The sequence below is a fragment of the Balaenoptera physalus genome, assembly GCF_965194825.1.
Source record: "Balaenoptera physalus genome assembly, chromosome: 18".
Lineage (NCBI taxonomy): Eukaryota > Metazoa > Chordata > Mammalia > Artiodactyla > Balaenopteridae > Balaenoptera > Balaenoptera physalus.
Genome location: NC_138899.1, coordinates 104703 through 321060, shown reverse-complemented (window position 1 = coordinate 321060; position 216358 = coordinate 104703). Strand labels below are relative to the sequence as shown.

The 216358-nt window shown below is 52.8% G+C and overlaps 4 protein-coding genes and 1 long non-coding RNA gene across 12 annotated transcripts; 2 read left to right on the top strand and 3 right to left on the bottom strand.

Annotated features, from left to right (window-relative positions):
• Nucleotides 1–21862: 21862 nt before the first annotated feature.
• Nucleotides 21863–33859, bottom strand: LOC309647690 (uncharacterized protein C13orf46). Its single transcript, XM_082435233.1, has 8 exons — nt 32746–33859; nt 30013–30064; nt 29343–29493; nt 29206–29253; nt 28253–28300; nt 26184–26251; nt 24079–24158; nt 21863–23925 (listed from the first exon to the last, which is right to left on the bottom strand). The coding sequence occupies exons 1-7, from the start codon at nt 32906–32908 to the stop codon at nt 24092–24094; spliced, it is 597 nt and encodes a 198-aa protein (XP_082291359.1). The 5' UTR covers nt 32909–33859; the 3' UTR covers nt 21863–23925; nt 24079–24091.
• A 3306-nt stretch (nt 33860–37165) lies between these two features.
• Nucleotides 37166–126206, bottom strand: RASA3 (RAS p21 protein activator 3). Of its 5 annotated transcripts, none has more exons than XM_082435223.1 (24): nt 126045–126205; nt 90464–90581; nt 79185–79288; nt 70463–70557; nt 64144–64220; nt 60318–60398; nt 59916–59988; nt 59214–59290; nt 58343–58447; nt 56585–56741; nt 56144–56292; nt 55507–55621; nt 54703–54777; nt 53964–54087; nt 53527–53633; nt 52654–52731; nt 51297–51374; nt 50763–50836; nt 49852–49958; nt 49383–49465; nt 44359–44567; nt 44119–44222; nt 40541–40712; nt 37166–38580 (listed from the first exon to the last, which is right to left on the bottom strand). In XM_082435223.1, the coding sequence occupies exons 1-24, from the start codon at nt 126097–126099 to the stop codon at nt 38505–38507; spliced, it is 2493 nt and encodes an 830-aa protein (XP_082291349.1). In that variant the 5' UTR covers nt 126100–126205; the 3' UTR covers nt 37166–38504. The 5 variants fall into 5 exon arrangements, 3 of the variants coding, with proteins under 3 accessions (XP_082291349.1, XP_082291348.1, XP_082291350.1); XM_082435222.1 differs by having other exon boundaries at nt 40529–40712; nt 126045–126204; XM_082435224.1 differs by lacking the exon at nt 126045–126205 and adding an exon at nt 123777–124065 and having other exon boundaries at nt 40529–40712.
• LOC309647672 lies at nt 91784–98136 on the top strand. Its single transcript, XR_014256244.1, has 2 exons — nt 91784–95841; nt 96163–98136. It is a non-coding gene; the product is annotated as an uncharacterized lncRNA (long non-coding RNA).
• Nucleotides 126207–135412: 9206 nt separating the features above from the next.
• LOC309647543 (uncharacterized protein) lies at nt 135413–140918 on the bottom strand. The gene is made up of 2 exons (XM_082434976.1): nt 139920–140918; nt 135413–139574 (listed from the first exon to the last, which is right to left on the bottom strand). Exons 1-2 carry the CDS (start codon nt 140825–140827, stop codon nt 139556–139558), a joined length of 927 nt encoding a protein of 308 aa, XP_082291102.1. The 5' UTR covers nt 140828–140918; the 3' UTR covers nt 135413–139555.
• A 37390-nt stretch (nt 140919–178308) lies between these two features.
• On the top strand, nt 178309–206633 carry CDC16 (cell division cycle 16). 4 transcript variants are annotated; one of them, XM_082435218.1, is made up of 19 exons: nt 178310–178505; nt 179754–179808; nt 179909–180006; nt 181118–181156; nt 181416–181556; nt 183662–183821; nt 184811–184902; nt 185406–185539; nt 186378–186457; nt 187537–187586; nt 188482–188555; nt 190131–190256; nt 195775–195927; nt 197214–197277; nt 199734–199795; nt 200705–200840; nt 202427–202517; nt 206155–206406; nt 206511–206633. In XM_082435218.1, the coding sequence occupies exons 1-19, from the start codon at nt 178458–178460 to the stop codon at nt 206546–206548; spliced, it is 1893 nt and encodes a 630-aa protein (XP_082291344.1). In that variant the 5' UTR covers nt 178310–178457; the 3' UTR covers nt 206549–206633. The 4 variants fall into 4 exon arrangements, with proteins under 4 accessions (XP_082291347.1, XP_082291344.1, XP_082291345.1 ...); XM_082435220.1 differs by lacking the exon at nt 178310–178505 and adding an exon at nt 180605–180821 and having other exon boundaries at nt 179790–179808; XM_082435219.1 differs by having other exon boundaries at nt 206155–206633.
• Nucleotides 206634–216358: the final 9725 nt, after the last annotated feature.

Sequence of the window (216358 nt, the reverse complement as noted above, 5' to 3'; positions counted from 1 at the left end):
CCAGGTGGGCATTGTGTTTTCATTAAAGTAATTGTATATACAGAACACAATCACAGTGTAAAGTAAAACAGGACCAAAACGCTTACCTGGAACTGACAGTTCTATCACTAAATCATATGCTTCCGTTTTTATTTCTTGATTTCTCACTTTTAGACAATATCTGCTTGTTTTCTGCTGTGATAATGTTTTAGCTCCACCTCTCCCACTCCCATACTCCCACTATAATTATATCGATATTTTTAGTTAAGTCCATAAATAACATTTCCATTTTCATGACAATGTAAATATTTTCTGCTGAGCGAAGAAGCACTAGCATTACTTTTCCTTCTGTAAACGCTGTCCGCCTGCTTTGTCCACCTGACGGTTTTAACGTTCTTTTCTTAAAATGTATTCTCATGGTTCTTCATATTCCTTTAATATAGCTTTTATTCTCCTTCACCACTGTCTCAAGTGACCCTTAGTTCTTTCCCTCTGGAGCCAGATGTCGTTCTGCTCCATCAGAGCTGGTTGTTCTCTTGACCTGAAGCACAGTTGTCATTTTCAAACTTCCCTTCACAGTTTTTCTGAGTTGGAGCCACTATTCTGTGGATCCCAGGCCTTTCTCTTTCTTTATTTTTTTCCTTCTCTTTTCTGGAGCACATCCCCAAGTAACTTTCTTTAAAAAAAGTGATGGGCAGAGGTAAATATTCTGAAAACTTGAATGCCAGAAAACACCTTTATTCTCTCTTCACAACTTGACTCATAATTTCTAAGTTTGAAGTTCAAAGAACTGATTTCAAAGTCAAAAGTAGTCTTTCAAGGAGCTAAGAATTGAGCCCAATCTGTCTGACAATAAACGTGACATACCTGCTGGCTGAGAAAGCACGTCCACCATCATCACCGTCATCAGCAAGTAGCTTGAGGGAAATCCTTTGAAAAGTAGTCTTAGATTCGTAACCAAAACAGTGTTTCTCTTTTTTTTTAAAGCAAATTGCTTACTCTTAGGAAGTCCTAATTTCTCCATTTGTGAAGTGGGAATCCTCTCTCAGTTATTTGGTTTATGTCTTAGTCTGGCGTTTTGGGAAAGCTATGAGTGAAATTTGGCTGGAAACTGTACGACGGATCATTTTACTGAGCGCCCTCCACCCCAAGGTCATGAGCACTGGGTCCTGACTCTGGTTCTCTCCGCGCATTGGGCTTAATCGGATCCCACTTGGGCTGGCACAGGGACTTGCACGACCCTCTGAGGTCAGTGACACCACACGTACCGCTCAGGGGTTAGCAAGGGTCTCGGGCAGCTTGGGCTGTGTAACAGGGCGCCCCCCAACCCCTGCTTGGGGGAGGCTGGATGTCCAAGATCAAGGGGCCGGCAGGCTTGGTTCCTCCGAGGGCCTCTTCCTGTGTCCTCATCTGGGAGAGAGCGTGAGCTCTGGTCTCCTCCTCTTCTCGTCAAGGACTAATCCCGTCATGGGGGCTCCACCCTCACGACCTCATCTAATCACCTCCAAATCCCATCACATTGTGGGCCAGGGCTTCCGTGTATGAACCTGGGGGACACAATTCAGTCCACAGCAGCAACTTGCAAAAGTGGTTGTGTGTTTTCTTTCACTCTTTCCTGGATAAGGTTTTGAGTCAGTCTCACAGCTGTTCCGAGTGGGAGACCCATCCCAGGGCCTGCATGGCTCCCGGCCCAGGGACAAGTCGGTGAGAGCAGGTGCAGATCCCTGCACCCCGGGCGCTGTGCCCCAGGCCCTACGGAGGTGCGTCCGTGCGTGTTGTCGAGTTCTCACCTGTCACCACCTGGCTTCCGTACACAGAGGTACGCCCAGCAGATTTCCTTCTAAAGGTCTTAAAATGGGCTTAGAGGCTTTTCTTAAGATTCGTCATGAAATAAGTATGTAATTTCAGCCTATCTTCTCCAGTCAAGTTCAGAACATCTTATCGAACTTGCTCTGACGATCAGGAACTGGGTTCTCCGGAGGCGAGTTACTAACCTGTGGGAAACGAATTCTTCTTTCACAGCCTCTGGTGGCCACTCCTGGGAGCAGTGAAAGGGCTAATTTCCTAAATGGATGCTGGCAGGATTAACACCCCTAATTCCTTCAGGGACACTGGGCTCTTTGTTTCTGGGGTTCTTCCTGCTGTCATTACTCACCCACCCCGACTCTAAGTGGCTCTGCAGTTACAACCCACCATTTGTCCAAGTGCACGTCTCCATCCACACGACGAAGATGCTCGCTGACCGTGAATCAGGTGCGGCCAGGACTTGGAGGTCCTTGGCTTGCTGCCCTCCCCCCTGCCGGTGGGGGTGGGGAACTAAAGATGGGCCCAGCTCTGAAGCCGGGAGATCGGGGAGCCAAGGAGACCGAGCAGCGGTGCGTCCAAGGAATGGCAGAGAGGGGCCCCGAGTCAGTGGAGAGCCCCTCGGAGGACACGCGTGCCAGCTGTGCTTCCACTTCTGCCGAGTGTGACAGCCCTGCTGCCCGCCCACATCCCCCGCCGCCTTGAGTCCAGAGCGGGCAGCTCTGATCAGGGACAAGCTGCTGTCCCCAGGAAGCCTGCAGTCATCCGGAACTGCTTCCGGGGTTTTCTTTGTCTCTCGCCCTGGGAAGATGCTGAGTGGCCAAGAGCAAGTGGGAGCAGCTGGGGCCTGGGCCAGGCTTTCTGCCCCCTCGGCTGCCTTTCCCTGTGCAGCTGGCACACCCCACGCACCGTCTCCTTCTTACCGGTGCGGAGGCCATCCTCGAGGCCCGTGCAGGCCTCCACGTCCTCAGCTGAATCTGCTCACGGCCAAATAAATGATACCCCACTTGGGTTTGAAAGTTCTTTAAGCCCACAGTGCTAGTTACCGGCAGCTCTCTTGACAGCACTCGGGATCTTATGCCTTGTTGTATGGCTACCGGTAGACAGGTCTCCTCTACCCAACTAGCCTGAGCAATAGGTCGTCCATTTTTATATTTCCTGCACAATATACTGTGGGCAACAACAGGTATTGCTACATAAATGAATCAGTACTTGGTCTCTGAATGTTGCATTGACCATACATGGAACTCACTGTGAGTTCATTTACTGGGTTGATAACTATTTGATGAACAAGCATTTATTAAATAGATGAAAAAGAGTATTATGTCCTCACTTTCAGTAATAGAACATCAAAAAAGGATCAAGAAGGAAATAGAGGACTTCAACCACACTGTAAACCAGTTAGACCAGACCATAAAGAACACTCAGAAAACCAGCAGAACACACATTCTGCAGGTGAAATAGTTAGTCCTCAGGAAAGACCGCATGTTAGGCCACAAAACGATTCTCAGTACATTTTTTAAAAAATTGAACTCATACACACTATCTTCTCTCATCACAACAGAATGAAACTAGAAATCAACATCAGAAGGAAAGCAGGAATATTTGCAAATACATAGAAATAACATACTCAAACAAACAATGGATCAAAGAAGAAATCACTACGGAAATTAGAAAATTTATCTAAGAAAATACTTAGAGAAGAATGAAAATGGAAACACAATATAGCAAAACTTATGGGATGCCGCAAAAACAGTGCTCAGAGGGAAATTTATAGCTGTAAATACCTACATTTAAAAAATAAAATTAATTTGAAAGAAACACCATGTTCATCGCAGCATATTTAAAATAGCCAATACGTGAAAACAACCTAAATGTCCATCAATAGATGAATGGATAAAGAAATGCAGTGTGTATGTGTGTGTGTGTGTGTGTATTTACAGCTCTTCCTCGACTTACAGTGGGGGTTATGTCCCAATAAACCCATCCTGAGTTGAAAATATTGTAAGTCGAAAATGCATTTAGTACACCTAACTACACCATAGCTTAGCCTGGCCTACCTTAAACATGGTCAGAACGCTTACATTAGCCTACAGTTGGGCAAAATCAACTAACACAAAGCCTATTTTATAATAAAGTGTTGAATATCTCATATAATTTATTGAATACTGTACTGAAAGTGAAAAACAGAATGGATAGAAAGAAGTGTCTATCGGTTGTTTACCTCGCGACCTTGGGGCTGACTGGGAGCTGCGGCTGCCACCCCTGCCCAGCATCACGAGAGCCTCATCGCCAGCCCAGGAGAAGATCAAAATCCAAAATTCGAAGCACCGTTTCTACTGAATGTGCATGGCTTTCACACCATCATAAGGTAGAAAAATCGTAAGTCGAAACATCATTAAATCAGGGACCCTCTGTACAATGGAATATTATTGAGCCATGAAAAGAATGAAAACTTATCATCTGCAACAACATAGACGGACCTTGAGGTGTTATGCCTAAGTGAAAGAAGTCAGACAAACACCGTCTGATCTCACTCGTACGCGGAATCTTTAGAAAAAGAAGCTGACGGATACAGAGGTGGGGTGGGCAAAATGTGTGAAGAGGGCCAAAAGTTACAGACTTCCAGTTATAAAACACATAAGTCATGGGGATGTATTACAGCATGGTGACTGTAGTTAATAATATTGTATTGCATATTTGAAAGTTGCTAAGAGAGTGAAACTTAAAAGTTCTCATCACAAGAAAAAAAAATTTGTAACTATGTTTGGTGATGAATGTTCACGAGGCTTATGGTGGCGACCATTTCTCAATATATACAAATATTGACTCATTATGTTATACACCTGAAACCAATATAATGTTATATGTCCATTATAACTCAATAAAATATTTTTTTCACCAAAAAGATAGATCTCAAATCAACAACCGAACTGTACACCTTAAGGAACTAGAAAAAGAAGAGCTAACTAAACCCAAAGCCAGCAGAAAGGAGGAAATAATGAAATAATTAGAGCAGAGATGAATGAAGTAAGAGTACAAAACAACAGAATCAACAAAACTAAAGTTGGTTCTTTGAAAAGATCAACAAAAGTGATAAACTCTGACCAAGAGTCCAGAAATTAGCTACACCGACTAAGAAACAAAGAGAGAATACATAAATTACTAAAAACAGAAACGAAAGTGGGTACTTTACTACCAACCTTACAGAAGGTAAAAGAATTATAAGAGAATAATACTAGGAGTAACAGGATACTGACAAATGTGATAATCCAGATGAAAAAGACAAATTCTAGAAACACAAATTACCAACATTGACTAAAGAAGAAATAGAAAATCTCAACAGACCTATACAAAGTAGAGATAGAATCAGTAATCAGAGACCTCCCGGCAAAGAAAAGCGCAGGACCAGATGCTCAGTGGCAAATTGTACACCTTGTATGAACCCGGAAAACATTATGCTCAGTGAAAGATGGTAGACACGAAGGTCACAAACTGTAGGCTTCCTCTTACATGAAATGTCCAGGGGAGGCAAATCCTTAGAGACAGGATGCAGACCGGTGGTTGCCTGGGGCTGGCAAGTGTCAGGGTGCAGGGATCACTTAATGGTTTGGGGGCATTTTTCTGGGGTGAGTGTTTTGAAAAATGTTTAGAACTGGGGAGAAGTGGTGGTTACAGCCATTGTGCACTAAATGGCACTGGATTGTACACTTTAAAATAGTTCCATTTATGAGTGACCCCGTCTTTCCATCATGATGGTAGGTTATTGAGATTATTTCAGTTTATAGATCAAACCGCTTTACACTTGCTTCCCCTTTCAGCCCCTGCTCCTGTTCTGCTGCCACATCAGGGCCCTCAGGGACCAGATCGGCCCCAGAGGTCGAGGTTGTTGCAGATACTGCCTTTTGAGTCTGTCCCCGGATCTGAAGAGCATCTGGCTGTCTCTACCCGATGGCCTTCGACCTTGGGGCAGGGTCAGAGCTTGGCTCTTGTGTCACACTCGACAAAACACTGCCCCCTTCACCTGTGGGGTAAAGTGCCCCCGGGGGCCTCACTCCACAAGGAGGCCGTTGAGCCCTTGACTGGGCCACGGAGGCAGCTGCTGGCTGCCTGCTGGCAAAGCTGAGAGACGGAAGCGGGGCTCCGGCCGACAACCCCGCGGCCAGGCCCACGGGACAGAGCGCCGCCCCCGGCCGTGCTTCCCCCAGACCTGCCTCCCCGCTCCACCCACCTGCACCCTCCTTACCTTCCTGGGTCCGGATTTCTTAAGTCTGGGACTTAGACTCCAGGACAAGCGCTGGGCCTTCTCCCCGTCCCTCCCCCCACCCCCGGGAGGCCTGCCTGGGAGGAAGCCCTCCACCCGTCCCTCACCCCCAGGTGGCCCTCCTGAAGCAGGATGGTCACCCAGCTTTCGGGAGAGCATGCGTACCCAGCAGCCATTCCTGCTCCAGGGAGACACGCAGTAATGACCGCAGTGACTCAGAAGATTTGGTCACATCTGCATTTGCCAGAGTTTCCAGCCCCTGTGGCCAAGCTCAGCACCACACGCCGACACCAGCCAACAGCCCCGTGGGCACCGGCCCTCGGCCCTTGCTTCGTGGCGAGTGGCGCTCCATGGCCCCGCTGCTCGGACCACTTCCACGTCCAGCTTTGTCAGCTTCCTGGGCTGAGTCCCCAGCGAGTGTCCCAGAGCCCGCGTCCTGGCCTGGGGGACTCCCCTGCCGTCGTGTTCACACAGACCTGTTTTCCTGGTAAAAGGATGCTCAACTCTGCGGTAAAACCCACAAAACTCTGGAGGTTCCTGGAACAGGAAGCACTGTGTTCCTCCAGATGTTGTGAAACCTTCACTCCAGACGTGGCCCGGAGCAGTGAAAAGGGAATTGGAATTTCTGTTTATCCTTTTAAGTGCTGACTGTGTATCACGTCTTCCCAGCCAGAAGGATGCTTGGAGCAGGGGTCAGCTGCGGGGGACGGGGGGTTGTTTCCAAGGGTTCTTTCAGGGGACTGAGCCAGGGAAGGAGGTTTGTGCAGGGGGAGCGGCCGGGGGGGTCCGTCCATCTGTGGAGCAGAGGGGGAGCGGGCCTGGGTGAGAACTGAGGCCGGAGCTGAGGGTGGCGCCTGGAACAGAGACCCATGGAGCTGGGGAGGGAGGAGGCCGGGAGACCGCAGCGGGCCCTGGGCCTCCTCACCTGTGAATGCGAACAAGAGGGCTGCCCCCACCCCGGCAGGGCCGCCACCCCAGGAAGCACTTGTGAGCTCCCATCAGCCGTGTGCCAGGAACACTCTTCCCTCAGGAGCCCTAACACCTCGCTGCCCACGAGGGGTCCTGGTCCACTTCGCTCCACGACCTCTGATGCTGGTGTTGGATGTCACACTCCCCAGGTCACCGTCCCCCCCACCCCGCCCCCGTTCGCTCCAGGACAGGAAAGGGCTTCATGCCAGGGAGAAGGCAGTGTTTGGTTAGGGAGAAGTCCAGGGCCCTACCTTGGGAGGCTGGGATTTAGGCCGAGGTCAGAGGAATCTAAGCCCTGGCCGTACTAGCAGGATGGAAGAACTCCAACCACCAGACGCAGCCTCCGGCTCAGCCAAGCGAAAGGGTTCAAGTCCCACCCCGGCCACCCGCAGAGATGCTGGGGCCTCCAGGCCCTCGGGCTCCGCTCCCCCGCCCTCCCCCCGCTACCTGCCTCTGCTGTCCCCGCAGCTGCCCCTCCCTCCCTGCTCCCTCGTCTGGGCCAGCACAACCCCCGGTAGCGGGCAGCTCACAGCTCCAGCTGCCCCTGTGCCCCAGGCTGTGACCCTGGGAGGGGGCAAGGCGAGGTGGGGTCTGCCTGAGGTCCCGCCAGAGGCCCGTCTGGGAGCAGCACAGCCCGGCGGGCGGAGGTGGGCTGCTCCTGGCAGGCTGGGGCGTCGCGTCAGCAAAATGGATTTACAGGACCGACTGTCAGGCCGAAAAGGAATCCTTGGCCGTCCTGAGCCTTCACAAGGATGGAATCAAAGTGCATTCTTTGAAGAACGTTCAAGGGAAAAGTAATGTTCAAGGGAAAAGTCTGGCTTTTCCCTTGAACATTACGTCTATGAGACTCACTTTGTAACGTTGATGAGAAACATTGATCAGTAGCCAATCTAAAAAAGAAATGGAAACATTTATCTGAGCCAACCTGAGGATTATAACCCAGGAGACAGTCTTTCAGAAGCTCTGAGGACCGTTCTGCCTGGCTGAGATCAAAGCACAGTCAGATAAGCTTTTGAGACAAAGGGTCTTACGTCAAAGTCACATATTGACAGTGAACATCATCTACCAAGGCTAGCAGTGGGTCACCGTGGCCCTTAGAGGATTGAGGAAGGAATGTTATCTCCTAAGGAGTCACCTTGCTGGCGCCAGGAGGAACTTGCTCTTTTTTTTTTGGAGAGCAGGCATTCCTGCGTCTTCTAAGGGGCTCTAGCGAACGTGCAATGCTCGTGTGCAATGCACACTGAAGGGCAGGGCCAGTGGCTCAAGGGCAGGGAAAGTTTTATGTTAAATTTACTTGTCCTGCCTTAACAACAATTTTATTCCATCAGTAGCTCCTGTGTTGGACAGAACTCCATCGTGCGGGTGGAGCGCAGTTTGTGGCCTGAAGCTGTCCAGGCGAGGCGGGGTGCAGGCCTCTGTTCTGGGAGGGGAGGTGGAGGGGAGGAGCAGGAGGGGGATGCCAGGAGCCCCTTAGGTGGGGTGAGGAATGTTCTTTGTAAACTGCAGAGCACTCCAAGACAGAGATCGCGGCTGTTCTGTTACTTCTATGTCGCTTCCCAGGAGTAACCCACGGGTCACCGGTGTGACCGGCATCCACTGCTCGTCCTCCAATGGCACCCGAGCAGGACTCGCGGAGTGCGGTCGTGTCATTGTCCCCGGAGACCCACGGCCTCTATTGAAGGATTCTTCCTTCTACTGACCTAAATCCCTCCCATCACAACAGGACGCCGTTCGTTGTGGGTTTCTGTTCACTTTTCAGCTTTTTTGAGCTATATCTGACATAAAGTGCACATATGTAAGATGCACACCTTGGTAAGTTTTGACATCCAGACACACCCGTAAAATCATCACCATAATCAAGACAATCACGAACGCATCTGTCACCCCAGAGTCCCCCGCCCTTCCTGCTCCTCTTGCCGGGGGGAATCACTAATCTTTCCGTCACTATAGGTTAATTCGCATGTTTTGGATTTTTCTATGAATGGAATTATACGTATGTATGTAGTTATGGCCTGACCTTGTTCACGCTGAGCGCCCAGTCAGTCATTCCTTGTTAGTGCTGGGTAGCTTTCCGCTGTGTGGATGGCTTAATTTATCCACTCACCCTTTAGTGGACAATTGGGTGGCTTCCAGATTTTGGCTATTAAAAGCTGTAATGGATATTCATGCACCAGTCTTTGTGTGGACAAACCTAGAAATGGAATGTCTGGGTTTAATTTTTTTAAGAAACTGCCAAACTATTTTCCAAGAGGGTTTTCCTGTCTTACACCCCTGCCTGCTGTCTACAGAGCCCAGGCGTCCCACGCCCTCACCTCCGCTTGGCTGTCAGTCTTTTTAATTTTCACCATCCTAGTGGGTTTGTAGTGGTGTTTAGTTATGGTTTTAATTTGCATTTCCCTAAAGATGTTCGGTGCCTGTTTTGTGCTTCTTTGCCTTCCATATATCTTCTTTGGTGAAGTGTTTGTTCAAATCTTTTGCCCATTTTTAAATTGGATTGTTTGTCCTCTTATTTTTGAGTTGTAAGACTTCTTTATATGTTCTAGATAAAAGCCTTTTGTTGGATGTATGTTTTGCAAATATTTTCTCCCACTCTATTGCTTGCCTTTTCATTTTCTTTGGTGTCTTTTGAAGGGAAAAATTCAAGATTGATGAAATTTAATTTATTGATAATTTCCACATAGTTTAAACTTTTGTGTCGTATTTAAGAAATCTTTCCCAAAGGAAAGGTCGCTATGATTTTGTCATATATTTCTTCTAGAAGTTTCATGGTTTTAGCTCATACATTTAGATCTAAGATCTCTTTTATGTAAATTTTTGAAATTTGTTAATTTCAGGTGAATTTTGTATAATTTTTTTGAAGTGAGCCAAGGGTTTTGAGGGGTTTTCTTTGCTTTGTTCTGTTGCACATGAATGTCCAGATGATCCAGTGTCATTTCTGGGAAGATTATTCTTTTCCTGCGAATTGCCTCAGCACCTTGTCAAAGTCAACTGACCGCATCTGAGTAGGTTTGTTTCTGGAATCTGTTTTGTCCTGATGATGTGTTGGTCTGTTATAACCATGACATGTCAGTCTTGATTACTGTTGCTTAAAATAATCTTGGGATGACGTAATATAAATTCTCCAACCTTATTCTTTTTCATGTTTGCTCTGGTTACTTTAAGTCTTGTGCATTTCTATACAAATTTTAGAATTAGCTTGAATTTGAATTTCTACCGAAAAACCTGTTAGGATTTTGATTGGGATTGTGTTGATTCTACAGATTAATTTGGGGAGGTTGTCATCTTGATGATTCTAAGAGTATTGAGTCTTCCACTCCATGAAGTCAGTGTTTCTTTGTTTACTTAGGTCTTCTTTAATTTCTCTCAGCAATGTTTTCACATTCTTGGTGTGTGGGTCATGTGTGTATCTTTTGTCAACTTTATTTCTAAGTCTTTGTATTTCTAACTTTGTCTTTTGAATGAATTACAGCTTCACAAGGAGTTGCAAAACAGTACCGAGAGGTCCCACGTACCCACCCCTTGGAGTCCCCAAGTGGTGGAAACTTACATAACGATCGTAAATCATCAAAACCAGGAGCTGGATGTTGGCACAGCACAGTTAACTAGACTATGGAGCTCCCGCGGTTGGGCTGATTTTTGCAGGTTCACATTTTCCTTCGGGTGTGTCCTCGTGCAGGGATTCTGTGACATGTAGATTCCACAACCACGTTCAGGACACAAAACTCCTTGGTCCCCACAGAGGACTCCTTTGTGCTGTTCTTCCCCAACCCCTGGTTTCTTCTCCATCGCGATAATTTGTCATTTCAGGAGCATTGTGTAATTGGAATATGCTTCCTTCCAGGATGGACCAAGGCTCTTTTAACCCGGAAGGACCCCTGGGTGTTTCCAGGCTTTAGCTAACACAGTTAAGCTGCTGTGAACATTTCTGTACAGGTTTTGTGTGAATGTAAATTTTTATTTCTCCAGGATAACCCAGGAGTGCAATTGCTGAGTCATGAGGCAGATCTATGTTTAACTTTTTAGGAAACTTCGAGGCAAACAATGGATGGAGGTGAGTCAGATGTGGGGAGTGGTAGGACATGGACCAAATTTAGAAGAAAGAGTCTCGAATTTTCCTTCCAAAAATCTGCTTTTAAAAAGAAATAGACCTACCATATATGGTAAATCAATTTTCAACAAGGTGCCAAGACGACTCAATGGGAAAAGAAAGTTTTTCTAACAAATAGTGTTGGATCCGCTGAACATCCTTATGGGGAGAAAAACATTGACCCTTATCTCATACAACACACATGCACACAAATAATTCAAAATTTAAAATTTTGATTCAAAATTTACTGGTAAATGTAAATTCTAAAACTATAAAACTTCTGCAAGGAAACACAGGAGAAAGATCTTTTGCTTGGGGTAGGCAAAGATTTCTTAGAACACAAAAAGCACAAAACAATTTTAAAAATGGATCAGTTGGACTTCACTGAAATTAAAAACTCGTGCTCTTAAAAAGACACCATTAAGAAAAAGAAAAGATAAATCACAGAAACATACACAACTCTACAACCATCCCACCCCGAGATGTTTACCCAAGAAAGAAAAACATATGTCCACACCAAGGTGTGAACATGAAGCTTCCTTTGGAATCACTAAAACATGAACAAACCACATGTCTGTCACCTGGTGAACACACACAGATCATGGTGCCATACAACTCAGGGCTATTCAGCAATAAAAAGAAGAAAATATGTGTGATGATGGATGTGTCTCAAAATCATGATGCTGAGTGAAAGAAGCCCACGTGTGTGGTTCCGATCATATAAAATTCATAACCTGAAAACTAGTCTGTTCTGCCCAGAGGTGGATGGCTGGCTTCTGGGGATGGGCTGGAGGGGCTGAGCTGCCACCCTTTGGGGTGATGGAAACGGTGATGGTTTCTGGGCCCAAACACATGCCCAGACCTATCAAATTACACACTTCAGGTACCTACAGTTTATTGCACTTTAATTTTAATTCAATAAAGTTATACCCAAGGAAGAAATACTTTAAAAAACATAATTAGGGGAATTCCGTGGCGGTCCAGTGGTTAGGACTCTGTGCTTCCACTACAGGGGACACAGGTTCGATCCCTTGTTGGGGAACTAAGATCCCATATGCTTTGTGGCACAGCCAAAACCAAACCAAACCAAACCTAAAAAACAAAAAAATGAAAAACAAAAAAATGTGACTAGATGGCCCAGGGTCAGACCCTCCTGCCCATCTGGTTCTGGGCTCTGCCCGGGAAGGCCAGCGTGGCCCTGGGACCGTAGGCTGGGCGCCTTGGACGTGCAGCGGGCTCTGCCTTCAGACGTTTTCATCCACCAGCCCGTCCAGCCCTCCCCACAGCTCGCGGGAGGCTCCCGCCCGCTTGCCTGCAAGCCGGGGCCAGCCTGGCATTCCAGCCAAATCTCTGTCCGCTCCCTGGGCAGCCCCGAGAACGTCCAGCACCACCTCCTGGGGCCTCGCTGACCTGGTCCGCCTCTGGCTGCACTGCCTGGGTCTGGATCCGACCTCCTGTCACAGCACCTGGGCCCGCTTGTCACAAGACCCTGGCCGTGGGCCTGCCCGCTCTGCATAGCGCCCCTGCCTCGGATGACGCAGTCAAACTCACGGCTCCTGATGGGTCACTCGTGAAGTACTGACCAGTTGGTGACGTGGTGGCACCTGCTAGGTGCCCTGGTTGAAGGTCTCCTGCAGCCACCAGGAGGGAATGTACGAGAAGGGGACCCACATCCTACAGTGGGACGCGGGTCAGGTCCCCCTGGCCCTGGGCAGAGTGAGGGGCAGTGCGGCCCAGGGCAGCAGCCCAGGCTGTGGGGAAGCGTCCTGGGGGCAGGCCTGGGGCCCAGCTCGCCCGTTCTCCTCTCCCCTGCTCAAAGGAGCCAGCGGTTCTTCCCTCTCCTTCTGACCTCAAACCCCCCTCAGTCTTGCCCGAGATCCTGGGCACGAGGGCGGGGGGCCTGTCCTCCTCGCCTCCCTGGGGTCTCGACTCCTGGGTCAGGACCTGGTCCCGCAGGCGTGATGCCCCGTGATGCCTTCGCCCCAGGATCTCCAGCTGCTTGGAGGAAAAGTGGAAAACAGCTCCCCAAAGCCTCCTTTGGCCCCAGGCCATTGTTTTTTCTCCTAGCAGACTTGGCCCCCATGTGCTATTTAACCAATAAAAGTTTGGCCGCTGTCCCCCTGCTGTGAAGTGGGGCCCTGGCTGAGGCCAGAACAAACAGAGCCTTGGGTGGCTGGCCTTCGGCCCAGCTGCCGCCTGATTCCCCAGCCCTCGCTTTTGTTGGGTTGTCCTCTTAAATCTCGCAGAAAATCCAGCTTTTTCCTCTTTAGTGGGGTAAAGGATTGGTAGCCTGGTCCCCCTGACAGCTGTCTCTCAGCAGCCAAACTGGGGGCTGCCGGCCACCGGGCATCCTGTGTTCTGTTGCTGTGGCAACCACTGTTTGGTGTAAACTGCGTCGTAGGCTCCGGGGCTCCTGGTTGGGCTGTGAGCTGCTGGAGGCCGGGGTGTGTGTTTTCCCAACCCCCCCCCTCCCCCCGAGCCCTGGAGAAATGCCGGGAACAGAGGGGGCTGCACCGATGCGTTGTAAGAGGGGAAGCAGCCATGAGCCTCCCCCATGTCAGGCCCAGCGCCAGATGTCGGCTAAAACCCAGCAACTTCGCAAACTGTGATCACAGTCGAAAAAGCCTGGTGCTGCAGGAAATATGCACAAATGAATAGCATCTTAAAATCCAGCAGGGCTGTGCAGGACTGAGCTGGTGAAAGGCAGGATTCCGGCCAGCGTGAAGTTCCTCAGCACTGGCAGAAAAGATGTCCACGCACAATAGGTTTTCATCAAGTTCAAAGGGTTTTTCAAGGGCCCAGCATTAGAAAAGACAGACATGACTTAAGTGCCAGGAAGTGCAGGCCCGTCAGGGACCGGCTGGGGGTGATTGCGGGTTCCGAGCAGCAAGGGTCAGGGGGTGATACGGACCCCCGGTCCTGGGCTCTGGCCCCGCTGCCTGCTGAGCCCGTGCATGTCCAGGCCGAGGCCAGATGTCTGCGTGTCACAGCCCTGAGCCGCCGGGCAGGCTGCAGGGTCCTGGCTCGGACTGCGGCCCCGGCCTCCGTGCAGACTCCTAGTAGAGAAGCGGGTCCCCAGGTGACTGCAGCAGCCGCGGGCGAGGGGCCTCTGGCTGCTCAGTAAATGACCACAGGCTTCGCAGTTCAAGATCCTGCCGACTCAGCGCCTTCCCACCTGGAGCTGGGGGTCAGCCGCGGCCTCGCTGGCCCTCGCGGGCCGCAAGGTTGTGTCCACCAGACGCTCCGTGAAGGCCGGCCTCCCCTGCCAGCATCGGAGGCCCGGCCTCCGAGTCCAAATCCAGCAGTGCAGCACCTCCCAGCCTCGCCTGTCTCTGGGCCCCGACCTCCCCCTGACCAGGACCCGCTGTGTAGACCGGGCCCACCTGGATACCCTGGGACAGTCTCCCGTCGCAGGAACCCCACCTTAATCCCATCTGCCAAGTTCTTTTCACCAGTGAGGCGACGTACCCACTGGTCCTGGGGTTCGGGGCAGGGGGTCACTGCCAGACGGGGTATCTACGTGGCCCACCCTGCACTTTATGTTCCAGGAAAGGTGCTCTCCTCTCCCGTCTCCACATCTTAGCTCAGCCGTCCCCACTGCTCAGCACCCCTTCCCAACGGCCCTCACCTGCTACCCCCTTCCCTTCCGGAAACTCAGCTTAGAGCGGGGCCTTCCTGAGCCCGGGGGGGGCCAGCCCCTGCCCTGTGCTCGTGGTCCCCGTGACAGGGTGCAACGCCCAGAACGGGGGTGGGGACACACCTGTGGGCGTGCCGGACCAGGGCCTCCATAGCCCCTCGGTGAGAAGCCTTGAGGCTGCCTCAGTTTCCCCAGCTGTGAATCGGGAACAAGCGCAAGTCCTAGCCCCTGTAGGAAGGCGGTGGTCAGGCCCTGACTGACCTCTCAGTCTGGAGTCCAGGTTGCCTTATATGTGCTGTGTGGCCCGGGCCAGGGTGCTGACCTCTCTGTGACCCAGCCTGTCACCTGCAAAGCAGAGCTAATGGCAGTCCCTGTTCCAGACGTTTTACATGAGGACCAAACGGGTCATCCGTCTGAGGTGCTCATAAGCATTCCTCCTTGTCGGGGGAAGGAGCCCGGGTCTCAGGGAGCTGGTGTCGGGCAGGGGAGGTCAGCCGGGCGTTTCTTCAGGAGGAACGTTTTCACACCCCCAGCGTCAGGGTCTCCTGTCAGGCCAGTGGCTGTGTGTTCTGGACTCACCCAGGGCACCCGAGAGCCGAGGGTGCCCCAGACTCTGGGAGCAGGCCCCGCTCTGCCCCCCCGGGACGTGGGGGTGGCCGTGGGCCCGCGGGGCCTGCCGGAGCCTGCGGGCTGCCTGCCCCTTCCTTCTGCAGGGCCACACCCTCCCCTCAGGCCGCCGTGGAGCCCCCGCGGAGGTGGCCGGGGGCGCACGCATGGTCCCCAAAGCGGACCAGCCTCTGCCCGGCCGGCTGGCCTGGGGGACCCCCGGCAGCAACCTGGGCGGAGAGGTGGCCCCTGGGCTCGACCAGCGTGTCAACTTTCCTATTAGAACGCCCTTTCAGCGCTTCCAATTACGCCTTTAACCTCCCCTTTGAGCGGGGCCCAGGTCCTCGGAAGGGCGGCTGATTCACCACTCCGCAGGGGCAGGGAGAACAGTGAGGCGAGCCCGGAACATCTAGTGGGGCCAGAAAGCCAGGAAACGCTCCCGAATTTAGTTAATTAGAGAAGTAAGAGCGTGTCACAGACACAGGGCACACCCTGGAGGCGCTGCCGGTGGCCACAGACGGGACCCTGTGAGCAGCGAATACGTGGTGATGGGTCCTAACCCACAGAGTAGCATGTGTGAGAGCCGCGCTGATGGAAATGGCCGCCTGGATAAACAAGTGAGCAGGGACAAGGACGGCCCTCCTTTCGGGAGACCTTCCATCGGTAAGTAATGGGGAAAGAGGGACACAGAAAATTAGCTGGGCGAACTCACACCAGCCGAAGAGAGACCTCAGGGGCGTGAGGACGGACACCCCTCTGGAAGCGCTTATGGGGTCGGCGTGGCTCCCATGGCTAGTCCTCGAGTCCACAGTGCAGCCGGGTCGTTCTCTAAGGTGGGCGTCCGAGCACGGGGGCTGCTGGACAGACAGCCCCCTGTGGCAAGCAGAACCCTCACCGGGGGAGCCGCTGGTTTAGAGGAGCTGGGCAGGTGGTCAGCTGGGCAGGTGGTCAGCTGGGCAGGTAGTCAGCTGGGCAGGTAGTCAGATGCGCAGGTAGTCAGCTGGGTAGGTAGTCAGATGGGCAGGTGGTCAGCTGGGCAGGTGGTCAGATGGGCAGGTGGTCAGCTGGGCAGGTGGTCAGGTGGGTAGGTAGTCAGGTGGGTAGGTAGTCAGATGGGCAGGTAGTCAGGTGGGCAGGTAGTCAGATGGGTAGGTAGTCAGATGGGCAGGTAGTCAGGTGGGTAGGTAGTCAGATGGGTAGGTAGTCAGGTGGGCAGGTAGTCAGATGGGTAGGTAGTCAGGTGGGCAGGTAGTCAGCTGGGCAGGTAGTCAACTGGGCAGGTAGTCAGCTGGGCAGGTAGTCAGCTGGGCAGGTAGTCAACTGGGCAGGTAGTCAGCTGGGCAGGTAGTCAGCTGGGCAGGTAGTCAACTGGGCAGGTAGTCAGATGGGTAGGTGGTCAGATGGGAGGTGGTCAGCTGGGCAGGTGGTCAGCTGGGCAGGTGGTCAGCTGGACAGGTGGTCAGCTGGGTAGGTGGTCAGCTGGGCAGGTGGTCAGCTGGGCAGGTGGTCAGGTGGGTAGGTAGTCAGGTGGGTAGGTAGTCAGGTGGGCAGGTAGTCAGATGGGTAGGTAGTCAGGTGGGCAGGTAGTCAGCTGGGCAGGTAGTCAGGTGGGCAGGTAGTCAGGTGGGTAGGTAGTCAGGTGGGCAGGTAGTCAGCTGGGCAGGTAGTCAGATGGGCAGGTAGTCAGGTGGGTAAGTAGTCAGGTGGGCAGGTAGTCAGGTGGGCAGGTAGTCAGATGGGCAGGTAGTCAGGTGGGCAGGTAGTCAGATGGGTAGGTAGTCAGGTGGGCAGGTAGTCAGATGGGCAGGTAGTCAGGTGGGCAGGTAGTCAGCTGGGCAGGTAGTCAGATGGGCAGGTAGTCAGATGGGTAGGTAGTCAGCTGGGCAGGTAGTCAGGTGGGCAGGTAGTCAGGTGGGCAGGTAGTCAGCTGGGCAGGTAGTCAGATGGGCAGGTAGTCAGGTGGGTAAGTAGTCAGGTGGGCAGGTAGTCAGGTGGGCAGGTAGTCAGATGGGCAGGTAGTCAGGTGGGCAGGTAGTCAGGTGGGTAGGTAGTCAGATGGGTAGGTAGTCAGGTGGGTAGGTAGTCAGCTGGGCAGGTAGTCAGATGGGCAGGTGGTCAGCTGGGCAGGTAGTCACGTGGGCAGGTAGTCAGGTGGGTAGGTAGTCAGGTGGGCAGGTAGTCACGTGGGCAGGTAGTCAGGTGGGCAGGTAGTCAGCTGGGCAGGTAGTCAGATGGGCAGGTAGTCAGATGGGCAGGTGGTCAGATGGGCAGGTGGTCAGCTGGGCAGGTGGTCAGGTGGGTAGGTGGGCAGGTGGGCAGGTGGTCAGGTGGGCAGGTGGTTAGATGGGCAGGTAGTCAGGTGGGTAGGTAGTCAGGTGGGTAGGTAGTCAGCTGGGCAGGTAGTCAGCTGGGCAGGTAGTCAGGTGGGCAGGTAGTCAGATGGGTAGGTAGTCAGGTGGGTAGGTAGTCAGATGGGTAGGTAGTCAGATGGTTAGGTAGTTAGCAGAGTAGGTAGTCAGGTGGACGGGTAGTCAGCTGGGTGGGTAGTCAGATGGTTAGGTAGTTAGCAGGGTAGGTACACAGATGGGTAGGTAGTCATCTGGGCTAAGTGGTCAACTGGGCAAGCGGTCAGATGGGTAGGTAGTTAGCTGGGCAGATAGTGAGCTGGTTCAGTAGTCAGCTGGGTTAAGTAGTTAGCTGGGTTAGGTAGTAGCTAACAAATATGGTCAGCTGGGTTACATAGTTAGTTGGGCTAAGTGGTAATGTGGGTTAAGCAGTGAAGGGGGTTAGGTAGTCAGCTGGTTGTGTAGTAAACTGGGTTAGTTTATTAGCTGAGTTAGTTAGCTCCGTGTTAACTGAGCACCGCTGCAGGGACAGCCGGTGCCTGAGCTGCTCTCTTTGTCCTGTCCTGTCAGGGCAGAGGTTTAAACCGGAGGCAGGAGTAGAGCTACTGCTCTAGCAGGAGGGCCACTGGGAAGGGTAGCGTGTGTCAGCAGCTGGGGCTGTGCAGGCCGTCCTGGGACTAGTCAGATGACACACCCAGTGCCCCCTCGCCGCCTGGCTGCTTGGTGACCTCAGTAACACCAGGGCTGCCTCTGTAACACCCTGAACTATCTTGGTGAAAACAGAGAAGCCAGGGTTGGCGCTCCAGGCCAGGGCAGCCCCTGGTTTGGGGGGAGGCGAAGGTGATGGGAGGAGGTGGGACAGGCTGGAGGTCCTGAGGCGGGTGGACACAGCTCAGGGCTATACACGAGTGCACTATATATATATATATTTATATATATAGTATATACACCCACAAGGAAGCCACAGGAAGTGAGGTCAGAGTTCCTTGCTTGGAGGAGGGTCTGTGTGAACCCTGAAACTGAGGGCGTCCTCCGCTCTGGACAAGCGAGAGGCAGGCTTGCTTGTAGGGTTGGGGCCGGTGACCCCGGGGCACCGACCGGGGCTTGCTTACGGGCTCCTGCGTCGTGGGGGGGGGCAGTCAGTCGTGCAGCCCCCAGGGCCCCCGACAAACCCAGAGCCAGCAGCCAGACGGGGTCAGGGAGGCAGGTACCACCGGCCGCCTGAAGAAGCAGGAGATCTTATTCCTGCCCAGGGCGGTCACCAGGCGCCAGGCAGATGGCTCCTCGGGGAGCAGGGAGCCCAGGTCTGATGGTCTGTTCCTTCACCGAAGCTGATGGAGTCCAGGAAGAGTGAGGGCTTGGACAGATGTGAGGGTAGCTGACGGTAGCCCGGGCAGGGCTCGAAGGAGCGTGCAGGGGTTGGGCTCCCGAAGGACCTGCTGGAGGCGCTCCCCGGCCCAAGCGCCTGCGCACACGTGGGCTCAAGGACGTCCCGTGTCTCCCGCTGGCTGCACCCTGGCGTCCACGTCTGAGTCTCCAGCTTCTACGTCACGGCCCCGCGGAGCGTGTCTGTGGCTGACAAGGGCAGGCCCCAGACACAGAGCCAAGCAGGTGAGCGGGGGTGTGGGGGGTGGGGGGGCGTCCTCCGCGGCTCTGCTACCCTGGGGGTCCCGGGTCCTTCCCCGCCGCCACAGTCCCTCGGGGGCAGCGCTGCGCCATGCCGTCTCCATGCCTGGGGAGGGACAGCACAGAGCCCCGGGCGGGGGATGATTTGTGCTTTCCTGGCTCGCCGCCTGCTCCGTAAGTCTGGGATGTCAGCACTGGCTGCTCTTCCTGCCCTTCCCAGGAACCAACGTCAGGTCTTGGGATGCTGGACGCCCCAGAGAGCAGCGCCAGCCCCGGCCGGGCTCAGGATGCTCCGCTGTGGGGTCTGGGGGAACCACTTACTCCCGAGAACTGGCGTGAAGTTCTCAAAAACCTGTCCAGATACATCATAGCTGGAATACCAGGCAGCCCCTCACACCGACCCCGAGAGCAGGCGAAACTTGTGGGTGGCAGGGCCGTCTGCGCCCCCTGGGCGGGATGCAAACTGACACCGGCCAGGGCTCCCGCCTGTGGGGCAGGACGACTGCCCGGCACCCCTGGAACCTCCGTCCCCGCCTCCGTGAGCCTCAGTGCTCCTGTCTGTAGAATGGGATCATTCCACTCTCTGGCTTGTCTCAGGCTCCATCAGAGTGGAATCCATCCAAGTGCTGCTGCTGTCGCCCCAGGGCGCGCTCCCCGGCTCCCCAACACCCTGCTCCGCACAGGACAGCCTGCTCCACAGTCGTGCTTATCAGGACCGGGAAGACCTTTGCCCACAGACCGTCACAGCGGGCCGGGTCCGTGGAGGAAACGTCCCGCGTCCTGCGTTGTGAGCGCCACACTCCTCTGAAGACCCATCCCGGGTCCAGGCAGATGGAGGGGGACCGAGGCGGAGTCCAGCCAGACCTCGCTGGGCTTCCTGCAGCCCGAGCACGTAACTGAAGAAGAAGTCAGCGCCTGGAGGAACTCCCCCCACCCCCAAACCGCGCCCAGGACAGGGCTCTCCTCCTCTCCTGCCCTCAGGGCTGCCCCCTGCCCGCCCCTCTCCCAGGCAGCTGGTAGAGTCCTCAGGCAGGTTGCACTCTGGGAAGGGACAACTCATGGGACAGGAGGGGATGCTTTCCCGCTGCACAGCCCGGGCTGGTCCTGACAACCTCTGCGTGTTGCTCTGGTGAGCCTCTCACCTCCAGAGGCCTTAGCAAGTGCCCCCCTCCCCCCCGCGGCCAGGCCGTCCTTACTCAGCTCCATCCTCCTACAAGTGGGCCCTCCATGCTGGATGTCACTAGGGACACCAGGGAGTCCAGAGAGACTCAGGGCACCTGGGGACATGGGCACCTGGGGACATGGGGATACTGGGGGACATGGGCACCTGGGGACATGGGGACACCTGGGGACACTGGAGGGATACTGGGCACAAGGGCCTCAGGATGCTGCCGTGTGAGTGACCTTTGCGTTTGTGTTTTGCTGTGTGAAGCACGTCAGGGCATCACGGGAAGCATCTATTTGGGGGGTGGGTTTCCACGTGAGCCAAGTGTCGTCCACCCTCGGAGGCGCCCGGGACTCTAGACAGAGGTGCAGGTCTGTCTGTCCTACGGAGCTCGTGGGGTCATGGGTCGCGAGGTCATGGTGCGGGGAGGGCCAGTGGCCAGGACACTTGACCACCGGGCTGCGTGTGAGCTACATGCCTTAGACTGGAGGGCGTGGCAGCCGTGCACACGGGGCCTGGGTCAGGCCTCACTCTGCCCGACAACAGACGGCCCCCACCGCGTTCCCATTCTGGCTGCTGCTTTAGTGAGCAGACGAGAGTTAAAATCTCTAACGGTGATGAAGAATCAGGCCACGGCCGCCTCCTGGTGAAAGGTCTCGGAGGATGACGTCCCCGCTGAAAAACAGAGAGAGGCTGTGAGGGCGCCAGCCCGCCGCCAGGGGGCGTGCGGGGCAAGCGCGGCTGCCGTTCGAGGCGGGATCAGGGAGGGCGGGGACGCGTCCCTGTCACGTCCCTGTCCTTGGAGCAGCAGGAAAAGACTAGGAATCAAGGGCAGCAGCAGCAACAGCATACGCTGGTTGGCGCGTGGGCACGGCGGCCTCTGAGGGCAGCAGCCGGTGGGAGGCGCCATGCTAGTGACCCTTCTCCACACGCCAACTCTCGGCCTTCCCGCTGCCAAATTGGGACGATAATAGGGCCCACCTTGTAGAATCAGTGAAGTGAGACCCGCCGAACATCTGGAGGTGTCACATGGTCACCGCTGCTCGCCGCGCGCTCCCCGAGCCCCTTCCTCGCCCAGCCCGCCATCCACGTTCCACGTGACTGCACGCTCTTTAGCAGGTGTGCACCGTGCCCTGGGAGGTGTGGCCCTGGAGCATCACTTTTCAGATGATGGAGCTCATTTTCGTGGGGCTGCGTGCAGATAAAGCAAGACGCACTGCACGCCCACTCTCGTTTCCCCCTTGGAATGGAAGCTCCGCGAGGCCAGGGTTCGTTCAACCGTCGCCATGTCCCCAGCACTTGGAATGGTGCCTGGCACGTGGTAGGCTTTCAGCAAACATTTACGATGATATTGGGGAAAGGGCGTATGACGTAAGGAAAACTTGTAAAAAAAAAAAAAAACTGGTGCAGTGTGATGCCAATTTTGTAAAAAAGCTTTATTTACCCATCTCCATATATAGCTCTCTCTACATACATCAAGAGAGAGAGGAAACACTCAAGAGAAATAGATGGAAATTCTAACAATGATAATCTGAAGGTAATCTGACGAGATGACAGGCTGAATGCTTTTTGCTGGTTCCCACATTTCCCACAGTGAAAACGCATATGTGATTTGGGGGAGAATACTAATATTGGGAGAAGCAAGCAGGAGGCACTGACGTGGTGCTCCAGGGCCCAGGCAGGACGGGCGCCAGCGTGCGGCTGGCGTCCGCCAGAGGCGTCGGGGCCGTTCCTGCCCCAGGTTGGGGGGGTGCCCTGCAGCCTCTCATTCACTGGTGTCTGAGTAGCTGGGGGGCCAGCGGGGATGGAGGAGGAAGCTGGGTCAGGCTACAGGGGGCCCAGCCTCTGGTGAGCTTGCATAGGCGCCCCTGCAGGCTGAGTCGGGGGACCCTGAGGACCGGGGCCTCCGAGCAGGGGGATGCTGGGGGGCAACCCTCCCTAAATGTAAACACCCATCTTCTGCTTGCAGGCCGCAAAGGCCAGGCTGGCCCCCCGCCGAGCTCCAAGCACGGCGATGGGCAGAAGCAGCTCCGACGGCCACCAGGGCGGCTCAGGCGGGAGACTCCGGCTTCCCTCCTGGTCTGATGTGAGCGCGTTGAGTGGCCAGCGGTGAGCTAATGGTTCTTACTGCCCTAGATTGTACAGCTTCCCTCCAGGTCGTCGGCTCTTTTTAAATCCGCAAGGCCTGCGTCACGCCCTCGTCACCCCTGGGACTGGCGTGCCCCCTGGTGGGATGCAGAGGTGGGCGACGCAAGGCTGTGGTCGGGCTCCACGGGGAGCGCCCGCTCTATGGGCCTCGGCGGGCCTGGGGGCGCCAGAGCGGAGGCCCCCAGGGCCGCGTCCACCTGCCGGGCTGGAGCTTGGCCCGTGGGCAGGAGACAGGAGCCGCCACCTCCACACCTGCGGCCGGCCCTGCAGGTTCCCACGGCGCCGCCCCGACCGGCTCCCTGCAGGCACCCCAGCCGACACGGGAGGTGAAAGGTCACCACCAAGCCAGCCGGGTTGTGCACATGTGTGAGGCCACCCTGCCCCCCCGGGGCCCCTCCATGGCCAGACAAGTGGCACGTGGCTCTGAACGAGGCCAGCTGTCCGCAGTGGCCAGAGATGGACACGGACAGACCAAGGGCGAGGGCTGGCCGGGGGCCGGTCACCCTCCTGGCCTGTTGTGGCTGAACCCCGGGACTCCAGCCCAGAGAGCCTCCTCCAGCGGATTCTCCAGAAGCTCCTCTCGCTGCCCTGCTCAGTGGCCAGGTGCCGGAGCCAGGAGCTGCCACCCAGTGGGCAGGGACAGGGGCCACTTGCTCGGGAGGGTGTGCATGGTGAGAACACGCAAGTGTGCCTGCTGCTGGGGACCCGTGGGCCACCGCGTCCTTAGTCTTGGGCTGAACCACAGGAATGGCCTGGGACAGGCTGCTGTGCCTCAGCTGGTTGAACAGAGGAGCCTCGAAGCCCGTCGGGTCTCCCTGGTGTGGCTCCCCAACTCCTGACACCCCTCCCCGCTCCCGCAAGCAGCACCTCCCTGCGCCTTCATCTCCTCCACGTGGCCCTCGGGGCTCCCAGTCCCAGCTGCAAGGACAACTGCCCCCGGTGCTTGGGGACCAACGCCTGGGGTCCCGCCATGCCCTGGTGGCAGCCCTCATTGGGGCTGATTGCGGGGCTGCGCGACCACTGACCTGGGAGGTGCGGCCACCCGTGCCGTCCGTCCCTGAGCTGCATCTCCCCCTTAACTTACATTTCACGGGACAGGGTGCGTGGAAAGAAGGGACGGGGCCCCTGGAGAGGGACAACGTCTTCCGTTCGCGCTTTACTGAGCCCTTTTTAAAGGTGGTGTCATCACTTCGCGGTGGTGGGGACGTTCCACATGGGGTGGTCATGGCACCAGGTCTGCGTGGCGTCTCTCAGGGCAGCTGTCTTCGTCCCTCGCCCCTCCCGGCCTGGCCGACCCTAGGAGACAAATGGAGACCTCGGTTAGACCCCTGGCCAGAGGGGGCGGGGCTAGGGCGGGACCCAGGAGGCGGCCTGGCCCCCGCCGCCTTTCTACTTCCTGCCCCTCCAGGCACCCCCTTCGGGCCCGGCCCATCTCTGAGCGTGAATTACCTTCTCCCGGCTGCTATGAGCTCTCCCCCACCTTCTTCCTGGTGGAGTATGGGATGCAGCACACCCAGCTGGTCCCGGTCCTGGAGACAGAGCGGGGCGGGGTGGGCGGGTGAGAGAGGTGCCCCCACCCCATCCTGCCAAGGCCAGGGGGGCCGAGGGCCTGCCAGCCAGAGGCGGCTCCCGGCCGGTGCAGAGCCCGGCTTGCCCTCCCACCACCACCCCGGTGTCTCCAGCCCAGGAGGGACCCCTTGAGCACAACAGACCTTGAAGGTCAGCGGAGCCGAGCCGCCCCCTCCCTCCACTGCCCAGCTGCGAAGAGGCGCTGCAGGGGGACGGTGCCCAGCCCAGCGTTGCCCGAGCATCGCAGCCCGTGCCTGTCCCTGTGCGTGGGCTCTGGGGGTTCCACTTCCAACCAGGCTCTGGGATGAGGTGGCCCCCTTCCCTTCGCAGGGACCTCCATGGCTCGGTGCCAAAGCCCCCCAGCGGGCAGCTAACGGGCTGCTAGTGCCCGGGTGCCCTAGGGGGCTGGCTGGATAGAGGCGGCTAAGCTCTGAGGGAAACTGAGGCTGCAGGTGAGCAGGGCAGACAGGAGGCCCCGCCCAGCAAACGTCCAGGCCAGGCCCCTGTGGAGCAGACCCTGTCCTGCTGTCCAAGCAGCCTCCAGCAGCTGAGGCTTGGCTCCTGGGCACGGCCCGTCTGCAGGTTCTCTGGGGCAACTGAGCACGGGGGGTGGGGAGCCTGACCAAGAGGCCGAGAGGGCGGGCCTGGGCCCGCCTGGCCTGGGGCAGAAAAGGAGCTGCCAGGCTGCGTCCGGTGTGGCCGAATCCATCACCACGTCCATCAAGAATTGATGAGAAAAACAGACGTCTGCTTAGGAAAGACCTTCCCATGTCAAGCATAGATTTGGTTTAATTTTTTTTTTTTAATTTTTAAATTTAAAAAAAAATTTTATTTTTGGCCATGTCACGCAGCTTGCAGGATCTTAGTTCCCCAACCAGGGATTGAACCTGAGCCCTTGGCAGTGAAAGCACGGATACCTAACCGCTGGACCACCAGGGAATTCCCCAAGCATAGATTTGGGAGCGTGCCGGGCAGTCCTGACATCTTGGTGAAAGCCACACGGCCGGCTGTGTGAGCAGAGATCAGGAGAGACGTGGGGTGACACTTCCTAACAGGAACGCTCTCCCCCAAAACACACAACCTGGGGAAAGGCAGTAACAGCAACTGCCAAATAAGCAAAGGGCTGTAACACTATAAACATTCACAGCTGGCAACCCAGGAAAACGGCCCGAAGAAGGCCCTGTTCTCCCGAGGTCCGGCCTCTGCTCCCGATCTTCCTTTGGGGCCACGTGCTCCCATGAAGTCCCCACTGTTTCCGAGAGGTGGCACTTGCATATTTAAAAGTTTTCCTCTGTGTTGTGCTATTTCACATTGTTTCATTTATTTTAAATGACCGCGTATCGGTTTTACAAAGTAAATAGAGAAATTTTTCTTTTAAAAACTGTGCAAGCAAATTAGCCAAGACATTAATGTGGTTGTTAATTCAGAGTGGTGGAAAGTGGATAAATTGCTATTTTCTCCTTTGTGTTTCTCTGTATTGTTTAAAATACTGTAGATCCACGGCCCTGGGCGAGCGTCTCACCTGCTCCCAGGCGGCTCGCAGCCTCACAATCTCTACCCATAGGGTGGAGGCGGTCAGGACAAACGTCTCCCGCCCCCGCCCCCAGGTCCCTCTGCCCTGCTGAGCCAGCAGTCACGTGTGACGGGTCCCCCCACTGCCTGCGGGACCAAGGGCTGTGACCTCGGCAGCCAAAGCCCCGAGTTGCGCGGTGAGGAGACCCTCCCACTCTCACCTCCTCTTCTTCTTCCCACCTTTCCCTCCCTCCTACTCTGGCCCTTCTGTTGGCTGACAGGGTGGGGAGACGGGTCTAGCTAGGGGTGAGGTGGGACTCACGGGGATCCTGCCTCACCCCTCCAGCTGCAGTAAATGCCTGGGTCTCTGCGTGTGCCCAGGAGGAATCAAAAGCCTGGGGCTCGCTCTGCCCACCAGAAACCCTGATGGAGGAAAAGCCTCCCACCTTCCCGAGTGTGAACCCCTCACTCACTCGTCCTCTGAAAAATCCCCCATGTCCATCTGGGATCGCGTCTCTTCTTTCATGGCACATGTGATCACCTGTGGGATGTGGTGGGAGTAGTTGAGGGGACAGGGGAGGGGGTCATGACAGGGACCAAGGCCGGACCTGCTGAACCTGCCCAAGGACGAGATGGGGCGTGGAGACTGCCCTGAGCGTCCTCCCACGAGACGGGGCACCGTCAAGTGGAATTTCTAACTAGGGGACCCTGACCAAGGAACTCTGCCCTTGATGTGAGCTACCATGACCTCTGGACTGTAGGTCAGAAGACCTGGGCCCTAAGTCCCAGCTCTGCCCCTGACTGATTCTTCTTGAGTGCTTGAAGCCTGTGGTGCCCCCGTGGTAGCCTTGTGTGTGGAGGCAGTCAATGACCAGCTCTCTTCATCATACAGCAAGTTCTGAGGGCAGATACAGAAGGTGCAATCTGGAAAAAAGCAACCCCCAGGTAGGGGCTTACATTTGCCAGGAGAGAATTTCAAAAAACTTCCAAAGAGATGGCTGCTCACTATAGCAAAGAAATGGAGAGTATCTGTGTTGGAAAGGCCCAATCAGGCCATGGGGTTAACCCCTTCCTTTCACAGAAAATGGTGATGATGATGGTAATGATGTGACAATGGTGCTGGTGATAATGGTGATGATGATGGTGATGGTGATGCAGGTGGTGACAGTGGTGATGATGATGGTGAAGATGTGATGATGGTGGTGATGATGGTGGTGATGTGACAATGGTGCTGGTGATAATGGTGATGATGGTGATGGTGATGGTGGTGATGGTGATGTGATGATGGTGATGATGATGGTGGTGATGTGATGATGATGGTGATGATGATGGTGATGATGGTGATGATGATGGTGGTGATGTGATGATGATGGTGATGATGATGGTGATGATGGTGGTGATGACGGTGAAGATGTGATGATGATGGTGATGATGACCGTGGTGGTGCACATGGTGGTGATGGTGATGATGTGATGATGGTGGTGATGATGGTGGTGTTGATGGTGAAGATATGATGATGGTGGTGATGTGATGATGGTGATGATGATGGTGGTGATGTGATGATGGTGGTGATGATGGTGAAGATGTGATGATGATGGTGATGATGACCGTGGTGGTGCACGTGGTGGTGATGGTGATGATGTGATGATGGTGATGATGGTGATGATGATGGTGGTGATGTGATGATGATGGTGATGATGGTGGTGATGATGGTGATGATGATGGTGGTGATGTGATGATGATGGTGATGATGGTGGTGATGATGGTGAAGATGTGATGATGATGGTGATGATGACCATGGTGGTACACGTAGTGGTGATGGTGATGATGTGATGATGGTGATGATGCTGGTGAAGATGTGATGAAGGTGGTGATGATAGTGATGATGACCGTGGTGGTGTAGGTGATGGCGATAGTGATGAAGATTATGGGGATAGTGATGCTGATGGCGATGAAGATGATGATTGGGGTGGTGGTTTTGATGAAGTTGATGGTGATGAAGATAGTGATGACGGTGGTGGTGGTGTAGGCAATGAAGATGATATCTAATGCTGGGACTTTCTGGGTACCAGGCAGTGTTCTGAGGGTGTCACAAAACAACGCTGGGCTGTGGGTGCAACTAAGATCCCCATTTTGCAGATGAGAAAACTGAGGCATGGAGAGGTATGGTAACTTGTTTGAGCATTCACTGGAGAGCTGTGGAGGCCGGGTCTCCCAGCTCCTCAGCTTGTGCCCTTTCACCACCACAGCACAATCTCACAAGAGGTTCTCAGGGCCCCTGGGTACCTCGAGGGTTGACCCAGGCCCTGGAATCTATGGAGGTGCAGGAATGTGTGTGGGTTGGCGTGAGGGAAAATGAGAAAGAAGCGAGGTGCTCTCTGGTCCCCTGGCCAGTCTTCAAACCCCGGGGCCGATCTCTGCCTCAGCCTCCAGCACACCCATGCCCGGGGCAAGCTCCTGGGGTGAGGTGGGAATGACGCATGGCCCCAAGTAAGGCGTTTCCTGGTGGGTGGTTTGGCTTTGTCAGCTTTGGGTTTTTTACCTCCTCTGCTCGGTCTCCCAGATCAATCTCCACAAACACAGGTGGTTTCTGTGGATGGAAACCAAAGAGGCGTGGATGGTGGGCTTGGGTGAGCCAGGGAGGCACACAGATTCCTGGGAGGGAGCGTGGGCTCTGGGCCCGTGGTGGCCAGGGTCTGGGCATTACACTGAGACCACCAGACACTGGCCGTGTGTGGTGGGACCTGCTGGCAGTGTGGTTGATGAGGTGTCCCCTGGCAGAGGGAGGGGACGGATGTGGCCTCCCCTCTCCCTGCTCACCTCCCATCAAGTCCCTGAGAACTCAGAGGGTCTCCCCCACCTTCGCCCCCTGAGAATCAGGGCCAGTGATGCCCAGAGCTGGGTGGACCGTCCAGGCCCACTGCAGGCCTGCTCACCTGGGCAGCGCCCAAGCTCTGCCTCTGCAGACCCCCTGCCCCGCTGCCCGAGCTGCAGAGACACACAGTGAGCCGCAAAGGCCTGGGGGGCTCAGGTGCAGTGGCCCCCAGGTCTCTGACCAGGCACCTTGGCTTGGCCCAGTGGTAGCAGTTTAGTCAACACTGGGAGAAGTGATTTGGGGAGTGGAGGGGACCCCAGGGGCCCTGGACGCAGGCCAAGCCCAGCTCCCTCCACCCCCGCACGCGGATCGGGAAGGGGAAGGAAAGCTTCTCTCGGACAGGGTCCTGTGAGCACCGCTGCCCCCGGGCTGCGGCGGGCCGGGGCTGGGGCTCCCTGACAAGGGCAAGCTGAGGGTCACCTCCTGTCGGGGCCCCCGCTCCCTCAGCAGCTGTGCTGTTTGGCAAGCCGGGGTTAAGGTGCCCCGGCACCAGCCAGGAGCACAGAGCTGGACGCTGAGGCAGCTCAGGCGGGGCCGGGTCCAGCCGGCGCGTCCACGGCAGGACTGTGCCTCACAGGCCTCCCCTTCTGACTTCTGTTACTAAAGTGAAAAGCTCTTGCCTCTTTTTGCAGAAGGTCACCCAGCTGTACGGACTCTGGCTCCCCTTCCTGTAAGAAGACACCAAACAGATAAACAGAGGCAGGACTCCAACGGGCAGGGCCGGCAGCGCGTGCACATCAAAGGACCACGGCCTGACCTTGGCCTCCAGGGCACACTTGTCTGTGCTCTCCCTGCCGTCCGGCTCCTCCTGGCCGCTGGCCTCAGGCTCTGCCTCCTTCCAACCCCCCGGCACCTGCCCAGCGGCGTCCTGGCGCTGCTCCAGCTCGTCTTCCTCCGGGTTTGCCTGGCTGCAGCGGGTGGAAGCGGGGTTTGGAGACGACGCCTTCCTCCCTCCTGGGCACCAGTGCCCCTGGGTCAGCAGGGCGGGGCTGGCAGACGGTGGGCGAGGCAGACCCAGGTAGAGAGGTGGGCAGAGCGGATAAGGACACGGCAGGGCTGCTGAGCTGGTCTCCCCGAGGAGCCGTCACCCCAACCTGCCCCAACATGAGGGATGCCGGCAGCCTCGGCAGGCTCTCGGGTGAGATGCCATCTGCCCGGAGATCCGAGGGGGAAGGTCTGCAGCGATAGGCGCCGGCCCCAAGATGCTGGGCTGGGGGGATGCCGGTGGGGGGCTGCTTGAGGCCCTGAGAGCCCCCTGGGTCACCGGCCCCCGACCCTCCCATCTGAGCCTCGAGGTCTTCTCCGGACGCCCTGGCCTCCCTCGGGCCCGCCCCCAGGTCTCGACCCTGGCGCCCACTCCCACCCCGGCCTGCCGTGTCCTCCTCACGTCTCCGCACAGCCGCCTCCGCTGGACCAAGGCCACTCACCAGCGGGCATCTTCCGCGTCGCTTCTGAGGTCCTTCCCCTGATCTTCAGACTCTGAGGAGGAAGCAGTGGGTCTGTCGTCAGCCTGCGAGGATGCTGACGGGCCACCTGCGGGGTGTGGGCGCTGCCGCCCCAGTTCTGACCGGCATTCTCGCGCATCCCCAGCCCAGGAGGCCGCCCGCCCCGACTCTTCACATCAGCGCTCTGCAGGCCGGTGCAGGGCATCGAAGGCCCCGAGCTGGGCCAACGCCCACCCCCCCACACACACAGGGTCCCTGCCCGCTCCGTGGCACGCGGCGGGAGGCCTTGGCGTTGCCTTTACTGTCACTGTGCCGGGCGCGGGACCCCTTGCGTCCTCCTGGTGGCAGCAGGTGGGGTTGGAAGCAGCAGGAGCTGAGGGCCGGGGGGGGGGCCTCAGCCTGTGGCCAGTGGAGAGGGCGGCCCAGCCCCGGAGCTGAGACCTGAGCCACACCATCCCCTCCAGGACGCTCCTCCTGGCTCCTCTGAGGCGCGATGCCGGCGGCGGGAGTCCTCTGGCTGGGAAAGGTCTTCGTCCGGTGAGGAGAAAGGGGCACAGGATCCAGCCCGGCCTCACGCATGGAGCGGTTGTCAGTAAACAATTACGGGGAAGCTGCATTTTGGTGACCTCGGCGGGACAGCGCGAGCCTCGTGAGCTGTGAGCTCTGAGCAAGACACCGGGGTTTCCTGGTGAAACGCAGGCTTCTGCTTCTCGGAGGTCGCAGACCTCAAGGGGGTTTCCTACCCCCTTTGGGACCTAAGAGAAAGCCCCCGAGGGAGAGGTCTCGAGGTCGCAGACGCTCCAGGTCCCATTTCTGTGCAGTCACCTCTGAGCCCAAGATGCCCGAGATGACGGTCCCCGTAGCTGCTCCAGACTCTCCCTAGAGCGGCCTGGTTTCCACCCCCCACCCTGACACACAGCCTGGACCCCTGGCCCCAATGAAAACACCGCCCCAGGGAGACTCCAAGCTTTAAATAATGTTTTTGACAGGAGACCCAGCAGGATGCCTCTGCAAGCCGCTATCCCGGAGGATTTCCTACAGAATTTTGTGGCCAGATCAGCTACGCGGGGTCCTTTCAGCTCACAGGCCTCGGGGGAGGGGGAGAGGGCCCGGCTCCTGCAGGTGCCCTGCTTTCTGTTCCTGCTTTGTCGCTGGTCCTCGCTTTCTTGCATGCTGTCCCTCCCCTGGACCGTGTCCCCCGACCCCTGCCATCCTCCAGCGCCATCCTTCATGGGGACCTGGGCCCCCTGCCCAGTGTTAAGCGACCTTCCTTGGAGGGAGCCTTCCGTCACGCCCATTCTCCCTGGCACTCGGCACCGGCCCTGGGCCGGGTCGCCCGCGCACTTTCCTTGTCTCTGGTCTGAGTTCCCTGTGGGTGAGAACTAGGTGCTGTGTGTCCTCCTCAATCCACAGTCCGCACCCGGGCTCCGGGACGTCTGCTGACCTGCGGCTGTGCCGCCATCCCCAGGCCGGCCCTGGCCACCTGGAAACAAAGCCCTCAAGGCCAAGGGTGGGGCGATCTTGGGTCTTCAGAGAATATTTCAGAACTTGGCAGCTCTCGCTGCATCGACCTCAGATGGAAGGGCGCGAATGGTTCGGCTCAGTGGTTTTCTGGCAGGGATCTACGGTGGACTTCTTCCGGAAAATCTTCAGCAGCCCCTAGCCCGTGTGTGCACACGTGTGTGCTTGTGCATGTCTGTGTATGTGTGCAAGTGTGTCCGTTCTTAGAAGACACAGGGCTGTCCCAGATAGGTCTTCAAACCTGCTCCTTCCGGTAACGTGTATTTGGCAGGAAGGAAAGACTCAGTAAAAAGAGAGCCTGGTTTTTCTTTGCTCCAAAGCAGCTGTGGAATGAGAAACACACACCTGCCCCCAGTGCACCGTTATCCTAATCAGTGTGTTCGTGGGTGCCCCCTTTGTCCGCTGTCGAAGAAGGCCCTGCGTTTGTCGGGGTTCCGGGCGCACCTGCAGGGCTCAGGCGGCAAGGCTCCAGGCAGGGCGCGAGGGCGCTGCTCCGGCTGGGCCTCGCGCGCGGCTCGGGGGAGGAACAGCAGGCCGGGCAGATCTGCCGCCGCACGCGAACAGACTACTTCCTTTGCTGCCTTTCTTCAGCTGGCCTCGAAGGGATCGCCAAGCCACTTACAGGTCACTGTCAGGACCGCGAGCCGCCCCGGAAGGCGGGCTTCGCGCCGCGGGGAGCGGAGGGCGGGACAGGCGCGGGCCGGGGCGGGGCCGACACCGGCGTGGCGTGAACCCTCTGCCCGACCGGCCTGACGCCACCTCGCGGCCAGGGCGCCCCTCGCCCCCTGCGCGACCGCGAGCGGCCTCCACCCTGCGGATGTCAGCAGGCCCTGTTCGCCGAGGCCTGGGCCCCTCCGGAGCCCCTACGGGGCACCCCTGCGGGGGGGCGTCGCTGGGGCGCCGGGCCCGGAGGCTCTGCGGCAGAGAGGCCGGCGGCTGCGGCCTGGCGTCCCAGGCAAAGGCTCAGGGCCCGGGCGCCAGCTCAGCCGTGGACCCGCGGGTTCGCGCAGCCCCTCCGTGCGCGGACTCCTCCCCGCCCGGCTGGGGGGCGTGTCCCACAGGCGCTCGGCCCCGCCTCCTGCGTTCACGTCGCGTTGACACCTGCGGCCCGGCGGCACCAGCGTCCTGGCTCTTGCTTCCAGGTGTGAGCGCCCAGGCCAGGCGGGTGCCCCGCCCTCACTCGGGAGGCCGCACCTCGTCTCATTTGACCATGTGGACGGCGAGCAGTGCTCTGCGTGGCTCCGGCTCCGGGCGGCTCGTCCCCTGCACGCTGTCCGGGAGCCCCAGCGGGCCCTGCGCCTGGGGAGGGTGTGTGCCCGGGGGCCGGACAGTGCAGCACTCGGTGCGTCCCTGCCATCCACCCTGTCTCGGCAAACCCAGCGGTGCTGGGTGGGAAGGTCCGTGGCCGGCACTGCTGGGGACACACCGTGGCTACTTGCAATATTTCCTGAGCAGGTTATAGGTTGGTTTCCTATCTGGGGAGCTCGGCCCTCCCGAGCCTGAGAAGGAGCGGCTGTGCTCGGACTTTTAACGGTCAGAGGTAGTGGAGATGCAGCGGCCCCTGTGCTGTGACCGGCGGGCTCCTCCTTCCCCTCTCCTCCAGAAATAACACAGCTTTGGATTTTTAAGCTGAGAGAAGAACAAATATTTTTATACAATGACCTCTTAAAATCGCTCCTAGGGCTTAAACAAGCAAACCGCATTTCCCGCTTACTGTGTTTTGTTTCCTAACAGTCATTTAGACTTCCTAAACGACAGTCTCAGCAAAGGGCACTTGCTGGTGTGAACCACAACTGCTGGGGTCCTGCCGACGACTGGCAGTCACTCCGTTTCTCCGCCAACTCGGGCCCGCTGCCCTGGGGTAGCTGACCTTGCAGGGGCAGGTCCACGTAAGGACCAGGGCGTTTCGGGCACCCATCCCCACTTCGGCCACACCATGGCCCGCTTGCAGGGTTAGAAACACGCCGGAGTGGGACACGTGGCTGACACAAGGTATAAATGTGCACACTTTACAATGTAAAGGCCACATTAGTGCCGAGCAAACGCGCGGCCCCCAGCCCCGTGGGTTCGCTGCTGCCCCTGGCCGTGAGGTCCCTGGCTCTGGCAGCGGGATTGGGGCTCACCCCAGGGCCTCATCATAAACCTGAGACACTTCGCATGCTGGCCCTCACGTGCCATCGGTCTTCCCAATGTCCCCAGTGCCTTCACAGGCCACGGGGCCCAGGTCTCTGTCTGTCCTCACCACCTCCTCCTGCCCTTGACAGAGCTTCCAGCTGCCCCCCTGCAGCCCCAGGCTGGCCCTCCGCTGGCCCCCGGGATGTCCCCACAGTCCCAGGCTGGCTCTGCCCCCTCAGACCTCAGTGCCTGACACGCCCCACCCTGGCCTTTAGGATCTTAGGCAGGGGCAGTGGGTCCGGGGCGGGGGTGGGTGTGTGGCCCTCGCTGGCCCGGGGAGAGCGGTCTGCCCCGCCCCGCCCTCGGCCCTACCTAGCTCCTTGCACAGCGTCTTGATGCAGCTCGGGGGGTCCCCCTTCTGGTGCAGGCCGCCCACACTCCGGCTCCTCTGGAGCTCAGCCATCTCGCTGGCCGCCTTGAGGTGTCCGGGGCTCACGGCCGAGGGAGGGGCCCCGGGGCCCAGCCGGTGCCTCCTGTGTGCGGCCGTGGTGTCCTTCTCCATCCTCCCTGCCTTCGGGCCACGGGAAAGAAGAAGGAGGCCGGCTCTCACGCAGCCCTCAGACGGAGCGCATGGCTTACACCCCCTCCACGGGGAGCTGCCCTTGTGTGCCCGGGCCCCGTTGCTAGGTGGCCCCTGTGACATCACTGCAGAGGCAGAGGCCAGCCTGCTGGCCCTTTCCGCGGCCCTAGGTCGGAGTGGCCTCCTCCCAGGGCCTCCGGCCTCTCAGCAGAGACGGCAAAGGGCCAGGCAGCCGGGGGCCTTCATGCGGCTCTGCAGGCGCTTCTGGTGTTGGGTCTGCTGAGCCTTCAGGCGAATGTCTTGATTCCTAGCAGGGACGAAGGACTCGGAGGTCACGGCGGTGACTCCACTTGGCGGCCTGGGCCCTGGGTGGCGTCCTGCGTCCTCCCCCCTCCAGACGAGGGGAGATTCACGCAAACGCAGCTTCGGAGGGCAGCCGTCTGCGGACAGGCACCTCTGAACTGTGCCGAGGAAACCCTTCTCTGCACTTTCAGTCGAGCTGTTTGCTGACACTGCCGTGACCAAAGGCTCGCTCGGGCGGCTTCCACAGTAGACATTCGCTTTCTGGGTCAGGAGCCCGGAGGTCTGAGGTCCAGGTGTGGGCAGGGCTGGCCTCCTGAGGCCTCTCTCCTCGGCCTGTAGATGCCCGTCTCCTCCCTGTGTCCTCATGGGGTCGTCCTCTGTGCGTGTCTGTGTCCTGACCTCCTCTTCTTAAAAGGACAGCAGTCAGACTGGGTCAGGGCCACCCTAGTGACCTCATGTAACCTTAATCGCCTCTTTAAAGGCCCATCTCCAAAGGCAGTCACTTTCTGAGGTCCTGGGGACCAGGACTTCACACATGAGTTTTGGGGTGACACAGTTCAGCCTATAACACAGCCTAACAGAAAGTTTCTGATCATCTGTTCAACACAGCCCCTTCTTCTCATCTGGGGCCACGGGGGACAAATCATAGCAGGTGCTCCCTGAGTACCCAGCCGACAGCACTAGGTGTGTCACGAGTGTGCAGAATGAAGAAAAAGTGACGAAGCCCCTTTTCCACGTGCACCTCCATTCCCTAAACGAGCTCCCAGCTTCTCAGCCCACAGGAGGCCTCGGGTCCGCCAGCCAGGCGCCGGTGCATGTGCCGCCGTGGGTGCTGCTCGGAGGCTCTGGGCCTCGGGGGGGGGGGACGGATGAAGCCAGGACGGCGGGCAGCTGAACCAGCTCCCTCTTCAGGTAACAGGTGGTCTGGACAAAGAGTCAGTGGGCACAGATCGGGGTCGCAAAAGATTGGGGTCCTAGGAGCGGGGCTTTGGGCCCTCATTCTCCCAGGTTTTCTCTTCTCAGTCCTCCCACGTACCCCAGCGTGGGCAGAGCTCGTTACCTGCCCCCACCAGCCCCAACCCTCTCCGCTGGGCCTGGTCCTGCGTGTGAATCTAAGCCGCCCAGGCCCCTGGGAGCCGCCCTGCGGCCCTGCCGTGGACGCTCGTGTTCGGGGCGTCCGAGCCTCTGGGCCCCCACCCGGAGCAGACAGGAGCCGCCGCAGAGCAGCAGGACGGCCCTTCCTCCCCAAGGCCACGTGCACCTGGGAAGCAGGCTCATCACCACTGCCCTCGGCTCAGGGCTGTGGCACCCCGAAGGCCTGACCCGGCTTCCCCGGAGCCAGATCCCACCCCTCCCCCCACGACTCTCTCATACCAGGCGACCGGGGCTGGAGTTAAAAAGACAACTGAGTGGAAACCAAATGGAGAAAAGACAGGAAAAAGGAGATGAGAAGAGGCATTTCTCCCGGGGGGCGGGGCGGGTCCCCCATATTGTGCATCCAGCTCTTCCCCCTCCCCCTTTCGAAGGCGAGCAGCCGTATCTGCTCAACGGCACTGAGCTCCCTCTGTCTCCCCTCAGGCCACCAGCCTCCTGTTCCCCCTCCCTCGGGACACTGACCTGTGTCTGGCCCTCGAGCGCACACCCCGCTGCTGAGTCCTCGGAGACATGAGGGACCCTGCCTTTCCCACCCTCCTTGAGCTTGACGCCATCTCTGTCCGCCCTGAGGTCCCCATGGCCCTCACAGGGCCCCACTCCACACCTTTCCATCCCAGAAGCATTGTGGCTTCCAGCACAACCCAAAGCCCCACAACTGGACCTCACCTGTCACCAGAGGGACCTCACCTGTCATCAGAGTCACCTCACGTGTCGTCAGGGGACCATACCTGTTGCCAGAGGGACCACAGCTGTCATCAGCAGCACCTCACCTGCCATCACGGGGACCCCACCTATCATAAAGGGGGACCTCACTTGTCATCAGAGGGGCCGCATCTGTCACCAGGGGATCCAACCTGTCGTCAAATGGACATCTCCTGTCATCAGGGGTACCACACCTGTTGTCAGAGGGAACTCACCTGTTGTTAGGGGGACCTCACCTGTCATAGAGGGACCTCACCTCTCATCAGGCGGATCCCACCTGTCATCAAAGGGACCTCACCTGTCGTCTGAGGGACCTCACCTGTCGTCAGGGGGACCCCACCTGTCGTCAGGGGAACCTAACCTGTTGTCAGGGGGACCACACCTGTCATCAGAGGGACCTCACTTGTCGTTAGGGGGACCTCACCTGTCAGGGGAATCTTACCTGTTGTCAGGTGACCCAACCTGTTGTCAGGTGGATCCCACATGTCGTCAAAGGGACCTCACCTGTCGTCATCAGGGGGATCACACTTGCTGTAAGGGGGACCTGTCCTATCATCAGGGGGACACCCGCTATCATCAGAAGGACCGCGCCTGTCATCGGGGGACCACATTTGTTGTCAAGGTACCTCACCTGTCATCAGGGGGACCTCACCTGTCATCACAGGTATGTCGTCCAGCTCCCTCCTGCCCCACTCCACCACACACCCACACCTCCACGTGTGCATTATCAGTGGGCGCTCATGTGAAACCAAGCCAGTCTCAAAAAGAATAAAAGGTCTGTTTTAATTGGCCAGTAAAATACATCACAAATCATTAGTATCTTATAAACAGAAACATTAAATTACAAATCCATATTAAAAACTGCAGTTTGGAGCAGCCTAACAGCTGCGTATACGGAGCTTTTTTTTTTTGCAACATTTTCCTCCACCATTTTTGTGACAACAGGCAATGTTACCATCTGCCATCTAGATCTCAAGTCTGAACAACAGACGGGCACGTGGCACCTGGTCCTAGGGGTCTGAAAGGGCCTTTCCAAAGCCAGGCTGCAGCCGAGGCTTTCAGGGGAGTCAGCAGAAGCTCGTCGGGACCCCCAACCCCAAAAGCACAGCAGCCCTGGCAGTCCCCAGGGCCTCAGAGACAGCGAGCACCGCCCCTGGCCCGGCGTCCGCTCCCAAGCCTCCCAATGCTGGCCCAGGTTTCTCCCTGCCTCCCTCCCTCTGTTTTCTCTCGGGGACCTTTGCTTGGCTGCCAGGAGACACCACCACTCCCTTTTCTGTCCTATGGAGGCACCTCCCTTGAATGGTAGAGGCCTGGATGTTCTGAGTTACTTTATATCAAAGAGCTAATTAAAAACGGTCCTTTAAAAACATTAAGAAAAACAGCTTGAAAATAATGCACATTTCTATTTTTACAACCTTCCCCAAACTCCCACCAGGCTGGCAAACGTGGATTCTACTTGTAGCCCCACTGACAGCAAACAACACAACTCTGCTCGACGTGGCAGCTGCATGGGCGCGTATCGGCAGCAGGCAGGGGGGCTCCCACCTCGGGAACGAAGGCTGGGACCCGTAGGAAACCTCTCTGCAGAAGGACCCCGCGTCCCCAGAGAGCGAGGGCATCCTCAAACTGGGAACTCCGTGCGGTTCCGACCCTCTGGCCAGGACCGATACAAACGTTGAAAGCTGGAACCAGGAGGCCTCGTGCTGGCAGCCGCCCGGACAGCTGGCTCATAGGAACAGAATAACGCTCACAACGTCCCCGCTGAGTCGAAGCAGAACGTTCGTGCCGGAAGGCTCCACGGTGCGGGCGCCACAGACCAGCAGAGACAGACGTGCACGCAGCACAGGGCCCACGCTCCACAGGCCGCGGTGTCGCTGGCACCCTGTTCCCGAAATGCCAGCTCAGGTTGCCTGCCACCGGCGTGATCAAGTGCACAGCCCCCCGGAAATGGCCCGGGAGCCTCAGAAGTTCACAGGCTCGACCCCTGTCGGCTCGCGAGCTGAGGAGCTGCCCCCTGGCCTGGTGTTCGCTCCTTCCTGAACACGGGCTCTCCCGGCGCAGCGCAGGGCGCCATCCTGGGACGGGCGTCCCGCGGGCTTCACATGGAATGGGCGGGGGTCTCAGACTGCTGCCTGATGTGGCTTTGGAAGCTCTTGTCTCCGATGGGGTGCTGCCTGCGGGGGTGTAGGGAGAGCGGCGTGAGCGTGGGCCGCCCTGTGGCCGGTGCGCCTCTGAACTGCCATCGCCTGTTGTGGTCTTTTTTAATTGTTATTGGGGTATAATTGCTTTACAGTGGTGTGTTAGTTGCTGCTTTATAACAAAGTGAATCAGCTATACGTATACATATATCCCCATATCCCCTCCCTCTTGCGTCTCCCTCCCACCCTCCCTATCCCACCCCTCTAGGTGGTCACAAAGCACCGAGCTGATCTCCCTTTGCTATGCGGCTGCTTCCCACTAGCCATCTATTTTACATTTGGTAGTGTATATATGTCCATGCCACTCTCTCACTTCGTCCCAGCTTACCCTTCCCCCTCCCCGTGTCCTCAAGTCCATTCTCTACGTCTGCGTCTTTATTCCTGCCCTGCCAACTAGGTTCATCAGTGTTGCTTTTTCAGATTCCATATATATGCATTAGCATAAGGTATTTTTCTCTTTCTGACTTACTTCACTCTGTAGGACAGACTCTAGGTCCATCCACCTCATTACAAATAACTCAATTTCATTTCTTTGTATGGCTGAGTAGTATTCCATTGTATATATGTGCCACATCTTCCTTATCCATTCATCTGTCGATGAACACTCAGGTTGCTTCCATGTCCTGGCTATTGTAAATAGAGCTGCAGTGAACATTGGGGTGCATGTGTCTTTTTGAATTATGGTTTTCTCAGGGTTTATGCCCAGTAGTGGGATTGCTGGGTCGTATGGTAGTTCTATTTTTAGTTTTCTAAGGAACCTCCATACTGTTCTCCATAGTGGCTGCACCAATTTACATTCCCACCCACAGTGCAAGCGGGTTCCCTCTTCTCCACACCCTCTGCAGCATTTATCGTTTGTAGATTTCTGATGGCGGCCATCCTGACCGCTGTGAGGTGGTGCCTCCCTGTGGCTGTGGTGTGCGTTCCTCTCACGATTCGTGATGCTGAGCATCCTTTCGTGTGTCTGCTGTTGTCATCACCTTTTCCTACCTTTGCTTGTGAGGCGTGTTCACCGTAATAAACACGAGAAGCGTGGACTAGCAAAGGAAGAAGTTAGCCCACAAGTGCCTGCGGAAGCACACACCGTGACCCCGGCCTCAACGTGTGGGGCGCGTGCGTTCATGTGTGGGGAGACCGTGACCTCCTGGAGCGAGCACCGTGCGCCGTGCCCCGTTAGCTGACAGACGCTGGCGCGGCCGTGAGTCACGGGCTCTGCCGTGTTTAAGAAAAGGCGTTTTTAGACGGTCGACGTGGGTTCTGACAGAGGGTGTTAAAGGGTCTAGAATGTGCTGTGAACGTCTGTGGAGCCGGCAGCAGACACGGTCGGCGTCCCCAGAGGTGCTGGGCACCCTCGCAGCCTGGCCGAGTCGGGGTCTCTCCCAGAGCCCCCCTTCCCTTCCCTTCCCAGACCCAAGCCACGTCTCCCCTGGAAGGAAGCAGCCAGCAAGGAGGGGGCTGGGCCCACGCAGGGCTCCTGCCTCAGGTGTCGGGTGGGCTCTGCCGCGGGTCCGTGGGCTCCGAGTGCTCATAGGCTCTCGTCACCCACACCCTTAGAGCAGGAGGAGGGCGCCGCCTGGGTGACTGCCCGGAGCCGGAGCTGCGGCCCCTGGCACAGAGCGCAGGTGGCCCGGCTGCGCCTGCCTCCCTGTGGCCGACCCCTCCTCCCAGGACGCGGGGGGCGCGGGGGTCCAGAGCCAGCCCGGAGAGGCAAAAGGCGCTTCCCAGGGGCAGGGACGCTGGCCCACAATGGAAGCCTAATTTCAGAAGCACATGGGTCGCGAGGCGGGGGCAGGAGGCGCCTCCGGCGACCTGGTCCAGAGGGCCCTGAGGGGGAAGCGAGACAGGGGGCCCGCCCCACCCCACAGGCAGGTGGCCCAAGGCGGCCCCTCCCTGGCTCCCCACGCCTCCAAGACCCCGGACTCACTGGCTCCCGTACTTGGTCTTCTTGAACTTGTCCCGTTTGTACTGGGCGTGCTCCTGCTCCAGGGCCGCGACGCCGGCGATGACCTGCTTCAGCGTCTTGTAGGTCTCCTGGGGGTCGTCGATGATGAACGTGGAGTACTCCTCCCGCTCTGGGCCGTCGTACACAGACCTGCTCCCACAGGCCTCTGCGGCGTCAGGGGCAGGGGGGCCGAGGTCAGCTTGCGGGGAGCCGCACAGGCTGCCCCCCAAGCGCACGGGGAAGGGCCGACCGCTCACGCAAACGCACACGAAACAGGAGCCGCTAAGAGTCGGGCCGACCCTGAACCCCGGAGAAGCCTGCGGCGCCGGAAGCTGGGCCGGGAACCGCAGCCCCGAGGGTCCAACGCTGAGCACCAGGGCCCAGCCCCTCTCCAGGGTGACCAGGCTCCCAGACGGCTGCTCCCGGAGCCTGGGCCAGGCTGGTTCAAGGGCCGGTGGGGTCACCCAGGGTCAGTCTGGGGAGATGCGCTCGAGAAGCCCCACCTTAGAAAGGGGTGGGGGGCTCCATCCCACGTTTACGAGGACGCGCCACGCAGGGACCTGCAGGGCGCAGGGTAGGCAAGAAGCCATCCTCTCGGCCATCACCTGTCGGCCGGTCTGTGCTAGCAGCTTCTTAGGGCCTCCATCGCCCCACCTGCTCAACAGGTACCTTTCTCATCCGACCACCTCACTCCTGCTGAAGACCACGCTGTGGCCTCCGGGCCCCCCACCTGCCTACAAACACCCGAGCTGTGTCCTGCACTCCAGGGCCACAGAGAGACCAGGTGCCTGGCCCAGGTGAGCTGGCATCAGGCCCCTTCACCATGGTCTGTGACGTGCTGCTGGTTCGCCATCACAGAAAGCTTTACTGCCTTTACTTCCAACTCAAGGGGAACCTCTTAATTCATACTGAAAAATCACAAGTCTGTGCAAAGGGAACCTGGGAAGATGCAAAATCTCAAAGGAAATGGGAACATGACGCGAGAAAGATAAGGGCTCCCCACGCGAGGGATAAAGGAGCGGAGACCTGGGCCGGGACCACCCAGGGCGAGGGTGAGCCACGCCGGTGACGGCCCTGGAGCCGGGCTGCCTGCAGGTCCTCCCCGGGTCCCCTCTGGCTGTAACTGCTTGGCCTTGAGCGAGTCCCTCAAGCTCCCGAGCCGCAGTGGACCCTTCTGGGAAACAGGGCAGCTCAGGAGTAGGATGGGAAGCACCGAAGGACCACGATCCCGTGCGGGGGGACGGGCGGTGGCGGGGTCGGGACGCAGGCAGGGACGCCCGGCCGCCTCAGCTCGGGGGCTGCGTGAACCGCCTCACACGGGCTGTCCCACGCAGCCCTTGGGCCAGCCTGGCGGGTGGGGCCCGTCGCTGCCGTTTCCCAGAGGAGGGGGTCGTGTGCCCAGTTGGTCTCGCAGCGGATGCCAAAGCAGCTCCGCACCGAGGCCTGTGCGTCGCGGGCAATCCCGTGCTAGGGCACCAAGGAGGGTGGCCAGGGCGGCGGGAGCTGGGACAGACCCGGGAGGAGGTCCCAGGACCAGGCTGGGGAGCAGGTTTTAATTCCGGGCCCAACGTCAGACGCAAGATGCGTGACGGGACCCAGAACAGACCCGGAGCGTCCACGGGGCCGGGTGGCAAGCGTGGCCCCTGCCGGTGACAGTGGGGGGCAGATATCAAAGTCGGGAGGACACCCAATGGCCGGGTGACACAGGACACAGAGGCCCTGACAGTGAGCCCAGTGTCCGTGCCCTGAGATGGGAAGGGCAAGACTGAAAGTGCGCCCTGGTCCCTGCTGAGGGCAGATGGGCCCTTAGCTGATGCGCTGCACCGAGGTGCTGGCTGGGCTGCAGGGGGGTGGGCGGGTGAAAAGGCTTCAGGCTGAATTCACGGTCACGTGTGCAGCGCGGCTCCGTGTCTGTGAAAGTCACCCCGAGACCTTCCCAGGCCCCCTGATCGTGCCTGCGGGAAGGTGTGGGTGCAGGCTGCCTCCAGGGCACAGACGGGGTGGCCGGCCGCCATCACCAAGACCTTGGCCGCGTGATCTCGGTCCAGCAGCCCAGGCCCCACGGCAGCCCTTCAGCACACGATCCCGCCCAGCCCTGCACTGGCCCTGCGCCACCTGAAGCGCCGGGCACCAAACTGCAGGGGGACACTGAGTGGGTGTCCCTGCCGTGAGGGAGGTGGGGGGACAGACTCACAGGCGACCGGAACACAGCCGCCTCCAAGCACGCAAAGGCTGCTGTGCCCGGAGGAGAGGCCTTGGTACGTCGTCAGCCCACGGGCCGAGCGCTCAGGGCAGTTTGGCCGACATAAACGAGGGTCTCAAGGAGATGAGAGCCCCTGACCGCAGAGTATCCGCCTCAAGAAAGCACTGAGGTTCCAGGCAGAGGCCTGAAGACTGTGGAGAGTGACTCAGTGCTTTGGTGCCTCCGTGAAGTGAGCGGTAAGGTCTCCAATCCTGCTGACCTTCTGTGAACCCTTGTTGTCAAGATCACTGCTATCCTGGGCGGGAGGCTGGGTGTTCAAGACCCCTTTCCATTTGATAGTCCGTCCATCTACCCATGCACCCACCCATCCATCCATCCATCCATCCACCCATCCATCCACGCATCCAGCAGACAGGTACCGAGTCCCTCCTGTGTGTTAGGCACTGGGATGAATGACACCTGCCTCTCCTCTCAAGGTCAGGTGTGTCGCGGGTCTGAACAGATCTGAGAGGGTATCGTCGTAATGACAGAGATCAGCACAGGCTGTCCGCGGGGGGGCAGGAGAAGCTCGGGAGGGGCCCCCACAGGACACACGGCGTTAGCCAGACGAGGGGCGCGTCAGGGGCAAAGGCACAGGGGTCTGCCGCGTGGTGCTGGGGCGGAGAGGGAGGTGGGGGGTCTGGAGAACATGGGCGGGCAGCTGCGTGCTCACCAAGGCGTGGCTAAAGTACCCTCCAGGCTGTGGCCCACAACTGACCAGGAGACGAAAAGGAAAAGAGTCCAACAGGCTTGTTTCCAGGCACCTTCGGAGGGGGCTGCAGGGCCCACCACAGAATCTCTAACAGCAGCTCTGAGAAGCGCCAGCCCCAGTGCAGGGTCAAACAGCTTACCGCCCCCAGCTCGTCTTGCGTCTGCCTCTCCTGCTACAGCCCAAGCGCCCCCCTGGTCTCCTGACTTGCCCCACCTACACTGCTTCATTCTGCAGGTCATGGAGAGCAACGAAAGGCAGGAAAACGAAGTTGCATAGATACGCCTGGAGCTGCTGGGCAGGCACAAACACACGCACACTCACACACGGGTCCACACACACACATGTGCACACGTCCCTCTGGAAAACACAGACGAATGAAATTCCTTGTTTGGAGGCATGGGAGGTTATTAAGACACAGGATCTTCTCAAGAATTTGGCAGTTCAGAGGTTGCAAGCTAAATTCCACCTTAAAATTATCCGTAGAACCTGTTATCAAAGTAACTGCCCCCCAAATAGCCACTTAACCTGCAGAAACATTTTCCCCATCAGCGCTATAAACGACGACACCGCGCAGCCCTTGGCGGCCCCCAGGGTTCACCCCCGTCCGCCCCGCCTCACCTTGCATCTTCTCGAGTTTGCTCATGTACGAGCTGAACAGAGAGTAGATGCGCTCAGTCTCTCGGTCCCCGTCGATGTCCAGCTGGATGTTTGCTGGGAGGCCGCTGCCCAGACACCGCGAGAGCGGGCGGAGAGGAGGAGGGGTCAATTGTGGCGTTGGTTATTTAAAGGTCACTAAAGACGGGGGGCCCAACCCCGCGCTTCTCCCCGACCGGGGCTGGGGCGCCAGTCACAGCCTACCTGGTGCAGGGGGAGCAGCCGGCGGCCGTGTCCGAGGAGGCCCTGCAGCACAGCCAGTGGCCGTTCAGGTAGGCGGACGGGTGGTAGACGGCCAGGCGCTTCTGGTTGCACTGGCTCACCTTGGTGAGGATGTCGATCCAGGCCTTGGCCTCCACGCAGTTGTTGGCCTGGATGTACAGAGCCCGCTCGGGCTGGATGACCTGGAACATCTGAGGGGAAGAGCGGGCTCAGGGCCTCCCGCCTGAACTGCAGGGGCCACTCTTGTCCACGCCAACCAGCCTGGGGCCACACAGGAGCCCGCGTGGCTCAGCTGCGTCAGCCCTGGTCAGCTGGGCCAGGGTGCTGCCTTTCGGGGGCCTTGGGGTCGCCCTGGAAAAGCAAAGGCGCTGCACCACTTGCCTGCCCCAGGACACCTGAAGCGGGACGTGGCCGTTACACAGATGCGTTGGCTTCTCTGGGCCTCCTTCTTCTTTGAGCGGGATGGGCTTTGTACAGACGCCATAGCACACCCTGCCCACTCTCCCGTCCGCATCCCCAGACTTGCCTCGGGGCCTCTGCATGTGCTGTTGTCCATCGGAAATGTACTCCCCCCACTCAAGGCTGACCACTCCAGGGACCCCTCCTCCTCCTTCCAGGCAGATGTTACTTCCCCCATGAGGCTTCTCGGAGCCTCCACTGCCTTTCCTGTTTACTATTCATTCAACAAACATTCCTGAGTACCAGGCACTGCCCTAGGTCCTGGGACACAGTGGCCCAGACATAGTTTCTGCTCTCGTGAGCTCCCAGCCAGCAAGAAAGACAAGAGTGAACACAAAGCACAGGGGCTGTGTGAGGGAGGAGGCCTAACGGAGGGTCAGCAGAGAGCCCTCGCGATAAACGATCCTCCAGCTGCGATCAGACAGCGACCCAGAGTTAATTAAGCTGAGTGGGGAAAGCAGGGAGGTAAAGCAGGCAGCAGGGGACAGTAGGTGCAAAGGCCCTGGGGGCAGCGAGGGTCAGGTGCTCCCAGCAGACGCAGGCCCGGCTGCACACAGAAGGGCAGGGAGGTCGGCAGCCCTGAGCCCTGGGAGGCTGTCAGGCTGGACTTGTCAGAGGGCGTGTGGGAGGCCAGGAGTCGGGACGTCAAAGTCCACGGTGGCCTTTTGCAAAGCGGGGTGGTGTGCCCGGGAGGAGGAACAGGATTCGCAGGATTCTGGGCGGGGTCTGGGTCCAAGTTCCTGAGTGAATAGCCAAGGCCCCCCCAGCCCCACCCTACCCACACATGCACCGTCGCACAGGCCTCAGACTGCGTGATCTGTACGTGGCTGCGCCCCCTGAAGGAGGGAAGGCCCTGGCGGAAGCACTCCGCTCTGAGCGCCCTCACGGGCTGGCCCCTCCGCCAGGGCCCGGCAAGCACAGGCCTTCGAAGACGTCTCACAAACGGAGGAGGACGTCGGCCTGGTAGTTAGTGCGTGGAGGCCGCCTCTGGGGAAGGCAGCGGGAAAACACAGGCCGATGAGCAAAGGATTCTGAAATTAGGGACTCACTGTAACCCTGACGGAATGAAGCAGCTCACGGCTGCTTCCAGGGTATTTTCCACGCTGTGCCCCTCTGTGGTCGTCGGGAACGCCACCGGCTGAGAGTGCAGCGTCCCCAGCCCCATCCTGGGGAGGGGTGGGAGATGCCGTGCAGACACACGCGGCAGGATGCGGCCCACCAAGGGGGCAGGACAAGGGTGCTAACCTCCCTCGGGTCCAGAAACCCGCCGCACCTGCCACGGGGCCACCTGCCGGCCCAAAACATGGCCTCGAATTGTCCTGGGGCGGGACCAGGAGCCAAGGTCGGGAGCCGGCGCAGGGCGAGCGCAGCTGCCGTCTCCGACCATCCGTCCAGCGAGCATCCTAACCCTTTGGGGCCGTGGGGCCGGCCTCAGACCAGACGGAGGCCGGACAGACAGACCCAGTGCGGCCGTGGGCACCTACCGAAACCAGACCGCCCCAGGGAGCCAGGAGCGCGAGGCAGACGGACGCGAGGACGGGGAAGGAGGCTGGCGGCCGGTCGGCTCCCGGGGGCACGCCCGACTCTTCCGGGTCTGTGAGCCGGGAGCGCGTGACCCGCAGAGGCACTGGGGCTCCCGGGGCCTGGAGGGGGCTCGAGGGCGGCAGGTTGCGGGCGGCGACGCGAAGCACAGGAGGGAGGCCGGGTGTGGGGCTGCGCGGAGCGCGCGTCCAGGCTCTGGGGTCGCACGGTCTGGGCCAGGTTCCGCCCCGCGCACGGGTGTGAGCTCCGGGTCGGCATCGTGACCCCTCCTCAGGACGGTCACGGGGAGGAGATGGCCCTCAGTGACCTCGGGAGAGCGCGGACGCCCCGGGCCGGGACCCCGCTAAGGCCCCCAGCCGCGGCTCTGAGGAGCGAGGGCGGTAATTTGTCTGAATGTTGAAGCGAAGAGCCTTAAACGGAGTCGATCTCCCGAGAATCCCTCCCTCCGCCTTAAAGCAAGGTGTCCCTTTGTGCAAAGGATTCCGGATTATTACCCTTGGTTAGGCTTCTGCAGGGTTCTGCTCGACTGGACCGTCCCCCGAACAATAAAACGTTCCAAGTCAACGCGTCACAAGGGGAATGAATCGTGTGGAGCTTCATCTACCGTGTGCCTCGCCCTGCAACCACCCTGGGGACGGCCGTCGTCTGCAGCGGAGGGCTTGAGGGGCTGACCGCCCAGCCACGAGGTTCCCACCTGCTCTGCCTATGTGTGGAAGGGGCGTCCCTGCCACCATGATCCTCAGGGAGACCCCGGCCAGCGGGGCCATCCCTCCAACCGCTCCAGCCTCAGGACAGGAGGGAGAGCCACGGAGAAGAGGTGCCCAGTCTGGGTCGCTGGGGAGCTGCCCGCGCTCCTGAGGGAGGCTTCACCCGCGGACCCTGGGTGTGGAGCCCGTGCCACCAGCCACCCTCGGCCCCGGTCACAGGCTGGGGTCTCTTTGAAGCTGGAAGACCAGGGAATACTTTGTAGGATTTGAAGTTTTAACTCTTAGTTATTATTTACAGCCCCACCTTCCTTCAAAAAAGACTGCATGTGACTTATACAAAATATATCTAATGAAACTGAAAAATATAAAAAATATTTAGAAAATTAGGAACAGGGAAAGAGAAATGGGAACAGACTTGGGAGAAACAGGACCTAAGTGTGCAGATTTTCTAATGAAAACAGACAGCCCAGAAAAGCCCTCAGATCGGGCTCCGGGCTGGCGGCCTGGGGAGGTGGGACGCAAGGCCATCGCCCCCCAGTGACCGCGCGAGGCTGCAGGGGACTTCCCCACGAGACCACCCCCTGGAGGGCAGAGGCGTCCTGGCACCCGGTGGGAACCTCGTGCTCCCCCTCGAAGGGGACAGGAGGGGACACGGTGGTGATGGCGGGGGGTGGGCAGGAGTGTTCTCTCCTCCCCAGCGTTCGGAGGTGCTCGGCGACGAGAACCCAGGCACCGTCCCCCCAGCCCCCTCCACCATGGTGCCCACAGTGTCGGGAAGTGAAGGCAAAGTGGGGGTTCCCCAAGCTGTCTGCAAGCACCCGGATGGTCAGCAGAGGCGGACCTGATGGGAGGGTCCCCCAGAGCCTCCACCCAAAGTCTGACTTTGAAATGACCAAGCTGATCGGTAGCTGCTCGCTCCTGCCGGTCAGGCCACGCGTGGGCTCCTGCAGACGCGGACACCTCCGTGGGGCCCAACTGCGTGGACTGCGTGTGCCCGGAGGGGGGAGCTACAGGGGCAGCAAAAACCGTGCCGTTCCCACGGCCAGATCTGGGCCGCGTGAGCACGCACGTGGTGTCACCAATGAGGGGTTCCGCCCTGAATGAAACGGGGCCTTGCGGGGCCTCACAGCCCAACAAACACCAGGGGGAGAGAAAGGCTCTCGGCAGGAGGAAGCAACAAGATGCAGCGAAGGGACAAGAGAGGCAAAAAACGTGTGGCCGAGAAAGATGGGGCAGAGCTAACGCATCCAGTGGGGTCACATGTCCCCGACCGACCCCCGGCCGACCCTGGGCCACATGTCCCTGACTCACCCTGGGCCACATGTCCCCGACAGACCCCAGGCCACAGGTCCCCGGCCGACCCCGGGCCACATGTCCCTGACTCACCCTGGGCCACATGTCCCCAACAGACCCCAGGCCACAGGTCCCCAGCCGACCCTGGGCCACATGTCCCTGACAGACCCCAGGCCACATGTCCCCGACAGACCCCAGGCCACATGTCCTTGACTCACCCTGGGCCACATGTCCCTGACAGACGCTGGGCCACAGGCCCCCGGCAGACCCCGGGCCATGAGTCCCCAACAGACCCCAGGCCAAGGGTCCCTGATACAAGTCACCAGCACTTGTGCCACATCCGAGGGAGTCCCTATAAAACGCATCACCTGAAGCTGCCACACTGACCCCCTGACACACCCAAACCAAGGGCTGTCTCCAAACACTGGCCTTTCTGCTTCAAACATGTCGAGGCCACAAAACACAGAGAAAGGCTGAGGAATGTCCCGGATTAAGGAGACAGCAGAGAACCAAGTACCAGGTGTTGGCCTGGGACAAACAACGGCTTAGAGAATGTCACTGGACAGCTGGATGGTGGGTCAGTAGTAACGCTGCGTGCGGGTTGGGTGTCCTGATTCTGGCAGCTGCACAGAGTTATATAAAGGATGTCCTTGTTTTCAAGAAATACAGTGAAGATACACACAGTTCAGAAAACATACGCACATTTACACGGAGAGAGACGGGAGGAGGCCGGGGACTCGACTCAGCAAACAGGACAAGTGCCAACGACCAACCGCTCGCGGTGAGGGGCTGCAGCCCTTGCTCTATTTTTGGAGCTTGTAGATGCAAGACTCAATCTCAATCAAAAGTCTTAGAGAAACCCCGCGGGTCCTGGCTGACCCGGCAGGCAGGGTCGGGCTCTCTGCCCCGTGGCAGCACCTTGTGGCTGCCAGCCCACAGGGGTCTGGGAGCAGGTGCAGGACGTGGGGCGGCAGCGGGGTCCAGGGGGGATGGGGTGGTACTCACGTTCTTCATCTTGAAGGACTCCTCTTCCAGCGGCTCCACGGCCAGGATGTTCTCGATGGGGATGCCGTAGAGAGGCGGGTCCCCTGTGGCAGAGTGTGCCTGTGAGCCGCCAGGAGGGGCCGGCCTCCCCTCGAAGGCAGGTGACGCCGGCCTCACGCGCTCGCCCCCAACAGGACCCGGGTCCCCGAGAAGCCAACCCCACGTTTCCATGGGGACCTCCTGTGATCTAGATCAGAGCCACCCACACGGGACAAGAGAGTCCACCCCGAGACCCTGATCCCCACACCCACCCCGGAGGTCCGACCCTGCTCCCCACGATGCCCAGGCCACCCTCTCGGTGCCCCCCTCCCGTGTAAGGACCCGCCCACCCCAGAAAGGCGACTGGTACCTCCACCGGGGCCGAGGCAAGGCTCTGGTCCCTCGTTATAAAATATGTGAAAACAAATAAAAAGCGAACTATTCTTGTTACCTTTGCTTTTCTGGTAGGTAAACTCATGGTTTGTCAGGCGAAACCATCTTTTCTTAAAATTCTTCATCCCAAAGCGTTTTCGCCCTTGTGCCCTCTTAATCATGAACCTGTCATGAACAGGACAGGCTGGTGGGTGAGCGGCCCAGGGCTGGCGGCATGTCCCCCCTGCCCGCCAGCTCCAGCAGCCCAAAGTCACAAAATCAAAGCCTGCAAAATCACAACAGGTCGCCACTTCCGTACCTGTGATACTCGATGCAGACTGGGGGATTTCAGTATCTTACAATTTTATTTCCAAGTGACAGGACTTAAAAATCAAAAGGCAAAGGTCTCTACTTTTGAAAAGTTTAGCTCCTGTGCTGGTGTCAACTTCAAGTTACGAGTTGGTGATGACCGTGGGGCTATCTGAGCTCCAACAAAGGGTACCCCCTCACCTCCCACCCTGAAAACATGGACAAGAGATGCTCCCAGAGAAAGTGCCGGCGGCAGGCTCCCAGCCCCGCAGGTGTGCTCTGGAGGCAAAGACAGGAGGTGAGAGGTAGCTGCTCTCTGCTGCGTCCTGTATTCTGAGCCCCTGACGGGGGACACTTCTGAGCGAGGGGCTGATGGGCGGCAGGGGGGCCTTGCACTCGGGTGAGGGAGCCACCCGGCCAGAAGCCTCTGACTATTCGGGGGCCGTTCAGTCTCCCCGCCCTTCAAACTCTGCTCCCAGACGGGCATTCCTCCACTCGCAGCCTCGGCAGAGAACAGGCACAGGAGTGAAAACACGCCATGGCGCAGCCCTGGGGCAGCTCAGGGCGACGGACCAAGGCCGCAGACGGGCCTGGACGCCCTCCGGCCCTACGGGCAGGGATGCCCGCTTGGCGCTGAGCCAGCCTGGGAGCCCCACCCTGCCTCTCTCCCGCCAGCCCTACCCTTCCTTAAGCAGGATGGGCTGCTGCACACTCTTGGGGTCTCTTCTCCCGGAGGATGAGATCAAATCTAAGAACTGAAGTGGGAAAGAAACCGGATGGTTAAAAGGGGAACCTTCGTAGGAACAGTGCCTGGGTGCCCTGCATCTCCTTCTGGAACCAGAGGAGAGAGGAGACTCTGAGAAGCAAGTTGTCGGGCGGGGGTCCCTCTGAGAGGACCATGGGGTCTTGTCTCTGCTGAGACTGAGACGCTTCCGGCCCTACCTGAACCCCCGGCCCCTCCCGGGAAGGGCTGGCCGCACCCACAGCTGTTACTGCTCCTGAGAGGCTGCCAGGCCTCAGGTAACACCTGGAGGTCCACCTGCTCCTCTCGTGGAGCTGGAAGCCATCCCGGCTCCCCTCCCTGGCCCCCGCCCCGGGTTTTGCCCGCACGGGGCCTCCCCGCTCAGTTCAACCACCCACGGCCGTCTGGATCCCTCCCACCGAGTCAGCCGCCTCTGCTGCCGTGAGTCTCCGTTCATCGATGCCGGTACTTACGTTTTTCACTGCATCCGCGTACTTCTGCTCGTTGAAAAACTCATAGAATGCAGCCATGTAGGATTCCTTAAAACTGGCCTAAAATGAAACAGGTCACTTAATGAAGGCCTAAGGTCTCCTGGCCTGAACCTGAAAGATCTAGAGTGCAGTCACGGGCGCTGAACAGCGAAACACGCAGGTGTGGGTGCTGTCCGGGGCACTGAGTACCCCGGCCCCAGCCGCAGGGGCTTGCCAAACGCCGCAGGGCGGATTCCACTCAAGCCGTGTTCAAAAAGCGAGCCACACGGGGTCCTTGGTTGGATCTTTGTCATGCACGACTCAACACCTTTCGCGGGTGCGTGGCTCCCAGACGCGGTTGCTGGGATGGGAGGCGTCCTCACCTCCAGGAGCTGGGGCAACGGCAAGAGGGACCCGGGGGGACCTGTGTCCGCATGAGGGCACTTTGCTACCCTGGGTGTGAAAACGAGCGGGTCTGTGCAGACCTCAGCCCAGCAGGTGCCTGTTTATCTGGGCTTCCAGCCGACAAACGCTGGGGCTGACGGATGGAGGAGAACGTTGGCCCACGGCTTTGTGTCCCTCGGATTCAGAGAAAGCCGAGCGTTTGCCCTGCAGGGGGCTGCTTGTCTGCAGTGCTGAGAGCCTGGGTCACTCCACCCCACAAAGAAGAGAATGGGGAGGGCTGGGGTGATGCTGTAGGTCATGGCTCAACCCTTTCCAGACAGAGCCTGACAGGCCCGTCCCTGAGGAACAGGCCACATCACCGCCTGTGTGCGGGGTACCTGGAGCCCACACCACTGCTGCTGTCACGGGTGGACCCTCGGGGCTCTGGCACATCGTCAGTCTCCAGGAAGCCCCCGTGAAGGGGAGATGCATATTTGTCACCAAAAGGGGTAAAATGAGCTCAGACCCAGGGAAGGAGGGGGCTATCGCTGGCTCCGTGTAGACGAGCCCTCGGTCACCAGGCAGCACCCCGACTTCCTTAAGGTGCTCAGGCCGAGGACGCCCAGCTGTGTGGCAGAGCTAGGCAGTCCCTACAGCCAAGGAGACACGGTTTGCGGATCCATACATGGCAGCGGGAGTGTTAGCTGCCCATGGGGAATGCACAGGGGACGGTCACTGACCACAGGGGATATCACCGCCCACAGGGGACATCTCCACCCACAGGGGATGGTCACTGCCCACAGGGGATGGTCACCGCCCACAGGGGACGGTCACCACCCACGGGGGACATCTCCACCAAGTGCTGTTGGCCTTTCCCCCCGAAGTGTGGTTTCACAGCCTCTCGCGGGGAGACTGGGCAGCGACTACTCCTTCCTCCTCCTTCGCGTTGAAAAGAGAATTCAAGTCAGTGACTCACAGACTTGGACTTGGACAGGCTGCCGAGGGTCTGAATGGTCTTCGAGACAAGCGTCAGCGTCCTCGACGTCTGCGGGTCCTGCCAGAGACGGGAAGGGGACGGTCTCACAGTTGAGTCGTGAATGAGCCCAGAACCGCCGCCGACAAAACGCACGACACCCCTAAAAGCTGCCCAGAGTGAGCGTCGTCCGTGAGTGAGCAGACGAACTCGCGAACGCGGGATTCCGAGGTCCCTGTGGACCCTCCAGCCCGTGCGGTCTGGGAGCTGCTGAAACGCAGGCTCTCAGGCCGCCCCTGACCTCAGACCCCACGTTTCCAGCAAAGGAGCGGATCCCCCTGGCGACCCTGGGGCTGAGTCTCCCGGGGCCCCAGCCTGGGGGCCTCTCACCCTCCACACGGTTCGCAGGCTTAATTTAAAACCAGCAAAACCAGGAATGGGCCCATCACCCTGGGCTTTCCGCCCAGCACTGTGGCCCCCTGGCACTCTCTCTGCAAGGGCTCGGGCCTCGGGCCTTGCTCACGGTGGGAGCTCACAAACCATCTGCTGACCGCGTGGCCTGAGTGATGACTGAATACCCGTGCTCCCTCTTCCTGTGTGTGGGCGTGGGTAACGTCACGGCAAAAGCCCATAGCGGAAGCCCTGGTCACACCATCCAGCGGTTTTAACAACACAACTTTGATTAAAAAGTCTTGAAACCTTCCTGAGACAAAGACTTAAGGGCATGTGGCACGTTCACAACCCAGTCACCACCTGGGGCTACCTCTGCACCTCCCCGGCTCGGCTCGCGGGAACGGCCCGGGCCACCTGCTGGTCCAGGGGGCCGGAGGGTCAGGAGGTCTGGCTGACTAGTTTACAGGACAGATGCTCACTTACCGTGTGGTGGGGCGTGAGCTGGAAGAGGTTGGGGGACAGGATGGCTGGAGCGAAGAACCTCAGGAAGATGAAGCTGCTCACGGCCGTGTACCTCACGTCCAGGTCATCTGTGGCCAGGACACAGAGACAGCCGACTCACCCGGGCTTCTGGAGCCGCAGGGAATAACCGGGGGCCAGGAAGGAACTGGGAACCACTGGGACAAAGCTCGGCTGTGGCCTCCGGGTGGGGCTGGGGCCCAACTCACACAGGGGCGAGTGCAGACAGGTGCTGGGGGCCCTGCCCGCCGTGCAGCCCCCATGCTGGTGCCTGACCCCGCCCACTGGCTACGGGGTCAGAACCCTTGTTACAGGGCCCTGAACGTCCGTCCTCCGCCTGGAGGCCTCCGTCCAGTGAGGGGTGTGGGCGTCCCCACGGCGTGAGCGCCACGAGCACTCACCTTGGAAGCGCTTGGCGGCCGCTTCTCGCAGGGAGAAGAAGATGTCACACATGACGGTGGGGCAGCTCACCCCCGACTTGGTGATGACGCTGAAGACGCGGTCCACGTACTGCCGCAGGTTCTCCTGCAAAGGAGGGGCTCAGTGCCGTCTGCTCCCGACTCCCCTGGGCGGCCGTACCCCACGGCCGCCAGGAGGGGCGAGGGCGGGGCTGGGGCCCCAGAGCAGCAAAGACAGACTTCCCGTCGCGGGTCAGGAGCAGCGCGTTGCAACCACAGTGACCCATGCAACCAACCAGGGACGCGGGCGGAGGGAGCACGCTGTGTCCCCCACATCGACCGACAGCCTAGAGGCAGCGCCCGCAGCGACGTGACCTCCCGAATGCCAGGACCGGTCTCTGCTCTTTAGAGGCAAAGACTTGGTGTGATTCGCGTGAAGAAACCACACGGAAAGAGGAAAACAGGGACTTGGCTGTGTTAAAAATTGGGGCAGAGCTCCGGGAGCAGCCAGAGGTGGCCCAGGTTGGGGACCTGTGTTTGCTGAGCTGAGGGCGACGCCCCCAACCCATGGGAGGGTCCCGGTTATGGGTGGCGGGAGGCGCAGGCCGGGCGCAGAGCAGGGGAGGTGGTGGCTGGCGCCGGGGGGCGCTCCCCCGACGCCGCTGCAGCTCAGGCGCCCGCCACCGCCCACCATCCCGGGGGTCGCGGCGTCCAAGGCGCCGGAGGGCGAGCCGGGCCTCACCGTGTTGCCCTCCAGGCTCTCACCGTCCTTCAGCCTCACGGGGTCGATCTCACAGGACTTGTGACTCTGGCAGATCTGCGGAGAGCGTTGAGGACACGCAGTGCGTGAGCCGAGCCGGAGCCCAGGTGGGCGGGGCCCCGGCGGGCGAGGCGGGCCTGGTCCAGGAGGGGCAGCGTGAGGCCCGGCCTAGGAGGGGCGGTCCTTCTCGAGACTGCAGCGCGGCGGCTGACACGGGGTGAGGCTTCACCAGTTTATTAACGTTTTACCTCAAAGTGCTCTCAGGGTTTGGCTCACAGATCAAACCAGAATCTATTCTCAATTCCCTCAAAGGTCCGCAAGGACCGCAAAGGACCTGTTTTTTGGTGAAACTGTTCTGGGGGAAACAGCCCCTCCCAGGAAGGGGTCAGTAAGAGATGGAGGGTCACTCCTCCCAGGGTGTCTGAGCCGGGGCAGGGGTTTGGGGTGGGGGGGGAACAGCAGCAGGGCTGTCTCTCTGCCCTGGCGGATTCGGGGAAGGAGGCGTCCTCGAAGAGCCAGCTTTTCTCTAGTGTGTCATTCTGTCTTAGCGGAATGATGGACTTGCTTAAGTATTTTTCTAATTTGAGAAAACAAGGAAGATTCTGGGATGCTCAGAAGGTCCCCTTGGGAAGCCGGGGAGAAGCTGACGTGGACAGCTTGAGGACACGCAGTGCGTGTCCCCTGTGACGCCCACAGCTCTGGGCTTAGGCGGGGCGCGGGGCTGCGGGCTCTGTGTCGCCTGCCCTTCCCTCGGGACTCTCTGGCCCGCCAGCAGCGCCCCCTCACCTCCTCTATGGTGGGCTTCAGGGTGACGTGCAGGTAGTGCATCCCCGCCAACTTCATCGTCTCGTCAATGCACTTGGACGTTAGCGAGTTTCCCCGGAAGATGGTATTGGGATCCCTGGAAAACAGTGTCGGATAGGGAGGCATCCAGGGGGCAGGGAGGCCACCTGACCGACGCCTCGCAGCGGGGGCCTGAGCCCTGGGCCTGCCTGCCGTGTAACAAACCCACCGCGGCCACCGCCGGGTCCCCAGGGCATGCCGGCCACGCGCCCCCTCACCTCCTCAGGGCCTGGGGTCAGCACGGGAGGCAAAGCCCAACCTCACGACACCTCCAGCAGGGCATGCTCTGGATCTTTCTGAGCCAACGGTCCCAGGGAGCCACTCCCAGCAGAGCCCACCTCCCCAGAAGGGCCGCAGCCCCAGCCTCAGGAATGGAGCCGCCCCCGAGGCACCCGGTGCCCGGCTCACCCCTCCGGGCCACGTGCCTCCCCGTTCCCAGGAGAAAAGGCGCATTTCTAAAAGAGCAAGTGTGTCTCTGAAGGAACCCTGACCCGTGTGGCTTCCTCTGGCCGTCTGGACCCCGTCCAGCCCCTCACCAGGCCGGACCCCCGGAGGGTCTCGGGGCGCGCTCGGCACTCACTGGGTCCTCCGGACCTCGGCGCTGGCGATGGCACTGATGAAGGGCACCACCCGGCCGTAGTGCAGGAAGAGCCGCACCAGCGGGACGGCCGCCTCCTGCTTCTCCCTGCAGACCTCGCCCAGGATGTGGGCCGCGGACGCCGAGACGGGCTGGGGAGACAGGGCGTGAAGGAGGCGAGCCCCAGGCCCAGCCCCCTGCTCTGCATGCGCCCGGCGGGTCTGCACCTCCCCCCCCTCCACACACAGCACCGGGGCCGGTGAACAGAGGGCCACGACCCTGGGGTCACAGTCAGACAGAGCGCCAGGCGTGGGCAGCGCCGGGTCCTGTGGCTCTCGCTGCGGGGGGCGTGAGGGCTCCCATCCCCAGCAGAGGGAGACCCAGACGGTCCCGAACACACGGCAGGCCCAAGGGGGGGCCACGGTGCATGGGCCACGCAGGTACCTCCACGTCCGCCGACCGCAGAAGCAGGTCCCGCAGGGGGCTGTAGTAGTCGGAGGAGAAGACGTGGTCTTCCGTGTAAACCACGTTCAAGCGCAGGGACCCCAGGTCTTCCGGCTTCAGGCTCTTACTGCCGTTGTCCCGGGGCTGAAGAAAGTACCTGGTGCAGGACACACGGACCAAACAAGGCAGTATGAGGCAGCAGCTCCCCCGGGGACCCCGCTTGGGTGGTCCTCCCGTCACAGGCTGTGTCGGGGTCTGAGGCAAGGGGACTCGGGAGATTCTACAGGACACCCCGCTTAGGTCCCTCTGCCTCAGTGGCCCCCACCTGACACCCCCGCAGGGTCCGGGCACCTGGGGGTCCCCCATCTGACACCCCCGCAGGGTCCCTGCACCTGGGGCGTCCCCCGTCTGACACCCCCGCAGGGTCCCTGCACCCGGGGCGTCCCCCATCTGACACCCCCGCAGGGTCCGGGCACCTGGGGGGTCCTCCATCTGATACCCCCGCAGGGTCCCTGCACCTGGGGCGTCCCCCATCTGACACTCCCTCAGGGTCTGGGCACCTGGGGGGTCCCCCATCTGACACCCCCGCAGGGTCCGGGCACCTGGGGGGTCCTCCATCTGATACCCCCGCAGGGTCCATGCACCTGGGGGGGTCCCCCATCTGATACCCCCGCAGGGTCCGGGCACCTGGGGGGTCCCCCATCTGACACCCCCGCAGGGTCCGGGCACCTGGGGGGTCCTCCATCTGATACCCCCGCAGGGTCCCTGCACCTGGGGCGTCCCCCATCTGACACCCCCTCAGGGTCTGGGCACCTGGGGGGTCCCCCATCTGACACCCCCGCAGGGTCCGGGCACCTGGGGGTCCCCCATCTGACACCCCCGCAGGGTCCCTGCACCTGGGGGTCCCCCATCTGACACCCCCGCAGCGCCTGCACGGGCATCCCCCACAGTTGTGTACTTCGCGCTGATCACACAGAGCCACAGACTCAGACGCTGGGGTGGGGAAGCGGGAGGGTGGGAGGAACAGGTAGGACAGGGGAAGGGGTCGCGAGCAGTTTAGGAAACTGCAGTAAAATAATTTACCCCTGAACACTGACACCCGACAGCGGCCAGCACTGAGCAGAGCCCGGGGGGAATCACCCTCATAAGTGCACGCCGGTGGGGGGGGCTTGTGCTGCAGGGCGGGCGGCCCCGGGCACACGGGCACCCAGCGGTGCTCCTGACGGACACTCTCCCTCTCCCGGCACAGCCGGCGGCCTTGCAGGCACCCGGCTGCTCTGAGCGCACGTGCTGGGCGGCGCGCCGTGGGCTGAGGCACTGGCCACCGGGGGCTGCCCGTCACAGCCCCATCACGAGGTCGGGCTGCTGGCTGAGCAGGGTCGCCTGAGGCACTGAATCAGGAATTCCAGTTTCCCCAGGGCACAACCCAAATTTTACCCCCCCGGGTCTGCAGGCATGCAGGGCTCTGGTGTGTGGCGTGGGGTGCGTGCACCTGCCCCCGCCCAAGCGTCTGTTGCGGGGACGTGGGGAGTGAAGCCAGTCTGGGGCCGGAGCAGCCGAGACTGGCATCTGCTCCCTGTCACGCGATGTGACCTGGAAGCCCTGGTGAAAGGGAACCGGGTGCCCTGGAGATGAGAGACAGAGATGGGGCGCAGGACGCTGGTCTCCGGGACACGCGAGGGTTTTGAGTGCGGCAGGGCACGGCTGGCACGGCCCCCTTCCGTGTGGAGGCCGCTGCGGGGCCCCGGGTGCCCTCACCAGGCCTCGTGGGGGCTGGACTGCCGCAGCACCTTGAGCGGGACCCTCAGCTCCCCCAGAAACTCGTCCCCAAACTTCAGGTTGCTGGCGTTCCAGAGGTCCACCCTGGAAAACAGCAGTTGTGCGGGCCTCTTACCGGGCGGCGAGGAGGGGCGGGGTCCCGGCGCCCCCGAGCTCTCCCCAGAGAACCCGGGGCAGGACGGGACGGGGCCTGAAGGCCACACTGAGCACGGCTGGAGCGTGAGGTGGAGCAGTTCAGGCCCTTGGAGGGACAAGCCCGCCTGCCCGGAGCCCCACCCCCACGGCCTGTCACTGCTCGAGGCCAGGCTCGCGGGAGGGACCCGATTCTGCCCCCTCTGAGCTTCCGAACCTCAGGCGCCTCGGGAAACCCTGGCCCACAGGAAAGCAGATTTCAAGTGATGTCAAATCTGGAGAATCCCTATGGTTCTCGTAAGCAGGGCCCATCAGACCTAACGCGGTCACCCCAGCCTCAGGCTTATGATCTGTCCCCTGACATGGGGGCGGTGCTGCGGCCGGCGTGGCAAGAGGGCTGGTGAGTCCCCCAGCGGACGCTGCGACCCGGCACAGCGAGGCCCCCGAAGCAGCGGGACCGCGAGCCAGGCCGGGCCTTGCACACGCAGAGGGGCTCGGAGCCGTCGCCCTTCAGCCCGGAAGACTCTGCAAGGCGAACACACGCCACCTTTGCCCTTTCGCCACCACCCAACATCCTCACGTTAAAATAACCCAGAAAACTGAAGTTCCTTTCTGTCCATTCCCCAATGTTTAAAGACACAGCAAAAAGCAAGCAGGAGAGAGGCAAGCAGGCCGCCCCGCCGAGCTGGAACCTCGACCCTGAGCGCCTCCCGCTCACCGGATTTCCAGCTTGTCCACGTCCTCGTCCTCGAAGTCGAAGTGGGACTTGCGGTTGTAGCTGCAGGGCCTGGTCACCTGGGGGACGGAGGGAGACCGTCAGGCCTCTGCTGCCCCTGGCTGCCCGCTCTCCCTGGGAGCAAGGCCCCCTTGTGCTCATCTGGGCCGGCCCTTGCGGGGGAAGAACGGCCACCTGCGCGTCACCGGGGCCGCGGCCGCGGAGCCGACGGCTGGCGGTTCTGCTCCGGCCTCGGCCCCCGCGCCGCCGTCCTGCTGGTGGTTCACATTCTGAGGGGCAGCCGGGGGCTCTCATCTGAATGCACTTCCTCTTCTGCCTCAAGACCCTCACTACTTCCAGTGAGACAAGCCTCCCTCCACTGCTCAGGGAAGACTGGGTGTAGCAGGCAAAAACCAAGAAACCCCAAACCAACCAAACCAAACCCAAAAACATCAATGTCTTGATAATTTGGAAAGCATTAATTTGTCAGCATCCAACTCAAAACCGGGCCATGCTGGAAGCAACAAACAACCTTTCTGCCCGGGGGAGGAAGGCCGGTTCCTCGGAATTCGAGCTGCAGGGCAGGAGGGGGTCTTCACGTGGGGGCAGCACCCCAGAACTCTCGGAAGTACGTGACTGAGGGTCTTTTTGCCAAAGACCCTGGGGTGCGCGTCTCAACTGCATTTGTGCCACTGAAACACCAACCTCAAAGTAAAACACTTCGTCAAACTGGGGGTTGTTGGTCTTCTTTTTCACTTTTGTCTTCTTTGCTTCCGACCTGTAATCGAGGGGGGAGGGTCAGGATGGAAAACAAGCGCTGTTGATGCCGAATCTCTTGGCTGAGGCTGGGCCACCCAGCACGCACGTCACCACGGCCTACGGGCCTGTCTGTTTGTCTCCAACCCCAGACGGTATGCAAATCAGGGCCCTTTACTGAGCCAAAGATACCCAACGTGAACATCAGAAAGGCTCTCTTTTTTACAAAGCAACTCTAGGGCAATAAAGGAAACAAAAGGAAGTTAAAATTGCACACCCTCGTCTGGCTCACCTGCTTTCCCAAGTGGGGAATCCGACCTCGCCCCCCCTGCCAGCCGAGGCTGTACTTGCCTGCACGGTCCCGCCAGGGTCACCGTGGCGTAGGGGTCACACTGCCCGTTCACGATGGGGAGGCCCTGGCACTCGAGGATGCTGAGGAAAGAAGTGGGAGGTCAGGAGGGGACCCGAGGCCAGCGGGCCATCTCTCAAGGCCGCCCTGGGGTCCGGGAGGGCAGCTGTCTCCACAGCTCAGGCCAAGAGCTCCGAGGCCCTGCAAAGTGCTTCCCGGGGGCTCCCGTCTAATAAACAGAGATGGACGTGCTGGTCAGCAGTCAGGAGACATCTGGAGGCAGGAGAAGGTGTGCGTGCATCCAGGGAAAAGGGAAAAGCAGCCCGGCTGCGGAGGACACGTTGCTAGTGAGATGAAAAAAAACGCACAACAAATAATGTTGAGAATTGTTTTATTTGGTGGACTTTCTGAGGACTCAAGCCCGGGACGCAGCCTCTCAGAAGGCTCGGAGGGGCTCCTCTGAAGAGGTCGGGGGGAGCCAGGATATAGAGGAGTTTCTGCAACAAAGACCAGGTAGGCGGAACATCAAAAGATTACTGTTAATGAAAGCAAACCAGACATCTCCAGTTAAGGAATGTAGCGCTTCTCTATGTGTGGGAAGGTACAGGAGTCTGGGCTCACTGAAATTGTTCCTTTGATGTGCACCTCAGCTCTCTGGGGCCGGCGTCCTGTGCTTTCCCATCCGGAGTCCCCGCAGGGGCACCGTGGAGGCAGCTGCAGTGGCTGCAGGCTTGGGGGCCGCAACACCCTTTGTTTACTGATACGGCAGCTGACATTCTTCGTCCACAGTGGAGATTTCCCTGAGCGAAGCCCCTGCCCTCCCTTCCTAGGAGCTCGAGAGAGATCCGCCCGGCCGGGCCTGCCAGGTAGGAACTGTGGCGAAGTCTGTGTTATCGGTGGGGACCTGAGGGCCCGGCACTCCAGGGGCTTAGAGCCCTAGGCTGGGCGTTGCCTGCAATGCACCTCTCGGGCTGGGAGACCCCATCTCAGGCTTCACTCTGCCAACGGCCCCGGCGCCTGGCTTCCTTTGGGTTCTGGACCGCAGTCACTCCCGCTCTTGGGCCGCCCTCGTCACTCCTTCGCCTGTCACCCTGGGCTGTCACCCTGGGCTGTCGCTGGACAGCTCCTGCTCCTGCTTCTGGCTGGATGCTGGACGCTGTGAACTTCACGTCGCTGGTGCCCAGATTCTGGGCTCATCCGCGCTGTCAGTGGTTGGGGTCTCTTGTTTGGAGAGCAATTCTCGTCTGCGGCTCTGTCCGGGAGGTGCCAGCAGCCTTGTTCGGGGACAGTGTGGCCCCACCGCCCGGTGTGGCCCCTGGAGTCCGTGCTGAGGGTTGGAGTGAGCGCAGGCTCTCCACTGGGCTGGTGGAAACTCGAATGACCCCCAGCTCTATGGCCCCGTCGCCCCTTTGCCCCCTCGCCTGCCCGGCCCTGAGGGACTCCACCTTGCCCGTTCTCGCAGGTCTGGGGAGTGCCACGAAGTCCCCTCCCCTGCAGACCGTGCCCACCGTGGCCTTGATGCCCCAGCTCCCATCTGTCGCCTCACCCGCCTTGGGCTCTGCTGGGGACGCCTTGCTGGCCATGTCGCCGACGCACCTCCAGGACGAAAGCTGGCCTGCGGCGACCTTGTCTGTTTCCCCACTTGGGGGCCGATCGCCCTCCGTCTGCACGCTGGCTCACACGGCGTCAGCTCCTTAGTCCTTTGTGGCGGGAGAGGGGTGAGTGCCCCTGTCCCATCCTGGCTGGAAGCAGAGCCCTAACCCCATACTCGGACGCCGCGGGTCTGAGTGCCCTGCTTCCTCGCTCACTCCTGCACGCCGGGTGGCCGGGGCGGCTTCTGCCCCTCTCGGGAGCCTGGTGGTCCTGACGCTTTACGGGCACTCTTCTCACGGGGCGAGGGCCCGCCTCCTCCGTTCCTGCTCCCTGGAGCGTGTGGCCCCTTCTCTCTCCATTTCTCCACCACTTTGCTCTGTCCCGCTAGACAGTCTGGCCCCCAGGGACTGGAGTGAATCTTTGCAACTCTTTCTCTTTGCACTCTTCTTTCTGGAATTTCTGCACTTCTCTCCCTGCTACTAACCTGCTCTTGGGTCACCTTCCTCCCTCTGTGAACTAACTCGTCACTAAACAAGTATCTTCAGGCACATTTCCAGGGACAGGCACAGAACCCTGAGCCAGCCAAGAGCTTGTGCAAGGGGCTGACACCCCGAGAAGCCCCCGGGGGCTCGGGGCCCTGGCAGCCACAGGGACAGCGGGTGGGTCACTCATGGGAGGAACACACAGGGCGACCCGTCGGGCGGGCGGGTGGGAGGAGGTCTCAGGACAAGGGCGACCCTCCCTCAGTCGGGGGGCTGCTGCCTCTGGGGCTGGAAGCATGCAAAGGGGCTCACTCGCCCCCTCCCTGTGCCAAAGCCCAGAGCTCAAGGAAAACGCATTTTTATCACATTCAGCTGTTGATCGGGAAGGTTGGGACGGCGGTGCATTTTGGCTCCGCAGAGATAACGGTTTTCCCGGCAGCAGCTCAGACGGGGGAGCAGTCCCTCCCGCAGCTGGCGTCTCGGAGAAGCGCTGCCAGACACAGGGCAGCAGCTGCCCGTCAATGTCACTCCCACTCCTTACAGAGCACCGTGAGGAAGGCGCTAACCAACACGCTGACTGGCCCCAGTTGCAGTTACACGTCCCAACACGCTGACTGGCCCCAGTTGCAGTTACACGTCCCGGAGAAAAAGAAAAACTGACACGCTGACACCTGGATGCAAAACGCACAACAGGAAAACAGGTGTCATGGGCACATCGCACCCTCCTCCCTCAGACGTCACTTCACCAGCTGCACAACCTGGGGGGTCACAGCTCAGCTGTACAACCTGGGGGGTCACGGCTCAGCTGTACAACCTGGGGGTCACGGCTCAGCTGTACAACCTGGGGGTCACTTCACCAGCTGCACAACCTGGGGGTCACGGTTCAGCTGTACAACCTGGGGGTCACGGCTCAGCTGTAAAACCTGGGGGTCACGGCTCAGCTGTACAACCTGGGGGGTCACGGCTCAGCTGTAAAACCTGGGGGTCACGGCTCAGCTGTACAACCTGGGGGTCACGGCTCTGCTGTACAACCTGGGGGTCACGGCTCAGCTGTACAACCTGGGGGTCACGGCTCTGCTGTACAACCTGGGGGTCACGGCTCAGCTGTACAACCTGGGGGTCACGGCTCTGCTGTACAACCTGGGGGTCACGGCTCAGCTGTACAACCTGGGGGTCACGGCTCAGCTGTATAACCTGGGGGTCACGGCTCAGCTGTATAACCTGGGGGTCACTTCACCAGCTGCATAACCTGGGGGTCACGGCTCAGCTGTACAACCTGGGGGTCACGGCTGCTTGCAGCACATCCGACCAGAGCCTATTTCACTGGAAAAGGTACATTCACACCCCAGGCATTTGTCTAAGCCGATCCCATACACACATGTGCACACTCACACCTACACACCTGCACTCTCACACTCACACCTGCACACACACGTGCACACTCATCAAGCATACAGGGTAGAAGGAGCTCCGATTTCGGGGTTGAGGTCTGAGGTCAGGCCCCAGCTCTGCCCCCATCTCACCGTTTCCACGACCCCAACCTCTTTACCTAAACGTCGCCCTGAGTAACTGGTTATTTGCAAAAGCCAAATGTGTCACCTCCAGGGTGAGCAAGGATGTTAAGAAAGTCATCTGGGGAATGCCCAAGCCTGGGAATCCTGAGTCATTTGTTTAAAAAACATGAGCCACCCTGCTCCCCAGGGGTTAGACTTAGTCCTGGGCAGACAGGCCGTGGCGCCGTCCCGTGTCTTACCGCGTGGCCAGCTTGTGGCAGACGACACCCGAGTCGGTGATGACCTCACTCAGCCTCAGCTCCAGGTGGACCTTGCCCTGAAAGTGACAATGACAGGGGGTCACAGGGGGGCCACAAGCAGCGGGAGCTCTTGGGCTCCGATCACAGACTGGTGACACATGACCCTGCGTGGCATCCACGCGCGTCCAGCCACCCGGCTCAGATCCCAGAGAGTTAAAGAAGCTTCCAGCCCATCGGGCACGACGCTGACAGCAGGCACTGTTTCAGAAGAAAGAAAAGGAAAAGGTGCTGGAGGGAGCAGTGTCCCAAATGGGCCTGACGGTCTGCTCTGGGCTGTGTTCACTCACGCGCCACAGGCCCCGCGCAGGCGTGGGCAGCTCTGCCCAGGCGTCTCGGTGCTTCTGCGTCTGCGGCAGGCAGGGTCGGAGGCCAGCGACCTCAGCCCTGCTCTTTAGGAAGGAAGCGGACGCTCACGCGTGCTCTGGGAGGAGCGGCAGAGCAGCTGGGGTAAAGGAGCAGCCGAGGCTGTGCTTCCACCCGTCTGTCTGTGCAAAGGGCGCCGGCTGAGGACGGCGAGTGGGCAGGGCGGACACGGCCAGGGCATCATCAGGGCCACGAAGAGAAGGGGGGAGACCAGCTCCCGAAAAGTCCAACAGGGGGATGCGTGATGCTCGTGTTTCCGTGAGCGAGCGTTAGTTTAAATTAAACTGACTTTCCTTAGACACGGAGGTGAACTGGATCCATTGTCTCCAAGGTCCTTTCCGACTGAAACCCCTGGACCCTGCGGCCTGGGGAGAGCCTGTGAGGGCCGCCACGTCTCAGGAGAACCCAGGACGCGGTGGGGATGGCTCGCCAGCTGGGGGGTCGATGTGGGGCGCTCAGCCCCGCATGCTCCCGTCACTGCCCCGACAGTCGCCACTGCAGCGCGGTACCCCGACCCCACGCGGGGGCATCCAGCTGGAGCCCCGCCCCCCAGACAAGAGAAGACAAACAAGGAGCCAGGCTGTGGCCGTGAGAAGGGTCAAGGGCGATGCCTCCGTCACCCCGGCCCCTTGTCTCCTACACACCCCTCGGGCCCCGCACTGGTAGGTGACACGAGCTCCCCACGATAGCCTCTCCCACTCAGAGCAATCCAGCTCCGGGATCGCGAGCTTGGAAGCGAGCAGCTGCCCCGGGCCGCAGCAGCATGGGGGGAGGCCGGCCTCACGCACCAGACACCTCACCTACGACACTGACACGGGCTCCCGACGACACGGATGCCTCCCCGTGGGGAGCCCAGGCCGCGGGCGGCGCTCACGGCCGCAGACGCGTCCAGGCCCCCCAGCCGCGGGCAGGGCTGGGTGCCGGCCTTCCCGGCCTTGCCCTCACCTGCGGGCAGGCAACCCGCGACAAGTCCCGCGAGGTAGGACCAGCCCGCAGGCATCACAGCCGCGCGGCCCGGGCGACACCAGCATCCCGACCCGGAGTCACATCTGTATCTGCGGAGGCTCTGACGGGGCCCGCCCCTCGCGGGGGCGCACTCGCCTAGAGCAGCGGCTCTTCCCACAGCGGCTTGGGGCGTCTGCCCGAGCGCCCTTCACCCGCCAGGCGCGGACACAGGGTCCACCGTGCACCGCGACCCTCGCGCGCGGCAGGCTGGTCCCAGAGCGAATCCTTGGGGCCGGTAACTGGGGCGGGAGTGGCGGGGGGGTGGGCGGCCTCCCTGTGCGGGTGGAAAAAACAAAGTCCCCAAAGGCCAGCGGTGCATCCTGAGCCACCCCACCCTCAGCACTGTCCCCGGAGCGGGCACTGCCGTCCTTACAATGAAACAAGAACGCATAGACTGACGGCCTGGAAACCAGCCCAGCAGGAAGCTCAGCTGTCACTGGCGGCCCGGTCAGCCTGGTGTCCTTCGTCGCACCCCAGGTGCACGGGCGCCCGCTCTGAGGCAGACGGTGGACCACGGCCCCTCAGACCGACGCATCCCCAGTGTTGCTCGACCGGCTTCCGAGAAGCTGCCCCAGCCTCGGGTGCCGGGCGCTGGGCTGAGGCGCCGCCGGCCGTCTGGGCTCGTGCTCCCCAGTGGAGGACGGACGCGGACTGTGGCCGCTCGCGCTCCTCTCCTGGGGCAGCGCGTCCTCCAGGAGGGGGCAGATGTTGCCAGCTGATTCGTGCTGTTACATTTCGGGGGGTTTGGGGGAGGCTGATATGAGGTAAATAAAACACACACACACACATCTCGGAGAGAAACCCCTGCAGAACAGCCCAGGATCTGCAGCTCAGAAGCTCACACCCATGCTCACTGCACAAACAATCCCACCGCAAACACCAACGCCCGGGGTGCCGCGGGCCACACCCTGCACAGGGCAGGCAGGAAGTGTGGTTTCCCAGGCTCGGCCTCTGCAGGGCACGCGACCTTCCGTGGATGCACAGCTACACACAAAACTGCCCCCTCTGCTTGTTTTGACCCCAGGAGGAGCCCTCTCCCCAGGGAGGCGGTCACAGGCCCACCTGCCAGGCTGAGGGCAGAGGTGGCCATGCCTCCCATAGGGGCCGGAACCCCGGAGGGGGGGTCCAGCTGAATCGTGCTCGTTAACAATTAGCCCAGGCAGGACGTACTGAGACTTGGCCGGAGTCCTCGCATTTACGTTGGTGTATGAGAAGAGAAACCTTAGGACAGAGCATTGAAAATGCTGATTTCATGGTCTTTCCCAGTCTCATTTAAGGAGAATAATGATAAGAAGTTGTTTAAAAAAACAGCTGGGACTGAACTGCATCACCCACCCTCACGGAATATCCACTGGGATAGACCAACCCGGTCTTAAACACGTCAGCAAGTCTAGGAAAATAAAAATCACATCACAGCTGCTCTCAGACCACAGTGGAAATTAAACTAGAACTCAGTGACAGAAAGATAGCTAGAAAATCCCAAAATATGTGGAGGTTAAAGAACACACTTCCAAATAACAAGCAGGCCAAAGAAGAAGTTTCAGGAGAAACTGAAAAATACTTTTAATTCATTTCTTTTCATAAGTGAAAATGAAATAAAATATCAAAATCTGTGAGATGCAGCAAAAGCAATGCTTAGAGGGAAATTTAAAGCAGTGAATGCATATATTGGAAAAGACGAAAGGCAAAAATCAATAATGTAAGTTTCTAACCTTAGGAAACTAGAAAAAGAAGAGCAAATTAAATCCAAAGTGAGCAGAAGAAAAGAAATAATAAAAATTAGAGCAGAAATCAATGAAAATGAAACCTGGAAATCAATACAGAAAATAAACAAACCAAAGCTGTTTTTTTGAAAAGATCAATAAAATTGGTAAAGTTCTAGCCCTGCTAAGAAAAAACAGAAATGAAAGCAGGGCCGTCACTCCTGGCTGCAGAAAACCAGCAGTGGTTCCGACAGGGGATCTGAGATGTCACCCACCTGTCAGCCATGGGGGCCCAGAGCCCAAGGTGAACCTCACTGTAAGCCGGGGGCTTCAGGGAATATAAGGCGTCAGCCATAGCAAATGTACCCAGGACGCTAGCAGTGGTCGGGGGAGGAGTACATGGGGTTCTTCATACACTCCCCTCAACTTTTCTGCAAAGATAAAACTGCTCGAAAAATAAAGTTTATGAATTAAGAGAGAAAAGCACTGGTGGCTCCTGTGCAATTTTCTCAGGAAGGCATCAGTCTCTGGTCTGCAGTGCCCGTGGCCGCAGGCAGGGGCCCAGCAGCACATGAGCCATCGCTGCCCCGTCCTCATTCTCCACGGGGCCTGTGAGGCCGGGCGGAGGTCAGCGCAGAGCAAACCTGGGCGCCAGCGACTCAGTGCTGGACCTGCAGCCCCACCGGAGCCGAGAGCATCGGGAAGGGGCAGGGACATGAGGGCGACCAAGAGAAGCAGCCGCGTCCTCGAGGGGAGGCGAGGGCCACCCCCTCCTCTCCTTCTGACACTCCCGAGCCTGAGAAAGACTCTCGGGTCCTTGCAGGTGTATGGCTGCAGGCGCTGATTGTTGGGGAAATCCTCAGACAGGACGGCAGACACACAGAGGACGTTCCCAGGGCGCCCACTATGAGGCCAGTTACTGCTCTGTCACTAAAGGTGCAAGAAGAGGCCACGGGCTGGGGGGCTGCGGCTCTGCTGGGGCAGCCCACCTGCCTCTGCCTTTTCGGAACATGCGCTCCAAGAACAAGTTTCACAGAAGCCACTCAATGCAGAGCTTGCGGCTGCCGGCGGCCTTGGAGGATCGGGAGGGGCCCTCGCGGACGTGAGCACGCATTCTGGCCACTGCTGCCCAGCGGGGACCACGGGTAGGGCCGTCCCTGCCGACTGCCTCATCCAGAAGGTGCCCAGCCAGGGACAGGGAAGGAGCAGAAGCGACGGGTTCTTTTTAATAAAGTGATTGACCAGAGACCTTTACAAACATCAGTTCCAGAGGGAAGCCAGACGTTCTTTCACTCCTCTTCTTCCCCCAGTTCCGTGACTTGCTGGTCTCTCGTGGGCCCTGGCTTTGTGACACTCCCTTTCTGCTGCCTTTGTGAATCGTGAGCAGATAGTTGGAGAAACCATATGTGTCCCCTGACCTTCGTGGCTGCAGGGAAGGTGCGTAACTGCCCCTTTAAAGGCTGCTGCCCGTGGCACCTGGCAGGTCCCCTCCGGAGAGCACTTGCTCGGTGCCTGGAACTCAGTGGCCGCCACCACCCACAGTCCCGCTTCCGTGGAATCACCAGTGGGTCGGGACCCATGTCACGGGGACCAGCAGGGAATGGCCCGGACGTCCTCAGGCTGCAGGTGGACACACGCGTCATGTTTCCAAGGCTGCGGTGACCCAGCGGCTCTGGATCTGGACAGTGGTGGTTACACAGCCACACGCGTGAGACGCACCCACGGGGACATGCAGGCACATGCGGGGCTGGTGAGACCTGAATGGGGTCGGGGACCCTGTACCAGTTATGCAGATGTCACTGTGAGGGACCCGGAAGGGACATGGCCCTGCTTCCTATTTTCAGTCTTTGAGTGTTAACAGGAGAACACACAGCTTGCTAACCATTACTCCCTGTGCAGTATTTCCTGTGGCCTCCCGTGACTCTGTAACCATTTCAAAATTAAAAGTTGGTTTTTTTTTTGAAAAGGCAAGAAAAAGGAAAAGCTACACTTGCCAAAAAAACAGAACTTAAATCTGGGGACTAAACAGCGGGGTCATTGCGGCCACAGGCGGAATCTCTCAAGAACGACGGTGACGGAGGCAGGCGGGGCCCAGGTGTAAAGCATACACTGCACAGGGGTCCGGAAACTTCTTCCTAAGGAGGCGATTTCTTGGTCACCTGAGCAGCAGCGGCTGCTGTCCTTCTGGCCTTGGGGCTCCGTGACTAGTTCTGAGCAGTCACAGGTCCCCTAATTTCCACAGCACGTGTGGGCCCCTCAGTCGGAATTAACTGAGCGTGAAGCACGCTTATGGTGCCCCTTGGGCTAGGCTTCTCAAGGCGTCCCTCTGGCTGCCGCTTTGTCGAAGTTTGAGCATCGGCCCCGGCGGCCACCAGGGGCCTCGGCGGTGGACACCCTGAGCCGCTGGTGTGCAGTTCCGAGCTCGGCCATGGCCCCAGGCCCACGGGGAGGCGCGCTGACGCTGGGCCGGGAGCCCGGGGAAGGCCTCGCGAGGTGCCCACTTGGGGATTCTGTCCGCGACACCTGCTGTTTGACCCTGCTGAGCTCAGGGCAGGCCCGGCTCGGCGCTGGCCCTGGCATTCCAGGCGTGGCCCGGGCTCGGGGACGGGCTTGACCGGAAACTCAGGCCGGGGTCACCAGAGAAGAGAAGATGCAGGCGGCCCCCCCGGCGGGTGTCTCCTGGACCCTGGGCATGGGGAGCGGCCCAACTGGGGGAGAAACCCCCTGTCCCGGGGTGGGGGCACCTTGCACTGGTCAAGGGGTCACTCCCAGTTAACACATTGCCAGGGCGCTGGGCGAGCCCCAGGGACGCTCAGGCCACGGAGACTTCATCACTCCGGGCACTCCCTTCAGCTCCAGCCCCGCCCTGCTGAGGGCAGGGAGCCCGGAACACACGCGGGCACCTCCAGTGGGCAAAGCCCACAGCCTTACGTTTTCTCACCTATTCTCTCTTTACCTTCAATTATGTGTCGCATTCTTTCGCATGTTACATTTTTTAAGCTGCATGAGTAAGACCGACAGTAACCAACGGAACAAACCAAATGCACGAGCCCAGGAGGACATATGCAGGGGACAGCTTGCTAAGCCTCGCTCCCTCTGCAGACCGGAGTCCAGCGTCTATGTCTCTAACCGCCATCGGGCCTCCTCCGCCAAGGCCCCCACGTCCCGCGGGCCCCGCGAGGCCTCACCTGCACCTCGGAGTCAGCGTCCACGTGCTGCAGCTGGAACCACGTGTCCCGGTTGTGGTACTTCTGCAAGTCTTCCTTCCGGATGGCCACCTTCCCTGGAAGATCAACGCAGAGGAGACCAGTCACGAGGGCGCCAACCCACCCACCCAGCGGGGCTGGGAGCAGTCTCCACTACCACTGCCAGTCACTCCAAACGGGAAATCCAGAGCAGATCATCGGGAAAGAGACGACACAGTAAGGGCAACAGATGCCACGCTGCATCTCGGAGGTGCCTCGAGGTCACTTCCACGGTGTCCACAGCCTGGGCGTGCTCTCCGTCACCCAGGCTGCGGGACATGGGGGCACCTGGCGCAGATCCTACAGGTCAGAGAGCGGCTCCGCCAGGTGCACGGCTCAGGGCTGGAGGGCGGCGTGGGGGATGGGGAGGGAGCAGGCACCCAAGGCAGCCACGTCACGGCCCCCCCAGCCCCGAAGCCCGAGCTGCAGAGGGAAGCAGGTGGCGTCTGCTGGGAGGGCTCTGCTGCAGAGTCCCTGGACATGCGTGTGTGCCCGTACGAGCTGTAGCTTAGAATTCACGTGTGTGCACGTCTAGCTCACAGGCAGCGTGCACAGTCGGCTCACACAGAGTGTGCACATGCGTGCACGTGTGTGTGCACATTTAGCTTATGCAGCACGTGTGCACACGTGTTCCTATCGGGCCCGTGGAGTGAGCTGGGTTCTCGCCCGCCTGGGTCTATGAATCAGTGTCTCTCACAGTGTAATCACAGGCCACCTGCATCAAAACAGCTGGAGAGTTTCCTAAATGCAAGTTCCCCGGCCCCACCCTGCGTGAGAAAACAATCTCTGGGGTGGGGCCCTGGAATCTTCGTTTTCACAAGGTCCCCAGGGAACTTCTGTGGGTCCCAAAGTTTAAGGACGTCTGCTCTCAATAGTTTTACATTCCTGACATAGGCTTGGTACTTAGGAGCTAGAATTTCAACGAAAATACACACGTAAATATACGTGTGTGATGTACATTACTTGACATAGATTTATAGTATTTAAATATCCATCTACCACCGTCATGCATTGTTCATTCACCTTATTTAGTCCAAAGACATACGTGGCAGCTAGCAAGCACACACCCCACAGCTTGGGGGGACAGAGGGCACCGGGCACTGGGCTGTCCTCCTGTCCCCACATCCCGTGGCCTCGAGCACAGGGACCACGCTGCCCACCAGGGTAGGGGAGTCGGATGCTGGCCCACGTGAGCATCCCTGCGTACACACGTATATGCATGCAATACACACGCACACACACACAGTCACACACACGTACACTGTAAATCACATACGGAAACAGGAACGATAAAGGACAACGTGAAAGTAAACACCATCTAAGTTCAGTTGTTCCTGGTGTACAGCCCAGGACACACCGCCTAACTCGGGAGCGCGGTCCAGTTACCAAAGGAGACGCTTTGGGCCCCTGGCGCCGTTTCCCCCCACGTCATCTGCTACTTGGGACGCTCTCCAGGCCGCTGTGGCCACCCTGCGGAGCCCCGAGCTGGCCGGCCCACCCTGCCCTCACCCAGGACGCAGAGTCCTCTCCGCGAAGGGACTGCTCTCCGTTTCCTGTTTCTTCACAGACTTGTGCTTCGGTGCAGAAGCACCCGGCGGCCTCACGGCGGGGCCTGACGCCCAGCTGGTACTGTGGTTGCCCACACACGCTGCCCGCCAGCCCCTCGCACTCTCCCCGCACGTCGCCCTGCAGCAACCCCAGGGCGAGGCGGGGCGCGCTGGTCACAGACGTGGCAGACGTCCGCCCACGGGCTTTGGGCCTCGTCGCTGCGGCTCTGCCCTCCGTGCTTCTCCTACCGCTTCTTCTCCCCAAACGCCCCCGTCCCACGCGGCCCTCCTGCGACGTCACCTCCCCTTCGGCCTACCCCGGGGCCCGCAGGGCCGTCTCCGTGCTGCGCCCAGAGGCTCACACGAGGCCTCGCTGGGGCCCAGCCACCTGCTGGCCGGTAGGTTTCAGGGAAAGGACGCTCTGCAGTTGGCTCCTGGGGGAGCTCAGGACATTGCCCAACGTACACGCAGCGCGTCTCAGAGCGAGAGGTGAGCGAGAGGCGAGCGAGAGGCGAGGAGAGGCGAGGGCGGCTCGGCCGTGAGGAGGGGGCGTCGGCCCAAGGCCTGTGCGCACACCCCGCCCGGCGGCCTCCACGGTCCCTTCCACCGCTCGGTGCCCCAGCAGCTGCACCTCTCTCCTCTGGCTCGTGCCTCCTCTGGACGTGCCGTCCCTTTGCTAAGATGCACCGCGGGCCCACGTGTCGCCAGCTCCCAGCTACTCGACGCCGAGGTTCCTCCAGAGACGTGCGCTTGAAAGGCGTTAGAAAATGCTTGCTTCTCTCTTGTTAGCCCATCTTCTGCCTAGTTTTGTAGGGGTCCAGCCAGGGAACCCAGGTGGGTGAGAGAAGGGTCTCGCCCTGCAGTCTTCACGCCTGGTCTCCAGACCCGACAGGCGCACCCACCGGGCACAGACGGGAAGCTGGAAACGAAGCAGGGACACGCCGGCCCGAGTGCCGTGGGCTGAGCGCGGCGGGGTCGGGTCTGTTTACCCCCCACCGTCACCTGCCGCAGCCCCGTCTCCCTGCCCACTGTGCCCGCAGCACCTCTGCACGCTCACCTCGGCCCTCCACTCACCTCCCACCGTCACACAGCCTTGGGAAAGGCCAGCCCTCTGTCCACTTGCGAGGTGGACGCAGCACAGCTGGCTCCGAGGGTCAACACCACTGCCCACATCGACCTCGCTGGCTCAGCTCTGGCCACGCAGAACCATCTGCAGCCAAGTCCTGCCCAGCCGCAGGCCTCACAGGGCAGGGAGGCCACGGCATGCAGAGTCCATAGGCGGAGGGCAGGGGCAGAGGGCAGAAAACACAGAGCACACAGGCTGCAGAAAGAGGGTGTCCCACAGGGATTCAGAGAACTGGAGCTACAGGCCGCACAGGCCTCTCTCCAGCCAGCGTCAAGTCCCAAGGACTAACCCCACCCTAACCCCGGCCCATCCCAGGCCCCTCCCCTCCCACCACTCCTGGTCTTGGGGGCATCCCGCCGAGGTCCTGACGTGGGTCCCACCACCTCTAACCACCTGTCACCAGGCAGAGCCCCTGGCTTTCTCTCTGCTTGGCTCCTGCAAAACTCCACCCCTTTCCCCGATGGGAATATAATTTTGAGTCTTGCAGGAATAAAGCCACAAGAAACAAACATTTCTTGGAACTAAATTGGGCAATAATATTCCACTAAAAAGGGATAAAGAAATTTGCAGACTCCACAATTAGTTCAGCTGGATAGGAGGGTCACATTTGAAGTCTGAAATTTTAAGTAACTGCAATGTTTTTATGAGCTTTGATTGGAACAGGGAGGAGACACATATTTAATGCTCATATGACCCCTACAACTTACACATCATTATTATTCTTTATTTTTGGAAGTACTTAATTTTAAATGGGTAATACCAGAACATAAAGTCTGAAACATTAGAAAGGATGTAAAATACAGCCAAGAATAACTTTCTCCCTCCCCTGCTACACGGGTCCCACCTCAGGGTCACCTCTGTCACCAGCTGCCGGTCTGTCCTTCTAGAGACTGACCACATCAAGAACACATGAACGTGCACTCTTTACACGTGAGCGGTAGGTACTGCTCCCACGGGCTGTCCTGGGGAGCACCTGACCTGCAGCCCACGACGCCCACTGAAACGTGCCTGATGTGTCATAATTCACAGCTGTCCCAATCGATCTGAGTGACATCAGGTCACTATGCCCCCTGGGCCTCACCCTCTGACGAGGACAGAGGTGGTGTGGCAGCCTTTCCACCACTAAAAGCCCCGTGTGTTACTTCCTCTGGTAATGGGTGGGTGCTGTACCTGCCAGGGTCTGTTCAGAAGAGAGAAGCACATCAAGTAGTTCAAGAGGCAGCATGTGACGTGGGGAACCAGGTACGGTAGGTCAGAGGGTGCGGGAAGGTGGGCAGCCAGGGGTGACACCTGCAGGGTGGTGACTAACGAGGGACAGCCGGATGCCCCCCGTCCCCCCGGGCCTGGCAGGGGGCAGAGATGTCATTCTCATCGCTCCTGTTCACCCTGGTGTCCAGCAAGTGCACAGAGGCAAGAGAGAGAAACAAGGGCCTGTAGACTTGAAGGGAAGAAATAAGTCTTTATTCACAGAATCTATAGGAAAAACTACAAGAAAAGCTGGCAGAGTAGGTGTGTTTAGAATAAAGGTCAATACATAAAATCAATTGTATTTGTACATGTAAGCAATGACAATGGAAACTGAAATTGAAAAGATACCAACAGCACATCCACAAAATGATGCTTTTATGGCTTGAGCTTTTGGTGTACTATCCCAGAAATCTTTGTCTACTCTATCAAAATCATAAAATATAGGGATAAATTATATGTATACACACACACACACACACACACACACACATATGTGTGTGTGTGCTGAAAACACATCACAAAACCCTGATGAGAGAAATTAAAGACCCAAGTACGTGGAGAGACATGCCATGCTGGAGGGTCTGAAGACTCAGTTTTGTTAAGATGCTAATTCTCCCCAAATTAATCTATAGATCAGTGTAATCTCAGTCATTTTGGAAATTGAGAAGATGACTGAAAATGTAAATGACAATGCAAAGGACCTAGAATAGCAAAACAAGTTTGGAAAAGAATAAAGTTGGTGAGCTCACATGACTGATTTAAGACTTGCTGTGAAGATACAGGAATTAAGACAGTTTGGTGTTGGTGTGAGGAAAGGAATACAGGTCGGTGGAACAGAACACAGAAGCCATAAATAGACCATAAATAGACCATAATAAATAGACCCATGCATATAAAGTCAGTGACTTTCAAAAGGTGCTACGGTAATTCAACTGGACACCTGTAAGGAGAAAAACGAAGCCTGTCATATGTAAAATTCACTTGAAATAGATCGCAACATGAGCGCTAAAACCAAAAGCTTTCTAGAAGAAAATCTTCACAACCCTGTGGTAGGCAAAGATTTCTTAGACATGACATCAAAAATACAAACCATAAAAGAAAAAAATGTTTCATGAATTGGACTTCATCAAAATTAAAAACTTCTGCTCTGCAAAAGACACTCATAAGAAAATGAAAAGACAAGCCACAAGCTAGAAGAAAATATTTGCAAAACATACATCTGATAAAGGACTTGTATCCAGAATATATTTTAAAAACTTTAAAAACTCAATAAGAAAATCCAATTAAAAGGGCAAAAGATTTGAATGATTTACCAAAGAAGAGATACAGATGGTAAATAAACACATGAAAAGATGCCCAACATCATTCTTCATCATGAAAAAGCAGTAAAAGCTACAGTAAGATACTACACACATATTAGAAGGGCAAAAATGAATCAAAAATAAAAGTTGATGATACAAGTGCCGGAGAGAATTCAAAATGGTGCACTCAGGAAAGCAGTTTGTCAGTTTCTAATAAAGGTAAACATACACTGCAGGGGAGGAAAAATCTTTTTCCTTCTACTCTTTTAGGTTCTCTGGGGCTCTGTAACAAAAAAAAGATTAAGAAGAGAAAAACAAACAGAAGTTTATTAACATATCTCAGATATACATGGGGGAAACTTGGTGATGAGTATCTCAAGGAGGTGGCTGGAACTCGTAGCATCTTAACCTAAAACAACCACCACCAATTTTCAGAGAAGTGACAAGACCAAGGAAAGGACTCTGAGTTTCTAGGAAGGTAAATGTATGTGGGAGCCAGTGGTCCGGAAGGCTCGTTGTGTGGGTTCCTTGGCGTAGCCTCTGGGCTGACAAGGGTCTAGGGTCGTCTCGGATTTGGACGAATTTATGTTCTGTTTTTAGGGTAGAGAGATTTCCTTGTGTCTGCTTCTTCCCAACTGCCTTCAGCTCAAACAAATCGCTATGCCACAGTGGCCTATTGGGGATGGCAAATTCTGCTGTCCTTTAAAACCTACAGTACGCCCCAGCAATCTCACTCTTAGGTATTTTCTAAGAGAAATAAAAATATCTGCCAACACAGAGACCTAGGCAAGAATGTGTATGGCCGCTTTGTTCACAACCACTAAAAGCAGGACACAACCCCACCTCCGTCGAATGACGAGCGGGTAAACGGTGGCACTTCCCTGCAGTGGGCACAGTGTGCAAATTATACCTGGATAACCCTGGCCTATAAACAAAAGGATCAAGGTCTCACTTCACACCCCCCCACCCTTTAATAGAGAAACTGCAGGAAGCCCCTGCCAGCGGGGCTGGAGGGACAAAGCGGAGAGATGGTGGGATGAGCAGGGCCACAGCTGGAGTGGGGCAGAGGGGGAGGGCTGGCTCCGGGCCCCCAGAGCCCCACCAGCCCACGCCCCGCCCCGGAAGTGGAGCCGGTGGCCCTGACCCAGCACTGCCTCGACCACACCGCACTGCATCTCCACACCCTCCCTGGGACACCCCACCCCTGGACTCGGCCCGCGGGGGGGCCCACGTGCTGCTGCACCAGGAGAACCTGATGCGGTGCCATCAGATCACATGGCAGACGTGAGAAGCCGGTGACACTATCTATGCTCGTTTCCGTGACACAAATTTATACCCTAGAACTTGGTTTCTCATCCTGGTAACAACATAATTGCTAGTCATAACTTCAAATTATCCCTGGAGATCCAGACAGCCTCTTATTTTTACGGCTGTGAGAACAATGTTGAAAACATCTAAATCTGGTTGCACCCTGACACGTCCCAATTTTAAAGCCACCAGGAATTGCTAAACCATGATTTTGCTGGTTCTCTTTAAAAATAGTGGGTGCCTTAAACAGAATGATTGATAAACATCTTATTTGATTTTTATAAGGGGAAATAACCCACAAACCAACTGTATTTTAAAATATCTTTGCACATTTTAATCACAGATCAGGTTCTGTGATTAAAATGTGCAAAGATATTTTAAAATTCCTTTTTCCTTAGGATTACCACTCTAAAAAGCTCCCATGTGCCTCCAAGGATCAGTCACATTCCTCTTCATTCTGGTATAACCTGAGGCAACGACCCTGCCAGCGCTGCATCTCCCTGTGGGTCTCACCTGTCCCCCAGGTGAGCTCCATCCAGGAACATGTAAACTTCCAACCCACCGCTCTGCTCCTCTCCTTTCCTCCTTGAACAAACCTTGGTGCACCCAGCAGGCGCTAGACAGAGACACCCCCGGGCCCTGCTCCGAGAGCCCCAGGCCACAGGAGGTACGGTCCAGTGGACACAAAAGAAATGCTGCCACAGGCGACGGTGAGAATAACACACACCGAGGCGCAGCCTCCAGCTGACCAGGGTCTCGGGCCGACAGCGGCAGCCACGTGGGCGTCGGAGAAGGGCCTGAGGTGGGCGTCAGGCTGCGAGGCACCGGGAGAGGGGCCGGGAGGGCCAGAGCCTATGTCTGGGCTGGAGGAGGAATCACCAGAGCTTGATGCCAAGCTAAGGGTACGGGCGCCATCCTGAGGGCAAAGGGAGCAGGCCTGCAGGACGAGCAGCACAGAAGTGGCCCCGCAAACGTGAAAATCCTTCTCGCTTCAGAGTTAAAGCTCTGCTGAGTGGTCCTATCACAGCTCCATCTTAAATGAAGTCAAGTGTGAATGATCTGAGTTGCTGTGTCATCTAGGCCGTGTACTTCCTGAACAAACTCTGGTGATGTCTACGTAAAACACAGCAGTTTGCAAGAATGCTATTTGCTGGAAATGCAGACTCTGGGCCCTGCCCCAGACCCAGTAACCAGCATCTGCATTTTGACGAGCGTGGGAAGCTCTGATCCACGTGCTGGCAACGCTGCCGGATGCTTCTTCAAAGGACCTCAGCTCCACAGCTGCCTTCAGACTTTTTTTTGAGGGCTGCAGGCCTGGGCGCAAGCACCCCTGACCAGTCATGTATGGGCAGTGAGTGGAGCTGGTCAGACGCCCCAGGAGCGGGCGGGAGACTGCAGTGTCAGGGGCCCGCCAGATTCAACTGCTCTGTCCAGTAGCGAAGCACCGAGACGCCTCCTGCCAGGAACAGCCAGGCCAGCGACAATCAGCTGGGGTCCCATGGCCACAACTGAGCCCACACTGGGCAGCTCGGGTCTAATTCTGGTGCCACGGGGAACGGATAGGGTTTTCCTGGGACAGAGGTGCACCCACCAAACGGGCAGCTCTGGGCTGCTCCACATCCAAGGTGGGCCTCACTCTCTCCAGGACGCTGGTGCCTCTGGGACTCTCAATACTTCTGAGACCCCCAGTACCTCTGACAGTATCCCAGTGCCTCTGAGAGCCCCTAATGCTTTTGAGTGCACCCCCAATACCTTGAGGGCACCCCAATACCTCTGAACACCCCGATACCATCCCAGTCCCCCATACACGGGTGCTGGGTTCAGGGATGGGGAAGGCCTGGGGTGGTGGGATGGTTGGAGAAGCCTTCGGGAGTCGTTTGGGGGGACGCCACTCTCGCCTTGAAGGATGGTTTGCCTTTGCCGCGTGTCCCCGTGTCCCCGCGTGAGCTCGTGGGGTGTCACCCCAGAACACAGTGACAGGGCAGCTCCGGGACGGCCAGCAAGGGCAGGCGAGATGCTGGCATGGCTCACCGGCTCAGACGGGGTGCCCGGGAGATGCCCCAATTCTGCCAGAATAAGCCCCGTTCAGAAGAGGCGGAGAAAATGAAGAAAACACCTGGTTGGTCGGTACCTACCTATGATGGAATCCCTCCGGAAAACGTCTCTATCGAAAATGTAAAAGGACAGGTGACGGAAACTCCGCGGAATCTCGCAGTAGAAGTCCTCTCCGTAGAAGGGGCTGGACACAGACAGAAGGGGCACCGTTAGATTCTACGAGGCCGCGTCCCCTGTCCTGGGAGCAATCAGTCCTGGGGGGTCAGTCCTGGGGCGAGGATCAGTCCTGTGGGGAATCAGTCCTGGGGGGTCAGTCCTGGGGGGTCAGTCCTGGGGGGATCCATCCTGGGGCGGGGATCAGTCCTGCGGGGGGGGGGGGGTCAGTCCTGTGGCGTCAGTCCTGGGGGAGGATCAGTCCTGTGGGGAATCCGTCCTGGGGGGAAGATCAGTCCTGGGGGGGGATCAGTCCTGGGGGGGATCAGTCCTGGGGGGTCAGTCCTGGGGGGATCCGTCCTGGGGGGAGGATCAGTCCTGGGGTGGGGGCCGGCTTCCAAGCGCCTGCCTCAGGCGTGCACCTGTGACCTCACGTGGGGGACACGAAATTGGGAGCTGGTGGTCCCGGCCGGGCCGAGGGAGGCGGGAGGGGGGGAGGGAGGCGAGGGCAGGTGACAGACATGGAAGGACCTGTACGCAGGAGCTGCATCAGAGCCTCCGCTCGGAGGGGGACGAGCCCACCTGTGCTTGTTTTACTGACCAGCTCAGGTCCAGAGCAGGAAGGGGTACCACGCTGGCCTGAGGTCCAGGCGTGCAGAGAAGGCAGCTGCTCTCTCCCCGCCATGTCCTGGGGGCCAGAGCCCCGAAGGCACGTCCCACAGGAGTCAGAGCTGCTGCCGAGGCCTTGCTAGAAGGCGCATGAGTATGACAGGTGTTTCCAGGGCTGCCCCCGAGACGGCCACACACGCGAGTCCTGACTCCAGTGCCCCTGCCCACGGCCTGGTCCCCATCCCGGCTTTATCTCGGGGGACTGTCCCCACTCTCAGCTGCAAATCAGGATCACCTGGAGAGGTTTCTAGAAAACACACTGCCCAGGCCCCACTCAGAGGGCCCTCTTTAGGGGTGGGTCACAGGGTAGCACCTCCAGTCCCACACCTGCCACCTCCTGACACAGAGCCGTGACGCCAGCCGGTTACACGTGGGGGACACAAATCTCACCCCCGGCCCCTGGAGGCACAGGAGCCCCGGGACAGGCGGTCCTGCACCCAGATGGCACTCCCCCCCCCCGGTGAGGATGTGGAGAAATTGAACTGCTTGTAGGAGTGTAAAATGGGGCCATCACTTTTCCAAAACGGTAAACCCGGAGTAACCATTATAGCCCAACAGCCCACCCCCAGGGGTATGTCCTGGAGCAATGAAAACACATCCACACAAAAACTGGTACGTGCAAGGTTACAGCAGAAACAACCCAAGCGCCCATCAACAGAGGACGGACACACCGAACGGGGCCCCTGACCCACTGGCGCCTTCAGCTCTCACGCTGATGCTCAACGAGAGAAGCCAACACAAGAGGCCACACAGGGTGCCGTTCCCTCTACGTGAAATGACCAGAACAGGCTCGTCTGTGGAGACAAAGTGGATCCCTGGTTGCCAGGGGCTGGGGAGCAGGTAAAGGGAACGGGTTTCTCTTTAGGGAGATGAAAAGGTTCTAAAATTGATTGTGGTGATGGCCACACAACTCTGAATATAATAAAAACCATAGAACTGTACATTTTAAATGGTAAATTATATGGTATGTGAATTATATCTCAGTGAAGCTATTTTTCAAAAACCAAAAATTTTAAAAATACATAAAGATGTCAGCAACTGAATAACAGAATTAACATTCTAGGGTATATCATGCTTAAGTTATTTTTTCTCTAAAGATATATGGATATAGAAGAAAAATAAAGACACATGTTTTTAAATAATAGTGGGGTTACATTATTCAACCTGATATACAGTCAGCTTCTTCCTTTAACATGGGGCCATGGACCACTTCCCAAGTAAGTACAGGCCAAACAGCACCTGAGGTGTGAGTGACCACAGCCGCAGGACTCACACCTTCCAACACGCGGACAGCAAGTCCTCCCCCACGTCCACCACCGGGAGCGTCCCTAGCCCTGGTGTCCTCAGGACAGTCCCCGAGGTGGCTTGCTTGGTGGGAGGGCATCCTCCATCCTGGGCTCTGGGACCACGGACCCTCCAGGAAGGTCTCCATCAATGTTTACAAACTCTGCTAAGCTGGTGACCAAAACTACTGCTTTCATAGGAAAAGTTTAAATTATTGGTGAGGCTGAATGTCTGTCAAGCGTGTGTGTGAGCACTTTTGTTTCGTTTTGTGTTGAAATGTCTTTGGCTCATTTTCTGTCAAATGACCATCTTTTCACATTCTTTTCAAGTTCAGGATACTAATCCACTGAGAACTTTTAAATTTATGTTGCAAAGTAAAAGACAAGTATCTGACGCCCAACGTACAAGGAATATGTTTGTCGTCCACAAACAGGGACAGGCAGGCGGCCCGGCTGTCCCCACCAGAAGCCCAGGGGGTCCCTGCACAAAGGCCTCCTCAGCCCAGTCGTGGCATCTCTCAGGTCGGGGCTGGCATCAGCAGGGCCCCCTGGTGCCCGCACGCGGCCAGGCCACCCCCTTCTTGGTCGACGGGAAAGCCTGCAGTGTCTCTTCACAGGGGCAGAGTTGGAAGCATATTTCCAAAAGAAAAGGAAGCTGTGGATGGTGGGAAGTGGGGTGAGATCCCCCCACGTGCCTGCAACACAGACTCTCCTTTCTGGGGGACTCAGAGGGGCTGCACAGCCCGAGCGCCCCCGGCTGGCGCCTTTGCCTGGGCATCTCTGCGCACAGGTCAGCAGCAGCAGAGGCAGGATTCATGCCCTGCACGGTTGCGGGCGTGTCCAGATAAAGGGAAAATGCTGCGCAAAGGACTGGACGGCCTTAACTACCACTATCTGACAAGGGGATTAAGACGTGGCCTCTGAGGCCGGCCAGAGCGCTTTCCTCGCTAATTACAGGGAGAAGTTTAAATTCAGTTTCACAGAATTGGGAAAAGAGAAAAAGCCTCCGACAGGGGAAGCTGTTGGCCTCCCGCTCCGCGAGCCCAGATGTGCAGCCGAGAGGTCCCGGCAGGACACCCCCCGCAGGACCGCAGAGTCCTTCCCCGGCCCCCCCAGAGCCCGGCTGGTGCTGCCCTGCCCCCGCCGGGGCCAGACGCGAGGTTCTCCCCGTTTCATGCTGTGTGCTGTGTCCTATGCTGCAAACGCCAGCATCCGTTTCCCGGCATCTGGGGGAGGGGAGCGCGGGAGCCACGGGGACAGAGGGAAGCCTCCCCGCAAGCCCCGGATGCGCCACAGGGCAGCCCTGGCGGAGCCCAGGCGCCCAGAAGCGGGGACCCGGGGCCCACGCCGAGGCCCAGAGAGAGCTGGAAGCCAGGCAGGCGGGGCCCATTCTCCGAAAAGGGTGCCGGCCGGCTCTGAACAGCTCTGCGCTCGGCTAATAAACGTGCAGGTGGTTAAACCACTCACTAAAACCTGGATTAAAATTCATGAAACCGAATGCTGTATTCAGGCGTCCACAGAAGAGTCGGGAAGGGAGGGGACTCGTGCAGCCTGGTGCTCGCGGGACCCCAGCACTGGGAGGGCCCGCACCCCAGGCGCGAACCGCCCAAGGCTCCCAGAAGCAGGAGAAACCCTGTCTGGTTTCTCCCTCACTTCCTCTGAATGGCGATTTTAAAGCAGCGCGGCCCTCGGCACCTGAGAGCTTGTCTCTGAGGCTTCCAAGAAGCTCTGCATCTCACTGGGAGGCCGGATGCTCAGCCTCTGGTGCTGAAGCCTCCCCCTAAGTCGTGGGGCACGGCCTGAACACAGGGAGGGGCGGCTCCCAGGAGAGAAAGCCGCTCCCTCCACGCGAAGGGCGGATGGAGGAACGAGGGCCTGCCCCCCAGCTTCATGCAGATGTGACCGGGGGCCGGAGGGAGGCAGCTGACCCTCCCGGGCAAGGAGGCCTGGAGGTCAGATCACAGTTTTCCTCCAAATGCTGGGGAAGAAGCATCCCGCCTGGGCCCCACCTGGGCCAGCCTTGGCCCGCAGGACAAGGCTGCATCACAGGGCACAAGGGCACCCAGGGCGCCCGCCTACAGGGCCAGCAACACGCTCTTCCAGAAGCACAGGACCCCAGCCAGATGTCTGTGCCAGAGCCCGGCCCTCATGGGTGACCTGCAGCCCGTTGCCCTGGCCTGAGCAGCCCAGGGTGGACGGCCACGTGGCCTTGGCGGGTTCCTCACTTCTTCCAGACTCAGCTTCCCCATCTGCTCACATGGGGTGCACCCCACACGGGACTCCCACGTGCGGCCCCTCCCCTCCCCCCCCCAGAGAAATCACGTGTCCTCACCAACAACTCACACCCGGACTGTCCTTTTAAGGCCCGGCCACGCTTCTTAAGGTAACTGAAACCCCCGGACTCCAGAAGCTTCAGAAAGGCCCCAAGGGAAGGAGGGTGTCAGGGAGAAGCCTGGGGGCGTGAGGGGGGCGGCAGCCTGGGGAGCTTCTGGGGACCCCAGAGGAACCCATTAACCACAGCATCCCGACACCCCAACTGCCCGGCCCACAGCTCCACGGGGACTGACTGTCTACTCAGGGAGGGTGGACAGGGCAGGCCCAGGGTCTCTCCCTGCAGGGTGGTCTCTCCCTGCAGGGTCCCAGCCTTACCTGGGCCTGGGCACGGCGGTCAGCTGGGCATCTGGGAAGCCCTGTGAGAAGCCCCACATCCTGAGATTCAGGGGCTCAGTGAGGACTGGAGCCCAATGTCTGGGGGATGCTCTGAACTGAAGGCCCACCCTGGACCAGACAGCTCCCCAGGACCGGGGGGAAGGGTCCCCGCCTGGAGCTCCCCAGGACCGGGGGGAAGGGTCCCCGCCTGGAGCTCCCCGGGACCGGGGGGAAGGGTCCCCGCCTGGAGCTCCCCGGGACCGGAGGAAAGGGTCCCCCCCTGGAGCTCCCCAGGACCGGGGGAAAAGGGTCCCCCCCTGGAGCTCCCCAGGACCAGGGGGAAGAGTCCCCGCCTGGAGTTCCCCAGGACTGGGGGGAAGGGTCCCCGCCTGGAGCTCCCCAGGACTGTTGGGGCAAAGGGTGGTGTGGAACGTCTGGGCCTGAGACCTGCATTTATGTCAAAAAGACTTATTTTTTAAGCTTTAACTTGAGAAATTAGAGAGAAAAGAAACATAAGGGGAGATGATGCTATTTGTACAGTCTCATAATCTCAAAGTTGGTGTTTTCTAGTCAACAACTTGGTTTTCATCAAGAACATCTGAGAAAATGACGTCTTTCTTCCCAAACCACAGAGCCCCTCTTATGCTGTCACGCCCTAACCCCAAACAACTTCTCCCTCCCGGAGACAAGACCCGAAGACCGCGGACGCCACCACACAAAGCTCTATTTTCTGAGCAATTTGCATCTCTCGGAAGGAACAGAGAGACCCTCTCAAGTCACGACCCACATGCTCCTTCTGATTCCAAACCGGAAGTTCGCGCCCACCCGCGGGGGAACAACCTTTCATTCGGGAAAAATCTTGGCGAGAGTGATGGGATTAGAGATTCTGTAATGTCACCCAAATCGATAAGCGTGGTAATGAGCTAGCTCCTTCCTCACTGTGCTCTAGAAAGCGGTTATTTTACTAACTTCTAATTTTATGTAAAAAAAAAAAAAACCTACCAACAAAAGAACAAAAATACTGCCCATAATCGCACTACCCAGAAAAAATAACCACAGTGGCGTTTAAGTCGTCACATACCAGACCATTTTTAGAGCTATGCCAGTTTTTTAAACAAAAAGTAATCTTACTGTGAACTCAACTTTGTAACTTGCCTTTATCGCTTGACAGACACAACCAAACTCTGCGAGAGGCAAGGAGGCTCGGTCGCGGGGTCAGGGCCGTCCGGTCCAGAGGCCCACAGAGGCGGGAGGGAGGGGCTTCTGGGCTGGATATGGGGGGGGGGGTCCAGGCAGGAGGCTCAGCACAGCCTCAACAGAGCTGCCCTGGGGGAAAGTGAGGGTCAGAGTAGGAGCCCCTTCCTACCTGTCGTGGGGAGAGGCGGGCAATGTCATCCTCAAAATAATCACTTACATGGACAAAAGGAAATGCAAAACGGGCACTGCACGGAATACGCCTGCAAACGACTGGACCAACCCAGCTCCTAAGAGCTCTTATGTTTAACTGTAGCACGAACGTGCTCCTTGTACTGGTTAGGACGGTGGTTGTCTCCACAGGCAGCCTCAGCTCTGCTTTGCCCTCCCGGGGACCCCAGGATGCCCTCCGCAGATGCACTGTGGCCCCAGGCGGGCGGCTGACCCACCTGGACCCTGACAACACAGTTTCATAGAGCCTTTCCGTGTAAATAAACGGTAAGAAATGATGACTTGCCATTTAAATGATTAAACATTATAGCTGTGAAAAGCTAAATGTGAACACCGTCCACTTGCACCATCAGGAAGATACTGTTCTCGGGAGGACAGAACTTTCCCCGAATCACCGTCCTGGAGGAGGGACGGGCCGGAAAAGGCTCCTTCTCCCCGAGGTGTCCGACCCAGGGGGTTCCCCCAGTAAATCTGCAACAGCAGTCCCCTCTCAGTGCCCCCTGTCCCACGCCAGACATGCAGGAAAGGAAGGCAGGGATGGTGACACCTGCTCATAGGTGAGCAGCGTTCTGCAGACCCAGGGCGTGGGGACACCCACAGAGCCAGGCCGCAGCCCGATGCCCGGACCCCTTTGCCCGGAGAAAGGAGGGAAGGGGGCGTGTGTCCGCCCTCTCGCCCTCATGCTCCATCTGCACTCCAGCCTGAGGGAGGACAGACCACGCTGGGTGGCACTGACCCTCTGCGGCCACCGAGGCCCCTCTGACTACGAGCCCCAGACGGGGCACCGGGTCCTGCCGGCTCTCTCAGGTCCAGAGATCAGACGTAGGCTCTCTGTTTCCTACAGCAACTTTGCCAAACAAATGATCAACCCTCACAGGCGATGGTGAGCCTGGAGGACGATCTGGGAGTTAGGGCCACAACACAGCAAGGCGTGCAGCTGCTCCGTGCGGGCAACACTGAACCCCGACGGCTGCCGGTGCCGGTGGCCTGTCCAGGGCGCAATGCCCTCCTTGTCACCCAGGCATGCCCCCTTCCCTCCACCCTCGCAGCTGCCATCTGGGTCTGGGTCTTGTGCCGCTGGGCTCTGCCCCCCAGATTCGGCCCCTCAAGAACTGAGCTGCATTCAGACACCACCTCCCGTGACCTCCACCCGTGGTCTCTGGCCTTAGGAATTCCCACAGGACGTGTTCAGACATCCCTCTACCTTCTGTGTCTCTAAACCTCTCTCACACTTTCCATTCCTTTGTGTCTCTGGGGTAGATTTCTTTTTTTTTTTTTTAAGATTTTTTTGATGTGGACCATTTTAAAAATCTTTATTGAATTTGTTACAGTATTGCTTCTGTTTTATGTTTTGGTTTTATGGCCATGAGGCATGTGGGATCTTAACTCCCTGACCAGGGATCGAACCTGCACCTCCTGCATTGGAAGGCAAAGTCTTAACCACTGGGCCACCAGGGAAGTCCCTCTGGGGTATATTTCAAATGTACCTTCCAGTTTACCAATTTTCCCTTCAGCTATGTCTAATCAACTATTTAATTCATTCACTGAGTTTTTCATCTAAATTCTTGTGCTCTGCATTTTTAGAAATTCTATTTGATTCTTTTTCAAATTGGTGCAGGCATTCTTCATCATTCCTTATCCTGCTCATGTTTTCAATCTTGTCTCATTACTTTTAAGTTCACTAAACTTTGTTAGCTGACATTCTGCAAACATTGCAGGTCTGATTCTGCTGTCTGTTGTTTCTCTTGGAAAGTGCACATGATGCTTTATTTCTGTGTTCTTTGTGCATTTTCTCCTCTGAGCTCAAGCTCCCTGAAACGTTATACTGGAGAATCCTGAGACCTAGATTGAAGGAGAGGAGTGGATTTGCTTTCGACTGCCCTGTCATTGCCTCAGCAGGCGTTACAAACTACTAACCCAAGACTGCATTAATGTATGTGTGTGGTTTTGTGGTGCAGATTCAAGCTACACACTCACAAAAGCCAGCTTGTGATTTCAAGTACTCAGCACCAAGTGGAGGCACAATTTTCCTTGCTAACTTCTTTTATGGAGCAGGTTATTTTCTTTTGCCCTTACACTGTAGAGTCAAGGTCTGGGGCTACCAGCTTGCCCCTCACCAGTATAAATAGGGGTTTTGCCTCAATACTAAATGGCCACATACACCCACATTTTTAAATCATTTTTAAAATTGAAGTATAGTTAATTTACAATGTGTATTAGTTTCAGGTGTACAGCAAAGTGATCCAGGAATATATATTCAGAATATATATATATATATATATATATATATATTCAGAATATATATATATATTACTTTTCAGATTCTTTTCCATTATAGGTTCTTGCAAGATATTGAATATAGTTTCCTGTGCTATACAGTAGGTCTTTGCTGTTTATCTATTTTATATATAGTATTGTGTATGGTTAATCCCAAACTCCTAATTTATCCCTCTCCCCTCCTCTGCTATGCCCTTTGGTAACCATGTTTGTTTTCTATGTCTGAGTCTGTTTCTGTTTTGTAAATAAGTTCATTTGTATCATTTTTTTAGATTCCACATATAAGCGATATCATATATTTGTCTTTCTCTCTCTGACTTACGTCATTTAGTATGATAATCTCTAGGTCCATCCGTGTTGCTGCAAATGGCATTATTTCATCTTTTTTGTGGCTGAGTAATATTCCATTATATATATATGTACCACATCTTCTTTATCCATTCATCTGGTGATGGACATCTAGGTTGCTTCCATGTCTTGGCTATTGTCAATAGTGCTGCTATGAGCATTGGGGTGCATGCATCTTTACGAATTATGGTTTTCTCTGGATATACACCCAGGAATGGGATTACTGGATCATATGGTAGCTCTGTTTTTAGTTTTTTAAGGAACCTCCATACCGTTCTCCATAGTGGCTGCGCCAATTTACATTCCCACCAACCACGTAGGAGGGTTCCATTTTCTCCACACCCTCTCCAGCATTTATTATTTGTAGACTTTTTAACGATGGCCATTCTGACCTGTGTAAGGTGGTACCTCATTACAGTGAGGTTTTGATTTGCATTTCTCTAATAATTAGCGATGTTGAACATCTTTTCATGTGTTTGTTGGCCATTTGTACGTCTTCTTTGGAGAAATGTCTATTTAGGTTTTCTGCCCATTTTTTTATTGGGTTGTTTGGTTTTTTGTTATTAAGCTGTATGAGCTGTTTGTATATTTTGGAAATTAATCCCTTGTCAGTAGTATCATTTATAAATACTTTCCCCCATTCTGTAGGTTGTCTTTTCACTTTGTTTACGGTTTCCTTTGCTGTGCAAACCTTTTAAGTTTAATTAGGTCCCATTTGTTTCTTGTCTCATATTTTTTTAACCTCTTCGAATTATTTTGTGTAGGTTTGTCTCTTTATTTGCTGTCAGCTTTAACTTTCTGTTTACAGCACTCCCTGACTTATCTGGTATATCAGATAAGCACTCAATAAATATTAATTGAGCTAATGAATAAATTAACCTTTCAAAAACTAAGCTTATTAAAACTGTCTGAGGAAAGCAGGAATGGTCTGTGAAGGGTTAGACGCTCTGATGAGTTGGGAGAATCACCTCGGCATACTCAGTAGAGTTAACTGGCTTCTGGTGACAGTGTTTGGGGGCTGCCCCTGATTCTGGCTGTATCACAGGTGGCTGACTTCCCAGAAGAGACAATATTACTACACCACTATTTTTATTTAGCTCTCAGCCTCCCTTCTCTGCTCCAAAAGCACATTTTCTTGTGCCACCAAAACCAGAAACTATGATTTCTATTTCTAAACTTGTAAGAAATATTTTCAGGAATGGTCCCTATTTCTCGGCCTCAACTAAAGCAGAGGTTCCCCAATTCCCTTCCCAGAGACCCTCAGCCGGCAGGTCTGCGGGGAGCCCAGCTTTGCAGGGACGGACGCTGATTCTCCAGGTTTACAACCCTCCAACATGGACCCTTCTCCTGGGGAGCTCACGGAAATAACCCTGAGGGCGACGGCAGCACCTTCAACATCAGCCCCAAAGCCACACGCGACCCCTGACAGACTCCTCAGTCTTCCCGTTCTCCTTCAACAGATTACTTCAGAGAATCCGGAGGGTGCATTCAAATAACACAGGGCCTCAGGAGCGGCCCTGCCAGTCTGGGCGACAACGGGGCAGACAGAGGAGGGAAGTGTCTCCATGTTTCGGGGGCAGGAGGTCTTAACAGTTCCTAAAAGTTAAATTCATTAAGTCATCAGAACGTGCTGTTTGTTCCCACTTAGAAGCAGCAATATGCAAGGATATAATTCATCTGCTAAAAATGTTCTCAAGCCCAAGATAGCTCTTTGGACGGACCCGTACAACCCGCAATTCTAAGCCCGAGGGCGGCCCACGGTCAGCACCGGCTCCAGAGCCGCTTACTCTGGTTGGGACTCCACCCGGCTTTGCTGTGCTTCACCCAGACTCACGCCACCGTCCCCACCCGCCTGCCTGCCAGGGCGGCAGAGGCCCCCCTCACCTACCCACTCCCTCTCCCGGAGACATGCTGTGACCACAGGTGCCACCACTTCCTACCCCAGGGCGGGGTCCGGGGCCAGCAGGCCTGGAGCTGGTGGGAAATGCAAATCACCGCCCCACCCTCCCCGCCTGGGGCGACACCTGGGCTTTAACAGGCTCTCCGAAGCGTTCCTACACAAGCTGGGGTTGAGGAGCACGGACTTGTTTCTTAGGCTGCAAACCTCTCAGTCTTAAGGCTTAAATGCTTCCCTCTCTCACCTGACCCCTCTCTTCCTCAAATCTAGCAACAATGCTTTCTAGGTCTCTGATCTCTGTGAACAGTTACTTCCACCCCCGTCTTGAGCCTCTTTAGAAAAAGGAAGATGGTAAAAAAAAGCTTCCCAAATATTTGTGCTCTGAAATCCTTGATTTGTCCTCTTTTGTTGCACTATATACTGCCCAGCTCATCTCGACTTAGACAGTCCTCACCCACCTCTCAGCCGACAAATAAGTCTATGTGCTCTGTCATTCCCGCTCTGCCCCGGTCATCACGGGCATTTAGGGACCATGAGCCCGTAACTGCCCCGGGAGCCCGTTCCCCTCTCAGGCCGAGAGAGAGGATAAGGATCGAGCGAGGGCTCCCTCCACACAGAAGCAACTGTCAGCACCAAATAAAGCGGCAGCGGACGTTACCAGAGCGACTTCTCCACGATTTTGGTCCTGAACACCTCCTCCTGGTCTAGGTTCACGGTGCAGTAACAGTCTCGCATCTTGTTTGGCCCCGGGTAAGTGGGAAGGTTTTTGGCTTCACCTAAAAAGCAAATGTAAATCTATCATCAGTTTAGCCTGGAATTATTTAGTCTCCTTGTTAACCAGACACCTTTCCCAATGACAGATTCATTTCACAGCAAGGCTCCTGCTCACTTCTGCACGTTCATTAGCTCTTCATCAGGTCTCGGTCTTCTTGCCACCAAAGCGCTGATGAGAAAACCATCTGTACTGTTACAATGCAAGGTAACATATACATTAACCTCTAAAGCAATGGATTCCTATAAAAGTAGTAATCCATTGGCCTAGGAATAAAGGATTGTTTTGTTTTACCCACGTTAGTCCCTTTAATATTTTTAATGTTTAAATTATGGTAAGATACACAGAAATGAAAATGTATCCTCTCACCCACCTTCACACATATAGCTCAGCAGCACCCACAGTTATCTCTATTCACACCGTGGCACAATCAGTCTCCAGAACTCCTTCACCTCGTAAAACTGAGACTGCACCCACTAAACAACAAGCCCCGTTCCCCCGCCACCACCCAGCCCCTGCCGCCCACCTTCTGCCCAGGGACCTCACAGAAGTGGAACCACACACTGCCTGTCCTTCTGCGTCTGGCTTATGCCACTGAGCACAACGCCCTCAAGGTGCATCCACGTCATGGCCCGAGACAGGATTCGCTTCTTTTCCAAGGCTAACGTTTTGCTTATCTATTCAGCCCCCGGGTCCCTTTTTATTTTGAATTTAATTTGATAGTATTAGGTCAAAGTTGGGGCAGTAATTAAGGAGAAGGACTCTTCTTTTACTGATGAGTAAGCTACGAACTCCAGCTGTTCAGAAGCCGGTGAGGAGAAGTCTGGGCGGGGGGGACCAGCCACGGGCCATGCCTCCCCAGCACGCGCTGGAGAAAAGGGAGGAGCTGCCAACGGCCCCGTGGAATCCTGGACGCCATGTCGCCTTTGATCTTGGGTCTGACGGAAGACCATTAGCGAAGCCGCAGCTGCTGGACCCTCTGCCGGAAGCGGGGAGTGAGCTTGGGCTGCAAGTCCAAGCAGCCCCTTTGCTTGTGGACCGATCGGGAGCAGAGGGGCTTGCGGCCGGGCAGGAGAAGCCCCCTCCCCGGAAGGAGCCCCCACTAACGAGCTCCCGCCTCCCAGGGGCCTCCTGTCCCCCGGCTGGGCGTTTGCAGGCACCCCCCAGCGCAGCCCAGGCACGGCCGACACCTGTTAGTACCACCCAGGGCCGCACTACCTCCTCTGGTTAAAACTGAAGGAAAAGCAACAACCACAGAAAGCAACCCAAAACCTCAGCGCTCAGCCCCCAGAGGAGCCACGCCCACACCCCACAAACACACTTGACGCCGCTCTCGGGGAAACACGCAGTGGGCAACTTCCTGCTGCCACCTCCCAAGGGTGGAGGTGAGCTTGACGGGCGCCAAGTCTTTCTCTCAAACTTCTCAGTAACCTTCTTGCTCGGGACGGAGGAGAGCAGCAGTTAACAGAAGTGGCTCAGTAACTGGGTGGATGTTTTCTGGGCCAATAAATTGAGTGTTTTGAGGCTTCCTAGCAGCCCCAGCTGTGCTCTGCACAGGCGGACCCGCTGCACACGCGGCCGGGACACCGGGCCTCTCCTCTGGGCCTCGGCTTCCCCAACCGTAAAAGCAAGACAGCACACGCCTCCCAGCCTCCTCTAACTCAAAAGGTTCTAGGAATTTCTCTTTTGGGAATCATCAGGGAGTCGTCAGTGACTCTCAGATGGTGAAGAAAAAGAAATAACAAATGAATGTTTTCCTAGGGGTGCGATTATCCTCACGGCACCTCACATCGCAAGGCCCCGGGAAGCGCCAGTCCAGGAAGAGTCAGGCACAGAACCACGGACCATCTGAGAAGGGGCGCGTGATCCCTGCCCGGCTTCGAGCCCGTTGTTAAGTGTCCAAAGACAGACTTTCCGATGGCTCCTGGCAGATGTGAGCAGTCACGTGTGCACACACAGGTGCGTGCAGGGGGCGTGACGACCCACGTCCGAAGGGGCCCAGCGGCTTCCCGCCCGCTTTCCAAACTGGTTTACACTCACAAATCTTCCCCCTCAAACAGCCCGGCTCTGCTGACTTTCCAGCTGACACCTCTAGGATGTGACCCTATTTCCTGCTGGAACTTTTTGTGCAAGAAATGAGATATTTAGCTGCAAGTTCCTGTGTTTCTTAAAAGTAGAAAAAACCCTTTTTTTTGAAAGTCTTATTGGAGATGGCCATTGGTGGAAAACACAGAACTGGGATTTTTTTTCTGTTTATTCTCAGAAGAACCTCAGAACACAAGCAGCGGCAGCTGACACTTCTCTTCAAGGACAGAAGAGATGGACGTGCCTCCCCTGAACAATCGGGTTAACAGCTGCGAGATGCTGAACTACCTTGTGTGGCCGTGAACGTGGCCTGGCTCCCCGCCTCCGACCCCTGGCCCTGCCCAACCCCGCTGGTTACAGAAACATCCCGGTTGCTATGACAACGGCGACACCAGAGCACCGGCAGGCAGAGCCGAGCCAACGTTAACAAGTGGCTCAGGCCAGGAGGGCCGGGAGTGGGCCGGAACCCCGTCCTGGCCGCGTCGTCTGCCCAGGGTCCTCCAGCTGGGGACCCCACCGTGGCCCAGGGGGCTGGGCGGGGCGTGTCCCAGCCACACTCAGAGCAGATGACGTCTCTTCCACGCGTGTTACTTGTGCCAAAGGCCGGAGGCCGCTCCCCTCCCTAGATGCAGATTAGGGGCCTTTCGTCTCCCTCAAAGGAGAGGAGAGCCATGACCCTTTCTCCAGTGTGTGGAGACATTTACCTAAGAAGGTAAAGCCATGCCTCGTATACATTTGTTGAATGACTGGATGAATAAATGCCTGCAAGGAAAAAGGAAAGTAAACTCTGGTTTCAGTCTACGAGCCAAGTCACATTTTCATACGCCTCCCTGCTGTTATCCACGTCTCCAAAACGTACACCGTTCACCCACCAGAACTGTCTGCTGGCGGATTTGATACAGACAGTAAATTGGCTCCCAGTACCACCTCTGAACACTGAATTTACTAACAGAAGTGAAAGGTAGCACTTAAAAATCGGTAATGAAACAGCACTGAAACAGCAAACCTGCTTCTGATTACAGGCGTCACACTCGGGGGGATCACAGCCAGAGAGCCCCAGACCCACAGGCAGCTGGGTCTCCAACCTGATCCGGTGGAGAGAAGAGCCACGTGTGGATGCCCACGCCTCCCGCAGGGCTGTGGGCGGTCTTCGTGGCACCGCTAGGTTCTGCCCTGACGAGGAAGCCCACTGCCCTTGAGGGGCAACAACGCTGTCTGCACCCCAAGAGGGGTGTTGGAGGTCTAACCAGCCTGGGCACCGCACGTCAGCCCGCTCACCTCCGAGGGGCTCTGTCTTGTCCGCTGCCCTCGAGAAGAGGGTCCTCAACCACCCCAAGAGAGACTCCCAGCCGTGAGCCTGGGGCCTCAAGTCTGCCACGTCCACGGAGTGTTGGAACTTTGCTCTTCCCTACTCAGTGTGTTGGTTTTCACCTCAACTACAGGCCAACCTCTGCAATTAACACCTGAACAGGTACTCGAGCCCAGTGCACTAGTCCTGTAAAAGCGACCCTCCCCGGCCCAGGGCCTCTGCGCACAGAGGCAGGACACGTGCAGGACTTACAGCCCCCGGTGCTCCCGTCTTCACGTGGGCTTTCGGGTCATTCTAAACACCTAACGGGTCTACAGATTCTGGCAGCCAACACAGCTCATTATACCTACATAAAAGCCTATTGGTCTCAAAAGATCAGTTTCATGATTAAAACATTCTATTTCCATGAATATATTTTTGACTGCCTTGCTATTTTACTTTAGCACTTGATATTAAATAGAACAAAAGTCCGTAAAACCTGATGAGATTGGATTTTATATCCAAGTTACCAACAGCCTCCTCTACTGCATGCTGATTTACAAGTCAGGAGAGCTCCAGGCTGAGCTGCCGGACCCCGCAGGGCTCGGCTGATGTCTGCCCCCGGGAAGGGGCATGACCATGACACAGGAAGATTTCCTAACACGCATCGCAGGTTCCCTCCAATTTCCAGAAAGAATAGGTGGCAACATGAAAGACAAGTTTAAAATAAGGCTGTTAAAATGGAAATTAAACGTTTAACATATGGTAAGAGGGAGGAAAATTACACCTATCCAACCCCACCGTGAGTGGTTCCGAGTTTCCCGGTAGCTAAGGAACAAATGGAAATATGGCGGAACACACATTTCTCACGATTTACCTAAAAATGAAACACACCAGCTCTCCAGGAGGAAACACCATGAAAAGAGGGACTGGCATGTCTTCCGAGAAAATTTTACAAAAGATGCAGAAACATGCTCAAGGGTCGCTTCTTTTCTGTCCTCAGCAGGTGGGGACTCGAGCGACGACCTGTGAGAATCGCTTGGCACAGGAGGGGACGCTGACGGGGGCCGAGGACGCTGGGCGGCCAGGAGTCCCAGGAAGAGCCCGGTGAGGCCCCATTCCGCACGCAGACACGACAGGGTCGCCCCTCAGGCCCGGGGACTGCGGGGCGGAGGGACCCCGTAGGAGCTTCTGGTCACCCCCTCCTCGCTGTGGACCCCACGGCCGTGCCTGGTCTCGTTTCCTCTCTGCGTCCAGCAGCCCAGCAGCGCCGGGCAGGTGATGAGCGTCCCTGCAATGTTTGTCCCAGGGACTAAAGGAGAGAGTCTGTGATGAAGTGACCACGCACGGCAGCTTCTGAAGACACTCGCCAGAGACGCGACGTGGGGACAGTCACAGCTCCTGTTCTGCTCCTCCGAGGGGGACTCCCGTGTCCCTCCCTTTGGTCTGGGCTGGCCTCAGGGCCCTGACTGACCAGCAGTGACTGCCCCGCTTCCTGGGAGATGTCAGAGCCACGTGCCTCCACCCTGGCCTCTGGACACCCTCTGCGCCCTGAGCCACAGGCCAGGCCCCCGAGGCCACCGCTGGGGGGACAATGCAGGTGCCTGGACAACCCGGGCCAGCCTAACTTCCCAGCGCCCCACACGGGTGACGGACGCGGCGTGTGCCTGCAGCCCGCCCACCAGCTGCCCAGCACGGCTCCATCCAGGCCTCACGTCCAGCCCAAATCCCTGGCCCCAACGTTGCGAGATGTGAGAGCACAGCTGTCAGACGCTCTCGGGGCTCTCAGCAAAGCAGCTCTCCACCGGGCCCCTCCCTGCACCCGGCGAGGACTTAAAGGCGTGACTAACCCGGCAGCGGAGAGCCCAGGAGACACCCAGAGTCCCTCCAGGTGAGGAGACCCTGCCCTGCACCCCTGCTGCCTTCTGACTCTGACTCAAAGTACCTGCGACTCTAATGGGAATAATAATGAAGTGCGGCAGCCGTGCCGCCGGGGGACACCCGGGCTCCGGCAGCACCGTCGACAGCTGGGCGAGTGCGGCTGGGGGCTGGACCGCCACCGATGACCGAGGGCCTTCCGGGCTGGGAGCTGACCCTCAGGTCACAGCTGGGGGCTGTCGGTGAAGGCAATGCTCTCCCTACACGGTGATTTTTCAATTCTGAATTAGTTGACGCCATTTAAAACTGGTGATTTCACATTTTTCTAATCCAGGACTCCCACTCCTTTAGAAAACTCAGAAGATCCAGCGGTGCTGGGCCACGTCCCCGTTTTAACGGTCCCTGGCCGGGTCGGGGCAGCCCCTCCCAGGGGCAACTGCCTGCCCTCCTCATGTGCCATGACTGTCAGATTCTATCTTGTCGCCGCCCAAAAGCCTTGTGGAAAGAAGTGCTGACAGGAGCCCCCGCTGCACGTGGTCTGCTCTTCCTGCCTGAGGCCTCCACCCGCCCTGGAAGCGTCCGTCTCTCCCCATGGCCCAAACACCGGTCACCTTGAGGGACGGGAATTTCTGGCTGGATGGACGGCCCTGCAGGGCTTGCGGGGGTCCTTTGGGGCACATATCTGTGGCACCCCTGCAATCACAAAATGCAGGGCTGGCACCACCTGCCGGGCTGCTCGGCCCGGTGCCCCGACACCCATGGGAACCCCCCAGCTTCCGAGCAGGCGGAAAATGCCGGGGGTTGCAGGGGTTGGGTGGGCGTCTCCTCCACCCTGGGCTGTCCGCTCGCCCTCAGTGCTCCTTAATGCAGAGCCCGGCAGACCCCCTAAGGCAAGGGGGGCGGAGCACCTTAAACACTTCTCTGCTTGAACTGAGAAGGCCTTAGAATCTAAAGAAAAGTGCAGTTTAGGCTTCTGGACAAGAAAGAACGCCTATGGCACGAAGAACAGCGGTGGAAAATCGCCCACTTCTCCATGTTCAGACTGATTTTGTGGACAACAGCACAGCCCCAGAATTATTTAGATCTTCCATCTGAATTGAATTCAACCTATTCAGCACCGAAAAACACACAGAATATTAGCTAATTTTGCTTTTACTTAGAGGCTGGTCTTTTCCCATCGGGAAAAAAAAGCAAGTGCTCTTCTCTTGTGCTTTTCCAATTAAGCTAGAAATGAAAATAGTGTTCTTGGACAGTAACGCAATCCTGAAATAAAAGCTGTAAAATTAAGCCCAGGGAAAAAGAAGCCACTCGTTTCCTTTAATTTTAGAATGCTGTGGTGAATGGGTATTTCTGATTCCTTGGAACCTGAAAATTTGTGCCTCTGTTTAGGACATACTTTTTCACCTAATGCTGCATTTCTAAGGGCTGCTAAGGCCAGAAAAGAGTAAGCGGCACTTACTCTGCCACCCTAACCCTGGGGACACACCTGAGGGGCCGCGGGGGACGGTGGAAACGGGGCCGCAGGCACCCCAGCAGGCACTTGGGGGCACACGGCCCCCCCTCCTGGGCTCCCCTGGGGGCAGGACGAGAGGGAGGTGCGCTACGTGACACACGCTCACTCAATCAACAGCACTGTCAAAGGTCCCATGATCGAGACACAGCATCTGACAGACGTGCCGGTCGCCACTGCCCCGTGTGCCGGGTACCCCGAGCAGCTGTGCCTCTGCTCTCGCCCCCGGCCTGCGACCAGCCTCGGGACCCTCCCCACCCGAGCTCCGGGCACCCGCGCCTCGTCCGGGTGGGAATTCCCTCCCGTCTCTCCTCTTGACTGTGAGCCCCTCGAAAACAGGAGCAGAGCCTGAAGAAGCTGGGGTCCTCCCGAGAACCACTGTTTGACAGGCTTGAATACGTTTGTAAACTGCAAATCTCCCGATTCATTTTCACACAAGAAGATGTTAGTTAGCTGGTTACTAAGATCAATGAAGAAGCTTCTGGAAAACAAAGTAGGAAAAACACCTAAGAAATAAACAGGGATCAAGAAGAACATCATTATGTGCGACATCACGATGACTAAAACAGCAGCTGAAGACTGTCGGAGCTTCGCCCCAAGTCAAGACCCCCTCCCCCGCCGGCCTGGCTGCACGGCCCCCCGTCCTCTGCTCCTCTGTGCTGTGCTTTTACTAACTGCACAGGAATTTCTAGGAGGTTATCAGTAAAGGCGTGCGGTCAGAATTTCAAGGTAGCTGAGAGGGTGAAGGAGAAAAAAGAAACAGAGATGGCAGGAATATTACTAGATTTTTTTTTTTTTTAATGAAACAAACTAAGGTGAGGATATTGTGGAAACTTCGGGAAGAGTGAGGACCCCTGCATACGAGCTCCACAAGGGCAGGGAGGCCACCCGCTAGGGTCCCTGCACACGTGGGCAGCGATCAGGAGGTGCCCGTGAGCACAGACGACACAGAACAGAACACAGCCCTAGGGACGTTTCTGCGCTACGAGACCTGGATGTGAGGGGTGAGGAAGGGACCCAGAGGAGAGCCAGGAAAGGTGGGGACACCCGGGCCGACGCCTGGCAGCCGGCCGTTGGCTGCGACAGCCACCCTGCACGTGCCTGGAAGGTACAGGTGTGTACGTGCGTGTTTTGATCTTTGTTTTTTAACAGATTATCGCAATAGGATAGGTGGACCATAAAATCCACCCATTTAAAGTGCACAATTCAATGCTTTCAGCACATTCACAGGGTTGTGCAACCATCACCCCTCACACCCCACACCCCACTCCCAGGCCCTGGCAACTTCGTTCCGCCCAAGGGTCCTCACGGTTTGACCAAGTGCCAATTCAGGGTTCAAGCTGCCTTCCCCTCACGCCTGCGGGGCCCCGTCCCAGCTGTGGGAGCAGCTCGAGTGCATTAAAGGGTCCACATTTCAGTCCCATCCTCAGCCTCCTTCACAGGCTGCAACGTGCCGGGCCCTGCTCCCGCTGGAGATTCGGGGTACACGGGAGCTGGCACGGCACCCAGGCAGCAGCGACCACCAGGCCGCGTGAGCGCCGCCCGTAAGGGGCCGGGCAGAACCCCCTCGGCCGGGGCTGCTCCGCCTCCCACTGAGCGACAGGTCCCTTCCTGGGACCGAGAAGGCAGCAACAACAAGTTCCCAGAGTTAGCCTTTCTGGCAGAAGGGTAGCTTGTAATTTTCATACACATGTATCGCATTGCCAAACAGCTCTCTGGAGCAGCGATTCACAAGCCTACCACCGCATTTGAAAACACTCTTTCCCAGATCCTTGCTAGAACTGAGTCATCGAAATCATGCATCTTTGCCAGTCTGAGAGGTAAAAATGCTGTGTGTGCTTTGCCCTCCGTTTGTTAAGAAGGGCTCTTTTTGAAGGACCTGATTCCATTCCATTTATTCGGGAGTTGAAGCCACTCCCAGCCTCTCCTGTCCCTCTCCTCTGTCCTCCGAAGGACAAGGTCCCCCAAACCAGCCCTGACAAGGCCAGCACACCCAGCTCTGACGGAGGCTGTGAAAGCAAGGTTTAGGGAGCTGAGATCTCCTTTGTTGTCAAATTCTGATTTTCCAACTGCGTCTAGATCCACCCTCCTGACTAGCCCTACAATATCCTGTGGTGCACGGACTGGAGGGGCTGAGACCCCTGCACGGCCAGACGCGGCAGGGGGTCCGCCCACCCTCCAGCAGGTCCCCTGGTGAAGGCCAAGGACCGTCACCTCGGGTTAAGGGCTGCCTGGCACCGCTGCAGTCCAGGTTTCTGGATTCTGACAGCAAAACATTCTTCATAGCTTGCATTAGTGTTATTTTGAATTCAAGGAGGAAAGACAATCTGGAAAATATGAATTTGGGGAAAGTCGCCAAGTGCAGTGCAGCCATGAGCCCCGCTGGTCTCAATGAGCAAAGGAAGACGCCTGGCCTCCAAAGACCCCCACTCCACTGGCAGAGGGAAGATCGAGGTCCATTTTTCAGAAACAATCCACACACGACCCCACCCTGTATATTTTGGTACTGTTTTGGCTTTTCTTTTTCCCACACCTTTCTCTGAAAGAGTCCTGTCTTGAACTTGAGGAAGAAAACACAAAGCGGTGCAGCCACGGTGGGAAGAAAAACTTAAACACAGAGTCACCAACCAGCCCAGCAATTCCACTGGAAAGAAGTGAAAATAGGTGCTCAAACAAATACTTGGGGACTTCCCTGGTGGTGCAGTGGTTAAGAATCCGCCTGCCAAGGCAGGGGACACGGGTTCGAGCCCTGGTCCGGGAAGATCCCACATGCCGCAGAGCAGCTAAGCCCATGCACCGCAACTACTGAGCCTGCGGTCTAGAGCCCGCGAGCCACAACTACTGAAGCCTGTGCGCCACAACTACTGAAGCCCACGTGCCTACAGCCCATGCTCCACAACAAGAGAAGCCACCGCAATGAGAAGCCCGTGCACTGCAACGAAGAGTAGCCCCCGCTCACCGCAACTAGAGAAAGCCCGCGTGCAGCAATGAAGACCCAACGCAGCCAAAACTAAATAAATAAATTTATTTTTTGAAAAACAAAAATACACACGTGTACGTGAATGTTCACAGCAACTCTATTCATGCTGATAACGCACTGTGTATCCTCCGTGTTGCCAGGGGGTTGGGATGAGACATGTCCCTATAGGTGACTCAAAAGCTCTAGAACTATAGCAAGTAGTGGCACAACATGTAAACACACTAAATGCCGCTGAATTGTACACTTAGGAATGGCTAGACTGCTGAATTCTATGTTATGTGCATTTTACCACATTTTAAGCAAAACGAAGAAAAGCTGGTTACGGGTGTGGACAGGGTGGTGGTTGTTGAGTGTGACCGTGTGTCACTCACGGCCACACACCTCCCCAGACCCTTCTCTGGAGAGAGAACGGGTGGGAATAAATAAATACCTCTTTTGGAGTGTACATTTGATTTCGTGGTTTTTCATTTGTACTTTTTTCTTGGGGTACAACGCACACTCAGCGAACACAGCTCCGTGAGTCTCCCTACGTGCACGGCCGGGTAGACGGGGACGTTTCCGGCGCTCAGCGCACGCTCAGGCCCCTCCCCACCCGGAGCCTGGCCCTCATCAGTTTGGCCAACTCTGTACCTCACAGAAATGGAGCCAAATCCACCAACCCGTTAGGGGTTGCAAAGTGGTAATAGTCTTTGATTTTGGTTTATAAGCTGAAGTAATTTTACAAGAGAGCCCCTCTTCTGCCGTTTACCGACCCGCTGGTGAGGTCCACACACCAGGGTAAACACTCGGTAACTGCCTTTTATTTACCAAGTTTTCAAATAATGAATTACCTCCCTGTTGTCCTCAGGTGGATAATTTGAGTTTTTTGTAATTTTTTTGCAACTATTGCTTTTTACTGAGATGTAATTTATACAGCATAAAATTCAACCTTTTGAAACGTACGGTTCAGTGCTTTTTGGTACAGGGTTGCACGGCCATCAGCACTAATGCCCAAGACCTTCACCACCTGAAACAGCAGCGCAGCCCCGTGAGCGCTCCCGCCCCAGCCCCACGTCCACGCGCCCACCTGGCCTGCCTTCCCCAGACGTCTCGTGTGACGGGAGCGTGGCCTTGGCCTCGTGTTCCAGGCTCCCCCGCGTGTGGCCGGTGTCAGGAGGCATCTCTAGGGTGTGGGCGCAGCCTCACCGGGACACGCGCCAGGTGACCGGCGTGCGGCTGGTTGCCAGGACGAGCGGCTCCCCACGGCCGTCCACCCGGCGGCTCTGGGCCGGGGGCCAGACCAGCAGCAGCGGCATCACCAGGCGCCTGGTTGGAAAAGCAGACTTCCAGGCCCACCGGCCCCGCAGCCTCAGGACGCGGCGCTTGGCTCACGAGCCGGCCCACGTTTGAGAACCGCTTACAGCCCCAAGGCCGGCGCCTCCCTGCCCATGCCTCGCTCTGTATTCCAGAACATTCCACGGCGTTCTAGCTGTCCCAGGAAGCACGCTTCTCCCAGTCACGGAGGCTCAGGGCCCTCCCCGGTGGCTCACGCGGGCGTGCGTGTCACCTCCATGACGACCCCTCCCGCCCCACCCCTCCAAAGCGGCCTACTCCCCCTGAACGAGGCACAGCCCTCAGCCGGGCCCTCGAGGCCCCCACGGTCCCCGCCGCCAGTGCGTCCCTGCGTCCAGACCCCTGCGTCGCCCACCTCCCCACCCTGAGGCCCACCCCCCCCGCCCCCAGCGCTCTGCCATTTCCGCGGAGGTCACGGTGTTTCCTTTCCGTCCCTCGCGGTCCCACAGGAGGGCCGCGCCTGCAGGGGCCAGGCCTCCCTGTTCGAGTCGCTGGGCGGTTCTCGGGAAACGCGGGAACAAGGAGCGCGCTTGGTGCTAACGGGGACCCGCCCGCGGGGAGGACGGCCCTGGCTCCTCACCCGCCTTCTCTCAGCTGAGCAGCAAGCACGCGGCTGACCGCACGCACCACCACGCAGAGGAAGTCAGGGGCAGGCGAGGGCGCCCGGAGGGGCGAAGGGGCGTCGCTGCCGAGCGCAAGCGCCCGAGGGTCCGAGGGGCAGGCCCCGTGGAGACAGAAAGGCGGGCAGGAGTCTGGAAGGTGGAGGCTGGGGTGACGCCCCTGGGGGTGACAAGGGGACGCAGGAAGGGCAGGCACAGGGGAGGCTGGCTTGAGTCAGAGAGGGCGTGACACCCCGGGAACGTCCGGGAACACAGGCTTCCTTGAGCCTGGGGCCCAGGAGAGAGGCAGCTGGAAGGCACGCGGGTGGGGTGGGGGGAGGCGGGACCCTGCCAGGGGTTCTGAGAATGAAGTAATAAAAGCTTCAAAACTATTTCTAAAGGGCTGTGGGCTGTGCTCTCAGCCGTGATTCATATGCACGAGTGTCTCCGGGCGGGAAGGATCTCAGGCCCACCCTGCACGCCAGGACCACGTGTCCCCGGGTGACTCAGGCCTGGGCCGGCAGCCGCTGTGCATGCACTCCCCACCCTCGGGGACTGAATAGGCCTCAGACCCAGCCCCACGGCAGCTCCCAGGGCTCCACATCTCAAGAGCTGTTTAAAACTCCAAAGTCCTTTTCAACACCACTGCCGGTCTAAGGAGGCACGAAACACCGCCAAGTTGACGGTCTCGGCCGCTAGACACACCTCCTACTGTGTGGAGGGGGAGGGAGGGGCCGTCAGGACCAGCGGCAGCGAAGGGCTCGACAGCTGGGCCCCGCCAGGCACAGCCCCCAGCACCCACTCCACGGGGAACTGAGGCCCGGAGTCCACGGGGAACTGAGGCCCGGAGTCCACGGGGAACTGAGGCCCGGAGGCACCGCGCAGGGTCGAACCAGGGGGCGTCTGGGCTGCTCTCCACACTGCGGGCGCGTCTGGTCAGAGGACACAGGCCGCGTCTGCCTTCAGCCGAGCCCGAGGGCTGTGTGCACAGCGTCCTCCCGGCAACAACCGCCGTGCCCCAGGCTTCCCGGCTCGACTCCACCACCTGCGGCAACGGCCTGCTCGCCGCTGGTGGAGGACCACCCCGAGGAAGGGCCCGGGACCCACCCGGGCCCGAGATGCTGCAGAAGTGCGATCCAGAACGGTCCTGATCCCGGCGGCCACGTGGGCGCGGCATCGCTGCGGCCCTTGTCCCCGCGGCCACCCCTGACCGGCCAGCGGGGGGCCTCCACGCCAGGACGTGGGCCTCCAGGGTCGGGCTCCTGCCCAGCCGTTCCCGCTGCAGACCCACTAGGTCGCAGGGAACAGACGGGCGCCGGCCTGAGTGGGGACCAAAGCAAGCCAGGGACGCTCTTGCTCGTCGCGGCCTCACCTCTCACCTGCAGGGCTCCACGCAGCGCACAGGCCTCGCCCTGGAGGCCTGAGACAGGGACCCACCCCTGGGGGAGCCCCGCTGTCATCCCTTCCAGGTCTGGGGGCAGAGTCCCTGTGAGCGACCAGAGGTCTCGTAGAACAAGCAAACAGCAGAGGGTCGGTCTGCGGACGGGCTTTCCCAGAAGGTATGCGTGGCTCCGGGTTCTCGAGGGATAGACGGCCCGGCCCAGAGCAGCGAGCGGCCAAGGCAGGGCCCCTCTGAGCTCGCCAGCTTGGCGGTGCCCACACTGTGCGGGGTCCGGCAGGAGGAGAGGCAGGCTGACCAGCTCAGACGCGGCAAGACCCCGGGCCTCAGATCTCGGCATGCGCACCGTCGCTTGGCGCCGACCGGACTGTGGTCTGCCACTTGAGACCCCCTCAGGGCAATCCCGGTCCCATCAAACCACGAGGGTCTGAGAGACTCGGAGACGCCAACAAACACAGAATCCCAGGATCCCAGGCACGCTGGGTCCGTTCCCAGCACCCCAGACTTCAGCGCCCCAAAGGGAGCCCTGGCTCACGGCGCACGGACCGGGCCTGGGGGGCTCCTGCCACGAGGTGGCCAACTGCCAGGTGCAGCCACGCTGGAAGGTGGGCCCAGGGCCCCCGCAGTCCAGCCACGGCGCGGCCCCCAGGTCCGCGAGCACAGGCCGTGAGCCCCACAGAAGCGCCTCCTCAGACCTGGTCGTCGGGCGTGGGTGACCGCGGCGACCATCATTCCGCTTCAGTGAACCCGCCGCAGAGACGGTCTCTAATCTGCTGTCCCTGCAGAGAACCGCAAACCTAAAGCCTGCGCTGGCCTCTGGATCTGAGTCTTCGTGGCAACTTCAGGACAGGAGGAAACGGCAAAATTAAGACTTTGGTTTTTCCTTCCTCTTTCATTACTGGGAAGAGCGGCCAAGACCGAGATCAGGTTCCACGTGGGAGACGGTGCCGTGTTCGTCCCTTCGCTCCTGAGCCACAGCCACGGCAAACCTGCGGCTCACACGGGGCGCACACAGGTGGCCCACCTTCTCCCACCCCGAGGCTTCCCGCCACCTCGGGGCAGGAGGCCCCGCCCACAGGTGCGCAGCGAGGAGGGAGTGGGTGGTCCTGGGGCGGGGCAGAGGGCCCCCCACCGTCTGACAGGCCTGCGCCCCAAGCTGTGTGGACCATGGCGGGCGGGTCCGTTCACAGGAGCAGCAGAAGCTCGGGGCGCAGGGAGCGGGTGCCAGTCCTCCGACGTCCGCGCTGAAGCTCCTTACCCCTGGGTCTGCCCAGCAGCGCGGGCTCTGGGAAGGGCGCCCAGGGTGAGGGCCTGTGGGGAAGGCGGCTCCGGGGCCGCCCGGCCGAGGGCAGAGCAGCCCCGCAACCGCGGCCCCTGCGTGGGAACTGCCCCCCACTGGCCACCCACCTCCCCCAAAGCCACTGTCACATCAAGGGGCCACGGCTGACAGAGCAGAAATCCACCTCTGCATCTTCACCGGCCTGAGGTGGGGACATGGCACCCATGCCTCACTGCAGAGACCCCGTGTCCAGGAAGCAGGGCAGACATGCCCGCAGATCCACGGCCTCCCCTGACGCCTGGCTACCATTCCCACAGCTGCCGTTTCTTCTCGAGCTTTCAAAACCATGTTTTAAAGGCCATGAATACATCAACATCTAGGTCTCCTGAGGCAGGGGTCCCCAACCCCCGGGCCACAGACCGGCACCGGTCGGTGGCCTGTTAGGAACTGACCGCACAGCAGGAGGTGAGCGGCGGGCGAGCATCTGCCGCCCCCATCGCTCGTGTTACCGCCTGAACCATCACCCCCACCCCCGTCCGTGGAAAAATTGTCTTCCGCGAAACCGGTCCCTGGTGCCAAAAAGGTCGGGGACCGCTGTCCTAATGAAATAATCCATAAAACAAAGATTTATGAAGGATCAACGTTTATTATAACGAGATTTAAGTTGGCCAAAAGAAAGGGAACAGTTAAGTGTCCCAAAACAGGAGATTCCAACAGCCTGGGCCCGGCCTCCAGAGCCGACGGCAGGACCCCCGGCGTACAGAGCACAGGACAGGCGAGGGCCGGGGGCTGCAGGAGGGAAGGGGGCTGCGACACGGCAACCAGAGTGGAGTTTACGAAGAACTTCCAGTAACACACAGAAATGTCTGAAGGGAAAATTTAAGGGGCATACGTAATACACATGTATATATGTGTGTATTTAATACCTAATAAGTATATGTGCACACACAATATATCTCCATATGAAAAACAAAAATGGAGAGGAAATAAATGAACAGAAGGACCAACATGTTAACAGTGGCAAAGCTTTCAGCGGGGAAATGAGTCACTTTTTTCTCAACCCTGAAAACTTAAGAACTAGGTTTTCTAAAATTTCTATAGAGCATGCACTGTGTTTGAATAGAAATGCTTATAAATTTAACAGCATCTGAGATTTATCTTAAATATAAATTTTAGGTCTAATCTCTCTTTTGCCAGCTATGCCTTCCTTTTACATTAAACACTGACAGAGTCAATTTATTATGTGTAATGATAACAGCCATTTCTGATAAGTAAGTTTAAACGTAAAATGACAGAGTATAAGCCAGGGCTTTGTGAACAAATGCCCCCATTTATTAACTCTAAACTAGAAATTCACTCACAAACCCCACTGAGGCCGAGAGCTTCCAGCTCCAGAGGCTGAGTCCCTGGAAGATGGTAAATTAACCACTTAATCTTATTAAGTGTTTTCTGCTTAAGTCCTGAACCAGCTGGGTCCAAACTGTGACACATGCCAGGAAGTCACCTGTCCCCGTCTCAGGGCACACGGGGGGCATGTGTCCACGGCCACCGAAGGACAGGCACAGGCTCTTTTAGAAGCTCTATGTCTGAAACTGAGTTTTATAGAGAAACTCTTTTTTCGTCCTCTTTTCGAACACTTTTTAGTACAAAAGAAATACATATTCATTGTAACCAGTAATGCTGCGTAAGCACCTACAGAAAAGGTTCGTCACCAGCCTCCCTCTGCCGGCCCCGCAGCCCTGAGCTACACCAGCCCTGCTGGTTCGCTTCCAGACCCTGCGCTGCACCCTCACAGCCCCACAGGGAGGAAATGTCAGGGGTGGGGGGAGAGCCTTAACTTGGCCACTGAAACAGGATCACTGATCACGGCTCGGCGAGAGCGGTTTTCTCTTTACCACGAGACACGTCTGCTTCCACCCATGGATCCAGGGACGACCCGGCCGTCCTCAGGACGTGGCACCAACACGGAGTGTCCACCCCGCTACCGCGTGCAGGCAGGGCTGAGGGCGAGGCCGAGCCACCAGGGGAAAGTGTCTGCGAGCACGTGGCCCGGGCCCCGCCCACCTGCCCCCCCCTTCCCGGCTGGCCTGTCCCAGGCATGAGCACTCGGCCGCTGTGAGGTTATCACTTAGACAGAAATCTTTATTCTTCTATAATCAGATCGGTCTATCTTTTTAGTTTACTGACTGCTTAGTTCTCCCACATTCCAGAGGTTATTCACAATATTCTCCAAAATGTTTCTGATATCTTGCTTTAGTTTTTCACTTTGTAACCTTTAATCCATTCGGCATTTGTTTTATATGGTGTGAGTTAGGATGTAACTTTTTTCAAGCCGGATGCCAAAGAAGGCAACTCCCACATTCTCCAGGGAACTAAAATACGTCTTCATTGTGGATTAGGTGCCCGTATACGTTTTGATCTGCTTCCGTACCCTCTGTGATATTTTCTGTCTATTAGGAATCTAAGAATATCTACCTAACGTTTTAAAGAGTCGACCATGTCTGTCTACTAACAGGTGACATATGTGCAAGCGGACAACCCCGTCACTTGTCATCCTCCAAGTGATAATCACATTTCCACACACTAACTTGTACACCAGCTTATAAACCAACACTGAACGCTCCACACATACTCTTTAATTTATTCTAATCTGAATTTAACCATCCACTTCCCGCTTAACAGTCTACGGTGCCTGAGCAAAACACAAAACTCTACAGAAACTTCTCCGGCCGCGTGCCGTCTGGGCCCCAGCACCTCACCTGGGGACACTCGCCCTCCCCAGAGCCGCTCCTGCTCCCAGCACTTCTATTTCAGCGCCCAGAATCTAAGCCCTTGGCCGGCCTGGCCTAGCCTGCCCGTTCGTTAATCAACCAAGGGCCAATTCGCCATTTTCCATGAATTAAAATAAACTGCACTCATAGAAGAGCCCTGTCCTAACGCCACCACCACCTCTAAGTAATGAAAAGTGCTTCCAGCTGCAGAGGTCGTCTGGCGGCCCCTCCCCAGGGCAGTGACGGAGGAGCAGCCCCGATGGTCGGGTCAGGGGACCGGGGCGAGAGGACGGGAGAGGGCGGAGGTCAGGCAGGGAGACGGGGACGAAGGCCAAAGGGCAGGGCGGGGCGTCAGGGAAGGTGGAGGCCCAAGGGCAAAGGGAATGCTCCCCGAATTAGCAACACAGGAAGCAGCTACCACTGTGTGTGTTGTTACAATAGTGGAACAACGGCCCAGGACATCTGAAACCCAGAAAAAAGGAGCCAAGAGAAGCAGAAGCCTACGGCCCTCGCACATCCCCAGTGCCCTGGATTTTTTCCCGCGTTTTCTGTTCCACTGGCTGGTGATCAGCAGATGTAACGTTTTGTCCCCACCTCCCTCAAGCGTGGCCCAGCGGTGCCACTTCCCACCCCCGTTACCCACCCTTTGAAGGTCTGCGGTCCTGCCCCTCACGCCCCGCTCCCAACGCGGGCGTCCCCCCACCCTCCCGGGAAGCTCCAAGCCTCCGGGGTCAGGGCTCCCAGCGCGGCTGTGCTTCCCAGGACAGAGCCAGCACAACACTCCAAACCAGTGGCCTCCCCGCTGTCACCTGAGATCAGCAGCAGCCTGTATACCCGTCGGTAAAGAGGGGACATAACCGCCTGCGAGGTGCCTGGTTCCTGGCACTCTCACAGGGCAGGCGCTCCACCGGGACCATCCGAGCCCTCCTCCTCCCGCTCCCGCCACAACACAGGGGCCGTCGCTGTCATCACCTTGCTCGGCTCTCTTGGTGCCAGACCAGCAGGGAGAGGCTCCTGCTGCGTGTCCGGACCCACCGGGTCCACAACCCCACACTGGAGGCGGGTCCACGGGGGGTGTCACGACCCCTGATCACACCGACGGCGCTTCGGCTTGCGTGTTTCTGAGCCGAGCCAAGCGTGCCGTGTAAGTCAGAGTCCTTCCACGGAACTCTGGTTCCACAGTTATCACCGTGAAGGTCCAGTTCATCACAGAGAGGCGTCCAGGATAACAGAAGCAGCAGCGAGCAGGCGGGTGACCCCTCACTTCAGAGCTGCAGGAAGGGGGCTCGGGGCTGCGTGGACGGTCAGGGCAGATCCAGATCCAGACGCAGGCGCGCGGTGCCCACAACCTTCAACGGGGTCAGAATCCCAGGCGTTTCGCAGGGAGACTCTTCCGCGGAGCCGTCGGGCCCTCGAGTCAGAACACAGGCCACGCGGGCCGGCCAGGCTCCTGGGCCCTGAGGGCCGCCCCACGGCCGCAGGACGTTCGGCCGCCTATTGCGGTCCAAACCTCTGGTGCCGCGATCTTGTCTAGAGAAAAGCTTTGGGTAGACAGCAGGCGCCCTGCAGCACTGGGCACCTTGCTCGTGGTCCCTTCACGGTTCTGCTTTGTCACAGGGCTCTCCCCGCCAACCCAGAAGCCCAGCCAGGCCCTCGGGGCCCGTTCCCGGCCGCCTCTCTCTCGACGTCCCTCCAGAGCTCGGCCCAGGTACACCCGGGTCTCGCCACCGACTCCCAACCACCGACAGCTCCAGGCGCAGGGCCGGCCACTGCGCGGCACAGGCTGAGAGGCCGAGTCACGTTCTCCCAAGCTGAGGCCGCCTCTAAACCTGCCCCACTCACTGGGAACCAGGGTCGCGCGCCCACGCGGGTGAAACAAAGGCCCTCAGCCTCTAACCGCCACCCGCAGACCCCTCTCCACTCCGGCTCCCAGAGCAGAGGCTGCAGCCGGCCCCGGGCGCAGGGGTGCCCTTTGATTCGGGGGTCTCCCAGCTTTGAAACGGGCCGACAGGTCGGAACCCACACAGATGTGCACACGCGGAGCGCAAACGTGCCCCGCTTCGCGGCTGCCGGCTGATGCGGTGGGGCGACCCAGGCCCAAGGCACCCGACGTGGAATTACAGCTGTTCACATTCTCACTTTGCTTTTCTATGTTCCCCACACCTTCTTCAAGGAAGATGTTTACTTTTGAACACACACACACACACACACACACACACGGCATCCAGAGGGCACTTGCTTCAGTCCTCAGGGGACGAGTGTGGGGAGTGGGTAGGCGAGACCCCGAGACGGAAATGCGAGGGGAGAGGGGAGGGCGACGCAGCAGGAGCCCCTCCGCCCCTCAGCCCTCGCTGCCCTCCTCCTCCTCCTTCTCCTTCTCCAGCCCACGGAAGCAGGTCCTCGGGGTGGGAGGGGGGACCCGGCACTGCTGTTGTCCTAAAGCTCTCTAGGGCAGCCTGGGGACAGCTGCCTGACTGCCCGTGGGCGTCAGGGGGACACAGAGGCAGGCCCCGGCCCCGTGGGCGTCTCCTGTGGGTCGGGGGACGCATCCCCCCGCTCGGTCATCAGCCCGCACGCACCTCACCGCACAGGGACGCACTGCTCTGGAGACTAAGAAGCTGAGCCCTGGCTCACGCCTGTCTGGGGCCCGTGGAGACTGGTCAGCACGCAGGACGGCGCTGAGGCCCTGACCTGGGCCTGCAAGCTGCCGGCGTGACAGCCCAGAGGACGTGGGACCAGCACCGCCACCACTCAGGGCTGCTCCAGGCGAACCAGGTAAAACTACAGAACGGAACACTGTTGATGCCACAAACGAGCTGAGAGGAAATTCCAGGGGGCTGGCGGCTCCAGGAAAGAAGCACCAGGTCCCACACCCCATGCTCGCACGCAGGGCCAGCCTCTCAACAGCACCATAAAAAGCCTCGGTGTTCCAAGTACATTCGTGACCATCTCCTTCCAGAATAGTCTCTAGCCACACGAGCTGTTCAAAGCACCTCAGGAGTAAGAGCAGAGCGTGTGGAGCCTCCGTCCACGGCCGGTAATCGCGGCCTCCCTGATGCAATCTGAGCAAGACCGGCGCTTCTGGGGGCTGTCAAACCCCGAGCTGTGGCCGGGGTCACCATGCACAGCAGCGGTGACTCAGCACAGAACGCAACCATCCTAAACCTGTCTCGCTGACAGAGTCCACCCTCCCTCTAATTCCAAAGAACGGCGGAGGGGGTGGATTTTAGTGGAAGCAGCAGAAGCCAAAAGCAGGTCAGATCGTGGGGTCCCACCCCCTCCTGCAGACGCGGGGCTGGGTGGGGAGGTGGGGGGCGTCCGTCCAGAGCTGCCAAAGCCACTGGCCTCCGTGGGAGCCGGAACCTGGCCGCAGGGCAGGGAGGATTTCCCCCCACCCCCCGCCCCGGGAAAGCCGGGCCCAGGGCCAAGCGCAGCCTTCCCGCCGATGACAAGGCAGGACGCACGCGGGTGCCCAGCTCAGCTGTAAGGGAGCAGACCTTGGACCTGGGCCCTCGGACCCCCTCCGCGTGGGACCCTTAAGCAAGACCACCAGGCCCCGCCCCAGAGGACCCCCCAGGGAGAGCCCTCCGTGGGTCCACAGCGGGTCGAGGGGGAGAAACTCAGGAGGGGGAGGGTCTCGTCCTCTCCCACGTCCCGGTGGGCCTGGCAGCCTCCTCATCGAGCTTATTCATCGGCAGGCCTCTGGTCCCAAGAGGGTCTCTCCCAGGACAGGCCCCGCCCCTGCACACCACACCCTAACCAGCAGCTGTGGCTTGGGGCGTTCCTGCAACCTCCGAACAAACAAAAGGAACATCAAAGAAACATATCTGAAAGGCTCTGCGGATCCCATCACCCCATTGGGAATAACCACCATTGCTTTCAGCAAACTTCTAAGAAAGAGAGAAATATGTCAGTGAGAAAACCAGACTGGTAGCCTTTGTTACCCGAATTTCAGGACTGAGACTTGTTAGCTTGCACGTAGTTCCTTAATTTACCCCAGTTTACACCGAGGGCCCCGGGGCCCCCGCCCTTTGCTGTGATGTGAGGAGGCCAAACCACAGTTTATCTGCAGAGCTTAAAAATGAATTTCCCCTTGTCACGTGCTGATGTGTATTCTGGATTTCCTGGGGTTTCCTTTATTAGACTTGAGTCCAAGTCTATCTCAGAAAGGACTCTGGGTCATCTCGGCCTCGCACTTGTAAGGGGGTGAGGAGGACGGTCAACCGGCGGAGGGGCGCGGAAGTGGGCACGTCCCTGCTCTGGGGCCCTCAGGGACCAGCCACAAAACTGCTCAACGCTGCAAAATGGGCCAGGACTTCATCCTACCTTTGAAAAAATGCCTTATTCTTGGCTGGTCTTTACACTGCATGGGCCAAAATGAGTGGAACATTATTATATATTTGATTTTACTTATAAAAGCAACTTGTGTTTCTTCCTTCTTCACTAACCTTTGTTTACTCTTTTTTTTTTTTTTTGGCTGCGTCAGGTCTTAGTTGCGGCACGCGGGATCTTCGTTGAGGCATGCGGGATCTTTCGTTGTGGCATATGGGCTCTTGACTGCAGCGTGTGGGCCTGTAGTTGTGGCGCGCGGGTTCCAGAGCATGTGGGCTCTGTAGTTTGCGGCACGAAGGCTCTCTAGTCGAGGCGCGGGAGCTCAGTAGTTGTGGCTCACGGGCCTAGTTGCCCTGCGACGTGTGGGATCTTAGTTCCCTGACCAGAGATCGAACCCGCGTCCCCTGCATTGGAAGGCAGATTCTTTACCACTGGACCACCGGGGAAGTCCCGAACCTTTGTTCACTCTTATCCGTTAATAAAATTGGGACAAGTTTTTTGGAAAAGCCTGAGAGTGGGTTAAACACATCCTCCAAACTTGTTTGGTGTTGATTTCTCAGCGGCTTCATGTCCACGTGTGGGGAGAAGCAGACTCTCTAAATCACTGGTGAAATGACCCATGTCACCCGAGCAGGGGACACGGGAGCTAGATTCTCCCCCCCCCACCCCCCCGGCTAACGTCCGCGTGCAGAGAGCACCTCCGGCCCACGGAGAGGTCACTGCTGCAGGGGGCACGCGACAGTGAAGCGTCCCCCGCCCACAGAGGCGGGTAAATGTTTACACCCTTGTCCCACTGTGAGAGGCTGAGCATCTCCTGGGCAAGGTCAGCACAGGGGCGTCAGAACAGCTGTCCCTACCCGACTGTGCAAGTCCTGCCCGTAGCGCCTGTGTTCGGGGGCTACACAGACATCACAAGACAGCACCCTAGATTTACAAAATAGTTAACTGATTCATTAATACCCACTTCCTGTCATAAAAGCATTGTGCCATAGAGATAAAACCACAGAATGATCCAGAAAAAACAGTTACAGAATTCAAAACACGGTAAATAACCAGCTGCCACCTGACGTCCACAGTGTGTCCAGGGGGACCGCTCTTCCCGTTTCTTCCCAGACCCACGCAGCCCTGTGTGAGCTTTTAGGCAGGCCAGGTGCTCTGTGCTGGCCCGGAAGCCAGAGGCACCTGCTACTCACCCCTCCCCGCCTCTCTTGGGAAACAGCCCCTAGTTACGCCGCTACAGGCCCCTGCCCCTGCAAAACCACACTCGAATGCGAGATTGCGCTTCTTGGTTAACACTTCACCTTTAAGTCATCGGCGGCTGCCCGGAGAAGCGCCGACACTCCGAAGAGAACGCACGGGCTCGGAGGCAGCCCGCGGCTGAGCTGGTGCCATCCCGGGGTCCCCTCGTGGGGTCGGGTAACGCAGCTCAGACCACACGGCCAGGGAGGGTGCCGCCAGACCCCGGGGGCGGCCACACAAGCCCACGCCCTCCCGGCGCAGCCCTTCCGCACACAGCCACGTGCTCCCCAGGAGTCCGCGGCCCGGTCCTGCCTCCCACCGCTCATGAAAACAGCTTTGGCTCACGGACCCGACCTGGCGACTCGAGCAGGGCCAGACCCTTCTGAGCCTCACTCTCCTCCAGCGTGAAGTGAGGGAGCTGGAAGGACGGTGACAGTTACGCTCAACCCTCTAACCCTGCGAAGTAGCTATTAGTATCCTCATTTTACAGACACTGAAACTAAGGCACAGAGAGGTTAAGTGACTTGCCACAAGCTGCAGAGCGGGAGTGTCGCCAGCAGACTGGCCACAGTGCCGCTGCCCCAGGGTCTTGCCGGCCTCGTCCACACCCTAAACCGTCAGGCAGTGTGGCAGGTCCACACCGCAGGCGTCTCTCCCCTAGGCGAGCCTGGGATCTAGCTGCTGCCTGCCCGCACGCTCCTGAGGAGAGGCAGAGAGCACAGAGGACACACGCGCGGTTTTCACCGATGCCGCTCTCACAGCCCCCTCTCCCGGGCACGCCCTGGGCACAGTCAGGCACTGAGCTGTGTGGGGGGGGGGTTCCGCCCACTAGGTCCACACTCCCCCACCCCCAGCGTGACAAACAACAAGTCCCCGAGCATGGCCACCTGTCCCCGGGGGGCGGTTCCCTGGCTAGAACCGGGGCACTGGAGGAAAGTGGCGACACTTTCCACGCGGCCGGGAGCTCAGGACGGGTCTCTCAGAGCCCGATGGGGAGACTGTCCACCCCCCCCCCCACCTCAGGACGTCTGCTCTCAAGGCAGGAACCACGCTCACTGGTCACCCAGGAACAAGCGCATCTTGGAGAGCCCGCGGGTCGTCCTGCTGGTTTCCGCTCTGCTCCTCGGGGGCAGAGCCCAGCAAGCTCCCTGGAGCCAGGAGACCCCGGGGCCAGGGGGACCTTGCAGAAGGGGGCCTGCTGCGCCCTCACTTCACCTGCAACTCGTGTTCTCAACGGTGCTTCTCTTCTGCGCCCCGCTCCACACCCTCTCTACAGGAACCCCACAGGTTACAAAAACCCTGAAAAAGAAGAGACAGAGGACCAGACTGCGAGCTGGGGCACAGCCCAAAAGCCTGGCCAAGGGGGCGGCCGGGTCCCCTGAGCAGGCCTGCCCTGCCCAGGGCCCAACTTTACCTAAGGTGGTTTGCGACCCAGAAATTCAGACACACTAAAACAGACGTACAGCGTCCTGTCCGCCACCCTCCCGGCCTCTGCTTTCCAAGGAAGACGGCACGTTTCAAGGACCCCAAGACGCCTTCACAACAAGACAGACTATTGTCGTCTGCTACTAAGAGCGGGAAGCAGTGACTATCAAGGGGCCACTGAAGAGGCATCCCCTCCCCAGAACTGTTAACCAGGGGGCAGGTACACCTTCAGACAGACTAAGCCTTAGAACAGAAAACGGTAAGTTAACGTTTCGTTTAGTTTTAATGATAAAAGTAAGCGCTGCCCTTGTTCAATGGGGGTCCCTTTATATATTTAGAAATTAATTCTGCACATACAGTTTCTATTACTTCTAAGAATTCTCCAGGTTTGGAAAATACACTGTATGCGGAGTGTGTGCGTGCGCACGTCTGCACGCGTGTGCATGTGTGTGTGTGCATGTATGTGTGTGCATGTATGTGTGTGCATGTGTGTGTGTGCATACGTGTGCACACATAGGTTCCCGTTCCTGGGAGAACAGGAAGAGCGGGGAGACCCCTTCCAGTCTTCCTTAGCGCCTCCCCAAGACCTGAAAATCCCAGGTATTATTATTCCCATAAATGCGCGACTATGTTGATGGGTTTGTCTTATTTATCCTTTGATCTGTAAAGTCTTGGAAGGCAAGGCCAACGTTTCCCTCGCATCCTGTGAAATGCCCAATTTATGGCCCCACGGGCCCACGTGCAGCATCTGCAGGTGGCGTCCACTGCCGTGGGACAACCAAGGGGGCAAAGGTCACCCCCCCACCCCAGCCCCGGGGCCGACTTCACCTAAAGGTCAGCCCGTGCCGTGCAGAATCGCCCCCTAGACGATCCCTGAGCACTTCTTGCAAGGAGGAGAGCTTTTGGAAACTAGCTTTTCCCAGCCAGTCTTTGTGATTCACACGTTAGGTCAGGCTCGAAGTTCCCGCTGCTGCCTCAGGGTGGCCCTTACACTGTCCTCCACGTGCCCTGATGCACAAAATCAGCACGTGTGTACACGCCCCCAACACGCCCCAGGTCAGATGCACAGAACCCTCCCGCACTGTTCTGAAATACTCTGTCCGAAAAGGGTGCCTCCACCTCTTTCAGGCCCCGGTGACAGTAAACCCGGACTGGCCTCCTGCACGTGAAGGGCTGAAGAGATCTGTGTGCTGGGGGCCAACACCCACTGCCCCCCAGCGAGCTCCTTCCGGCCACAAAAATTCCTGCTTAAGAAAACCCAACATTCTTACATTATTCACCAAATTGGTGGGTCCTTGCACAGATACTGATAGGGAAGCGGGCTGGGCTGGGGAGAGGCAGGAGGAGGTCTAGTAACAGTTAGACCTAAATTGCTACTAATTATAGTGAATCGTGTGTAGGTGAAAAAGAGGCAGAAGAGCCTCATTCAGGACCCAGGCTCTGCCTGGTCCCTCCTCTTCCCTCCTGACTGGACAGCCTGCCTGTCTGGGAAGGACACAGGCGGAGAGGGAAAGGCCCTCGAAGAGAAGGCCAGAACACCCTCCGCAAAACCAATAAACAGAAAGTCAAGAGACTGAGCGAAACCGTAGCGACCAGGGGTTTTCTGTCCCCGAGACCCTTCCTTCCGGTCAGGATGTGCACAAACACATCCTCGGGTCCAAACGCTGAGAAATCCTTTCTCCAAATACGGAGGCGGAGCTGAGTGGAGCAGGAAATGATGAAGAGAGAAAGGAACGCCACAGACTCCAGATGGACGGGGCCAGCTGGGGCTCAGGAAGCACAGGGTCCTCTGCCCTTCCCCTCCCGACGCCCCAGGAAGCATCGCCCAGGGGCTACAAGGTCTCCGGGAGCACGGCCAGGAGAGCCGGGGGCCATGGGGCATCTGCAGCCCACCGGGCTCGGGCGGCTCGAGTCCCACCAGGCAGGGTGCCCACTTCCAGAGAGCTGGGCTTTCTCACCCGTACAGCCGGGCAGGAAACAAGAGCCTCACACCTCGGGGAGCGAGGAGGTCCCCCGGCAGCCCCCCAGCCACTATGGCTCACGCACCCCCGTTTGAAGTACTTCCCTGTTCACCTTAACATCCTCTCACTTGATCCCAGCATACTCTCCCGGGCAGCCCAGCCCGGCCCGGGGTCCTCAGAGCCCCTCAAAGTCTGAGAGCTCCCACCTGAGCGCAGCCAGGAGAGAGAACGGGCCAGAAACGAACAGGAAAAGAAGCTACAGGAAAAACCCGGCTTGTGGGCCTAAAATGTGAAAGGTGTCTGATGCAAATACAAAATATTAAAGAATCAAAAAGTGCAGAAAAGACGCTCGAGTCACAGAAAGCAGAAAGGCAGGCGTCCCAGCAGCGAGGCCCCAGAGCAGGGGTGGGGACCTGGTCAAGCCGCCCTCGGGGCTCTCAGACTGCAGGTGCCGCCAAACATTCACCCCCAGACCCCCGGGGTCGGGCCCACGCGGGCCCCATGACTCTGCAGCGTGTCTGCAGCCCCCACCACGTCGGGCAGACGAAAGAACAGCACGAATGCTTGAGAAACAGGAAGCTCTTCTAAACTCCGCATGCCTTGCTGCGCAGACGAGGCCAGTTCCCTGGCACCACGGGTCCCGCCAACGGGAAAGAGCCAGCAGGAGCCGCTGTGGGCCTCCCGGGCCTCCCCCGCCATCACCGCGCGGTGACACGACACCACGCACCTCTGCCCCGAGACAGGCTGGGGGCGGGTGTGTGCGTGTGCGCGCACCCGTACTACGACGTGAGGGGCCCCCGTGAGAAGGTCAAGGCGAACCACCCCTCCCTCAACTGAGCTCTCTGCCTCATGGGGTGCAGGCCTTTCTCAGGGGAGCCCGGGGACACCTCGCTCCTCCAGAAGGTCCTGGACACACCACACACGGGTGGGGTGTGTCCTCCGTGGGAACATCACGTACACGGTGTCTTCTGCCCTTGAAACTCACCCCTACAAAGTAGATAAAACACCCAGTTGTCAGATCCTAAGTTAAAAACTGCTTATGGAAGTCAGCCCCAGGACAGGCCAGCAGGGCCCCCTGAGAAGGGTGAGCTCGCAAGCCGCAGCCCTGAACAATCTGGAATTCCCCAGCCCGCCCTCACCCCAAAGGCCATGGGAAAACCAGCCCCATCACAGCAGCCCACTGCAGACCTCTACAACAAGGCAGCTTGGCCAGGTCCCCTGGGGTCTGCACACTGATGGGATTTCTGGAACCAGCTCGGGTTCCAGGATCTCTGCAAACAGCTCTGTACCACCATCTGAGCCCAGCTCTGGGAAGTCCCCAGGTGGCTGGGTCCAAACAAGCAGAGGCCCAGAGGCTCCGGGCCTGGGGCTGAACCACCTCCGGCTGGAATTTAACTGCCCCACTTCACCCCTCCCCCCTGTTGCCTGCCTGGCCGGGGGTCTTTTCCTGCATCAGGCAACCTCCGGGCCTGGGTCCCAGCCCAGCAGGAGGAAGAGATGGTCAGAAGCCAAAGGGCAGGCGTCAGGAAGACACAGTGCTGCTGCCGCCCCCAGGGCAGCCTGCAGCCTGTCCACGCAGAGGCTGGCCCCCGGCTTAAAGCATGGTCTCAGGTGAAACTGCTCAGGTGTCCAGCAGCTCAAGACACTCAGCTGGGGGGTGGTCAGCAGGCCCTGAGCCCCGGGTGTCCTGGCCTCTCAGGACCACAGGTTCAGGCGCAGGTGTCACTCTCCTGAGAATATCCCATAAATGCTCGTTCAAAGATTCTCAGGGAAGGAGAGGCCTTGGTGGGAAGTGAGCTGTCTACTGAGGAAGTGACTTGATAACACACCCAAGAAGGCCGTTCCTCACTGACCACAGGAGTGCCTGGGCCTTGGTAATTTCGAGTTCATTACAGGACAACTGAGGCAGTCACAACCTCTCCTGCTGTGTGACTTTGGGAAAGTGCCCTGGCTTCTCTGAGCCTCGGAGTTGGGGGGCAGTTAAGACACGTGCCTGCACAAGGCACAGAGTCGATACCAGACTCTGACAGCACCACGTCCTGCAGGGGCACCTGCTGCTCCCCGGCGTGTCCAGGGCTCCGCGGGCAACGACGGATCCGGCATCGTGGAAACAGACAGAGTACACAAAATGAGACCAGTCCCACAGAGCGAAAAAGGAAAATGACATCTTTTTCCTCAGAGGAAAAACCACACAAGACAAAGCTACAGAGACGATCCAGGGGCACGCGAAGCTGCCCTCAACCACGGGGGGCTCGGCCGTGGGGGCTCCTGGGGGGCTCCAAGGGGCGTCACAGGAAAAAGAGACGGGCCCTGACTCCACACACGGATCACACCCGACGGGACCCACTGTTGAGTCCAAATCAAAGCTCCAGAGAAAGGCAGGCTAGTTATCAGTCCCCCACTCGGTTAAATGTCCCAAAAACCCAGAAGCCCAGGCCCACTCCTGGACTCCCGTCAGCCCTGGGGGGCGGCCGAACGGGGAGCCGGTCCCAGGAGAGGCCGGCGACCAGGCCCTGGTCCTGGCACTGCCGCAGGCACCAACGGCACTGGGGGCCGCCAAGCCGAGAGCGAGGTTGTGTCCGGAGCACAAACGGGGCGGCCTGGCTGGGGAAGCACGGCCGCCACCCGAGGCTCGAGGCTCCAGGCTCTGAGTCACCCTGAGTCCAAGAGAGACGCGGCGACTTTGCCTGCCTTTGGATTTTATCCCGTTGGCAATGGGGGCCGAGACAGAACACTTCTTTACACTTTGGACATTATTCAGACAACAGGAGGAGAAACTATGCGAAGAGGGAAACAGGCACTGGTCTGACTTAGGAGTGAAGGGCACAGCGTTCGGATCAAACCCTGAGCGGGGGCGGTCCAGCCTCCCCCAGGCCCCCACGGCAGGTCTCAGGCGTAGACACGTGGCCTCACCAACAGGGCCCTCGCCCTGAGGCTGACTGGCCCTGCCATGGGCTGCAGGCTGACTTGAAAACGCAAACGAGCGAGGCCAAACCTCAGGACAGACCGGGCTGGCCCGGGATCTGCCCTGCGTGCAGAAACACGCCCCGTGTTTGCAGACGCTCGGAGGACTAGGGTCACGACCTGTGGTCCCACTGTCCACTTGTTGACCCATCAATTCCGGCAAAGAAGCTTCCGATAACAAGCAGCTCTGAGTCCGACCCAAGAGCCATCGTGTGGAAACGACACGTGGGTCCCGGCCCACGGCGTGAGCCGGGACGCGCAGTCGGGAGACACTCGTCTGCTTATTTCTAAGGAGGGTCACGAAACGTGCATTTACACCGCAATCTGAATGTGTTCACTGTTAATTTTGGAAGTTGCCTCACACTTAAGAAAAGCACAGGGTCATTTGTGTGGATGGTGGGACTAAATTCCCTCTCATCCGGGTCAGGGTTTCCTGAACACAGGGCTGCAGCCCGAGCCGCCCGCGTGTCTGGGTCCGTTCGAGGTCCCCTCCCGGGCCAGCCCTCAGCCCGTTACTCACTCGCTCTTAGACCTGATGGCAGCCCCACACTTTTCCTGCACTGAGTGAGCCTCGTGTAATCTAGGAAATTATTTTATCTTTCTGGGCCTCGGTGTCTTCTACAGACCATTGTTCATTCCATTTTTTAAATGGTTGTGACTTTTAAACTCTTTATTTACCTATCTGTATACACAATAGTAATATTCTTGCTTTTTCAAACAGACCTTTTATTCCCTCTTCCTACAGAACCATTTCCACACTCCCCAGCCCCGGGGGTCCAAGTGACAGACGTGTGTGGGTCTCGTTTCCACATCTGCACACCCGTATCTGTTGCCTTGCTCTTCTCTGGGACCTTCGGAGACACGCTCTGCATGCTGCTTTCTTTCCAGTCACACCCCACGGGCTTCCTGCATGTCACATGGCCGGGCCGGGCTCCAACTTATTTCTCTGAAAGCTGCATAATATTCCAGGCTGCGGAAGCTCCATAATGTAATTGCCCCTCAACTGGCATTTATCAACACTCTGTCTCCCCATTTTGCTATCTGAACATCCCACCGACCGGGCACAGCTGGAACACAGACCCCCATGCTGACACTGGGTGCAGGGGACAGAGAACCAGCGAGCCATCCCCACTCCTGCCTCACCACCTTCTCCTGACTTGCTGAGCTGGATCTCTAACCCGTTACAAGATTAAGAGAACAAGCAGCTTCAAACTGTACCAGCAGTAACACCTTGCCATCAGGGCTGGAGCGATGCGAGTGCCTGTGGTCACACAAGCTCGCTGAGCTGCACAGAAAGGACTTCACTCTCCGCTATGACAAAGGAAGAAACTGAAGCAGAGTGGGCTCAGATGTGCCTGAAGTTGCAGACTTAGCGAGAAAGGTGGCCGGGACTCAGTCTCAGGTCCCAGCCTCCCCCCCCAAGCCGCCTGGGCCCAGCATGGACCCTCCTCGCTCGGAAGCAGCTGGGGCACCTGCAGCCTCCACTTTCCAGTGTGACTTGCAAACCTCACTTCTTGGGCTTAGCTGCTCCCACTGTGGTTGTTTCTAAAGCGTGACGCTCCGATGTCCTGATTTCCCAAATACTCTCCGGAAGGTGTGAGTGTTGACACACGCAAGTGCCTCGTTAGCTTCAGAGAAACAAATCCAGACGTTTTCTGCCAAATGGTGTTTTGCAGCCCCATGACCCGTCCACAGGGCCCCACCACCTGCAGACCCTTTTCCCTGCGTGCCCGGGGCTACGTGGGCTGCAGGTGGCCCCGCTCAAGGGGTCGGCTCTGGATCCCGTGCCCTGTTGCATCGCACCTTCACGAGTTCTGTCCCCTCCAGCTTCCACCCAGCACCTGCACTAGGGGCTGTGTGCGCACGCCCCGGTCCTCCCACAGGCGCCAGTGGCCCGTGCCCTCCCCTCAGGGGCACCGGCGGCCCCTCCTGTCCAGGCGCATTACCAGGCAGGAGGCCGCACGCGAGGTGAGCTCCCGCCCCCTGCAGGCCAAGACCCTGGGCAGGTGACTCCATGTGGGCTTGTGAGAGCTTAGGTGGAATGAGGGAAGGCGCGCGCCAGACCCTGAAGTCTGCACCCTCCCCACCTCACACGTCAGCACACGCCGCTGCCCGGAGAAGCCCAGACCCACGGGCAGCGCCAGTCTGCACACCGGTCCTCAGGGGCCAAAAATAGCCCGCGAGCTGAGCTCCCAGGTTAATAGAATATCCAGGCTAATTTTAGCATCAGAGAGTTCCAGAGAACATGAAGCCCCTGATGCCAAGACCCGTGCGTGGCCGGCGCGGCTCCCCTCCCACCGTCTCACGCACACCCTCACGCGGACACTGGCCCTCATGCTCACAGAACGTGTCCTCTAACGAGCCTGTGACGCCTGGCTGCTCACCACCACTGCAGCTTATGAGCTGCACCACCCCGCCCGAGCTTTACAGACCCCGGGACCGGCACACCACTGCTTCCCGCCTTGGAAACTGGGTTAAAAAATCACACTTTCGGCAGCGCGGACCCAGAACCCTGAGCTCCCAAGCCCTGTGGTCTGGGGCTTCTTCTCCAGGCCGCCCAGGGGCCCTCCCTGCTCCCCGCTTCCCCGACCTGAGGGGCCTCCTGCTTCTGGGGGGGTGATGTTTGCGGTGCGGCGGGCCTACAGCCAGCTGCCGCAGGGCCACGTCTGGCTGAATGGAGGCACGTCGCTTCCCCTGGGCTCGCGCTGGACCCGGACCACCTTGGCCCTTCTTGGTGACGGGTTCTAATCTGAATGAGAAGGAACAGGAGTGGGTGCTCTGAGCCCGGGGAGAACAGGGGGGCCGCTGCTCTGGGTCCAAGAAGGAAGGTCTGCCCTGTGGCCTCACATGGGACTCACCACGCAGACCCAAGCTGCCCTCAAACCTGACAACGACGAGACCCACTCACAGACCAAGAGGGCTTTTCTCACCCTCAAGTGCAAGGCCAGGATTTTCTCTTTTTTTAGCTTGAGAGAAATACCTTTGTATATTGCTCTTAATTGAACACATTTATCAAGATGACACTTTTAAAAGCAAGGAGTAACTATCATGGAAAAGGGAAATATCACTGGAAAGTAAAGCTACGTTGCAAGGCCTAAAGGAGTGCCGAGTCCAAAAGGACCCTGCCGGGCAGAGGTGCTCTCGCCGGGAGTCTTCACCCGTCGCCGCCTACAAATCTTCACGTTGCTTCCTTTCCAGGGCCAAAGCCCTGACTCATGGAAAGCCAGAGGAGCACACTTCCTCAAGCAGCCTCATAGGAAGCGTGTTCAGTCTTACATGACACGAGGTACTGCTGTTTCCAAAGATAGACCGCGGCTAAGATTTTCAAGTGTGCAGAAGAACCGTCCAAAATAACTGCGAGATTTAAGTGGGGAAAGACACAAGTTCTTCAGGACAAGGACTTGAAATAGTTACAATAAAAATACCCTACTTTTATTTGGCACTTTCTTATGTATTATCTCATTTGCAAAAGGTGGAAGGAAAAAGAAAGGGGAAGAGGGAAAAAAGGAAGAGATTCTTCTCATTTTCCCCAGCGTTAGCCTCTCAATGACCACGTACCACCACACGTTCCAGACTTTCTAAGGACTAAACGGCCAAGGCCTCCCCACTAAAAACTCTTCAGCCCCCCGAAATGTTCTGCCTTTCCCCTCAGCAACAGGAATGGTGACACTGCTGATGGTATAACTGCAGGGAGAATTTCTCTGTCCCTTTCTGGGATGAGGGGCTCCCACCGGATGCTGCAGACAATGACTGCCGGCATTTCGCAAATGGAAAAACGAGGCCATGAAAGGGGGGGCGGGGGGGCGCCTGCCCTGGGTCTTCCAGCCGGCAGGCCGGCAGGCCACCAGCAGACACGGGCACGCAGCCAGCCGGCCCGGAGACAGGGCTCAGCATGAATGGCCAGCCGGCCAGGGTCTCCCGGAACGAGGAGGCGAGCATGCCTGTGATTCCTGGGCAGCCGCCCCTCCTCCAGGTCATCTCTGGTGTCCTTCCTCGTCATTGTACCTTCACGGCTGGGGCACTCAGGCAAGTCAGAGTTAAGACTGGCCACAGAAGAGGACTAAGGAAAGAAATGGAGAGCTCGGGGCACCACCCACCAGGCCCTGTCTACTCACAGTGGAACAAGAATAAGCCCCAGGCCAGTCCCCACAGCTCACCTCTGGGGCCGGCCCCGGCTCTAAGTCAGCAGCACAGCCCAGGACACCTCTTTGCTCCAATGCCTGTGCTGTGCGCAGGCCCTTGCTCCCTGCAAGCCCCAGCAACGAGGTGGGACACAGATGTCTCCCTCCTGCAGCCCCTAGATGCAGGTGAAGACCCTTGGAGAGGGGAGAAGACAGGGGCTTCTGAGAGCTGCAGCCGCGTCCAGGGAGTTGGACCACTGCACAGACGTTTCTGCTCGTCCTCTCTGCTACAGCCCCCGCATATGGGGGCGGGGCTCCGAAGGTTCTAATAATACCCCGTGCCCACACGGAGTTAGACCAGCAGATGTTCAGTCGCTGCACTAATCCTCAGCTGAGCTGGGCGTTTCTCTCACTTGTTTAAACTGAAGCACAAAAGAGGGAAAGCCTAACCGAGCAGCATCTTCAAGCCCCTTCCTTCCACACATGGCCCCTGTGTATGAGGTCCAGAACCTCCCGTGAGGGCGCCCTGCCAGGCCAGCAGATCTCCTCGGGGCCATTCTCGAAAGAAGTCAATCCTCTCTGCTTAACAGACCACCGCTCCAGAGCCCTCCTGAGTCGAGTCCAGGCTGGCCGTGCAGGGCCTGAACCCCAAAGTCCCCAGACCCCTTCCTGCCTGCTGCACCCAGAAGCCTGGCACAGCCCTCACAGCCATGCCCCACCCCTTCCTGTACCCTGATTAAGGAAGCACCTCAAGGCCTCTGGGTTGGCATCCCCCTCGTGCTCACTGGACCCTGGCACTGAGAGGCACTTTCCCTGCCACACTTCAGGTGGAGTGCCATGTTGAACCTCTCAGCAGAAAGTGACAGCAGATTTCAACCAAGTAAACAAGAGAAACCCTCTCCAGGCAGGCTCCTCAAGGCTGAAGTGTGACCACATCCTATCTGCAGTGCTTCTGAGCCAAATATCAACAGCGTCTCAGCAATGATCCATAAACCAAAATAAAGCAGACAGGAAACAACACGCTGATTTGGGGTAGCTGGAATTCCTAAGCGGCATCGAATGTCACCAGCAACTGACGCTCCAGCAGTCACCGGGCGCCTGGCTTGGTTCCCGGAGCCCCTTTTTCACATGGGAATGTGGAGGACCCGGGCATTCAGTGGGCAAGAAGGGCCCCGAGGACGGGCAACACACCAGGGTCTCCGAAGCCCTCTCCAACGGGAGCTGTCCTCTCAGCTGGCACATTTATGGCATTAACGTGCAACAGTCACTCCAGGAACCGACCTTGTTTTGGGGGGAAGAAACTTGCACGTCACCCTCCCAAGTTAAGACAGAACTGGGAAAAAGCAAGTCTCTCCAGATAAACCCAGGAAGTCCAGATATAGCCTTCCAGCCCACTCCAGAATCTGCACTTCCCTCCCCCAGCTCTTGGGTCCAGTGAGAAAGGCAGACTGCTCTGGGGACACGACCTGAATGGCAGGCCCTGGTGGCCAAAAGCTCCCGCAGCCAGTTCTCAATGGAAGGGGGAGGGGTGGCTCTTGTGGCGACCTGCCCTGAGGGAGCCCTGGGCCAGAGCGCTCCACAGTCACAGGCAGACACACACACACACAAACACGCAGGAACACACACATGCCCACACATCCACCTACACAGTCGCGCGCACACCCAGGCTCCAGCCAGCCGCCCGCTCGGCCCCTCGCCCCTGGGGGAACGTGAAAGAGCTTCCACGTCCCCAGCGAAGGAAGGGTCTGGGTGCCGCACTCAGCGAGGCTCGGAACCCCGGGGTTGGTGTTTTTGGCACCTGAAATGCACTCATCCGGAGAGCCCCCGCGCGCGCGCTCATGCACACGCAGATACACACTCCCAGCGGGGACCCGACCCAAGTCCGGCACTGCACCTCCCTCTGCTGCAGGCGACCCCACCTCCGGAGACCTGGGGCCGCTAGTGGCGTGGAGGCAGCGCAGGGAGCTGCGTCCCCCTGAGCCGCCGGCCCGGCGCGGCCCAGCCCGTCCTTGGGGGAGGTGGGGAGAGGGCAGCGGCCGGGCATCTCCTGGAGATGGGGAGGGAGCCGCGGCCCGGCATCTCCCCGGTGATGGGGAGGGGGCCGAGGCCCGCGGCCTCCGGGGAGGTGGGGAGGGCCCGCCGCTGGGGATCTCCCGGGGGTGGGGAGGGGGCCGCAACCCGGGAGCGCACATGGCCAGGAGGCGTCAGGGCCTTGGCCCCCAGGGAAGGGGTCGGGGGCCTGGGGGCGCCCGCCGCAAGCCCCCTCAAAGACCCCACCGCCCCCGCCAGCTCCCGGGAGCTCACCGATCTTGATCTTCACGCTCTGGAAGACCCGGAGCCCCTCTTCTTCCACCGCCATGCTGGGTCTGCCCGGAATTCGCGCGCCGAGCCCCGCGGAGCAGCAGGAGCCCGAGCGGCGGCGCAGTCCCGGCGCTATGCGCCCTACCCGGTGCCCGCGCGTCCGCGGCACCTCCACCTCCGGCTCCGCCCACACGCCCGCCCATTGGCCGAGGACGCGGGTGGGGGGGCGGGGAGGCTCCGCCCACGGCCCTGCCCAGTTCCCGATTGCCCAAGGCCTGCAGAGGGGCGGGAGCGTTACGGTTCCGCCAACAGCGCGTCCCCAGCTGCCCATTGGCTGAGGGCTAGGAGGCGGGAGCAAGACGGCTCCGCCCACATCCCAAGGCCCGCAGAGGGGCGGGGTCGGCCTCCGAGGAGGCATCGAAGGGACGCGGAGGGGACGTCTCGCCCCGCAGGGAGGATCCGGCCGGGAGTGCGGGGGTACCTGGTTGGGCGACGGGGGCCACCGGGCGAGATTTGCTGGCGGGGGGGCGACCGGGCTAGGGTAGGTGGGGGCGGGGGGACCAGGCGGGGGCGGTGGAACCTGGCCGGGAGGCTTGGGAGGGGGGGCACATGCACAGGGTTTTAAGAAACTGAGACCTACAGGTATCAAAGGAAAAGAATTCCCTGGCCCAGCTCAGCCCCCTCAGAGTAGGGGCTGCCGGCCACCTGGGGCCTGGGGGAGTGCGCAGTCCGGGTGAGTTCCCGATCAGGCTCCAAAGCTGCCCAGCCCCTCCCGCTGCCCTCCTGCCCCTGTGCTGTCCCCGGGCCTCCCTCGGGCCACCCTGGCTCCGAGCTTCTCACACAGGCCAAGTGCACTCTTGTCTGCCCTTGCTGACCCGCAGGCTACCATCCTCAGCTCATTTACTGTGTCTCCTGATTTCCTGTCCACTTCCTGCTCCTCTGGCTTCATAGCGCCCAACACCACTCACTCTCACACACACACACACACACACACACACACACACACGCCCCATGTGTAGACCAGACTACAAGCTTAATAAAGAGAAAGGCCTGTTCTTTTCACTGCTTTACCTCACTTCCTAAAAAAAAATGCTTAGGTACATGTTAAAAAAGATTAATGACCCTTCTTTACCCAGACTACCTGCGCCTCCTTCCAGGTCCTCAGTCATCTGCTTGAGTTTATCTTCTCAAGACCTTCGTAGGAGGTGTTTACTCAGGTTCAACACGGAGGTTAGGAAGGCAGCCAGTTAGAGCTGCTGTCTCTAAGCCTGGACCTCGGGCGGCTTCGGTAGCGAGTGCTGTCATCCCGCCGCATGACCAAGGCTTTGCCTCCATCGACGTAACTGAAAAGCACCCCCAGCTCCCGAGCTTCCGAGAGGATCGGCCGGACCCCAGTAGCAGCAGCCTTGTGGTCAAGCTGCTTCTCTGTCCAGCCCGCCTTCCCTCACACCCTCACAGGACTTCCCTTCTGAGAGCATTGCCAATAAAGGCCCGCACACAGACTTCTGCTTCGGAGTCAGTTTCCAGAGGAACCCAGCATGAGATGGTTGGGGCCAGGAGTGTTCTAGGAGCAGCCTCTGTGATGGGGTTTGAGAGCGGGGCACCCACTGGTGGCCGCAGCAGTGCTGAGCGTGGGGGGCACACGGCGGGGGGCACACAGCGGGGTGCAGCGTCTCAGGCACGGGGAGGCTGCGAAGCAGGAAGCACCTCGACTTTGGAATCAGGTGGTTCTTGCTGAGGGCAAGGCAGTGAAAAGATCACGCATTTAAAGAAAAGTGTGACAAAAAGGTTTTCTTGGCACCATATAAAGACGCCGTCCTCTCCTACACCAGAGGACCAAGAACGGTGCAGATCAGAGCGAGGACTTAATCGTGAAGGTAGCGGTGCTCCAGGGCTGCCTGCAGGCTCAACCCAAGCAAGGTCGCTGTAACCCTGAGGCTTGGCGGAGCATCATCTGAATTAATACACTCAAAACCTTGAATCCCAGCTTTCCGTAACTCTTCTGGACCTGAAGAGGTGTCGCCCTTCCCCTGTGCTTGGAGATGGTTGCGGGACGGTACCAGTGCTGCGTCCAGCTCCACTCCCAGCCAGGGAAGCGCTGGGGCTGCAAACAGACCCGGGAAACATGCCAGTGGGGGCTGGGTGAGCAAAGGCAGAAGCAGAGCCAGAGAATGCTGGACCCAGGAGAGGCAGCACGTCAAGGGGGACCAGGTTAGAGTTCACTGGTGCGGCATCATTCAACCATGATACAGGATTTCGCACGCTGGCCAGGACCTCAGGCCCCTAGTATGGCCTTTGAAAGCTTGTAAAAAGCAGCATCCCACACTAAGTGCAGTGGAAATGCCCTGTGGTTATGGCAGACAGCCGAGGAAGACATCCCAGTGCTCAGAGAGATGGCACGGGAGAGTAAATAAGCTCCATGAGACCAGGAAACCTAGTCAGTGCCTAGGATGAGGAATGGGCCAGAGAGAGCTCAACCGCGGCTGGACGTGCAGGACTGTCCCAAGGGTGGAGACGCTGTCACAGGGAGCATTGGGCTCCCTAGGAGCAGTGAGGATGATGGGGTGGTGACATGATAGAGGCCAGAAGGTGACATTTAACATCAGAAGCCAGGCAGGGGCAGTTATTGTGCAGCAAGACTGCAGTGGCAGCCCCGGCGCCCTGACCTGAAGAGGCTGTAGTGATGGTCAGTCAAACGCAATGTCAGGGGCAGGACGGAGAGCTGGCCAGCAGCAGTATAACTCAGTTTATGCTGCCAAAGGAAGTCGTAGATAGGGCTCGGGGGTGCTGAAGAAAGTTGCTTCAATAAAACGTCACAACCCTTTACCCAGTTTCCAGGCGTGAGCCGGTTCTCAGCTCTGGAGCCTGCCGACTGGAGGAGAGGACCCGGCTGCACGTGTGGGCAGTGAGGATTCCCCTGGGATGTCCCCAGAGGGGCCTGTGGCCATTTACTCATGTAATTCTACATGGAAAGGGAAACACCTAGACGTTTGAAGGGCTGCTGGGCTGAGGTCCGAGTCGAGGGGTCGTCACGCCCCTGCTAAAGCGAAACTTGTGAGGCCCAAGAAACACATGGAACTCTGCTAGGAGCGGCTCACAGGGAGCCCCCAAGTGATCATTTCTCCTGCCACCACAGGTAAGGGACCGGTAGGGATGCATGTGACAGTTGTCAAAACACCTACCTTGGTTCCTTGGTATGTGGGTTAACAGCCATCCCAGCAGGGAAGGCTCAAAAGCAATGACACATCCTGGAGGAAACATGGAGATCAAGACCTCCCTTAAAGACCTAAAGGGTCATATAATTCACCAGTCCCATGTCTGATGCCGGATAAGTTCTGGAGGATGACACTGAACCACCAAAAACTCAACCACACAGTAGCCCCCATTGCAGCTGCCATGCCAGAGGTGGTGCCACTTCCAGGCCACATCAGCATGGCCTCTGATCCGTGGTGTATGGCCATGGAACTGGGAAATGCCCTCTTCTCCATCCCGAATAAGGAGGAGAATCAGAAGCCGTCTACGTCACGTGGCATAGACTCGAGCACACACTTGGAATCTCACCTCATCCTTAAGCTTTCCCGCCCTCTGTTATAATGCAGCCCAAAGAGACCTGGGCAGTCTGGACAGTCTGCAGAGCGTCAGTTTGGTTTGCCGTATCGATGACATCATTTTAATCAGACCAAATGAGCAAGAGGTTGGCAGCTCATCAGAAGGTTTGATAAGACACGTGTGCTCAGAGGGTAGGAAATAAGTTTATGAGGATGCGGGGCCGCACATCAGTGGGACCAGATGTCGGTGAGCACCTCGCTTTCCCTCCACGCAACACGGAGACCCACACAGCACCCTTCCTCTATTCCTTGCCTAAGAAGACTCACCTCCATAGACCTGTGCAGGCACCATGCCTTCTTAAATCTGTGTTCTGCCCAAAGGGATTGATCCTTCTTTTCTAAATTAGAATCTGTTCCCTTAGAGTTGTGATTATAAGAGACAGGAAGATACTGAGGGATTAAAGGAAAAGGTGATGAGTCATAGAAAGCATCTCTACTCTCTTTTGTTTATAACTCGCTGTTGTCTTTTTCTCTCTTTGATAGAATCCTCTTCTGCAACCCCCCAAAAAATATTTATTGAGAAGCATCAATCTATCAAACCCCCCAGTGGATATTTATGTATTGGCTAAAACAGCATAATTAGATAATTTATTATTCATTTCTGCTGAGTCTACTTTCAAAGGATTTGAAGTGACATAAAATAAATGACCAGTATACAATGAATTTAAAAAATTTTTGAAGGAAGAAATCATTGTATCAAACATCTGCAGTGAAAACAGCTACTGCAATGAATGTAGAGCTCAGCTCTGAGTTTCCTGATAGTCAAGGTGAAAAGGGAAATATGGAAACATGTTTCCATATTTCCATATATGTTATATATTACCTAATAAAAGGAAGTGTATCCATTTTTTCAGAAAAGACAATATTTTGGCCAACTAAGCAATAGGAGGAAATTTTTAGATGATTTTTTTCATACGGATAGTCAACAAGTCAGGGAAGGATTTTTCCATCTCAAATGACTGACCTTTGCTGCTCTGCTCACAACACTGCCTGGCACATAGTAAAAGTCCAACTAATATTCGTTGAATGAATGTAGTGGTTTCTCCTACTGTCACATGGAAAAGTTGGGAACGTAATGTTCAATCCTAATTCTCTGATAGTTTACTCAGGCCCTTAGGAGTCAAGGAATGTGGCTCTGGTGACCTGATAGTCTAGGAGAGAAAGCATTTGGAGACTCCAGAGAAATGAGTAATAGCACCCTCAAATAATCTTTCTCCAATATTTGTCGTTTGGGCCACACTGGGGAGAAAAGCCGTAGAGGGGAGACGCCTGCACTGAAGTTCCCGTTGGATGCTCGAAGCCCAGGTGTTCTGTGCTGCTGGTGGAAAGGAGGCCCGGCTCGGCCCGCCTACAAGGGGACAGCGCCAGAGCCACTGCCAGCACCAGTAGCTCCTCCTGGGACGGGCTGGGGGGCGGGGGGAGTAGGGGCCACGCCGCCTCCCTCCTGGCAGCTCGCCAAGGGACCGGGTGCCTAGGAAGTGAGCGCATCTGGTTGGAAGCTGGGAAAAGCCGCCGTGTAGCTTCGTCTCTCTCTTCTCCATCGATGGCGACTGGGAGGCCTCGCTTTAAAACTCAGAGCTAAGTGGACCCCTGAGTCCCTGTGGAGAGGGAGCTGCCCTGGAACCGTCTTGATGAACAAACGTGAGAAATGGCTCCTGTTGTGTAAAGCCAACGAGATGTAGGGATCACTGGCACAGCCCATGCCTGGTCCAGCCTCAGTAACAGAAACCCTAACAGTTGATGTGAGATGCCATTGGTCAATATCAGTATACCTGTCAGTTTGAGTTAATAGTAAAATATAACCCCAGGTACCTAATGGATTTACCTGTTGAATACACTTGTAAATGCCTTGATTGCTTATTATGAAGAACATTTGCTCAAAATATCTACGTTTTTATCATAGTAAACTTCAACTTGTTATTTTTGACCATAATTAGCCAAATATCAAGTAGTTCTTTGAAGACACCCCTGAAATCAGCAATTAACTAGGCTCCAAGTCTTGCCTTCTTAGCTATGGACAGATGGTGTGTGTTTTTTCTTCTAAAATCTCCATCGAAGGATCCCAGAAGCTAAAAGGAGCAGAGGAGGTAACTGATCCACACCACGGGAGATGGGGATTTGCTGTCAGTCAGTCCTCACAACAGAATCACAACACAAGCTGCAAAGGAGAAAACCCAGGAGCTCTGACCACAGACACTTCCTGCCCAGGGAGTCAGGCTCCAGAGACCCAGCGACAAAGGCAGCCACGGTCGCAAACTGCTAGGCAGGTTGTTACAACCGCGCAACAGAGATTTTATCAGTGGCCGGTAGGAGCTGCTGCTTTTGTGAAACATTAGGTTGGGAGATGCAACGTAATAGTAAAGAAACTGGAAAAGAGCAAAATGATACCTGTGTGCCCTCCATTATATTGTATTTCCTTCAAGGTTTTATTAATATTTATAGACAATCTTGCACAGCGGCCGTACAAGGTGTTTGAATGAGTATGTACTCTGTTTAGCGATTCATTTACTGAGCACGGGGCACGTGTCCAGAAGCTGCGCGATCCCGTGGGAAGAGCAGGAAATCGCTGTCCGCCCCACGGCCTGCCGTTAGCTCCACCTGGAATGGCGCGGGGAAATAAACAGAGGAGACAACCCCAGAAGCTGACGTGGTCTCGAAGCTATGAACACAGTGGCAGGACTGAGTAAGAATGGAAAGCCCATTTCTTTCTTTTTTTTTTTAACGTCTTTTTTGGAGCATAATTGCTTTGAAATGGTGGGAAAGCCCATTTCTGAGGTTGGGCTGACTCTGGGGATGGGGGAGCTGCCTCGGGACGGCCCGGCCGGGACTGCCCCTCACCCCTTCACGGGCGCTGTGTGGCCATCACTCCCAGCTTCAGGGCCGTGGGTGGCACAGGAGGGAGTGGACGGTGGCAGCTGGCCAGATTGTACAAGCACAGCACCTGGGGGTGTGAACACGTGGTAATCAACTTTGAGCGTGAAGGTGACGGGCTGACACTGCTTTTACTACAGACGTAGCCCATGACGCCCCACTTAAATTACCTCTCTTCCTTCCAGATGGTTTGAGGTGAACAGAACTCTTCCCCCCGATTGTCTCGAAGTTTCTTGTCTGTGAAATGGGCCAGCAGCAGCGCCCACACACCCGGCTACTGTGGGGCCCGTGCACTGCTGTGCGGCGCTCCGCACCCAGGCCGGCTTGGCGGTTTCATCAGCTCCGGGGTGAGGGTGGGGTGCTTTCCCCTCGCCCCCCCCAGCGCCCAGGAGACGCTGGCTGTCCTTCAGCACCGGTGCCGGGCCTGGGAGACGGGGGGGCGGGGGGGGGGGTTGGGCAGATGGCGGCTGTGCCCTGGGACCTTGGGATGCGGTCCCCGCGGGTCCCTCCAGGCCTCCACCTCCTCCCAGGAGTCAGTCCCGCCCGCCCCCGGTGAGCCTGTGGCCGGTGCAGAGGGAGGCCTTTCGCTCACCCCAGACCCTCCCCCTGGAGGAAGAAAGTCTCCTTCGAAAGACAGGACGCTCACAAAAGCACGCTGTTCACTGACGCCGCAGACCGGAGGCAACCTCCACCCACCCTTCCGCAGGTAGGAGCCAAGCCGACTCTGCTCTGCAGCAGAAAGGGACAGACGACTGACGCAGTAACCCCGGCGACCTCAAGGCCGAGGAGAGCCTGCCACGCTCATGCCTGATGCCATTTACACAACTTCTTTTCTTTCTCCTTCTTTTTGGCCGCGAGGCTTGCGGGATCTCAGTTCCCGGACCGGGGATTGAACCCGGGCCCTGGCAGTGAAAGTCTGGAATCCTAACCACTAGGCCACCAGGAACGCCCTACATAACTTTCTTAGAATGACAAACTGCAGAGACGGGGAAGGGACAGTGGGGGTCAGGGCCCAGGGAAGGGGGAGGCGACGGCTGCGGACGTAACAAGGCAGCAGGAGGGACCCTGTGGGGTGGACGCGTTCTGTGCCCTGACAGTGGTGGTGGCCACACGCGTGTGCACATGTGACAGAATCACGCAGATCTACACACACACGTGCACGCGTGCATGTGCCCTGGTGCACCCCGAGCGGGCAGCGGGCTGTATCTCTCCCAGCTCCTGCTGAGGTCTGTGCAGTCACCACGGTCACGCAAGACGTCACCACACGAGGCCTTGGGGACGGCGACGCGGGATCTCGGTCCTACTCCTTATAATCGCACGTGAACCTACAATGATCTCAAAATAACATAATTTTTTAAAAAAGGACAAGACGGTGGTAGATGAGCACTCACTGGCCCCTCCTGTGCTCCTGCTGCAGCCCCGCCGGACCCAGGGCCCCTCCTGCAGGGAGTCTGAGACCCGGAGCCCCGGGAGGGGTCCCCGCACGACCGCTCACCTTGCCCTGGTGTCATGAGACAGTGATGTGTGGGTCCCCACCCACACCTAGGACAGCCACTGGCGCCAGCGGTTCAGGGGCCCGAGGACAAACCCGGCTCTGCTGCCTTCTTTCCCCTCCAGGGTCTCCTCTTCCAGAGTCTCCTCAAGCTCTCGGGGCATCTCCCTCAGGCAGCAGGTCATGGGCGCGGCCCTCCTGACGGTCGCTCTGAAGCTGGACAGACAGGCAGCTGGAGTCCTGATTCCAGAATTGCTCACACTTCTTGTTAAAAGACCCACAAAAGTAAATACACTTTAGGACACGACCTGACACACTCACACAAGTACTTATCCTGACGAGATACAATCTGCTCTAAAATTTCATATTCTATTCCAGCTTCTCTTAACCTCATCTGGTTTACATAATTTTGAAATTGATTTCAGGACCCTCAATTAGCCAGTGAACCACGGGTGGCCTGGAGGGAGCGGCCCATGAGATCAACCACTCCATTTTCGGGAGTTCCGCCAGCTTGCTGTTAAACAGAACCATTATTTTAAATTAAATTACATAAGCTTGATAAGTTTATAAAACTGTACAAACCCCTGCTCTTGAAGTCGTCACTGGCTATTCCACGGTGGAAACACCGCATATGATGGGCCCTTTTCGTCTCTTCCCGGCCGGAGTGTCGATGCCATGGAAACGGACAAGCCCTGCACGCACCCCTCTCCCCGCTGCCCGGCAGCTGTCGAGCTCTTACCTGCCCATCGCTGGTCATGACCCACCGTCTGAAACGCCCTATTCCAGGCAGCTCCCCTCGCCTGCCCAGCTCTGTTTTATGTGAAGGGACTGACGGGGGTGTGGAGGGCCCGGCGCCCAGGGCTGGCTGGTGTTTGAGCTGGGGGTGCAGGGCTGTCAGGCCCACAGTCCTGCCTCTTGACTCCCGCCCTAGCTGGAGGTGGGCTTCTTGGTCTGGAGGCTGGTGCTTAGCACGGGGTGGCAGTGGTGCCGTGGAGACCGGGCACCAGCTTTGGGGAGGTGTGGGCCCTGGCTTCCTGCCGTCCTGCTGACTCGGGGGCTGTCTTCACTGTCCCTGTCAAGACACCTTGCGGAGGAGGCGTGGGGAGAGGCCAGTGACCGAGTGAGAACGCCCAGCCTTCCGGAGGGTCGTCCTCCAAGCCGCCCCTCAGGACAGCACACGGCGGGAGCTGCATGTGGCTGTGTGTTGCTTACGCGCTCCGCACTTCTCTGCGTGTCCACTGCCGGTTGCTGTACGAGCAGAGCTACGGGAAACCTGAGAGCCCACGCGTGCCCCCCTCCCGTCTCCAGCAGTCCTGTCCCTGAGCGCCTGTATTTTCACAAGGTCCTGGACAGCCGGACCCCTGCACCACGCCAGCGGAGCACGCACTGCGGCCCGAGGGTTTCCCTGGCATGGACGGCGAAACTGGGCTCTGCACGTTGGAAGGGGATGAGGTAAGTGAGGCCACAATTTCACTCTCCCACCACAACTCTCTCCCTGCCTTTTTCAGCTTTAATTAAGAACAGATGCAATTAGTGGGGCCTCTTTTCCTCCGGTCGAAGAAAGCGGCAAACGCCGTGTGCCCCTAACGAGATCATGACCCTGGACCCAACCACCCAAAGGTCCCGCCTTCACTGTCCCTGCCCACCCCCATCGTGTAGAGCAGCTTCCTGAAGCAGAAGGAGGGAGAGGCCCCTGGAAGAGCCCCGGGATAGACGGGGCCTCGGGGCTTAGGTGCCGGGTTTGGGGGCCGGGGCAGCAGGACAGCAGGAAGCCTCATGGCTCGCAGCTGGATTGGCTTTGTAATTCCGGCTCACACGGCGGGCGGGACTCAGGACGTACACGTACGAGTCTGCTGGACGGAAGAGCAGGAGGCCGGCGGCCAGAGCAGCGCCTGATCGCACGGGGCCTGGGACTCGACGGAGGCCGCCGGCCTGGGTCTGCACAGAGCGGCAGCGGCTGTCAGGTTCCTGAGGGTCGCTTTCTCGCTGCGAGGCGAGCAAAAGATGTTTATCCCTGTGCTGGCTGGGTCGCAGTGACCGTGCTCTAATTCATCCCAAATTTCTAAGCCAGTGAAATAGAAATTTACTTTTAAAAGTCTACCACAGTGACACTGAGGCCCCTCCTGAGACTCGCGTATTTATTTTAAAGGTGATGTCCCAGTGGTAGCAGGGCCAGGCCGCATCCCCAGGCGTCAGTTAATCCATCACCATATGTTTGTGTCAGGCATTCCGTCTCTAAGCCGTGGTGAGTGTACGTCTGAAGACGGGAGGGACTGAGACTCAGGGGTGCTCGAGGCCGTCCGGCCTCCAGAGCTAATCAGGGTCTGAACGTTTCGCACGCCCTCACCGGAGGGTTCTCAGCCAGAGTCGGTGACTCACGGCCCTCCAGTCACTTCCTTCCTGCTCCCTGGAGGGGGCTTCCTGCCAGGGAGACAAGAAGCATTGCCGCCCTGGCCTCCCGTGGCCCCAGAAGCCTGCGAGCAGGTCTCCCACTGTGTGCGTGGCCTGTGCCCTGGTCTGACCTCCCTCCACGCATGTGGTACTCGGCCCAAAGGGAATTTAAACGGTGGATCAAAATGAGAATTAAGATGTGTGGCATCATCATCTTTGTTGTTGTAATTGTTTTCTGATTTAGCAGCTGTCTGACCCCCAAGGAGCCAGGAGTTAAGGTTTGGTGGGTCCCATCAGGTGTCCAGATGGGAAACCCCCGGCACGATTTCTGGACCGCTGAGCAAACCAGAGCACCTCGCTGGTGGATTTCCCCAAATTCCTTTCTAGTCCTCAATGCTGAGTTTAAAAAGGCAACTGAGAAGTCCCAGGGCCGGAAACACATACAGATTTAATTTCTTTAACTCTTAAGTGGGGTTAAGCCAGAACTGAGAAAAGTAAGCAGAGACAACTGCTCCAGCTCAGGATGAGAATCTGGCATTGACGTGCCGTTCCTGGCTCTGTCCTCAGCTGCTGGTGTACGTTCGCTTCCTCTGTGTCTCAGTCTCCCCATAAAATAATCAGAAATACAAAAAAGATGGTTGCATGGTATTTTGAAATTCCTATTCAAAAGGGCTGTATTTGGTTCTTTTTGGAGAGGATCTTGTACTTCTGTTTCATCTTTGTTTTCATTTTTTTTTGTTCTCTAAACTGAATGCCAACATCTAAACTATATATAGATAGGCATCATTGTGTAATTACCAGTATGAGACTCTCCTAAGATGGACTTAGATATTCAAAGGCTTTTGTACTAACAGATTTTTAAACAACTCCCAACCATGTTCCTAATGCCCTTAACGGCTTGATTTCTGTATGAGACTTTCAGAGCTAGTTGGCAAAGCCCAGCTCAACCCAGAGCGTCAAGGATCGCCAGCCATATTTACCTACTCAACACTGTGCTGAAATGCTTAACCCCTGGTTAAGTTACAAGACTATTCAAAACTCAGAGAGGCCCATGTCACTGCTGATCTCAAAGCTAACTTTTCTCCCAGAATCTGGCCAGTGATGAGGGCAGCGAGGTTCTGTGCACACCTGTCACTGCGGTTCTCAGCTATGTCTCCACCGTGGCCCCGACGGGCTACTGGGACCTGCCAAGTTTCCTGCACCGGCCGTGGCCGGGCTCAGAGCTCAGGTATCGCGTTGCATCGGCTCTGCTGCTCGCAGCTCACGTCCTGCTCAGAGCAGCCCCATAATCACGTCCTCTGCTGCCATTGCAGGAGATTCCAACGCCAAGACAGCAGACAGTCACTCGTGGAAGTCAGTCACCAGAAGTCGCTGTGATGTGGGGCGATTTCTCAGGTAACAGAAATAACCTATACTACGTGTTTTTTATTTTAAGCCAACTGTGAAGTAATGGGAATACTACAAAAATTTATAGAGCTACTGTCTTTACTTTGTCTCAAATTTCCTCCTTAAGAAATAAAAAAGAGATTGCATTTTTGGCCACACCTATCACTAAACCACCTTACTTTCTTCTCTGTCCTGGTGAAGGCACCCCATAGATTTTTACCAGGACTGGGCAACATTGGCACATCACCTACAAAGCAAAATAAAAGCTAAAATGTGATTGAGTAAACGGGCTGAATTTCAGAATATCATCCTTTATTCTTTTTCCTCAAAAATCTGTGCTTACCAGTCTCAGTCTGACTGGAGCCAAAGAGAGTGTCCTTTGTAATTACACACGACCGCGCTGCAGTGCTAATTACGCCAATTATACGTTCCTCTTCATCACTGCTGATGGCGCGATTGACTGTGCGTGCTTTGCACATAGAGACACCTGATGTTTCAGCAACCAAGTCACCACTGGGTTTACTCAGATTTCTGACGGGGTGATTAGCACGTGCCACCTGCTGGAAACATTGACAATGTCCCCACGTGAAAAGGAAGCCTGGAAGGTGGCCTGGAGCCAGTCGGGCAAACCCAGCTTCCTGAGTCTTGGCAGGTTAGGGCTGAGAGCTGGTGGTCAGACCACAGGTCTGCCGGCTTGCCCAGCCACTGGGTTCCTGAGGTGCTTCTGTTAAACTCCAGCCCTCCCTGGGCTCCTGCCAGATGAGCCTGGACCCCAGCCCCTCCTGGAGCCAGCGCACAACCCTTAGTTGCATCAGCACGGCCTGAGGTTCTGACTCAGCAGGTCCAAGGCAGGCCCAGAATTGGCATTTCTGTCAGATCCCAAAGGATGCTTCACTGTCGTTTCTGGAAAGGAATGACCAGCAGTCCCAGTCTTCCAGGGACAAAGGGGGCTCTCAGGACATGGGACTTCAGTTTTAAAACTGGGGCATCCTGGGGCAAACCTGGGATGGCGCTTTGGGACCCTGACCTAAGCACCCACCCCAGTGATGGAGTTCTACCTCTAGTACCAATGAATGGTCCAGAACGTTGTTGTGTTCATGGCAGATATTCTCCTGAGATATAAATGCACCAGGAAGATAGCAGAACAAGGCCCAACACCTAATCTGGATTTGTTTACAAGAAATTTTCTCTTACAAAGAGGAACTTTGAAAGAGGTAACCATTCAAACAGGGGTAAAAAACCTTTCAGAGACCACTGTGCGTCTAAGCTAAAGATGTATTTTATATACTTCACTTCTTTAGGTCTTAGCTCAGCACTTTATAAAGTGTTTTGTTCTTTTCTAATGTCCATGCGTAGAATCATTTCCACCTCTTCATTTTATGCACTAAGCAGCTTTAGCTTCAACCACTAACTTTTTAACAAAATCTCTGCCGGTTATAAAACAACCGCCACACATCTTGTGGCTTAAAGTGGCGTCACTCTCTTGTTCTGGGGTTAGTGGGCAGTTCTCCTGGTGGCCAGGCTGGTGGCCTAGGAGGGCCTCACTCACCAGTGCAGGGCAGGCCCCACCATTCGGTCACTCATTCTCAGGCCAGCAAACTGGGCTTGCTAACTCGGTACCAAGGGGTTCCCCACAGCACAAGTGGCAAACCCCAAGATCCATGCATGTTTCAAGCATCTGCTTGTGACCCATCGGTGGAACCCGGTCACCTGGCTGAGCCCAGAAGCAGCATGGAAAGGGACCACCTGTGCTCAGACACAAACCCTTAAGCAGTTTGACACAATCTCTTAACAAAAACTTCAGAGTTGGGGCTTCCCTGGTGACGCAGTGGTTGAGAGTCTGCCTGCCAATGCAGGGGACATGGGTTCGAGCCCTGGTCTGGGAAGATCCCACATGCTGCGGAGCAACTGGGCCCGTGAGCCACAATTACTGAGCCTGCGCATCTGGAGCCTGTGCTCCGCAACAAGAGAGGCCGCGATAGTGAGAGGCCCGCGCACCGTGATGAAGGGTGGCCCCCGCTTGCCACAGCTAGAGAAAGCCCTCGCACAGAAATGAAGAAAGCCCTCACACAGAAACGAAGACCCAACACAGCCAAAAATAAATAAATAAATTTATAAACAAAACAAAACAAAACAAAAAAAACTTCAGAGTTTCTGAATTGTCTTTCAAAGCAACTTGTGAGAAAGGAGAGGCTCACCAGCAGAGCTCTAACCAGCAGGGCACTAACCTGCAGAGCTCTAACCAGCAGGGCACTAACCAGCAGAGCTCTAACCAGCAGAGCACTAACCAGCAGGGCTCCAACCAGCAGAGCTCTAACCAGCAGGGCACTAACCAGCAGAGCACTAACCTGCAGAGCTCTAACCAGCAGGGCACTAACCAGCAGAGCACTAACCAGCAGAGCTCTAACCAGCAGAGCTCTAACCAGCAGGGCTCTAACCAGCAGGGCTCCAACCAGCAGAGGTCTAACCAGCAGGGCTCTAACCAGCAGGGCACTAACCAGCAGAGGTCCAACCAGCAGGGCTCCAACCAGCAGAGGTCTAACCAGCAGGGCTCTAACCAGCAGAGCTCTAACCTGCAGGGCTCTAACCAGCAGGGCTCCAACCAGCAGAGGTCTAACCAGCAGGGCTCTAACCAGCAGGGCTCTAACCAGCAGAGCTCTAACCAGCAGGGCACTAACCAGCAGAGCTCTAACCTGCAGGGCTCTAACCAGCAGAGGTCTAACCAGCAGGGCACTAACCAGCAGAGCTCTAACCAGCAGGGCTCCAACCAGCAGAGCTCCAACCAGCAGAGCTCTAACCAGCCGAGCTCTAACCAGCAGGGCTCTAACCAGCAGAGCTCCAACCAGCAGGGCTCTAAACTGCAGGGCACTAACCAGCAGGGCTCTAACCAGCAGGGCTCTAACCATCAGGGCTCTAACCAGCAGAGTACTCACCAGTAGGGCACTCACCAGCAGAGTGCCCCCCAAATCCGTGCTGAGAGGCACGTCCATTTCTAGTTCCTTGGGGCTGATCAGACAGTCCCCCAGCAGAGCCACCATCTAGTGTCCCAGGACACCCCTCAGCCTGGGCAAACTGAGACAGAAGTCACCCTGTAATCACCCCGTGACTCCAAACCCCTGTTACCCCATCTTGCAGGGGAGGGAATCGGGGCCTGGGGGCATGAAAGGATTGCCCCAGATGCTCTTGTGAGTAAGCCGCAGGCTGAGGTTGGACCCGTCCAGCGGCAGAGCCCAGAGCCGTAGCTGCCACAGCATCTCCTGTAACAACTGGGAGGCACCTTCAACTCTGGGAAGTGCTACTGCCCTGTCCTCATCACTCGCTTCATTTAAAATCATGATTCCAAATTACTTTGGTCTGTGTTGAAAAATAAAATTCACATTTACCTTCAATGACAAAGATTTACCGTATATAAGGATACTCCAAAGAAGGCACAGCTGGCTCTGAAGAAGTGTAAAAATGCTTTGAGGAGCGGAGGCACAGATGCACTCAGCCACGTGCCCAAGCAGGACCACGGCAGACCCCACCCCACACTCCTTGTAACGTTTGTTTGTGTTTCTTGGGGTCGTGAATCTTTTCACAGTTTTAAGGCCAACGTATTTCTTTTGCTGTGAAATGTCTGTTCATAGTTATTGCTCACTTTTCTCTTGGGTCTGTGGTCTTTTGTATTGATTTGTTGGTATCCTCATTTGTTAGAGAAATTAACCTTTTGTTTATGCTTGTAGGTTGCAATTTTTGTCTTTGGCTTGTGTTTTGTTGAAGATATATTCTATTTTTATGTAATAAAATTTATTGACATTTTTATTTTATTTAAAAAATTATTTTTTATTAATCTTTATCTTCTGGAGTTTTGTATCATACTTTAGAAAGCAATTCCCCTCTCATACTATTTTAAAAGTCATTCATATTTTCATTTACTACTTTTTCATTTTCTCCAGTTAAATTTTGATTTATCTAGAATGTATTTTGGTGTGGATTGAAGTTAATTTTTCAGATGGCTATTTAGCTGTCTCAGGACCACATGAGGACTAATCCTTTCCCTGATTATTTGAAATGCCGTTTTTATCAGTAGATTCTTGTATAAACTTGAGTGTATCTCTGGGTTTTCTAATTTGTTAATTGGTCTATTTATGAACTAGCACTGCCCCACCACCATGATTCTTTTTCCTCAGATATTTTCTGTGGCTATCTTTGATTCTTTACCTTGTCTAGTTAAAAAAATATGCAACCCCGTTTTGATGTTTTTTTCAGGATCGTTTGCCTGGCATGTCTCTGCCTGTCCTCTCATTGCAAACTCTCTGAATCCCTCTGCTTTAGGCAGGTTCCTGCTCTGTGATTTAACCTGACGGTCTTCTTCTTTTAAAAGGCGAGTTGAGCTGAATTAAGGACATTTGTTGATATCAAGGACATGGTTAGTCTTAGTTTTGTCATATTTCTTGTTACAGTTTCTGGTTATAATTAATTCTCCTTAAGAAAATTCACTCTGTGCCTTTCATTTGCTGCGTGTTCTCGTTTGGAAGGGCAATCTTTTTGTTCCCGAAGGGGTGTCTGCTCAGTTTTCACCCCCTTCATGGCCATTTTTTCTGCTCCTTCTGCTGTGTTTTGCTTGCTCTTTTCCCTTTATTTTGCGTGTTTTATTCTCACCGTGTCTTTGCACAGGTCCTGTGCTGGTTCCTTTCTGATGATGACTCGCCTTTGCGTAGCTCGTCCTCCCTGGGTCAGCTATTTACAGGGGGCTCCATCGGGGGTGGGGCCTGTCCAGCTGGCACCACGCCACCCAGACCAGGGCTGGGCCCGGGTGATCCCCCAGCCCGCTGGCAGGCGTGAGGCGCAAGGCCTAGTCTGGTGGCTCTAACCGCTTCTTTTTCCCGCCGTGAGCCCCGACGCCCACTCTCTGTTCCTCCCTGGGGGCCTGACGCTCACCCCGAAGCTTTGTGGCCTGCAGTCTCCTGCTCCTCGCATCTCCCCGTCCGCGTAGTCCGGACTCTCGGCTCCTTGTTTCGCTGGAGGTGGAATGTGTCTCTTCTTCTCCTTTTCTTCATGTATTTTTGTTCCCAGAAGAGGGGGTGGACATCATTTCCCCCCTGCCGTTTCACCCTGTGTGGCTTGATTGCTCGTGTCCTGTGAACTGGCGTTGGCGGGTCCGGTGTCCCCAGATCCCCTCGGGCCGGGTCTGGGTAGCTCGTCCCACTCCTGACGTCCTCAGCCTCCGTGGGGTCAGTCTCCTCAGCCACGGCTTCTTCCTGCTTGGGAAGTTTTCTCTGTTATGTGCTAGTGAGTACTCACCCTTCTTTTTTCTCTCTGACATCCTAGTAGTCAGACATATCACTCCCAGGCTGATCATCGATGGCCCTTACTCTCCTTGTGTGTTTCCCTGTCTCTCCACATTTGAGCTCCATCCTGACCGCCAGCTCTTCCGTGGGATTTCAGTTCAGCAGTCATTTTAAAATTTCTTTCCTGTTCTCTGCCTGTTCGAAAACAGCATCCTGTTCTTACGTTATGGACATGCAATATTTTCTGGAACGTTTCTGAGGACAATAATTCGACTTTTAATTTTCTTTTGTTTTCTACTTAGCTGTCTGCTCCAAGGTCAGCATCTTTGTGGAGATTCATGTCTCTCCTCTGTGTGCTGACTTCCTTCTGGAAGGCTGTGGGTTAAGAATCAGGCTGTTCCGGACGAGCAGCTGTGGGTTTCCCTGGGTCCTCAGAGTGGAGAGGTTAGCTGGGGTTGTGTGTCCGCAGATGGGTTTTGCTGCTTTATTTAGGTAGATGGGGGAGGAGTAGGCGGGCAATCCCCCTTCCCCTACCCCCAACATGTCCCAACCCAAACCGAATAAGGAAGAGTTTACTCAGGGGCCACAGACATGGCTAGAAGCTGCAGCCCAACCCAGGTCTTTGAAGGAGGGCCCTCTGGTGTCTGCCCCACGGACGAGCAGAGGGGGTGGGGGGCAGGGGACAGGTGCGGGAGCTTGTGCACAAAACCACGCCCGGTGACGCCCACACCTCGGGCCCAGGGCCCCTCCCATGGGCGAGAGGGGCCTCCACAGTGCCTCCTGGCCTCCCGGCCCTTCCGCCCTCCAGCCCGCCGCCTCGTTGCTGCTCCAGGTTCGTCCTGCCTGCGTGTGTCTCCTTCCCCGCTGGTGAGGCCTGAGGGGGGAGGAGGCCCAGATGTCTGGGGGCGTCCCGCCACTTCACGACCCCCGATGTGGAGCGAAGCTGGCCCGTCACTCTTCTAGGAGCTGGAGAAGTGCTGAGACGGGGTGGTTCCTGTCGCTAGTCTTTCCCTGGAAACAGCACTCGGCAGCAGGTTATCGTCTGTTAAACATCACCTCTATTGCTGACTCGTCTTCAACACAATAGGACCCTCGCTCGTCTTTCCTTTGTCCTATTGTCTGGTCATTAAGGTTCAGCTTGTGCTGAAGTGCTTGGACACTTGTGGTCTTCAGGCGCCGCTCTGTCACTATTGAATGTCGACCTTTTGCGTGAATCGGTTTTCTAGTAAAGGCCAGGCTCAGAGAGGGGGGCCTAACGTACCTGTGGGGTACGTGGAAGGGCTCTGCCTGCTCCGTTTTGAATTGGTCTGTGTGGAGCTCCCAGAAGACCCGTCACGCTCTCCTGGGCGCCCTGCAGGATGTCGCAGGCCCCATCAACCCTCCCTGTGCCACTCATCTCTGTTAGGGTGCTTTGTGGCATGGGTAAAAATCTTCTGGCTTCACTAATAGGCCAAATCCCTATACTCGAGGACAAAGAGGGGAAAACAGTATCTACTGACCGTGTCCTCTACTTACCTGCATGTTTCACCTCAGCGGATCCACTGAATTGGGAAGAATTGTGCTGATTCATTGCCCAATTCACTGACATCTTTTAAAATGAGACATCACAGCAAATTACTATTCCTTGTTCATGGGCAAAATATCACATGTCACACATACTAGTTATTAGCTTTAACACTTAATATTCCAGCTATGGATTACTTAGTTTTTCACAGTTCCTATGAGTTTCAGGACGTTTTCTTCAAACAAAAGCACAGAACCAACATATTAAGCGTGTTCAGGAAGAGTTGCTCTGCTTGGGTTTGGAAGGCTCTCGGGGTCCTGCCCTCTCAGCCTCACACCCTCTGGTGGCTCAGGGACCACCCTTTGGTGGCTCAGGGGCCACCCTCAGGAGACGTCTACCCGGCAGAGAACACGGGAACAGGAAGCATTTTGCAGAGAAGGAAAAGGTAGGGGCAGATCCTGAAGCCGATATGATTTGACATTGGGAGAGGGGTGTTGTCTATCAAAAAGAAAAGAGGTTCAAGTTACAAAGAGAAAATGACTAGCCTCTTCTCAACGCCTTGGCGTTGGGGTCTTGGGGGTGCAGTGTAGGCTCTCGACTTCAGCTTCTTTAGCTTCAGGGTAAACTTGCATTTTTCCTGCAGAGGGACCAGTGGTACAGAAGCAGGTGGGAGAGAAGCAAGGCGAGGTCAGGGGTGGGACAGGAATCTTCGGGTTTGGCAGTGAGCAAGTCAGATTTTGGAAATTTTAATTGGTGTGGTCTCCATGGAGACTCAAGGTCAGGAACCTGATTGAAAGGGCCCTGGAAGCTCACACAGCAGAGGAAACAGCTTGTGGCAGCTGGTGAACCAGGGGAAGGAGTGGGGGAAACCACAGCCCAGCCCCTGCCCTCCCTTTCCAGGCTGCTGTCAGTGACACTGCAGAGTGAAAACACTTCGCCTGCGCCTCATGGCCTCAAAGAAAGCAGCAGCTCTTCTTCAACGAAAGACCTGGTCAGACCTTCTAACTTGCATGTCCTTGACACCAAGATAGCTACTGTGATGTCTGTAGAAGAAGGTAAGTTATTACCAGTGAAACATCTGGCTTATTTCACCAAGACACGACAGACACCGAGGTCTAGGCAGAGGGAAATATCATTGGACCAAGAGTCAGAGCCCCTGGGCCCAGCTCTGTCTCCACTGGAGCCGGGCCTCCTGTGTAAGGTTGGAACCCTTGTTGTTACTATGAACTGGATCTGGTGCCATTTTGACAACAGTCACTTCCATTTTTAAAAATTAAGTAGCTCAAGAGTGCCTCTGGCCCAAGGGCAAGATGACAACAAGACACTTTTCTGACATTTAAACTCAATTTTGTCCTAGAAGAAACAAGCTTTAAGAACTCATCCACTTACTGTTAATGAGACGATGACCATAGGGGAGAGTGTGCAAGGAGGGAGACCATGCACATAATGACTTGAACCGGCTTCGCCAGTGGACTGAGAGGCGGCCTCCCCGGTCACCTGGTAGTGTGCCAGGCCAGCCGCCCCCCAGCGGCGGTCACACAGACATGCGGGCGGGGCAGCAAGCGCCCCCAGAACGGCTTTCCCACATGGAGGCCGAGGCCCTTCGTTACAGCGTGGGTGACAACGCGCTTCTCACATCTCCTTTTTCTTCTCAGCTGGAGGGGGTGCAGTTTTCCTTCCAGGTGCATTTTCTCCTTTTCCTCGATGTGCTGCCAAGACTGCTGGTGAACCGCTTCCTTGTCTCCTTGTTTCCATGAGGGAGGAAATGGTTTCTTATCCTACAGTGGCATCTACATTAAAATGGCAGCAAGGGACAGCGGGATTGAGACCTGGGGCCCGCTCCTTCCCTGGGTTCCCGATGAGCTCACGAGCATCTGGAGGGTCCCCTGGACGCAGTCCCGGGGCCCAGAACACACATGTCCTGTTCAGCCTGCGCCCCTGCAGAGCCCGAACTTCAGGGCTATTGAGACAGTGTCTGCAGCCGCCCGTGGGTCAAGGGCTCTCCCAGGGGCCTCCCAGCAGGTGGTCCTATGGGTTCTCCAGGGACCAGATGCTCTGCTGACTCTGCAGATCCCGCCAGCATCCGCATCCCTGCCCTGCAGAGTCAGGGCTTTGCCAAAGGCCACACCGCAGGACCCATAACTGGCGACAAAATTATTTAGCTGCACAAAAGCCCAGAAGGCCTCGCTGCCTTCTCTAGCCAGATGGAAAAGTGAACCGGGGTAGAGGCCCTGCAGGACTGGGTGCTGGTGTAAACCCGGGCACCCGGCCTGACCTTGGAGGAGCCCACTGGGAGCCGCTCATGGCGTCACTTCTTTGCCTGGTTTCCCAGTTGCCTGAAAATTCAAATCCACTCTCACTCAGCCTGGCTTGGAAGAGGGAGGAAGGCACAGAAGGGAGGGTGCCGCTCAAATCCTTCCAGACACTCTTCCCGGGAATGCTCTGTGGCCTGAAAACTTCTCCATGTTTGGTTCTTCCTCCATACGTGGGCTCCTCGCTGCAGGGCCCAGGGCAGCCGAACGCCCTGAAAGCAGCGAGAGGCCGCGTGACCAGAAAACAGGAGACCCCAGGAAGGCCCTGTTCAGATGGGAGGCCCTGGGGATTCTGTGTGCTTCACCAGAGGCTCTGTCATGGGGGGTGGCCCGTGGTTGCAACTCTCCAGGCTCAGTGGATGAGAGCAGGGTTTAGGGAGCAGGGGTGGGCTGCAGATGGTGTGATCAAGGCCCACTCTGCACCCCAAGTTGATTTTTTTAAGTACTCACACCAATATGATAGATCCATTTTAAATATCAAGACTCGCTTTATTCCCACCTATAACAAATTAACCTTTCCAGGATGTCCTCTAGGCTCTGTGAGCACTCCTGACTCCTATGTGCTGGAAGAGGAACAATTTTGTATCTGCTTTAGTGGGTTTACAATCTTTGCAATCACAGTAGTTCGGCTGCACTATATCCCATCATGTGATGTGCACAGGTGACCTTCCCGCACAAAGGACACGGAGGTGCATCGCTCCACTAGCAGTAAAATTAGAAACATGGAAGTTCATCGTCTGTGTATATAGCTTTTCTTTTTTTCTGGATTAATTCCCTAAGAACATCTTCAGAGTAGGATTAACAGACCTAAGTGAATCTTTCCAGGACTAACATTCTTGAGAAGCGGTTGCATAACTGAGGCTACAAATAAGCCCAACATCACTAATTACTGGCAACTAAAATTCCTTGGTTTCAAGACACCCAACAAATATATCCAGTTTATCCTAAAAGCACACGAAGATCACAGGAGCATCCCTGTTCCTGACCTTAGAGCTCATCCAAATACACGCGGTTCCTAGTTATCTCTGTCGTTAATTCTTAGCTCAATCTCACTTCAATGTTATCTGTATGATCGTAGTCCTTTGAAACTTGTGGAGATATTTTTATAGCTCAGCATATGGTCAAATTTTGCAAATTTTGTAAATGGTCCTCCTGTATTGAAAAGTTTTGTGGTTTCCTGTATCCTGCAGATATTTCCAATTTCGGCTTTTTTTTCCCCTTAAAACACAGTAAACGCCGTTGTCCTATAATCGTCTCATGATTTCAGTAGCTGTCATCTCTGGGAGTCGGTTCTGAGGTTTCTGCTGGTTCTACTCACATTGACTCACTTTGTAAGACGGTCGTGCCCTGGAGACACTGGGAAAGTTCGGGGCCTGGGAGGGAGGCCATCGCTTTTTCTCGGCACCTTGGGACGTCTCCGTCCAGGGCTGCTTCAGCCAGCGCCCCAGGTGAGGGTGTTTGGCTGCCAGGCATTCGAGCTGGGCTGCAGGGCCTCCCCTCTCTGGCCTGCTCTGCAGGAACCCGGCAGTTGCTTTTGGAGATTCTTTCTTTCTTTCTTTCTTTCTTTTTTTTTTTTTTTGGCTGCTTTGGGTCTTCGCTGCTACGCACGGGGTTTCTCTAGTTGCAGCGAGCGGGGGCTGCTCTTCGTTGTGGTGCGCGGGCTTCTCATTGCAGTGGCTTCTCTTGTTGCGGAGCACGGGCTCTAGGGTGTGGGGCTTCAGTAGTTGTGGCTCACGGGCTCAGTAGTTGTGGCAAACGTGAATCGAGTGGCTGGTCAGTCGAGAGCAAGCCCAGGTGGACGGTCAGCACACAGCTGGACGGGCGCATCCATAACAACGTGTGCAGCAAAACCACACATTCAAAAGCCCTCAAACATCCTTTATCCTGTCCAGTTTCTACTTTGTCCTCAATCCCCAGGCTGTCCACACAACCTCGAGCAAACTGGACAGAGTGGCCTCCACCCCCAGGCACCTGGCAGGACGCTGAAGTTGTCAAAAATCTCTCAGCCTGTGAGGCCAATGGGCTTCAGGAAACGAAACACAAGAGCTATGTAGACCCAGACCCATGGTTGAACAAAAAGTCTCAGATTCCCAACTGGGGACTCACTGACTAACATCAGTCCCATTTTCCATCACCATTAATGGCAGATATTGCGCTTGATCAATGACTATAACTGGGTAAAGACCATTAACTATTTTAACAGAATTCCTCTGACTGCGACGTGCAGGTTTTATAGGCTAAGAAATCTTAATGAAGCCTATGTCTTAAAGTGCCGACTGTATTTTTTAGACAGTAATTCTTACATCTATCTTCTACTGTATGTGTATAGTTTTCTAAAGTTAATACTTGTGAACAATCCTGAACTAAAATAAATTAGTTCTTTTAATAATTTATTCTACTCAGATAACTTTTTAACTTTCAGCATGTCAACACTTTTACCAACCTGCAAAGTGTTCTACCAAAATTTCGAAGATCATTAGAACCAGCTAAGTACGTTGTGGCTCAGGTGCCTGGAGCAGGACAGGAGAGTCATATTCAGATTTTATTCTCATCTTACTTTTCCCAAGTCTGATTCGACTTAAGCTTGGCTAATTCTCTCTCAGACTGACAGCCGCTGAGTCAGGTTAACATGAAGCACTCGATTACTCATAAAATGCCCCTTTCGACACTTCACTTACACATAGCTGAACAGTGAGCCCCCATTCGCTAATCCCACGCTGCAAAGGTTTTGTAATGGATTCTGTAATGTAATGAAGACCAGAATTCTGAAAACGATACTGCTACTTTGTCATTAACCAATTCCTCTAATCACGTCATCTCCAAAATGATGCGTATGATTTTGACAAAGATGAACGACTCAACAGATATGCTATAATCACTTTACTTCATTTGTCTCACGGAAAACCCATCTCAACCAGAAAAAAGCCAGGGAGAGAGGAATGGCCTAAAACAGCTAAAGCTTTCTACGGCTAATCTTCATGTCCATTGCCAAAAAGTTTAACGAAGGGGCTTCCCCAGTGGCGCAGTGGTTAAGAATCTGCCTGCCAATGCAGGGGACACGGGTTCGATCCCTGGTCCGGGAAGATCCCACATGCCGCAGAGCAACTGTGGCCCGCGAGCCACAACTACTGAAACCTGCGCGCCTAGAGCCCGTGCTCTGCAACAAGAGAGGCCGCGACAATGAGAAGCCCGCGTACCGCAATGAGGAGTAGCCCCCGCTCGCCACAACTAGAGAAAGCCTGTGCACAGCAACGAAGACCCAACACAGCCAAAAATAAAAACAAACAAAAAAAAAATTTAATGAAGATCTGCCACCTAAGCTGCAAATAAAAATATTTGGAGTTGTCCAAATTATGATCAAATTCAAAGACAGAAGAGGAAGGGGCTAAGGAAGGGGAGGATAACGTGGGGAAGGAGAGGAGGGAAAGGTGGGGTGGGGAGACATTAGCTGGGGGAGAAATTCTTCACCTTATTCGTGAGTGTGCGGCGGTGAGGAGCGCTCCTGAAACTGGCATCTCTGAGAAAATACCCACTGGAGGGAAGGGCATTCAGCTCCTCCTGCCAAGTGCACAGGCCACCCTCTGGTCTCTTCCCCTCCCCCGAGCTTGGAAGCCATGACGACTGTCATGTGACCCAGCAAACACAGTCCCTCCAGGGCTACACGGCCGGGGGCTCCTCTCTGCTGTGGGAGATTCCCAGAGCCCCCCGGCTGACTCTTCCCCATGGCAGGGGCTGCCTTCAGGGCACGTGGGAGAAAGCCTACCAGGATCTCAGGAGAAAGGTAGGGGGCAGGGGCACAGAGCTGGACCCTGGATGCCAGGGCTCCCCTGGAAGCCAAAGGTGAATTTTCTTTTCAGAGATGGAATAGTTGAAATGACATTTCCTTAAAAGGTTGGTCATATATGTTGCCATACAATAAAAATTCCATTAAACAGACTATGGTTTTCAAGTGCTATGTTTTAGGACCATCCTTTCTCAAACGTGGCACGTGTTTATAAAGTACTTAGCTTTTCCTAAATGATCCAAAAGGCAAAAAGAGCCCAGGGACCCTTTCCCCTATCAAAACAGCATACTCCAGTGGGGACTAGGAGATGACTTTTGTCTCTGCTAGGAGATATGTTATTCTCTCCACGTATCTGACGCAGACTTGGAACTCGGTTGAGAAGGTGGCTCTGTGGTCCCGAACAGCCCGGCGGCCTTCTGCCCCCGAGACCTCGCGGACTCGTCCAAGTGCAGGGTGCTGGCTCGTCGTCAAGGCTGAGAAATGCTCTGAAGAAGCAGCCGTTCTGGGAACCGGGGTGCCCTGGGATGATCTGAAGGAGCCCCCCAGGAGTGAACCCAAGGTTCCTGCTCCTCCCGGGGTGCCGCGTGCCTGGGTGCAAGGCTGGCCCAGGGCCCCCTCACCTGGCCCTGCACCCGTGTCCCCATGAGAGCCCCGTGGAGCCTCTTGGCCACGTCCTGGGCTCACTGCCCTTCCTGCGACCTCCGATTCTGGAGCCTTCCCCACCGGCTCTCTGAGAACAAGGACCGGTGCACAGCCTCTCACTCTGCGTCTTGTTCTCCTGCTTCGGGTCGCTGCATAATTGATGGAAAGTGTTCGCTCGGTTCTCTAGTTCGTGCCCCCCAGTCTGGGAGGGCGGTAGCCTGGTCCTGTCACCCAGAGCATGTCGTGCGTGCTCAGCAAAGAGCTCTCGGTGGGGAAGGTTCACCGCCTGATATCTCCGCGGTTCTTCTTCCGTATCAGCGCGGGCTCGGCTCCTTAGGGGAGCTTGGCCAAGGACCCCTGGGGATGGAAGGGACTTTGGTGCAGCTTGTAGGAGGGCTGTGCCCACAGCACCTGCAGATTCAGACCCCTCCCCCAGCCCCGCGTCTCAGCAGGGCCTCAGCCTCAGAACCTCAACACCCATTCATGCCAAAGATAAAACAAAAATTACCTTAATAAAACAGAAATTGCTATTGATGTTTCCTTAACATAAGCCTGGGGCCGGCTCCACCCCTCCCCTCCCCCTCCCCCCACCCCAGCAGGCGCCCGAGCCTGGCTCACCTCCCCTGGTCCCCACGGCCCTGGGTGACCGCGCCGGCGTGAGGCCTTGTCCCCCTCCGCACGCAGTGGCAGAGGACCTCTCCCTTGCCTCTGCTCTCCAGGGGCCCGCTTACTTCAGGACACAAGTGCTGGTTCCTGCGCATGGTAGCCAAGCCCTCTGCCCACCTCCTGGCTCTCTGTGCACGTGCCGGCTCCACCACCACTCGGCTCGGTGGGTTTGGGCCCCAGGTGCCTGGTGCTCAGCCGTCACATTGGACAGACGCAGCTGGGGGAGCTGCCGCTTCCAGATCAGCAGCTGGTGATTTGTGAGCAAGTGTCTAGAATATGGGGGTTCCTTCTTATGGGAAATGATAATACTTACAGCCCTTGTGCATTTAGTCCATCACATCTTACAATATAAATTCTTCCCTTGTTTGTACATTTTCTGATAGGAAACTCTGCATGGAATGGCTAAGGTGCTCATTCTGAAAATACTGCCAGAGGCTCAGAAATTAGAGGCAGGTGGATTCAGGGACATAATTCACTGTCTCAAAGCCCTTTGGCAACAGAGTGCAGAGTAGAAAGTCGGCTGGCAGTACGTTCTATGAGATCTCCCTCCACATGCACCTGATTCTGTACTTGAAAATGACCATGTAGGCTCATTTCCGAGGCCTGCCTCATTGCCTCCAGGGGATGCTCAGGCCCTGAATTGAGTCCTGAGCCTCATGCAGAACTTGCTGCCCAGGCCAGCTTGAAATCTCTGGTGCCGTGAATAACGATCTACACACGTTCCCAGTGCCTGCAGCCAAGGAGCTGCCCGATCAAAGCTAGGGTAATTGCCTGGTAAGAGTGTGCTGGGTCACACCGCCTGCTCGGCACAGGTGCAGGAGGCCCTGCTGCTGGTGGACACTTGCGCCCCGCCGACCCTTCGCCACCTCCGCCTGAAACTCGGGAAGCTCAAGGTAACTTTCAGTTCTACTCCAGCTAGTGTTATAGCCAACTAACATAACACCGAATATGTCAGCTTGAAACCCAGGAAAATGAAAAAGGCAGGTTTCTCGTAAGGAAGAAACAAGTCACAAGTCACGTATCAAAAATAAAATGCCTCTAAGTAACCAATTAAGCCTGTCTCACCTGGAAAGGAGTGGTGGTAACTGCACCAGAAATCTTCTCTAGTCTCCCTGCTGACCTGGCAGGAATCCAGGAACAGGAGGCGTGGCAATTTATTCAGTGCAGATCTAGAGTAATTAATTAGTGTTGTTCCTTTAAACCAGACCATTTTGTGCCCACCTCAGAATATTTATTTCTTGAAGTTTAAGCCATCTGATGAGAGTAAGACTCACACAGTTATACTGATGGTCATGCCTCCAGAAGCAAAATGCTGTGTGCTCTTTATGTGCCTGCCGGGTGCCAGCCTAACTGGGCAGAACAAAAGAGAAGCAAGCCAACAGATCAATCAATTTAAACCCTAGAACAAGAGGGCTTTTGGTTCCTCTGGCCTCAAATCTCTTCTTCAGGACAGTATAAAAACTATCTCTTAAAATATAAAGTGATTTCCTTTATATTTCACTGACACAGCTCAGAGTTTTAGAGGATGACCTAATTTCACGAAGAATCACATCGTCCTCACTGTTACTTCCACTCCGAGCATGTGAAGTCTGGCCCCATCCTAATGGGTCCCAGTTCACAGACACAGGAGCCCACGGCGTCACACAGGAAGCTGCTACGGCAGCGCTGGCTGGCGCGTGAGGAGGCGACCTAAACCCCAGCAAGGGCGGGGTTGAAGGGATCCTCCAGAGAGACCTGTGCCCCGGGTGGCCCAGGCACAGCCCCCGTGGGTCTGCACAGCTGGAGGAGGGCCGGCTGCCCGTCATCGACAGGGCCAGCCGTCTGCTGCTGTGGAGGGGGTCCTGCGTCACGAGGACTGGGGTGCAGACCTGTGGCAGAGACGCCTGCGAGCACAGGAGATCAGGGGCCCCCATCCACAGGCAGCACCAGAGCCGGGTGGACACGGAGCCTGGGCGCAGGGCGAGCAGGGTCTGCCCACGAGCCAGAGCCAGGCGCCTCTGCCCTCTCCAGGGAGAGCTGCACACTGTCTGTGAATCGAGGTTTTACCCGGACCCGGGCTGGTTCCCCACCTACAGCAAAACCGGGACCCGAGCAATAGCTCTTGTGGCCCGGGGCTCCCAGTCTACATGGGCCCTTATGAGCCTGTTAAGCCGGGACTCTTTAACCCTCACAGTGACCCAGAGACGGAGAGGCTACTGCATTCCCGGTTTACAGATGAGGAAACTGAGGCCCGGCGGCCACAGAACTCGGCGGGGCGGCAGCTAGAAAGTGGGGGAGCCCAGCGTCCTGGCGGAGTGGCCGTGCCCCAGCGCCTGTGCCAGGCGGTTCTCAGAAGTTCCACTTCCAGGAGGTTTTGCAGGATAGGGTTTCGTTTCTCTGCTGGCAGACCCCTGGGCCCGGTGTCTGAACGAGCGCGGAAGGTCATCTACTCCCGTGTCCTGCATCCTGCGCCCGTCGGCCACACTCCCAGCCAGCGTGCTGCTGCCGCCGGCCCACAACCCCAGGTTCTCACCCAAAGTAGAGTTCTCTGTGGACGTGGAGGACGGCAGGCGCCACAGTCTTTAAAATCACCCTGCAAATGCTTAGAGACAGTCGCGAATCCTAAAAGCCCGTCTTTCCAAGGTAAATAACCTCTGTCCCCTGCACCCTACACACCCCAGCACGTGCTCACTGGCTGCATCATGGTCCTTTAACGTAGGGACCGTGACGGATTATTGTCATGAAGGCGGCTTTTTTCAGAAGTGCTCAATCCTTTTATAACCTGTAGCCTGTAAAATGTTTTCTTGAACATTATTTAGTGGGTTTGTCACATGTTCTAATACAATGGCATCATTTATTTGCTCAGTCAGTTCCTTCTTATTAGGCCACTAGATTAATTGAGAAATTCCACTGTCATAAGTGATGCGGAGACAGACGTCTTTATGCACTAATTCTCATGCAGACTCTTTTCAGCTCTACTCCGTGTGTGTTGAATGAAATTGCTGATTTTTCGTTGTTTCTGACCTAAAAAAATGTCAACTTAACATCAGTGCCCTCTCCCTGCTGGCTCTAACTCTTCCTCCCGTCTTACAGCTCCCTTCTGCCTGATCATTTTCGTCTGCCCTGGTTTGCCCTCCGGTCTCCCTCTCCTCCCCTCACAGCGGGCGCCCTTTCTGCCTCCGCGTCAGCGCCCCTCCAAGCTGCCCATCCTTTCACACCCACGTCCTCAGCTGAACAGGTGACTCCATCTCGACGTTCCACACGACTCAGACCCACTGGGGCATGTGCTCCAGCTGCACCATCAATTTGCTCTGTGACCCTGGACACATCTTCCACCTCAGCAGGGCTAATGATAGTGCCTGCCTCTAAGGATTGAGTGAGATAATCACATTTCATAGATTCTAAGACACACTCGCGCCCCCTACACCCCCCCCCCCCCCACACACACACACTCTGCAACAGCTGTGGAGACGGAATACGTCTTACAGAGCACGGCATGGTTTTGCTGGCAGCAGTTTTCTTTCTGGTGGTATATACAGCAATGGATGGCATCTATCATCAACGGAACGGTGTGTCTGAAGTATGTAGGACGGTACTCAGTAAACGTTCTGACGGTGGTGCGGGTAGCACCCCGCTGTCACTCCCTATTTCAGCCACTCTCCCCGTGCTCACCCGGTCACCTTGTCCCAGGACCTGTGCAGCCCTCACTCCCACCCCTCCGCCTTCCCACAGCCAGCCAGGGCCAGCTGCTCCTGGTTCCTCCTCTCGGGCAGCGCCCCCCCCTCCAGATGCAGCCGCCTGACTCTGGCCCTTGTATTCTCACCTGCACGGCAGCAGTGGGCTCCCAGTTGGTGGCCCCTCCGGTGTCACTCTGATTCCTCCTCCGCCCTCTCTCCAGCCATGTTTCTAATGCACGTGTGAGTGTGATTTAAAACCATTGATGGCTCCCTACTGCCTTCAGGACAAGTCAGAACTCCTTGAGCTACATGTACCCAAAGTTCTGCCTCTGTTGACCTCCCGCTCACCTCTCCAGACATGTCAGGCCACCTGAAACATCCTTCCTCTCCATCTGGCCTGTGACAACTGCTCTGCCTTCAGGCTCTGTCCCAGCATCACTTGCCCTGGTCACCGCCTCCTCCCACTGCCCTCAGGAGGCTCTGAGTGTCCCCCCCTCGGCCCCCAGTGCATCAACACCACTGTCTGCATATTCTCCTCTACACGTCACCACCCCAACGGGGCCACAAGGTCCCCGAGTTCAGGGCTGCCTTTGTTCATCTCCAAAGCCCAGCACCTCCCAACCAGGCACCTAGAGAGGGGTGGGCTTCCAAATGTTTGTGAAACAAAGGAACGAGGGAGACACTTCCTCTCTGGGAGCCCTTCCTGCCCAGATGGCACTCAGCTCATTCTCCTGAAATGGGGACTCTGTCACAGGCTTTAACCCTCTGCATGTTTCAATATCAACGCTGTTCTTTGGAGTCTAAACAGGGAGAAAGGAGAACAAGAGCTTCGTAGAGTGCAGAGAGAAAACAAAATCATTCTGGAAAGGATCACAAACTCAGGGCCATCCTAGCGAGCCCAGAGCCAGGACACTGTCGCCAGGCACCCTGGAAGGGGCAGACCCGCCGACTGAGAAGGTACTGCGCATTCCTTTTTCTTTCCAACCCATAGCTGCTTGAGACTTCCATTCCCTTCGTCACATTCATCAAACATATGGACTTACTGATTCTTTGCTATTTTAGGGCATTTTATTCTATTGTCAGCAAGCATATGCCAAGTGGTCATATCCTAATAACAGAAGACACAGAACAATGACTCAACTCATGAATTCATCCACTATTTCCTCACCAAAAAAGATTATAAGGAGATAAAAATGAGCTCAGCTGATTGATTATAGGTCGTAGGAGAAAGATTTGGTGAAAACCTTTCTGAATAGGATAGTCTGCATAAACCTCAGTGGGAAATTATGTGATAATCCTGAAATAGCAGTCGCACACTGTGTCCAGAAAGGCAAAGAAAATAATCTGAACATGTGTGGCAGATAATTTAAACTCTAAACTCTCCCTCTTAATCTCGTCCTTGTGGCTGGAAAAACAATAATTCCGAATGAAAAAAAAAGATACTTTAATTTTGTCATTAATTATCCTGTTTATGAATGTCCCGATGAATCAAACTGAAGAGCTGTAAAATCTTCACTCATCCCCCCCCCCCATCTGTATACATTATGTTTCGGGGACTTGCTTTCCCTTGAAGTCTAGTCCATCACAGGGAACAATGCAGAGACATCAAAGTTTAAATAAACACTCGGTGCCCAACCCTCACCCCGAGACAGACCCAATGTTTTGGTTTCCCAGCACATCTAACAGTTATGTTTCCACTGTAGTCTATTCAGTGCACAGGAGCATCATGTCTTTAAAAAGTACATTCCTTAATAAAAAAGCACTTTATTGCTAGAAAATGCTAACCATCATCTAAGCCTTCAGTGAGTCATAGTAGTAACACCAGAGATCACCTAACAGATATGATAATAATGCCAAAGTTGGAAATACTGCGAGAATTACCAAAATGTGACACAGAGACACAAAGTGAGCAAATGCTGTTGGAAAAATGGAGCCAATGGACTTGCTTGATGCAGGGTTGCCCCAAACCTTCAATTTGTAAAAAAACGCAATGTCTGTGGAATACAATGAAACAAGGTGCTAAGACATTCAGAAAACCTAGTTTGCAAATTACATTGAAAACTTGAACAATTCGTTACAAATCTTTATTTTTAATTATAAAACTAATATTTGTTTATTGTAAAAAATAAAATATAAAACAGCACAGAGTGTATAAGAGGCAGGCTTCTCTTGGTTTGGACCCCTGGAAGTGATCACTGTCAACAACTTGTTTGTGAGCTCTGACTTTTCTCCTTACATAGATTCGCTTGTTTAAACAAAAATGGGATCACATTCTACATAGTTTTCTGTAAGTTGCTCATTTCATTCAATAACATATCATGGAAATAGTTTCATGTCAGTATATAAAGATCTTTTCCATTCCTTTTTAGCAGTTACAAAGTATTTGTTTTCACATGTGCCTTAATTTATTTAATCAGCCCCCTAACCATAGAAATTTAGGTTGTTTCCAGTTTTTCACTATTCCACATGAAACCGTGATAATCATCCTAGCCCATATGGATCTTTACACTTATTATTTCTGCAACTTATATTCCTAGAAGTGAAATTGTTCAATCCAAAGGTATGCACATTTAATTTTTCGATGCTACCAAACTGCCCTTGAAAAGGGTCCAGCAATTTGCACATCTACATGAAATGGCTTCACCTGAAATATCCGTTTCCTCACACTCTTTCCTTCTGATTTCTTCTATGGATTAAATATCTGTTCATACCTTTGATCACTTTCCTACTGGTGTATCTATTTTAGTTTTTAATATGTAAGGTTAGTATTTACTTTTTCCTATTCTCAATGTCACAAATATTTTTCCCACGTTATTATTTATCATTTCACCTAGTTTATTTTTAGGTCGTCAAATCTGTCACTATTTTCCCTTACGGCATCTGGTTCTTGTGCCATACAGAGAAAGGGCTCTCTCAAGCTGAGATTGGAAAAATATTCTCTTATATTTTCCCTTAATTCTTTCATAGTTTTCTTGATTCACTTTAAATCTTTAATTAATATAGAATTTAATAAATATGGAATTTTTGTACGTTGTGTAAGTCTGAGATATAAGTTCATTTTCCCCAAATTTATTGCTTAAAAAACACCAGTTTGTAACATCAAAAGCTTTTCCTATTCTTTACACTTGATACAAACTGCTTTCCGGAGGTTTACAGTGGCTCACACCCCAGCAGCACAGAAGGCTTCTCCTAGGTCCTCCCTGACAGAGGGAGGAATGTGCCCATCACATGGGGTCGCCTCACTGACTTCTCTGGGTCCTAGGGCCCTTTCCTATTGGGATCTCATGTATTTATTCCTCTGAAGCCCTCCTTTGGTTTATATCTATCTAATTTGTTTTTTGACATCATTTTATTTTTAATATTTCTGTGTCTTTTTATTTCAGGTTTGTGTCTTCTAAGCAGAACACTGTAATTTTGTTTCATAATCTAGTCTGAGAGGCTTTTTTCCCCAGTTTTATCCATTTATATTTATTGACATAAGTATCATATCATGTTTGCTCTCATTTCTAGTTTTTTGCTTATTTTTGTTTCCTTACTTTTTTTCCCCATTTATTGTTTTCTTTAGCAAATGTCAAGAAAATGCTTGGAATCTGTGCTTCAAATCCATACTTCATTTATTTACTTTGACTCTCTTGAAATCCCCCTTTTACAAAACAGGAAACAGATAAAGCCCAAGAGTAAAGGGAGATGTTAAGATAAAGTAAAACAAAGAAAGGGAAAACAGAAGTTCCTACTAATAGGGTTTCCTGCACTTTATTTGAAGTGTCACCGGCTCTGCTAAGTGTTTAAGTGTAGGGCCAGGAGCTGCCGGGGGACTAGGACAGGGGCCTTAGGGGAAAAGCACTCAGTTCTGACAAAGACCAGACCCTAGGGAGTGGGGCAGGCAGGTTTCCCAGTGCTGGGCCTCCTGGCCAGGTTATCACTGCTCTGTGCTTTCCTTCTTCATGAAAAAACAGACAGGGAAAGCATAAGGAAACAACCGCCAACTCATTGCCTCTGGATCCCCAGTCGAAATTGTGATCTGAGTGTCAAAATCCAAATCCAAAGACAGCTCTCTCACAAGTGGCCTTCATGCCCTGTTTGAAGTTTCCAGGGCCTCAGCTTCTGTGTGCAGGACGAGGGTGGTGACAGGCACAGGGCAGAGGGACAGACATCCAGCTGTGGAATTCCTCAGTGAAAGACCCCTTCCCTGCCTTGAACTAGCAGGACTTGCTCTGAACTGTGTACCTGAACTTTTCCTTGACAAGCCCTGCCTTCCATCCTTGGAAACACGGGGATCTGGTGAGCCTTCAGGTGGGAGCAGGGGTAGCAGGACAAAACCCAGCTATTTGAAAACTGCAGGTTTAGGGAGGAAAGAACTCTGTTTTATAGGACCAGAAGGTTGGAAGACGGTCCAAAGAAATCCCAGTAGCCACCCTTGACCAGATGTCACCTACCCAATGTCCAGTCAGCTGGGTCTGGGGCCTTTGCTGGTCTGGCACAGACAGGATATGCTGCAGTTTATGTTTAAAATTCCAGAAAATATGGGTTTCATTGACTTGGCAGAGAAAACGGCCCTTCCCGCCTAGAGCCCTGATTCCTTCTCCTCCAGAGCAGTGTCTCCCAAGGGAACACTGGACGTTTCTTCAGTTGCCGAAGGGCTGAACTGCCAGCTCGTCTGGATGTCTCTTCAATCTTTCTTTCTTTTTTTTTTTTTTTTTTTGCTAGTTTAAATGTTAACTTGCAAAATGTCTCAAATATTTTGAAGGAAAGATTTCAACTTTTCATCCTCCTTACCCTCTCAAATCATCCTCATTTATCCCTACCTCTAAACTTAGAAATTACTTAACTGATTGATAACTTTTCACCGAGGGAGGATAAGATTTCTATATGATCAACCAATAAATCCCATTAGCCATCCTGGAACAGCTGGATCCCTCAGTTACTGGAATTGTGTATTATTCTAGTCTAGCACCCCAATCCCAAATAACCCACCTACGTGAGAAGGAAACAAAAACCGAACAAACACAAGTGACCTCGAAGAGCAATGGTTCAGTGTTTTTGTAACCAGCGCAGAGGGCTCGGTGGAGATGCAGTGGACGTGAGGCTGACCCCAAGCTTGCCCGGCCCCCGTGAGCCTCCATTGCTCATTTGTAAGAGAGAATATGAACCCTCTCCCAGAACTCATGTCAGGGTTAAACATTTGCAAAAATGACTACAAAAGTGCTTGGTATTTACTTGGCAAGCAATGAAATAATGAAATATTATTTCTTTCTTCCTTTACTGTATGCATCTGCCACACAGAATAAAAATACTAACCAAAAAACTCACTAACTTGAAAGGTATATGCACTCGCCCTGTTCACAGCAGCACTATTTACAACAGCCAAGATATGGAAGCAACCCAAGTGCCCATCAATGGACGAATGGATAAAGACATTGTGAGATATATAGTTATACATATAGATATTATTCAAGCATCAAAAAGAATTAAATCTTGCCATTTGTGACAACATGGATGGATCTCTAGGGCATTATGCTGAGTGAAAGAAGTCAGACAGAGAAAAACAAATACTGTATGATCTCTCTTATATGTCAAGTCTAATAATAATGATAATAATAACAAGCTCATAGATACAGAGAACAGATTGGTGGTTGCCAGAGGTGGGGGTGAGTGGTGGGAGAAATGAGTGAAGGAGATCAAAAAGTTAAAAAAAGTAAAGACAGAGCCTTTAACATTTATGCAAACCCTAAATTTTGTTGATTTAAAATCCTTCATTAAGAACACATGGTGGGCAAGTGGTACCTTAAGATATTTGCCCACCTCAAGGATTTTATAATCTTGGTGTGTATGGTATGTGTGTGTGTATGGTGTGTGTGTGTATGGTGTGTGTGTGTGTATGTGTGTGTATGGTGTGTGTATGTGTGTATGCGTGTGTATGGTGTGTATGTGTGTGTGGTGTGTGTATGTGTGTGTGTTGTGTGTGTGTGTCGTGTGTGTATGTGTGTGTGTACGATATGTGTGTGTGTGTTTATGTGTATGTGTGTATGGTGTGTGTATGTGTGTGTATGGTGTGTGTATGTGTGTATGTTGTGTGTGTGTGTACGGTATGTGTGTGTGTGTGTATTGTGTGTGTGTATGGTGTGTGTGTGTGTGGTGTGTGTATGTGTGTATGTTGTGTGTGTGTGTACGGTATGTGTGTGTGTGTGTGTATCGTGTGTGTGTATGGTGTGTGTGTGTGTGGTGTGTGTGTATGTGTGTATGTTGTGTGTGTGTCGTGTGTGTATGTGTACGGTGTGTGTGTGTTTATGTGTATGTGTGTGTGGTGTGTATGTGTGTGTGTGGTGTGTGTATGTGTGTATGTTGCGTGTGTGTGGTGTGTGTATGTGTGTATGTTGCGTGTGTGTGTGTCATGTGTGTGTGTGTATCGTGTGTGTGTGTATCGTGTGTGTGTGTATGTTGTGTGTGTGTCATGTGTGTATGTGTGTGTGTACGGTGTGTGTGTGTGTATCGTGCGTGTGTGTATCGTGTGTGTGTGTGTGTATGTTGTGTGTGTGTCGTGTGTGTGTGTGTGTGTGTACGGTACGTGTGTGTGTATCATGTGTGTGTGTATGTGTGTATGTGTGTGTGGTGTGTGTATGTGTGTATGTGTGTGTGTGGTGTGTATGTGTGTGTGTGGTGTGTGTATGTGTGTGTGTTGTGTGTGTGTCATGTGTGTGTGTGTGTACGGTATGTGTGTGTGTGTATCGTGTGTGTGTGTGTATCGTGTGTGTGTATCATGTGTGTGTATGTGTGTATGTTGTGTGTGTGTGTCATGTGTGTATGTGTGTGTGTACGGTATGTTGTGTGTGTGTATCGTGTGTGTGTGTATGTGTGTATGTTGTGTGTGTGTGTCATGTGTGTATGTGTGTGTACGGTGTGTGTGTGTGTGTGTGTATCGTGTGTGTGTGTGTATCGTGTGTGTGTATCATGTGTGTGTGTATCGTGTGTGTGTGTATCATGTGTATCGTGTGTGTGTGTGTATCATGTGTGTATGTGTGTGTACGGTGTGTGTGTGTGTATCGTGTGTGTGTGTGTATCATGTGTGTGTGTGTATCGTGTGTGTGTATCGTGTGTGTATCGTGTGTGTATCGTGTGTGTGTGTGTCATGTGTGTATGTGTGTGTATCGTGTGTGTGTGTGTATCATGTGTGTGCGTGTGTGTTGGAAATCAATGGATGATGAACGACCAGGGATGCCGTTAAGGTTATTTCGATTCTTACTTGAGAATATTGCATGAGGAACAGGGTGACATTTTTCCATAGGTAACTGTATTTAATTATGAAATATTCTTGTATTATCGTTTAATGTGTTTTTTGAGAGCCTACTACTTACCAAGCATTCAGCATCCAACAGGGATTTATTATTTTAGGCTTCTAGTTAAAACTGAAAGAGAATCCAATAGGTTCTATTTACAGGTTTTAGTGATTTAAGATAATGGAAAAAACTAATGTGGCTTATTTTAAGCCATAGGAATCCATCAGTATGTTTATTGAGGTGGCTTTTCAACCTACCCCTTGAGCCATATATAAGTTTTGGGAATATTTTGTGATCATATAGGCCATCCCTTGATGGGTTGTTTGCCTGATTATACCTTAACTATGTTGTTCAAATAAATAAAACTGTAAGAATTCAACTCCTAGCATTTCACATGAAACACTGATTTGTGCTATGTAGTCCCCCTGACACACACACTGTGGAAGGTCAGGGTAAGCGGACACTCTCCAGGGCAGGACACGGCAGGGAGCCTTCATTCTCCCCTCTTCCAAGTCCTAATGAGTCCATACCCTTTCCCTGGGAGACCTGGACAGCTAGGTCCCATTACCCCAGACTCTATCCACAGGCAGTTCCCAGCACAGCCTTTCAGGGAAATAAAAGAAAAAATAAAAACTCTGGGGTTTGGCTGACGTCCTAAAGGCCCAGCAAAACATCCAACACCAACAAGCCAACAGGTTCAAAGTGCAATCGTGGAAGTACCAATCTAGTGTAAAAGTACTTTGACCCATTTTAGAAAGATTTTCAACAATGAAATTGAAATAGCAAAAGATGATCTGATTATTTAAATAGATATTTCTCCAAAGAAGATGTACAAATGGCCAATAAGCCCATGAGAAGATGCTCATTGTTATTAGGGAAATGCAAATCAAACCCACAATGAGACCTCACTTCACACCCACCAGTTGACTAGAATCAAAAGACAGAAGGTAAGTGTTGAGGATGTGGGATGTGATGCCAGGATGTGGCCACAGGACTCTCTCCTCCTGCCAGTGGGGATGTGAAGTAGCGCGGCCACTTTGGAAAATGGTCTGGCTGTTCCTCAAAAAGTGAAACATAAAGTTACCATAGAGCCTAACAATTCCACTCCTTGGTATACACCCAAGAGAACTGAAAACACATGTCCTCACAAAAACTTGTATAAGAATGTTCCATCAACTGATGAACAAGTAAACAAAATGCGATATAACCATACACTAGAATATTATGCAAGCATAAAAAGGAATAACGTTCTGATACATGCCGCATTGTAGCTGAACATCGAACACATTATGCTCAGTGAAATAGGCCAGATACAAGCAGCCACATAGCATATGGTTCCATTGTTATGAAACGTCCAGAATAGGCCTATCCACAGAGACACAAAGTAGATTAGTGGTTACCAAGATCCGGGGAGGACAGCCGGGAGCCACAGTTGCGCGCGGGGGTTTGGAGGGGTGACGAAAGCCTTCTAAAACTGGATTCGGAGATGACTGCGCAACGTTGAATACACCAAAACCACCGAAGTATACACTTCGAAAGGATGAATTTTATGTTATAGAATTATGTCTCCACAAGGCTGTTATTTTTTAAACGGATTATATGATTAATTCTAAATAAAGTAGAATTGTCAATGAGTTTAAATACTCCATTTCCCATGCATCCTAGTAAATTGGTATTTTACTGTCCTTACCTAAGGAAAGTAAAGTTTGTTTCCAACATGCATTTTTGATCCAACAGGAAGTGAAACTGAAATTTAGCAACGACAAATCCTGGGCCTGAAAAGTGAAGCGGAGGGGAGGACTCGGAGCACAGCGTTGGAAGAGAAGGCGTGTGAGAAGTGGTGACGGGAAAATGGAAGGCCGTCACGGCCACCCCGGTCCTCAGAGAGCTGGCCCTGACCCCGGCCAGGGCAGGCCCGCCTCGATTATCACACGAGGACAGCTTAAATGCGTGTGAGTCAGCACTCCGAAACTGTGTGTGTTCACAGGATGTGTTTGACCAGATGATGCAGCAAAACTATTTTTTGTGCTTCTTGGGCTGATAGCTGGAAACAAATTATGCAGAGTAATATTGGGAGTTAAGGGCTTTTGAAATGGATTTTGTTTTCTAGTTATTAATTCTTACTCTGTTACCGTATTTTGTGCTGTTGTGGATTTGTTTATAATTCTCAGGTGTATTTGTGTAATTTGCCTTAAAAATCTGTGATTATTATTTTAACAAATATCTAAATAAATCAGATTAAAACTCCTCAGTGTGATGAAATTACACCTTGACCCCAAAATGCACAACATAAGACGTAAAAGGAATCAGTAGGTCTTGGTTAGAGTGACTAAGCACCGCTGAGAGGCTCTCAGAATTTGCTTCCTTCCTCTGCACGCCCAGGTAAGATCATGCTTTCCACAACCACGAACATCTATCCTATAGTTAAGGCCTCAAAAAAAAAAAAAAAAAAAAAGATGAAAAGACTCATTCATTTATCAACAAACTCTGTGTATGTGCCAGGCCCTGGGGCAGGCCCGGGGCTCAAGACAAGAAAGACTGACGTGGTCCCCGCTTCACGGAGCGGGACCCTTGGTAGCATCACAGCACCTAGTACTCTAGGCTATACTGAACTCGTGCTGCAGGTTTAGGCTGAATTCTCTACTAAAGCAAAAGAGGAGAACTAGGAGCTCATGTCACTCCTTCCTGCTCAAACCCTTGACAGCACCCTTGAAGATCAAGGGCCCGTCTCCTCTCAGGTTTCCATGCCTATGTGGAATCACCCAGGTTCCTCCCTGCTCCTGGCAGGCAGGCCCTTCAATGACAGTGTTTTTGTTTGTTTGTTTGTTGTAAAGCGTGTTTATTTTTTATTTATTTTTGGCTGCATTGGGTCTTCGTTGCTGTGCGCAACAAAGTGGGGGTGAGTGGGGACTACTCTTCATTGCGGTGCGCGGGCTTCTCATTGCAATGGCTTCTCTTGTTGCGGAGCACAGGCTCTAGGCACGCGGGCTTCAGTAGTTGTGGCTCACAGGCTCAGTAGTTGTGGCGCACGGGCTCTAGAGTGCAGGCTCAGTAGTTGTGGCGCACGGACTTAGTTGCTCCGCAGCCTGTGGGATCTTCCCGGACCAGGGATCGAACCCGTGTCCCCTGCCTTGGCAGGCAGATTCTTAACCAGTGCGCCACCAGGGAAGCCCCAATGACAGTGTTTAAAATCACGGGCCTGGAGTCAGACAGACCTGGATGTGAGTTTTGACCCTTCAGAGGATTCTCTGAGTGGCTGTGAGAAGATTACTCAGCCTCTCTGAACCCCCGTCCGTAGAGCGAGCTTGTGCTAGAACCTGGCTCTGGACTGCGAGCTCGGCCTTCAGTGTGCTGTGGGGCGGCGATCCCAGAGCCCCTGCAGGCTGTCCACACCCCTTTCCTGTCAGGAAGCCTCAAACTGGGCACAGTACTGTGTTAAGAGTCTTGAGCTCAGTGATAAATTTGACAGAAAATCCCTCTGAGTAGCAACTGAATGCTTGGTTTACGAGCCCTCGTATCCGTCCCTCCTTTATAACCGTGGCAGTTTAGGGCCAACATCAGCACTTCCTGTTGGTAGTCAGTATTCGTCTTGCCTTGATCCTCACCCCAGTGACCACATTACTCCCAGAGCTGAGTTTTAGTAGCTGGGTTTCTGCAGCTTAGTCCTGAAAAACCCAAATGCAATGAATTTAGACAATATATTTTTGACGTTTGAGTCTCCATGGCACTCAACTCCAAAATCCAAAAGGAACCTTGGAAGAACACAAGGGAATAAAAAAAGATTTGTTATACCTGGTAAGGTTGTCAAGAAATGCCTTATTTCTAGAAAAGAAATGTGTCACCTGTTGAGCTTTTGAAACAATTACTCAACTACCTGTATTCACTAAAGAGACTATTAAAAGTTCAACAAAAGAAGCACAAAAGATTCTGTAACTGGAAACGTTGCTATCTGGTCATGAGAACGTAATTCTTTTTCCACCTGCCACTTCCCAGAGAGTCAACAGCTTATAAAGCTGCTGAATTGCTCCATGTGGTCAAGGAGCGTCTCTCCTTTGCTGGGAGCCTCCTCTGGCTTTGGCTTTTCCTCTCTGGCCTCTGCCCACAGAGTCTCTGCTGGGCAAGTGGTCTTAGTCCATACAGGCCCCTTAGGGTGAAAACTGGCCACCCAGGAGCTCTTATTTTGAAGATAACTTGAGAAATAAAGAACCAGGTATGTTTTCAGGTGTTTGTCCTATATTACCCTGTGCATCAAATTAGTTTAAATACGTAGAACTTTGGAATGCTTTTAAGTCCCCATAAACGTAATGACCGGGGACAGCAACGGGGCGGGGGGGAGGAAGAGGAGAGGGGGGAGCAGGAGTGGGGAGGGAGGGAGCCCCGGGGGCCACCTCCACGGGGCTCTGGGGCCCAGACTGACCCCGGGTAAGACAAGGAGGCACTGCCCCCGGGGCCTGCAGGGCCCGACTCTGCACTTGGGGGGCTGGGTGTGAGTACCCCTCCATCCCGGCCCCAGGGCCTCAGCTCCCCAGAAAGCTCCACATCACCCAGCCATGCTCTCATTCTCAAAGACAATTTGGGGGGCCGATTTTGTCTAGTTTTACACTGCTTGCTCGCTTCGCCCTCTTGCTTGCTGCTAAATCAGCCAAAGGCCCCAGAAAGGCCACATAAGGCCGCCCTCGGAGCTCCTGGATCCCTGTAACCCAGACGGAGAAGGAGGTCTCTGCAAGGGCGGCCTCCTTTCCTCCGGCTCGGAGGGCACGCAGGCCCCTCCTCTGGTTGCCGAGCAGAGTCCTGAGTGTGAGGGAATGTTCTGGAAATGCAGATGTGGGCGCTGGATAGAGTGTCCGGTGCTGAAGGTCTATAACTTCTAACTTCCAGAAACAGTGGTCTGGCCTGGTGGTCAGATGTGCCCAGCAGAGAAAGCAAACTCCTTTGAGAAATTCGGGTCCACTGGCCGGGCGGGCAGAACCTAGGGTGCACATTGAAACGATGAAAACTGGAAACTGTGACACGGGCTTGAACCACTGGGAAACAAGAGCAACTGACTTTGAAGATGACGTGAAAGAAACAAACTGCAGTGTGTTCTCAGGCCGTGGTGCCCGTGCAGTCAGGCAGCTCAGGAAGCCGCTGCAGCCCTGGTCCCCATCAGCTGGGACGGTCGCCGTGCGGTGTCTGTCTCCTCTTCCCAAAGTCAACTACAAAGTCCTAAAAACACGCTGTAGAAGCTGAACAACACTTCTTGGTTAGTTACTTAGAAAACAAGTTCAGTTCCACGTAATCCAGGAATAGGTTGGGGAAATCACATAGTAAACTGACCCTGGAAACAGTGGCTGAAACAGACAGGGCCTCGCTGGTCCTCAGGGCCTTTGACCCGGCCCTGCTGCCGGCCTCCTGAGGCCCCTCGCCTGACCCAGCCCCTGTCCGGCCCGAGGTGTCCACGGAACCGACCGGCTCGGCACCCTGGACCTGCGGGCCTCGGAGAAGCCAGTGGAGGCGCGCCCTCTGGTGGTGGCCCTGGGGCCGCAGCCCAGCTCGGGCTGGGTGGGACGGCAGAGCCCCCAGTTCTCTCCCTTCCTACAGTTTGATGAGAACTGTCCAGGAGCCCACAATTCCAATTCTCCAAAATTAGCACTCTTTCTCTCATGTTTTTTCCAATATCTTCATCAATTTGTAAATTGTAGCAAAATAATCAATTGTTCTCAACCAAAATGTACTAAGTCACCCAAAATACTGCGGCCTGATAGAGAAGGGTGAATGTACCCCATCACCACGTGCGACCTGCGCTCAGATCGGCAGCTGTTCAACACGGTTGTATGGGCTGTTGTTTTATAATAAGGGTCTCCAAGTCATGAAATCCAATTTGGGAAAATATTAGAGTCCCCAGGAATTTGAACAGAATTGTGTTTAGAAGCAGCGGGAATAAGATCTGCAGGGAAGAAAAAGGTTCCTTTTACCCTCCGAGGATCTGTGGCCGGCCAAAGAACTGAACTGACAGATAAAATACAGGAGGGAATCATAAAGCTTATTTAATATTTTAAGTGAACATGGGAGTCTTCAAAAGGAAAATGAAAAACTGAAGAAACCAATAGACTCAAGACCTTACGTACCTTTTTAAACCAAGAACGCTAAGTTGTGGGGATGTGACAAGAAAGAGGGGCTTGGGCTGGGGAGTGCCCTGTGGAGCCATGACTGGGGGATGCATGGGTTAGTGGAAGATAAGGGTTGTTTCGTAGGTTTGCTTGCAGACCCATTTCCGCCGACTCCGGTCTCTGGTGCTAAGAGCGTCGGCCTCTTCTTGGTGCAGGAGGGCATCCTTCTCAAGGTAAACTTATGCCCTGCTTTTAGGCAGAAAGGGGGAGGGCAGAGAGCCCTCCTGCATCTGCTGTTTCTCCAAATAATCAATAAGCCAAAGCGGTGTACTTTGGGGTGGCATGTTCTGATCCCCTTCAGATCCTTATTAAAACCCACTCAAAATAGCATTTCCACGTGAATCACCGCTTACCACGTTGCTGCCGGAAGAGAATTCAGACAGTGGTGTACACACTGTTGTGTCTCTTCCTCCCGGTGTGTTCCTTTTTCACATGGTAGTGTCCTCTGCTGGCACAAGGCACATTTTCTCCGAAGGTGCACAGAGGGGATAGTGCCTGACCTCTGTCACTGATGCGAAAGATCATTGCTTCTCCTCCTTCTCCTCTGGAACACCATGGCGTTTGATGTTTATTGAACCCTTTCCCCGCTGCCTAAAGCATCTAGGTTTCCCTTTGTCCAATAGCGTGGGCCCCACCCAGCCCCAGTGTCCCCCAGGGCATCCTACTCTGCTCCTTGTAGGCCTCTGGCAGCGCCGGACAAGACCTCCTGCCCACACACACTTGACATAAGCGTAGAGTCACCAACAGCTTCATGGAACGAGAGAAATGCTGGTGTAGATCGAGCCCCACACAGTAAGCCTCCTTCAAAGTTCTTGTTAAATGTCTCTGTTCCCCTGACTCTGTACTCTGAATTCCACCGCCTCTCCTCCTTTCTCTGCTTCCTTCTTTCCTTAGATGTCCCTTCTTCCCTGGCAACTCCACTCCAGCCCTCAGTTTGCACCTCACACTCAACAAAACCAGGACCTCTTCATCAAGCTGGACCTACTGCCCTTATCAGCAGTTCAGCAACCATCCTTTTGTTCCCTAAATAGGACTCCTGTGGAACTTCCATCCCACGCTGAGTAGCTAAAAAGTATTTGCCCAACAAAATCTAGATATCAGAGGACCAGGTGTGGAGGAAGTTTCGGCTGCTAATAAGACCACGTGCATGTAGGTATGTACAAGGACGCGTGTGTATCTCTAGCTTAAACACTTTCACACCTTTTTTCAGTGATGTACTGCTGCTATTTTAAAAAAATTGTCCTTCTAATTAAACTTAAAAGCTTTTGCACAGCAAAGGAAACCATAAACAAGACGAAAAGACAACCCTCAGAATGGGAGAAAATATTTGCAAACGAAGCAACTGACAAGAGATTAATCTCCAAAATATACAAACAGCTCATACAGCTCAATATCAAAAAAACAATGTTTTTCTGATGTTTGGATAGAGGTTAATCCCAAATTTGTAGAGTTGTCGTTGTAAAACGACAACAGAATAATTGCAAATCACTGTCTTCCTAGGAATTATCAGTGTCCTTTCAACGTTAGCCAATAGGAGTCTAGCAATTCTTAAATTACTCTCCTGCAGTGGCCTGACCACATCACTCCTCACTCCGGTGAGCAAGATTGCTCTCTATTCTTTTCTGAGTAATTTAAATTCTTGAGAAACCCCTTGAGATGTTTAATATTCTGGTCAGACTGAAAATCCGTGTCCTGTTTTCCTGACTGTATTTCATGGACTGTTTAAGGAAGAGCTCATTAAAGGAAACAGCAAAACAGAGACTTATACACATGCAATTTCACAAAAGTCAGTACTGCATAAAAATATCAGTGTGCAGCTGTTCCCCAGTATTTGGCTGACTTCAGACAAGTTAACACACAAGAAAGGGTAGGGGTTTAGAAGCTCTTGGATGAAGTTGTACTATTGTCTAATGTAATTCATGACTCGATTCATGATATCAGGGTCCTGTTCTCTTTCCATGTGTGATTCTTCATTGTCCCGCTTCGAAGACAGTGGAAATGACTCCTGCTGAAAAACAGGCAATTTGAGGGAGGTAAGGGAAGCACCCTGCCCGCTGTCCCACGTCCCTCGCTGGCCCTTGGCCTTTACCACCCCTCAGACACCTGAGCTGTGACCTCTAACTGGTGCATTTAGGTCACAGCTGTAGGTGTGAGGGGGCAAGTGGAGGGAGCCTCATTCCCACCACACACACAGGTGCCCACCTGGTTGTACGTCTTCAAACTGTATTGTATGTTTTCAGATTGCTGCTGCCGAAAATGACGTGACCATCCCCGTGCGCGGTGCGCCCAGTGAGCCCTGTGGACACGGGCTGCTGTTTTACTTCACATCCTTGGTTAGAGCCCTGAAGACAAAGGCAGCAGTTGCAAAGTCCACAGAAACATGAAGGGCAGGGAAGGCAGATGCCAGTCCAGACCAAGTGGTTATTCCAGAAAGAAAATGTGCTGCTCCTTCTGAGGCGGAGGCCCAGGGCAGTCAGCCTGGCCTGCAGTAGCTGGCTGGGCCTTGGCACCCAGGACCCCTGAGGACACAGTGCTGGCCACCTGGATACCGAGCAAGTGACCGTCCGAGGGGAGGGAGACCATGCCACCTTCCCACTGCCACCGTGGCCACGGAAGGAGGAGGATGGAGTGGGGGGGAGGAGGAGGGGGAGGAGGGGGATGTTTCTGGATGGCCGAGGAGTTTGCCCTTCGGCCAGGCCGACACTGGCCTGGAGCTGCTGGGCGAACAACAGGCCACAGTCCCGAGGGAGGTGAGGAGCAGGTGTTAGTAACCCCTAACTCTTGGTTAGGTTTCATCATATGAATTTTGGGAGGACACAAATATTCAGTCTACAGCAGCCTCCTGGTTTATTCTTGCACTTTTTTCCCTCCTATACCCATTGCCACCTGCTGCCACATCGTCATCACTGATCTTAAAATGACACACCTGGAGCTGAACCTTCCATCACTATGGTTCCCCTACCACACTTACTAACTCACTAATATAGGTTAATATGGTTTATATATATTTCCAGCAACAGCATTTGATAAAGAAATGGTCTTAGCTAGATGCGGTGGACTCATTAGCAAAAATTCTCCTGTAGCCAAGGGTCCTGCTTGCCCCTTCAGTGCAGTGGCCAGAAAGGGCACAAGACCCTTCAGTAAATCCCTGGGACTCAGACCCCTGTCCTGCAAGGGGGTGACACTGCCACAACCCCTGAGGTGGTGAGGTGAGAGATGTGCTACATGCGAGGCTACTTTGAAAGTGGAGAAATCTCGTTTGGGTATTGGTTACTGCTTAAAGATTCTTGGGACTTTGACATTAAACTTTTCCAAGGTTTAGATTCTTCACATAGTCAAGTGTCACAGAGAGCATCTTGATTTGCATGCAGTGGAGAAGTTTCTGTAGCTGCCATCAAGCGCAGGAAAGAACGAACTGGAAAAAAGTGATAAGCTGTGCTTTCAAGGGTGTGTTTACTTTATGAAATCCTTTTGCAGCAAAGCTTTTAATACCTGAAGACATTTGGAGAGCCTGGCCTCATGGAATGAAATAAAAGATGTATGATCCTCAAACACATCTGGAAAATGTCAGTATGATTCAGTTCCTGAGGGCTTGTAATCCAAACTGAATTCACTGTTTTATTTTGTATTTTTAAAAATGAGTTTGATGGAAAGAAAATTTTAGATTATATTTGTGATTTTACTAATTATTCATCTCAAATATATGATTTAACACAGACATATAAGTTAATAAAAAAAAATGTTCAGTGAAGACGCTAAACATGAAATTGGGTATGACAAGTCACCTGGCCAGCCTGAAACTCCGGGCCTACCTGAGATTCCAGAAAATTTGTTTGGCAGCCTGGTCACTGTGTTTTAGCCATTCCATGGAGCTGAGTGGGGCAGGAGGTAAACAAGAGCTGTCTTGGTGCAGAGACCTCAAGTGGAGTGGAGCAAACTGTCTAGCCTTGAGATGGACCCAGAAATGGCTGAGATAGATTTTCACGTTGCCGGTTTGTGCCGCCCAGGCTTCTTAGCAAGACTTCTACTACAACTATTGCCACTAGTAATAAATGCCACTCATAACATAATATAATATCATGTAATGCAATGCAATATATCCTGATATTCATGTTAATATAATCACAAGAAAGTGTCCAGCATTATTCTAAGCACTTTACATGAATTATCTCATTAAGGCCTCACACACCTCAATCCTATGAAGTAAGGGCTATTTGACAGATGAGGAAAATGACACACCAAGAGGTCGAGCAACCTCTGCTCCGGATCTGAACCGAGGCAGTCTCACTTCAGAGACCCTTTCCCACCAGACAGCACACTTGCTGCCTCCCACAGTGTGGCTCTGAGGTTTTCATAGGACCTTCACGTCTGCCTCTGGCTGCCCTCCCCACCCCACGACTACCCTCCAGTAACAGTGGGTAAAGCACTTGCCTACGGTGTTGGAAAGAAAATATGGTCCTGGAAGTGGCGGTCCATGCACTTTGAGTTGGCCTCCAGTAGAAAGGATGGCTTTTGTCTGATTCATTTATATTTTCTTACCCTGACGTAATAAAGGCATGCCTTTGGGTGGCCGACTAGGTTATGTAACGTGGTGAGCCGAGTAACAGCTCCCAAGATGTCCACGCCTAATTCCTGAACTTGTGAATATGGTACCTAAAGTGGCAAAAAGGACTTTTTAGAGGTGACTAAGTTAAGGGTTTTAAATAAGGCAATTTTCCTGGGTAGTTGGGGTGGAAGCACTATAATCACAAGGGTCTTTATAAGTGAGAGAGAGAAGCAAGAGGGTCAGAATCAGAGGGAGGTTTGAAGATGCTGTGCTGCTGGCTTTAAAGACCAGGAGCCAAGGAGCGCAGGTGCCCCTAGGTGCTGGAGAAGGCAAGGGGTCGGATTCTCCCCTAGAGCCTCTAGAAGTAGCACAGCCCTGCCCACACTTTGACATCAGTCAAGACCCACTTCAGGTAGCGCTTGGAGATTAGGAGACAAAATTAGAGCTCTACCAGGGCTGGCTAACTGTTTATTTCCTCTCCTTACCTTCTCCACCAGTGTTTGCTCCCAAGGGACATATAGACTACAGGGCAATGTGAGAAAAGGAACTGGCAATCACGATGGTGTTACTACAAAGTATAGGAGGGACACGTAAGCCCAACTTGGGGGGGCTCAAAGGTTTCCTGGAGGAAACGGTTGCTGTCTTAAGATACATGTCTCTCTGCGACTACACGCATGTTAACCTACAGTAAGGAACTGGCTCATGCAGCTGTGGAGGCGGAGCAGTGCCAGGGCCTGAGTCAGCGAGCTGCAGACCTGGGGAGCGGACGCTGTGGGCTCCAGTCCTAGTCCAAAGGCGGGAGAAGGTCAATACCCAGCAGGTAGGCAGAGAGAGCAAACTCTGTCTGGCTGCACCTTTTTTTTAAATAAAAAATCACATTTTTCTCCATTATTTTGTTAACTGGTGATTGTATCAAATGGATTTTGAACCAACTTGTGTCTCTGATATGCAACATGTGTCTTTTTTATTTGTTTGCTTTTATCAATTGGTGGCGCCATGTGGCCTGTGGGATCTCAGTTCCCCAACCAGGGATTGAACCTGTGCCCCCTGCAGTGCAAGCGTGGAGTCTTAACCACTGGACCGCCGGGGAAATCCCTGGCTGTACCTTTTTGTTCTATTCAGCTCTTTAATGGGTTGGATGAGGCCCAGCCACATTGGGGAGGGCAATCTTCTTCACTCAGTCGACTGATTCAAACGTAATTTCATCTGAAACACCTTCACAAACACACCCAGAATAATGTTTAACCAAAGATCTTGGCATCCTGTGCTCCAGTCAAGTTGATACATAAAATCAACCACCACAGCCACTGAGGTGTGACCTGAAGTGTCAGTTTGTAAAGCATCATCACTCGGCCTAGTCTGATGAATATAATGTGAAACGTTTTTCAGTCATCAGGAAGAACAAAGCAGGTTCTGACTGGGAACCTCTCTAAGGTATACCAGTGAACAAGGCAATTCTCAGAAAAATTACGTACTGTATCACCTCATTTTTGTAGAAAAGAAAAAGATATATTTGTAAATGTGCATATGTGCATTCAAAGCACAGAAAGGAGCGTAGAAAATGCACAACGATTGACAGTGATAGTTTCTGAGAAGAGGAGGAGGGACGGGTCTGGGGAATGTCCACAGTCTGTATACACCGTCATCATGGGAGTCTTTTATAGAGTGCATCCATGTGAAACTTAAGTGACAAAAAAAGACAAAATCTAAGGAGGTAATGCACAAATAATTATATATAATATCATTAAATGAAAGAAGCAATTGAAAATATGGCTTGAACTATAGCCTGCCATATGCCTACCCCAAGTTAATGAGCATAGAGCTGATTATTACCTGCTGGCATGGAAGGGGTGGGAAAGGAGGAGAAGGAAAGGGAAAGACACAGGAGAAGAAATTTAAAGGGACTGTTTCAAAATATTATCCAGTGTATGTGTATGCATAGAAAAAGGACACGGCAGGCAACTCACAAAAGTAGTGAGTGAGAGAAGAGTTTTTGAGTACATGGAATCTTTATGGGAAGCTTTATGTTCTTTTGGCTTCTCTGCATTTTCTTTCTTTCCTAGGATTTTATATTGATAAAGGTTGTATCTACTTTTAAAAGGCAATACAGTACATGGTCTGAAAGTCAAAAAGCTCAAAGACATACCTAGGGAAAAGTCTCTCCCACGTCCACCATCGTTTAACTTCCAGCACTTCTCCCAGAAGGCATTGCACTGTTGCCAATGGCCTAATTTGTCCTCCCAGGGATAGTTTAATGATCTTTCTACCCATTCTTTAGTTAGTTTTCTATTTTACCCAAACGATCACATATGATAAACACTTCCCTATCCCATGTTTTTTCCCCCTTAATATATCCTGGAGGTTTTTCCATATCCACACGTAGAATTGCCTTGTTCTTTTAAACAGCTGCATGGCATTCCACTACGTGAGTATGCTGTGACTTCCTTAATCAGTTTCCTACCTGATGGGTTGTTAAATTGTCCCGAATTTTTTGCTTTTGCAGACAATGTTGTAATGACTATCCATATGGGACAGGTCACTCTGCACACATGCAATATGCATCTCTGTAAGAGGTTTCCCAGAATTGGAAGTGTTAGGGCAGAGTATATACATGTTTAGTTTTGGAAGACATGACAACTTGTTCACCATAGAGAGTATATCAACATCATTCACAAAGACAATATATGAGGAGGCCTGTTTCCCCTACTCTTGCCAACAAATTGTTACCGAACTTTTTGATCTTTGCTGCTGTATATAAAGTGATACCTCACTATTTTAATTTTTCTTATTATGAGTGAAGTTGAGCTTTCTTTCATATGTTTAGAATTCTCTTGCATTTCTTTTCCTATGAACTGTAGTTTCATGTCATTTACCCATTTTTTTCTCTTGAGCCATCAGTCTCTTTATATTGGCTTATCACATCCAAAGGAAATTAGCATCTTATGGTAGATTTCAAATTTCTCCCTAGCTTGTCTTTTGACTTCATTTGCTGTTTGTCTGTCTACATTAAATTGGTTTTAGGTAATGAGAACGCATTGCCTTTATTTTAAAAGTTGAACTTCATTATGGGGAAGGAAAGGTTCAGCTGATGTCATCTCCACTTCAGTTGCTTCCATGTCACTTGATTTCTCACTTGGGTAGTACTGACTGTTCCCTGTTAGTCCCTCCACTCCTTCCTGAGTCTTGCATCTTTGCACTTTGCACTTACATATCTACACGTTTCCTTCTACTAGACTGAACATTTTACACGTGCAGAGATTGCTCTCAGGTAGTGTGCATAACTTTTTCATCTTTCCATAGCTAACTGCTGGCACCATGTTGTGCAGATTAAGTCAAGTGAAACATATTTGTCAAATGATGTTTCTTTCTGCGTTCAACTTATCAGAAAAAGGAGTTTTTAACAGCTTTATTGATATATATTTCATATACCATAAAGTTTAAAGTGTAGAGTTCGTGGCTTTTAGTTTATTCACGGAGCTACGCAGCAATCATTACAAGCCATTTTAGACCATTGTCATAACCCTGAAAGAAGCCCCAGACCTTTTAGCGGTCACTTGTCATCTGCCCAACCCCATCCCTCACTCCAGCCCCTGACAACTACTACTCAACTACCTATCTATATTGATTTGCCTATTCTGGATAGTTCATTTAAATGGTGTTAAAGAAAAAAAATATTCAAATGACATTTGTTAAAGCACTGTAAGATGTTACTCAAAGGTGGAGAACTACCAACACAGGTATAGGGACCATTGAGATGGAAATCTGCAGTGAGGGAGAGATTGGGGTCAACTCAGAACGCCGCACAGGCACGTGGGAATGCATAGCCAAGGAGCCGGGTGGGGGCCCACCAGTAGGAAGTGGCTAAGAGGAAGCATCAGGGGTTAGGATTCTCCCTGAAGGCGGGCCAGGGTGATCAGATATCACCTGGGAGACTGTAGTGGATGAGGAAGGTACAGGGTGGGGGATTCTGGCTAAGCTGACTTATCAGAATTCTTGCAAAAATTGGACAATGCAGAAAGGAACGTGGAAGTCCAAAAGCCAGGCCTAGCTGAAAAAAGTTCGGGGAGCCTGGGCAGACTTTGGTCAATGAGAGAATCTGTCAACGGAATCATACAACATGAGGTCCTCTGCGGTTGGCCTCTCTCACTCAGCATAAGGTTCATACATGTGTCAACAGCTCATTCACTGTTGCTGCTGAATAATATTCCACTGTATGGATCCAGGGTTTTAATAGCCCCGCTTTTCCAGTTCTTACTCGTTTTGGGTCAGAGGTTCCTCTCTCTACCTGAGGTTGAGGAATGAGCCTCTGGGCTTTGCCAAAGGACAATCTGAAAGGGACACTTGGCCATGGCGACCACAGGCAGAACTTCTACATCACGTGCCGGGGCGGCGTGTGCGCCCACCGGTCCGCACAACCAGCCTCTGAGGTGGTTACCGCCGTTTTTACACGGGAAACACGAGTCACCCTTGGAACCACGGAACCCGCGGGGCCGTAGCTGCCAAGCTCCCGACTCCGAACGAGCTACTTAGCGAACCGCGCTCGGACACGTTACTGGCTGCGCGTCCGCGGCGGCCAGAGTCGCAGAGGAAAGGCGTCTGCGGCCGCACGAGAGCCCCGGCCACCCAAGGGCCAGGAGAGAGCCTCGGCACTAACGGCGCGAAGCCCGTTTCCGTCGCCAGGGGGGGACGCGGTGGCGGAGCACTTCCGGGGCGGGGCCGGGCCGGAGCGGAAGTTTCCGGGCAGCGCGCGCGGTCCGCTGGGGTCGGTCCCGGGCCTGGGGCGCGGGGCGGTGGCGGCGCGGGGGCCGGGTCTGCCCGGCGGGCAGCAGGAGGGCGGGCGCGCGCCGGACCCCGGCCACGCAGCCATGAACCTGGAGCGGCTGCGGAAGCGCGTCCGGCAGTACCTGGACCAGGTGGGCGGCCCGATCCGTGGAGCGCGGGCCGGGACTCGGGAGGCAGCAGGGGCGGCTGCTGTCGGGGTCTTGGCGGCGCGCGGTCCTAAGGGCCTGGGCTTTGGTTCGGGGTAAAGCCCCCGAAGGGAGGGGTCGAGCCCCCCGCCCTCTGCAGCCGGGAGGCTGAGGAACGCTGAGCGTGAAGCCACTAATGCGCGCGGCGAGCCTTACACGTGTTCAGCCCCGCTCCGCAGCCGGCCCACCCCGGCCACAGAGGTGCTCAGTACATGCTTCGTGCTAAGTGGAAGTTGAAGAATTATCTTAGGAGGAAAGTTGCGGGGTGGCCTTTGAATTTAGCTAGCTGATAGAAAATTTTTGAGAACTTTAGTTGTCATTCTTATTTGGCTGAATTTAACTGAATAAAGATAAAAACAAATCTGTAGTCTCAAAATCAGTACTTTAAAAAGTTCCTGTTAACTACACTTTCATTCCCTGCACTACTCTTGAATGAACAGCAAACAGTGTTTAAGGGAAAGAAATGTTTCCAGAATCAGCAGCATCAGTTTAATCTGCGATGTCACTTAGTTTTTGTAAAATGTATGCTCTCCCAATAAATTGGAAACCAAGAAGGGGAGAGAAAAGGGTGTTCACTGTGAACTGTTCGATGTGCAGTGTAGCAGCTGAATGTTTGCAGCACGCTGAAGGGCTGTATTTTGGTTTGCCATAAGTCAGCTGAATTGAATAAATGCTTCCTGCGCACTTTTTCTCTGGCTCTGGGGATGCAGTGAGGAAGGAGACAGGCCTGGTTCCACCCTCCAGGCACTAACATTGAGCCGATTTGTAACCGTCCCAGAAGCATTCCTCCTCCCAAATTGACTGGCGACAGAGTTGCTGGTTTGCATCCAGGAGGACTGAGGCAAAGACTGAGAACCTTACTAATGGCTGGATGTTGCAAAATGATCACTTAAGTTATCTACTTCTTTAGATACCTGCTGATATAATTTTGCAATGTATAAGTTAAAAAAAACTACCTTCTTCAACTGTATATATCAAAGGTCTTCCAATAGTATTTTTATTGCACCATTGAACTAAAACTCACCTACCTGAGATATAAGATAGAGATATGATTAATAGACCTTTTACTACACGTAAAAAATTATTGTCCTGAGATGTTGATTTATTATATAGCATTCTAATAATATTATCTGTCTGTGTAAAACTATTGAAGTAACAGGGCAATTACCGCTTTTTTTCTGTTTTTGGACACAGCAACAGTATCAGAGTGCTCTGTTTTGGGCGGATAAAGTAGCCTCACTCTCTCATGGTAAGTGACAGGTTCTAATTTTTTTTTCTGATTTCTCTATCCTTAAAAATCTTTCTACTTTACCTTGCACCTCTGACCATTTATGTAATTTTCCCTCCAGAGGAACCCCAGGACATTTACTGGTTGGCTCAGTGTCTTTACCTGACAGCCCAATATCATAGAGCAGCTCATGCACTTCGGTCACGAAAACTGGACAAAGTAAGTGATTGTATGAACCTTAAAGCTTTTTAAAAATGTTATTAGATTAGTATTTTAGGTATATGTTCTTTTTATGTCAAAATGTTTTTAAGGATTCAATTTTTCATATTAAATGTAAAGAGAAAATTTATTGTGTACACTTTTTTTGTTGTTTGGCTGCGCCGCGTGGCATGAGGGATCCTAGTTCCCTGACCAGGGATCAAACCTGCGCCCCTTGCATTAGAAGCTCAGAGTCTTAACCACTGGACTGCCAGGGAAGTCCAAGAGAAAATTTCTTATTCCTAGTCTCGGTCACTTTGTTTTTTCCTCCCCCCACCCCACTATCTAATCACTAAGTTTTGAAAATTCTGTTTCCTAAATAGCTCTGAAAGTATGGATAGACCTTTCCATCTCAATACCATTCACACACGTCAGGCCTGTAATTTGTCTGTTTTGTTGTTTTAGCCTCTCTCCGTTCTCTTTTCTCCAGTAACATCTTTCCCACACCCCACCTTCCTTGTCTCCAGTTCATCTTTTAAACTGTCAAAGGGTGGTCTTCCTAAAACAGGTCTGATCACATCACTCACAGTGTAACTCAGTGATTTCCTATTGCCTACAGGATAAAGTCAGATGCATTCATAGGCACCCCAGGTGCTTCTTGATTTCTCTCCAGTCTGTGTCTGACCCACCACCACCATCAGTGCATGGAATGTGTATCCAGTCATGCTGACTGCTTGCAGTTCCTTAGATGTGTGACAGTTATTCAGACTCAGTGCTGGAATGCTGACCAACTCCTAAGTTACCCTCTCCCCTGGAGATGTTTTCTTATTCAACTGGTTAGTATTTTTTATGCGACTCTTTCATAGTTTATGAAAGAAACTATGTGCTGTGTTTATGTCTCCCCTGCCACAACCTCCTTGAGGGCAGGTCTCTATTCCTTTTTGAATCCTCGGTGACTGGTAAACAGTAGGTTCATGATGAATATGGGTTAAAAAGACTGTTTTTTTTCCTCTGCGAGAGTAAAAGAGGAATTATGAAAATGGCTTTCTTCACTTCGTGGTTATGGTTTTCTTTTTGATTGAAGATGCATGTTATCTTGATCACTTTTTTAATAGATTAATTTCTTTCCTAGTTGTATGAAGCGTGTCGCTACCTTGCAGCTAGATGCCATGTAAGTGTGCCCTCAGTTTGTTTTATTTGATAAAGGTTTAATGAAGTGAATGTTACACATCCCTCCCATGAGTGTGAGAATACAAAATACTGATTCCATTTACTAAAAGCTCATATGCATGAAGAAAATTCTACTTTAGATATTTTAAATTTAAGTAATGAGTGGGTATAATATTTATTACCCTTTTAAAATCTACTTCGATGGTGTATCTAGCATCAGAAGTCATGGTTGACAAACGCTGTTTCTGTTTTCTACACAGTTTGCTGCAAAAGAACATCAGCAGGCTCTTGATATTCTTGATATGGAGGAGCCGATCAACAAAAGACTGTTTGAGAAATGCTTGAAGGATGAAAGTAGCTTGAAAGACCCCTCCAGTGACTGGGAAATGTCACAGTCCTCAGTAAGTAATACTGCAATAACCATGCTTCCGTAACATCAGTAAGAATTGCCCACATGATAGGGCAAATGTAAATCGCCTTCTTTTACTTGAGTACAATCATGTTAAAATAGTTTGATTGCCAACTTACTGAATTTCCCCAACCCAAGAAGATTCTGAGACATTTCTGGGCCATCAGTTAGAAGTTGTAATTGTGTCCTCAGATGCTTGAATCTGAAATAGGCAGACTTAAGCTCTTTCTTCTTACATTTGATACCTTAAACTCCTCCCCACAGGTGGAATAATATTTTCCCTTCTTACTGTATTTCAACAGTGTTTTGTACTTACCCCCAAGGAACCTTGATTACATTAGACTGTTTCTTTCCAGGGAGTGCTGTGGTGTTAGGTGTATGTTATTTCGTGTATTTCAGTTTGTATACTTCCTACCTGCATAAAATTGCAAACTCCTTGCTGGCAGAGATTACACTGATACAATGTAACATGATCAATAACATCCTCGGTCAGATTGCTAATCTGGACTGTTACTCTTTTTTTTTTTTTTAACAGCTTTCTTGAGATGTAATTCACATAGCATGCAACTCATGCATTTGAAGTGCCTAGTACCTCGGTTTTTAATATATTGGTTGAGCTGTACAACCCTTACCACAGTCAGTTTGAGAACATTTTTTTTTTACTTCAGCGAGAAACCCTGTACCCTATAGCTGTTACCCACCAATCCCCCATTTCCCAGTTGTTCTTTATAACATGTCTGTGAAGGAACTTGGTTACTCTACTGTTCGTCTCAAGAAGGTGGGAATACTATACATTCTTAGGTTTTTTCTTTTTAAGAAGCACATTTTTTTGTGAAGAAATACGTTTATGAGGGAGTTGAGGATTATCATTATTCTTGGACCTCTTATCCATTAACTGCTAAGAAATACATGATTTATTTGTAATGCATTATTTATTTTATGAGTTTACTTTTTTTAATAACTCATAGGATACTGCATAGGTCTAAGATTCTCGCATAATGTCCTCTACTATCTTTGAATTGTGATTTTATGATGAATCCCATTACCAATTTTATTTATTTATTTTTTTAGTGGTTTGAGAGACGGCAATTTTTATTTATTTGTTTGTTTGTTTATTTATTTTTGGCTGCGTTGGGTCTTCGTTGCTGCACACAGGCTTTCTCTAGTTGCGGCGAGCGGGGGCTACACTTGGTTGTGGTGCATGGGCTTCTCTTGTTGCGGAGCACGGGCTCTAGGCGCGAGGGCTTCAGTAGTTGTGGCTCTCGGGCTTAGTTTGCTCCGTGGCATGTGGGATCTTCCCAGGCCAGGGCTCGAACCCATGTCCCCTGCAATGGCAGGCAGATTCTTAACCACTGTGCCACCAGGGAAGTCCCCATTACCAATTTTAGCTGCATCTCTGGACCATCTTTAAGCTCACTTATTTGTTTTTTGAGGTTCAGAATCTGGAACATAAATCAGATTTCTACATCCTCCTGTTAATGGTACTAGTGAAGTGGCTGCTGTGTGAACAGCTTACCATGTGCTGCCTACAGATGGTACCACCTCTGATCCTTACAGAGCCTGTGAGTTAGATGAGGGGAGGAAACTGAGTCACGAGAGGTTAGAGCATTGTCCAGGGTCACTCGTAAGTGTCACAGCTGGGATTTGAGCTCAGGTCTGTCCAGTTCCCAAAGGCCATGCTCCTAACCCCTGTGCTGCATTGCTGCCGGTTTTCTAATATTTACTAAGGTTCGTTCATTGAGATCTACCTGTCAAACGGTCTTCGTGTTTGATTTAATATACGTGTGCTCTGTATGCTGTCTCTAAATCATTACCCTATTTGAGACAGACCAAGTAATGAACAAAGTAGCAGTAAGGTGTAAGCGAGTTATAAAGGTTTGTTGAAGTGAGGAGAGCCTAAGGAAGATAGATGAGAGCAGTTTTACTTTGCTTTTATGTTCCTATTAATTTATATTGTGTCTGAGATTGGATGGAGCACATCCTTTTAGATGTAAAAAAAAAAAAAAGAGTCTTAGCCTTCAGACAATATATGATTTTTGATAAGAAATTAATTTCAGTAGTGCTGACTTAGTATGTCACTCATCATTTTTCCAACAGATAAAGAGTTCTATTTGTCTCTTACGAGGAAAAATCTATGATGCTCTAGATAACCGAACCCTCGCTACTTACAGCTATAAAGAAGCTTTGAAGCTTGACGTCTACTGCTTTGAAGCATTTGATCTTTTAACATCACACCACATGTTGACAGCCCAAGAAGGTTTGGAAACCCAGGTGTTTTTATGTTTAGCACAATTAATACTGTTTGGATTTTTTTTTTTTTTCCTGAAATCTGTAGAGTCAAGTGCAGGCTCTTATGTACAGGTTTAAGTAAACCTATTAACTTCCTTCACATCTTCAAACATGAAGCACGTGGCAAAGTGCAGTATTGTGCGGTGCTTCTTGCAGTCAGAATCTTCGGGGATTGTGATGGCATGAGCGATTTAAAGTTGTAAAGAATTCAGGATCTGATTCAGTGATTTCCAACATGGCTGCACCGTAAACCCCCAGGAGGTTTAAAAACATCATTGTGCCGGTCCTAACTCCAGACCAGTCGAATCAGAATCTGGTGGTGGGGCCCTGGCATCAGATGGTTTACAGCTCCCAGATGATCCTAAGGTCCATCAGAGGCTGAGAACCATTGACCTAGTATGTTGCCAGTGGTGTGAGGTGGATAAACAAGAGAAACAGAGAAAGTGGAGATGTTGTATTCATGGCATTCAGACATTTTAGCCTAATGCGTGGTTCTCAACCAGGGTGATTTTGCCCCCTAGAGGACATTTGGCGGTATCTGGGGAGAGTTTCATTGTCACAATTTGCCGGTGGGTAGGGCATGGGAGGTTGCTGCTGGCATCTAGTGGGTAGAGGCCAGAGGTCCTGCGAACGTCCTGCAGTGCGTAGGACAGCCAGCACGGCAGAGAATTGTCCCCACGGTGTCCGTAGTGCTGAGGCTGGGAAAGTGGCTTGGTGGTTCTCAAGTCTGGTGATGACTAGTATTGCCTGGCAGGTTCATGCAGAGCCCGCAAGGTGATTCTTATTACCTGGGTCTGGAACCGCTGTCTTAGTTTTCTCCAGTTCATTCTATCTTGTTATTTTCTCTTTTGAGCTCAATTTACTTAAACCAGGAACTATAGAAGAATATTTTTCATTGCTGATTTTTTTTCCCCATAAATACTGTGAGGACGTTCCTTTTTTCTCAACATTTTTTAGAAAAAGAACTTCTTGAATCACTACCTCTTAGCAAGCTCTGTACTGAAGAACAGGAATTGCTACGTTTTCTATTTGAGAACAAATTGAAAAAGGTAAGTAAAAACACAAAGTTAGTATTTGCTTTGTATAAGCATCTTATTTCATTAAATTTGGCCTCTATTCTTTCACAGGTTAAGAATTTAGAAATTAATTTGTATTAGTTTAGCACATTTGCAAGAACAGATATAGATTATTTAAAATATATGATGTGATTCCTGAAAAAGCTTCCCAAAATATCTGTCTTCCTCCCAGGAACAACTCATACTTTTAAAAGATTGAACTATCAGATAATCAATGATGTGTGAAAATGAGGATTTTTTTCCTCATGCTTCCTGAACTACTATTTTGTAAAATACTTCCTACCATGGAATTCTGTGATAAAATTGAGAAGAGAATTAGACTTGCTGAGAGGAGTACTGATGATACTTGAAGTTAGAAAAGTTTCGAGCATCTCACAGGTGTCATTGTGTTAAACTTTGAAACACTCGGGCCAAGTTGAGTCTGCCTTTTGATTCGGTGCTGCACACTGAGTCATGTTTGCATTTCTCTGTTTCAGTATAATAAACCTAGTGAAACTGTCATCCCCGAGTCTGTAGATGGTTTGCAGGAGAATCTGGATGTGGTCGTGTCTTTAGCTGAAAGACATTATTATAACTGTGATTTTAAAATGTGCTACAAGCTGACATCTGTGTAAGTACATCCACTTATTTTTGTGCAGGAACGTAGAGTTTAGTCCATTTTACATGAGAAATGTGTGGGACCTGCTTTCTGAATAATGTCAAACTGATGGATGATCATTTAAGCTGCCTTTTCCATTTGCAGAGTATGGGATGGGGGAGGGTGGGTGTCATCTCAAAAGAGCGATTTACTGACACAGGTATATGCACATTTGTTGCTTTCTTCTATTAACTCGGGAGTATCCGTGTCCCTCCCAGGAGATAATTTGCAAGTTTGAGAACACTGTCTGGCACATAGTTTTATAAAGTCCGTTCCTTGTTAAAGCAGAGGCTAATAAAACCCTCTAGGTACTGGGTGTCAGGCGCACTGACTGGCCGTGCCTCCTCCCCCAGCAGCGGTCTCTCCATGTGCGTAGTTCACGCTTGTCCTTTACATGGACTGTTTTTTAATGGATCTTTGGGGTTGCTTAAAATCCTTGAATTCACAAAAATTTTAATTGACAGATAGTTAGGATTCATTTAATATGTCATATTATTTTTGATCCTTCTAAATAATTAGACCACTAATTTTATGTGGTACAGTTCTGTTAGTTTAAAGTAAATGTATGTGGTGATGTTTATTTGTATTGCTTCTGAATAAATCAGGATTTTCCCTTTCATTTAAACCTAATCATCGCCTTAACTGAGCAAGTCTGAAGATAATGGGGTTAAAAAGAAAGTAAAAACGTATTGTAGCCCACAGCAGTGTATGTGACGTGGTGACGACTGTTTGCATAAGCACAGCCAATTGCAGTGAGTGTGCTTACATACTGTTTGTACGTACGTACATAGTGTGTTTCTTTAACTTTCAGAGTGATGGAAAAAGACCCTTTCCATGCAAATTGTTTACCTGTACATATAGGGACACTTGTGGAGCTGAATAAAGCAAATGGTAAGAATTTTTTTAAATTAAAATAACAATTTTTAAGACAAAAAATATTCTGTAACTCTGGAAATTTTGTCTCACAAATCCTGGATAATTCAGATTGCAGGTTAACAACTGGGGGAAGAAATGCTTATCAAAGTAACCAGCAGTCTCTTCTGTTATCTCAGCAGAACACACTGTTTCTATATCCCTAATTCCTGCTTCCCTTTCTCAAATGTAATTTGTGCTCCAAGGTATGTTAGCTTTAGAGCATTGGGTGGCAGTTTTGCCTTTTTTCTTTTTCTTGTAAAATCCATAAGAAAGCTGGTATGGCAAGAGTCAGTAACTGTTTAGAAATTGGAAGGGGGCAGATTTTTTACTCACGTTTTCCATATTCTAGAAACATTTAGAGGGTTTGGACTGTATTTGCCCTTAAATCTTCTGAACTGACTCGTCAGCTCAGTCAGGAGGAAAGCTAGCCAGGCAGCCCAGCTCTGGGGCCCCTGCTGCTCCAGGTGTGGTCTGTGGACCAGCGGCATCACGTCTCCTGGAAGTTTGCTGGAGGTGCCGGCTCTCTAGCCGCCCTGGCCTGTTGAGCCCTAGGAGACGTCGTTGGGACATGCCGGGGCTTTGTGTTACTCGGGAGCAAATCATCTTGCTGATTCGATAAACGGGAGACTTTGGTCAACCAGATTGGCTGTGGGTGGTTGAGACGGTCTGTAATAGGCCCGTGGAGTAAGAAACCTGGGCTTTAAGACAGGCGAGGCCCTTTGAAATAGCCTCTTCAGCACGTGGAGTGCTTTGTTGTGTGCCTCTCATCCAGGCCGCTAGTCACTCGATAAGCGCTCAGCGCCCACTTAGTGCCTGGAGTGGGGTGAGGGATTGGAGGTGGGGGTACGTGAAACAGCCGTAGTATCTGCTCCGTGGAGTTTCTATATGGCATTAGGCAAATGGATTTTGTGTCCAGGAAGAAAGAAAAGTATGAAATCATTGCTGCGAGAACAAGATTTATATGATTGCGAAGAGCTGTAACTGGGGAAACTCGTATCTTAAAGTTCATTTGCTGTGAATAATTTTATTCTTTTTTTTCTTTTTCTCTAATGTAGAACTTTTCTATCTTTCTCATAAATTGGTGGATTTATATCCTAGTAATCCTGTAAGTAAATATAAACTTTTTTTCCCCTTATATAGTGTCTTTTTTCTTACCTGAACTTTAAGAAAATACTTAACAGGTGTTTAGACAGAGGCTAAATTTAAATTCAAGCAAATAATGCTTTATTTTAAGGTGTTGGAGCAGAATCTCCTAGTGCTTATGATAATTAGAAGCAACATTCACTTTTTCAATTCATGAGAGTATATTTGTTTAGTCTATAACTTAAAAATCTTTATTTTTTATGCTTACAGAAATTATATATGCTTATTATTTTGAAATAGCTAACATACAGAAAAATTAAATATTGAAAGTGAAAGTCATACTCATACCTCTCATAAGCAATGCTAATAACTGCTTGGTAGCTTTCTCACATTACATGTATGATAACTTACTGAATTATGCACTGAATTGAATCATTGTGTCTTCCAAACTGCCATGGATCAGAATGAAGACCTAGAAATTGAAAATGGAGTCAGGAACCATGTCCTTAAAGACAAAAGTCAGGGGTCAGGGTTTAAGTCTCAGACAAGAATCTGCACCCCTGACCAGTGTGAAAACAATTTATAAAGAGGCGAAAGCAGTGCAAGAGAAGTCAGCTAAAGAGGTGGAATCTGTAGAACCAAGGTGGGGCGGGGAAGACACAGTGCAGGTGGGAGGCTGGCACTCAGGCTGGCGTTGCAATAGGAAGAGATTCAGATGCTGCAGGGATGCAGTGGGAAGCACCTGGAGCAAGAGCTGTAGAGAATCTGGTCTCTTTTCATCCAGGACCCTTAGTAGACAGCCTGTCTCAGAGAAGTTTCTGACTTGAGCTAGAATATATGCTGGGACCTCTGACTTGTTACAGATTCCCGGTTCAAGGTTAAGCGTCTTTGGTCACGGTATGTTTTCAACTTTTTAGGTGTCTTGGTTTGCAGTGGGATGCTATTATCTCATGGTCGGTCATAAAAATGAACATGCCAGAAGATATCTCAGGTATGAACTTATTGTCTTCCTCCCTCTGTAGTGAACCTATAGGAAGTAATTTCTTGGTCATCTGCTTTAATGCAGTAATTAGTAGTACTTTAAGAGCAGTATGAAAGAATAAATGTTTTCTTCAGATTCCATTCAGTTGCATCCATTATTTACCCTGCTCTTTATAAGATGCCATGAGAGGAGATAAAAGTAGTCAGTGGTATGGACCTTGTCCTCAAGGAGCTTATGATGTATTTAAACTTTTATTTATAAATGAGAATAAATATGAAAAAACAGGGAATAATACAAAGTATTTCGAAAGTTTTTTTATTTATAGAGATACTATTAACCTCTTACTCTTAGGACTTCTTTTGTTAATAGTTGTGAAATTACATGACACTTTATGTGAGGTTAGGGTCACTAAATGTGACTATAAAACAGAATTCTTGGCATAGTAAACTGGTTTATGTAAGGATCTGCTGTGGTTTTAGCTTGAGGAACTCCATGCAGCCCAATCAAGCTGCTTAACCAGTGTTACTCAATTACACAAGTACAGAAAAATGTCTAATAATACCTGTGATTTCCTCCCTGTGAACAAAATAGAAAATGGATCTGTGGTAAAGTTCATAAACTTTGGACACAGACTTGAATTCTAATCCAGATTCTGCTACTTATTAGCTATAATTCCTTGGGAGAGTTCATTTCTCCGACCTTCCCTTTCTTCTGTAAAAATGGGAATGATGTAGTTGTATGTCAGGATTGTTAGGAAAATTGATAAGATGACAGGAGAGGATCCTGCACTAGGAAAAAATTAGGGCGAGCTCTCTGATTAGTTGACTGTTGCATTTTAGAAAAGGGATGCTTGTGTTTTTTTCGGGAGCAGGATGATTCACGTTATAATAGCTCCTTTGAACTATGCTTCTTTGACTTAGTGTGCCTATTCAGTGATGAATTCTGCATGAAACAGGGAACATTTGGGTAAAAGAAAACTTAGAAAATAAAATGCTAAGACGTGGGAATCTCACCTTCTGTATTTTCTGTTTTGTGATGTGTTCTTTTTATTCCTTATTGTGGGTCACCTAGTTGAAGACTAGTTAAGACTATGTAAATAGTCCAGTCCATGGAACCAGCATGAATCTCTTAATCATCTGTAGGACGTCACTTAATCTTTCCAGCCTCAGTATACTTATCATTAAAATATAAATAGTAATTTATCTTGAAGGTTATGAGAATTAGGTGATGCATATAAGGCACAAAATAGGCCTTCATTAAGTGGTTGCTGCTACCACCGTTTATCTACCAGGTTTTGAAATGAAGCTCCTGGATTAAGTAATATTTGTAAATTCTATACAGAAAGCTAATGGGTTCCACTATAGTACCTAAGAAGTTGTGGACCTCTCCTAAAATTACTTAAAAATTTGCTTGTACTATTAAACATTTTATTTCAAGTGAATTAACATAAATGTCACATTAGTGTTTAATATGTTGACAACTCATTCATTAATTCTGATGTCCTTGAAACCGTGAACTTACATAAAATTAACCTAACAATTTAAGAATGAATATTACACACTCGAATGAAATCTCTTGTTTTAGCAAAGCTACGACGCTGGAGAAGACCTACGGGCCGGCTTGGATCGCATACGGGCATTCTTTCGCAGTTGAGAGTGAACATGACCAAGCGATGGCTGCTTACTTCACGGCAGCGCAGCTGATGAAAGGGTGCGCAGAGCGGGTTGATTAAGCAAAGCGAAATTTTATTATTACTATCTCTGCCATTTGGTTGATAAACTGAACAAAAGAATAATGTATCATGTTAGTAGCTTATGATTGTGAAATAACTATGGAAGTGAGAGGGAAAGAAGCTGGTGTAGTGATTTTTCCTAGCAGTTTATCTTAACCAGTACAAAAGGGGACTAGCAAGTTAGGCTAAGGAAACAGAATAGGGTGGAAGCTGTTTTCCACATGCTCATGTAGGAAGGAAAGTATTCGTGAGCAAAGTCATTATTTACATCCTGCTTATGTCCAGAAGGTATTTATGTGGCTTAATTCATCATTCAGATTGAGGACTGAGTTTGCCAGTGTTGTAGATTTATATCAGTGTTAAATGTGTTGGTATTAACTGGTGTGCCCTAAGAGCATGTTACTTTGGGGAGCAGAGTATTGCTGTTATTCCTGTTGACTTTCTGGATTTGCCGTCGGTTTTACTTTGCCTCGTTCTCTCGTGCAGGCTGCTTCTGCTGTCTGCCGCCCCACCTCTGTGTGGAGAGGTGGTGGGAGTGCCGGCGTGCACTGGGGTGCAGAGGGCTGGTCTGGAGCCAGACTGCCTGGTGACCTTGGCGAGCTATGTACCTCTTGAAAAATAGGAATAATAGCAACACTTAACACCTAGGCTTAACTGTGAGGAGTAATTGAGGTAATTCCAGTTAAAGACTTTGATCAGTTTCCGACACATAGAAAGCACTCAGTAAAAGTTAGCTGCCTTAACTTGTTTGCTTGAATTTCGTCTTGTTAGGTTTGGTTTACCTTTCCAGACTATCAGACTCATTTTGGCACCCAGTTCTGCATCTGTATTATTTATGGCCCCAGCTTGTTTAGTTGTGTTAAATTTGATATGTATGACTTTGATATCTAACTAGCTGTCCATGAAAATATTGTAAAAGACATAGCTCCCTGACTGCGTTAGTCTGCTCCGGCTGCCATAACGAAACGCCATGCCCTGGGTGGTTTAAACAGCAGCGGTGTATTTTCTCCCGGTTCTAAGGCTGGCCGGCCGGCTGGTTGGGTTCCTGGGAGGCGGGTGGGTTCTCCCCGGCTGCCTTCTCCCTGTGTCCTCACAGGGCAGAGAGCTAGGTCTAGTGTCTCGTATAAGGGCACCAGCCCCGCCGTCTTAGGGCCTCACCTTCATGCCCTCACATAACCTTTATTATTTCCTCACAGGCCCTCTCTCCGAATACAGTCACTGGCGGTTAGGGCATAAGATACGAATTTAGGGGCAGACACACATTCAGTCCCTAAGTCCATGGTACTAACGTATTACTAGAGTAATCCTCCAGATTAAAGTTGTTCAGCCAGTGACTGATCCACCTAAACGGTCCTCATACGCCGTCCATCCTAGTCACCAAGACGTGCGAGACCCTCTCCGGTGCCCTGCTGAAGCTGGGCTCCAGTGTCTGCCCATGCCCCTAATCCATCGATCTGCTGAACCGGCAGCAAATGATAGCTTCCTGTGGGTGGGTTCTCATGAGGAAAGCTAGAGTCCGCTAATTTTATTTTGCTCTTCCGGGTGCTCACAAACCCAGAACAGTTATTACTAGTTATTAGTTAGTTACTAGCTAAGAGTCAAAACCAATGATAATTAATGGCATGATTAATACTTTTAATGTTTCCCAGTCTGACACTTTTCTAATTAAATTTTCAAATCAGCTCATCAGGATAGACATTTTTCTCTCAGTTTCACTTTTTCATCAGAACAGCTTTTATCCAATCTAGTTTGGATTAATACTGACTGGGGCACTTTCCAACACTAACAACCAGTTCTCTGCTTCTCCAGACACCAGCTGGGTCCTACAAGTCCATTCAGTTCTGACACTAACTACCCAGTGTTAGTGCAGACCTCACAGGTTAAGGGCCCCGTCCCACAAGACTGCCCCTCCCCACTCCAGATGCCAATCGCAAGTCCTGGGTCACTTGTACTTCTGACTGGCCACAAACCAGGGGCTCCCGCAACCCCCTCCTAAGGTTTGATCATTTGCCAAAACGACTCACAGAATTCAGGAAAGCATTTTGCTTATTATAAATGATACAACTCAGGAAGAGCCAAATGGAAGAGATACGTAGGGCAGGGTACGTGAGTGGGAGTGCGTGGAGCCTCCATTCCTTCTCTGGGCACCACGCTCCCAGCACCTCAGTATGTTCACCAACCCGGAAGTCTTCTGAAGCTAACTGTTCCAAGAGTTCTTATAGAGCTCAGGCTCCAGCCTCCCTCCCAGGAGGTCCGTGCGTGGGCCTGAAAGTTCCAGTGCTCTCATCACTCGGTCTTCCTGGGAACCAGCCCCACTCTGAGTCACCCCAGTGGCATAAATTGGGTGCGATCAGAAGGGGCTCATTAACAAAAGACACTCCTCTCACTCAGGAAATCCCAGGGCTTTTAGGAGCCCTGTGCCAGCAGCCAGAGACAAAAACCAAATATATTTCTTACTTTACGGCACCAACTCAATTTCAAAAGAGCAAGTAGAGAAGGGTTGCAGACAAAAATACATTTGTACTGTCTTATCCTAACTTATGTGGTTACTTCGCCTAAACTCTATTTGTTCCTGTGGATTTGATCTTGTGTCCTTGTATTTCTTGTTGGGTAGGTCTGCTAACAACAAATTCTCTCAGTTATATGTTGTTAAGATTATTTCCGCGTGTAATGTTATTTTTCAAAGAAGCTGTGAGAAGAAAGGCGAGCAGGTGTATATTTATGTCGTTTGTTATGTTGACCTTTTTTACCATTTCAAGTTCTCTTCATTTGTCCTTGTGGATTTGAGATACTGTCTGGTGTCGCTTCCTTACCCCAGTACAGCTTTGCTCCTGCCACTTCCTTTGTGCCGTTAGTGGTAAACATTACATTTCTACATACATTAGGCTTAATCATACTGTTTCATACAATTGCTTTCTAAGTCAGTCAAGAGAAGAAAGATGAAATGTAATCACTTCTACTGGTACTCTGTTTTTCATGTGGATTTGAATTACTGTCTGGGGTCACTTCTTTCACCCTTATGAACTTCCTTCAGTATTTCTTGTAAGGTGAGTCTGCAACAAAATTTCTCAGTTTTTTTGTCCCTGATAATGTCTTAATTTCACCTTCATATTCAAGGGATAGTTTTGCTGGATATAAAATTCTTGGTTGTCCTTTTTCTTTCAGTACTTTGAGTGTCATCCATTGCCTTCTTGGCCTCCAGGTATTTGGTTAGAAGTCAGGTGATCAGGGATCTCATGTGTTATATTTTCTTACTGCTTTAAAGATTTTTATTTACGTATTTATTTAGTGTTTTCCAGTGGTTTGACTATGGTTTGTCTAGGTGGGGATTATTTGGGAGTTTTTTGAGCTTTGGGGTGTGTTTGGCCTAAATATTCTTTGGTTTCAAATATTTTCTTTACCCCTTACTTTCTCCCTTCGCCTACAGGGCTCTCTTTATGCACACGTTGGGATGCTTGGTGGCGTCTCACAACTCTATGCAACTGTTGTTTTCCGTCATTCTTTTATCTTTCTGTTCCTCAGACTGGGTAATCTCATGTGACCTTACTCATGTTCGATGATTTCCTCTGCCTGTTCAAACTGCTGATGAACCCTTCTGGTGAATTTTTTATTTAGTTATTTTGTTTTTCAACTCCTGGTTTTCTGATCGTTTGTTACAATTTTTATCTTTTGTTGTTCTGTTTGGTGAGGCATTGTTCTCATAGTTTTGTAGACATAATTCCCTTTAGTTCTTTGCATATTTAAAATAGCTTATTTAAAGTGTTTTTCTAGTAAACCCAGTGTATGGTCTTCCTCCAGGGTAGTTTCTATTGCCTGCTTTTATCCCCTTATATATTGCCATACTTTCTTGTTTCTTTCCATGTCTCTTTATTTTTTGTTGAGACTGGACATTTAAAGTAATATAGTGTGGCAATTCTGGAAATCACATTTACCCTACGCCACCCCAGGGTTTGTTGTTGTTGCTATTTGATGTGGCTGTTTGTTTGGTGACTTTGCTGGGCTTTTAAAAATTTTGTAGAGTCTGTGTCCTTTGTCATCTGAGGCCACTGAAGCCTCTGCTCAGTTAGCTCAGGGCTTCTTTTCATATCTTGAGCTGAGCTTTCCCCCCTTTTCTGAAGGACCCTGTACGTGTATAGGGGCATGTATGTCTGCGGTGTTCCCATGGCTGGCAGTTCGGCCTTAGCCCTCGTCAACTCCTGCTCGCACTGAGCCTCAGAGGCGTCCAGAGATGAGAGGTTAGGGCCTTCTCCAGCCCTTCCTGTGCGTGCATGTGGTCCTGTGTGTGGCCTTCTGGTGTAGCTGCCTCAGGTTAGTGTTAAACAGTTACCACTGATTGTTTTCAACAAATGCCTTGGGGGTAGACATTTCTCTGCGTGAGCTCTGAGCCAGGTCAAATAAGACAGCTGTGAATGGGGCTTTTCCAGGGAGCTGCCAGATGTGTCAAATAGTGACAGGTCTCTGTGGGGTATTTCAGAAGCTCCAGACTAATTTTTGTCCCCTCCAGTGGCTGTCAGACTGCTGATTTTCTAGGCTAATGTGAGCTGGGGAAAGGGAGATGGGAATCAAACAAGTTAAATGTCATAGAGTTTGCTGTTCTTACTGAGACTCAGCTGTTTTTCTAGAATAAATACCCCTCAGATTGTTGTAAGCCTTTGGTTAACTTGCAAAGTTCTGGAAAAGTTTATTTTGACAATTTTTGGCAGTGCTCTTGTTGCTTCTGTGGAGGAATAGATTTTTGGAGCTCCTTCCTGTGCATTTCTTATTTCCTCCAGGTACATCCATAAAGGTTCTTCATGACCCTTCTGTAGATACTACAGTTGTAACTTCAGTCGTGATTCTAGATTAGAGCCCGGGCACCTCCCAGCCAGGCAGTCAGTATTCACTGATGTTGTCAGATCCATCTTTGGGGAAAGGTTATCTTACTGTGATCACTGGTCTGACAGGATGAAGAGATGGAAATTCAATTAAAACTAGTTACTCTGCCTACAACTGTTTTCAGAGGGTATGAGAGTAGAATACACATGACATAATTCAGAGCTCTGCAGCATAGAACTGATAATAACCGATAGTGGAGACCCACACGAGGGGTGGGGGGTGGTCTAGCTGGAAGTCCGAAGCAACTGCATAGAGGCAAGTGGAACTGAGCACAGTCATGAGAGTCTGTGTTGCTGAGTCAGTGAGGGAGGAAGGCAGTCTTGGCTGGGCCTGGGTGCTGGCACAGTGGGGCCTGCCCTCTGCTTTACAGGGGTTTTGTTTTGTCTCTTTACTGTAGAATAATGAAAAGTAAGGGTGAATAGGTTGCTGGTAGATTTTAGAAGTGGCAGCTGATTAGTCTAAGAGCCTATTAGATATCCATTAAATATTATTAAATGAAGTGTTAGAAAACAAGTAAGCGCTCTATTTTTGGCTATGTTAAAATTATTTTGCAGACAGGATTTGAAATCTGAACTATAAAGTTTTGAGTGTTGAATATGTGAAATTTTCCAATATTTTTAGGTGTCATTTGCCAATGCTTTATATTGGATTAGAATATGGATTGACCAATAACTCAAAATTGGCTGAAAGATTCTTTGGCCAAGCTCTAAGCATCGCACCAGAAGACCCTTTTGTTATGCATGAGGTTGGCGTGGTCGCATTTCAGAATGGAGAGTAAGTACTGAAAGGCCAGAGGCCCCTCTGTTTCCTTTTTGTACAGAGAGCAAAACCTCAGTCACCAGAGTTTAGCCCATCAGAGTGGCTCTTCATAGACATTTCATTTTAGGAGGAGGAGGCGAACAGGTAAAAAAAGAAAATAGTGAGTGTTATCTTGGAATTCTTTAAAAATACTAAACCTGGGTTTTGGTCCCCTTTGCTGTGAGCTGTCACAAGCTCTTAGGTCCTGGACTGGACAGTTGTTGCCAACTCTGTTAAGTCACTGGACCCCACAGGGTGTTCTGGAGGCACTGCAGAATCCCTAGTCGTCTCTTTGTTGACTAGGAATTGGATTCATACATTTGAGAAAGATTTCTCACAATTTTGGAACAAAAATATTTCCTTTGCAGATAATCCAAAAATTAAGCCAATTAGAATGGCCCAGTCTCTGAGTTTCCTGGTCAGTAGTTGAGGCTTACCGTAGTCTTGGATATTTATAGAATAGGCAATTCAGTGTCATACTCAAAGAGGGAACTATCTGTAGTCCTTTGCACTGAACTATACTTAAATTTTAAAACAGTAAATTAGTACTACTGTAGTGTTTTTTGTGGCATTTGTGTGTATTCTAAAAATTCGATTAATATTTTAAAAGAGTTTGGAGCCTTTTAAAATAATCTATAGTAATAATTTCATATACAGTCAATTTATTTATAGTTTATTTTATGCCCTTTTCCCTTTTTTGTGCCTTATGTTGGTTATTTCACAGTTTAAAATGATCCCCAAGTGGAATGCCAAGTGCTGTCTAGTGTCCTAAGCTCAGGAAGGCTGAGATATGCCTTGGTCAGAATACAGGTGTTAGATAAGCTTTGTTCAGGCATCAGTTACAGTGCTTTTGGCTGTGAGTTCAGTGTTAACACATCAACAATATACATTAAGTGAGGTGTTGCCAAACAGAAGCACATGTGAAACCAGGTACATTGAACAGTTGGTGAACATGTGAGCAGAGGATTGTAGTTTTTCCACTGGGAGCAATGGTTTGATGTTGGCTAAAGTAGTGTTAACAGTGCCTTTATAGAACCTAATTACTGAGAATATGCTGTATCTCCTAAAATCTTGAACTCTTATGATGTTAATGCCATAAAAGTCATCATTTATCTCACTTAAATTTGACTTTTAAAAAACTGTTTACAGAAGTTTACCTCATTTCATTTTAATATTACTGGAAAGAGATATTCAAATTTTTCTTAAAATGTTTATACATGCTAATTTTGAATAAACTGCAACTTTTTCCCCCTCTATTTTAGATGGAAAACAGCGGAAAAATGGTTTCTCGATGCTTTGGAAAAAATTAAAGCAATTGGGAATGAGGTATTCTATATAATATCTGTAATACACACACACACTCATAAGTGTGTTTAGTATTGAATGAGGAAGATAATATTAGACCGTCTGTCTTGCCTAGACTATAATAACCTAATATTTATCATAGCAGATGTTTGTTAATGTTTGACTTGTCATGGTATGAAGTATTTTATTACATGGTACAAAATGAGTCTTTCTAATTGAGAGGGTAGGTGTTGGCTGTTTGCTTCTTAAGAGGCTCCAGTTTTGATCTGTGGGTGTAATCAGAGTATATTCGATGATTATTTGATACGGGGAATATGTGATTATACATGGAAGCTGGTAGGCACTGTAGCATCTGACTTGTCCTTGTCTAGAACCTCTTTGACCAATGGGTACATGTAGCAGCAGATCCCACTTCTGCAGGAGTAGGGCCAAATGTCATTAAAATTAGACCTATCATTGCTCTTCCTTACCTGATACTTAGTATATATTTAGATCTTTAACCAGGTTCTGTCATATGAGAGGTGCATGAATTTGTGCTCATGAATTAACCTTCCAGCTATCATGGATGTGTAAACACTGGTATTATATTAAATGCTAACAGTTTTGGACACTGTGAACTTCTGTAGGTCAGAGATTTGCATGTTGTTGCTCTTTGGTTCCTGATTCTTTTTATTCACGCCTGTGTTGTCTTACTCTGTTCTGATGATCACTTCCCAGTGTCCTTCTGTTCCTGCCCCCAGGAACACTTGCCCACAGCATACATCTTCCTTGGCTGTAAGTTCCTCTTTACTGAGACAGACACAGCTCCCCTGGGCTCCCTGCCAGGTGGCGGTTTACTTGTCCCTGTAGACACAGCTTTGTTTATTTTGGTCTCCTCTTAATTGTCATATCAACTTAAAAACTATATGTCTGTGTGTTTGCACATGTATGTATATAAAGCAGGTCTTCCACAGCTCAGTCTTGGGTGGTCTGGATAATACATGTGTTTCTGTTGATATAGGGTTGCCACTTATCACCTTGCCCATTTTCAAAGAACTGAATACCTTAGGACCTTGCTCCTCGGACTGGGCCAGCCGCATCAGCGTCACCTGGGAGCTCATTAGAAGTGCAGAACTTCATATCTGCTGCACCAAAATCTGCAGTTTTAGCAAGACCCCCGGGTGATTCTCATGCGCGGAAAAGTTTGAGACGCACTGTCATAACCCACATGTAAAGTTGGAATTATATACATCTTTGATGATCAGAAGACACTTTGGATTCTTGCAGACATTTAAAGTAATGGTTTAAATACAAAAGCACAATACTATTTAACTTTCAAAATGCTCATTAAAAAGTTATATGAGATGGGGAAGATATTGTGTGATCTAGTTGTAAACTGCAGCAAATGTCAGAGTAGCGCAGGAAAGCAGTTGTGCCTAAGAATCGTAGAGGGTTTGTTTCATTCACATGGGCGGTGCCTCCCAGAGCTGGGCTCAGGGGAGTTAGAGGGTGTGACCGGGTCTGTTTATTCCCTTAGTTCTGACTTACTGCTGCGAGTCGACTGTGTCCTAAGCTCTGAGCTAGGGGCTGGGAGGCAACAGAAAACTGGTTTGATGTTGATGCCCTCGGATCAGTGCAGATAAATAAGTGGGCAGTAATAATACAGTGCACAGAAAGGGCTGTGATTGAGGAAGTAAAGGACTCCACACAGACTTGATGGTCGGTCAAGAAGGCCTTCTGGGTTCAAGGAAATGCACCTCAGTCCTAAAGGATGGGTGCTAGCCAGGCAAAAGTAAGGAAAAGGGTATTTCAGGTATAGAGAACGGTATGTGCAAAACTGGAGCTAATTCAGTATGGCTTGGATTTTCAGTTCACAGAGAACGTCAAGAAATGGGGCAGGAGGGGTAAGTGTGGGTCTCCAAGGGCCTTGAAGGTGGTGTTAGAGTTTGCACCTTGTCGTGAGGTGGTGGGACAGTAGGAGCTTTAAGACGGGTGACGTGGTCAGACTCCTATGATGGGGCCCAGACAAGACGTGTTAGTGATGGGGGTGGCGTTCTGGTGAGGAGGCTGATAAGCCATTCTTGGAGGGGTCAGGGGTGACACGGTGCTGTGTGCTGAATGGCGGAGCAGCAGAAGGGGTGAGGTCAGGGAGCTGGGATGACAGGGGAGAGCGGATGAGAGGTTAGCATGTGGTGTGTTGGGCTTGAAGTGCTGTGAGGCTTCTGAGTAGCAACATTACTAGGCAGATGGAAAGCTCTGGGCTGGAGGTACAGAATTTGAAGTTCTTTGGCATGGATGGGCTCTGACAAAATAGTGCTAATAAAATAACCCTCAGGAAGTGTCTTCTAGTAGGAAAGCTGGAAAAACAACACTCTTGCCTAGTGCTGTGCAAGCACCAGGAGAGAGCCCCTCTCGCACAGATGAGTGAAGTCATGCAGTGCAAACGGGTCAGGTTGAAAAGTAGCTTGTAATCATGGGTCTGATGTGCTTTGTTTTAGGTAACAGTTGACAAATGGGAACCTTTGTTGAACAACTTGGGCCATGTCTGCAGAAAACTTAAGTAAGTGAAGTAAAGCATTTTCAGAAATATTCTTTGTGACTAAAAGTTTACTTAATTTTGTGTAGCTCTTTTCCATATTTTTATTTAGCTTTCTTGTACTTGGCTACTCAGATATAACAAGCACAAAACAAATGTTTTTATTACCTCTCTTGGTATAATTTTATTTTAGAAATATATTGAGAATTATAATAACTTCTATTTTCTAGAATTAAAAAATTTTAGTGTTCAAAATTAATTTAGAAGAATTAGGACAGTAGGAGCTAATTAAAGCCATACCCATATCCTAACTCACTCTCCTCCTGCAGATACCAGTTTTATGGTGTGATGATTGTTGTGATAATAGATGACAATTGAAAAAGAGATTCTTTGGTTAAATAAGTTTGGGAACCTCGAGGTTACTCAAAATTTAGCAGGTTTTTCAGGATTTCTTGCAGTCTTTACTATGCATTATGAACTGCAGCATTTCCCAAACATTATTAAGCACAAAACCTTTTTTCACAAGAGTTTTTACAGAGCAGGTATTGCAGAGAATTTGGGGAGATGCTGCTCCCAGTAACTCCTGTGGACCTTAAAGCAAAACCATTTGGTTGCTTGTAACCATCCCTGGTGTAGGAGGCCTGTCTTCACGTAAAAGAGGTCTTGCTGTGCGATGGGGCACAGGCCCAAGGGTCGAGGATGGGATTCAGCTGGTAGCCCTGCGGGAGTGCCCACCCTCAGCTGGAAGGCAGGAAGACACACTGAAGATACGCAGTGGATGCGAAGGACCGTTGCCGTCTAGACTGTTTCTCTGATATAGGAAAGTGGTTCTTACGTGGTTACATCAAGGAGTACCCACTGTACCCACTGACAGCTTTCTCTCTTTCTTCCTATTCTCCTCTCCTCCCTTGACTCCCTCGTCTTCTCTCCCAGGAAGTATGCTGAAGCCTTGGACTATCACCGGCAGGCACTGGTGTTGATTCCTCAGAATGCGTCCACCTATTCTGCCATAGGGTATATCCATAGTCTGATGGGCAACTTTGAAAATGCTGTGGACTATTTCCACACAGTACGTCTTTCGTCTTTTGTTTGTACCTAACTTTAAATCTGGTTAACAGTTACCACTTTTTTTTAAAGATCTTTTCTAGGCAATGTTTTGTTACTTTACAGAAGTGCAGTTTAAAATTTACATTTTAAAATTCCTCAGGCAACCTTGTATTTTATTCTTTTCTTTGCAGAGAAAAGTACGTGAATGTTGTGTAGTGTTCATCACATTAGAACAGATGTGAGCCTTGTCCTGAGTGTCAGTGAGAAACACAAGTGTCCAGGAGTGTTTGTCAGCGCAGCTGAGCTGGGTGTACATCTAAGGAGCCCTTTGGGAACTCCATTCTTTCTATTTATGACTTAAAAGTAATTCCCTTAGATCGTGTTTATAGATGAACAAAGCTTGTGCATTCATCACTGGGAAAGACTCTCCCCTTAATCCATATGCAGTATTTCATCAGCTCTAAGCCACCATTAATAAGCAAGATGACCACACACAAAAATACGCTGCCGTTTACACTTTATCATAATTCTTTCCTATCACTTAGTTTTTCTGTACTTAGAAAAAGTGCTCTTTTGGACACATTAGGACATAGATTTTTATCAGGGATCACTTTACTACCTACATAAAAAAGAAGGTATAAGTGAAATAAATAGTTAAGATATTCAGTTCTTCCCATTCAGAGTTTGCTCCTTCTAAATCACTTTTGTACCAGGTGGTCATTCCTGTTTTCCCAAAATTGTGTCCGTGTGCCGGTACACATGCCCCATTTCACTCAGGTTCCTCCCAGCCAGAGACATTGGCTCTGTCAGAAAGTGTCCCCAAAAGGTTGTTAGACAACAACCACAACTGAGATATCTTCTGTAGGTGTTCTTCAGGAGGTTTGTGGTCTAGTCTGTGCTGTTGATGTGGCCGCCAAGCCCACACTGCTGTCACGGACTCCCGTATCATGGCTGTGTCCGGCGGACAGCAGTAGTAAGAAACCACCTGTTGAAAGACTTCCCAAGTTCAGAAATGCTAGAATTTGAAAAAATGTGGGTCTTAGAATCGATGAAATAACTGTTTTTGGAGAAAGAGATAAAATATGAGAAAATGCAATATTTCAAAGATAAATTTGTGAGTGATAGATTCGTAACTGATTTGCAAAGGTTGGTTAGAGATTTTCAGGTAAGGTGAAGTCCTGAGGTGCCACTGAGATAACCAGAATACTTTCTGAGCAGGCAGAAGTGTTTAGAAGTGTTAATAGTTTTTGTGATCTTTCAAATGTCTGTATTTGAACATTGTGTAATTTACCTCTCTTCTATGATTTAATTAATACAGAAGTCTTCAAAGGCTTTTTGTGGAGATACAGGTTTTTAAATCTTTTTGGAGGAGGGGATTTCAAACATAAACAATAGGATAATGTAATGACCCTCCATGTACCCATCACCCAATTTCAACAGTCATCAACTATTGGCTACTCATGTTAACTGTATCCCCACTAACGGCCTCCCTCTACCTCTACCCTGGGTTCCCTGGAGTATTTAGAAATGAGTCCTGTGGGAATGTTTTACACCAAAGAAAAGGAAACAAATTTTCTTGTAATAACCATGCTGAATCTTTTCTGGCAGGCCCTTGGTCTTAGGCGAGATGATACATTTTCTGTTACAATGCTTGGTCATTGCATTGAAATGTACATTGGTGATTCTGAAGCTTATATTGGTAAGATTATAATTATTCTTATTGATGTTGTATTCCATTTTTTAGATTGTTATATATCTCTTTTTAGGTTTCTCAAATTCTCATGTAAAGTTCTAAGTTCATTTTTCTAATGATTCTAGCTACATTAATATTAAGAAACTCCATTTATTTCAGTGGAACAACGTGTGGGAATTAATGATTCATTAAGTATCCATTCAGTTTAAAGTTGAGTATTTGCTATATGCAAAATACAGTTATAGAATTTGTGTAAAGCACTGTGACACACAACAATCAATCTAATTGCATAATTGAAAAAAATCTTAAGACAAATTTTTCTAATAAGTAAATGAAAGGGCTCTTGCCTTAATATTTTACAATGCAGAGTATAGCACGTAAATCTTTGCACTTCAGTGGACTGTTAGGTTGGCTTACATTCACGTTACAATGTTATGTAATTCTTTAAATTTTTTTTAATGATTAACAAGTCATAAGGTAAGTTGGTATGGAGTTGCTGTACTTGGGTGCCCACTTAGTTACGAACATTGTAAGGGAAAGAGCATTGCAGTGAGGTTACATCTTGAGATCTGGACTTTGGGGTAGGCAAAGACTTCTTTAACAGGATGTAAAAGCGTAAGAGGAAAAAGTGTTAAATTAGGCTTCAATAAAATTAAAAACTTGAGAGCAAACTGGCACATTAGAGACTGAGAGAAGTCCCTCACAATGCATAAACTCATCAAAGAACTTGCGTCTAGAATACAAAGAGTCCCGTGCATAGTCCTGCAATAAGCAGAAATTCCATCAAAAGTGGACAAAACACTTGAACAGGAATTTCACCGAAGAGGTTATTCAGGTAATTACAAAGCAAATGAAGGTGCTCAGTATCATTACTTATCAGGAAAGTGAAATAAAAACCATAATGAGGGCCTCCCTGGTGGCACAGTGGTTAAGAGTCCGCCTCCCAGTGCAGGGGACACGGGTTCGAGCCCTGGTCCGGGAAGATCCCACATGCCGCGGAGCACCTAAGCCCGTGCGCCACAACTACTGAGCCTGCGCTCTAGAGCCCGCAAGCCACAACTACTGAGCTCATGTGCCACAACTACTGAAGCCCACGTGCCTAGAGCTCCTGCTCCACAACAAGAGGAGCCACTGCAGTGAGAAGCCCACGCACTGCAATGAAGAGTAGCCCCCGCTCGCCGCAGCTAGAGAAAGCCTGCACACAGCAACAAAGACCCAACGCAGCCAAAAATAAATAAATAAATTAAATTAAATTAAAACAAAAAAACAAAAAAAAAACACACCATAATGAGGCACCACTATAAACCTGCCAGAATGGCTAAAAGTGAAAAATACTGACTGGTAGTAATTAGTGTTGGCAATGGCACGGAGCAGCTGGAACTCTCGTGTGTTATTGATTATTGGCGGGGTTATAAACAGGTCAGACCTCTTTGGGAAACTGTTTAACAGCACATCTGCTAAAGTTAAACAGGCCTTTGCTGCCTAACACACCACTCTGGCCAATTTCCCACAGTCCTGCGGGTCAGTTCATGGCTCTCTTGCTGGTCTTCTTCACTTGGAGGGGCTGATGGTCCAAGATGGCCTCATACACAGGGGGACCTCAGTGACGCAGCTGGGCTTCTCCATAGGTCTTTAGCACTGGCTTCTTTACAGCATGGTCGTCTCAGGGTCCTGAGGGGCAGGAACTAAGCATCAGGACCCCTTGAAAGCTGGAAGTTGCACAAATCACTTCCATCACATTCTGTTCCTCAACATGAGTCGTGATTAAGTGCAGCGTCAACACAGGAGGGCTTATTCAAGGGCGTGGGTGCTGGGAGGTGTGATTCATTGGGGGCGATTGAGGCAGTGACCTTCCATGCTGATCTTACAGTGTAGCAGCTCTGCTCCCAGGTTTATGCCCAAGAGAAGCAAGTGCCGCGGTAAGCCAGAATTCACACGCAGGATTGTTCATAGCGGCTTCATTCCCGCAGCAGCTCACTGGAAATAACCGAGGTCCACCAACAGGAGAGTGGAGAACACTGCACAGTTAGAAGAACTAACGACTGAATTGTGTTGTAACATACATGAGTCTCACAAGTTTTGACCAGAAAAGAATATATACTGATTAATTCCATGTATACGAAGATTAGTAATAAGCAGCACTAATCAGTGGTGATAGAAGAATGAGAGCAGTGATTAAAAGGGAAGGTTCCCTAGAGGGAGCCTGAGGTGGTTTTCTAGGAGCTGGAAATGTTCAGTTTTGGTCTGGTGGTGGTGATGTGGGTGTGTACATATGTGAAAATTCATCCAGCTGTGCACACTTCACAATTTGTATGTTATGGCTCAATTTTTAAAACTTAAAAAAAAAAAAGACCTTGGGTTGAAATCTCAGCTCTGCCACTCAGTAGCCCTGTGGCTTTGGGACAGGTGTGAGCCTCAGTTTCCACATTTGTCCAAGGAGGAGGTGTGAAGCTTAAATGCAAAAGTCCTATAAGGCTAAGAGAGGTGTGGAGATACAGTACTGAATAAGACGGACGTTTTGCCTGTCCTCACAAAGGTAATGGTCTTACAAAGGAGATTTCCAAGTGTATTGTTCATTACATATTATTTTATTTTATTGAGGTAAAATTGACATATAATGTTATATTAAATTCAGGTGTACAACATAATTTAATACTTGTAAGCATTGTGAAATGACCACCACAGTAAGTCTAGTTAATATCTGTCATAACACATAGTTAGAAAAAGTTTTTTCTTGCAATGAGAACTTTTAAGGTCTATTCTCTTAGCAACTTTTTTTTTTTTTTTTTTTTTTTATGGCTGTGTTGGGTCTTCGTTTCTGTGCGAGGGCTTTCTCTAGTTGCGGCAAGTGGGGGCCACTCTTCATCACGGTGCGCAGGCCTCTCACTATCGCGGCCTCTCTTGTTGCGGAGCACAGGCTCCAGACGCGCAGGCTCAGCAATTGTGGCTCACAGGCCTAGTTGCTCCGCGGCATGTGGGATCTTCCCAGACCAGGGCTCGAACCCGTGTCCCCTGCATCGGCAGGCAGACTCTCAACCACTGCACCACCAGGGAAGCCCTCTTAGCAACTTTTGAATATGTAATACAGTGTTACTAACTATAATCGCCTTGCTGTACTATTTTTATCTTTAGAAGACTTGGATGTTATTATCTGTTAAAAAATCTATTACTGAAAGCTATTAGTTTGAACTTTGTAAAATTGTCATTTTGTTTATGTCGGGAATGATTGGACCTAATACATCCATTATTCTCACGATTTTGATCTGTAGAAAATGTATTTCCCTTCACTGTGTTTCTGTATACCTGAGGCTTGTGATGGCACCAGGGCCAAACGCCAGCCGGCAGCTCTCCGTGTGCAGCCGAGGAAGCACCACGCACAGGCTCCTGTCGGTGGAGGTGGGGAGGCTGCTGAGCCCACTGGGGCTGAGCCTGCCTGTGCTCCTGGGAGTCTCCCCGCAGCCTCCCTGCGCCCCCAGGACCACAGGAGCAGGGGCACGATGGGAACGTTCCTCCTCCTCAGCTATGCGTGTGCTCTTACGAGGACATCTGGCCTAAATGATAGAGCAGTGTTATGTACTGGTGGAAATGACAGGTAAATGGAATTTCTTCTTTCGTTCTCACTGTGGCATTTCTCTCTTTTTAGGAGCGGACATCAAAGACAAATTAAAATGTTACGACTTTGATGTGCATACAATGAAGACATTAAAAAACATTATTTCACCTCCGTGGGATTTCAGGGAATTTGAAGTAGAAAAACAGACAGTGGAAGAAGCAGGGCTTGCACCATTAGAAACCTCAAGGAAAACGCCAGATTCCAGACCTTCCTTGGAAGAAACCTTTGAAATTGAAATGAATGAAAGTGACATGATGTTAGAGACGCCTATGTCAGACCACAGTACGTGATTCCAGACGGGTCCCAGTTCCCCTTTGTCCTAGAGTAGGTCAGTGTTTCCTCTCATCCTTGTCTTAAAAACTTCCCGTTTCTCAACGTGCATCCAGACCCCACCTGTGCATTTAGGAATGGAGACCTGCCTTAAGAGACTGGAGTGCACACCTTTGCAGCAGATGTTTTCTGATCCTACAGAACAGTTATACAAAGTGAAATAAAGAAGGTAAACCATGTCTTAAGTCGTTTTTTCTTTTTCAGTAGACTTTTATTTGGGGCTAATTTTGAACTTACAGAAAATCTGCAAAGGTAGTACTGAGAGCTTCCATGTACCCTCACCCAGTTTCCCCCATTGTTAACATCTTATGTGACTGTGGGACTTTCATCTTAACTAAGAAATCCACGGGCTTCCCTGGTGGCGCAGTGGTTGAGAATCTGCCTGCCAATGCAGGGGACACGGGTTCGAGCCCTGGTCTGGGAAGATCCCACATGCCGAGGAGCGACTGGGCCCGTGAGCCACAATTACTGAGCCTGCGCGTCTGGAGCCTGTGCTCCGCAACAAGAGAGGCCGCGATAGTGAGAGGCCCGCGCACCACGATGAAGAATGGCCCCCACTTGCCACAGCTGGAGAAAGCCCTCACACAGAAACGAAGACCCAACACAGCCATAAATAAATAAATAAATAAATAAAATATTAAGAAATCCACGTTGGTTTCTAGTAACCGAACTCCAGACTTTTTTGGATTTCACCAGTTTTCCTGTGAATGTCCTCTTTCCGCGCCTGCATCCGGGGGCCACGCTGCAACTAGCCGTCAGATTTCCTAGGCTCCTCTTGGTGGTGACGGTGTCTCAGACTTTTCTTATCTTTCGTGACCTGGACAGTTTTGAGAGGACTTGTCAGATATTTTGTAGAATGTCCCTCAGTTTGAGTTGTTTCAGGTGTTTCTCATGATTGGACTGGGTTTTGGGTGTGAAGTACCTTTCTCACCACATTGTGTCAGGGGTACATGTTATCAGCATGACTTACACAGGAGGTGTGGACCTGATCACTTGGTGACAATGGTGTCTGCCAGGTTTCCCCACTGCAAAGTCACTATTTCCCTCTTCCCACACTTCAGAAGCAAATCACTAAGTCCAGCCTACCCTCCGTTTGACAAGGGGTTTAAGTTAAGCTCCATCCCCTGGTGGTTTCATCTGTTCTCTCCCATTTCTTCATTTTATTTATTTATCCCATTTATTTATCAGCATAAACTCATGTATACATATTTTCTATTTTAGGTTATAATTTTATACTAACGTTATTTATTTTGTGGCTTCAATTGTTTCAGCTTTGGCCATTGGAGGTCTTTCAGCTTGGCTCTTATGTCCTTGTGACATGCCTCCATCCATTTGTTTTTTCTTCTCGTTTTTATTTTGGTAAAATGTATGTATATAACATAAACTATGGACTTTAGTTGATAATAATGCATCACTCTTGGTAACAACTGTACCGCATCAATGCAAGATAGGGATATGGAGAGACGGTTAGTATATGGGAACTCTGCTTTCTGTCCCATTTTTCTGTAAATGAAGAAATAAAGTGTGTGCATGTGTGGATAGGTAGCCATTTAAATCATTTTCAAGTGTATAATTCAGTGGCATTTATTTCCAACTTTTTTTTTCACTCCAAACAGAAACTTTGTGCCCACTAAGCAGAAAGTCCCTCAGCTCTGGTAGCCTCTAATCTAATTTCTGTCTCTGAATTTGCCTATTCTAGATAATTTCATGTAAGTGGTATCACACAATATTTGTCCTTTTGTGTCTGGTTTATTTTACTTAGAATAATATTTTCAGGGTTTATCCACATTGTAGCTTTTATCAGAACTTCGTTCCTTTTTATGGCTGAATACTATTCCCAAATATGTATATTTACCACATTCATCTGTTGACGGACACTTGGGTTGTTTTCACCTTTTGGCTGTTGTGGATAATGTTGCTGTGAACATGGTTGCATGATTATCTGGGTCCCTGTTTTCAATCCTTTGGATATATACCTAGGAGTGGAATTGCTGGGTCATATGGTGATACTGTGGTTAACTCTTTGAGGAGCCAGCAAACCTTTCTCACAGTGCCTGTACCATTTTACATTCCCATCACCAGTGCACGAGGGTTCCAATTTCTCTGCATCCTCACCAATGCTTCTTACTGTTTTTCTGTTTTGTTTTGTTTTGTTTTTTACTGTAACCATTATAGTAGGTGGAAGTGGTATCTCATGTTGGTTGATTTGCCTTTCCCTAATCACTAGTGATGTTGAGCATCTTATCCTGTGCTTATTGGCCATTTGTATATCTTCTTTGGAGAAATGTCTATGCAAATCGTTTGCTTACTTTAAAATTGAGTTTATCTTATTGTTGTTGAGTTGTTGGATTTCTTTATAGGTTTTTGATATTAAACCCTTATCAGATACATATTTTGCACACACTTTCTCCCATTCTTTGGGTTGTCCTTTCACTCCCTTGATAGTGTCCTTCAATACGCAAAAGTTCTAATTTAATGAAATCCAATTTATCTATTTTTCTTTTGTTTTTGACTTTTGTAGTCTGCATTTTTGGTGTCATTTAAGAAACTATTGCTAAATCCAAGGTTACGCGGAGTTTCACTTCTGATATTCTGAGATTTTTATCGTTTTAGCTCTTAAATTTAGGTCTTTGATCCATTTTAATTTTTTTAAATGTTGTAAGTTTAGGGTCCAACTTCATTCTTTTGCATGTGGATATTCAGTTTTCCTAGCACCATTTCTTGAAGAAACTGTTCTTTTCCCATTGAATAGTCTTGGCATCCATGTTGAATTGATGATAAATATGAGGGTTTACTTCTGGGCTCTGAGTTCTATTCCATTGGTCCATATGTGTATGCTTATGCTAGTACCACACTGTTTTGTCAACTGTAGCTTTGCAGTGAGTGTTGAAATAGGGATGTGTGAGTCCTCCAACTTTGTTCTTTTTCAGGATTGTTTTACCTATTATAGTCCCTTGAATTTACATATGAATTTTAGATTTTTTTTCCATTTCTGAAAAAAAAGCCACTGGGATTTTGATAGGGATTTAATTGAATATGTATGTCTTCTTAGTATATGTCTAATCCATAAACACACGATGTCTTTTCATTTATTTGTCTTTAATGTGTTTCAGCAATGTTTCCCAGTTTTTGTTGTACAAGTCTTTCACCTCCTTGATTAAATTCATTCCTAAGTGTTTTATTCTTTATGATACTATTGTGAATAGAATTGTTTTCTTAGTTTACTTTTTGGATTGTCTCATTCCTAGTGTATAGAAATACAACTGATTTTTGTTTGTTGACTTTGTATCCTGAACATGTTCATTAGCTGTAACAATTTGTGTGTGCGTGTTTGTTCTTCAGAATTTTCTGCACAATAGGATCATGTCATCTGCAATTTGAGATAGTTTTACTTTTTCCTTTCCAATTTAGATTCCTTTTATTTATTTTCCTTACATAACTGCTCTGGTTAGAATTGCAGTATTTTATTGAATAGAAGTGGCAAAAGTAGGCATTCCTGATCTTAAAAGAAAAGCTTTTAGCCTTTCATAGATGTCCTTTTTAGTGTTGGAGAGGTTCTCTTCTACTCCTGGTTTATTGAGTGTTTTGTTTAATCAGGAAAGTGTGCTGATTTTGTCAAATGCTTTTTTTTGGATCAGTTGAGATGTTCAGGTTTAATGAGTTCTAGGATTTCGGAGCTGTTCAAGGAAAAGACACAACCATAAATGGCAGTCGCATGCTTTATTTGGGGTAGCTTTATCTGAGCCCTGTTTTGACAGGTTGCAAGAGGGGGTAGCCCCTTCCAGAGACAGCAGCATGAGGTCACCACCCAGAAGGGGAAGAGGGCAATGGAACTCCTGGGGCAGAGGGAAGTTCCAGAGGGGCTCACATGTCTCCATGATGGAGTTAGCAGCATGCAGGGGGTCTCTGGGTTACAGAAGTACAAAGTGCAGCAGCACCTTGGGGTCTTTTTTGTCTTATTTACAGCTACCAGACGCTGGGTGTAGTTTTGATGAGTATGCAAAATAGGCTCTAAATGGCTGAAAATATGCTTGTTTGGGCTATATATAAACAGTTGCATGTGAAAATTTTGATTTGGCTCTGGTGGACTTAAGCTAACCGTCCTAGCCTGCTGTGAAGAAGTAAACAACATCAGGATCAATATGCAGGGGCCATATTTGAGTCATTTGTGTAACATCTTTCAGGTTTTTTTCCCTTCATTCTATTGATTTTCCTATGCTGTACCACCCTTGCAGTCCTGAGATAAGTCTTCAATTTTCTTGAAATGTTTGAGAATAGATGTTAATTCTTTAAATGTTTGGTAGAATTCTTTAGTGAAGCCCTCTGGTCCTGGGCCTTTCTGTGTTGGAGGGTTTTTGATTACTGATTCAATCTCCTTACTTGTTATAGCTGTTTCTTGAGTCAGTTTTCATACTTTTTATGTTTCTAGGAATTTGTTTTATCTGGGTTATTCAGTTTGTTGGTGTACAGTTGTTCATAGTATCCTGTTATAATCCTTTTTATTTTTGTAAAGTCAGTAATAATTTCCTCTCTTCCATTTTATGATTTAGAAATTTGAGTCTTCTCCTTTTTTCCTTTTAAATCTGGTAAAGATTTGCCAATTTTTTATGGCTTTTCAAAAAACTAACTTTTAATTTTGTTTACATTCTCTGTTGTTTTTCTCATGTGTATCTTATTTCCACTCTAATGTATTGTTTCCTTATTTCTGCTAGCTGTGGTTTTAGTTTGCTCTTCTTTTTCTGGTTCCTTAAAGTGTACAGTTGGACCATTGAATTAACACTTTTTTTTTAATGTAGGCATTTATAGCTATAAATTTCCCTCTGAGCACCATTTTTGCTGCATGCCATAACTTTTCCTGTTTTTGTTTCTATCTGTCTTAAGGTACTTTATAGTTTTCCATGTGATTTCTTTTTTGACCCATTGGTTGTTTAAGAATGTGTTTAATTTCCACATGTGTGTGTTTTCCAGTTTCCCTTCTGCTATTGATTTCTAGTTTCATTCCATTGTGCTTAGAAGGATATTTTGTGTGATTTTAGTCTTAAGTGTATTAAGACTCTTCTTGTGGCCTAATTTATGGTCCCTCTGGAGAATGTACCCTGTTCACTAGAGAAGATTGTTCTGCTTTTGTTGGGTGGCATGTTCTGTATATGTATGTTAGGTCTAATTGGTTTATGGTGTTGTTCAAGTCTCCTATTTCCTTGTTGATCTTCTGCCTCGTTGTTCTTTTATTAAAAGTGGGTTGTTGAAGTCTCCAAATATTATTGTAGAACTGTCTATTTCTCCCTTCAATTCTGTTCATTTTTGCTTCATATATTTGGTACTCTCTTATCAGATGCATATATATTTATACCTATTACAGCTTCTGAATTCATGTGAAATAAGCAGGTGATCATTAATATGTCTTTTTAAAATTTTTTTTATAAAAGTATAGTTTATGTACAATATTACATACGTTACAGGTTTACAACATAGTGAGTCACAATTTTTAAAAGTTATATTCCATTTATAGTTAAAATTCTGGCTATAGTCCCTGTGTGCACAATACATCCTTGTAGCTTATTTATTTTGTACATAATAGTTTGTACCTCATAATCCCTTACTCCTATCTTGCACCTCCCCCTTCCCTCTCCCCACTGGTAACCACTAGTTTGTTCTCTATATCTGTGAGTCTGTTTCTTTTTTGTTGCATTCACTATTTGGTTGTATTTTTTAGATTCCACATATAAGTGGTATCATATGGGATTTGTCTTTCTCTGTCTAATTTATTTCACTTAGCCATAATATGCTTGAAGTTTGTCCATGTTGTTGTAAATGGCAAAATTTCATTCTTTTTTATGGCTGAGTAGTATTCCATTGTGTGTGTATCTATCTATCTATATATATAAACATACATACATACATACATATATATATATATATATATATATATATATATATATATATATATATATATCTCACTTCTTTATCCATTCTTCTATTGACAGACACTTAGGTTGCTTCCATATCTTGACAATTGTAAATAATGCTGCTATGAATGTTGGGGTGTGCGTATCTTTTTGAATTAATGTTGTTGGGGTTTTTTCGTATATATACTCAGGAGTGGGATTGCTGGGTCATATGGTAGTTCTATTTTTAGTTTTTTAAGGAACTTCCATACTGTTTTCAATAGTGGCTGCATCAATTTACGTTCCCATCAACAGTGTACAAGGGTTCCCTTTCCTCCATATCCTCGCCAACGTTTGTTATTTGTGTTCTTTTTGATGATAGCCATTCTGACCGGTGTGAGGTGATATCTCATTGTGGTTTTAATTTGCATTTCTCTGATGATTAATAATGTTGAGCATCTTTTCATGTGCCTGTTGACCGTCTGCAGTCTTCTTTGGAAAAATGTCTGTTCAGGTCTTCTATCCATTTTTTACTTGGGTTTGTTTTTTAGATATTAAGTTGTGTGAGTTGTGTATATATTTTGATATTAACCCCTTATCAGTCATATCATTTGCAAGTATTTTCTCCCATTTAGCAGGTTGTCTTTCTATTTTGATGATGGTTTCCTTTGCTGTGCGAAAGCTTTTAAGTTTAATTAGGTCCCATTTGTTTATTTTTGTTTTTATTTCCTTTGCTTTAGGAGACATGCAAAAATATTGCTACGATTTATGTCAAAGAGTGTTCTGTTCTAATTATGTTTTTATCTAGGAATTTTGGGGTTTCTGGTCTTAACATTTAGGTCTTTAATCTATTTTGAGTTTATTTTTTTATATAGTATCAGAGAATGTTCTAATTTTATTGTTTTATATGTGTCTGTCCAGTTTGCCAAGCACCGCTTATTGAAGAGATTGTCTTTTTGCCATTGTATATTCTTGCCTCCTTTGTCACAGATTAATTGACCATAAGTGTGTGGGTTTATTTCTGGGCTTTCTATTCTGTTCCATTGATCTATGTGTTTTGTTTTTTTGCCAGTATGATGCTTTTTGATTTCTGTAGCTTTGTAGTATAGTCTGAAGTTAGGAACATGATTCCTCCAGATCTGTTCTTAAGATTGCTTTGTCTATTTGGGGTCTTCTGTGTTTCCATACAAATTTTAGGATTATTTATTTTAGTTCTGTGAAAAATGCCCTTGGTATGTTGATGGGATTGCATTGAATTTGTAGATTGCTTTGGGTAGTATGGTCACTTTATCAATATCAATTCTTCCATCCATGATCATAGTGTATCTTTCCATCTGTTTCACCTTCAGTTTCCTTCATCAGTATCTTTTAATTTTCCAAGAACAGGTCTTTTACCTCCTTAGGTAGGTTTCTTCCTAGGTATTTTTTTTTAATGTGATGGTAGGTGGGATTAATTCCTTAATTGCTCTTTCTGATAACTTGAAGTTAGTGTATAGAAATGCACAGATTTCTGTATATTAATTTTGTATCCTGAAACTTTATTGAATTCATTGATGAGCTCTAGTAGTTTTTTGGTGGCATCTTTAGGATTTTCTATGTATAATGTCATGTCATCTGCAAGCAGTGACAGTTTTACTTCTTCCTTTCCAATTTGGATTCCATGTATTTATTTATTTATTTCCTTGTCTGATTGCTGTGGCTAGGACTTCCAGTACTGTGTGGAATAAAAGTGGTGAGAGCGGGCATCCTTGTCTTGTTACTGATCTTAGAAGAAATGCTTTTAGCTTTTCACCATTTTGTATGATGTTAGCTATGGGTTTGTCATATATGGCCTTTATTTATGTTGAGTTATGTTCCCTCTATGCCACTTTCTGGAAAACTTTTATCATAAATGGATGTTGAATTTTGTGAAAAGCTTTTTCTGCATCTATTGAGATGATCATATGATTTCAATTCTTCAGCTTGTTAATGTGGTATATATCACATCGATCAATTTGGGGATATTGAAAAATCCTCGCATCCCTGGGATAAATCCCACTTGATCATGGTATATTATCCTTTTAATGTATTGTTGGATTCAATTTGCTAATATTTTGTTGAGGATTTTTGCATCTATGCTCATCATTGAGCCTGTTTTCTTTTTTTGTGATATCTTTGTCTGGTTTGGGTATCAGGGTGATACTGGCCTCATAGAATGAGTTCAGAAGCGTTCCCTCCTCTGCAGTTTTTTGGAGTAGTTTGAGAAGAATAGGTGTTAACTCATCTCTAAATGTTTGGTAGAATTCACCTGTGAAGCCATCTGGTTCTGGACTTTTGTTTCTTGAGCGTTTTAAAATTACTGATTCAGTTTCATTGCTGGTAATTGGTCTGTTCATATTTTCTTTTCCTCCTGGTTCAGTCTTCGGAGATTGTACATTTCTAAGAATTTGTCCATTTCTTCTAGGTTATCCATTTTATGGGCATTTAGTTATTTTTAGTAGTCTCTTATGATCTTTTGTATCTCTGTGGTGTTGGTTGTAAATTCTTTTTCATTTCTGATTTTATTCATTTGGGCCCTCTTTTTTTTCTTGATGAGTCTGGCTAAAGGTTTATCAATTTTGTTTATCTTTTCAAAGAACTAGCTCTTGCTTTTATTTATCTTTTCTATTTTTTTAAATTCTCTTTCATTTATTTCTGCTCTGATCTTTATGATTTCTTTCCTTCTACTAATTTTGGATATTGTTTGTTCGTTTTTCATTTCCTTTAGGTGTAAGGTTAGGTTACTCATTTGAGATTTTTATTGTTTCCTGAGATAAGTTTGTACTTCTATAAACTTCTCTCTTAGGCCTGTGTTTGCTGTGTCCCCTAGATTTTGGGTGGTTGTGTTTTCATTTTCATTAGTCTTGAAGTATTTTTTTATTTTCTCTTTGATTTCTTCAGTGACCCATTGGTTGTTTAGTAACATGTTGTTTAGCCTCCAAGTGTTTGTGTTTATTGCAGTTTTTTTCTTGTAGTTGATTTCTAGTCTCATAGCATTGTGGTCAAAACAGATACTTGGTATGATTTCAATTTTCTTAAATTTACCAAGGCTTGTTCTGTGGCCTAGCATATGACTTATCCTGGAGAATGTTCCATGTGTACTTGAAAAGAATGTGTCATTCTGCTGCTTTTTGATGGAATGTTCTTTATATATCTATTAAATCCATTTGGTCTAATGTGTCATTTAAGGCCAGTGTTTCCTTATTGATTTTCTGCTTGGGTGATCTGTCCATTGATGTAGGTGGAGTGTTAAAGTCCCTTGCTGTTATTGCGTTACTGTCTTTTTCTCCCTTTATGTCTGTTAGTATTTGCTCTATGTATTTAGGTGCTCCTATGATGGGTGTGTGTATCTACAATTGTTATATATTCTTCTTGGACTGATCCCTTGATCATTATATAGTGTCCTTCTTTGTCTGTTGTAACAGTCTTTATTTTAAAGTCTATTTTTTCTGATATAAGTATTGCTACCCCAGCTGTCTCTTGATTTCCATTTGCATGGAATATCTTTTTCCATCCCCTCACTTTCAGTCTGGGTGTGTCTTTAGATCTGAAGTGAGTCTCTTGTAGGCATTATATATATGGGTCTTGTTTTCATGTTGATTTCAGCCACTCTGTTTCTTTTGATTGTAGCATTTAGGCCATTTACATTTAAAGTATTTATTGATATTATGTTCTTATTACCATCTTGTTAATTGTTTTGTGTTTGTTTTTGTAGGTCTGTTTCATTCCTTTCTTCTTTTGTTCTCTTCTGCTTTGATTTGATGACTACCTGTAGTGTTATATTTGGATTCCTTTTTCTTTTTTGTGTGTATCTATTACAAATTTTTGGTTTGTGGTTACCATCAGGTTTTTATATAGCAATCTGTATGTATACATGATTGAATTAAGTTGCTGATCTTTTAATTTCAAATGCATTTTAACATCCCTGCTTTGGACTCTCCTCCCCTCACGATTACTATGTTTGATATCATATTTTGCATCTGATTGTTTTCTGTATCCCT

Excerpts from the sequence above, each read along its gene's own strand:
- LOC309647690 (XM_082435233.1), bottom strand. The coding sequence starts at position 32,908 with ATGGCAGGGACGCACCGAGTGCTGCACTGTCCGGCCCCCGGGCACACA. Across the intron at positions 29,494-30,012 it reads GACGCGGAAGATGCCCGCTG|CCAGGCAAACCCGGAGGAAG; the intron begins GTGAGTGGCCTT and ends CACCCGCTGCAG. Across the intron at positions 24,159-26,183 it reads GGGGATTTTTCAGAGGACGA|GACCGGGACCAGCTGGGTGT; the intron begins GTGAGTGAGGGG and ends CTCTGTCTCCAG.
- LOC309647543 (XM_082434976.1), bottom strand. The coding sequence starts at position 140,827 with ATGGTGGCTCTGCTGGGGGACTGTCTGATCAGCCCCAAGGAACTAGAA.
- CDC16 (XM_082435218.1), top strand. The coding sequence starts at position 178,458 with ATGAACCTGGAGCGGCTGCGGAAGCGCGTCCGGCAGTACCTGGACCAG. Across the intron at positions 180,007-181,117 it reads GGTCACGAAAACTGGACAAA|TTGTATGAAGCGTGTCGCTA; the intron begins GTAAGTGATTGT and ends TTTCTTTCCTAG. Across the intron at positions 187,587-188,481 it reads ATTTATATCCTAGTAATCCT|GTGTCTTGGTTTGCAGTGGG; the intron begins GTAAGTAAATAT and ends TCAACTTTTTAG.
- RASA3 (XM_082435222.1), bottom strand. The coding sequence starts at position 126,099 with ATGGCGGTGGAAGAAGAGGGGCTCCGGGTCTTCCAGAGCGTGAAGATC. Across the intron at positions 64,221-70,462 it reads ACGCTGACTCCGAGGTGCAG|GGCAAGGTCCACCTGGAGCT; the intron begins GTGAGGCCTCGC and ends TGTCACTTTCAG. Across the intron at positions 52,732-53,526 it reads AGCTCACGCCCCACCACACG|GACCCGCAGACGTCGAGGAC; the intron begins GTAAGTGAGCAT and ends CGTCTCTGGCAG.